Below are 283,848 nucleotides of genomic sequence, written 5' to 3' on the forward strand. Positions count from 1 at the left end.
GGGAGTGGGGGGAGTGGGAGGGTATTGGGAGGAGGGAAGGAAGTGGAAAGAGTGTTTTTGGATACTTGAATAAACAAGTCTAATGGAAAAAAATTATTTCCAATTGACATAGGGACAATATTCTTTCTAAAGGATCCTGTAAAACTAAAATGATGGTTAAGTTTTAAGAGTACTATCTGGTATAATTGCATTTGGTCCCTGGGTACTATATAGGGCTATTCTGAAGTTTTTATTTGGAGTTCTGCCCAGAATGTTGTAAGAAGGTGCACCATTTCAGGTAACCAAGCTGGAAACATCTTGAGCAGCTGGTACCTAAAGCCATGCTATCAGCATCATGCCATCATATCAACCATATGGAGTCATTGTTGTGGGTCCTCATCTTCTTCCTGAAAACTTCAAAGATTACAGCAGGAAAATATACTGTTCGTTGTAGAAAACTTAAACTTTATTGTATAGACCTATATTCAACAAAATATACAATATAAAATAAATATAGATATGGAGAAAATTAAAGTTTTTCCTAAAATCTTTCTTCTTTGTGCCCCATACCAGATAGCTGCTGACATGACACAGAAGAAACTCTTAATTCTTTTAACAACATGCTTGCATTTAGGGAAGAATAGCCATTGTCCAACTCCAAAACCAACTTTAAATTTTAAGTGAGTTTTTAAAACAATATTGTAATATATATGTGAATTTTTACCCTCAGAGGACATGTCCTCATAAGTCATATTCCTTTTTGCTTGATGATCAGTTCTTGACAGCTATTTTTTCCTCTTTAGGCATTCAAACATCCAGGATCGCTTGATTTTTTTTGAAGATGTGTGTTTTCCCGCAAAAAATAATAGAACCCTGTCCCAATCTTTTTGAGGTTTCCTTACCACATGTATGATTGCCACCTATGTGGATGAGCTGTCATTTCTATTTCTCTTTCTCAAGAATTTTATCTTTTTCAAATCGAATCTTTATTAATTTTGATTGTATCCATGCTTTTCTTCTCCTGTGGAAACAAGAGCAAAACTCCTACTTCAATGTAGCACATATCCTGGTTTCCATTCTGAGGTCAACACATTTTTGAAATACAATGGCTGATTTAATTCAGAAGTCTTTTCTATTATCCAATGTCTCTCCGCTACCATTGATCCTTTCTCACCAATGTTAAGAAATTCAAGTTTAATAAAGCACTATGCAATCTATTTCTGGGGGTATTTTCCATCCCTTTCTGTTTGCTTTACATGTCCTGTATAGTTCAATTTGACATTTCTATAACTGCCTGACCTGTAGAATTGTTCGGTATATCTATACTGTGCTTTATATTATAATAAACAAAAATTGTTTCATTTTATTAGACACATATACTAGACCATTGTCTGTCTTTATTTGCTCAGGAATACCCATGATGGTCATAACTTAAAGTAGACACATGATTGCTGAACTAGCCTTTTCTGAGATCAAGGCGGTTGCCCATTGAAAAACTGAATAAGTATCAGTAGTGTGCTGTACATATTTTAATTTTCCAAATTCTGCAAAGTGGAACACATCCATCTGCCAGATTTTATTCTTTTGAGTACCCTTTGGGTTATTCCCTGCAGGTAGTGGTGTTTGATTATAGAAGCAGCAAGTAGGACATCTCTTTATAATCTCATTAGCTTGTTGTCACATAATAGAAAACTCCTTTGTTAATCCTTTGCTATTGAAATTATGTTTCTTGTGAAATTCTGAGGCCTTCAACATACTTCTAATCAATAATTGATCAATTTCTGCATTACCTTGTGCTAGAGGTCCTGGCAGATCCAATTGGAATCAAATATGTATTACGTATATGGGACAAAGTATATTCCTGATTATATCTAGAACATGAATAAATAGTGAAGTCAATTCTGTATCATGTGGTATAAATTCAACAGTTTCAATATGCAAGACAACTTGTTCTGTTTATTGCAAGTCAGCAAATACTTGAAAGGTTCTTTAAAATCCCTTAGTATCATGAAAATTGCATATAGCTCTGTCTTTGGGCAGAATTATAAGGGCTTTATTCTACCTTACTTAAATCTTCTGATTTGTAACCTGCCTTTCCTGATTGATTTGCATCAGTAGAGAATATATGGGCTCTGGTTATTCATGTGTCACATACAATGCGAGGAAGAATTCAAGTAGTTCTCTTTATAAGGTTAATTCTATTGCTTTTTGTGATGATTGCTATTAATCTCTCGTAAAAAATTATAACAAGCTCTTTGTTATGGTTCATTGTCTTCCCATAATTTTTAATTTCATCAGTAGTAAAAGGCACTATAATCTCTGCTAGGTCTATACCTGCTAGCTGACAAAGTCTCAATTTTCCTTTTATAACTAATTCAGAGACATTTTCCAAATAAGTTTTTAATTTTTTACTTGGTTTATGTGGCCAAAAGATCCATTATAAGATAATATCTTCCCTATGCATTAAAATTCTGTAGGAGAAATTCTGGAAGACAATATGACTAGAATGCAATTAAGATGTGGATCCACCCTATCCACATATGCCTCCCCCATAAATTCACTGCAATATTAGCTATATATGGTCTCAGCCTTCCTTTCTGTCCTTCTGGCCCTATTCATTCAACCCATCTTGTGTTTTGTTTCACTTGAGATAGAGTTCCAATTTCTAGGAATTGAACATCTGCTTCCTAAAGAGGCCAATCTGAATGCCAAGATTCTGGAGTAATGCTACTCTCACACACACCTCTGTCTAGTAATTCCTCAATGACAATGTCATTTATATGCACTCTTAGCTTTTGTCCTCGATCATTGACAGAAGTCTGCCAAAATATGTTTCCTATTTCCTACTGGAGTTTTTGACACATCCTCCATGTTGAAGATGCTTTCTTTTTTCCATTGTATAATCTTAGCTTCTTTGTCAAAAATCAGGTGTTCATGGGTATGTGGAGTAATATTCGGGTCTTCAATTTGATTACATTTGTCAACATCTCCGTTTTTATGCCAACACCAAGCTGTTTTGATTACTGTAGCTCGGTAATAGAGCTTAATGTCAGGGACAGTAATGCCTCTGTAAGTTCCTTTATTGTATAGGCTTGCTTTGGCTATCCTGGGTTTTTTGTTTTTCCATATGAAGCTGATTCTTTTTCTTTCAAGGTCTGTGAAGAACTGTCTTGGGATTTTGATGGGGATTGCATTGAATCTATAGATTGCTTTGGCAGGATTGCTATTTTTCCAATGTTGATCTTTCCTATCCAAGAGTATGGGAGATCTCTCCATTTTCTGGTATTTTCTTCAGTTTCTTTCTTCAAAGACTTAAAGTTCTTGCCAAATAGGACTTTCACTTCCTTGGGTAGTGTTGCCCCAAGATATTTTATGTTATCTGTGGCTATTGTGAAAGATGATGTTTCTCTGATTTCCCTCTCAGCTTCTTTATTTAGGAAGGCTTCTGTTTTTTATTTTTTTGAGTTGATCATGTATCCCACCACATCAGTGAAGGTATTTATCAGCTGTAGGACCTCTCTGGTAGAGATTTTTGGAGTCACTTATGTACACTATTATATCATCTGCAAATAACGAAAGTTTGACTTCTTCCTTTCCAATTTGAATCCCCTTGGTCTCCTTATGTTGTCTTAATGTTTTACTAAGACTTCAAGTACTATGTTGAAGAGATATGGAGAGAGTGGACAGCCTTGTCTTGTTCCTGATTCCTCAATATTTTCAAAATATTTGACGCAGACAGAAAGACTATTATCACATGTACTCATTCATAGGTAGTTTGTAAGCATAAAGCAAAGAATGTGAGCCTACAAACCACAATCCCAGAGAACTTAGACAACAATGTGGAAACTAAGAGAGACTTACATATATATAATCTACATGAGAAGTAGAAAGTAGGGAAAGGACAAGATCTCCTGAGTAAATTGGGAGCATGGGGACCTTGGGGGAGGATTGAAAGGGGGCATTGGCAAGGCAGGAATGGGAGCAGAGAAAAATGTAGAGTTCAATAAATATCAATAAAAATGTATAGAAATTATTTTACCAGTGCCTTTTGTAAAGTCTGAATCTCATGTCCAGTGTTTTGTTCTGATGCCCTTATTGATGATTCCAAGTTATGAAATTTGTCCAGTAAAGATAACATCTCATCTTTGGACATAATTGTGATGGTGTGCATATTTCCTTCCTGGAGAGATACCTTATCCATTAATCTATCATAACTTTTCAACAGATTCCTATTGGTAAGTTCAACAGCATGAATTCTTTCACATATTATCTCAGCATCTTTCAACATTTATTGGATTTTGTCTGTTAGACTAATGTTATCCTTTTCAATAATATAAATTTTTCAACTAACCGTTCATTATTAGTATGTAAAGACTGTACCATTTCTAAAAGTGTCTCATTCTTAGCTCTGTTATTAAACCATATTCTTAGTTATATAACATGAACAACAAAACTATTTCCCAAAATCAAATAAATGGATGTATCAGGAAAATCACATAACCCTTGCAGAATAGCATAAGTAAAATGGTTATTAAATTTGTGAATTTTAATATTGTTAGTCATCAAATAACTCTCAAATCTTAACCTGTCTTAAGTAATTAATTATGTTGAATTGGAATAGGTGTAATAATCTTTGTTGACCAGAAGGTGTCATGGTTGCAGCCATCTAGTGGAGGGACAATTTTTCTTTGATACTGATAAATACGCTTGGTTTAACAAATTAATAACAGTTATTAAGGACAATTAAAGTGATTCTGAGAGTTGGTGGTCAGAATAAGAAGGAAACCCAAAGCTTTCATTCAGTTATGAGTCATGAACTATGTGCTACTGGCAGAAGAAACACCACAGGGATCACTGGCTATAAAAGGAATGGCATGTGAGTCATGATCCATGGGTGGGAAAAGTCAGGTAGCTAAGCAGTGGCAGATAGGTTGGTGAACAAGGAGTGCCACAGGGGTGGGGGCTGTCCCGATAAGTGTGGACTTGTTCCCACATTGGGGGCACCAGATGGAGTAAATAAAGGAATCCCACACTAGCTCTGAATAGGATATATTAAGGTTTTTGTTTATTAAAAGGAACTCATGGATAACAGGGATGGAATATCCAGGTGTGGTAAATGGGAAGAAGAGGGCAAGTGGGTGGGACTGTGGTCTTTTTGTACCCAAAGTCTTGCCTCAATCTGGTTCAGCCTTTCAAAGACCTTTGGCTGAATGAGGTTACCCATCAAATTTTGATTGAATTTATGATCCACTCCATGAGATGGAACCTATAGAAGACACTGCTGAACTGGAAAGGAACCTGAGATTAGATAGGTCATATAAAATCTCTTATTATTATTATTATTATTATTATTATTATTATTATTATTATTATTAAGAAAAAGGAATACTGGGCTGGAGAGATGGCTCAGTGGTTAAGAGAATTGCCTGCTTTTCCAAAGGTCCTGAGTTCAATTCCTGGTAACAACATGGTGGTTCATAGCCATCTGTAATGAGGTCTGGTGCCCTCTTCTGGCCTTCAGACATACACACAGACAGAAAACTGTATACATAATAAATAAGTTAATTAATTTTTTTAAAAAAAATGGAAAAATGAATACTGAAATAAAATGACTTCTAAAGAACTATTCCCATAGATTTCTGCCCCACTCTACCCCACACATACCATAGAAACTTCTTGTACTAGGTGGTAATTAACACAGAGGCCCACAAATTGGACAATGTGCAGAATATGAGAGACATTGAAATATTCAGTCCTCAATGGAATGTCCTCATCAGATTTCCCCCTTCAAGGCTTAGGGATCTGAATAGTAGAAGAAAGGGAAAGACTGTAGGAGTCAGAGCTATTGGATGACTCTTAGTAAACAGTGTCCTGGAGACACAAGACAAATACCGCATGAGAACTGGAGACTTTGAAAGGACAAACAAGACCCATACTCCTTCAAACCAGACCATATGCCAGTAGTATAACTGTGTCATAGACTCAAAAAAAATCTTCACTAACCAAGAGGATATTTGCAATTGATACATGCTGGAAAAAGAAAATCAGTTTTATTCAATGGGATATAATTGGGAATACTCAATACATTCCAGCGTAGACCTCATAACTAGCAGTAGTTGGCCAATGTAAACGTTATGTCATGTGTTCATTTTGTATTTTCATCTTTCTAGTATTAAGATTTTTTTCAGAGAGATAGAGAGAGCAAAGACTGAACAAGTGGGCAGGTAGAGATGTGGGAAACAAAGGGAGTAGAAAACGTTGTTGAAGGGAGAAATCATGATAAATTTATATTTTATGAGAATTTTTTCAAATTAATCATAGATTAATTTATAGCTTTAATAAATTAATTATGTCTCTAAAGGTTTGTACATATGAGAGGGACATTAACCACTCTGGCCCTTTAAGACTACATGTCTTGACTCTGGTTCTTTGCTCATAATGTGACATTCATCTCTGGTAGCTACGGAAACAAGAATTTTTAAAGTCACTCTTTTATACTGGGCAGTCACTAGCATTTGGCCTTCATAGAAGGGAAGAGAGGCAAGTATTTTATGTTTTCTACATAGTTTCTGCTAATAGCTTTCAATTTCAGAAGACATAGAAGGTCAAAGAAGTCAATGACCTAAGATTCAGCTATTTGTTGATATCATTTCTATGTTAGTACTACTGAATATAAGTTAGTAGTACTGAACATAAGATCTGAGAATCCCTGTGTAGCTGTGAAGGCTCTGTAGCCTGTATTGACCTTTATACCTTTGTAGTTTCCTGAAACTGAGTATGTGAATTAGACTTTCCATGTTTTTTTCTGTTTATATAATGGGGTAATGATTGTGTGAATCTCATCAGAGGGTCAGGAATATCAGATGGGCTAATATCCCTGAAGAGTATAAATGAGGCTACAAGTAAACAAAGCAGAGGAATGGGTAGGTTTGTGTGAACCAGGAGTTGATTGTGAGACACTTTTCTGAGCTGAAATATCTATCTAACAGAACTTCCTTTACTGAAGGTGATTCAACTCTTGTGTGATTCCCTGTCTGTTCAACATTTCCTGTTATTTGGAAGATATTTATGATCTCGACATTTCTCAAATGGATCTCTTTCCCCTTGATAAACAAAGGTAAGCACTTAAGATGAGTTTCATGGAGGGTTTCAAATTGGATCTTTATGAAGCACAAGCACCTCCTTCATGGGTTTCAGACACAGGCACAACTAAATCTTGCCATGCTAGCTCATTTGTCTTGCACAACAGAATTTTCCACCCTGATTCTATTTGTGCTTCAAAACTCACTGATTCTGACATCAAAAGGCTCAGATCTGCCTTAACAAGGAAGAGGGCATGAATAGGGTGTTACTCAATTCATACTAGATTTTAAAGTCACCTTGCTGATGTGACTTCCCAATTTAGAAGAGCTACTGCCTTCACCCTGTTAGGAAGTTCATTCCACAAAGAATGTGGAATAGTGGGGAGCTGATAGGGAAATTTTCCTGGCAAGGAGATACAGTTTGTAGGCCACTCAAACCTTCTACATTGGAGGTGGCAATGTTATCACATACATGCCTGTACTTTCTTTCTGCTCTAGAACACAGTGACATCCTTCAGGGCATAGTTATTTATGAACATTAACCCTACATCCAAAGATATGAACCAATAAGTGATCTAAATAAGTTGGTGCATACAGAAAATGTATAGTATTAATTTGGTGCTTGAGAAGATAGTTGCTCACATAAGACAGTCAGGGTACTTCATATTCAGCAATTAAATGAAGGTAATATCCTAATGTGTATGTTTGAGTAAGTTATGGGAAATGACTGAACTATACATGAGGGCTCATGTTTCACATACAGATTTAAATTTTGGTCACATAATACGATTTCAGGCTTTCCAATATGTTTTCCCATGACACATACTCTAGCATACACATGTACAAATACAGCAGGCAATATAGGTGAATTAAATTTGTATAAGTTCACTACCATAATTTATAGATATTTGTGCATTCTTCTGTTTATTCCTCCCACTTAAGCTATTTATCTTATTTATGCATTGTAAAAACTGCTTAATTAAACATCATTTAACATGTGTTGTAAACTTTATTGACTATTACTTCCAATCATTAAAATGTTTAGTTAACAAATCTGCGCATTTCAGCATTTGATAGATACAGTGAAATTGCTAATCAAAACCTCTTATAGAGGGAACTTCGGCCATAGGTATATTACTTAAATACAACTTTATGTGACAGCAATGACAAAGTATGAGAACTTATTGCTCTGTAAACCATGACTCATTTTGTTTTCCATTGTCCCTTGTGTTTCTGACTTGACTATATACTTGTTCAATTTCATCTTCAGATTTGCCAATGAGAAGGAGTGCATCTTCAAGTTGTGTGGCCTCTTTTGGAGCCTATCAGCTTTGGTGTTTGAAATAGTCATTGCAAGCAGCCAATTCTGGCGCCTGTGGGAATTCGACGACAAGATTGTGCAATTTGTGTCCTTTGGACTGTGGGAAGCTTATTACCCTCAAGAGTTTAATGTCTCAGGGACTGTAACCAAGATTCTGGTGCACACCCCTATCAATTCCACTTGGACCATTTCACCTGAATTTCAGTATGCACAGACCCTGATAATGTGGGCTATTTCGATGAAGCCTGTAGTTCTGATTTTCGGTGCAATCGCCATTACGATTAGCCACATGAAAGACCCATTTATTGAGATGCAGATCTATTGCTACAAGGTTGCTGCCTTAGTTTTGTGTGTTAGCAGCATCTTTACATTTGTTTCTGTGAGCTGGAATCACTTTGTAGATCATTATGGCCAAACCACTCTTGACTTTCCACCTGACTTTCCAGTTAAAAAAGAAGCCTTAATAAACAAACTCTATACTGCTGTGTTCCCAGTAGGGGTACTGATTGCCACCATGTCACTCTTTGGTATAATCGTCTTTCTCTCTGAGATAAACTCTTTGAAACTACAGAATCAGGTGAAGGCCAAGTGTGCTTCCATAGTGGCTGATCAAGAGATCTGAAGTGAGAACGCCTACATTTGCAACATCTGTCAGAAAGTTCCTAGAAGAAATTTCCTATTCATATACAAAACTCCTGTAGTTCTCAACTCATTCTAAATAAAGCATCAACTTGATTCTCTTGGTCTGTCTAAATGACTTCCTCCTCTGTCTAACCTGTTTCTTTCTTTGGATATTTTCATCTCCTAATCTCTGAAGGCCATGATCATGAGTTCAGATATTTCAGACAACCAGTAGCAGGCAAAAGTAATGGTGAAATGCATGTTGCAAAAACATTTATCACAGGATAAATATGAAGTGAAAGAAGGTTTGTAATGAAGATGACACATAAACAGAAAAGTAAACACAATTCTGTCTGAGACCCTCTGAAACTCAGGTCTCCTGGACTTCATAGTGTTGGCTCTGCAGACAGTGTGTGCCCTTGTCATGGAGTAGGAAGACTATGCTGTACACTGGACAGTCAGACATATCTTTCTGTTTGTGAATATCACAAATTGCCGAGCATTCCCAGTGTGCTCTGGTATAAAATGTGGTGTGGAGATCAGAGGGCTGCTTGTCCAAGTTGTTTTTTCTTGTTTTACCTTCTGAAACACTGGGTTCAAACTCACATTAAGCTTGGTGGCAAGCTTACATAGTCACTGGACAATGTCACTAACTTCAAACATACACTATTTTACATAAGGATATTCCATGCTTGGCATCCACAGAATGAAGGCCATTTCATAAAGTAAAAGAAATTGCTTGCAAATGGGTAGAACTAGAAAATGTCATCCTGAGTGAGGTAACCCAGACCCAGAAAGACAATCATTGTATGTACTCACTTATAAGTGAATATTAGCTGTAAGGTAACCATGGTGCAATCACAGGCCCAGAGAAGATAACCATGCTACAATCACAGGCTAAGAGAGAAGATAATTAACAAGGGGTCACAATGGGTCACTTGAGAATCTCATTGTGAAAGGGTAATAGAATAGACATCACTGATGGATGGGAGAGGAGTCTAGATGGGGGTAAGGAATGGGAACAGGAGTGATCAGATGAGGGGAAGATGGAGGGAGAGTACTGAAAGAGACAACTGGCCTCTGGGACATCTCTGGGATGAGCTATAAACCTAGTAAAATAGAAACTCCCAGCAATATATGATGTAGCCCATTCTTCTCCCTCATGCCTTTGTACTTTCATCCACTCTTCCTCCTCTGTTTCTCTTCAGAAAAGGGTAGACTTCCCATGGATTTCAGTCAATCATGGAATATCAAGTTGCAGTGAGAATAGGCACCTCCTGTTTTATTTAGGCTGGATGAGGTAATCTGGTAGGCAGAAAGGGTCCCAAAAGTAGGCAACAGCATCAGAGACAGCCCCTGTTGCCTTTGTTAGGAGTTCCACAAGAAGACCAATCTACATGTCTGTAATACACACACACACACACACACACACACACACACAGAGAGAGAGAGAGAGAGAGAGAGAGAGAGAGAGAGAGAGAGAGAAGGCCTAGGGTTTCTGATTTTCCTTGTTAGATTTACAGAACTTCATTCACCAGAGCCATGTCTAACCACAAAGGCCTATTTCTTGCATCTCTGTTTCTATATGAATTCCCTGCTGAAACCCATCAAAGCCAGGCCTACCAGAATAATCTGCAATCCTCAACTCCTGACTGTGGATGAGTATATTATACATTAGATTTCCCTGGTGCTCTTGGCCATATCTTACTCTTCTGTTTAATCCTAATGCACTTAATAGTAGTTCTCATCATATAGTTCCTATATCAGCTTTCACTGATGGATCCATAAGACATAAACTCATGTTCTTGTCCTCTTCATAGTCCCAAGTTCTATCTGTGGGAACACAGATTAAGCACTAATTTCCATGATGATTTTCCCCATAATCTCTTCTGCTCTGTGCCATTTCCATACTCCTAGGCTTTGCTCTGGTAACACAAGTTCATTTACTGGCTTTCTCTGCAATGTACCATGACAACAGATCTTGCTCCAGTGCCTTGATATGATACCTACTTCTTAATACACACATTGCTTAGCTATTTTCTTGCTGCAAAAGCCTCAGCTGTCAGAATTATCCCCATGTCACCATGTGTGATCACACAGTTATGTAACTGCTTTGCCTGGTAAGTGCCCCTATTCCACATACACCTCCTTAATCTCCACACACAAAGCCCTAGACATGAATGCAGAATCAGTCATCAGCTTTCCTCATGACACTCAACTCACCTTTGCTATCTCTGGACTAGCCAATTGTACATTGGCTTTGCATGGGGATTTTCTAAGAATGACACTTCACAGCCTCAAAACCACACTGCTTACCCAACCAGTAGTCATGCAACTCCTACATCAGATTTTACTGTTGAGTTTCACCAAATCCAAATTCATCTGATCCATCTCTACACTTCAGTTCAACCCTGTCTTTGCAGGAATCTAACACATGATTGGCCTGGTGTGCTCTCTCAGTCCTTCTTCACCAGTGTCTTCCTGATACTCTCAGATCTCTGTGGAGATGCAGCTCCTGCAACAGATTTCCCTGCTAAGTTCTACAAAAAGACATCCTATATGATATCCACTATCCAATGTCTGCCATAAGATGGACAGTAGGCATATGGGCTGTGCCTGATGATGGAATTACCCTTAGTCTGTCACACTTTCTTGTTTAATGCCTAGCTGTGTGTTTTCAGATTGCATGACATATTTGCTCTCCGAGTTCCAAAAAAAATCATTGTCTGGAATCAGATTTTAAATCTGTGGAGTAACTCCAACTAATGTATGTCCCGCAGTGGTCATACCTTATAAATATCCCCAGTACAGAGCTTTCTCATGTCAAATCCACAACCCAATGTGTAATTTGGGATTGCCAATTTATATACACATATACACAGATTCCTTGAACCTTTCCAGCCTCTGTGACTTCCATCCTCCTAGGTTTAGATCTGCTCATTCAGATCCCGTTTCTTTCCATGCCACATTACCACAGAATCAAGAAGATCTGTGCTATGTGCATTATTAGGCTTCTCTGTAGTCACACAACTCTGGCACTTTCTCTTCCTAGTGATTACCTCTCTGTCCCACTCAGACAATAGCTTGCAGTTCCCAACTTAAAGAGCTGATGCCTGGCTAAGAATGAATCAATGGCTTTTTGTTTTCATTGGATGAGAGCCACAGAGCTTGCTCCTACAGGGCCATTCCCACATTTCCACTTCTAGCTCTGGTCACCCAACTCTTGCTCTGAATTTATCTAGGAATAACCTTCAGAAACCTTTCCACCCGGGATGTATTAACATTATCATGTTTAGCTCTGGAAACATAGATCTTTCACTGAGTCTACTTGGTGGACTCCTATGAACCCCCTCACAGCAAGTCAAAGCCTAGAACTACCCATTTAGTTCCTGCACAGGTTTCCCTGATTCTTTTCCAGAACCCAGGTTGTGTTGACCACATCTACTCTTTTAGGAATAGCTCCCTTTCATTGCCTATGCCAAATTTGCAACATAATTTCAACAGAAGTTGTGTGCCAGCTTCATCCCCACAGTCCCAGGCATAGCTTGGTTTGCAGCTCCTTAGTTTAATTCTCCTTCAGCATCCCCCAGAACCATGCCTACCAGTATCATCTGCACACTCCAAGCGTTGATATGCAGGCCATACATCAGATTATTCTGATGATCTTTACCTATTTTCACTGGCCAGTGTAATGCATTTACTCCCAACAGTATCTGCAACAAAACATTTCCTGTATCATCTTTCCCTGGTTTTGTCTTCAGAAACAGGTTTGCCTGTATCATCTCCATACTGACAAATACTAGTGCAATAAGTTCAGACTATGCAACAGTTTGTATTGGTGCACACCTTTCCTGCCATTACCCATACTCCCTGGTCTATAGTTCCAACACAGTTAAATGCACAGAACACATAACTGGCTTGCCTAGTTTACTAGTACCATCCCTCCCCACTCCCATAAATTGCTCCTTTGTAGCAGATCTCACAGAATCTGTGAGATCTTCCCCTGCAGCATCCTCCACTCAGAAGTAAGTATCCTTCACCTGTCTGTCCAGTCCAAGGCCTCTCTGTAATTTCATCTATTATGCACCAAGTTTTCCTCGTGATCTCCACATAATCTCTCTGCTTTTGCCATTCCCACTCTTCCGGAAGGAGCTCCAAGGCACCTGCACCCAAATTTCCTAATGAGTTCTGCTTGAATCCAGAACTCTTGGGTCTCTCTGGAGCCCCAGACCTACTTGCAGTTGCTTTCATTGCTCACTAGATTTTCCTTTTGAGTTCCTATTAAGGTTGAATGCTAGTGCCATCCCTACACTTTGAGGTCTTATCTAGTCTTGAGACTGCAACACTGTCTTTCCTTGGTCAGTTCTGACAGAAACAACACCACCTGGACCATCTCCATAACCCAAATTCTAACATTCTCACTTGCACAGTTCATGAAAATGTTTGCCTGATAATGGTCATCAGAAAGTTTTCTCTAACACATAACTGACTCCCTTACTGATGGGATGAGATAATATGATCAAAACACACTTTGGAGGGAAAGGTTTATTTCAGCTTAGACATTCCAACTCTAGTCAGGAACCTCAAGGCAAGATCTGACACTGAGTTCATAGAGGGGAGTTGGTCACTAGTTTTAAATCCATGGATCACTAAGCTTGCTTTTTAAAATATAACTCAATATAATGTGAACAGGTATGATAGGAACTCTAATTGACTGGGCCATGAAATATCAAACATTAATCAAGAAAATGTTCCACAATCTCCATTACAGACCAATCAGATAGAAACATATTTTTCAGTTAAGTTTATTTTCTCACAGATGACCCTAGTTTATGTTAAGTTGGCAACTTATTAATCAACACCACTGAGTACTTACCAACTTCACATAGATGTTTCACCATTAAGCCACAATATTTCCTTTCATGGTTATCCCCTAGGTCTCAATTAATATTGTGATACTTAAAATTACATAATTGTAAAAGCCCTTCAGTTTTAACAAACTAAAATACTGAAAAATTTCATTTTCCTTAAAATAATTAAAGACTCTTCAAAAGTCCATAGACTCTTATCTCTTGGCTCCTGTAAGACAAAAATAAAACTAAAACCAAAATCAAATTAAATACACTCTTAGTTTAAAGATAAAGAAAAAAGAAACGTTTGATCAAACTAAAATTAAAAAACTGTACCAGGGTAAACCACTTAGTTTTCAATGTATGGGATTCAATCACAACCTTCTGGACTTCAAGGAGATTAGGTAACTCTGCCTCTGCCATCAAAAGCACAAAAAGGTTATCTCTCTGTTTAGTCCAGGTCCACTCTAGACCTGCCACTGTCCTTGGTCATAGCCTGTCCTTGCATCTCCAACACACTGGGGTCTAAAATACAAGTGAGGCTATACCTTTTTCAATAGCCTCTCCTCAGGTTTTTTTCAGGGCTTCTGATCTTACATAATAGTGCCAAGGCTCAGCTTCTATACATATCTTCTTTAATCCTTTTTCCTTCACTGCAGGTAAGGTTGCTCCTTCAAAAAATGGCCTCTTCTAGGACCCTAAAAGAGACATACATGGATCTAGTCTACATTGGAAGTAGAAAAAGCCAAGATGTCCTGAGTAAATTGTGGTAATGGGGTTCATGGGAGAGGACAGAAGGGGAGGAAGAAGGAAGGGACAGGATCAGAGAAAAATATATCTCAACAAAAACAATAAAACAAGAAAAAAAAGCAAAAAGGCTTTCTGACCTCTCACAGAGTCAAACTTCAGATGCTCTCTGTACAGTAAGATCCAAAGAATCACACCCACCAGATCCACTTCCACATTCCCACGATCAGTTCAGAACACACAGATCATGAAAAAATTTGCATGATGAACTTTCCAGAACTTTGGGTACTTTTTAATATTCACTGTCATAGTCCTAGATCCTGACAAGCAACTCTTGCTCTACTGTTGACTTCATCATTCACACAGAATACCAAATAGGACCATAAAAGAAATTTTCCCTAGCACAGAATAATTAAAACATTAAATACGCAGACTGAAGAATGAGATAAGACTCTCAAGAGAAATTCTATAAGACGCATATGATGTGCTTTATAAACCAATTAGAATAATATCTGCTTTCTCATTGGATACTTTAAAAATAAGAATATGGAGTTATGTGCTTCATATTCTAAAACAACATGAATGCCAACCTAGAGTACTGTACCCAGCAAAACAATGTGACTATGTGCTGCAGTTATAGGAGAAACAAAAATTTAACATTATATAATCAAGCCGTTATTCTTCATGACCATCAAACCAGATTCCTGGAGAAATCTGGACTGAAGACAGGAATAATAAAAATGAGAAATTATAAGAAGAAAACAAATGCTGTTCTAACTACAGAAACTCAAAATAAGTCTAAGAAAATCATGGGAAAAAACAAATAACAAAATGACAGCATCAACACAGACCTTGTCATAATAACTTTAAATATTAATGACCTTATAACCCCAACCAAAAACTCATGTAAATTGAACAGGTTAAGAAACAAAATCCAATTTACCGTTATCTACACAAAACTCATCTTATTGTCAAATATAGACGACACCTTAAATAAAAGTTTGGAAAATATATTCCAAGCAAATTACATCAGGAAACAAGTAGGTGTTGATAGTTTAATGTTTAACAACATAGATTTAAAACAGAGACTAGTCACAAGAGACAAAGAAGTGCTGTTGTAAGAACCAGCCTCCAATAGCTCAGAAATTGAAGAGGAACCTTAGAGTTGGCAGACAAATCACTCTACTGACTTTTCTATTTGAGAGAATAATGTTTAATTCTTTGGGTCAGTGAGTGGGGAAAAAGTTAAGTTCCTGGGGCTGGTGAAAAGGGGAAACACACACCCACACACACACACACCTCAACATGGCAGGAGTTCACCTAGGGTGTTGATGAATGGCAAGTCTTTATTAGGCCAGAGAGACTGAAGTGAGATGCAGAGTAGGTGAAATGCTAGACAGGCAAACATATATATGAGACTATTTCCAAGGACCAAAGCATAAGTTCTTCATTTTATTAAGCCTTCTGTTGCTTATTATACTCTATTGTTTTTCTTTCTATTCTTTTTTATTTATTTACTTATTTACTGATTTATTTATTAAAAATTTCAACCTCCTCCCCACCTCCCTATTCCCTCCCCCTCCCCACCTCCCTATCCCTGTATAGTCCTAAGAGCAGTCAGGGTTCCCTGACCCATTGGAAGTCCAAGGTCCTCCGCCCTCCATACAGGTCTATAAAGATGAGCATACAAACAAACCAGGCTCCCACAAAATCAGTCCAAGCAGTAAAATAAAAACCCAGTGCCATTGTCCTTGGCCTCTCAGTCAGCCTTCATTGCCAGCCACATTCAGAGTGTCCAGATTGATCACATGCTCCATCATTCCCAGTCCAGCTGGTCTTGGTGAGCTCCCATTAGATCAGTTTCGCCATCTCCGTGGATGGAAACACCCCTCGTAGTCCTGACTTCCTTGCTCATGTTCTCCCTCCTTCTGCTCCTCTTTTGGACCTTGGGAGTTCACTCCAGTGCTACAATGTGGGTCTCTGTCTCTATCTCCATCCATCACCAGATGAAGGTTCTATGGTGATATGCAAGATATTCATCAGTGAGGCTATGAGACAAGGCCAGTTCAGGCATCCCTTCCTCTGCTGCCCAAGGAACAAGCTGTGGACCTCTCCGTGGACCTGGGAAACCCTCTAGGGTCAAGTCTCTTGCAAACCCTGAAATGGCTCCCTTAATTAAGATATTTACTTCCCTGCTGACATACCCACCCATCCTTCATCCCACCCATCCCATTCCCCCAAGCTCTCCCGAATCCTCCCCTTCTCCCTTCTCTCTACCCATCTCAACTTACATCCACCACCCACTGCCGTGCACTCAACTTTTGCAGGGTTATCTTTTTTTTAAATAATTTTATTAAATTATAAAAGTTCCCAATTCCGCCCCTCCTCCCACCACCCTCCCACTCCCCCCACTCCCTCTCCTCCTCCCTCTCCATCCCTAAGAGCAGTCAGGGTTTCCTGCCCTGTGGGAAGTTCAAGTTCCTCCCCCCTCCCTCCAGGTCCAGGAAGGTGAGTGTCCAGACAGACTAGATCCGCAAAATCCAGTATATGCAGAGGAGACAAGTCCCAGTGCCATTGTCAATGGCTTTTCAGAAAGACTCCGGGCCAGCCACATTCAGAGAATCCGGCCACATTCAGAGAATCTGGTTGGATCGCGTCCTCATTCAGTCCCAGTCCAACTGGCCTTGGTAAACGCTCATTAGATCTGTCCCCTTGTATCAGTGGGTGATCGCATCCCTCGCAGTCCTTATTTCCTTTTTCATTTTCTTCATCCTTCTGCTCCACATTTCGACCTTGAGGGGCTCAGTCCGGTGCTCCAATGTGGGTCTCCGTCTGTATCGCCATCCATCATAGGATGAAGGTTCCCTCTGGTCTTGCCTTCTTTGCTCACGTTCTCTTTCCTTCTGCTTCTCCTTTGGACCTAGAGTGTTAAGTCCAGTGTTCCAGTGTGGGTCTCTGTCTCTATCTCCATCCATCGCCAGATGAAGGTTCTATGGTGATAAGCAAAATATTCATCAGTATGGTTATGGGCCTAGGCCGTTTCAGGCACCCTCTCTTCTGTCCAGAGAACAATCTGGGGATGTCGCCTTGGGCCTGCGATCCCATTTATAATCAAGTCTCCTGTAAACCCTAATATGACTCCCTTAGTTGAAATATATTCTTCCCTGATGCCATATCCATCCTTCCTCCCTCCCCCCATCCCAGTCCACCGAGCTTTCCCCATTCCTCCCCTACTCCCTTCTCTGTAACCCTCTCCCCTTCCAACAACCCTCCCACTCCCCATGCACCCAAGGTTACCTGGAACTCTTGTCTATTTCCAATCTCCAGGCAGATAGCTACATGATTTTCCTCAGGCTCACCATCTTATTTAGCTTCTCTAGGATCACGAATAATAGGCTCAAAGACCTTTAATTATGGTTAGAATCCATATATGAGTGAATACATACCATATTCCTCTTTTTGGGTCTGGCATACCTCACTCAGTAAAGCGTTTTCTATTTCCATCCATTTGCATGCAAAATTCAAGATGTCATTGTTTTTTACCGCTGAGTAAAACTCTAATGTATATATGTTCCACACCTTTTTTAACCATTCTTCTATTGAGGGGAACCTAGGTTGTTTCCAGGTTCTGGCTATTACAAATAGTGCTGCTATGAACATAGTTGAACAAATGCTTTTGTAGTATGATAGGGCATCTCTTGGGTATATTCCCAAGAGTGGAATTGCTGGGTCTTGAGGGAGGTTGACTCCCAGTTTCCTGAGAAACTGCCACACTGATTTCCACAATGACTGCACAAGTTTGCATTCCCACCAACAATGGATGAGTGTTCCCCTCATTCCACATCCTCTCCAGCATAGGCTATCATTGGTGTTTTTGAGTTTGGCTATTCTGACAGGTATAAGATGGTATCTCAAAGTGGTTTTGATTTGCATTTCCCTGATCGCTAAGGAGGTTGAGCATGACCTTGAGTGCCTTTTGGCCATTCGAAGTTCATCTGTTATGAAATTTCGGTTCAGTTCAGTACCCCATTTTTTAATTAGGTTAATTAGAGTTTTAGTGTCTAGTTTCTTGAATTCTTGTATATTTTGGAGATCAGATCTTTGTCTGATGAGGGGTTGGTGAAGATCTTCTCCCAGTCGGAAGGTAGCCTTTTTGTCTTACTGACAGTGTCCTTTGCTTTACAGAAGCTTCTCAGTTTCAGTAGGTCCCATTTATTCATTGTTTCTCTTATTGTCTGCGCTCCTGGGGTTCTGCTTAGGAAGTGGTCTCCTGTGACTTTATCTTGTAGACTACTTCCCACTTTCTCTTCTATCAGGTTCAAAGTGGTCGGATTAATGTTGATGTCTTTAATCCTTTTGGACCTGAGTTTTGTGCATGGTGATAGATATGGATCTATTTTCATTCTTCTACAGGTTGACATCCAGTTATGCCAGCACCATTTGTTAAAGATACTTTCCTTCTTCCATTGTATACCTTTAGCTCCCTTGTCAAATATCAGGTGTTCATATGTTTTTGGGTTAATATCCGGGTCTTCTATTCTATTCCATAGGTCGACTTCTCTGTTCTTATGCCAATACCAAGCTGTTTTCAATACTGTAGTTCAGTAATAGAGTTTGAAGTCATGGATGGTAATGCCTCCTGAAGTTCCTTTATTGTATAAGATTGTTTTAGCTATCCTGGGTTTTTTGTTTTGCCATATAAACTTGATTATTGTTCTCTCAAGGTCTGTGAAGAAGTTTGATGGGATTTTGAAGGGAATTGCGTTGAATATATAGATTGCTTTTGGTAGAATTGCCATTTATACTATGTTGATTCTCCCAATCCAAGAGCAGGGGAGGTCTTTCCATTTTCTGGTATCCTCCTCAATTTCTTTCTTCAAGGACTTAAAGTTCTTGTCAAATAGGTCTTTCACTTCCTTGGTTAGAGTTACCCCAAGATATTTTATGCTATTTGTGGCTATCATGAATGGTGATGTTTCTCTGATTTCCCTCTCTGCTTCTTTATACTTTGTGTATAGGAGGGCAACCGATTTTTTGGAGTTGATCTTGTATCCTGCCACATTACTAAAGGTGTTTATCAGCTGTAGGAGTTCTTTGGTAGAATTTTTGGGGTCGCTTATGTACACTATCATATCGTCTGCAAATAACGAAAGTTTAACTTCATCCTTTCCAATTCGAATCCCCTTGATCCCCTTATGTTGTCTTATTGCTATTGCTAGAAATTCAAGCACTATATTGAAAAGGTATGGAGAGAGTGGACAGCCTTGTCCTGTTCCTGATTTTAGTGGAATGGCTTTGAGTTTCTCTCCGTTCAATTTGATGTTAGCTGTCAGCTTACTATATATTGCTTTTATTATATTTAGGTATGATCCTCGTATACCCAATCTCTCCAACACCTTTATCATAAAGAGGTGTTGAATTTTGTCAAATGCTTTTTCAGCATCCAATGAAATGATCATATGGTTTTTAAATTTCAGTTTATTTATATGGTATACATTGATAGAATTGCGTATGTTGAACCAGCCCTACATTTCTGGGATGAAGCCCACTTGATCATAATGGATAATTTTTCTAATGTATTCTTGGATTCAGTTTGCCAGTATTTAATTGAGTATTTTAGCGTCAATGTTCATGAGTGAGATTGGCCTGTAATTCTCTTTCTTGGTTGTGTCTTTGTGTGGTTTTGGTATCAGGGTAACTGTAGCTTCATAAAAAGAGTTTGGCAATGATTTTTCTGTTTCTATATTGTGAAATACATTAAGGAGTATAGGTATTAGCTCTTCCTGGAAGTTCTGGTAGAATTCTGCATTGAAACCATCTGGACCTGGGCTTTTTTTGGTAGGGAGGTTTTTGATAACAGCTTCTAATTCTTCGCGACTAACAGGTCTATTTAGATTGTTCACTTGCTCTTTATTTAACTTTGGTAAATGATATTTATCTAAAAATCAATCCATTTCTTGTACATTTTCCAACTTTGTGCCATATAAACTCTCGTAGTAAGATCTAATGATTCTCTGAATTTCCACTGTGTCTGTTGTTATATCCCCCTTTTCATTTCTGATCTTATTAATTTGAGTGTTCTCTCTCTGCCGTTTGATTAGTTTAGCTAGGGGTTTGTGAATCTTGTTGATTTTCTCCAAGAACCAGCTTTTTGTTTCATTGATTCTTTGGATTGTTTTCTGTGTTTCTATTTTGTTGATTTCAGCCCTCAGTTTGATTATTTCTAGTCTTCTAGACCTCCTGGGTGACTCAGCTTCTTTTTTTCTAGTGCTTTCAAGTGTGCTGTTAAGTCTCCAATGTGTGCTTTCTCCGCTTTCTTTAATTGGGCACTTAGTGCTATGAACTTTCCTCTTAGCACTGCTTTCATTGTGTCCCATAGGTTTGAGTATGTTGTGTTTTTATTTTCATTAAATTCAAGGAAGACTTTAATTTCTTTCTTTATTTCTTCCTTGACCAAGGGGTGATTCAGTAGTTGACTGTTCAACTTCCATGAGTTTGTTGGTTTCCTGGGGGTAGCACTGTTGTTGAATTCTAACTTTAATCCATGGTGGTCTGACAAGACACGGGTAATTACTAATATCTTTTTGTATCTGTGGAAGTTTGCTTTGTTACCCAGTATGTGGTCAATTTTCGAGAAGGTTCCATGAGCTGCAGAGAAGAAGGTATATTCTTTCCTATTTGGGTGGAGTGTTCTATAGATGTCTATTAAGTCCATTTTATTCAATACCTCCAATAATTCTCTTATTTCTCTGTTAGGTTTCTGTCTGATTGACCTGTCCATTGATGAGAGAGGAATGTTGAAGTCTCCTACTATTAGTGTCTGTGGTTTGATGACTGCCTTGAGTTCTAGAAGTGTTTCTTTTATATAAGTAGGAGGCTTTATATTAGGGGCATAGATATTCAGGATTGAAACTTCTTCCTGATGAATTGTTCCTGTTATGAGTATAAAATATCCATCTCCATCTCTTCTGATTTATTTTAGTTTGAAGTCAATTTTGTTGGAAATTAGAATGGCCACCCCTGCTTGTTTCTTAGGTCCATTTGCTTGAAAAACCTTTTCCCAACCCATTACTCTGAGTAGATGTCTGTCTTTGTGTTTGAGGTGTGTTTCTTGTAAACAGCAGAATGTTGGATCCGGTTTTTGCATCCAATCTCTTAGTTTGTGCCTTTTTATAGGTGAATTGAGTCCATTAATATTAAGTGATATTAATGACCATTGGTTGTTGACTCCGGTTATTATTATTTTTTGTTTGTTTGTTTAATAGAGTTTGTATGTGTCCCTTCTTTGAGTTAAGCTCATGAAGGGTCGCTAGATGTGTGAGTTATTGTAGGCAGTGTTGGCATTGTTGGATTCCTTGGGTTGTGATTTTCCTTCTATTACTTTCTGTAAGGCTGGATTTGTGGCTGCGAATTGCTTAAATTTGTTCTTATCCTGGAATATTTTGTTTTCTCCATTGACAGTGAATGATAGCTTGGCTGGGTATAGTAGTCTGGGTTTGCATCCATGGTCTCTTAGTTTCTGCAGTACCTCTATCCAGGACCTTCTGGCTTTCATGGTTTCCATAGAGAGGTCCGGTGTAAGTCTGATAGGTTTACCTTTATAAGTTACTTGACCTTTTTCCTTTGCAGCTCTTAATATTCTTTCTTTAATCTGAATGTTTTGTGTTTTGATTATTATATGGCAAGGCGATTTTTTTTTGATCAAGCCTATTCAATGTTCTGTATGCTTCTTGAACCTTCATAGGAATATCAGTCTTTAGGTTGGGAAAGTTTTCTTCTATAATTTTGTTGAATATATTTTCTGGGCCTTTGATCTGCAGTTCTTCTCCTTCTTCAATCCCTATTATTCTTAGATTTGGTTTTTTTATTGTGTCCCAAATTTCTTGAAAGTTTTGTGATGAGAATTTGTTGGATTTGCTGTTTTCTTTGATCAGAGCATTTATTTTCTCTATGGTATCTTCAGACTCTGAAATTCGTTCTTCCATCTCTTGTATCCTATTGGTTATGCTTGATTCTGTAGTCTCTGTTCGTTTACCTAGATTTTCCATATCCAGCTGGCCCTTGTTTTGTGTTTTCTTCATTGCCTCCATTTCAGTTTTCAATTCTTGAACTGTTTCCATTATCTGTTTGATTGATTTTTCTTCGTTTCCCAGTGTATCATTCACGGATTTACTCATTTCTTCGAACATTTTGTTATACTTCTCATCCATTTCTTTACTTATTTCTTCAATCTTTTTGTTGTATTTCTCATCCAGTTCTTTAAGGGAGTTATTCATATCCTGTTTAAGGGACTCTATTGCTTTCATAATGGCACTTTTTTCCACTTCTTCTGAATTAAGAGGTTCAGGTCCTTCTATTGTAGGGTCGTTGGGATCTGGTGTTTTCATGTTGTTTTTTTAGATTGTTGGAGGAGTTCTTGCCTTGGCATCTGCCCATCTCTTCCTTCAAATGCTCTCTATTGGATCTTCTGGTACCAGGTCAGGTTCCCTTGTTGGGCAGGGACTTCACTGACAGAAGGCCTACCTTTCCTCAGGCAGTCTATTGAAACACAGGCACTCCCTCCTGCTGGGTTGCACTCACAGCCCAGGCCCAGCATGCAAGGAAGCAGCTCTGGGGAGATCTTGTGGACCCAGGGGGAAGGGGGGAAGAGCAACAGATATTATTTATATTTGATTTTATAATGGAATATTTTATTTTCTCCATCTATGGTGACTGAAAGTTTTGCTGGGTACAGTAGTTTTGGTTGACATCTGTGATCTCATAGAGTCTGCAGCACATCTTCCAGGACTTTCTGGTTTTCAGAGTCTCCATTGAGAAGGCAGGTGCAATTCTATTACTTCTGCCTTTATTGTTAAGAGGTCTTTGTTTCCTTGAAGCTTTTAATATTGTTTCTTTGTTTTGTATGTTTAGTGTTTTGATTATATGTAGAAGGGGACTTTGTTTTCTGATTCAATCAGTTCGATGTTCTGTACGCTTCTTGTACTTTTATAGGCATCTCCTTCTTTTGGTCATGAAAAATTTCTTCTATAATTTTGTGAAAAATATTTTCTGTACTTTTGACCTGTGTTTCTTCTCTTTCCTCTACTACTATTATTCCTAGATTTGGTGTTTTCGTAGTATCCTAGATTTCTTGGACATTTTGTGTCACGAACTTTTTAGATTGAATATTATATTGACCAACATATCCATTTCTTGGATTGTATCTTCAATGCACAAGATTCATTCTTTCATCTCTTGTATTCTGATACTGAAGCTTGCCTCTGTAGTTCCTGTTCAAATGCCTAATTGTTTCATTTCCAGAATTCCCTCAGTTTTGTTTGTTGCTTCTATTTCCATTTTCAGGTCTTGAACAGTTTTCTTAATTTCCTTCATCTGTTTTTTTTTTCTTTCTTTAAGGGATTTATTTTTTCCTCCAATTGTTTGTGTTTTCCTGGGTTTTGTTGAGGGATTCATTCATTTCCTCTTATTGTTTTTCTTTTTTTCTGGATTTCTGTAAGGGATTTACATATTCATTTCCTCTTTAAGAACTTCTTTCATATTCATATAGTTGGTTTTAAGGTCTTTTTCTTGTGCTTCAGCTATATCAAGGCTACTGTGGTAGGATAGCTGGGTTCTGGTGGACACATGTTGTCCCAGATGTTATTAAGTGTGTTCTTAGGCTGGTATCTACACATCTTGGGGTAATTATAGGTCTGGATGCTGATTTCTGTTTTTGTACTTATTGGGTGAGTGTTTTGTTTCTTTGTTTCTGTTTCTTCTCTGGATTTTCAGAAAGTGCAGTGGCCATGTGTTGCCTGTTTTAATGCTTGACTTGTATGTTCACTTAGAATGCATGCTGGTATTGGAGGCTGGGATGCAGTGACAAGTGGGGTAAGGGAGGCCGTGATGTGATGGACCATGGGATCAACAGAAGTTGTTGGCAGGGGTAAGGAAGGCCAAAGCTGATGATCTGTTGTAGCGCAAGGGAGAAGACTGAGGGTTTGGGTCTAGAGCATGGAGGTCTGTAGGTAGCCCACCCTGTGGTTGAACAGGAGAAGTCTGCCTGAGTTGGGACCTAACAATGAGTGGGGGGAAGGGAGACCAGAATGGGATGATCTGTGAGATCCACAGGAAATGTGGGTGGTGATGGGGAGGGAGGCTGCAGCTGGTATTCTGTTGCAGCATTAGAGAATAGCCTGAGGGATTGGTTTGAGAACAGTGGTTCTCTACCTGTGGGTTGCAACCCCTTCAGGAGTGGCATAACCCTTTCACGTGAGTCGCCTAATACCATCATAAAACACAAATATTTATATTATGATTCATAATATTGGGAAAATTACAGTTATGAAGTATAGTGAAATAATTTTATGGCTGGGGTCACCACAACATGAGAAACTCTACTAAAGGGTTGAAACATTAGGAAGGCTGAGAACTGGTCTAGGGGAACAGAGAAAGTGGAGAAGGTATGTAGATAGGCGTCCTGGTCTTTTAATTAAATGTATTTTTAAAAAAAGAAAAAATAAGGTAATTCTTTGGGAAAAATAACAAAAAATTCTTCTGTGTCTCAGTTGTCTGATACTCCTCTTAAGTAGTAATCTGCTAAATATGTTGTAGGCACAGATTATATATTTTCCAGTCTACCAACAATACCACCTACAGATTTATCTAGATCATGACTGGAATCTGGTTCTAAAACAGTGAGAATAAGAAAAGTTTCTGGTCTCCAGCCCGGTGGCCTGCGGCGCGCTTCCTGACCAGCAGGAATAAACGCCACAAAATACGAGAATTCCTTCCCTGATCACGTCTTTATTCGGAGCACTTGATTGAGGAAAATTGGGGGAAGGGAAGAGAGAGTGCAGGGACGAGAGAAAGCTTAGAGAGAGAGGAAGCAGAGCCCAAAGGCAGCTGCTTTTAAACGGTGGAGAGGCTTGAATGCTGTCCTGATTGGTTAATACCATTTGCTGGTCTGCGCATGTGCAGGCAAGGGTTCTCAGCCCCACGTGGCTAAGCCAGGTATGGACTTGTATACCTCCAAACTGCAGGACCACCTGTGCCTCCAGGTGGCTCCCTACAGTGGCCTGGTGAAATCATATCCAAAGTGAATCTGGAAGTATGGACATGTAGGTAACCAGGGAGCTATAGAATAGCTTGCTTAGTGAAGGTTCATCTGAAAGACACAGCTAATTGCTTAAGCCTTAAAGGGGACTGGGCAGGAACCATTAGGATAGATATTGGAATGTTCATAGATGTTTGGAAATTTAGAGGACTTAGTATCTGTTTCCTACCTTAGGAAATTTAACTTTGCTAAAGCCATTTCAATGACATACAAATGAAAGACAGGAAGTCACTATCTCAAAAAACAAAATAGTTGTTAAGGGCTAGCAGATTGACTGAATCTTATATATACATATAGTTGAATATTTAGGATACAGTTATCAGAAAGCAAAACAATCACTGGAATATTTGCCAAATGTCAAAATAAAAGACTGGATTCTCTGGGGGATTTGCTATCTGGGGAAATTAATCATTTCATAATTTAACAAGGCCAAAGTGTACCACTAGCATTTATTAACATTCACCATTTGAAAATTAAAACCACATTACACCAAATGATTACCCTTGAAAACATATATATATATATACAAGTAACATTATATGGAGTGAGTAGGTTTTACATACACATACACACACACACATACACACACACACACACACACACACACAAAGAGGTCATGAATTTGAAAGAGCAATGAAGCACACTCAGGAGGATTTTGTGGTAAGGAAAAGAAAGGGGAAAATAATATAATTATATTATAATCTCAAAACATAATCCTATCAATTAGAGAGAAATCATATCTGGTACTAGAAACCCAGCCAACTACGTATGGCTAGTGAACACATGGATCTTGAAGAACCTACTTCAAGAAAACTTCTCTTTACAACAGATAGAGATGTTTGCAGAAAACTAAAGTCAATCAAAATGCAAAGTTGTGGAACCCAGATCCAATTGATAGATACATCTACAAATTAATCCCTGTACCTAAGGCTCATGGATCATTGCAGAAGAGGAAGAAAGACTATAAAAACCAGAGGATCAGGGAATCCTATCAGGATGCTGTGAGATTGTGTCTCCTAGAAAAGGCAGAAGCTATACTCATAAAGTCTCATCAATATGACTGCTTAAATGTGAGCTGAACAAGGACAACAGTAGATGTGCTAATATGGATGGGAGAAAGCCCTTGAGCCCTTAACCTAATATAAAGAACTACTGGCAACTAAGGAATGTTGAGATGGAGAAATATTCTTCCCTTTCTCAAAGGGCATACCAACTGGTTATGTAATACCAGATGGTCATCCCAGAAAACATACATACAAGAAACATTATACAGACTGAAAAGGGAGTATTTATAAATGTAAATATATGTATATACACTAATACTTTATATATATGTATATGTATATATTAACAACTATGAAAACAGACCATGAATTTGAAAGAGAGCAAGAATGGGAGGATTTAGAGGGAGGAGAGGGAAGGGGGAAATTATGCAATTATATTATGATCTCAAATTAAAAGGAATATTTTTCAAAATATACACATACAGGATTTGTGAGAAATCCTGTCTTGAATCCTGGAAATCTAAGCTCTATACCCAGAACCCACATAATAGGAGAACCAATTCCTGAAAGTTGACCTAGGACACATGTGCTGTGACATATGTGCATGTGTGTATAAACAAAAAATTTAAAAGTAATATTGTGCAAGTGAAAGATTTTTTACCTGAATTTCTATGGCCTCTGAAGAGCTCTTCTGTAGCCCTTCATCATATCTACATGAAGGAATGCAGTGGACAGCACCTGCTTGCTTATTTCATTTGCTTCTAGTTCCAGGAGTTAGCAAGTCCATCATTCTTCAGCCTAGAACACTCAAACTTTATGTTGGTGCTCATTATACATAGATCACTCTATTTGAAGATGTCTGGGTGCTTCTCTTTGTCCCATGTGATTCTTTGAGAAGTACAACATCCCAGAGTAGGGTGAGCCCCCTCCTATCACATAACCATCCTTCCTGCTGTATTTCTTACTAGACCCTGTATCTCACCATTATGAATTGGAATTCTATTCCCCAAATATGCAAATATAATAATGTCCAGAGCACTACACTGTAACTTGATACTACACTTCATATATTAATCATAGTCCTAGAAGTAATTAGAGCATGCCTTGTAGATAGCATCTTTACAGAGATAAGTTAAATGAAGGCATTGAGTAGTGAGGGCTTCATTCAGTGTAGCTAGTACCCTTAAAGGAAGAAAATAATTGTATAGGTAGATATGGATGCTATAAAGTAATCACACACTAGCTCAGAATTGAGTATAATAAAGGGTTCTTTTTTAATCTGTTGTTGTATTTCATATTTATTTTCTGATTTTATTAATTTGCATTATCTCTTTGACTGTAACTTTATGTTGATCTTATTAACAGTTTCAAAAAATAAATTATTCACTTAACTGGTAAAAAAAATAATAAAGGGTTCTTTATTCAGGGGTAGACTCACAGGTCATGTCCTCTGCATGAATGGGAAACAGAAACCAAATAAAGCAGAAGAGAGAGAGAGAGAGAGAGAGAGAGAGAGAGAGAGAGAGAGAACAAGCTTTACAGCTAAACTTATAGTGTAAGAGATGACACTCAAGTGGGCTGAAGGAGTTCCCACAGCACCTCCCCTTTGGTTTAAAAAAGAGAGTTCTAAGCTTAATACAAAATGATACACAGTAAGAATAAATATCAATATAAAAATTAAAATTACAATCAGCATAAACAACATCAAGCAAGAAACATATGCTAAATGTTTCAATAATTATCCTATCCTAAGGAGTCTAAGTCTTGCATTAAAAATTACTTGGCCAAGTCATGAGAGGAAAGTAACTATGACTATCTAGTCTTCAACTCCATCAAAGACCCAACAAGTGAAATTATATGAGTAAACAGAAAGGGCAATCAAGCAACTTCCAAAATGTGCAATAAATTACAGAGGCAACTGGCTACCTGGGCAATCACCCAAAGTCTCATTTGCAACACTGGAGAAACTAACTTTGGCTAAAGCCTAGAGTAACTGATAGACTTTTTTCAGAGGCAGGAAATTTTTCAAAACTGTCTTACCCTGTCTTGGCAAGATTTGACAGTCTTTTTACTCATATCCTGCTTGTCCTGTCTACCATGCATTTTGTCAGTGGTCAAGGCATGGGCAGTTCTTTGCCTTAAGGCCAGTTTTGCTAAGAAGAAAGCAAGCTCAAAGTGAAGTGTCTTTGTTGCCCAATATTCTTTTGGGAATAGATTGGTGATGCCAGGAACAATCATGCCTCACATCAACAGAAGCCTAAGTTATTTAAATGCCATATTCTACAGTTCTTTGAAGTCGTTGAAGATTACCTATTTGTGCAAAGGGCAATCTCTAAGTATCTAAAGAACCTGATTAGTATAAGTATGTATGACAATTGATCTTTAATTCTTAATACCTGTATAGCTTAAACAATAAGGCCACATATAAGGATATTAAAAATTTTTAAACAACTGTGAAGCAAATGAGGACAATGACCTCAAAATGTAAAGAATGTATAAGTATCTTTATCAGGAGTAGAAATGTATAAAGCAATATGATAAATATATCCTAAAATTGTATCAATATGCATAATGTCTTAAGTAGAGGTAGAAGCATGCATGCATAAATATGACAAAACAACCTTGCATATGTGTACAAATATTTAAACAGAAATAGGAGCATATTCAATATAACAAATATAATTTGAATTTGGATAAATATACAAGAATCAATAGCAATGTAAATTGTCTATAAATAATAGCTCACAACAATTCATTCTATTACTCACTATTATTATTAGTGTGAGTAAGCTCATAATAATCTACCTACTATCCCATCAAAGTTCCCTTTATTTTTTCAAAGCGATCACCCCTGAGCCTACATAATTTCCACCCAACCCCCAACGTTATACCAGTTATAATCAATACCTAATTGATGTCCCTAACCCCAAGGACAAACTTTGTTGGGAGAAGAGGATATATTAAATGAAAGGTACAATAGAGACAAACATAGGTATGGAGAAAAGAAAACTTTTCCTAAATTCTTCCTTCTTCTGTCACATAACAGATGGCTCCTGACATGGGACAGAAACCATAAATTTTTCCTTTAACAACATGCCTGAATTTAGAGAAGGATAGCCATTGTTCAGCCAAAGCCAGCATTGATTTTTAAATATGTGTGTGTGTGTGTGTGTGTGTGTACATATATATGTATATACACACATGTTCAGGTAATGAAATTTTACCCTGCAGATGATCTGTCCTCAAAAGTCACATTTCTCTTTGCATGATTTTCCTTTCTGAATAGTTATCTTTTCTTTTTATAATTAATTAATTTATTTATTAAAAATCTCCACCTCTTTCCTGCCTTCCTTTTCCCTCCACCTCCCCACCTCCCCCTCCCTCTCTAGTCTTAAGAGCAGTAGGGTTCACTGCCCCATGGGAAGTCCAAGTTCCTCCCACCTCCATACAGGTTTATAAAGGTGAACATCCAAACAAACCAGGCTCCCACAAAATCAGTCCACGCAGTAGAATAAAAACGCAGTGCCATTGTCCTTGGCTTCTCAGTCAGCCTTCATTGCCAGCCACATTCAGAGTGTCCATTTTGATCACATGCTCGATCACTCAGAGTCCAGCAGGACTTGGTGAGCTCCCATTAGATCAGTCCCACCGTCTCAGTGGGTAGACGCACCCCTCGTGATTCTGACGTCCTTGCTCATGTTCTCCCTTCTTGTGTTCCTCATGTGGACCTAGAGAACTAAGTCCAGTGCTTCAATATGGGTCTCTGTCTCTATCTCCATCCATCACCAGATGAAGGTTCTATGGTGATATGCAAGATATTCATCAGTATGGTTATGGGACAAGGCCAGTTCAGGCACCCTCTCCTCTGCTGCCCAAGGACCAATCTGGGGACCTCTCCTTGGACCTGGGAACTCCTCTAGAGTCAAGTCTAGACTAGCAATACCCTAAAATGGCTCCCTTAATTAAGATAATTACTTCCCTGCTCGCATATCCATCCTTCCTCCATCCCAACCATCCCATTCCCTCAAACTTTCCCGAATCCTCCCCTTCTCCATTCTCTACCCATCTCCTCTTACATCCACCAGCCCACTCCCCGTGCACCCAAGTTTGCCTGGCAATCTTGTCTACTTCCAATATCCAGGAGGATAACTATATGATTTTCTTCAGTATCACCTTCTAATTTAGCATCTCTAGGGCCAGGAATTATAGGCTCAAAGACCTTTAATTATGGCTAGAATCCACTTATGAGTGAGTACATACCATATTCCTCTTTTTGGGTTACCTCACTCAGTAAAGCGTTTTCTATTTCCATCCATTTGCATGCAAAATTCAAGATGTCATTGTTTTTTATTGCTAAATAAAACTCTAATGTGTGTATGCTCCACACCTAATATAACCATTCTTCTATTGAGGGGTACCTAGGTTGTTTCCAGGTTCTGGCTATTACAAATAGTGCTGCTATGAACATAGTTGAACAAATGCTTTTGTAGTATGATAAGGCATCTCTTGGGTATATTCTCAGGAGTGGAATTGCTGGGTACTGAGGTAGTTTGACTCCCAGTTTCCTGAGAAACCGCAACACTGATTTCCACAGTGGCTGCACAAGTTTGGATTCCCACCAACAATGGATGAGTGTTTCCCTCACTCCACATCCTCTCCAGCATAGGCTATCATTGGTGTTTTTGATTTTAGCTATTCTGACAGGTGTAAGATGGTATCTCAAAGTGGTTTTGATTTGCATTTCCCTGATCGCTAAGGAGGTTGAGTTGACCTTAAGTGTCTTTTGGCCATTCGAAGTTCTTCTGTTGAGAATTCTCTGTTCAGTTCAGTACCCCATTTTTAATGGGGTTAATTAGAGTTTTAGTGTCTAGTTTCTTGAGTTCTTTGTATATTCTGGAGATCAGATCTTTGTCTGATGAGGGGTTGGTGAAGATTCTCTCCCAGTGAGAAGGTAGCCTTTTTGTCTTACTGACATTGTCCTTTGCTTTACAGAAGCTTCTCAGTTTCAGGAGGTCCCATTTATTCATTGTTTCTCTTATTGTCTGCACTACTGGGATTCTACTTAGGAAGTGGTCTCCTGTGCCCATGTCTTGTAGACTACTTCCCACTTACTCTTCTATCAGGTTCAGTGTGGTCAGATGATTACTAAGGTCTTTAATCCATTTGGACTTGAGTTTTGTGCATGGTAATAGATATGGATCTACTTCATTCTTCTATAGGTTGACATCCAATTATGCCAGCACCATTTGTTAAAGATGCTTTCCTTCTTCCATTGTATACATTTAGCTCCCTTGTCGAAAATTAGGTGTTCATAGGTTTGTGGGTTAATGTCTGGGTCTTCTATTCGATTCCATAGGTCGATTTCTCTGTTCCTATGCCAATACCAAGCTGTTTTCAATACTTTAGCTCTGTAAGTGTTTGAAGTCAGGGATGATAATGCCTCCAGAAGTTCCTTTGTTGCATAAGATTGTATTGGATATCCTGGGCTTTTTGTTTTTCCATATAAAGTTGATTATTATTCACTCAAGGTCTGTAAAAATTTTGTTGGGATTTTGATGGGGATTGCATTGAATCTATAGATTGGTTTTGGTAGAATTGCCATTTATACTATGTTGATCCACCCAATCCAAGAGCCAGGGAGATCCTTCCATTTTCTGGTATCCTCCTCAATTTCTTTCTTCAAAGACTTAAAGATCTTGTCAAATAGGTCTTTCATTTCCTTGGTTAGAGTTACCCCAAGATATTTTATGCTATTTGTGGCTATCATGAAAGGTGATGCTTCTCTGATTTCCCTCTCTGCTTCTTTATACTTTGTGTATAGGAGGGCACAACTGATTTTTTGGAGTTGATCTTGTATCCTGCCACATTACTAAAGGTGTTTATCAGCTGTTGGAGTTCTTTGGTAGAGTTTTTGGGGTCGCTTATGTACACTATCATATCATCTGCAAATAAAGAAAGTTTAACTTCATCTTTTCCAATTCGAATCCCCTTGATCCCCTTATGTTGTCTTATTGCTATTCTAGAACTTCAAACACTATATTGACGAGATATGGAGAGAGTGAACAGCCTTGTCGTGTTCCTGATTTTAGTGGAAAGGCTTTGAGCTTCTCTCCATTCAATTTGATGTTAGCTTTCGGCTTGCTGTAAATAGCTTTTATTATATTTAGGTATGATCCTTGTATCCCCAAACTCTCCAACACCTTTGTCATAAAGGGGTATTGAATTTGGTCAAATGCTTTTTCAGTATCCAATGAAATGATCATATTTTTTTTCTTTCAGATTATTTATATGATGGATTACATTGATAGATTTGCGTATGTTGAAACAGCCCTGCATCTCTGGGATGAAGCCTACTTGATCACAATGGATAATTTTTCTAATGTGTTCTTGGATTCGGCTTGCCAGTATTTTATTGAGAATTTTTGCATCGATGTTCATGAGTGAGATTGGCCTGTAATTTTCTTTCTTCGTTGTGTCTTTGTGTGTTTTTGTTATTAGGGTAACTGTAGCTTCATAAAAAGAGTTTGGTGATGACTCTTCTGTTTCTATATTGTGAAATACATTAAGGAGTACAGGTATTAGCTATTCTTGGAAGTTCTGGTAGAATTCTGCATTGAAACCATCTGGTCCTGGGCATTTTTTGGTAAGGAGGTTTTTGTTAACAGCTTCTAATTCTAGATGGCTAACAGGTCTATTTAGATTGTTCACCTGGTCTTGGTTCAACTTTGCTATATGGTACTTATCTAAAAAAAATGTCCATTTCTTTTACATTTTCCAATTTTGTGACATACAGGTTTTTGTAGAAAGATCTAATGATTCTCTGAATTTCCTCTGTGTCTGTGGTTATGTCCCCCTTTTCATTTCTGATCTTATTGATTTGCGTGTTCTCTCTCTGCCGTTTGATTAGTTTGGCTAGGCGTTTGTCAATCTTGTTGATTTTTTCCAAGAACCAGCTTTTTGTTTCATTGATTTTTGGATTGTTTTGTGTGTTTCTATTTTGTTGATTTTAGCCCTCAGTTTGATTATTTCCAGTCTTCTACTCCTCCTGGGTGAATCTGTTCATTTTTGTGTCTAGAGCTTTCAGGTGTGCTGTTAAGTCTCCAATGTGTGCTTTCTCCGTTTTCTTTAATTGGGCACTTAGTGCTATGAACTTTCCTCTTAGCACTGCTTTCATAGTGTCCCATAGGTTTGAGTATGTTGTGTCTTTATTTTCATTAAATTCAATGAAGACTTTAATTTCTTTCTTTATTTCTTCCTTGACCCAGGGTTGATTCAGTAGTTGACTGTTGAGCTTCCATGAGTTTGTAGGTTTCCTAGGGAAGCATTGTTGTTGAATTCTAACTTTAATCCATGGTGATCTGACAAGACACAGGTGGTTACTAATATTTTCTTGTATCTGTGGAAGTTTCCTTTGTTACTGAGTATGTGGTCAGTTTTCGAGAAGGTTTCATGAGCTGCAGAGAAGAAGGTATATTTTTTCCTATTTGGGTGGAATGTTCTATAGATATCTGTTAAGTCCATTTGATTCAATACCTCCAATAATTCTCTTATTTCTCTGTTAGGTTTTTGTCTGGTCGACCTGTCCATTGGTGAGAGAGGTATGTTGAAGTCTCCTACTATTAGTGTGTTGGGTTTGATGACTGCCTTGAGTTCTAGAAGTGTTTCTTTTACATAGGTGGGTGCTTTTATATTAGGGGCATAGATATTCAGGATTGAGACTTCCTCCTGATGAATTGTTCCTGTTATGAATAAAAAATGTCCATTTCCATCTCTTCTGATTGACTTTAGTTTGAAGTCAGTTTTTTTAGAAACTAAAATGGCCACACCCGCTTGTTTCTTAGGTCCATGTAGTGAGGGGCTGCGGGCAGGCCTGCTTTTCATCCTGCCCAGCTCCCGCACAGCTAGCTTAGCCCCAGAAATAATAACACACAAGTTATATTCATTTAAACATTGCCTGGCCCATTATCTCTAGAGAGTTAGTTATTGACTAACTCTCATATCTTGATATTAATCCATTTTTAATAATCTCGTGGTAGCACCACGAGGTAGTGGCTTACCGGAAAAGATTCAGCATGTCTGACCTGGTGGCTGGCTCCATGGCGTCTGCCTCATTGCCCTCTTCCCAGCATTCTATTCTGTTTACTATGTCTACCTAATTTTCTGTCCTATCAAAGGGCCAAGGCAGTCTCTTTATTGACCAATGAAAATAACACAATAGACAGATAATCCTCCTCCATCATTTCTCCTTTTTCTGTTTAAAGAAAAAAGAAAGGCTTTTATTTTAACATAGTAAAATTACATATAATAAAACAGTTATCAAGCAAGAATTACAGTCATAATATTTATAACTATATCTTTATCATAATAATGGAAAACTATAACTATCTATTTTTAACTCCATCAAAGATTCTAGAAGGATATAATATCACATAAGTAAACAAGTAAGCAACTTCCAAAATTCTAGAAATGACAGAGATATCTCGCTGCCTGGACAGTCACCCAAAGTTTCTCTGTATCGTTGGGGCATCCATTTTTGGCCTTCAGGCCCATAATATCCAGCAGACATTTTCATGAAGCAGGAAATTTTAAAGGCAGTTTAGTTACTATCTGTTGTGTCCTGCAGAAGGTCTCATAGACTCTTTTATGAATCAGGAACCACGAAAAATCATCTCACCTTTAGGCAAGTTCAGCAGTCCTCTCTCTGTGGGTTCTCTGTGTCCAGTTTATATTACAGTCCAGGCAAGAGCAGTTTTTTGTCCAAATGGCTAACCAACTCCATAAGGAGCCTCTTTGATGCCCATCTTTCTCTTGAAGTAGATTGGTGCTGCCAGGAGCAGACGTGTCTCATTTTTATGAAAAGTCCTAAGTTATTAAAACATTAAATGCCATGTTCTGTAGTCTTTGAAAGATATGAAGAATGCATATCTGAAATATATCTATGTACATCTAGAAAATCAAACTAACATTACTACAAGCTTGACTATTATCAATGATTATCCATTAACAACCTATATTTTTAATTATACATTACATTTTTAAATGAACTACACAATCACAATACCTCAATCAAGATCAGAAATATATATACATATAACAAAATTGACCTTAAAATCCGTACCAATGAAATTATTCATATATATATCATATCCCCCTTTAAATGTAAAAGAACATTTATAAACAATATTTGGGAATATGGGTGTAGTTATTTGGATTAATATCAAGATAAGAGAGTTAGTCAATAACTAACTCTCTAGAGATAATGGGCCAGGCAATGTTTAAATGAATATAACTTGTGTGTTATTATTTCTGGGGCTAAGCTAGCTGTGCGGGAGCCGGGCAGGATGAAAAGCAGGCCTGCCCGCAGCCCCTCACTACAGGTCCATTTGCTTGAAAACCTTTACCCTTCCCTTTACTCTGAGTAGATGTCTGTTTTTGTGGTTGAGGTGTGTTTCTTGTAAACAGCAGAATGTTGGACCCTTTTTTCGTATCTAATATCTTAGTCTGTGCCTTTTTATAGGTGAATTGAGTCCATTGATATTAAGTGATATTAATAACCAGTGGTTGTTGACTCCGGTTATTTTTTGGGGGAGTAGTAGAGTTTGTGTGTTTCCCTTCTTTGAGTAGTGCTTGTGAAGGGTCGCTAGATGTCTGAGTTATTGTAGGCAGTGTTGGCAATGTTGGATTCCTTGGGTTGTGATTTTCCTTCTATTACTTTCTGTAAGGCTGGGTTTGTGGCTATGTATTGTTTAAATTTGGTTTTATCCTGGAATATTTTGTTTTCTCCATTGTTAGTGAATGATAGCTTGGCTGGGTATAGTAGTCTGGGTTTGCATCCATGGTCTCTTAGTTTCTGCAGTACCTCTATCCAGGACCTTCTGGCTTTCATGGTTTCCATAGAGAAGCCTGGTGTAACTCTGATAGGTTTACCTTTATAAGTTACTTGACCTTTTTTCTTTGCACCTCTTAATATTCTTTCTTTAATCTGAATGTTTTGTGTTTTGATTATTATATGGTGAGGGGATGTTTTTTTCTGATCCAGTCTATTCGGTGTCCTGTATGCTTCTTGAACTTTCATAGGAATATCGTTCTTTAAGTTGGGAAAGTTTTCTTCTATAATTTTGTTGAATATATTTTCTGGGCCTTTGATCTGCAATTCTCCTCCTTCTTCTACCCCTACTATTCTTAGATTTGGTCTTTTTATTGTGTCCCAGATTTCTTGAATGTTTTGTGATGAGAATTTGTTGGATTTGCTGTTTACTTTGATCAGAGCGTTTATTTTCTCTATGGTGTCTTCAGAATCTGAGATTCGTTCTTCTATGTCTTGTATTCTATTGATTATGCTTGTTTCTATAGTCTCTGTTCATTTACCTAGATTTTCCATATGCAGCCAGGCCTCGGTATGTATTTTTTTCATTGCCTTTATTTCAGTTTTCAATTCTTGAACTTTTTCCATTACCTGTTTTATTGTTTTTTTCTTGGTTTCCCAGGGTGTTATTTACGGATTTACTCAATTCTTCAAACTTTTTGTTATACTTCTCTTCCATTTTTTAAGGGAGTTATTCATATCCTGTTTAAGGGACTCTAATGTTTTCATAATGACACTGTTTTCCACTTCTTCAGGAAGATGGTGTTCAAGTCCTTCCGTTTTAAGATCACTGGTATCTGGTGTTTTCATGTTGTTTTTCAGATTGTTGGAGGAATTCTTGCCTTAGCGCCTGCCCAGCGCCTGCCCATCTCTTCCTTCAAATGTTCTACAATGAAACTTCTGGTACAGGGTCAGGTTCCCTTGTTGCCCAGGACCTTGCCCTCTGATGGATCTTCTGCTACAGGATCAGTGCCCCTTGCTGGCCAGGAATCTCACTGACAAAAGGCCTGCCTTGCTGCAGGCAGACTATTAAAACAAAGGAACACCCTCCTGCCCGGTTGTACTCACCACCCAGTGCCAGCGCCCAAACAGGCTGAGCTGGGGGATTTTATGGCCCTGAGGAAGAGAGGGAGGAAGGGAAGATGTTCCTGGGTGAAAGCTGGGATGGGATAGGAGGAGAGAGGGCTTAGCAGGGTGAAGCAGCCCCTGCAGAATGACCAGGGAGATAAGGGTCGGGGGGGGGGGAGTCTGTGGTCCCTTTCCGGGCTTCTGTCGCAGGTCAGGAGCACACTCACTCTTCCGATGGATCTTCTGCTACATGATCAGGTCAGGAAACTCACTGACAAAAGGCCTACCTTGCTGCAGGCAGGCTGTTAAAACAAAGGAACTCCCTCCTGCCAAGTTGCACTCACCACCTAGTCATCTTTTCTGATTTAGGCATCTAAATGTCCATGGTCTCTTGACTTTTTGAAGATGAGCATTTTCCTGCAAAGACAAGAATAGATCCCTGACCCAACCCTTATGAGGTTTCCTTACCATCTGTATATTTTCACCTCTGTGGATGAGCTGTCATTTCTTTTTACCAATACATTCCTCTTTTCCAAACTGAATCTTTAGTAATATTGATGGTATCCATATTCTTCTCCTGTGGAAAAAAGAGCAAAACCCCTTCTCCAATGTAGCACATCCCCTGGTTTCCATTGTGAGGTTAGCATACCCTTGAAATATACTGATTTAATTCAGAAGATTTTTCTATTTTCCAATGCCTCCCTGCTGCCATTATTCCTTTCTCATTAGTGTTAAGAAAATTCAAGGTTAATAATGCATTATGCAATCTATTTCTGGGGGTATTTCCCACTCCTTTCTGTTTATTTAACATATCTTTTATAGTTCAGTTTGATCTTTCTATAACTGCCTGACCTGTAGGATAGTGTGGTATACCTGTAATATGCTTAATATTATAATAAGCAAAAAACTGTTTCATTTTCTTAGAGACATATGCTGTATCATTATATGCTGTATCATTATCTGTCTTTATTTGTGCAGTTATACCCATGATGGCCATTACTTCTAACACATGTGTGATTACTGAATCAGCCTTTTCTGAGCTTAAAGAAATTGCCCACAATGAATTCTTAACACAAAACATCCAGGAAACCTGGAACACCATGAAAAGACTAAAACTAAGAATAAAAGGGGTAGAAGAAGGAGAACTCCAGCTGAGAGGCACAGAAAATATATTCACCAAATTATAGAAGAAAACTTTCCCAACCTAAAGGATATCTTTATGAAGGTACAAAAAGATAACAGAACACCTAAGACACTGGATCAAAAAAAAAATCTCCTTGCCACATAATAATCAAAACACAAAACATAGAGAATAAAGAAAGAATATTAAGAGTTGCAAATGAAAAAGGTCAAGCAATATATAAAGGTAAACCTATTTAAATTATACCTGACTTCGCAAAGGAACCCATGAAAGCCAGTAGGTCCTGGATTAATTGCTGTGACACTAAGAGACAATGGATGCAAGTACAGACTACTATACCCAGCAAAGCTTTCATTCACCATTGATGGAGAAAACAAGATATTCCATGACAACACCAGATTTAATCAATACATATCTTCAAACCCAGCCTTACAGAAAGTACTAAAAGGAAAACCTAAACCCAAAGAGCTAACTATATGCACAATAACACAGACTTCTAATAACCCCCTACCAATATAACCTAAAGAGGGGAAATACACAAACACTACTACTGAAAAATAACCAGAGTTAACAACCACTGGTCATTAATATTGCTTAATATCAAAGGACTCAATTCACCAATAAAAAGACACAGGCTAAGAGAATTGATGCAAAAACAGGATCCAGCATTTTACGAGAAACACACCTCAATCTGAAAGACAGACACTACCTCAGAGGAAAGGGTTCGGAAAAGGTATTCCAATCAAATGGACCCAAGAAACAAGCAGGAGTGGCTATCCTAATATCTAACAAAATTGATTTCAAACTAAAATCAATCAGAATAGATGGAAAATGACACTTTATTCTCATAAAAGGATGAATTCATCAAGTTGAAGTCTCATTCCTGAATATCTAGGCCACTAATACAAGAGCACCCATATATGTAAAAGAAACATTACTACAACTTATATCGCACATCAAACCCCACACACTAATAGTAGGAGACTTCAACACTCCTCTCTTGTCAATGGACAGGTCAAAAAGAAAGAAACTTAGCAGAAAAATAAGAGAACTAAGAGATGTAATGACACAAATGGACTTACCAGACATCTATTGAATATTTCACCCAAACGAAAAAGAATAAATCTTCTTCTCAGCACTTCATGGAACCTTCTCAAAAATTGATCACGTACTCAGTAACAAAGCAAACACCCACAAATACAAAAAAGATTGGAGTAACCTCCTGTATCTTATGGGATCACCATGAAGTAAAGTTAGAATTTAACAGCAACACTACTGCCAGAAAGCCTACAAATTCATGGAAACTGAACAGTCAACACTGAACCACCACTGGGTCAAGGAAGAAATAAAGAAAAAATTAAAGTCTTTCTTGAATTCAACAAAAATGAAGACACAACATATCCAAACCTATAGGACGCTATGAAAGCAGTGCTAAGAGGAAAGTTCATAGTACTAAGTGCCCACATAAAGAAAACAGAGAAAGTACACAGTAGAGACTTAACAGCACACTTGAAAGTTCTAGAAACAAAAATAAACAGATTCAACCAGGAGGAGTAGATGCCTGGAAATAATCAAACTGAGGGCTGAAATCAACAGTAAAATAGAAACACAGGAAACAATCCAAAAAAATCAATGAAACAAAAAGCTGGTTCTTGGAGAAAATCAAAAATATTTACAAACCCTTATCCAAACTAATCAAAAGGCATAGAGAGAACAGCCAAGTTAACAAAATCAGAAATGAAAAGGGGGATATAACCACAGACACTAAGAAAGTTCAGAGAATCATTAGGTCATACGACAAAAACCTGTACTACACAAAATTGGAAAATGTAAAAGAAATGGACATTTTTTAGATAGATACCATGTACCAAAATTAAATCAAGACCAGGTGAGCAATTTAAATAGCCTATAAGCTGTGAAGACATAGAAGCTATCATCAAAAACCTCCCAACTGAAAAACTTCCAGGCCCAGATGATTTTAGTACAGAATTCTATCAGAACTTTCACGAAGAGCTAATACCTATACTTCTCAAAGTGTTCCACATAATAGAAACAGAAGGGTCACTGCCAAACTTTTTTATGAGGCTCCAGTTACCCTGATAACAAAACCACACAAAGACTTAACCAAGAAAGATAATTAAAGACCAATCTCACTCATGAACATTAATGCAAAATTTCTCAATAAAATACTGGTAAATCAAATCCAAGAGCAAATCAAAAAAAATCATCCATCATGATCAAGTGAGCTTCATCCTACAGATGTAGGGCTGGTTCAACATATGAATATCTATCATTGTAATCCATCATATAAATAAACTGAAAGAAAAAAGCCATATGATCTTTTCGTGAGATGCTAAAAAAGCATTTGACAAAATTCAACACCCCTTCATTATAAAGGTCCTGGAGAGATTAGGGATACAAGGATCATATCGAAATATAATAAAAGCAATATGCAGTAGGCAGAGAGCTAACATCAAATCAAATGGAGAGAAACTCAAAGTGATTTCACTAAAATCAGGAAGAAGACAAGGATGTCAGCTCTCATCTCTTCAACGTTGTGCTTGAAGTTCTAGCAATAGCAACAAGACAACATAAAGAGATCAAGGGAATTCAAATTTGAAAGGAAGTCAAACTTTTGCTATTTGCAGATGATATGATAGTGTACAAAAAGTGACCCCAAAACTCTACCAAAGAACTGCTACAGCTGATAAATACCTTCAGAGATGTGGCAGGATACAAGATCAACTCAAAAAAAGTGGTGGCCCTCCTATACACAAAGAATAAAGAAACTGAGAGGGAAATCAGAGAAACTTCACCTTTCACAATAGCCACAAATAGCATAAAATATCTTGGGGTAACACTTACCAAGGAAGTGAAAGACTTATTTGACAAGAACTTTAAGTCTTTGAAGAAAGAAATTGAAAAAGATACCAGAAAATGGAAAGATCTGCCATGCTCTGGGATAGGAAGGATCAATATAGTTCAAATGGCAATCCTATCAAAGGCAATCTATAGATTCAATGCAATCCCCATCAGAATCCCAACACAATTATTCTCAGACCTTGAAAGAACAATAATTTCAATTTCATATGAAAAAGAAAAACCCAGGATAGCCAAAACAATCCTATACAATTAAGAAACTTCTGGAGGCATTACCAGCCCTGACATCAAGGTCTAATACAGAGCTACAGTAATCAAAACAGCTTGATATTGGCATAAAAATAGAGATGTTGACCAACGGAATCGAATTGAAGACACAGATATTAATTCATACACTTATGAACACATGATTTTTGACAAAGAAGCTAAAATTATACATGGAAAAAAAGAAAGTATCTTCAACAAATGGTGCTGGCATAACTGAATGTCAACCTGTAGAATGAAAATAGATCCATATCTATTGCTATGCACAAAACTCAAGTCCAAATGGACTAAAGACCCCAATATGAATCTGACCAACACTGAACCTGATAGAAGAGAAAGTGGGAAGTGGCCTTCAATGAATGGGCACTTCCTAAGTATCACTGCAGTGGAACAGAAAATAAAAGCAACAATAAATAAATGGGACCTCCTGAATTTGAGAAGATTCTGTAAAGCAAAGGACACAGTCAATATGACAAAAAGGCGGCCTTCTGAGTGGGAAAAGATCTTCACTAACCCACATCACACAAAGGACTGATCTCCAAAATTTATAAAAGACTTAAGAATTTAGACATTAAAATTCTAAATACCCCAACTAAAAAGTGGTGTACTGAACTAAACAGAGGATTCTCAACAGGAGAATTTCAAATGGCCAAAATATACCTAAGGACATGTTCAACTTCCTTAGGTATCAGGGAAATACAAATCAAAACAACTTTGAGATATCATCTTACACCTGTCAGAATAGCTAAGACCAAAAACACCACTGATAGCTTATGATGGAGAGGATATGGAATAAGGGGAACACTTATTCATTGCTGGTGGGAATGTAAACTTGTGCAGCAACTTTGAAAATCAGTGTGACGGTTTCTCAGAAAATTGGGAATCAACCTAACTCAGGGTGCAGCAATACCATCTTTGCAATATACCCAAAAGATGCCCAATCATACTACAAATGCATTTGTTCAACTATGTTCATAGCAGCATTATTTAAAATAGCCAGAACCTGGAAACAATCTACATGCCCCTCAACGGCAGAATGGATAATGAAAGTGTGGCACATTTACACATTAGAGTAATACTCAGTGATAAAAAACAGTGATATCTTGAATTTTGCATGCAAATGGATGGAATTAGAAAACACTATTCCTGTGTGAAGAAACCCAGACCCCAAAAGTGAATATGGTATGTACTCACTCATAAGTGGATACTAGCCATAAACAAAGGATACTGAGCCTATAGTTCATGATCCTAGAGAAGTTAATAAGGTGAACCCAAAGAAAAACTTATATAGACCCATCTGGAAATTGGAAGTAGACAAGACTGACTGACAAAATTGGGAGCATGGGGGCAGGAAGTACAAAGACGGGGAGAAGGAAGGGGAGATGAACTTGAGGGAATGAGATAGTCGAGATGAAAGAAGGACAGATATGAGAGCAAGGAAAGAGATGTTTTGATTGAGGGAGCGATTTGGGGGTTAGCAAGAAATCTGGCTCTAGAAAAATTTTCAGGAATCCACAAGGATGACCTCCACTAAGACCTTAAGTTATCATGGAGAGGGTGTCCAAACTGGCCTTGCCCTGTATTCAGACTGATAATTATCTTAAATATCACCATAGAACCTTCATCCAACAACAGTTGCTCCTGTACCAGTTGTTGTAAAGCCTGCAGCTTCTCTTCTGTTAAAGGCCATTCTTTAACCTATATTGGTTTCTCAGTTTCTAATATTAGGGTTGTTGGTACCACTGAAGGTTTACTAGTTGTTTTGTGTTCTTGTACAGCCTGTATGGCTGGTAACCTTTTTTTCATAGTAACTTATAACATCCTTCTGGAAAACATGAGTTTTTGGTTCTGCAGGAACTTTAATCGGGGTATTCCATTGCCACAGCATGTCACTTCCCCATAAATTCACTGTCTTATTAGCCACATATGCCCTCAGTCTTCTTCTCTGTCCTTCTGTCTCTCTGTATTCAACCCATCTCGTTCTTTGTTTCACTTGAGATATAGTTCCAATTCCTTAGAATTGAACATTTGCCTCTTGAAGAGGTCAATTTGTCTGCCAAGATTCTGGAGCAATGATAGTTACATCCATACCTGTGTCCAGTAATTCCCTCAATTATAATGTTATTTATATGTACTCTTTTCTTTGGCCTTTGATTATTTATAGAAGTCTCCCTAAATATACGCTTTCTATCCCCTATTAGAATTTTTGATTCATCCTCCATGTTTAATCCACCATCCACAACAGTATGGTTCTTTATAGTAGGCAATAGATTTTTTAATTTTCCTGGTGAGACATGTCCTCCAGTTACTGGGAATTACTTGGCCACATGTGACATGGGGGTCTGTGACAGGCCCCCCAAGGGGTTTCCTGATGATATTGGGTTGCCTTTTTTGTCTTTTATTGATCTATATTCATTGGTCCAATGTTGCCCTTTGCCATATCTTTTACATAATCTAGAAGATTTAGACCTTCTAATTTAGCCATTCCCAGAGGAGACATTATTTCTCGGAACTCCTTATCTACAATCCCTTTTCAGATGCACTTTCTACATAATTAAAACATTTGGCATCTTGATGTCTCCTCATTCCTTTGGAAATTGCTTCTCCTACTAAAGCCTCAGTATTATAGTTAAATGTCTCAATGTTCATTGTATGTAGGATCCATTTATACACTGGTGCTGACCTAATGTTTCCCAAAAGCAAAAGTATCTTTTCACATTCTAAGTTCGCATTTTAAAAAGCCAGAGATTCAAAAACTACTCATCTGGCTTCTGGGTCTGTTACTCATATTTGTACTGCCTGAGTTAATCTTTGTAAAAGATCACTAAAGGAATCTTTTTGGCTCTGTTCAAGCATACTATATTATTTTTCTTAGTTCTTAAATCCTGTCCCAAGCATTTAAGGCTGCTGTGTGGCATAGGGACAAGATGTGTTCATCAAAAAGAGCTTGATCCTGTGGGACAGCATAAATGCCCTTGCAAAAAATTAGAACTTGGATAACAGTAAATCGTTTTGCTCTTCCCTGTTGTTCTAAAATTTTTGCCTCTTCTTACCAATAGCATTTCCATAGCAGTTGAGGTTCATGTTCATGGACCACTAAGACTTATTGAAGCCAATTATGTGGGGTATCCTTATTGTTTCAAGCCCATATTTTCACCATTTCACTAACAAATGGTGAATGCAAGCCACAAGATTCTATTGCTTTCTTAATTTCTTTTAGATCACTCATACATATAGGTTTCCACCTACATTCTTTGAATCTTTTTGGGTATTTAGAACATGATGGTTTGTCAGAGGTGATTGCAGTGTAGGAAGCTAAAACCTTGGGTGAGTCTGCTCTGACTGTCCTATCCTGGGGAGGCTAAATCCTGTCCTTTTACCTTCTCTCCCTGCTCATCAGTTCTGATCATTTCCTCAATCATTTCAAATCTTTTTACCACTGTCTTTTTTAATGCCTGAATCTCTTCACCTGAGTATAGTTCTATCGATCTAATTGGCTCACATAACCACTAGTCCTCATCCTGCACATGTGATTACAAGGTATGAAATTTATCCATTAAGGAGAACTTTTCAACATTGGATATTATTTGGATGGTGTTTAGAGTGCCTTCCTGGAGAAATACCCTATCTGCTAATCTATCATAACTTTTAAACAGATTTTGATTGACAAATTCAACAGTATGAATTCTTTCTAATAATTTCTCAGCACCCTTTGACAAGGATTAAATTTTGTCTGTCAAATTAATGTTATCCTTTTAATGGTATTAAAATTTTCATTTAAGTTTTGATTTTCCATGGCATTAATCCTGTCAGCTAGTTGTTCATTATTAGCCTGTAAAGACTGTATCATTTCCAGAAGTGCTTCATTCTTGGCTCTGTTAGCAAACCATTTTCTTAAGGATACAATATGAAAAACAAACCTAAGTCCCAATATCCACTAAATGGATATATCAGAAATACCATATAAGCCTTGCAGAATACCAACTATAGTATAAGCAAAAAGGTTATTAAATTCCTGAGTGGTAATATTATTTACCATAGTATAACTTCCAAATTTATTAATTTACTTACCTCCATTAGGAAATTCAAGTAAATTGTTGTAGGTGTAAAAATCTTTATAGGCCAGCAGGTTTTGCAGTTGCAGCCACATGGTGGAGAGATGAGACCAGGAGGGGGGGGCAGAGAGACATGACCAGCAGCAGTATAAACAGTCCTGCTTTGGTTCCGTGCATTGTTGCCTGATTAATTACTGACCACTATGCTTTGCTTGACAAATTTAGAGCAATTAAATCAATTATGTACATACAGTTTTTTGATGGCCAGAATATCAAGGCCAGAGCTCATGAGCAGGGAACACAAACCGGAAGCTGTACAAGTCACCACATGGCAGGGAAACCAGCAGGGGTGGGGAAGCATGCGCAATCCCAGGAAATTGCCAAGCCACCAAGGTTTTTTGTTTGTTTGTTTTTTCCAAAACCTCTTAGTAGGTGAAATCAAGCCAGGCAGGTAGTCTTGGGAAACCTTCTGGATCACAGACCTTTTGAGGCTATCCTGGTAAGTGTGGAGTTGGAATTCATGTGGGCAACAGATGGACACTATAATGTACCCCCACACTAACTCAGAATTGAGTATAATAAAGGGTTCTTTATTCAGGGGCAGATGCACAGATCACAGCCCTTTGCACAAATGAGAAACAGGAACTGAATCCAGCAGGAGAGAGAGAGAGAGAGAGAGAGAGAGAGAGAGAGAGAGAGAGAGAGAGAGAAAACTTTATGGCTGCATTTATAGTATAAGAGACCACACCCAAGTGGGCTGGAATCTTAAAGGCTATTGGCTGAAGGAGTTCCCACAGCATGTAGGGACTGGAAAGATAACTCAGCAGTTAGGAGCTGCTCTGCTAAAAGACTCACGTTTAATTCCCAATACCCAAAAAATAGCTCACAACGGTCTGTAACTCCAGTTCCAGGGCATCAAACACCTTCTTCTGGTTTCTGTGGGTAGTAGGCTTGCATGTGGTACACAGACATACACACAGAGTAAACACTACCCATACACATAAAATAACACCAAAGTACAAAGCTGAACAGATTTAACAACTTACATATCTCAAATCAAGGAACTTGTGCTCTGGAAAGAAACACTTTCAGGTGCCAAGCAAAGAGAGGATGAGATAGGCCCTGTGAGTCACAACTAACACATGCTACAGGGAAGAAGATGAAGAGAGGAAGCCACAAGGACATGGGAAGTTTTTGATATTTCTTCTAAGTGTCTAAGTGTTAGAAATGAGGAGATGGGATACCAACAAATGTCTAAGATCTGCCTTGAACTGCAAGGTCAGAATGGTAGATTTGGATGCAGGAGAATGAAGGGTGAGATAGGAAAGCATTGGGGATTGTGGAATTCCTAAAGGAACTACCCTGGACAAAGAGGGTAAGAGGCTATTGTAGACTGATAATAGAAATCCCTCCTTTATGCTTGAGGTATCCTGCTGAGGAACAAATTTATAACCATCCTCTTTGGCTGATTAATCGTGAATAAATTATTTTTTGTATAGTTTTGAAAATTGAAGCTAGGTTCCCATGTATGCTAGGAAAGAACTCTACTACTAAGCTAGCCCAAGAAGACCTTAATCTTGTAATTCTTCTCAGCCTGCAGAGTAGCTTGGATTACAAGCATCTACCACAAAGCATGGACATAAAAACTATTTTTGAAACTATTTTTGAAAAAAAACTATTTTTGAAAGCTTCTTAAAGATTTCTACTGTTATGGTAAAACACCATGACCAAAAGTAAGTTGGAAAAAGGTTTATTTCTACTTACAGTTCTAGTTTATCATTCAGGGAAGTCAGGGCAGGAACAGAAGGAGAACCAGGGAGGGGTGCTGCTTATTAGTTTGCTTCCCATTGGCTTGCTCAGATTGCTTTCTTAGAGAACTCAGGACAACCTGCCCAAGGGTAGCATCACCCTGCAGTGGGCTGAACCCTCCCACATCATCAAATAGAAAAATGTCCTATAGCCTTGCCTACATACCATCTAGTGGTGACTCAACTGAGATTCCTCTTCCCAGATAACTCTAGCTTGACTCAAGTTGACCAAAACAAAACACACAAAAAATCCAAACCAAAAACAAAACATCAAACAACCAGGTCTGATACTGTAAGCAGCAGATGGTTAGAAAAACTAAGAGTGGAGTTGAGTGAGAATAACAGTGTATATGTTTCTTCTGAGCTAGTTGGAAATGTCTGTCCCATTATAGGATTGGCAACAAGTGACCACATGGAAATCATCAAACTTGTGGTTGAAGACATGGAAGTGTGGGCTAGATGCATTCTCACCTGGAAGCCGATGCCCTTTGTTACCCAGAGTATCAGGCAAGCTAGACAACTAATTGTCTGTATTCTGTCAATCATGTTTTAAATAAACGCTGATTGGCCAGGCAGGAAGTATAGGCAGGTCAAACAGACAGAAAGTAGAGGCAGGGTGATGAGAACAGGAGAATACTGGGAAGGAAGCCCATTCCCCCCTACTCCTGCCCAGACTCTGAAGAAGCAAGATGTGAGCTGCCCCACTGAGGAAGGTACTGAGCCATGTGGCTAACATAGATAAGAATAATGGGTTAATATAAGCTACAAGAGCTAATAAGTAACCTGAATCAATCAGTTTTATAACTTATAGAGATCTCTGTGTAGTTTTCTTTGGGGCTTGCCGGCTGTGAGGAACTGGGCAGGACATAAACCTCAACAAGCAGGCCCCCTCACATTACAAGGCTTGACAAGAATGAACATCAACTCTTGAAATAAAGTGATAGGCTGCTTCTGAGGTCCTAAGATGAGCCAGGTGGGGGGTAACACTCTGCTCAGACAAAAATTTACACCAGACAAGGTACTTAATGTTCAGCAGACATAATACTCAACAGAAAACCTACGTATCCAAGACCCACTCCTTCTGCTACAACCACCCAAAGAACCCCATGTTTCTAGCTTCATGTGCCCAGTAAGGTGTGGGAGTTAAGCCAGACTGCAAGAGATTGGTAGAATGGGTAGGTCATGGCCATGAGAGGGACTAGACAGATCAGAAAGGGCTGCTCAGAAAGTAGTAGTATAAAGGACAATGTCATGAATTAAAAAAAGAGTTGTTGTGGGTATACTAATGCATTTAAGATGTTAATATCTCATTGAAAACACTAAACATACATGTTGTTCAATTGGTCTTTAACCACCAGGAAACCATTCTTGTTACCACACATTAATCATCACCACTGATTTTTGGTTAGGCCAAAGAATTATGACAAATATGATTGAATGGCCATATTGTTGACCTAGCAAGGACAAATTACACAGCAGTCCGCACCTAGCTAAATCACAAGAATCTTGCCTACTATGTCAATTAGGGATGTGTTTGGCACCTGTATACATAAGGAACAACTATGCTGTGGGTCTAGCCATTTACTACTCCACCAAGGGCTGAGATTACAGGTGTTTGCTACTGTGTTTTAGGATTTTTTTGTGGATGATACTGCTGGTATTTGAACTCAGGGCACTATGCTCATACCCTTTCCCTTGGACGACATGCCCATCACTGGTATTTTTATTTTTGTAGAAAGCTATCATGTATGAAATAAAGACATTTTTCTTTCATTTGAAGAGACATTATTTATTTAGTTAAAGTCAAGCAAGAGGATCTGTTGATAAGTGGTAAGCATCAAGCACAAATGTGCATCTTTTTTCCAGGGCAGAGTTCAGAGTAAAGCCACAAAAACCGACCACAAGCAAGGTCAGTGTGTATACAGAGAGTTCCACAACTGTACCCACGCATATGCATGCCAAGGACAAACCATTAGCACCAGATTGTTTCTTATGCAATAGAATCAATAATCACAGACATACATACATGGACTCTCTGGAATTCTTGGATCCCTGCTAATCAGACATGAAACAGGCAAGCAAGGAATGGACAAGAAGGTCATAATTGCTATATGTTTCAGTACAAGCATGCTAGAGCACTACATATTGTTTTCCATAACAGACAATCTTGGAACAACACGAAAAGGCAAGTTACAGACAAACAAAATTCTACTATTCACAGTTTACACACATATCAAATTTTCACAACACTGTATTTGGGGATAAAGAACCACAGGTAAATAGCCTGGTGTAAATAAAAAACAAAATAGTCTGTAATTCCTGGAAAAGTATGTGGACAGTTAGCATTACATTTTCTGACATGACCCACATTCACAAGGAATGACCAAGTGGAAAGAGGACGCTGCAGTGACAGATCAGGTACTTCAAAAGGTAGAAGTAGCTTTGTTTAATAGGATTCAATACGTTTGCAAAGGTTTTCTTCCAGCCGATGAGTGATAGACTGTCAACAAAGCCATCTGGGCTCTGCAGTACAGAAGCATGCCTACCTCGACTCAGTTGTACAGTGTCAACCTCTATTCCTCTGGCTCAGGAAGCATGGATTCTGCTCCTTTAAGACAACTGTGTATGGGAGTGTGAGGTCATGCACATACACATGGATCTAAGTGTGCATGTGTATTCTGGAAAGGGCGTGGTTATTGGCAAAAGGGAAATCTTTGCATCTGCTGCAATCTCAAGGGAAAACAAGAATTAAATAATCCCTTGATAGAACAAAGACTAGTGATGCCTAAACATCAAGTCACTAGAGGGAGTTGCTCATCTTTCACCATGCATTTAGTTACATAAACATCACTTGAACTACACCAAACCTACACACATTTAACTCAAGTTATACACGCCATTGGTGCCTGAACATTTTTCATGTGTTTATCTGCCATACATACATTCTCTTTGGTGAAGTGTCTAGTCAAGTCTTTTGCCCACTTTTTCCAAATGGTTTGTTTTCTACTGTTGGGTATTGGGAATTCTTTATATAAATCTTTTATCAGATGTATAAAGCCGTGGAAATGGGGTATGCTAGTAAACTCAGAACTCAGGAAGTGGAGGCGGGAGAGTCAGGAGTTCAAGGTCATCTGGACTACATAGGGAGACTGAGGCCAATCTGGGTTATGTGAGACTCTTCTAAAACAAACAAATAATAATAAAAATAAAATGAGTAACAAATCAGATACATGATTTACAAGTACTTTTTCCCAATCTCTGTCCTGTTAACTGGAAACCAATAGAATGACAGTGTTGCTTTAATGAGTAACACTCCATTTATCATCTTTCCACTTCAACTGTTAAGGACAAGGAATATTGAAACTCGATTTCCAGTGTAAGTACTAATCACTCCATAGGACCTCTGACAAACTAAAAGACGGAATCTTAAGTCTTAAGGTACATGGCATGTGGCTCATGGTAACAATCAGAAAAGTAAAAAGAGACAAGCTACCAATTATCATTAAGGATCGCATACACAAAGTAGTGCTTTGGGGAAAAAAACTTCAAAATATTCCATTGGTCTCAGAGAATAAAGAACAAGCAATAACATTACAAGTAGACACACTTTTAACCAAATAATGTCGCTTGGTTAGAAATTATTTAAGATGTGACAAGAAGGACACTTAGCTTCCGTTTGTTTGGGGTGTTTTAAAGCATGCATATAAAGGTATGTGCTGATTTTATTCTTGGAATGAATGCATCCAATATGTAGGTTGTTCATTTCATAGTTGGTTTCTAACCATTAGAAAACTGCTCATGTTTCCCACATATCAATAGATTATCATCATCACTGATTTTTACTGGATCAGAGAATGTCATGATGATAAACCAATGAATGCTCAAATTATTAAATGAAAAACAGAACACACAGCAGCCTCAGCCTGGCTAAATCACAAGGGTCTTTCCTCTCATATACCATAGGGATGTATTCGGCATCTACACAAGGGAGGAGCAATGGTGTCAGTGCTGCAAAGGAGTGCTTGCATGTATTGTGGGCCCAGCCATTGGACATTCTAGGGGTCCCTGCTGACCAGTAAAGGCTGGCATTCTGTGAAGTCACATGTAATATGAAACTCTGCTTAGCAAACCAATAGAAATGAAAAACATAAATGAATCATCACATACTAATAGGACATTATTGCTTTTTTACTAGCCTTGTGGCTCCAGAGTGTGTCTCTCCAGAGATGGGCAAATAGGCTTGGATTCACTCTTGTATTCCCAGGCATTAATTTCCAAGGCTCAGTGTCCAACTTCTGCAGGGAGGGGTCTCTTATTTGCTTCTCTCAGGCTGTAGGCTGTCGAACAAGCACTTGAGCTGCTCTTCGCCCAAGTGGATTTTATCTTCCAGCTCTCGTTGCTCAATGATGAGGGCTGACTTCATCTTTACAAAGTGTTCATAGTCAGCCAGGCTCTCCTCACTGAGGTAGTTGGCCAGGATATCAAACACAATGCGCTCACGACGGTCCAGGTTCTCTTTAAGCTCCTTGGCGTCCTCATGCTGCTGGGTTAGAATTCTCTGTTTCTCCAACAGTGACTGCTGTTGAGGGGAGGGAGACAAAAAGTCCTGTTGAGGCAGGGCTAAAGCAAAGACTCTGGCCAATTCTTCAAAAGCCCTGTAGCTTTTGGAGACTGGTCTGATGGAAACCTTGAAATCACATGGGATCCCCATAGAAATGACCAGAATGTAGTCTACATGTGCTTTTAACTATGGCCAGCTTCTCTACAACTCCTCCTTTCCTCACCCTTCCAGAAGTCACTCTTAGGCCCCTCTGGGTTTCCTGTTTGTCTGTGCCTTCTCTTCCATTTGCTTTAAAATCAGGGACCAACAGTTACAGAGTTCTGACATGCTTCAAAGAGACAAAGGACTTGGGAATCCTGTTTGTCCCAAAATTGAAAAAGGGAAATACTATAATTAAGTTGAGTCCAGTGGCTCAGGCCTGTAATCTCAGCTACTTAGGAGACTGGGGCAGAAAGTTCATAAGTGAAGGTATGTCTTAGCTGTGAAGTAAATTCCAATCCAGCCCAGACAAATTACTGACACCTGGCCTCAAAATAAAAAGCAAACGTAGGATTGGGCTATAGTATGAAGCAAGAGAGGAGAGGAGGGGAGAGGAGAGGAGGGGAGAAGGGAAGGAAGAGAAGAGGAGAGGAGAGGGGGAGTTTATCTTTCTTACACTACAATTGACATAGCAATTTAACATCCCTTCCCCCAACAATTCCCCTTCTCTATTCTTCTTGGCCCTCTCCAACTCCAAGCTTGCAGAGTCAAAACAGAGTTGAGGAGAGGAGAGTTGAGGAGAGGAGAGTTGAGGAGAGGAGAGTTGAGGAAAGGAGAGGAGAGGAGAGGAGAGGAGAGGGGAGGGGAGGGGAGGGGAGGGGAGGGGAGGGGAGGGGAGGGGGAGAAAGACAGGAGAACACACACAGGGAAAGAGAGAGAGAGAGTAGAGAGAAGGACAGGGGAACACACACACACACAGAGGGGAGGGGGGGAGGAGAGGGAGAAAGACAGGGGAACACACATACAGAGAGAAAGAAAGAGAGGGGGGGGCAGGATTAAATTCTTCAACAGGAGGTGGTACAAAGATCAAAAAAAGGCCAGTAAAGCAAGATCCAGAGCAAGAGCTGTTGGGAAGGATGTGTGTAACAGCCCTTCACTCTTTACAGTGTCTTGCTTCAAACAAATCTCTGACACACAAAACTTACCATCATTGCTTTTAGTTTATAAAATATTCACGTCCAATAGAAACCCTACCAAGTCTAAGATGAAGGAAGGGAAGAAAGGAAGAGATGAATGCACTCACTGTCTTCACATGGAGCCTGGCAGGAGCTCAGGAAAGAGGGGCTGTTATCTCTTACTCAATGTGGCCTGAACCGGAAACTCTCTTTGGGATTCCCATGACCATAGAAACTTTAGAGTACATCTTGCCTTGTTCAGGCCTAAGACAAACAAAGAGATGAGATACTTTCCCTGAAAGAGGGCAGGTCAAGCCAACATCCTCCAAACGAAAAACAAGTGGACATGATTAACGTGTTCGACAAATATCGCTCAAGTTGTGAAAATCACACGGATGCCTGAAAGCTACTGAGACAGCGGTGGGAAAGTGCAGGATGTGTTTCATTAACCAAGAGATTGAGTTTGAAGTTTCCATAATATGCAAAGAACAGAGAAACATGTTTGACTGAAACATAACCTATGGAAGTAAGAAATTTACTTTCTTTTGAGTACAAGAAAACTGAGGATACATGTGACAGTATATGCCTGTAATGCACTCCTCCCTGTGAAAGTCCAGTACATATTTAATTAATAAAGAGGTTGATTTTGATGTTCCATAATATGCAAAGAACAGAGAAAGATGTTCAGCTGAAACATAACCTATGGAAGTGAGGAATTTATCTTCTTCTGAGTATAAGCAAACTGAGGATACATGTGATGATATATGCCATGCACAGACAGTATGAGGCTTCTAAGAGTTGACTTTCCTAGCACCCCAAGAACCATCACTCTAAGGCATCCTCACTACTTCCCATTTCCCACACAAACACGTTTGCAAGTACCCGATCTCCAGGAGAAGGACTGTCATCCAGATTATTGAGGGCATTTTCCACTCGGGCCAAGCGGCCTGACAGTGACAGCAGGAGGTTCACCACTTTGTCCAGGTCCCCAATAAACATCCGGAACTTGTCAAACTCATTGGGTTTGCAGACATCTTTCACAATGGCTTCCACCTCTTCCCCCAGGGCGTTGTTGGCTTGGATGTCTTCCAGCAGGCTCTCTCGGGCTTCCTGCAGTACCCGCAGCTTGCGGCCGATGCTGTCGATGAGCTCTTGCTGTAGGGCACAGGGAGGCATGGGGACGCTAGTTAGAATCATCCCAAGCTGGGGCTCTAGGTTAGTATAGCCAAGTCACACACAGTCTGGGAAGAATTTAGCTAGATTGGGGATGTTAGTCTTTGAACCATCAAATAACAGGGGATTTGTAAAACCAGGGAGAGAAAAAGGCCTTTTGGTTAAATATGAGCTTCCTTGTTTGTGTGAGCCAAAGAGGTAGCTCAGCAAATAAAGGTCTGATGACCTGAGTTCTAATCCTACAACCTACTTGGTGAAAGGAGAACCAGCTCCAACCAGTTGTACTCTGACCTCTATGTATGTGCTGTTGCATGCACACATGTACACGTACATGCACATATACACACAAATGTTAAAAGAAATTAAATTAAATGTATATATAAAATGTATTAAAGACAAAACACAGCTGGTGTATATATAAGTCAGTGATAAAGTATTTGCACAGCATGCATGAGGTCTTAGGTTCTAGCCTCAGCACCACAAAAAAAATACACAAATGAATTCATAAAAGAAAGAGGAACCCAGGCCTGGTGCTTTATGTCTTTAATTTCAGCATTGGGGAGACAGAGGCTCAAGGATGATGAACTCCAGACTGGCCCAGGCTATATAATGAGATACTATTTCCAAACATAAAAACAAAAGCTAAATAAAACAAATTCTCATTTGGTGAATGTCCTGAAATGCTAAAGCTACCTTAGTTTGACTCACAGTAGATGCTATTTCGATCTCTGTGTCTGCAAGGATTCACAGAATCTATACGATATCTTAAATGCTGTCATTTTAAGCATACAAATCAAAGACTTACATACAGAGACAGTTTGAGTCTATATCCAGCGATATTGATCCCTGTCTTTGAGCAAAACAGCTATCACATTTTTATTAAAAATTATTTATTTAGTATGTATGCATGTATGTATGCATGTATGTATGCATGTGCATTCACGCATGCAAGTACATGCAAGCCATGGCACACATGGAGAGGTCAGAGGAAAATTGAGGACTTGGCTCTGTTCTGACACCTTGTAAGATCTGGGGAGTAAAGTCAGATTTTTAGGCTTGTGTAAAAGTGCCTCTATCTAGCTTTCTCCCAGGCTTGTCATTACTCAAAAGCAAAAAAAAAAAAAAAAAAAAAAAAAGACCATCAATAAGATCAGCTTGTTAACTCTTCCTCAGAAGAGAGAATAGGGAAGATCATTAGACCCTTTCCTGAGATTCCAGCCACTTTCTCTCGCACATTTCCTATGAGCACGTAAAACTTCCCCCAATGTATGTGTCTTTGAGAGGGGAGAAATGGCGTGTAGACTAGGACTCCACCTATGAAGCTTTAAGGAAGTTGTTATCTAAGCCAGGGTGAGACTTTCCCTGTGATGTGATTGTTTTGGGGTCATTAGTGCTCCTTGCAGTAAATCCAGCAAACTCATTGATTCACCAAGCTATATATGGGTGAAACTCATCTTTTTGATGCCCATTATGAAAGGAGTTAGAAATGAGGCACCTGAGGACCATTGAAGTTATGTGTCTTAAGCACTATGTCTCTTTGCTGCTACAGGAAGGCTGTTCCTCTTTGTCAGGAACGAAGGAGCCAGGGCATCCTCTCATACATGTAAACTAACAAAGAGTCTATATCCACAAAAGACCTGAAATCAACATTTGCATTTGGGTCAACACCCTTCCTTTTGGAGCTTTAAGAGGATCAGGTAAACACTATCCTTTTAAGAAGGAAATCTGGTGCACCGTGATTTCAGAAACGAAAAGTGTTGCCTTATTCCATGAATATGCCACCCGCCTCATAAATAGTCATTAAAATCCTTTTAAATTTCACAATTTCAGTGCTTTGGGAAGCCCACTCAATTCATCTTTGCAATGTTTGCTTTGCTCAGTTTTGCTATGGAGCCTTTTGCTTCATCTGTCTGTCCCTTGACAGAATTCTTTCAATAAGATAATACTGAAGAGAACCCTAACCAAGATATTACCTTGGTACCCTATTTGTGATAAGTAGATGGTTTGTTCTTATCTTTTCAGAAAAAAGTTAACAGATACTGAATACTATGATTCCAGAGGCAATTAGATCTTGAAGCTCTGACCCAATTAATGGTTTTATCCATCCATGGTTTCAGAATTTGAAAAAATAAACTATTGCGAGGTGGAGGACTAAGACACTGGGCATGATCTAAGCACTGCATCTTGCCCTTCCTGCAGTTGCTTTGCTGTATGTCCTGGCTTTGATGAGTAAAACTATGCCATAGCCACTACTGGATAACTCAGCCTATGAAACCATGATTAATAGAACCCTTCCTTCTCTAATGTCGTCTATGTCAAGTGTCTCATCACAGAGAGATAACAGTAACACATGTAAAGGAATGACAGCGACCTTCTGGGACATTGTCAATATAATCTACTGCCTTCCATCTGACAAAGACATTAGTAGGGAAAATATATATGTACTATAAATGATTTAACATTTCAACTTTCACTTTTCTTTGCAGTGCTGGGGATATAACTCTGGGCGCTGTTCATCCTGGGCATCTACTGTGTCGCTGACCTACACGAACCCACATTTTGACTGTGTGTGACAATGCAGAACTTAGCTTCTGTGCAGCTACCACTGGGCATTCATTTCTAGAACCCCATATTCCTCAGACAAACCAGTAAACATTAAAATTATTACCCACCCTGACACAAGCCATTTAAAGTAGTGGTTCTCAACATGTGGGATGTAATCCCTAGGCTGAGTAAGACTATTAGACAACACGGATATTTACAAAACATGATTCTGTGCACAAAAATAAATAAATAAAATGTAACAAAACTCATCACGTTCTGTGATTCACCCAGACCCAAAGCAGTGGCCTCTTGACACAGTATTCCAGTACCTGGTGCCCTTCAGAACAAATAGGTAGAGCACTATATAGACAAAGGTGGTAAAATCATTTTTTAAGTTGTTTTTCGGGGGTGGCATTTCTGAGAAAGGAACTTGCTGTATAGTTCTGGCTGGTATCCAGCTGGTTATGGATCCCAGCTGGTTATGATAATCCCCTTTATTCTCCTTCCGAATGCTAGGATTATAGGTACATATCACTGCACCTGGACTTTAAAAACATTTTGGCATACTTTGTGAGGAAGGGGGCTAGAGAATGAATCTAGGACCTAACACATGCTAGGTAAACAAGCATTCTGCCAATAAGCTATGTCCCTGGCCAAAACATGCACTTCTAAATGCATTGTACTATGAAATAACAAGGCCTAACTAGAAAGAAGGAGGAAGAGACCCAGTCAGTCGTCCTCATCAACTTAGACTGTGAAACCCAATATGGACAGTTCAACAGAACCGCCATATACGAGCTGTCTGTGCATGCTTCAGCACTGCCAGGGCATAAAATAAAATACAATAAAAATATAAAGTTCCCTGTATGTACAGCATAGCCTAAATCAAAATGCTTCAAATTCTATGAATTCTGTTTTATGAAGTAAAACTGGAAATGCTGATGTTTTGAAAAACGTGGACACATGACTAGAATAAATTGTATATTGCTCCAATTCAAAGTCTCTAAGAGACCATATTTAGTTCCTAGAACCCAAAAGGTTACCATTTTCTACACTGAAAGGATTTGTATTATATAAATAGGTCATAATATTCCCTTCCCTAACATTTCTTACATAATTAAGATCAATCTGTGCTATCTTTCAAATCACTGGGTCAGAAGCACTAGATAATAGTGTCCTTGCTGTGGCTGCCGTGGGTACTACAGAAAATGGCCCTGAGTTAACTTCCTTCTTTCTTGATTCATGAAGCTGAAGCTCTGCCTTCTGCTGCTTCTCCCCAAGACCACAAAGCTTCAGCCAAGGGTATCTGTACCTCCTCTACCTTTCCCTCACACAGGACACAGTTCAAGGGTTAAAGCCTGTCTGGCATTACTCTGTGTTTCTACAATCACAGGTATTTGTCTCTTTCTAGCTATTCACTCTATCCAACTATCTAATGCCTGATGCAGTATAGTAAGGGTTGGCAAACTTTTTCCATGAGGGACTAGGGTGTATATATTTTAGTCCTTGTAGGTTCCATGATCAGTCAATATGTAAGCAAATGAATGTGGCTATATTTCAATAAAACCTATTTTCAAAAACAGGTAGAGGGTCAGGTTCACCAAGCTTATGTTAGACATGTCTTCTTTTTTCTTTTTTGGTGGTAGCTGTACATAATTCCATAAAAACACAATGTCCCTTACAGAGGGCTCCTTTCTTTAGTCTGCCTACAGTTAAATATTCAAGGGCTTTGTAGAAAGTCTAGATTGTACAATTGTGAGGAAAGGGTTGTTTGTTTTTATTTTAATTTTTTTAGAGGAAGGATCTCACTGTGAAGATCAGGCTGAACTTACCCTGCAGCACAGACTGATTCAAACTCGCCACCCTCCTGCCTCAATCTTCTTAGTGCTGGAATAACAGGCATACATCTCTACACTCAGCAGGTAGGGGATTTGATTGCATAGAGGAAGGTCTCCTTATTCCTTCCAGACTGGTCCAGAACTCCCAGCCTTAAAGGATTCTCTAGCCTCAACCTCCTTGGTAGTTGTCAATCGGAGTTACTGGGTTGAGGTCAGATTTGCACTTCTTACCTTCTTAACTGACAGGTCATGGTCCAAGTCACCCCCTGAATATTCCTCAGGCTCCTGTAGGTCCTTCATCTTGATAAGAAGTTCTGCCTTGGGGGCCGATGTGCTGTAATAGGTAGAATTGGTGGCCAAGGACACAATCCCTGGCACGCCTGTGTCCTGTTTCCTGGGTGAAGAGGCAAAAAATTGCTTTTCCCATCCCACCAGTGATTTGAATTAAATCCAACTCCTTCCATGCACTAAGTAAATACTTTACCTCTGAGATGCATCCTTTGCCCCTAGGTAACCGAAATTTAAACAGACAGACAAACAAACATCACTAAGGAAAGAAAATGCTATCAATATAACATCCTTAGATTAGAGGCAGGCTTTGTAATGGGACTTAAAAGTAGGTGAGAGGCAGGTAATCAAAAGAGACACAGATTAAATACACGTAAAGATGCCAGCTCTCAGGAATCTAAGGCGGGAAGTGATGGAGGAGGGTTATCTATCTATTGTGTTATTTTCATTGGTCAATAAAGAGACTGCCTTGGCCCTTTGATAGGACAGAAAATTAGGTAGGCGGAGTAAACAGAACAGAATGCTGGGAAGAGGGCTATGAGGCAGACGCCATGGAGCCAGTCACCAGGTCAGACATGCTGAATCTTTTCCGGTAAGCCACTACCTCGTGGTGCTACCATGAGATTATTAGAAATGGGTTAATATCAAGATATGAGAGTTAGTCAGTAACTAACTCTCTAGAGATAATGGGCCAGGCAGTGCTTAAATGAATACAATTTGTGTGTTGTTATTTCTGGGACTAAGCTAGCCGTGCGGGAGCCGGGTGAGGCGAAAAGCAGGCCTGCCCCGCAGCTCCTCACTACAGGGAAGATTTGGAGTTTAAAGCCAGTCTAGGTAACTTGTCTCAAAACAAGATAAAATAAGTAAGGCTTATGGCTCAGTGATGACAACTTGCCTAATATGTATGAAGACCTGGGTTTCTAGTTCAACATTATCAAGAAGTGGGTAGGAGGGAGACAGGCACAGGAGGTGGCATATTCCTATAACCCTAGCATTGAGAAAGCTGAGGTAGAAGGATCAAGTTCAAGGGAGCCCAAAGTTCATAGAAAGACCTACTTTTCAAACAAATAGATGGACAGGCATGTAATCTTCATATTGAATAGAGAGATTAGATGATGGACACCACACAGATGAGTAAGCAGACAGTTGGCCTCAAGCCAACAAAGGGTTTCTCAGGGTCAGCACTGATGGTATCTGGGAGCTATCTCATACACTGTAAGAGCTTTAGTCGTATCTGCTACGCTTCCACTAGATGTCAGGAGTGTTCCATTCTCCAATGGGTATCATCTTGCCTCTGCTAAGCCCCAAGCAATCAAATCCAGGTATGAAAATTTAAAGGCTTACCAAAAAGCGCTAATTACTGGGGACCCCAAGGAAAACCACCACCTCCCCCCAGAAGCAATCATGAATATCAATACTCCCCTAAGTCCCTTCATTTACTTCTAAGCCTAGGAGATAGGGACTGAGGAACAAGCAGGTATGTGTCATCTACTCACTGATCCTCCGTGACTCTAGGTGAGGGGACTTTGGGAAGCAGCTTCCTCCGCTGCTGAGCTTCCTCCAGGAGGGATTCATCTTTGGGGAAAATCCCTTCCATCAGATCCATGGTGGTCTTGATCTTCACGCTAGGGTCCAGGATGTCAGCCAAGGACTTGTCTTTTCCCACAATCTCCCTGGCTAATTCTTCAGACTTCAAGTCATCCACAGTCTTCTCCTTGGCCTTCCCGTAGTTAAGAGAGGGAGGGGAGGGACAGCTATCTCTGACAGGAGGTGCTGGGGTGCTGGGTGGCTGGGGCTCTGGAGGGCGGGCTCTATGAGGGGCTTCCACCTCCTGCCGTGTATACACACAGAAGCGGGAGTAACACTGCTCTGATGTCCTCAACGTCTTGATCTGGTCCCTCTCCAGCCCACTGGGCAGTGGGGGCAGCTCGGCTGGGCACGCAAGACTCTGGCGGCTCTCTTTCTCAGGCTGGCTTTCCGAGTGCACAATTTTTATGGGCACCATTTTCACCGTGGTGTTGTTGTCCATCACCCGCTCGATTCTGTAAAGACAAGGGCTGTCTTCTGAGATTGTGATATGTACATGTTTCCACCCGCTATTCACAGAGGGATCCTAACACAAAGACCCACTGTCAACTAGCCAAATAGAAAGACAAAGCAGAGGTTGGAAATGGTCCTCATTTAACTCCTCGCACGGTCTCTAAATGTCTAGCAGTTCAACTCAAACTCTGTCACAAACCTATAAGCATCGGAGGGAGAGGTTCTGATGATACAAAACCTGTTTAATATTCATTTTTGTTTTCTTATGAAATTGGACATTGAACCCAGGGACTTAAAACAAATGCTCAATCACATGAGCAAAATCAAGCACAATCCCTGATTTTGTGTTTTTATTCTGAGGGCAATACAAAAAAAATGCAGTGCTGGGCAGTGGTGGATCTCTGTGAGTTTGAGGCTAGCCTGGTCTACAGAACGAGTTCCAGGACAGGCTCCAAAGCTACAGAGAAACACTGTCTTGAAAAAAATATAAAAAATAAAAAACAATAAAAAAAAGCATCAAAACCATTTGTTAAATCTCTCTGTTTCACTATGAAACCTACAGTGGTTCAGTATAATTCTAATGAGTTGCTTGTATGAAAATGTTATGCAGTTTCTCTATCACACAGGTCACCTTATTGTTTTTCCTACTGCTATAAGAACGTGTATGTGCACCCAAACTCCTAGGATTTTTTTTTAAGACAGGGTCTCACTATGTAAGACCATGCCAGTCTCAAACTCATAGAGACTTGCCTCTGTCTCCTGAGTGCTGAAATTAAAGGCGTGTGCCATGACATCTGGCTTCCTAGGTTGAAATTTAATACCCTAGGTGTGGTTTAAAGAGATAGAGCCTTAGAGAAGTGGTATGTTGGAAATGGAGTCTTCTAAATGGTATCAGTGTCTTTACAAAAGAACGTTGGAGAGCTTCCTGCCTCCTTTACCATATGAAGACACAGAAAGAAAGTGCCATCTATAAAACAGGTTTCTGAATTTGCCACACTTTGACCTTGCTCTTCCATTCTTCAGAAACATGAGCAAGCCAGGTCTGTTGTTTCTAAGCAACTCAGGCTGTGGGATTCCATTGAAGAAACTACCAGAATAGGATAGCTTCTCTCTACATTACTAACAATGTTGCCAATTGAAAGATGCTTAATTTAAGACATAAAACATAGCTGAGGCATATACAGCAAGTCCTTTGGGAAGACAGAACCTCAACTGGACAATGCCTCCATCAGAGTGGCCTATAGGCAAGCCTGTGGGAGCATTTTCTTGATTAATATTTTATGTGGGAGGGTCCATCCCACTGAGGCTGGTGGTCCTGGGTTGTATAAGAAAGTAGGCTGAGCAAGCAATGAGGAGCAAGCCAGTGAGCAGTATTCCTCCATGGTCTTTGCCTCAGTTCCTGCTCTTACTTTTCTAATGGTGACCTATAAATTGTGAGGTGCAAGAGATCCTTTCCTCTGCAAGTTGCCTTTGGTCATAGTTCTTATCACAGCAGTAGAACCCTCACTAGGACAGAGATGTAATAACAACATCAATGGTGTCCTTTCTAAAATGACTTTTTATTATTTGAGAACTTCATACATGCTTACGCTTTCATCAAATCTACCTCACATCCCCCCACTATTCTTTCCCAATTTCATGTTGCTTTTTGTTTTTATAAAACTTCCAAGTCTGCTTAGTGTTGTTAGTATGTGCTTGCCAAAAGCTTCTCAACAGGGGGTAGGACTTTGTGAAGATCTCCTCCACCTATGCTGGGATTTGTCTGGTTTTATCTTGTACATGCAGTCACAGTCACTGTGAGCTGATATGTGCAGCTGCCCCGTCCTGTCTGGAAAACACTTTCATTGTAGTCATTCATTACCTCTGCCTCTTACAAGCTTTCCAGCCACTCTTCCACAATGATCTCTGAACTCTGGGAGAAGGTGTGATATCATGTCCCATTTAGGGTAGTGTAATGATATTTTGTTTGTAACCTAACAAGTAAAGCTTGCCTGAAGATCAGAGTGCAGAGCTAAACCACTAGTTAGCCATAGAGGCCAGACAGTGGTGGTATACACCTTTAATCTCAACACTTGGGAGACAGAGGCAGGTGATCTCTGAGTTCAAGGCCACCCTCGGCTACATGAAATTGATCCAGTCTCAAAGAGAAACAGCTGAGTGGTGGTGGTTCAGACCTTTAATCCCAGTACTTGGGAGTCACATGCTTTAACCCCAGCACTAGGGAGGTAGAGATGGGAAAGGATATGGCTGGGCGGAGAGAGGAATAGAAGGCGGGAGGAGACAGGAGCTCAGTTGCAGTATGAAGTTTAGTGAAGACAGATGCAGTCTGAGGATACAAATTGAGCCTGCAGTCTGAGGTTTGGCAAAGAAACATTCCTTCTGAGGATTTGTTGAGACAGGATCTCCCCTTCAGTCTGAACATTGGAAGGACAAGAACTTTCTAGTGCCTGGCCACTCTGCTTCTCGGATCCTTCAGCTTTTACCCGCCTGATAGTTGACTCCAAGTTTTTACTATAAAGGCCAATTAGAATTTCTGCTACAGGGGTATGAGAAACTTAGAAGTTTCATATTCTCTGCAAGAGTTATGGATCTCTATGTTAATTGTCTTCTATTGCAAAAGAAGCTTCTCTGATGAGTGTTACAATGTACCAACCTATGGGTATAAAGACAAGTACTTAAAAAGAAAGATTTAATGCAATACCCATTTATTAGAATGAGAGTAGTTGGTTCTCTCCTAGAGTCTGTGACCTACCCAGCTATGGGTTCTCAGCACTGTTAACAGTAGCAGGTGTAAGTTCCAATTTGTGGAGCAGGTCTTAGATCCAATCAGAAAGTAGTTAGTTACTCCCATAACATTCATTATTATAATTCCCAGAGTTCACAGCTGGGTAAGACTGTTTATTAGTTCACTCCCCTATCATCAATAAAATGTTCTGGCACTATGAAAGCTAGCCAGTGGGGATGAAACTTTTAGGTCATTACCAGCTTGTTTGCATGTTTTATGATTCAAGCATGTAGCTTCTTCAGCAATAGGATAAAGTTCTGGAAGGTGACCAAGAGCAACGGTAATAATCTATAATGGTTGGGGTCTATGAGACCTTACTGAATGATAACTTGAAAAGAGGTAACCTGTGGCACTGGGCTTTTTATCTGGGTCATTCAGAAGTTTAAAGGGGAGGGTAGGTTGAAGAACTAATCAGTTGATAATAGTCTTTGGCTATCTTAGCACTTTAGAGGTGAGAGGCCAAAGGGTGAGGAGTTCATACAGTTTAGGGTACATAAGCAGTCTAGGCTACACAGTGAGTTCTTGACCAATTCAAGTTATATATCAAGATCATGTCTCACAAAACAAGAAAAGAGGAAAGGAGGGAGAGGGGAAAATTTAAAGAGTATGAAAATCATGGACATTTTCATACTAATTTTCTGAGTAAGAAAATTACTCAGCTTTACCTAAATATCTTATACTTGGGTTAAATCTGATTTTTGATCACTGGCAAAATATGCTTTGTCTGAATGTGCCAGGTAGTAAGGTAGATGGAAATGCATTCAATGCAGACAAAGGGGATCGCGATGTCACTAAACTACAACTGGTCATTTGAGCTACGGCTCATTCTCTACACGATTTTTCATGACCAAATTTTATCCCCATGTTTGAAGCTGTAGCATACGGTCGTAGAACAATACCTTGCTGAGTTGTCTTCATGGATAAGCAGGGGAGGCTTGTCTGTCAACTTCTGTGGGGCAAACTGGGGTGAAGGGGAGCGAGAGGTTTCCATGGCTGATGTCTGTCGGTGTTGACGCTTAGAAGAGAGCTGGGCTTCCGGTTCAGAGTAAGCTCTCTCCTCATTCACATGCTGGTTGTCTTGTGGTTGGGCACTGCTGATCACAGAGGAGCTGTAGGAGAATCACACACACATCAGGGACTCAGTAAATGGTGTTGGTAAGGACTTGTTGGGGAGAGCTAAGTAAGAGTCTGTAGGTGTACTGGACTTGAGATGAGTCACTGAAGGCATCTGAGACGAGGCTGCCTTCTTAGCGTGCAGTGTTGTACACACTGGCTATAAAGTACACTCCTGAACAGGTAGGGGTCAAAGGGGACCCAAGTCTGACAGTATGTGTATTCTTGAGGTAGAGCCATAGCTTGGTTCAGGCCCTCCTGCAGAGGCTCTGTGTCTTCCTGGGAGTGAGACAGTTCAGGAAATGTGGAACTGACTTGTGGGTTCTGATTCAGTAGGCCCTATAATGGTCTCAGGACATCTAGAGGAAGATGTCATAAAAATGAGACAAGAATTCTGATTGGGATCTTCTCTAGGAAACCACTTTAAGGACTACACATTTTCCAACACCTGTGCCAACTGTCACTTGTGAAATGGTAACAATCTACAACACATGATATGTATGCTAGGCCGTATGTGTAACATCTTCTGTATGGAACATGAATTATCAATGGCACATGCATATAGATCTGATACAGACACACATGTATACATGTAATATGACGGGCCGGCTTGTTGGGGTATCTGTTCCCGCCCAGTACCCCACAACCGGCAAGTCCCAAAGAAAATCAATCACACAGAGATCTCTATAAGTTATAAAGCTGATTGGCCCATTAGGTCAGGCTTCTTATTAGTCCCTGTAACTTATATTAATCCACTATCATTATCTATGTTAGCCACATGGCTCAGTACCCTTCTCAGCTGGGCAGGTTACATGCTGTCTCTTCAGTGGTCTGCACAGGAGTGGAGAGGGAGCTTCCTGCTTCCTAGAATACTCCCGTTCTCTTTGCTCCACCTCTACTTCCTGTCTGGTTTTCCCACCTATACTTCCTGCCTGGCCAATCAGCATTTTATTAAAATACATGATTGACAGAATACAGATAATTCTCCCACATCATATATACCAACTACATTTCTTTAAAAGAAACACCCCTTCCCCCCAAAAGAAAGAAAACAAACCTCTGATTTAAGGAAAAGAGCAATTCTCAATCTAAAATTGACTTTGAAGCTGGCAGGGCACAGTATTTGGTAGGCTAAAGCACTATAGAATTATTATGCCAGTGTCCTGCCTTGTGGATGATAACCTTCCTGTGTTCTAAGGAGAGGAAGGGAAAGGAAGGGAGGGGAGGGGAGAGAAGAGGAGAGGGGGAGTTTATCTTTCTTACACAACAATTGATGTAGCAATTTAACGTCCCTCCCCCCAACAATTCCCCTTCTCTATTTTTCTTGGCCCTCTCCAACTCCAAGCTTGCAGAGTAAACACCATGAAATCACCAACTGATTTTAACGGCCCCAGTTCATAAGAATCTAGCAAATCAGGTCACAGAAAGACACAATAAAAAAGGACCAAGATGTAACAACGTTGAGTTCTGTGATTTCAATGGTGTCCAAGAGATGTAGAATGTAGAGAAGAGTTCAGTGTGATATGTTTGTGTCATGTTGGAATATAGACGTACATTTATAAATAGATGTATATGCTATGGATGCTGTCTGTGCAGATTTATGTAAATGTACATGTGTGGCAGTGGTGCATATATGTGCGTGTTCTATGTATCTGTCCTGTGCTGTGCATGCAGATGTGTGCCATGACTATATATGTGGCTATGCCATGTACATATATACCTTGATCTATACTATTTTTTTCTGAAGCAGGGTCTCATAGAGTACCCAACCGTGGATGCAAAAACCATAATTCTCATCCTAAAAGGAGTAAGAGATAGTTTATTCAGGGGCCATATTTGAGTGACTGCAGCCTGGGAACATGAGTTTAGATGACCCCCAACTTCCATGTTCCAATATGGAAGAAGTATCAAGAAGTCTTTACAGTTTTACTAAACAAAGAAAGTCATACAAGGCAAGTTTAAAATATATGTGGCATGGACATCAGAGAGGCGGTTACAGAAAGATGAGGAGATCTGTCCTATAGGCCTGAGATGTTATCTGATGACATTCTTAGTTTGGGGATGGTGGAGGCAAATGGGTCTGCTAAGTTAATAAATTACAAAAGGTTTTAATCTATTAGTCACACGATGCTCCAACACAGAGGTTGACAAGGAATGGTTATTCACAGGGCTAAAGCTAGTCCAAGTAAAACATTCCAACATCTTCATCACCACTACAGTTTTAACCAGACAACCAGCCTCTACACACAGTTTTTCTTTTCAGGAATTTTCATTGATATTATGTTGGTCTCACACTTACTATCCTTCTGCCTCAGTCTCCCAAGTGCTGAGATCAGGCATGTAGCACCTTATCTAGCTTTTGGGTGGAAGGTAACCAGGAACTGAACCCAGGGCTTTATACATGCTAGTGTGTGCCATACCACAACCCCCCCCCCTTTTATTTTATGACAGGGTCTCAGTAAATGGTTCAACTTGTCCTTAAATTCATTCCATAGCCCAAGCAGGCCTTGTACCTATGTGATCTTTCTGCTTCAGTCTGTTGAGTAGCTAGGCTTTCCCCTTTTTCATTCATTTGAAATAAAACACAAGTGACTACAGACCTACAATCCTGGCACTCGGGAGACAGAGACATCAGGAGTTCAGGATCATCATTTGATTGCATAGTGAATTCAAGTATAGTTTGGGCAATATGGAGATCCTAAGAAAGGGAAAAGATCAAGGGAGGTAGGAGGCAAGAATGGATGTTCACAGAGACAAAAATCTCTAAGATAATAAGAAGACTTAAGGACTGTGTTTCCTTATGTCTATATGCTACCCTGAGAATAATGCTGGAGCTGGAAGGGAGCCATACAAAGGAAGGAGGTAAAGGCAACAGCATTCTGGAGTCCTGACAACTAATATTCAGGCATACTCATTCCTACAGAGATGGGACTACCCGGTAATTTCCTGCAAAGAAAACTGATGACACACTGTAAATTTATTGTTTTCAATAAGTGTTGCCATCACAGAAAGGCACAAATGTGTCTGTTCTGGTATAGCATGTTCATGTCAATGTAGAAAAACACACAAATGCTCTAGAAAGTCAACTAACCTCACTATTATATAAACTGACGCATCTGATCCTTTTCTGGAGTCAGTTCGTCCCAGAACTCCATGGGAAGTTTCTGCATATGAGGAATGGCAGTTTTATTTCCAGATGTCATCTGTTCACCACAGCAGCTGAGAAATCTGCATTCAATGCTGTCAATTTCTGTTTTCTCCTCCCTGCAGCTACATCTTAGGCATACATGTCTCCTTACCACATGGGCCACTAGAAATGCCAATCTCCATATTCCACCCTAGTACAGGACTCTGAAGTGTTCTTACAGTTCATTTCTATTTAGCCTCTACTCCTCACCCAGCAGGAAGGATGCTTTCTCCAGCTGTTTTCTCCAGCATCTCCTTGGCAACCCATTACACACACACGCACACATGTATGTATGTATGTATGTAAGTACCAGATGGGCAGTGGTGGTGCATGCCTTTAGCCCCAGAATTCAGGAGACAGAGGCAGGCAGATCTCCGAGTTCTAAGTCAGCCTGATGTACAGAGCGAGTTCCAGGACAGCCAGGGCTATACAGAGAAATCCTGTCGAGAGAGAGAGAGAGAGAGAGAGAGAGAGAGAGAGAGAGAGAGAGAGAGAGAGAGATGTAATTACTCTTGTTGCTGCCACTGTGAAGAACATTACGCACAGGGAAGAGGGTACTTTTTCAAGATGCAAACAGCTAAGTCCTTGATGGAATAACCTAGTATATGAATGTTCCAACTTAACTAAATGGGTTTTTTTTACTGCTCTGTTATCAGAAATCAATTCACTATTGTTTTGCTAAAAGAATTTATAACTATCTTTATCAAACGTGATGGGGAAATTTTCCTAATCATTTGGATTTGTTAATGAAAATACTACAGGGTCTTTCTTTCCCATCCATTCTTGACTTTTGGTGTGGACAGGAAGAGGACTCTGATTTATCATCAGTTATTACTCTATCAATGACATGGTGTTTAGGCCTGAGTAAAATATCAGTCCCATCTGATCTGGGATTTTGCTAGCAGATGCTTCTAATTATGATCATGATCCATGGTATACCGGCCTTATATCATCTAACCGGTAAACAAGCCAGAGGAAGCTTCATTTCCTTGCAAAAACATGATCATCACAGGCCATACTGTATCACACAGGTGTGCTGTGCATTAGTCAGATTCTTGTCACTGTAATAAAATATCTGATAAGTTATGGGAAGAAAGCTTTCTTTGAACTCGATTCAGAGGATTTCAGTCCATTTCAGAGGATTTCGTAGCTGGGGACGACACGGTGAAGAAGTTCAATGGCAGTGGGAATATATGAGAGGCTTTTCCATATCATAGTAGACCAGTAAGCAGAGAAAGAACGGCAGAATGAGGGGCAGGAAGAACCTTCAAAGGCTCACCCCACTTCTACCAGTTAGGCTCCACAGCCATCAAAACTGTGCTGTGAGCGGTCACTGATGTTCAAAACAGAAGCCTAAGGGAGAAATTTCAGATCAAACCATAAGTGGGTAGCTATAAGTTCTCTGAGGCACAGAGATCCCATGGTATAGGAGAGGATTTGTATGGAGCTCCTCTGAACCAGGGATCTTAGGCAGACGCAATGGTAGCTCTGTAGATGAATGGAACCATCCATGGTTCTCCACCACAGAAATCACCATACAACTTCTTTCTGAGACACAAGGCACACACAGACAGAATGAACACACAGCTCAGGCAGGACAGTCCACTTGTTTCCCAGCTGGTAGAAGTGTTTGAGAAGGATTAGGATGTGGCCTTACAGAAGAAGGTGTGTGACTTGGGGTAGGCTTTGAAGTTTCTCAAGACCTGTGTCATCTCCAGCCTGTTCTTTCTCTGCCTCCTGCTTGCAGGTAAAGATGGAAGTTTGGAGATGCTCCTGCTGCCTCTGAAACCATAAGCCTAATTAATCACTTTCTTTTATAAATCACCTTGGTTACGGTGTTCCGTTACAACAGGAAAGTAATGAAGGCACTAACGTACTTTCCCTCTTTTCATTTAAGTATGATGCAAAAATTCAAGAATAGCAGCATGGGCTAGAGAGGTGGCTCGGTGGCCAAGGCAATTGCTGAGCAAGTGTGAGGAACAATAATCCCACTGTTACTATGTTGAGGTGGGAGGCAGAGGCAGGAAAATCCCTAGAAGTTTGTATGTAAGTAGCCTGATATAAACCAATGAGACCCTGTTTCAGGCAAGGTGGAAGGTGAGGACCAATGTCTGAGGTTTTAATTTGACCTTCACATGCATGGTATCCATTACACACACACACACACACACACACACACACACACACAACACACTAAACAGGAGCAGTTCTACAACAGCTCCACTGGCTGTGGGTATAAACGAAAACAATTTGGGAAAGGGTAGACTCATCATCCATTACAAATAGCTAGTCTGTCCTACAGCTTAGAGAAATGTATCAGTCAGATCTCTGTGTAGAAGTCAGGCAGTTAGAAGACGGGACACCCAAGACATTCCACCTACAATTCACCACCACCTTTTTCACACAGAACTCCAAAGGGCAATCAGTTAACCAACTGACCATTCAAAGGCACAGACCTCATCAGGAACATTTAAAGAGCACGAACATTTAAGAATAACGGTATTATCAGACTTCCCAGAGCATAAGCTGCTGTTGAATAGGGACTGACTGATTATCCTCTGACTGCCAAATTTTCAGGCATGGAAACAATATGGTTGAGCATCTCTTATCTCGAATGTTTGGGGGAAGATATATTTGAATTTGGAATTAAAAGATTTTTTGGGCTATTTGCATATACAGGTATGAAAAATAAAATACCTATGGAATGGACCTTAATTATAATCATGAATGGATTAATGCTAACTTATGCCACATTTACATTTTATATGTTTCATATATATATATATATATCTGAAAGATAATTTTAGTTTATTATTTTTGGCACATCTGCATTTTGACTGCAAGCCATCACAATATAATGTCAAGAGTAGAAATTTGTCTCTTGTGGCATTATGTGGGCACAGAGTTTCTGATTCAAGAGAATTTCAGATTTCAGGTTTGTGGACTAGGGATGATCCACCTGTATTTGCGAAATTAACAAATTATGCGAACAAGTTTTGTTCAAACTCTTGGATCTTTTCATTTCGCAGTTTTCTTTGTCTGGGGATTTTGGGGAGTGTCTTTTAAGACAAGGTCTCACTATGCAGCCAAAACTGGTCTCAAACTTGTAATAGAGCCCAGGCCAGCCTGCCTGAACTTCCTAAGTAGTTGAGATAGCATATGTACACGACCATGCTCAGTTTTCAAACTTTTGTGTCTTGCTGGATGTCCTTTGGGGAAAATGCAAACCCAGTAACATCCTGGCTTTGACCATGTGTTTCCTGCAATGCCTCTTTGTTAAAGCTTTTCTCTCTATGCCAGTCTGCGTTTCTCATGCCATGTGGGAAGAGTAATTAACGTTAGAAGACCAGATGAGTTTTATTTGTCCAATCCCTTCACAGATGGACTAAAAAGGTTTGCCATTTCCTTGGAATTTCATTTTAGCTTACAGAAACTCAGATACCAAGTAGTAATGAAGTTGATTTAGACAAAATGATAAGTCATTTGTGGTTAAATGGGTTGGGGAAGTAGACAGATTAAAAAGAGAAATTCCACGTATAAAAGATGCAAACTCAGATTAACAGGCACTGGCTTTCAAAGCTATTCAGTAATTATAAAGGGTGTGGGGAGTAGGCTGGGAAATTCCTGCTGTGCAAGCATGAGAATTAGGGTTTGGATCACCAACATCTTTGTAAACGCCGGGTGTGGTGATATATGTGTGTGTGACCCCAGTGCTGGGGGAGCGTTGGAAAAAGAGGGTCCCTGAAGATCACTGGCTAGCCAGAATAACCATATTGATGAGTTCTAGGTTAAGTAAGAGACTGCCTCAAAAAATAAGGTGTTCTGGTCTACAGAATAAGTTCCAGGACAACTAGGGTTATACAGTTAAACCCTATCTTGAAAAACAAAATAAAAAGTAGAAAGTAGCAGGCACTAACATAGACTTTTTGCACTCTGCATGCATGTATGTATGTACATACACACACACACACACACACACACACACACACACACACACACACACGCCCCGCTTGGACCTGGAAATTATAATAATCTATTATAACTGCTGCTCAAATATCCCAGTAAAGTAGCTATGCTTTTACAAAATACATTCTGAAAATCTGTGGCAAGGCCTTTCTCATGTTTGCGGTCCCATCACATCATACTTGCTCCTAAGATTAGAGGCAGCAAGGAAGTGGGCTCTGCTTAAACTTAGAGGCCAGGAAGAGCGTTGAATAGTGAAGGATGACATGCCTCCAAATCTATGTCAAAACCAGCCCTCCAAACAATTTGGATGTCAAGAAAACATGAATCTGTTTTGCAAAACCTCGCCTTCCAAATTCCTTCTCTCCCACTTTTCTACCCACTCCGTGTAGATATCAAAAGCTGTATTTCTGGCACTTTAATCCTTGACTCTGCATGTCCCTTCCAAAGGAAATAATCACTATCTATAAAAATGGTTTCACTGAATGTTCCCTGGCACCAGGCCTAGGGGGAATCTACCTATGTTCCTCCAGTGGGAACAACTTCCAGAGCCCTGGGCTATGCCTTCAAAATGATGTCTGTGGAGCTCCAATTGGGTCAAAAAACATTGTCCTAGATGAAAATGAAAAAAGAGGTCAGGAAAGTTTGTTTGTTTTTTAAAACATAGTTTTCCAAACCTCATCACATCCTTGACCACATAAACTCTTCCTGGCATTCTTAAATGCATAATAATTCTCTCTTCCCATTAATCTCTCGCCTGTTCCTCCTTCCCTCCCTCCCTCCCACCCTCCCTCCCTCCTTTCCTCTCTTACTTTATTGAAGCAGGATCTCACATGTCTCAGGTTGGTCTTGAGGTAACTATATAGCAAAAGGTAACCATGGACTTTTGATTCTCCTGTTTCTACCTTCTAAATGCCGGAATTAAGGTATGCACCAGGATGCCCAGTTTCTGCACTACTGGGAATTGAACCCAGGGCTCCTGGATGCCAGGCAAGTGCTTTCCCAATTGGGGTATATCACTAGCCTAATAGTCTCCTTATATCCTTCACGGTGTTTATAAAAGGAACAATTATACACACTTTGTTGTTGTTTTATTTCCTCTTTGGCAATACTGGGAACTGCAAGTATCTAGGGCCGCAGACTATGAGACTCCACCACTGAGCTATAATTCCAATCCGTGTTTTATTTTCACATCAATTGTCCAACCTGGACTTGAACTTGCATTTTCCCGCCTTAGTCTCTCAAGGAGCTGAACTAAAAGCCTGGTTAACACCAGGCCAAGTCACTTGTGATTTTAAAATTCTAGTATATGCCTTGTTATGCAGAACAGGGATTAGCAAACTAATCCTTAGTTTGTCATGTCCTTTTCATTAAGAAAAAGTATGGTTATTAAATAACTGTTGGGATGCATGGTTTATAAACAAAGTTTTACCATAATATACTAGTCTAGAACAATTTGGTCCTACTGCATGAAAACTTTCCCCAAGACACTGGGAGACCTATAAAAGAGAGACACGTAGGGGCTGGAAAGATGGTTCAGTGGTTAAGAGCACTTTCTGTTCTTGTAGAAGTTCCAGATTTGATCCCCAGTCCCCACATGGTGGTTAAGAAACATCCATTAAACAGTTCCAGGGATCCAACAGAAATATATATGGTGCATATATATACACATGCAGGCAAAACATTCGTATATATAAAATAAAATAATCTTAATTTTTAAAGAAAAAAGAGAGACAGATAAATCCAATATTGCACCGAATGCAAATTGTTGAGATATATACTAATAGAAGTGTGGTCACAGATAGCAAGACCAGTTGGAGACCTACCATTTGCGTCAGAAAGGAGGCTATATCTAGTGACTTCATCCTACACGTAATGTACCTGTTTATCTTAATTTAATATCAAAGAATCAGGAACATCCCTAGAGTCAGGGTATGGAAGTTTGAATGTAATTGGCTCTCATGAGCTCATAAGGAGGGGCACTATTAGGAGGTGTGACCTTGTTGCATTAGTTGTAGCCTTGTTGGAGGAAGTGTGTCACTGTGGGGATGGGGCTTTGAGGTCTGCTATGCTAAAGCTACACCTAGTTCTGTTTACTTCCTGTTGCCTGCCAGTCAAGATGTAGGACTCTCAGCTCGTTCTCCAGTACCATGTCTGCCTGCACGCTGCCTCTGTGATGATAATGGACTGAACCTCTGAAACCGTAAGTGAGCCCAATTAAATGTTTTCTTTATAAGATTTGTGGTGGTCATGGTGTCTCTTCACAGTGATAGAAACCATAACTAAGACACAAGGTCTGTTTTGCTTATTTGTGGTATATCAGGAAATGATGTGAAAGAAACAGATCAGGGTTATTTATTGTCAACCATGAAGGTAATGAGTGAAGATGCCAACAGTCAGATCAAGCTGAATCCCTGTACCCTTCTTTCAATTGTTGCTTCTTTCTTTGACATAGCATCTCAATATATACTTCACTCTGGCTTTGAACTCACTGTCCTCTTACCTTAGCGATAACAAATGCTGGCATCATAAACATTTCTAGAGTCCATAGCACAGTCATTTCTTTTGTCAAACACTTTGTAGACTAAGAGTATGTAGAATGCATGGAACGTAGTACTCTCCTCTAACACTTGAGCACTCCAATCTCCTACAAAAGGTCAGCAGCCATCAACCTTTTCTAAAATAGGATTTCCTCCTACAATACAATGTAACACATCAGGCTGAAAACTCTGGTCTATTTTAATTCTTAGTCACTTTGTCTTCCTTGTAAAGCATTGTAGACTATTTAAGAATCAACAGAACTGTGGGTGGTTGTATACAATGCCATATTAAGTTACAAGGTAACAGCAACAACACATAGTTGCTAGAAGTTGGTGGCCACCAAAATACAGATTCAGAGTGTGGGCCACAAGAAGAGGATTCAATTTATGTGTTACAGAAATAATCTAAACCTAACCAATAGTAGATGTTTGAAAAATACACACTATACTACATGGATGTATTATATCCTAAATGATTAAGAACGGCCCACTTTTAATAGGAATGTGAACAGTAATGAACAAAAAGAAAAAATACCAATAAATATACAAAAAAGATTCCCTCTCCCCACCCCCCAAAATACACGTTAAAAGTGACTGCTACTTAAACCACAGAATTGTAAATTAATCTTTAATACTGGCAAAGTTGTGAGAGGAACAGGACTTCCTAAGCTGATGGTGAATAAAGCATAAATAACAAGAATATACTGCATAGGTCCAAAAGGGGAGAACTCCCAAATACTTATCTACCATGTTTTAATAGAACCCATATGGAAAATGTATGGCTCTTACATTTTAGCTCTTAGCAAAATATGCTTATCAATTAAAGTATTATTTGCAATTGTGAATGGCTAGAAACAGCTTTAAATATCTCCAGTATAAGACAGATTTCTCACATTTTAGAACACTAGGTAGAGTACATATAAAAGATTTTTTTGTGCTTTTAAAGTCAATTTACATATACTATGTGGAGAACGACTGTATATGTAAAATATATATTTGCATTGAAACAAGACTGCAAAGAAAGCACAGCTCCACGTTCTATAGTGTAATTACTAGGTAAGGGGATTAAGGAAAATCTTAAATTAAAAATATTAATTTAAGCTATCTCCTCATCCTCATTCCATCTAAGAAATTATTTTAAGTGTGTGTGTGTGTGTGTGTGTGTGTTAATAAATAGATTCTGAATCCCTTTGAACATCCACAGATATCTACCAAAGATTGGACAGTTAAGTTGCTCTTGCAGAAGCCAGCTAAAACCTCTAGTGTTCAAAAAAAGGTAGCTCAAAGTAGATATGTCTTTCCATGGTTCTGCAAACATGATCATCAAATACATAAACACACACAGAAACACATATACATGCACACACACACACAATCCAAAGTAGTAAAAAGCCACACACAAGTATTCTAAAAGGCAACATAAATTATTACCTTCCCTAACATTCAGCATCCAAAGTCAGACTTTGGGGGAGTGGCCAGTCTATGCAAAGCATGCAGTAGTTAATATACATTTACTAAATCATTGTCACTGCAGCTGGGTAGCGGAAGCCTTCTAAAACGCATTTGGTTAACATATACTTGTGATTATTTCCAGAACTTTGAAAAAAATGCCTTTGTGCATGCTTGAATAAATGAGAATGCCCCTGCAAAGTTTTGCTGAAGACAGAGGTAGGTGTGTGTGTGCACATTGTATGCATATGAATGGCTTTTCCTACTATATATAATAAAGTGTAGAGACATGTCCTCTTTTCTACTACAAATGCAATATTTCCTTATTGCATTATCAAAAATACATACATACATACATATATACATACATATGCTTTGCCTAGAAAACATGTTAACATTCATCAAATTTGCACCAGTATTTTTATGCTTAAAATTATTTTCCATTCATTTTATAAATGCAGTTGGAATGCAGAAAGCTGCTTAGTTATAAAGCTACCAGATTCAGTAAACCTTTTCTTAATTTGCCGTTGCCTTTTTATTCCCTTTTGCCTCGGCACTGGCACAATCAATGCCTAAATATGTGATTCAAGATGACACCTAGTCCCATGAGTCAGTGGATACAGACTCAGATAGCATGCATATGTGTGCACAGATAGCTATGCAGCAATTTCCCGGTGAAAATGGCATTCCTTCCACACATGTGAATGCTTCCTTGCCTGTAGCAAAGGCAATCCATCATTTAGCAACATGGCCAAAAACAATAACCTGCATTTTTAATCACAATGAAAGAGGCAGAACAGAAAACGCAAGTACATGTATAATGACACCTTTAAAAAAAACACTATCACAAACCAAATAAATAACAAATTACAAGAACTAAAGATTTTTAAAAGCCATAGAGATTCCATTTTCTCCTTGTAGGTTTTTTTTTTCACTGCAGTTAGGAAGCTGTGTGGACCGTTCGCATGACCAAGCATGCACACCTGGTTTTAGCCACCCACCTCTGTCTGGATGTGTCTAACTCACCATTTTCTTTCAGGGTCCACACTCAGTGTCTTGGGAGTGAGCGTGCCTGCATCTTATAGCTACTGAGAAAAAAACGGCAATGCAGACAGGTCTTCACAAATCCCAGCATCCTATTGCCAGAAGTCACACAGAGCAATTTTTCTACACAGCCAGGGCTACCAGTCCCACTGGTAGGGACGGCAGCTTTCAGTTCCAATGTGCTTTCAGCCAGCTGTAAAAACCCAACGCTGTAAAAACTGCATGCATCCTTAGACATACATGCAGTATGGACCAACATGTCCCCTTGCACACGTGTGCACGTCTGCAGGGCTTCGGCCAGAATCTATACCCTGATTTGCATGATTTTTTGTCTTTGACAGAACAATAAACAATGAGAATGTTTGCACATCTTGCCAGATCAAACCCACGCCATTATGAGCTGACAAACAATGTGCCCTTTAAGACGGTAGAACAAAAGAAGCATTGGGTACTACACCCCCCTCACAAATAGCACAAGTGATTTTTAAAACAGTTCCCTTCGGGGATAAGATGCCCTGAGAAGGAGCCCTAGAGTCTCTTACCTGCATCCCCGCTCGCTGCTGTAGACTGTGGCTCACTCTGTCTGCAAAGGCAGCTAAGTGCTTCAGGGACCCACAGCCCGCCTCTGCCACCGCAGAACACTGCTGCCTAAGGCACTGAGGAGTCACAAAGGCAGCTGGCGACAGCTGGAAGATCAGAGCCTCCTGCCTTATGATGGACAAGTTTATGCAGGGTCTGTCAACTCCAGAGCTCGGTATATGTGACCTCAGAGAACGTTCCTAACACATACCATGGTTAAACTATAAGAGATTTCTCCTTTGAAAATCCCTATCAGGCACCGAGCGGGAGAGTGGTGGTCCTTCTTTTCCTATTTTTCAAATATGGAAAATAAAGAAGAAGCTACAGCAAGAAAATCATTCATAAATTCCACTTAAGAACTCTCAGCCGTGCTACCGCAGGCAATCCATGGTCTAATGCTACAGTGGAGTTAAAGATGACATTCAACAGCCTATTTTATGTCTGTGGATATTCTTAGGCTGATTACGCACTCATTAGGAATGTAATCCATCAGTTAACAAACCAAGTGTTTCAGAACCTTTCCTGTGTGCAAGGGCACTGGGGCGAGAATACAAAAGCCTCCAGGCTGACCCCAACTCACCCAATTCCTTGCATCCCAATGACTTGCATTTAAAGACCCTGTGCCCTAAGTCCACTCTGAGCCCAACCCCCAACCTCAGTGCCATGGTCCTGAACTGAAATTGCTTCCCTCACGGCTTTTCCTCACAGTTCCTTCCTCTGAGTCCTGGGCTTAGGCACCAAGGGTTTCTCTTTACAGCTTCTTTCCATAAAGCTCTTCTTACTGCACAGGAATTATTTCAAACTCCTGCTCATTTCACCAAATCGTGTTATTATCCAACCTCCAATGAAGTACATTGCTAATGTGTTATCATTATAGCCATGAAGCACTGACGTTTTTATTAGTATATATTCGCTTTTACGGCATTATGGGTTCCATTCTTACATTTTCACACATGTAAGTCACATAATTTGTCCATCCTCACACTCTGTTACCTTCCTTTGCCCTTTTACATCCTTCCTCCTCTCAAATACTAACCTTTCCACTACTTTCATGTTATATGCATACACGTGTTCATATATGTTTAATCTAGATTCTACATGAAAGAAAACATCTGGGTTTTTTTTTCTGATTTACCTTATTGTACCTAACACAATGGTCTCTGGTTTCACCGACTTTCCTACAAATGACATGATTTCATTTTTCTTTGTTAGGCTCACATCCCGCCCTACGGTTTTCCTTATGATTCTGTTGATGGAACACCCAGGCTGATTTAATAACTTGGCTATTGTGAACGGTGCTTCAGTGGATACTGATACATAGGTGTCTTTGGGGGTATACTAACTTGGTTTCCATTAAATGCTTAAATCTGAGAGAAAGGGTTAGGAGAGTCTGGGGGGCCTGATATAAACACAGTGAGGAACTGAACATGTAATTTTTATTGCAAAGCCCATACTCTTTCCAGTGTTTTTTCATATCCATATAGTTTTTATCAAATGTACAACAGTGCCCTCTCCTTACCACCCCAATCTCTGCCTTCTTCTCCAAGGGGCTTGTACATGCTAAGCACATATTATACCAACTGAGTATACCCCTAATTACAAATACTTCATTTAAAAAATTAATTATAGAAAATTTAAATGAAAGAAAGGAGTTTCCATACAATACACCCAGTTTCTTCTATCAAGCCTCAGATTTGTACGCATAGTGTACGATCATTTGGATCTTAAAGTATCTCTCATAGTCCTGTGTTTTAAAGGTTTGGTTACCCTGAAGGCCAATACTGTGAAATCAAAGAACCTTTAGGTGATAGGGCCAAGAAGGAGAAAGCCACTAAGAATATATACTGAAATAAAAGAAAGGAGTTTCCATACAATATACCCAGTTTCTTCTATCATTAAGCCTCCTACCATGAGATAAATGGTTTCTTCTATCCTGTGTTCCTTCCATCATGTCCTGCTTCATCAACAGGACTAAAAACAATGTCACCAACTGCAAACTAAAACCACGAGCCAAACCACCTTTTTCCTTTATAAGTTGGTCGTCTCAGACACTTTGTTGAAGTGATGGAAAACAGTCTAATATAATTTACTCCAGATAATGATGCAACAGTGGTACATTTGAGACTGATATGCTACCTACTGCACTAACAAGGCACTTCAACATTTGTACACTAAAATTAACTAAAAAATATATATTATCCTAATATTATCGTGGTTTTGTATTTTTTATTTTTATACTTTTATAAGTTATTTTATACTTTACTAGTTACTATATATTATTTATTGGTCCTTTCCTGGCCTAGGATCCCAGTCAAGTACCACTTTGTATTTAGTGGCTACATTTTCTTAAGATTCTTTCATTTGGGACTGCTACAAAACTAAAAGTTTGTCCCTCCCCTCAAATGTATATGCTAAAAGCACATGGAGATTTGTTCTTATCATCTCAGAATTTGGGATGCAGATGTTGTGTTACAGTTGACTAGGTAAAAACCTTTCATCTTGGAGGGAAACTCTTTAAGACATAGGATGGAAAAAGGGAGGGGAAACAACAGGGTGTTCTAAGGGGATGTGAAACATTCCATCCTGTCGGGAAGCTCGTTAAAACAGAAGTAAAACTTACCCATGTTCCTGTAAGGAACCCTCAGTAAAACTCACTGGTTCACCAAGCTGGACTTTGGCACTATCTGTATACAGTGAGCTCCTGGAAATCTTCTGGTATTCCTAGAAATGGAGAGATACCCCCCCAACCATGGCCTTCATAGTTACGGTTGAACCTTTCGCTGACATTCATCCCTGAATTGCTTCCCTTAGCTGAAATTGTGTTTGGATGACCCCGGGGTTAGTCCTCCCGCAACTGGGGGCCCAGGATCCCTCGGATCCTTTCCTTTCCTTTCCTTTCCTTTCCTTTCCTTTCCTTTCCTTTCCTTTCCTTTCCTTTCCTTTCCTTTTCCCTTTCCTTTCCCTTTCCTTTCCCTTTCCCTTTCCTTTCCCCTTTCCTTTCCTTTCCTTTTCCCTTTCCTTTCCTTTCCTTTCCTTTCCTTTTCCCTTTCCTTTCCTTTCCTTTCCTTTCCTTTCCTTTCCTTTCCTTTCCTTTCCTTTCCTTTCCTTTCCTTTCCTTTCCTTTCCTTTCCGACTACTCATCAATGGTCCCCGCTGTGAGAGACCGCTCACACCCACACCACGCAGGCTCCACTACCCTCTTCAGCTCTCTCTCTTCCCCCCACTAATTAATCCATCAGTCCCGCTGGACCATTCATCCTCTCCAGGACCTGGCCACAGTAGCCACCCGCTCTGGCACTCACCTTTACCCCTCCTCTCATACGCTCATGTGGTGCTTCAGAATCCAACCCTGACCAAGCCAAGACAGCTGCAGTTCTCCTCTTGCGAGACGTGGCCGGTGTAGATGGATTGATTAGGGCACATGTTCCTTTCTCCCTCTCAGAACTCTCCCATATAGAACAAAACCTGAGGTCCTATATGTCTAATTCTACCACTTTCATAAATATATATTACCCAGTTTTATAATCTCACCTTTCATGATATATATATGATCCTATCTAATAACCTACTTCCTGAAGATCACAGGCTAATTTGGGAGCAGGCCAGACTACATGCAGACGAGATTCATCAAAAACATGCAACACACCCTCTGTGGGCAGAGGCAGTCCCTGAGCAGGAACCACACTGGGATTATAACACCTCAGGTCTAATTTTAGCTAGGGCCCGGCTTTTGACTTGCCTCCTGGCAGGTCTCCATAAGGCTGTCCTCAAGTCAGTAAAATATAACAAACTCTCAGAGGTCATTCAGATACGAAGGAAAATCCTTCCGCAGTTTTGGAATGCCTCACTAAAGTCCTGTTACAATATACTAACTTAGATCCAGAAACCATGAAAGGCAGACAGTTACTCGTGACTCATTTTTTTTTCCTCAGTGCTACCCTGACATTAAGGCTAAACTTAGATGTTTGGAGAAAGGCCCCTTGACCCCGTAGGCAGAAGTCTTAGAGTTGGCTTTTAATGTGAACCATGTAAGGAATGACAAAGCCCACAATCATCATTGTCACATGCTAGCCACAGTCCTCTAACCAGCCGAGGAGACAGACCGCCCAATCTGTTCTGTCCGTGCTGCTCCCTTGACCCCCGGGGCTTGAGAATCGCCAGGCCTATGTTTCAAATGAGGTAAAACTTGTAACTGGGCCCGAGTATGCACTACTCATCTTGGTCCCACAAGATCTTGTCCGAGATGTCATAGAGAAGGACATTGGGCAGTTGATTGTCCTCATGCACATAATGCATGGAAACATCAAACTCAGAAAATTCCCAAATTGATCTTCAAGGTCTGGCCATGGACGAGTGAGGCTGCCTGGGCTCCTTTGACCCAACCACAACCTTCCTCTGTAACAGGGAGCCATGGGTAAGCATCATGGTATCAGGACGGCCCATCTCCTTTCTCTTGGATACCAGAGCCACTCAGTACTGAGGGGATTCTGGGGGCCTACCTCTCCTTCTAGTTTCCCTATTGTCAGGGTAGGGGGACAGCCTTATCTACCTCAGCAGACCCTACCACTTAACTGTGTTTTTAGAGATATTTATCTCACTGATTCATTTTTAGTCATGCCGACATGCCAGGTACCTCCTATGGGAAGAGATTTTTTAGCAAATCTCTTCTAGTAGGAGCTTTCATTTCATTTGTTCCTTCCATTCATCTTACCTCAGACTACCTCAACGATGTACCAATTCATGCCCACTGCCGATTACTATTCTCTCCCCCAGATCAATGCCCCTTATGCCTTCCCCCTAAATGGCAGGGCCCCTTTAAAGTCATTCTTGTAATTCAAACAGGGCCCTGTCCCCTTAAGTTCCAGAGGACATCAAGATGAGTCACTTTTTCTCTAGTTCCAGAAAAACAAAAGTCTCATCACCATACTCAAACCTCCTGTGCCAAAACTCCATATACTCTCCCTCTTTCTCTTTTTTTCTATCTGCTATGATGACAAGATGTAAATCTGTTCCAGTTCTCTTACAGATTCTGGGGAAAGTTCTGCTACGTTAAACTCACCCAGTTTCAAGCACATTGTACAGGCCACACCTGCTATACAAAGCAGGTTGACAATGCCAACATTGGACCAGCTCCTGGGACTTACACCATTGGAGCTCATCCCTTACTCTCCTCCTTTCTTCTTCTTCTCCTTCTCATTTTTCCCTTCACCCCCAAAATAAAGAAGATGCAGAGGTAATGTCCTGGAGTTCATCTTTTTACCCCCAGTTCCTTAATTGCCACAGACATGCAATTCTGAGCCCTGAGGGGGTACTGAGGCTGATACTCAAGTGTCCCCGATACTTCTGCTCCATCTGTGTCCTGGATCAGAACACAACATTGAAGTAGTGCAGACTGGGGAGAAATTAGAAGGCAGCCATGTGGTAGTGCAAACCCAGTTGGTACCTGGAGGGCTAGGGCAGGATGGCTGCCTCAAATTCAAAATCAGTCTGATCCATATTGCAAATGAAGACATTGTGATAGTTACTGATGACTGTCAACTTGACAGGATCTAGGGGACAATTATGTGGGCATGACTATAAGGCTGTTTCTAAACTATGTTAACCGAAGTGAAAAAGACCCATCCTATGTATGGGCAGCACCATCCCTGGGTTGAAGAAAAGGAGGAGGTGAGCTAAGCACCAGCATTTCTTTCTCCTGATTGACTTGACCACTATGGAGAACAGTATCCTCCAACAACAAGCCAAAATTCACCCTTCTTTTAGTTGCCTTGTCAAGTACTTTGCCACAGCAATGAGAAGAGAAACAAACTAATAACAGAGATTAAAAACAAATTCTGGCCCAGTGTGATTGGCACACACCATTAATCCCAGCACACAGAAGGCAGAGGCAGACAGATCTCAGTGAGTTTCAGTATAGTCTGGTCTACACATAGTGAGTCCCAGAACAGCCAGGGCTACATGGACGGACCCTGCCAAAAAAAGAAAAGAAAATCAAAAACCAACAACAACAAAACCCAAAACTTCTGTCTTTTTCTGGCAATTGCTGTTTTTCATTTCTGGGATGATGGTCTTGTCTTTACACATACAGAAAGAACACTTCAGGGGGGTGGGGAAAAAAAAGAAAGAAAGAACACTTCAGTTCAGGGCTCTGCCTGGCCTTGTGAAACAGAAAGCTCTGCCCACATCATTCATCCCTGCCCACTCCCAATCCCTCTACTTCCAAGCTCAAGTTTCACCTTTTTAGCACGACTCACTCAGCGCTGGATGCATAATTACCTAGCACAGTCCTTTAGGAAGGCAGGCTGCAATTGCTGGACAGCTAATTGAAGGCCAGGGACAATAAACATCTGCCCTAAAGCCGTGACCATACGGTAGAGTTCCCCAGAAATCAATCTTTGTTCCTTCCGAAATCCACTTGGCAGAAACTGGTTTTCTAGAGAGGAAATTGGTCTTCACAATAATTTCTACACGCCAAGTTTTCTCTCAGGGAAAACGCCCAAGCAGCCTCCGTTGGGTTTGCTTTTCTGGTTCATGTATTTTATATTAGAGCAAAATGTCTCTGAAAAAAATTCTTCGTGCATTCGGTTTTGTAGCTCTACTGGGAGTAAGAACATATTCTTGTTATTTTCTTTTCCTCACCCCAATAAAATACAGCCTTGAGGTCAGTGGTAGCCCAGCTGTAGGGGTCAACCCCATAGCTCATGTCAGCCCCAATTCCAAGAGTGTCCTAGGACATAATATCTTTACAGAAGAAGCCCAAATGTGAGGAGCAACAATCAAAACTAGTTTACATTAATTTTCTTATAGGATTTAAGTAGGAATGTGGAAAGCAAGTTTGATGATTTCTTCTGAAACACTTAGAACTTCTTAACTCTGGATCAACTTAACTCTAGAACAAGTGCAGATGGTATGGCCCATTTCACTTACTAGCATCTAACTAAAATCTTTAGCAAAATTTTAACATAGAACATGTACTATCATGGAATGCTGATCTAGAACTCAAGGAAGGTAAGACAGGAAACCACTTATCTACCAACCCAACCATCCATCTACTCATCCATCCTTCCATCTCTCTGTCTATCCATTCATCCATCATCCATGCACCCAACCGTTCACCAATCTCCATCCATCCATCTATCTGTTCGTCTATCCGTTCATCCATCCATCCGACCATCTGACCATCCATCTATCCTTCCATCTGTCTATTCATTCATCCATCTATGCACCCAACTATCCATCGATCTATCCATCCTTTTATAAACCCCTCATCCATCCATCCATCCATTCATCCATCCATCCATCCACCCTTCTATCCATCCATCCATCCATCCATCCATCTATCCATTCAATTTTCCATCCATGTATCTACTCTTTCATCCATCCATCATCCAAACTTATCTAACTGAGAGCCTGGGAGTTAGAAAGACTCCCTGGCAGGCCATCATGTAGGGAGAAAGGCCATAGCTAGGTACTGAAGATAGTGAGCTTCCAAGATGGCTTGCTTCTTCCTCACCCTCTTGACCTGAGACAAAAGTCTGATAGCTTAAAACAAAGACCTTGTATGCTTTTTTTCCTATTAAGAACAGTCTGGATTTTTTCTGTTTCACAAATCCCCAGGAGGCTTCAGAGAGGGTTACTTTCTCTATGTGTCTGCTTCATATATATGTTTCCTCACCCCCCCAAAATGCATTTCAACTGCTTATTCTGTCTGTGCTTGTTTGTGGAGGTTAAGATTTCTCTGTTGCTACCTGTCATGCCCAATGAATCTAATTAAAAAAACCCTAGACTATACACACACACACACATCGTAACACAATACCCATCCTTATTAACTCATTCCTCCTTCTATCCCTCTGCTGACTCATCCAAGTGCCCATCCTTCATCCATTCAAGTACCCATCTCTGCACTTATCACCTATCTATCCATTCACCAATTCACTAATCCACCAACCACTTATTTGGCACCTAATCTGTGTAAGAACTATGTGTGATAAACACAGAGAAAAATTAAAATCCTATTCTTCCAAACAGTTCACCAGGAACGAGGAGGAGGAGTCCAGATAATAGGACAATGGTGTAGAAATACATCCATGATATTGAATCCTGCTCCCAATATCCCAGTCAGCAGAGGATAACTCTGTTCAAAGTATGAACATCGACTTAAAGGATGTTAGGAAAGACTAATTTGGTGTCACAAAAAGGAACATACTAACGAAGTGAAAGTAACTTAGATGACAATTTCTTTTCACAAAGAGGGCACACCATGCCCTGGGATCAAGTCAGTAAGTAGTAGCACACATGGTCTAGACGACCTCTATCTTTTATCCCTAACAGAATATAGCTATGTAGGCAAACAAGACATTTAAAGTGGTGGTTAAGGAGAAAGGAGGTCACTAGGATTACTAAAAACAAATCTGTCTGGTGTCCTTGTAAGAACTGGAGATTAGAAAACAGGACACACAATGCAAGCAAATGAGGGCACAGTAAGGAGCTAGATAGAGTTTAGATGTAAGTTAGAGAGGCATTGGGAGGAACCACCCTCCCTTTCATCTTTCCGCCTCCAGGGCTAGGAAGAAATCAGTGCTTACTATTTAAGCTATCTAGGCTATAGGACATTAAAAATGTCTCTATTGTATTTCTGTTTATACATACATACACACACACACACACACACACACACACAATCAGAGGACAACTTACAAGGGTTGGTTCTCCCCTTTCACTTTATGTATTACAAAGATGGAACTCAGGCCTGCAGGCTTGGTGGCAGGGACCTTTACTAGTTGGAAAATCTCAGCAGCCCCCATGAGACCACTTTTTAATGACAGTCATTGAGAAATCAGACACCGAGTCTTTAAGGGACTCCCAAATCAGTGATGGAATGCTTTTGTAAGAAATAGACCCAGCTGGCTGTAATAAGCTTGAGGATTCAGCATGAAATCTCTGAGGACAGTTGGAACCTCTAAGAAAATATCTTCAGAACATGTGAGATGGGCCGCTCGGGACCAGATGTGAGGGAGAGGAGAAAATGCCACTGTATCCGCTACCTTGTGATCAGGCTACCCAGCTACAATGTGTTTTCCCCTTAATCCAACAGACTTTAAATATTTCTCATGTGCCATGCACCTTTATGTTTGTTTCTTAATTCTGAGACAAGGTTTTGTTCTATAGTCTAGGGCTCATCTTGAATGTACGAGCTCCCTTCTTAGCCTTCCGAGTGTTGGGATTACAGACATATGACACATGTTGCTCTCAGATAGTTAAAAAAAAAGAATGAAGTACTTTCCTTTCAGCTACATATACTTGTAATTCTTTCCGTACTAAATGGTACGGTCTTGCAGGATCTTATTCTTCAAACATGCACAAAAAAGATGTTATTAGTGGGATGTGATATCTCATCCCTGTCATCCCAGAAAGTGTTAAAGCAGGAGGATCAGCACAAGTCTAATGCCAACCTGTGTTACACAGAGAATTTCTGGGTGGGAAGTGACACCATATCTCAAAAATTAAGAAAAAATAAAATTATATTAAAAAGTTATTTCTGTTTGGACTTTGGTGAATAATCAGCAAATAAAAAAATAACTCCTATGTCAATATTTTTGTGTTATCTCAACAGAATGCAACAAAATGTTTTATTTCCAAGTATCAAATACCAGATCAATAATTAATTTCCCATAGAGACATGCTTATGTTACTTTAAACCTATGCAAGGTCACTATGTATTTTCATACTTCTGCATTTTTGACTGTCGACATTTTTATGGTCCTTTTATTTCTCAAACATATTATTTCTTGTTGATCCTCTAGAAATGTATACTCTAGGAAAAGCTGAAAGTGACTTTTTAACATTCCTATTCCAAAATTTCAATATCCTTGCCTCTCTTCAACACACACACACACACACACAAAATGCAATCCTGAAAACTGTTAGGTTTGTAACTCAAAAGCAGGCTGCTTCTGGAACTAATCTCTTCAGAGTCACTAAGTGGCCAGCTGAGAAACACAGCCATGATAAATAAGGCAGAAGGCCCCTCTTCCCTTCCTCCTATGCCTGTGAGTTCTGACAGAGCCGTGGACACAAATAATCACGTGTGCATGCACAGCTCATGCACATTATAGCTGTCCATGGTGACATTCTCTGCCCCCTACCCTGCACAGCTGCTGCTCAGCACGTGACTGACTCAGAACCCAGGAATAAAGCTCTAATTGTCCTCTTCAGACACTGTTAAATTCCGTAGGCAGATTATTCCGCCGGCTTCCATCAGTTTAGCTATGCAGACTGTTAAGTAATTGCAAGGATTTCTGAGGCAGGCACACAGAGTATCAATCCAGTCCCTTCGGAACCACATAAACGTGGGATAGTTTTAAACAGGGATAACAGCAGTTAGTGTAAAAACGTGTGAAATAAGACACCGTTACATAAAGTTCTTGATAACAAAAGTTAGTGTAAAAACATGCAAAATAAGACACCGTTACATAAGGTTCTTGAAAGCATATATCTAAGTTGGTTATTTCTACAATGGAATCTTGACCTTTGAAGTCAGTGTTTCATTTTCATCATATGCTAGCTATATAGGATGTATAAGACATTAGGAAAATCTTCCCTCAAGAAAGTCTGGTGCGTGCTGATTTTCATCTTTCCACCAGGATTATTATATACACATCAATCGAATCTATCCTCTGCACAGCTTATTATATGCCCCTCCAACAATCTGGAATTGTTGCAGGCAACACTGTAAGAGCACAAATCTTGCCCGCCCTCCTCCCTTCTCTGGGAAGTCAAATGACTTCTATTTTAAAGCTTCAAGTTAACTCATTAAACAAGCCCAATTTAGAAAGCTTTACCAAAATCCTTTCTGACAATTCTGAGACTGTGGCCTACAAACACAGCTGTGTGCCAGATAGTAAAAGCATCTCTTCAGTTAAAGACTTTGCTTAAGGAGGCTAAACTGGACATTTATTTTGTCCCCATAAAGCATTTCACTCTAAGAAAAACACAACAGCTACTTTAAGAAACACTAAAGGCCATCACTGCCCTGCTTCTCGGGGCAGGGCTGCAGAATTCACGGGATCTCTCGCTTCCAAACTCTAAGATTTTAGTGATGGTGGAAATCACACTTGATTAGCAAAACCAAGACTTGTCCTATTAACGTCCCATTCACCTTCCATAAATATGTTCACACTCGACACAACTTTTCAGCAACCCCAAAACCACAATTCACCCACCTTGGAGCAGAACGTCCCTCGTCAGCCCGCAGTGTACATTGTGGTACTCCTTTGTGCCCGCCAGAGTCCTCTGGCTGCCTGTCTGGCTCAACAGGCACTTCCTGTGAAGAGCGACACCATGAGACACAGACTCATCAAGCTGCCTTCATGACTGAGACGACTGTTATTATGAAACCCCTCATTTGTGGGTTTGCTTTGTGTGCCTGTCCCACAACGCCCGTGGCAAGGCCTGCTGTCTCAGACTTGAGACCTGGTCACAGGACATGACTGTTCAACTCCATAAGGCACTTAATTGAGACCACTGACCTCGGACTCCTGTACTGAGCAGAAAACAGGACTCCTACATGAGAGCTGTTACCATGTGACACAATCGGCCAAAAGAAACACAATAAAAGACAGCTGGCCACAAGTCATGACTGCAAAACCTCACATGCTAGGACTCGTGGGGGCTGGGATTCTGACTCCTGACGGAGAAGGCACGGAGTTCTCAGAGATCACACTGAACTGTGTGCGGATAAGTCAGAATGTAGCAGCAGCAGAAGCAAGCTCTCCCCAGTTCTGCGTGGAGTATCAGTACCAAATGCTAAAAGCAAGCAAGCAGCTCTCCTTCCATGTAGAGCATGGAGGTTATCTTCTAAGAAAACTACTAGTAGTTTGTTTTTAACAAGAAAATGAGGCTGCCAATATTGCAGCATTTCCCCCACAGAGCAGATACACAGAAAAAGTGCAGTGAAGTGAAATTTAGGACAAGGGAGCTGGGGATGAAAGAGATTTGTTTGCACAAAGGAAGCAATTTCATTCCCTTATCTTTCAAACTACAAACGACACTCTTTCACCTCAGTGAGCCCTCATACATGCTGGGTACGCCCTAAGTGTCTTCAGGTGGTACAAGTGAGGCCATGGCACACGGTACACTGCTTACCTGTGAGTAGCGATCAGTAGACGGTGACGACCGGGACCGTTCATGGATGTACTGTGCCCTCTGCTGCTGGTCTAGACCGGCATCCAGAATATCATCTGCTGAATGGTACCGCCCAGAACTCCTGGCTTCCAGAGGTTTCTTCTGCTCCTTCCAAGAAGCCTGATATTCTGCAAAGGTTCCAAGCCTTCTGGGTGGGTTCAATGTCTCGGAGGCTTTTTCTACTTGTCCATCATCACTGAGGATCTCTCCACAGGAGGTGGCCCGTGACCTCTTCTGGAACCAGGGCTCTGTACCCTCACACTCACGGCCCCCTGTCTGTGGCCTCTCAGCCTTGCCTTTTGAGAGCCCACAGAGAGCTTGCCTGTGGCTTGGCCTCTGAAGAAGAGATTTGCTTGTTTCCTCAAAAAACTTCCACCTGTCAGCAAATGTCCCCACAGTATCCTCAGATGTCCTGACGTTAGGATGAGGACTGTGATCCCCTGACAGACCCACCTCGTTCATTTTCTCTGGCTCAGAATAGGACTTCAGCTTCTGCTCTGCTGTGAACCGTTTCCGGCCTCCGATTCGAAGAACATGGGGCACACCACCACCAGAAGATGGTGGCTTGGCCAGACCTGCTTCCCAGAGGCTGGGGACAGAGTCTGGTTCCCCAGGGGAAGATAAAGAAGATGAGGCAGTACGGTCACAAGTCCTGTGCTCTGCTTGTCCTGGATACTGATCTGCTGGGGTGGGACCTAAATCACGGCGGTGGAAGGAGGTGGCCCTCAGGACACGGGTCTGGGCCTCTTTCAGGTGTTCTTTATAGGTGCTGGGGGAGGAACCTTCCGGGACAGTCCCCACATCAGCTCTCCAGTCATCAGCAAGTGTCACAGTGCTTTTGCTGTTCTGCAGCTTCGCTCTGCGCATCTGGATCTCATTCCTCAGTGTCGTGGCAAAACGGTCACTCCTTCGCATGGGTCTACCCACCTGGGCATCAAGCGGTGGCGGCTTGTCGGGTCTCCATGCCCCACCTTGGGTCAGAGAGTGCAGCATGGGTGTCCTTTCACGAGAAATTCTCCCACGTTCTCCATCCATCGACTTGAGGTCACCATCAGGACACTGCGATCCAGCTTTCACAGTGTGGCTGGCTTGAAGAGGCTCTTGGATCCCTGAGCAGGAACCTTCAATCCCTGCATCCCGTGGATGACATCCCTCTCTTTCGTAAGAGGCCAGTGTCTCCTCGTGCTCTTGTAGATAGCACCTCTGGCCCATCGAGGGCAAGAGAGGATAGTCAACATCCACAGAACGTGTGTCTGAATGTCCAAAGTCACCTCGAGGTGTCACAACCTGGGCACACCCCTGCACAGGCTGCCTGGGGGGTGCACAGAAGTAATGGCCACGCCCTCTACCATCCAGCTTCTGGTTGGCAGAACCAGACCATCTCACCTGAGCATCATTCCGGGAGGGTTCAGGAGGCTCCTGCAAACCCCCACCAGGAGTCCTATGAGGCACCTCCCTCAGTGACAAGGGGACCCTTGGGCTCTCGTCACTGCACTGCCATCGCTTCTGGCTCCCACGGTAAGACGTCAGGAAGTGGACATCTGTGCTGGACAAGGACAAATGGTGCCTGCCCGGGACCCCCGAGGATCCACCCACTCTATCATCCGAGGACAGCCAACGGCAATCCAGGTGGCCTTGCTGGTAACCCAAGTTTCCTGTTTCTTTGCCACTGCTTGGGTGTGCCAGCCGACACTGTCCATCAACTGTTTCCGGTCTGTGGCCCCCTCGGGGTTGGGTGGTAAAGTCTGAAAATGGGGGATCCCATGTCTTTTCACGGCCCCCAGCTGCCACAGCAAAGCCATCACTGAGCAAAGGGGGAGGGGGAGGAGAAGGGGCTTTCTTCTTGTCAGGAACATACCAAACAGGCCCAAAATTTGATCTTCCAGAAGTGGTTGTTTTCGGCTCAACATTATCCTCTGGCCTTGGGCTTTTCCTGCTGTTACTAAGAACCCTGAGTGTGGAACATGGCGGCCTGTCCTGTAATCCCTGAGGCTCACTTGTAGGCTGGCTCTGTCGGCTGCTGCCTGGCCTGGAGGCCTCCCAGAGGCCAACTTTGTAGAGAATGTTCTCAGTGGAAGAGGCATCAGCCCTGGGCAAGGTGTGGTCAGGGGTGCCGGGACAGGTAGAAAAGGAGCCATAAGCAGAATCTCGCTTGCCGTGACCACCCAGGTGTCCAGATGGGGAGAGCTGGGAGCCATGGTCCAGGCTGTCTAAGCTGCCCACAGAGCTGAAGTGCTCAGCAGTGCGCTGTAGGCTTGTGTGCTCCCATGAGCTGGACAAATCGTGGGATGAAGAACTACAAAGGAAAAGCACAAAAAAAGGTTTGCAAACAGCAAGATGTCAGGAAAACAGCATTGTGAGCATAGCTGGACCTATGCTAAGGAGGACAAGGATGCTCAACAGTAGCTGAATTGGGAACTGGGGAGGAAAGGCATTTTTGAGAGGACACTGAAAAGACTATTAACCTCCTGGGTAACTTTTTAAGATTCTTTTCAATGCTACTACATTTTCTCAACTCAATACCGACTCTGATGCAGGCAGTGCCTGAATTAACATTTCTGTGGTCCTTCATTGGTTAGGGACTGGGAAATGGCAGTTCATGAACTAAGAATCATACTTAGTTTTTAAAATTTTTTAAATCTATTTCTTATTATTGTGTGTGCATGTACACATGATGTGTGGGTGCATGAGAACAGTTTTTGTAGAATTGGTTTTTTCCTTCTGCCTTTCTGTGTTTCCATGGATAGAGCTCAAGTTATCTTTTACTCACTGAGCCCTCTCACAAAATAACTTAAACAGACTCGTAACATCCAATGGGATTGAAACAATAATTAAAAATCTTCCAGTTCAGCTGGGTGTGCTGGCGCACACCTTTAATCCCAGTATTCGGGAAGCAGTAGCAGGAAGATCTCTGTGAGTTCCAAAGCCAGCCTGGTCTATAAGAGTTAGTTCCAGGAAAGCCAGGACTACACGGTGAGATCATTCATGTCTTGAAGCCCTCCCAATCTTCCAACTTATAAAAGCCCAGGGCCAGATGGATTCAGTGTAGAATTCTATCAAACCATTCAAGAAATAACATCAATATTCCCCAAATAGTCCATAAAATATTAAAGCAAGAACATTTCCAAATTCTTTTTATGAAGCTAACAACCCCCTGATACTAAAACTGGACTGACACAACCAAAAAAAAGAGAATTACTTCTGAAAGAATATGGATACAAAAGTTCTCGATAAAATACTTGTGAATCAAATTTAAAAAACACATCCAAAAGGTTATCCACCATTACCAAGCTGCCTTCATCCCAAAGATGCAGGGTGCTACAAGAAATACCACAAGAGAAAACAAGCTTGTTTATCCTTTGTCTAGCCATTTAATTTTGTTTTCTTGCTGTGAAATATTCTAACTGAGAATATTCACCTAACTGAGCAGAGGTGGTCTTGACTACTCAGAGGTCAACTGACTCGTGGGAATGTCTGAGTATTCACAGAACGTGACAGTTATACAGATCATACATGGTGCCTGGTCTCAGGGAAAGAATACTCACCTAGCCTGGTGCTGGTTCTTCCAGGAAGGGGACCCACTGGTGCTCAAAAACAGTGAGGCTGCTGGCTCGGGGTAGGTATCAGACACCTTGGTGGCATGCCAGGAGTGAGGCCTCCAACTTGGATCACTCTTCCTGGAAAAGAATGCAGACGCTGAGGGACTCTGCATCCTGGACACCTTCCTGGTTGGCACCTTAGTAGGAATCCAACAGAGGAAACTAGTGGCGTCTGCTGGCACCCGATAAACAGCACGGCTTACAACTGCTTCCCGTTGGATATAGTCATGCATGTTATTTCTGGTGTTTGTTAATGATCAAGTTGCCATGTTGTAGAGTGGAAATCACAGGCTCTAAAGCAGCCCTAAGTCTTTTTAATTTATTCTTCCATAAATGGGTATGATTATTGGTTGCCAGTTAGAAATTCTATAAGCTTTTGAGATGTCTCCTGTACCCTTTGAATATCTGATCTTCCTGCCTCCATCTCCTGAATCTTCAAGTGAACCCCCATGCACAGTTTTATGCAGTGATGGGGATGGAACCCAGAGTTTTGGACATCTCTAGCTCTTATTTTGTTTTATTGTTATTGCTTTTTGCATTTTTTAAGATGAGAGTATGCATGAGGCCTTGGGATTGATTCCCAGTAAACCCGAAACAACAACAACAAAATACCTTCAGGGAAATTCCACACACATGAAGACCCACAGAAGGTCCCTTCAACTCCAAAGTCACTGCATGAGGGTATCTTTACTTCTCCAGTTTAAGAAAGAAATGACCTGGAGGCTGGAGAGATGGCTCAGAGGTTAAGAGCACTGCCTGCTCTTTCAAAGGTCCTGAGTTCAATTCCCAGCAACCACATGGTGGCTCACAACCCTCTGTAATGGGGTCTGGTGCCCTCTTCTGGCCTGCAGGCATACACACAGACAGAATATTGTATACAAAATAAATAAATAAATAAAATATTTTTTTAAAAAAGAAAGAAATGACCTCACAGTAGACAGGTTTTGAGTCAGTAAACAATGGGAAAAGAACCCACTGAACACCTTTAGGTAAATAAGAGACTACACATTTTCTCCTCCAGGCAAAAATATTAAAGAATGCTATACAATAAAGAATATTTTCGGCCTGTCCTGGCCCCTGCCGGGCTGGGGCAGCCTGGAAAAATAACACCCAAGTATGTGCCCAGTGTCCATGACCATTGCCGCCGTGGGTGAGAACAGGAGAGCCGTCCCACCCCTTGCCAGCTGCCACAAATAGGAGAGCTGGCCCCACCCCTCCCTTGGGCAAAGCAGGAGAGCTGGCCCTGGTTCATCTACCACCTAGACCCAGATCCAGGGCTTTGAGTTGGCCCATCCCCCAACACCTGTTCCAACCAAGACCTGCTAGAACCTGTGAAGGAGTCAGTCCTGCAGAAGCCTTGAACTACTTCAATCAATGACTCTTTGCAATGAACACTTGCAGATAAAGCTGTTTGGGCAAAAATGTACACTGTGTGATACCCTCAGCATCCACAGTGAGATTTTTTTTGTTTGTTTGTTAGTTAATATGTTTTGTTTTATGGGAAGGTTGCAAGGTCAGACAGTGGATATAGAGGAACGGGGAGATGGTTAGAACCGGGGTGCATGATGGAAAATCCACAGAGAATCAATAGAAAGTGGAAAGAGAGATTATTTACCAAGATAAAACCCAAAAAAGTTATAACACAAATCTTTTAATGACCTGTATAGTTTCAATAAATATGCAAGGTGTAAAAAATAAAATATGTTGACTTTGTAATCATTTTCCAGGAACTAGAAAAGGAGTAGAACAAATTCATTACACCTCAGAACTAAGGAATTATAAAAGCAGGAATGTACCTCATAGAATTCCTCAAAATCTTCATAAGGAAGGCTCTAACCACATGCCCTTCGCTGTCTACTGGTTTTTCACATTACATTATCTGTAACTTCTTTTATCTTTCTTTTTTGGTTAACTGGTGAGAAAAATAAACTAGACTGGTTGAATACGAGGGCAAAGGGGAGGAAAAATATGGCTATGTAAAGAAAATGTCAGCCGGGCGGTGGTGGCACACACCTTTAATCCTAGCACTCGGGAGGCAGAGACAGGAGGATCTCTGTGAGTTCGAGACCAGCCTGATCTACATAGTGAGTTCCAGGACAGGCTCCAAAGCTACAGAGAAACCCTTTCTCAGAAAAGGAAGGGAGGGAGGGAGGGAGGGAGGGAGGGAGGGAGGGAGGGAGAGAGGGAAAGCACCTCAGCCATGATACTATTTCTACCTCCTCACTAGAATGCCCTGAAATACTAGTCGATGCCATGGAAGAGCAATGTCCAGGAAAAAAACTGCTAATAGTAAAATTCTAAAATAGTAGCAATAAATTTGTTGTAAGAGATTTAAAATGTCTACAGCATCTTTGCTACCCTTCCATTAGCTGGATTTGTGTGCCCCTTCCCCTTCAGTGTGAGCTCAAGGTGAGCAGTTCCAGTAACAGAATGAAGCTGCTTTGCTTTGCATTCCTTTCCTTTTCTTTTCCTTTCCCTTTCCCTTCCTTTTCTCTCTCCCTTCCTCTTAATAAACAGGAAGAAATAATATTCTAGGGAATCTGAGCATGGTTCTAGGGAGACTGTACCTTCTTGGTTGTCTTAGAATGTTTTCTCTGAGGAAAGCCATGGAAGAGTCATTAGTTAGCACGTCAGGATGCTATGGAAGAGCATTCTCCACAGCACCTAGGATTATATTTATGTACAAGGGAGCTAGAAGTTCTCCAAGGCTAAGAGGGAATCAATGAAGAAAAGTAGGACAAAATGCATCTCTTGGCTCATATCTTTGAGAACTATGCATGGACTACGCTCTGTGAGGCTATGAAGAAATTAAAAAAAAAAAACAATTCAGAAGATCCTTAAAAGGAGAAATACATGGGGCTAGCAAAATGGCTCAACTGGAAAAATGCACTTGCCATACAAAACTGAGAACAAAAGAGTTCTATTCCTATATGCAATAGCTGAAGGTTCCAATACCTACCAGGGACAGTGAAATTCTCCTAAAACGCACATGATCCTTTTCACACCCTCTGAATTTCCTGGTAAACCCTCAACAAATCTGGGTATCAACAGGACCAGACGAATTACCACTTCAGATGCTGGAAAACAGCTGATGTTGAGTTAATAAGAAACAGATACATTTAGCGCCTAGCTGGCCAGCCATTCACAATGCTGAGGAGATTTTGTGTTATCTGATGCCACCTACTGGCCCAGTCACACTCAGCATCTCTTTGACTAGTTGTACCCATTCTCAGGTGGCAAGAACAGATTTGAAATCCACTGATGAGTGAGATAACACAGACTCAGAAAGACAAACACAATACATACTCACTCATAAGTAGATATTAGATGTAAAGCAAAGGATAACCAGGCCATAATTCACAGCTCCAGAGAAGCTAGGTAACAAGGAGGACCCTAAGAGGAACACATGGATCACCCAGGGATGGGGAATTAGATGAGATCTCCTGGGTAAACTGGGTGTCGGGAGGCGGGTGCAGTGAAGGGAAAGGGATGGGAAATGAGAACTTGAGGGAATGAGATGGTCGAGGGGGAGATGGGTGGAGTGAGAGAGCAATGGAGAGATATCTTGGTAAAGGGAGTCACTATGGGGTTAGGGAGAAACCTGGGGCTAGGGAAATTCCCAAGAATCCACAAGGATGACCCCAGCTAAGACACCAAGCAATAGTGGAAAGGATGCCTGAGCTGGCCTTCCCTTGTAATCAGATCAATGACTACCTTAATTATCATCATAGAACCTTCATCCAGTAACCGAAGGAAGCGGATGCAGAGATCCACAATCAAGCACCAGGCTGAGTTCCAGAAATCCAATCAAGGCGAGGGAGGAGGGGATACATGAGCAAGGGAGGTCAAGATCATGATGGAAAAATCTACAGAGACAGCTGAACCAAGCTTGTGGGAACTCACGAACTCTAGACTGACAGTTTTGGAGCCTCCGTGGGATCGAACTAGGCCCTCCATATGTGGGAGACAGTGGTGAAGCTTAGAGTATCTGTGAAGTACCTGGCAGTAGGACTAGGATCTGTCTTCCTGGTATGTGAACTAGTTTATTGGAGCCCATTCCCTATGATGGAATGCCACACTCGGCCTTAGATCGGGCGGATGGGCTTGGGCTTTGGCCAGAGTTTGTTGACTTCCCATGGAAGCCCTCACCTGTTGGGAGAAGTGGATGGGGTTTGGGCTGGGAGGAATGTAGGGGAGGGGGTGGTGGGGTGAACTGTGGATGGAATGTTAAATGAAATTTAAAAATAAATTAACAAAAAAGAAATTCACTTATAAATAAAGCTCTCCTGTTTCCTCCAATGCAGGACACACAGTCAGATGGGCAAACAGGAAGAGAGATTTATTTCACTGTGATACTCTAGTGACCTTTCTTGAAATTATCTGCCACAAATGTACAACAAATTGGATGTACTTAATTTAAAAAAATAATGTCATAGTTCAACTAGAATATGGTCTTTAGTCTTTGTGTGTGTATGCACGCACATGTGTGTGCAATCATGTGTGCATGCACATACAAGCTTGCATTTCCATGCAGGCACACACACTACAGTGTATGTACAGCTCAGAAGCAACCTTGGTTATCAGAGCTTGCCTTCTATATCATTTGAGAAAGGGTCTCTTGTTTGCCTCTCTATACATTATGCTAGCTGGCCCACGAGTTTCTGAGGATTCTCCTGTCTCAACCTCCCATTCTGCCAAAGGAGCACTTATATTACAGATATGTGCTATTACATCTGGCTTTACGTGAATTATAGCGATCCAAACTCGGATACTCATGCCTGTATGGCAAGTATATTACACACTGAACCATCTCCCAGTCCGATATTTGGATACATTTAATTTTGAAAGAAAAGTGCTTGGTATTTCAATACAAAAACTGGTATAAAGCAATGAAAATTCTGTTTCTTCTCCTTCTGTTAGACAGTCTCTTACTAAGATGCTGGGCTAATTTGGAGCTTGCTATACAGCCTACAGTAGCCTCAAATCTGTGACCAAATGTCACAAATGCAGCTTCTGTTTCATTCTGCTGATTATTAGCGTAACTATTTCAACGAAATTTTTGTTATCCAAAAGGACATAGAGAATCTCTTCCCTTTCCTCAAAAAATAAACAATCACATATGTGTTGGGTATTTTTGTAAGTGTTTAGTGAACTGCACTTCCTCCCCGAATACAGTCTGTGTCTGGTCATCTCGCCCTAGTTACTTCTGCAAGTGGTGAGTAAACACAGGAGGCTTGGCTTCTGGAAGCCTGCAGAAACAGCTCAGCATATCCCACAACCTGGAAACCATAACCAGGCAGGCTAGAGGGCTGTTTCCACAGACTTGGTGTTTTAGAAAGTCTGAGACATAAGAGCAGAAGTTAGAAAGGCCTTACTTCAAAACAAAGGACCACCTAGAAATGCGCTAGGAATATTCAGGTATCCATGACTTCAAAAGCACCAGCGGGAGAGCCTGTGGAGGGACACACAAAGCCACCTCACCCCTAAGAGGCCCACAGAAGGCAGGGTTCTTTCAAAAGGTTCGGGGTAAGGGAAAGTGGAATTGAGTTGGCTCCTGGTGACCACCAGCACTTGGAGTTCCTCAAACGAATTAAGAAGTTCCTTCCTGCAGAGTGGACCCTGGCTCTCAGCTTGTACTTTCTTCTTGCTTTCTCTCTGCTACTCAGGGATTCACAGCTCTGTGCTTCACCTCAGGTGAACTGGGGATGATGCCCTAGGTTTGTATATTTTCATCGAGCACCTGGCTCAGGCACTGAAAGACAGCTCCGTGGCTTTTTCTTCAGGACAGAAACACTCCACCGTCTTGAAGTCACCACTCGCTAGTTACAGCATCCTTTGCCCATGTCTTTATCATTAGCTAGGAGCATTCCAGATGGCAGGACCTACTGGAATGATGTTAATCATTTGGCTGGGATGCTACTTGCAAGTTAAGTGAACCTGTAAAGTATATGTTACAGCACTCTTAATGATGACACTATGTATCTGTGTATGTATTATAAGGAAAATCAAAAAAGAAAAACGGCACAACAAAACAATAAATAGAAAAAAAAGAAAGAAAGAAGCGTTGACTGCTTACTGGCACAGTGATAGATTCATGGAACAGTCCATTCTTTCCTAGGCAGACAATGCCCTGCTGTGGATGGGAGCGCCCTGCCTGATAAGATCTGGTCCTATGGGACATGAGTGAGAGTTTCTGCCTTTCTACACCAGAAAAATTCATTCAGGAAAGACACAAACTTCCTAATACACTCGGCAGATGAAACTGATACAAGCCATCAAAGGCCCATCTTCAGCCACGACCACAGCTGTCTCGGGATGAAAGCTTCAGGGTTCCTCTTCTCCCCACTGTTGAAAGAACGTTACAAAATGAACTCACGCTGTACTCAGTACTGGAGTACACTCAAATCAACGATCTCTTTACTTAACTTCTGTCACATTTACCAATGTTGAAAAGCAAAGGAAAAGAAAGGCTACGTTTCTATCTTCTCCCCTCTATATCCAGACCACTTGCGATCAATAACACATGATTTCCAAATGCCTAGCCCATCGGACAACATTTAAAAAGACTCCAGCACAACCTCCTGGCTTCATTTCAACAGAATGGATGACGTTGGCCAAGAAACAAAAGACATTCAAATGTGCAGTCATTAATGTAACCATTATAAATAGCCCTAAGGATGTTGATGAGCCTTGTCTATAACAACAAAGGCACAAAATTGGGTATGGTTGTGACTCAACCTAGGCCTCAGGTAGTGGAGGTTGAAAAACCACAAGTTTGAGGCCAGTCTGTTGTACACAGCAAGACTCTTTTTTTAAAAGGTAACCACAGAATCGGTATGTCAGACTGACGGCTGAGGACAGGTGAGTAGTGGGTCCTACAAGGTTATAGATAAGGAATCTTAGGGGAACTGAGATTCCCCCACCGAGGAGTTCTATAAAGACATCTTATCTATCCCAGGTCTTTGAGAGAGTGAGCAGAGATAAAAGGAGACAGACATTTGAAAAATCCCGCTACAAAGGACCAGATCAAAACACACTGGAAATACCCTGGGGATCTTTGTGCCTCAAAGGGACAAATTCCAAAAAAGGCACAGTTGAGCAGGATGTTTCTGTAAGGCCTAGGATGGAGGGACAATAGAACTGATGTGGCCTGTGGAAATTGTATATACTCCCCCAATTTTCATAAGAAATAAAACGTACCTTTACACAAGCATACAGTGGATCCTGGTTCTCTTTCCTGTCTCGAAGGAAAAAAAATCTCCTTCTTAGAGCTTTCAATTATGCTTACCATGCCATGATAAAATGTTAGAATAAATTTGATAAAATTTGAGAATTTATAAGATTCTTCTCATAGAAAAATGACCCAGAAATAGAGATTAGATATAGACAAGACATCTAACAAGTAGGAAAGGCAAGCCTAGAGACTTTGCACCACCGTGTGGCAAAGAAATGTTGACTCTTGGCCATTAAATAATTTCATTATAAAATAAAACAAATGACTTCCTTGAAGTTTACAACCAGGTCTGTTGAATATAAAGAACAGGCCTACGATTTGTGGTGGTATACATCGGTCACGGTTGCACCTGAGACTGTAAGGCAGGGGGACTGTAAATTTAAGGGCATCCTGAACAATAAAGCAAAACCCTTTCTGAAGGGGAAACCAGAAACTGCTGGAGGATGAAAGTAAATAGTTAAATGTTATGCTGAGTAATAGTTCTCAATCGGGTCTAGTGGCACAGACGTGTGACCTCAACACTTTTAAGTAGGAAGACTAGGAGCTCAAGGTCACCCTCAGGTTGTACACACTGAGTTTAGAGCCAACCTGGGAGACCTAAGGCCCAGTCTCAAAAAGAAGAAAAAAAATCAATTCAATAACATTTTCCCCAACGGAATCTGTTCATTTATACCCTTACTAACACCTTCCATAGTTGGAGAAGTATAAAGCAATACCTCACATGGATGGTCACTCTACATCTATAAATGCTAAGTAGCTATGAGGAAATTGACATTTGTTTTATCACACATCAGCTCAATAAGGATGGATGGTCCTTTTCTTTGGAAAAGCATCAAGCCACAGAATACCCTCTGTATCCTTAAATTAAATGAATCCCAAGACCTAACTGAGAGTGTGGTTCAGGAGTAGAGTACTTGCCGGGCATTCAGAAGGCCCCGAGTTCCATCCACAGCAAAGAAAATAATAGTAACAACAATAAATGAACAATAGTGTTATGTTTAGAAACTGAAACTTTGGAAGATGCTCAAGAAATATCTGTATGCTATGTTTTTGTTATTTGAGGCTTTTGTGGCTGTTGTTTGTTTCTGTCACAGCACGACAGCTACAGACAAGCAAACCTACGCCAGACAAAGCAATACAGCTGTTTTCCAGAATGGAGGCCAGATACCTGCCATCCCTTTATCCTGGTCATGGTAACAGCTATTCCCTGAGAAAGAATACTGGCAGTCTCAAGGTCAAAAGGACCTGAGTTATTTATTTGGGTTTAGTTAGTTTTTCAGACAGTGCCTCCTTATATACTTACCCTAGGCTAACCTGGAACTTACTGCCTCAGCCTTCTCAGTACTGTGCTGTAGGAAATCCTATAGCCAGCATTTAAGTTACCCGCCCACTGGGGCGTGGCATCATACTATTTATGCCGATGTAAAGTGTGTATCTGGCCTCTTTTCCGGCTGCGGGATTCAGTTGCTGTTCTCCATTCCAGCAAAGGATTGTGATCTGTGAGTCTACCCCTAAATAAATAATCATCTATTATCTCAATTCTGAGCTACTGTGGGATTTTTTTTTAAGCATCCTTCTTCAGTACTGGGATTATAAGCATGTGCCACCCTCCCCAGCATAACCTTGGTTATTCAGTTAGACATTTCATAATCGCATTAATAAAATCACTAGCAATACAACTTTATTAAATTAAAAAGGCTTTGGATTTAACTACCATCAGCAGGCTATAAATCCACTTCCTTGGCCCCTATTCTAAACGGTTTTTGTGAGGGTTGGGTTATAGCAAATATTGAAGAGGGAAAGAGGGAGACACACAATGTGGTTCCCATACCATGAACATTTTCCTTGCATAAATGAAGTAGACAGTGAGAAAAGAAAGGCAACAAAATGTAAATACAACTCTTTTTAGAAAACACCCGTTCTACATGGTAAGGTCTGTTTGCTTCTTTCCCCAAAGACAACAAAGGAATATTAGTAGCAGCAAACTTTATGGGACATGTGTAAGAGTAACATTTATTTGGTCTCTGTGACCTACTAGGTAGTCATCTGTTCATGGCTCTGTCCGTATCACCTCTCTCTACCCCCCTTAGTAAGAAACCAAAAGTGCATTTTCCTAGACCACGCTGTCAGCCCAGGGGAACAGAACATCCCCAATCATTGTCTTGACCAAGGGCAGGGCAGAGAACTCTGAGGGTCATGGGGCTCCTATAAGTAACAACAAGGGCGAGCGACCTGTTGGACATAACCAAAACGTGGGCCTCCCACCAAGTGAAGTAGTTGGAGAGGTTGGCAGGATGTGGAAGGAAGGAACCTAAAAGAAATCCCACACTAGCTCAGAATTGAGAAATAGATGGTTATTTATTTAGGGGTAAACTCACAAATCAGAATCCTCTGCTTGAATGGAGAACAGAAACTGAATTCAGCAATCAGAAAGAGCTGCCAGAGGCAAGCACTACATCAGCATATATAGTATAAGAGGCCACCCGCAGTGGGTGGGTTACCTGTAAGACTTCCTACAGCACCTCCTCCTTTCTGTTTAAATAAGCGAGTTTAAATAGGCCTAATATAAAATTATATACAATAAAAATAAATAAATTCAATAATTATCCTATCCTAACTAGTTTTGAAGGACCCCAACTCGTTTTAACTTTAACCACAGTTATAACGTTTTGCAAAGGATGAACAGATAACAAGCCTAGTCAGGGCCTCCGGAGTGCTGAACAAATAACAGGCTTAATTCAGGACCTCCGGAATGCTGAACAAAGATACTTGAAGTTAGGGCAAGGACAGCCTTATCTGGCTGCAAGACAGGGATTTATGGACTGGCCATAGAAACAAAGGAAGAGAGGATTGCGAGGCCTGAGTCACGTATAAAGCGGGGCTCTCACGAGTCAGGGGCTGTGCAATCAGACATCTGGTCGCCAGCCAGGAAGGGAGGGGGCAGGATAGGAGGAACAGCAAACCGCTGAGTAGTCCCCTCATTGTTACTTAGGTTAAAAATTTACCACCCTGCATCTCGCTTCTGTAAACCTTGCTTTTTGCTTTCCTATAAAAACCCCTCACCCCCAACCTATGGTGCGCAAGTCCTCCGAGAGACTTGTCGCCCCAGGTACCTGCGTATCATCCAATAAACCTCTTGCTGTTGCATCCGGCTGCGTGTTTTCGACTGATCTTTGGGCACGGGGTCTCTCCCGAGGGAAGATGCCCACGCGGGAGTCTTTCAGTTTAAGTCTTGTATAATAAATAACTTGGTCAAGTCATGAGAGGAAAGTAACTACAACTATCTAGTCTTCAACCCCATCTAGATCTGAGAAGGGAAATAATATTACTTGAGTAAGCAGGAAGTGCAATCAAGCAACTTCCAAAAAGTGCAACAAATGACAGAGACAACTGGCTACCCGGGCAATCAACCAAAGTCTCATTTGCAACATTGAAGCAACCAACTTTGACTAAGGCCTAGAATAATCAGACATCAGCAGGACTCCTGGTGTCTGTTGGGCAGCAGGTCCTGGCACTCCCATGTATCAAGAGCAGATACTCTGAAATACTTCATCATCTCATCCGCAAATTTCACTTTTCAATTCAACTGCACATAGAGAAATCTTCCCAATATGAAGTCCTTCATGTTAGGTAGACCTTAGCACTGGTACCCCTTTTAAAAAGAATATAATTGAGGGTGTGACACTGTGAAACAGCACTTGGTAGCACCACAAACAAAAACATTAACTGCACTGTTAATGCTACAGCTTACATCTTAACTCCTCGGGTCTCAAAATGAACATCATCTGTAGCACGTACGGCTAGTTATAAAATTTACAGTTCCTCTGAGGTAAGTGTCATGGCATATATCTATTATCCTGGACTTGAAAAGCTGAGGTAGAAAAATCAAAAATCTCATGTTTGAGGGCCTGGGCCTCCTGAAACCTTGTCTCAAAAGAGAAAAGAAAAAGGAAAAAAGGAAAAAGAAAAGAAAAATTGCCAGTTCCTTTAGAAACTTGAAATAAAATTAACAGTTTCTCTTAATGTGTTTCTTAATATAGTAAATATGTGTCTCTTAATATAATTAAAAAAAATCAGTGAATCTGGGATGTAACTCAATAAGTAAACCACTCACCATCATCATCAGCAAGGCCCTGGGTTCAGTCCCCAATACCAGAAGAAAACAAAAGACAAAGTACAATGATAATTGTATGCAGGAAAACGTCATAATAAGATCCATTATTTTGTATAACTAAAAAAATTAACAAAAATAACAAAAGTAATGAGAACTTAAAGCCATCAATGTTTGTGAAGTAATGTTTTGTTTTGTTTTTTTACTCACTAGAAATCATACTCTATACTTTTGCCAAACAATTTTATAAACATCATTTGATACCAAGTTACAGTATGGACACAGCCTTCATATAAAGATCAAGTTCCTTATTGTTCTAAAATGAATAAAGAATGAAAAACAAAGTCTTAACTTTGACCTAGAAAATGAAATGTCTCACAGGGATTCATCTGATTAAACTACTTAAGCTACATACAAGTCCAAACTCAAGATAAAACATTTATGAACTATTTGGTTTTGCTTCTTTTCTTGACCTTAATAAAGAAAATACTGAAGGAACTGCAAAGAAATCAGGGCATACACTTCAACATCTCTGCTTTGACAAGGAAAGAAGCACAGAAACATGCCTCTGCATGCTCACAAATAGAAATAATGCCATCAGCCACGAGCAAACAGCAGCAAGCAACACTAAAGCATGGATTTCACTTGACACTCCCAGAAACCGTCCTTGGACACACACCCCCACACACACACACCAAGAATTCATTTCTGGGAGAATTCTGCAAGGAAAAGTACTCTAGAATGTAGAAAGGAGAAGAGGGGGAAAGAGGGAAGAAGGGGACAAAGGACACAACAAGCTGCTGTCTTGAAACTACCACTTCTGCCATAGCACAGTGGTTACTCACAGAAATAGCTGTGCTAATAATCATCACTGGGGCCTATGGCCACCCATTCAAAGTAAGTTTCATGAGGAGAGCACTACAGGGTACCAGTCTGAAGCTGAAGGCAAAGAAACTCTGCAACATCTGAGAAGGGATGTATGTTGCATGGAACTTGCTCCCAGCAAGCAACACCCCTGTCGGGCATCTGAATCCTAATTTCTACAAAATGTGCAACCATATAATACAGGCTGCCTAACTGTTGCGGCCTCCAGCAAAAGAAAAGCCTCTACTTTGGTGTTAATCTGCTCCTGAATGTCAGCTTAGCAGATATCATTAGATTCACAAGACGGTTTGTGATGACCAGCAAAGAGACAAAAACATGAGTCAACCCTATCCTGGCTGGTTCCCAACAAAACGGCTTGCAGTCTAGGAGAGTATCACCAGAAACTACCAGAGTGAGATTAAGGATAAAGTGCCAAGCGTATTTCACTGTAAAATAATAATAATAATAATAATAATAATAATAATAATAATAATAATACTATAGCGTAAATTTGGGAAGAGATTGAAAATATATTCACGGTGTAATATTAAAATCTTCCCTAGGGTTCACGGGTCTATTCTGATTTGTTTCTGGATTACTGGAGACTGAACTCAGGACTTCACATAAGCTAGACAAGCGCTAACTACTGAGCGCTGTCTACCCAGTCCTTCTTGTGTTTATTATTTTGAGACAGTGGGTCAATAAACTGCCCAGGCTGAACTCTCTACATCTTTGTGCCTCTGCATCTCTCAGCGTTTTCCTCCGAGTGGCCAAATTGATACAGCCACTCGACGAAATAGTAGCCTTCTGTGAAAATCCTAGAGCCCAGATTCATGCCAGTATACATGGAGATAACAGAGCACGTGATAACTATATAGAGACAATTAAATACATATTGAAAGACTACATAACATAGCAAAGGGACACACTGAAACACCAAACACCTTGGAAATGAAAGAACCAAAGGCATACTGGACCCAACCTGTCACAGCCCCATGGATCTGGCTCCTACAGTCTCCGATCTACTGCTCATGAGCTCGAAAGCCACCTGGACATCATGAAGGACAAAGTGCTACCACTGAAGATGATCAGATAGCACCACGTCCCTTCAGGCATCGCTGTCCAGACACCGCCTCTCAATGAGGACATGATTACTGGATCCTTGTGAAACGAGATGCTACCGCTTTGTGAGACTGGCCTATTGAAATCTCACCCCAGTTGGTTGGTCCCACACACTAAGATAAAAGGAGTACAGGAAATAAAAGCAGGCAACAGCTGTCATTAAGACGAGGGGAGTCTAAGCAAGGACTACTATTCAAATGTTAACAGTCGCAGTATGAGGTAGTCAGGTGCAGTAAGGCAAAGGATGGATCAACATAGTCTATTACTTGATCTACAGCTTAAGCAGGGCAATGTCAATTTATGTGTGTGCAGCTTAGGCTATGAGTCATTTTAAGAGTGACTTTTTGTTAGCTAGACTCTTCCTTGGGTTCTCAGAATCAAACCTGGGCCTTTGGTGCCGAGCACATGCTTTACCACGGAGCTGAACTCCAGGACTTGAAGTTTTTGTGAGAAGGCATGCTCCTCCATCTTGGAGCTTAATATAAAATACGAGTAAATGCTAACTAATCCACGGTGACAGAAAGCAGAGTAAGTGGTTGCCTGGGGCATGGAGAAAAAAAGTGAGTGGGGAAATTCAAAATTTGAGAAGAATATATGCTAGAGTTTTAAGAACAACTGGTGAATTTGTAATAAAGACTTGTTACTCTGGAGTATTGAAGGCTTTACTAAGTACATCCTTAAGATTAACAGTAATTATTCACCATGCACTGAGAAACAGGCATAAGTTCTAATATTAACTAATTTACCACCTTGGGAAACTTCCTTCTCATCTATAAATAGCATCATGTCCAACTTGAACAATATCTCTAGTACCTACAATTTATATAAAATTATTTCCCCCAAAATTAAAAGACTGTATTATTAAAAGGATGCTTTAAGCCAGGTAGTGTGCCAGGTAGGCAGAGACAGGTGACGGATCTCTGTGAGTTCCAGGACAACCAAGTCGGTTACACAGAGAAACAAATAAACAAAACAAATCTCAAAAATCCCACAAAATCACGTTGAAATAATAAATTCCTGAATAAATGGTTTGCTTTAAAATTTTGTTACTTAAACGATTCAATTTCATCTAAAGCAGAGAATTGTCTACACTCCTCATTTAAAGGAAACTGCAGAATACAAAACAGAAGAAGTTCTCCATAGTGGCTTGTCAGTGCCTTCATGACAAAAGATTAATTCCCCTTACTCTAATCTATTATGTATCTTTTACCAGCCAGTAAATGCTCTACGGTCTCCTCCTCTCTTTGCTTCCTACGTGGCAATGATGCATTTTAAACAGGTTTTATTCCTTGTATTGATATCCTTAGATATGTGAATCCAGTTTCAAAAACAAATTATATCAAGCACACTAAGAAATATATGCAGCAATGTCCACTTTACCTCATAACTACAGAAACACAAAGCAAACAATAAAACTATTTTTATCCCACCAAACCCATGGACAGAAACACACACACACACACACACACACACACACACACACACACACAAAACAAACAAACAGAAAGACATCTACACTAGATTTGACACCAAAAATAAGTGGACCGAGAGATCTGTTCCATATTTCTATACATATTTTCTGACTCAATGTCAGGCTTGGTGTGGTGGCGCACACACGCCTTTAATCCCAGTGGCACTGAAGGTTGGGGTAGATGGATCTCTTTAAATTCCAGGTCGTCCTGGTCTACACCAGAAATCCAAGGCCAGCCAGGGGAACAGAGAGAGAAAAAATGTCTCAAGGAAAAATAAACAATAACAAAAAACGTCTGCTCAGGAATCAGATGGTCAGAGCTGTGGGAGGGATTTGAGATTTGTATCTTCCTTATTTGCTGCGGGAGCTCCTTCCGTTCCTTCAGCCAATAGCCGCTGAGATACCAGCCCATTGGGGTATGGTCCCTCTCTCAGTGGCTATTGGCTGAAGGAACGGAAGGAGCTCCCACAGCACTTATTCAAAGGTCAAATGGGTCAAAGAGTGATTTTAGCCCCTAGGAACCCTGGAGCAGAGTGAGGTTTAGAGGGCAGTGGCAACTCTCAGGGGCCATGCATGACTCCTAGTCTGACTTTTAGAATCCACATCCTCCTGACCATCACTTGACTAAGAATAACAGCGTCTTATGGCAACAAAGAACTTCTGTACTGGCTAGTTTTATGTCAATTTGATACAAACTAGAGTTATCTGAAGAGGGGTACATCAACTGAGAAAGTATCTCCATAAATCCTGGCTGTACGGCATTTTCTTAATTAGTGACTGATGGGGAGGGCCCAGCCCATTGTGGGTGTTTCCGTCTCTGGACTGGCGATCCTAGGTGCTGGAAGAAAGCAGACTGAACAAGCCAGTAAGCACATCTCTTCTAGGCCTCTGTATCAGCTCCTGCACTGTTTGAAATTCTGTCCTGACATCCTTCAGACAATGAACAGTGATATGGAAGTATAAGGTGAACAAACGGCCTCCCTAAGTTGCTTTGGCCATGGTGTTTTATCACTGTAAAAGTAATCATAACTAAGAAAGCTTCCTTCTGAGGCAATCAAGGAATTATACATTGATGATACCTCATTCCAACTTCCTCAAACAGATCAGAAACTCCCATTCTGAGATTGTATCTTCTGAGCTATAAGGACTAATTAAAAAGGTGTTTAGGTCTCATTCTGAGATCACAACTTATGAGCTATAAGGACTAATTAAAAAGGTGTTTAGGACCGGGAAGTAGGGCAGTTCAGCGGTAGAGAACTTGCTTAGCACAGAGTAGGGTCTGGGTTGGAGCCCAAGCACAGTCGCAACATAAACAAAAGGTATTCAAAAGCATATCTCACATAGAAATGAGAATTGATAAATAATATACAAAGAACAGTTTTCTTTCCTTGTTTCTTTTTTTAGGCCCTAATTGTACATAGTTATATGTTCAAGGCCTTATCAGCCTTGAACTCACAGCAATGCATCTGCTCCTCTTCTTATATACTGGAATTGAAGGCATGCACAACTACACCTGGCTTGACTTTTTAATTAAATCAATGACTTCACTGATTCTATCAAAAAAAAAAAAGGACATGTAGCCAGGCTCGGAGGTACGTATCTGTATCTCTGAAAACAATCTTCCTTGTGATACCTGGGAGTACTGTTTGCTTCATTATTTATTTATGATGCACACAGCATTCTGTCTGCATGTCTGCCTGCAGGCCAGAAAACAGCGCCCAATGGGAATTGAACTCAGGACCTCCAGAAGAGCAGCCAGTGCTTTTAACCACAGAGCTGTCTCTCCAGCCAGGGAGTACTGTTTTTATCCTATACATAAATGCATCATCTTCCTAATTTTCTTAAGATTATCTAACCTCCTACCCTTAATCTAATTTTTTTTTGAGACAGGGTTTCTCTGTAGCTTTGAAGCCTGTACTGGAACTAGCTCTTGTAGACCAGGCTGGCCTCAAACTCACAGAGATCCAGCTGTCTCTGCGTCCAGAGTGCTGGGATTAAAGATGTGTGTCGCCACCACCTGGCCCCTTAATCTAATTTATAGGAACAGGCCGTTTGCTCCCCAAGTATCTGTTATCTGCATCTGTCTCTGTCTTTCATGCATAAGAATGAAAACGAGCAGCCCACCACCTTCTATCAATAGGCATCACATCCCCTCATTGGGAGCAGAATGTCCCCTATAGGCCTATGTTTTGAAGGCAGTGGTGCCTTTGGGAGGCGGGGTCTGGCTATTAGAAAGTGACTGAGGACAACAAACCTTTGATGGTTTTAGCTCAGCAGTAGTTCTGCTTCATCTCTTCTGCTTCTTGGTCAGCAAAAATGCAAAGGGAGAATCTGCAAAACATTTCTAACACTATAAAGCCCCTTCCTTCTCTACTGGGATGCTCACAAATGTCTTGAGATCATGAGCCAAAAAGAAATCTTTCCTCCTTTAGGCTGCTACTGTCAGGAATTTTTTCATGGCAACTTAAAAGTTTAGGCCACTTAGACAGTATTTAAAGCGTGTGAGAGAACGTGCCTAGATTAAATACAAATATAACGGCATTTTCTATAAAGGCCATGTGCAGATTTTGGCTTCCGAAATGGGGATCCTGGAACAGTCTCCAGAAGCTAGTGAGGAATAACTCTAATTTTAAGTTCACATGCATGTTGAGATCTCTTCACATATGAGAAAAGGCATCCAGGCTTGGCATTTTAGCATTGTACTCCTTGTTTGGTGAACAAAAAAGAGGCACATGTCTCACCTTTTGACCACAAGCTTCAGGGTCTTATGGGAGCCTTTTACCAGGCAGATGGCTTCTTGTCTGAACCCTGAGAGATTCACGTCATTGATAGCCACGATCTCATCTCCAGCTAGTAGCTTGTCGGCGGCTGCGGCTTTGCTGCCTTCTTCAATCTGTAACACAGAAAGAGTTCCGTGAACATCCCCTGGCAAGTTCTTCCAAGGCAGCTGGGAATATAACATATACAGTGTTCAAGCAGGTCAGTTTTAGGATTACTTAGAAGTAAAAGGACCCAGGAAGCCTGGAGCAAACAGGCCCTAGAAGCTGACTTCATTCCCACTGAAGGACCACTAATACAAGGCTTCTTATTCAGCATCCCTCATCCTGGTCGGTCTCCCAGGACACCAAAGAAGGAATGGAAAGACTCAGAAACCCAGAAAACCAAACACAAAGGAATCAAAATCAGATTCATACTGTGGAATTCTCTCATGGAAACAATATTTTAGATCATTCTTACTCTTTGCTAATTATTTCTCATACATTAATCCTGTACCTTGTATTAGTAACATTTTTGAAATGCAATTCAAATTTCACACATGCACTCACAAAAGCCACGCATTCATTTGTGCAGCATTTGGTTCATTCAGAGTTGCATACTGTCCATCAATTTCAGAACGTTGTCTTGACCAAGAGAAAGAACTGTTCATTAAGCAGAATGGCTCTAATATTCTAATCGCCTTCTTTCCTTCCTTTCTTTCTTTCAGCATGAGAGAATGAACTAAGCCCCACTGAGCTATGTCCTCAGTACTATCCATTCATCACTCATTCATTCACTGAGAAAGGATCTCCCAATGTAGCCCAGGGTAGGCTTGGATTGACTTTTATAGACCAGCTTTGAGCTTAGGATCCCTTTGTGTCATATTCCAGAGGTGCTGGGATTTCAGGCCTGCATGGCCACCACCACATCCAAACTCTAGGTCTACAGATTTCCCTGCTTTGAGAAGTTCACATAAATGGAGTGAACTCCATTAAATGTGATGGCTAAATAAAATCCACGGCATGAACAAAGCACATTTTCTTCATAAATTTACCAGCTGATAGTCATTTGTTTCTACTTTAGTGATTATGAATAATGCATCTATAAATATTGATATACAAGGTTTTATATAGATATATTTTCATTTCTGTTGGGTATACCTACAAGAAGAAATTGTGGGTCCTATGGTAACTATATTTAACAGTTTTAAGGAACTATCAGTTCTTTCCTAAAACAACCATAACATTCCATTCCTCAACATAACATTCCATTTCTCATAAACATTCTTCATATCTTTACTACAGCCCTAATCAGATTACATCACACTACGGTTATTAAGAGCTTCATTAATTGGTGCTAAGACTATCCCCACTGAGGTGGTGTGGGTTCAGCAGTGGAGCACTTGCCTGGCATGCATGGGTAAAGGTTCCCTCCTCAGCACAGGGAAAAGAAGAAACACATACACAAAGCTTGACCATCACATCACCTTTTAAAGCTCCTACCTTAGAATCAAAACAGAGATCACTGACTCATAGCCAGTTATCTGATCTATAACTTATAGCACTTAGTGGTGACTAAACGCCAGTGAGGCCAGCAGATAACTATAGAGTCATACACATCCTGAACTTCTGCACAAGTGGTTGGCTAGCAAATAGTCATTGGCCAAATAAAATTCAGCCATGGGACTTTACTGTCCTTGTTACTTATTAATAAAACTTACCAGAACACAAATACACATTTAGATAGTGCCACGAAGCACCACTGGCTTTTAGGCCCACAAAGCCAAATACATTTCTACTTTTTCTATTACACCCTCCTCCCAAAAACACTTACAAAGAAACAAGAAGTTGCAAAGAACCCGTGTTCTTTACACCACCAAACAAATGACTGGCGGCACTCACTGCACAATCTGTTGAGCTGACTTGTTTGGTTTGGTACAACAAACTCGTGATCACACTTCTGTCTCATATTTTGTGGTGGTGCACACACTTTATAACAGTACCCAAGAGACTGAAGAAGAGATTGCTGGAGTGGTATATTATTTGTGTTTTGATAAATAAGTCTTGCCTGAAGACCAGAGGCAGAGCTAAAGCAACTTAGAATTCAGGCAATGGTGACATAAACCTTTAACCCCAGGATTTGGGAGACAGAGTCAGAGGGATCTCTGTAAGTTCAAGGCTACCCTGGGCTACAGAAAATCAATGAAGAAAAAAATCCAGGTGGTGGTGGCTCACGACTTTAATTCCAGTCCAGGAGAGTCATACACTGTTAATCCTAGCACTACAGGGATATAAAATGGGAGGAGAGAGAGAGAGACTTAGGGGGCTTAGTTTGCGGTTGCCCGGCCTTGGTAGAGGTAAGACTTCTCTGGTGGCTTGACTGCTTTGCTTATCTAGTTTTCAGACTGAATCCCAATTTATCTCTGGGATTTCTATTATTCACGCTACAGATTGCTACAAGTTTTAGGCCAGCCTGAGCTATAAAATTAGACCTTGAATCTAAATAATTTAATAAATAAATGCATCTACACATTTTACTAAAATCTCTACCAAGTCCCCAGGAGAACTGAAGTTTTATGCTAAAAAGGCAATTATCCACTGTAGGTCAGTATCACACACAAGATTAAACTAGTACTCCTAGCTTATCCTAAAGGAGCAAGCCTGTAATTTCAGCTACTCAGGAGGCTAAAGCAGTAACTTAGCAGCCCTTGCTCAGAAACAAAAAAATAAAAACTGGGCTGGAAGATAGTTCAGCAGACAAACGTGCTTGTTGTCAAGCCCGATGAACAGATTTTGATCCCTAGGCTTCATATGGGTAAAAAGAGAGACGCGACATTTGCTCAGTGGAAGAAGAGAACTAGCTCCTGCAAGTTGCCTGGAGTTACACACACACACACACTCACACAAACACACACATACACACACACACAGAGAGAGAGAGAGAAACAGAGAGACACACACATGAATAAATGAAATAATGAATGAAATGTTAATGTTTTTAAAAACTGGGTTGGGGATCTAGTTTAGTAGCAACAAACTTATCTTCATGCATGAGGCTGCAGGTTCAAGTAAACACTCCTGTCAAAACCAGGAAGTAGTCCGTCTAATAACAACTCACTTCCAAAGTCCAACGTTTGCTTTCTTTTTTTGGGACAGGATCTCACAGTGTCACTGTGACCGGCCTTGCTGTGTAGACAGATCAGGCTGGCCACAAACTCACAGAGAGATTCACCTGCCTCTACCTTTCAAGTGCTGGGATTAAAGGTGTGTGCCAGCACACACAGCAAATCTAAACGATTTTACCCCAACGTAAAAACAAACATACTTAATTTATACCTGACTCAAGACACACACAGTCAAAATGCACTAACGACATCTAAAAGAAACTAGGTTTTGACAAGTCTCATGGGAAAGTCTTAGGAGTGCTCAGGTGGAAAATCATGTGGGCAACTGTGTAATGGTAGGACCCAAGGAAAGCCATCCTACCTGTGGAGTGACCAGAAACAGAAAGTATTTAAAGACTGAAAGTGAGGTTGGGGGTACCAATTGAGGCAACTTAGATATAACACAGACTGTGGAGGAAGAATGGATACCAAGAACAGATCCAGGATTGCTGACAGTGGTGGAAGAGAACACAAGACAAAACCCAGGAAGACAACACTGGAGCTGGGATCACTTCCCCTAAGTCAGCTGGCGGAATCTCAATGTCAGGCCTTTCGATCCATTAGGAGTCTAGTTCCCCAGTTGGTGGGCTGAGAAACAGAAAATATTTTGGACCTTGCTACTAAATAATTACGTATTCTTGATGCAAACAACCCAGATTCCGTGAACAGGTAAAATGTATACATACACACGACATGCAATCTAGCCTTTTTTAAAAAGTGGAGTTGAGATAGAGTTCAGAGGTAGGGTACCTCCATGCCACACATAAGATCTCAGAGTCAATCCCCACTATGCTCATGCCCCCCAAAGAATCTTCTGTCATATGTTACAATAAGGATGAATTTTTACATTAAGCAATGACATATATCAGAATTTTTTTTAAAAAAAAATAAGCAGGTAACTCCATTTATATGAGGTACCTAAGTACCCAAAACCATAGAGATAGAAGCAGAATGAGGGTTTCCAGGGGATGCGAAGAGGGAGGAAGAAGAAAGAGTTAGCATTGAATGGGGCCAGAGTTTCGGTATGAAACAATTGAACGCCGTCAGCACACAGACACTCGTGATGTGTGGACAACAGTGTGAACTACACCTAATGCCATTGTGTCTACATTTCAACATGCTTTTTAAATGCTCAATTTTAACTTGGTTACATTTTCACACGATAAAAAGTTGTGTGTTCTTCAGTATATAAAAGGAAGAAAACTATTCTGCCCCAGCATAAAATTGATAGGGACTGAACTTTAAAACACATCCCCAACCCTAAACATTTTAAATTCTACTAACATTGAGAAGAATCTTTAGAAAAGTCATGGTGACAGGATTATTGCACTAGGAATTGAAGTCAAGATTTTATGCATGCAAGCCAAGCACTCTATAAATACCTCCAGTTCCAGTATTTCTGAAACTGTGTCTCACAATTGTCACCACATTGCCCTTAAACTCCTGAACCAGCTACTGTTATGCCTACTTGACACACTGAAAGAAGGAACATCTCAGTTGAGAAAATGCCTCCATGAGATTCAGGTGTAAGGCATCGCCATGGCTTAAAACTAGAATTCAACAGCAACACTAATTCCAGAAAGCCCAAAAAACACATGGAAATTAAACAATGTTCAGCTGAATCATCAATGCATCAAGGAAAAAAATTTAAAAAATTAAAATTTCCTAAAATTCAACGAAAATGACCACACAACATACCCAGATTTATGGGACACAATGAAAGCAGTGGAAGAGGAAAGTTCATAGTACTAAATGCCTACATAAAGAAACTGGAAAAAATCCTGCACTAGTGAATTAACGGAACATTTGAAAACTCTAGAAGAAAAAGAAGTAAATTCACCCAGGAGGACTAGACAGCAGGAAATAATCAAATTGAGAACTGAAGTCAACAAAATAGAAACAAAGAAAACAATACAAAGAATCAATGAGGCAAGGAGTTGGTTCTTCCAGAAAAATCAACAAAATAGACAAACCTTTATCCAAACTAACCAAAGGCAGAGAGAACATCAAAATTAACAAAATCACTCATAGGTGGTTTTAAAACATAAAGCAAAGAAAACCAGTCTACAAACCACAATCCCAGAGAACTTTAGACAACAATGAGGACACTAGAAGAGACTTACATAGATGTAATCTACATGGGAAGTAGAAAGTATAAAAAGACAAGATCTCCTGAGGACATTGGGAGCATGGGGACCTTGGGGGGAGGGTTGAAAGGGGGAGGAAAGAGGCAGGGAAGGGAGCAGAGAAAAATGTAGAGCTCAGTAAAAATCAATAATTCAAAAAAAAAAGAATGTCCAAGATCAAAAACACTGATGACAACTTATGCTGGAGAGGTTGTGGGGAAAAGGAAACACTTTCTGCATTGCTGGTGGGCATGCAAGCTGGTACAGCTCCTTTGGATGTCAGTGTGGCAAGTACTCAAAAAACTAGGAAGCAACCTTCCTCAAGACCCAGTAATACCACTTTTGGGTATATATCTAAAGGATGCTCAATCGTGCCACAAGGACATGTGCTCAACTATGTTCATAGTAGCATTGCTTGTCATAGCCAGAACCTGGAAACAATGTAAATGCCCCTCAACCAAAGAATGGATAAGGAAAATGTGGTACATTTACACAATGGAGTACTACACAGCAGAAAAAATAATGACAGCTTGAAATTTGTGGGCAAATGGATGGATCTAGAAAACATCATATTGAGTGAGGTAACCCAGATCCAGAAAGACAACTCACTCATGTCTCACTCATAGGTAATTTTTAAACATAAAGCAAAGAAAACCAGCCTACAAATCACAATCCCACAGAACCTAGACAACAATAAGGACCCTAAGAGACATACATAGATCTAATCTATATGGGAAGTAGAAAAAGACAAGATCTCCTGAGTAAATGGGGAGCATGGGGACCATGGAAGAGCGTAGAAGGGGTGGAGAGAGGTAGGGAGGGGAGTGAAGAAAAATATATAGCTCAATAAGAACAATTTTTTGAAAAAGATTCAGGTGTAAGGCATTTTCTTAATTAATGATTGATGTGGGAGGGCCCAGCCCAGCCCATTGTGGATAGTACCATCCCTGGGCTGGTGGTCCAGGGAGCCAGCTGAGCAAGCCATGAGAAGCAAACTGGTAAACTCCTCCTGCCCTGTCTTAGTTCCTGTCCTGACTTCCCTACAGCCTGTGATATGGAAGTGTAAGTCAAAGAAACCCTTTACTCAAGTTGCTTTGGTCATGGTGTTGTGTTGCAGCCACTAAGACAGTTCCCATAAACTGGAATCATTAAGTATGCCACGATGCCTAGTCAAGGCAGTTTTTAGAGCCGTGCTTCCTCGGAATGACACGTTACCTGTGTCTGACTCAGCTATGATGAGTGGGTTAAAAGTAGGCTTTCCATCCTGTTCCTATAAATGCTTTTATAATAAGTTCAGGGACATATGATCAAAGGGATCTCATCTGAGTCCTTCCATCTTCTCAAAGAGGGATAATAACACTTGTTATTTCTTGTCTACAAAGACAAGACATAAATAAACACCCTTAAGGCCTTTCTTAGCTAGACCCCATCCATCCATCTTTTCCAGGGAAAACATGTTTGCATCTGGAAGATACCATGACATTTTCCTTTCCATGGCTCCCTCGATGAGATATTTATATTTGCAGGAGGAGTGTAATCAGAAAACAAAAATCTGGTCACTATATCCCAGCCTGGTGTCACTACAGCCTAAAATCCGGCGCTGATCCAGCACGGTGAGAATACCCAGAACCTGGAGAATACCTTCAGCACCAACCGAGTGGGCAAGCATTGGGACATGCTGGCAATGACTTTGACATGCTTTATCTCAGTGCAGAAAACAACGATCTGATCATTTGAACACTGTGGTTGTAGTCAAGAGGACCTGGCACCACTATGGGGGTCTGACTAGCTTCAATCAAGCAGAAACCGCTGCCAAGCGTGTTGAAGCACAGCTAAAGATCTGAAGGAGCTCTTGTGATATTCCGCTAGCACCAATGGTGCCTAATCATCCCTTCCACAACATCAGTACAGACCACAGGTATCATTGAGGATTAGCTCACCTCTTCGGGGAGTCTGAAGGACACTACTGTTAGAACTCTAAGCTCTTATCTGATTTATAGACAGTGGCAATATCAGATGAAAGATTTAGCTCCATGATGACCTCTTGAAAGAAACCCACCAGACACTTGAAGATACCCTAAATGCTGTTGCTGTGAGTTGTAACAAGAACGCTTTTCCCCTCTTTGATCAGAGACTCTTCTTCAAAGGGGGGAAATTAAATAATAGCTTAAGCCAATCAAACCCATGCAGTTCCTGGCAGATGGAGAGACCTATGTGTGAAGCTGTGAAAATTGTGGCTACTTGGGGCAAGGCCGAGAAGCAAAGGCAAGCAGGCACACTATTCCTCTGAAACACACTTTCCCTTGTATTCATGTCTTCTATACCTTTCTCCAACACTGATCACATCTTCAGGATGTTAAGTGGCCGTTTGAAAAAGGGATAAATGGCTCCCATTTTCATCTTAGTATTTGTCCTGAGCCCATTGCCCTCACGATTTGTCAGTATAGCACCTCTAGAGTGCAATTCCTTTGTCTAAACCCAGGAAATGCTTCTCTTATCCAGGAGAATCAAGACATAGTAATTATAGTTTGTCTTAGTGCATTGTTTACTAAGGAGCTGCTTGGAAAAAGGACAGAGAAGAACCATGCATGATGGGACATGCCCAAAGAGAAACCAGAGTCTATTTGCTTTCTGTCCCTGGAGCCTATCCTTTGTGTTAAATCTCAAAGAAAGCCTGAACAAAAGGCTGAGGGGTCTGTTTAACATATCAAAGTGGATACCGGCAGCCAGATTGTCCCATCATTTCTCAGTATGACAAGTACTTGCTACAGAGTTATCTTGGTGGGCATACCCTAGGCCCTACCCTAAACCTCTCCAGGCCCTGAGCATCATGTCCCTTTCCCCAGTTTCTCTTCTACAAAACCGAGTCATTTTGGCTATGAATCCTCTTTGTTCCCATACACGCTTGGGTCCCCGTTCCTTTCTGGGTCCCCTCCTCTCTTCCCTTTCTCTCTCACTCTCCCCCTCCTCTCTCCTCTCCTGGCCCAGTTCAGTCTGCTGCCCATTATTTATTTTATGGGCATTGGTGTTTTGCCTACATGCATGTCTGTGTGAGGGTGTTGGGTCCCTTGGAACTGGAGTTACAGACAGTTGTGAGCTGCAAAGAGGGTGCTGGGAATTGAACCCAGGTCCTCTGGAAGAGTGGCTGATGCTCTTAACTGCTGAACCATCTCTTCAGCCCCGATGTCCTTATTTTTCATTTACTATGTCCTATTGAAGCTGGGTAAATGAGGAATGCAGTTATTCCAATGGAAGATGAACGTATCCTGTGTAGTGATTTTTGAAAAACGATTCCCTCCCTGATCCTAGAGCAGCTGGTATGCTGTATTTAATATTACACAAAACTTCTTCTGAGGTTTCTAGTGGTAGCTGCGAAATAGTACTACATTAAGTCAAGAGAAAAGAAACCATTCCCTACACCAAATTGGAATAAATTCTTTGGCATCAAAGGACCAGGAGTGCCTCCTGCTGTGGATCTTCTGCCGTGTTACGAGGCAGTGAGATGTCACTTGGTAGCATATAAGTGCACAATATTTCACCATTGCCTCATGAAGCAGGTTCAGTTGCTCTGCCCAGCCATGTGAGGACTGATATCCACTTTGCACCTAACATCTTTTCCCTAATCAGTATAATTTAAAATTATAATTTATATTTAAATAAAACTTTATATTTTATTAATTATATACTTTTATTAATATAATATATTTTATATAATTATGTATTTTATTAATATATTTATATAAATTTAAATAAAATTTTAAAAAGAAAAATCTTTGCCAATTTCCATTCTATACTGAATTCATATGCTATCTTAAGTTGAGCGTAATTATTCGGGCTTGGAATAGAAAAACACCTAAACTTGACACCAATTTTCAAAGAGAAATGACTGGAGGTAACTGTGAGCCAGACATGGGTGATACACATTTATGATCCCAGCACTCAGGAGCTTGAGATGAAACAATTAAAAGTTTGTGTCCAGCCTGAGGTACACAGTGAGACCTTGTCTCGAACAAACAAATAAACATAGAAAATACAGAATTGATGTTTGTTACACTGTAGCCCTGTGAGACCTTGTCTCAAAAAAAAAACAAACAAACATAGAAAATACAGAATTGATGTTTGTTACACTGTAGCCCTGTGAGACCTTGTCTCAAAAAAACCAAATAAACATAGAAAATACAGAATTGATGTTTGTTACACAGTGACCCCATGCTTGTAAGGTAAAGTCAGATTGTGTGTTGTAACTACCCATTCGGATACTATAGACCCTTACAGACAAGAATCAAGTCTTGGGAAGATTAAAGAACGTGAATTGAATTCTACAGGGAACCAGGTGCACTATAGACAAAACAGTGTAGCACAATGGAAATAAGAGGGGCCGTGTTCACCTTGGTTTCAGAGTGGAGATGTAAAGGCTCTACAGACAAAGTGTTGTCATCAGCAACTTGAAAGGAAGACAGTGAGATTAAGGAGGACATTCCATGGAAGTCCTGGCATGAAGAAACATGCAGGCAGGAAATGGAGGCATGCCAGAGGGATGAGTCAGGGGAAAGAGTGTAAAGAATAAACAGGAATGTGGAAGGGGAAGGGCGGAAAGTGAGAGACTGAGAACCTGACCTTAAAGCTTGACCTTGAAGCTGAATATGGGCACTGTTCTTCAGGTAGTGGAGGTAGGTAAGCGAGGGCAAAGAAGTCAAGTGTGAACGTATGATGAAAACAACTACTTCAGGATGATTAACCTTGTAGTTAGAATCAAAACAGACTCCTTCAGCAAAAAGAATGAAAAGCAAGAAGCATACCCCCGTGACCAGTCATCAGAACGAAACAGGAAAGAGCAACTTTGCTGTTTTACCAGCCTGAGATCATACTCCAAAATATGAGTCACACCTGCAGGTTATCAGCCGTAATTATATTTCACCTCACAGTGAATAACCTAAAATGCATGACCAGACCATGTCTTTTGTTAGACGGGAGAATAACGACTTCTCCTCGGTCTTCTTAAGTCCCTTACTCATTCTGTCTGGTCTCAGTTCCTTCAGAAAGGAAGCTTGACTCAGATTGGGAGTGGAGTGTTTAACAGGTTAGGAAATGCCATGAAGGTGGAACTTCAGGGAAAAGAATACAGAAGTCTAGCGATCCTTTCATCCTCCCCGAAATAAGGGTCAGGTTGGACTTGATCCTAAGACACAGAGACGCAGACATGGCCTAGACAGGGTGATAGGCAGAGACAGGTAAATGAAATGTTTATAAGGAAGATGATGGGTTGGGGACAAGGTCTGATGCAAGGGCAGAGGTGAGTAGCCACCAAAATGTGAAGGGAAGTACCCATGGGGGCCTCAGTTTCCCAAGGCAAGCCCAGGATCCAGGGCTGTGCAGACAGCCATTAGTGAACAAAAAGGAGCTAACTGCTCCTCTGACTGTAAGAGCCAGTTATTGAGTCAAATAATTGTAATGTAGACAGGGAGCCAGGTCAGATAGACTGGGAGCCAGGGTGACATTAACATTCTATGGCAAGGGCTCACAGCTTTCATGGTAATGAACAAAGAGCCCAGCACTGTGTGGGCCTCTTCTCCAGATGGGGCGAAGGCCTGAAGACTCTGGTACCTGGCAAATCTCTATCAAGAGCAGACAATGCCAGCTACAATCTGCCAAAGAAACACCTATGAAGAGAACTAAATCCAAAAGACAATTTTCTGAAGAAATTTATATTTCTGTAGAAACAAGGGATTTGAAAATAGTGTATCCCAAACACTTCCTGTTATCAAAGTACCACGAGTTAGCAATGCATTGCCTCAACTTCAAACTTAAGAAAATAGAAAAGAAGAACCTATCTACAGGCCAAGGCAGAGCTGGAAAACAAACCTGGAACCATACTGACCGGACCCTCCAAATCTCCAAACCCAAGCTGCACGTCTCAGTGACAGGAAGGCACAAGCAACTCACCACCTAGACGAACAGCTAAGCTTTGGGGAGCTGGGGAAGACAGGTTTCTTTTGTGTACATACCCTGACTCTGACCCAGGAGAGACTGCCTTCTTCTTCTATTCTATTCTAAATATGAATATGCTATTCAAATTTATTTTGAGTTCTTTTTACCTGCAGCAGTTATTAGTTAATGCCAAGTCAAATATAAACAAGAGCCTGTTGTTAATGATATGGCATTAAGAGCAGCTCCAAACTACCACACTCGAGAAATCTCCTGCCTCAGCATCCCGAAAAGCTGTGACTATAGGTACATGAGCAGAAGAAATTTTTTTCAACAAGAGTCACAGGCATAGAGTAAATAAGCCTTACTTTGCAAGATCTCTGGTCTCTATGGCAACTACTCTAGTTTGTTTTTATAAAGAGACAAATTTGGCACAGGAGGAAAAATCAGGTGGCAAGGTGGGAAAAAGTTTGTGTCATGGAAGGTTTACAAAACATTGAGGAGAGATAACGACTTAACACTTGTCTGTATAGGATTTAGAAAAAAAAAACAACTCATTTTTCCTTAGTCTCAGTTTGGTCATCCAAAAACTGTCTGGTTGTCTAAATGGGGTTTGGAGATGCACTGCTATCATCTCAGCCACTTGGGAGGCTGAAGTAGGAGAGCTGGGAGCTACAGGTCAGCCTGGGCTATAGTGAGACCCACTCTCAACAAAGTAAAACATAAAAGCAAGCAAACAAAATACCACCAGGACAGCTAGAAATGGTGGCAAATACCGATAATCCCAACACTGGGGAAATTGTATGCAGAAGGATCAAGAGTCCAAGGTCATCCTCACCTACATTATTCTACTCAAGAGCAATCTGAGCTACACAGATTCTACCTTAAAAATAATGGAAGTGGGGGAGGAAGGAAAAAGGAAGATAAATAAAAGGGGAAGGGAAGGAAAATTAAGGGAAAGAGGAAATGATAAGGAAATGAAAAGAGGGATGGGAAGGAAAGGAAGAAGAGAAGAATGGAAAGGAGGGAGAATGAGGAAAAGAAAACATCCTAAGACAACCAGGAAGGTACAAGTGAGATAAAATGAAGATACGTTGCAAATTCATAATACAAGTATATCCACAGATGACTGTTATTATTACAACATGTTTATGTCAAATTGGTATTAAAGCTGGGTATAGCAGCACAAACCTGTAGTCCCAGCACTTGGGAGGTGAAGGCAGAGGATCGGTTTAAGGTCATTTTACACAAGCATGAGACACACAGATACTGCCTTCAAAAACAAAAACACCCTGGGTGAGCTACAAGGATTCAAGTGAGACTAAGATGGAAACATGTTACAAACTCCAATTAGTATAAAAAATTATTCAGAAATTACTATTATTGTTACAAGGATACAAGTGAGATTAAGATGGAAATGTTGCAAACTCCAAGTATTACTATTATTATCACAATCTATGACTGATGAGGAATGGGAGGTGGGTTTCATGGAGACTTCCCACAATCCCAACACTTGGGAGGTGGAGGCAGGAGAATAGCAAGCAGTTCAAAGTCATCCTCAGTGAGTGAGTTTTAAGTCATCTTGAGCTACATGAGACCCTATCTCCATAACCGAAAAGAAGGGCATGAAGAGGGAGGAAGAAAAAGAAAAAGAAAAAGAAGGGACTGGAATGAAACTCAGAAAGTCCCACTCAGGTCATGATGATAATATGAGAACAGTGGAAGCTTACTGGAAAGGAAGATGACATCTCCACCAGCCATTTCCTCCAAAGTTACTCAGGTAGAATGCTTTCTAGCCCTCGTATGTAAGGAGATTTGAGAGAAAAACTCCTGTACATTTGTATTGTTTAAACACAGTCAAGTTTCCTATATAGCATTCCAGAAAACACAAAAAGTTTTCATTTGTAGCCGGGGTGGCTTAAAAATTTAGCCTAAGTGAATTGTATAGAAACCAGGTTACATTTCCCCCAAGAATTAAACGGTACCTAATTGCGAGGAGGTAGGGGGTGGAGCACTTGTTTGGCACAGGCAGACCTGAGTTCTATACTTAGAGATGTAGGAAAACTAAAGAATCTTCCATGTATCTTGTCTGACACAGAGGCAATATATGATTTTGTTGAGTGTGATGGAGATCACCTGTACTCCCAACAATCAAAACACGAAAGCAGGAGGATTGGGAATGATAGGCCAGCTGAGTTACAGGCTACAGAGCAAGCAGGAGGCCAACCTGAGCTACACAGAAAGACTGAGGGGGGAAGGGATCAGCTAACATGTCACGGTCTGAATACCCTTTATTTACAATCAGCAAGGAACAGAAAAGAATACACGTACATATATGTATTCACCAGCTGGTCCTATGAAGAGCCCGTGCATGGGTCAGGAAAATTGTTTTCAAGGATCTCCATTCATTAGGTCGAAAGAGGAAGCTGCTAAGGAGTCAAGGCAGAGAGGACATAACAGAAGAGAGAGCTCACATCTCGGTTACATGAGGCGATAGATAGATAAGGAGAGGGTCCCAGAAGGCACCAACCCATTTTCACACTCCTCTACATCTTCACCTTGACAAGCACAGCTATACTAACAACCATCAGCACTTCAAACCAGTTAAGAGATAACCAGCTCGAGACTCTCCATTTGCCTGTGAACCTTCTCCCAGTCAAATTAGTTTCTCATCATTTTGAAATCCCCTTGCCACAGAACCCTCCTCACTGACTACCTCTGCTCCCTGGTCAAACCCAGAAAGAAGAAAGTTACTGTCCTTAGGTGCACAGCTGTGCAGTGTCAGCTTGTGCAGCCAGCCATGGGGGGAGTGGGGGGCAAGCACCAGCTTCAGAATGGTGCTGGGATCATGGTGTCTGCAGGGACAAATGCACATGCAACTCTAAAGAAACAAATCCATTCTGACATACATAGCTCAACGACCTGATATAACACACAGGACGATAGCAGATAACAGGAGCTATGTGTGTCGATGTGTATTAGTCAGCTTTCTGAAACTATGACAAAATGCCTAGAAGAATCAACTTAAAGAAAAATGGATTCGTCTTACGGTCCCTTGAAAGGCTGCCTCTGAGCTTGGAAGTAAACAGGGCAGCGGAAGCACTTAATAGAGCACATTTGTTTACCTCAGGGCCCTCAAGAAGTGAATGAGGCAGAGCCTGGGGTTATCAACATTCCCTCCAAGGGCATGCCTGCCATGATCTAACTTCCTGTTAACAACAGATTCCACTTCCTAGGTTCCACCATCTCCTAAGAGCACCACAGACCAGCAACTTTTAATACAGGGACTTCGGGGGCCTTTAAGATCCAAACTATACCAAAGACTAAAGAATATTTAAACCTCTTGCCTCTCCTCTACTCTTTTTTGTTGACGGAATTTCTGTCCTGCCAGGTTCCAGCAATTGTTAAGTCCCAAAGAAATTATACAGAGGTCTTCATTAGTTATAAACTGATTGGCCCATTAGCTCAGACTTCTTCTTAACTCTTATAACTTATATTAGCCCATTATTCTTATCTTCATTAGCCACATGGCTCAGTACCTTTTCAGCAAGGCAGTCACATCTTGCTTCTGTGGTCGAAGATAAGGGAAAGAAGCCAAATAAATTCATTCTGACACCCAGGCAAGCAAAGGAAGAACTGAAAACTATCCCTAGAAAGCAGAAATAGTTGAACGTAATTTAAATTTTACAATTTTCTGTGTAAGACACTTTGCAAAACATGAAAATAAAAATCAATGTTTACATTAAACAAAAAAAGAATATTTAAACCAATATTGTCTACAATAACTCAACACTGGCTATTTTACCCAAATATTTGATTAGTAAAAACTTGTGTGTGTGGGGGAGAGGTGAATAGCCAAACAGAACACCTTACCTTAAAACACATTTCTCAACCTCAGCACTGATAACACTTGGGGCCAGGCCATTCTTTGTTTGGGCAGAATGGATGTCCTAATATTTCATAGGTTGTTTAGCAACATTTTCACCAGCTAGATACTACGATGTGCTCTCCAGACACCATCACACGTCTCCTAAGGGACATAATCAACCAGTGAAGAACCACTATGTTAAATAATATATGATATCCAGAATAGCTCAAGTAGGACAGAAATCCAAAGCCACGTCACTTCCTCTGCACCATGGCAGGAAGCGGGGAGCCACCTGGTTCACACAAATCAGACTCCTTCTGGTCTGTAAGAAGAATGCCTAAGTTTGGACAGGTGGGGCCATCATATTTAATACTGTTCTACCATTTCCAAGCAAAGCAGGCCTTGATATATCTAGTCACCCCAATAATGGGGTATCACATGCCCCAATAATGATGGGCATACTGTCCACTCATCATCAAAATGGACATTACTCTGGCTTGCTCACATTCAGCCTAAAAGACCCCAGTCCTTACATACTGAGGCTTCCTACCTGATGGAGCAATTGAGAGGTAACTAGGTCATGAGGCCTCTGACCTAACTACAAAATAAGCCACTGGTGAGTACATAATGTGACGTCATTACTGGCAGGCAACATGTAGCTGGAGAAAGAAGGTCATATCCTAAACGGATATATCACATCCCCGATCCTGCACCCCTTTCTCTGCTTTCCGGCTATTGTGAGGTGAGTAGTTCTGATCCACCACACTCTTTGCCTGTGCCCTGCCTTTCCAGAGATCCAGAAGCAACAGAGCAGGCTGAGCAAGGACTGTAACCTCTGAAACTGGGAGTCAAAAATCAATCTTTCCTTCACTGAGTTATTTCTATCAGGTAGCCTGTCCTGTCACAGTGAAAAAACATAACCAGTATCTTTCTAAGGACAGAGACCAAATTTTATATTTCGTTTTTCTACCCCTCTTGTATAGGTGGCCCTCACCATACACTAGACACCATTTCTGGAAAGGCTTAAAAAAGGGGAAAGAATCAGCAGGGATAAGCAAAGTTCCTGACTATAGTCCATTAATCTTAGGAAGATGCGGGGGAGAAATGGACACGGCACACACACATGCATACACACACATATGCATGCACACACACACACACACACACACACACACCACCACCACCACCACCACCACACCACCATAGCTGCTCAAGTAGATTTTCCAATTATCTAGACACCAAACAGGCTTCCCATCCATCTAGCAACAACGCTTATCTGCTCCTAGGCGGTTCTCACAGATCTCTGGGGAAAGAGGAGCTGGGTCTTTTTAAACAGTTGTTTGCATGGAGATTACTAAGGTTACTGAAATCTGCAGTTTTCAAAGCACAAAGGCAATCTGGAAGAATAGATACACAATCGAGAGACAGGAAACGGAACTGCTGGGTGTGAGGACACAGAGTTCCAGCTGCTCGGGACACATGGCTGTTTATTTTTAATGGGCATTTCCATCCTCGGGCTAGTTCAAAGGATGTCTTGCTCTTAAACAATTGAATGCACTGTGGCTGTGCACGTAAGGAGGAAAGAGGGAGGGGGAACTGAGCTACGGTGACTTCCCTTGAAGTAAACTCGGGCACCACCACCCCCAACCTTCCTCTTTCTCTCAACTACAGTATGACACTCTTGCTAATCACAAAGACTATCTTCGATTGGGAAACCTTTTTGGTGATGCTTGCTGTCAGAAACAAACATGAAAAGCTCTTACATGTGCAAGTGTTTATGGGGTTGGAAGGGTGGACACACAACCCCCGTGTAATGGAATGACCCTCTCTTTAGGGACAGCAGGTATCTCGAGTTAACTGTCTAGATTTTAGGGGGATAGAATTTATTCTCAAATGTTTACATTGCTTTTCAAAAAAAAGTGTTTCCTTCATTTCCATCCCAGTATCACGTTGCTGGGCATGGTGGTGTATACATGTCATTCCACGCTGGGGATACTAAGGCAGGAAGATCATGAGTCTGAGGCCAACATGTGCTACATAGGGAGGCATTACTTTAAAAGGGGGTTATAGCTCCCTGCTAGAGGCCTTATCTTAATTTTAATTCCATAATACAAAATTAAATAGCAAAAGAAGTTAATGGACCATAAAATTATGTCAACAACTGATTTGGTGTTGGGGACTGCAGACCACCAGACCCTGAATTCCTCATAAACAACTTGTTTTCCTCTGCTCTGAGCAGCCTGCAGCTGCTCTTAGCATGAGACCCTAATAGCAGGGGAGTGGGTTCTGATGAGTCTGCAGCTGAAAAATCCGGAGAGCTAGGGCGTGGCCAGAGCCCTATAGAAGCTGCCCCTGAGCACAATAAAGTGGGCATTCTTGGCATTCTTGTCTCAAGGATGTCCCAGCGGCCCCGTCTGTCTGTCTGTCTGTCTGTTTGTCTGTCTGTCTGTCTGTGTGTTTTTAAATCTTCCGGTTCCCATACCGCTTAGTGAGTAGAGTGCGGAACAGAACCGGTGTTGTTACAATTTGGCTAATTCAAACTTATTCTCAGATATAAACACCCATGGTTTTTTGTTGACATTCATGTAAGAGCCCAGCGCCCCAGAATACTCATGGCCCTTAATAGAATGGCTATTGGGGGAAAAAAAGTGCACCTCACTTCCCCTTTCTATTTTCTTTGTCCTGGACTTACCATTTGAACCTTTATGATTCTCCACAGTTGACTTTCCCTACAGCTTGATTCATGTCCAAGTTCCTTCCCTGTGATCCTTGGTTAAGTCTTTTGGAAATCTTCCCTCTCCCTCCCTCATCACTAATAGTAAATTCTCTGCAGTTACTCCAGGCCCTGTGTCTGAATCCCTTGCAGGGAGACAGTGTCCACTAGGCAGAGAGGAGTAGAAAACAGCTGGAAGCTTCAGAGCAGAGTCTTAATGCAGAGATGTCTGGGGCCATCTCTTTCCGCTGGTCTTGAACTAAGACAGGATGCTCAAGGATGCAGGAGCTACCTAGCAACAGGGAAGACATGAAGGTCCAGATGTGGCAGGGAAAACTCTGAGATTCCAGGAAATTCTCTGGTCCAGGATTCCCAGTATCTGCCTGAAATAAGGTCATCAAAACAGCTCTTCCCAGAAAAGACTGGTGTTTCAAATGGTTCTTTACTCCATTTACTCACTGATTCATGTTTGTTTATTGGGGAGGGTCATGGTATCACTCTGTAGCCCAGGCTGGCCTCAAACTCCTGATCTCACCTTAGCCTCCAAAGTGCTGGTAATACTGGTGTGCACTATGCCCAGCTTATATATCATGTTTTGATATTTTATTTCATTTTCTATTTATCGGAGACAGTTCAGGTTGACCTGGAACTCACTGTGTCACTGAGGTTGACTTTGAAATTCTGAATCTCCTGTTTCCACATCCTGAGAGCTGCAATTAAAGGCATGTACCACCAAGTCTTTAAAAAATAAACCCAACACCAATGAGAATAGTTCTATATGGTAAAACGTTGCTTGCTTTTATAATTAGGTAGAACTATGAAAGAGTAAAATCAATTATTGATAGAAAAAAAGCAAAGAAAAATCTTGCTTGTTTTACTTTCTTAAGAGTGAGAGCCGGCTTTTTGGAACCTATTCCTATGGTGGGATGGATGCCTCACTCAGCCTTGATACAGGGAGGAGGAGCTTGGTCCTGCTTCAATTTGGTATGCCAGACTTTGTTGACTCCCATGGGGGAGGGGGGGTTTACCCTTTCTGAACTGAGACAGAGGAGTGAAAGGGATGGAGCAGAAAGAAAGTGGGGGAGGGAGTGGGAACAGAGGATAGAGGGGGGAGGGAAAACTGTGGTCCGTATGTAAAATAAAAAAAATATTAAAAAAAAGACTAAGACATATTCAGTTAAGTGTGTGCTCAACAAACACACACAGGTTACATAGTGAGACCTTGTCTCAACACACACACACAGGTTACATAGTGAGATCTTGTCTCAGCACACACACACACACACACACACACACACACACACATGCACGCACACACATGCACGCACACACGCTCCACTCACCTTTTAGTTTACGTTCTGCTAAGACGTTCACTTTTAGTCTAATGAGAAGAAATCAGAAACCAAATGGGGACCCGATGCATGAAAAGAGCCTCATCTTTTTCCCCCCGACTGAAATTTCACCAGGCTCCTTTTGGCATGGAGATGTACATCCCTGACAATATTGAGTTACACCGAGTATTAATTATCTCTGTCATTTCCTAATTGGTGTTTGTTGCGACAAGGTCTCACTATGTACCCGTGTGTGCGTGCATGTGTGTGTGTGCTGAGGCAAGGTCTCACTATGTAACGTGTGTGTGTGTGTGTGTATGTGTGTGTGTGTATGTGTGTGTGTACATGTGTGTGCACGCACATGCACATTGTGTGTCGACACAAGGTCTCACCATGTAACCTGTGTGTGTGCATTGAGACAAGGTCTCACTATGTCACCCATGCAGGCTTGGAATCACTATAACCCAGACTGGTCTTGAATTCACGATCCTTCTGATTCTAAGTCCACAGCAACAGGATAACATGTACACACCATTGCCACGCTAGCTAGAATCTATATTTCCTTGGGTCTCACTTGTGACTTTGTGATGCTGTTGTCAAGAATCAGGTAGCCCTCCTAGACTAGAAAATGAAACGTTTTTTTTTTTCTCACTAAACTGAGGGATGATGGGACAGCGATTCTAAAAAATTCTCTTCTTTAAAATGTTTGTCTTTTGTTAGATTGCTGGAGCACATAGGTCTACACTGACTTCCTATGGAAGCTTGGAGAACAGTGATATGGATACGGGTCGTTCACCCTAATCCAAACCTGAGGGAGGATCAAACTCAAGAGCCTGACTGACATACCCCACTCTTGAAACATTCCTCAAGGAAAACAAAAGTTAACTATGACTGTTTCCTTACATAGATTCTTTCCTGCAGATTATCTCAGTTCTCTAGTTGTTATGACTCAATCTATGTATCATGACTTTGTGCACCCCAAGGCTCACTCCTATTAAAACATACAATAATAAACCACACATACGAGCCTTTTATACACACTATTTGCAGTTTTCCAGGATTTCAGCACTGATCTAATTCCAAACAGCTGCCCATATTGAAACCCTGAGTATATTCAGTGTTCCAATCCCCTAGAATAATGTTTGGAACCCAATCCTAGCTGAGCCCTTCCAGGAGCAAAGACCCAATGCATAGGGAAAGAGGGTCATCCACTGTGTAAGGCTGGAAAACCAATTGCAGTATCCCACTGAAGGTGTCCTGACCAGCCCATAAAATGTTTTATCTCTTAAGAAAGAACTCAGAGAACACACAGAAGCTTTATCCGTTCTGCTGTCAGATTAATGATGTTACAGATTTTTCTTCATAGGACGAACATTGAGAGAGCGACTTCCTGAGGTCAGAGAAAGGCAACACGAAACACATTTTTCAAATATTTGGTTTATTATTATTTATTAACCATCCTAGAACACATATATAAAGAAAAAAATTCCTGATCACAGAGGATAAAGTTTATATTAAAAAGACTTTCATGACCTGACTTCCACAAGCTACACAGCTGATTTCTTCCCAGAGCCTGGGACATCTCCCCAGAGTGCACCCATAGGGACTGGGAAACGACTCACACGCGCAGACAATTCAGGGTCTAGAGAAGCCAAGAAAATGCCCAGCAGCTAATGAAGGAGGCCACCCAAAGCAGTCTATTCACACAGGAGATACACACTCAGCAGCAGACGGAAATGAATGGCCAGGCCTTCTGCAACATACATGAACCTTGACAGTTATATGGACTGGTTTTGTGTCAACCTAACACAGCTAGAGTCCTCAGAGAGGAAGGAGCCATGAGAATCATGGCCCCATGAGATCCAGCTGTAAGGCATTTTCTCAATTAGTGATCAATGGGGAGGGCCCAGTCCATGGTGGGTGGTGCCATTCCTGGGCTGGCGGTCCTGGGTTCTATAAGAAAACAGGCTGAACAAGCCATGGTGACCAAACTGGTAAGCAACATCCCTCCATGGCCTCTGCATCAGCTTCTGCCTCCAGGATCTTGCCCTGTTTGAGTTCCTGTGCTGACTTCCTTTGGTGATGAACAGCAATGTGTAAGCTGAATAAACCTTCTCCTCCCTAACTTGCTTTTTGGTCATGGTGTTCTGTCGCAGCAATATGCAAGTCTGTGCAGCGCTACACAAAGCCAGACACTAAAAGTCAATGATATATGATTCTACTTACAGGAAATGTCCATGGCAGGCCCAACCAGAGAGTTGGAGAGCAGCCTCGTGGCTGTCTGAGATTAGTATGTTAGCAAGGATGAGTACTTCACAGGAATAAAGCATCATTTTGGGGGACAGGGACAGAAATGTCCTGAAATTGTATTGTGATAAATACACAAATTCTGAATTTACTAAGTGACTAAACTTACAACAGTAATGGAAAAATTATAAATGCTGAGGATCCCCAGTGGTGGCAGGCAGCAGAAATGTTGCAGGTCCCCAAGCAGTGGCAGCAGGCCATGTGGCAGCAGGCAGTGGGCCCTAAGAGCAGCCAGTCCCAGGCAGGGATGGCTGCAGGTGCTGGTCCAGGGCAGGGAGACACGCGGCAATGGGCAGGTGACAGAAACATGGATAGGCACACCATGCAGAGTGAGGTTGGATATTTATTCAGGGGGTTATGGAGGAGGAAGGGTGAAGGGGAGAAGATCAGAGACAGAAAGAGAGAGAGGAGAGAGAGAAAGGAGGGAGAGACAGAGAGACGGGAGAGACAGAAGCTGCCTCTCCGAGAGGGAGAAGAAAAAGAGGAAGAACTCAGGCTAGAAGCTGAAGATCAGCCTGTCTCAGCAGATGCGGGGGTGGGGGGAGGAGTGGGCATGGCTTGTCTCTTAAAGAGACAGAATAGATCATTACATTCCCATCTCTTTTTTATAATAAAAAGGCAGGAGGTTAGGCACCACAGGTTAAAGGAATTGGGGCGAGGGATTCTCAAAACTTCTTCCTGCTTATTTGTGGGCATCATCTTTGGGGGGGAACCTGAGAAGGCTGGGTGCTGGTCACATCCTGGCATAGCTGGTCTCTTTGCTCCTGTCAGGTGTTTGTGGTATGGAAATGTCTAATGTCTCTTACACCTGTTTAAGGTATTGGCAGAACAGAGGACAAAGTTAAATTAAGGGGGAAAAAAAGTTTAGGACCAGGGAATTGAGGGGGATGTATCTGACCTGTTTAAGGAGGATCCTTCAATTTGCCTCCCTGGAACTCACAAGAATTCTTTGGGTTTGTGAAAACAGAAGTTTTAGACATATACATTGTATAAACAGTAGCATATTTGTCAGAATGACTGTGACAGATTTTTTGCACAATGAATTTAAGACTATGGAAGGCAGCATGAGAGATAAATTTGATAACTTTTGTATTTGTCCTTACACCTTTATAATTTGTAGGCCTTGGATTTGTAATTTACTGAAATTTGTTTGGTGAGGTTGTCCTTTTAAACTGACAAAACCTCTCAGCTGTCAAACTGCATCAGAGATCTCTGGATGGATAAAATTTTACTTGAGTTATTGATTTAAAAATGACAAAGAACTTACTTGGTTGACACCTAGAGCTGCTTCTCAGGGTCCTCCATGGTTACTGAAGGTCGTATTTGTCTTTTGATGTTTAGCGCAGGGCCTGTTAGGCTTCAGAAGATCCTATGGGCTGAGAAATCTGTAGGAAGACAAGCCTACCTTGACCTAAGCAGCTAGGCTGTCGATTCCAGTGTTTCTGCCCACGTTTGGAGATCCTCAGTTTAGATGAAAGGAAGTTTTTCCCAGTGGTCAGCGCTTGGCAGTTGAAGCAAATTGCGGATGGACGTTGCTGTGTGCCCATTTGTCTTCTGTCTTCTTTGGAGGAAACAGAGTGCTGCTGAGAGCCAACCTGTTTCTTTTTGTTATGAAAAGTCTTTTAATAATTAAATATTTAAATGTCATATTCCCCAGATCTCTGAGCAGTTGAGTGCTGTTTATCAGGTACAACTACAGTATAGAATCTGCCTGGAAATCTGGGTCTGAGCTTGAGTGTACAGGCTCTCAACTTAACAGGTAAGATTTATACTCATAGAAGGACAGAAAGAAGAAAAAACTTCCTGCAATAGAAGGTTAACAGCAGAACTGACAATAGTATAGAACATCTTAATATATTTTAAATAAGGGTTGGGTTAAATATAAAGTATTTTTGTAAGAGACTTAAAAGTACATACCAGTTTCAAGCATGAGATTTATGAATTGAGATGCAATGAACAATTATAACATTAAGCATAGGTGCATTTAAGTTACATGTATGAACACACAAACAGAGAGTGAACAGGAATTGGGCAAAGTGGATGCTCTTGGTGAGCCCTACCAAAGGCATGCCACTAAACAAAACACACATGCAACTGAGTCAACAAGAGGAATTTAGTGAAAAAAAAATAAGTAAACCAGGGGACAAGGCAAGATATACTTCAGTAAAGATGGGAGAACTTGGTCATCTGACCTGGCTCTCAGCCAAGATGGTGATAAGGTCACCCCTGCAACAGAGTTAACACTGGGGAACCAGGCAGGGAACACCTCGGTAAAGATGGCAGAACTTGGTCACCTGACCTGGCTCTCAGCCAAGACGGCGGCAAAATCACCTGACCCCAGTCAAAATGGCAGCAGTCACATGTTGTATGGAAAAGCCACAATTTTTAATCTGCAGGGATTTTAAGCTTAATAAGAGAGACCTAGAGGCATGATCTGCCCTGTAGCTGAGCCGCCATGCCACAAGCCACAGAGGGGAGCAAGTGTCTGGAATTGAAAAAAAAAGCTTCCTCATGGATCCGAACAATCTTGTTGGCAGCAGTAGCCATGGCAAGGTCCATTTGCCTGTGTGCTGACAGTAGTTAGAAAACTCCCATAAAAGTGGAGCTGGCGGGACACCGGCAAAGTGAGGGTAAGAGCTGAAGTAGGGCATTAAGGCCTGTGGTTTTAGGGCCTCTAAAAGGCTTCCATCCCAAGGGGGATGGACATGAATGGCTTGATACTCACTGCTGAAACTATGAAAACCCATGAAACAGAGACACCACAAGGTGCACACTAAGATGTTTCTTGACGGTGGGTGGGGTGTGAATCGGCATGAACACCACAGGACCCATGGGAGGACGTCCCCTGACCCCCCAGATGGGGTGCTATTGCCTGACTGAATCCAGTCAGGGCAACTCGGAAGCCAGAGAGGCCAGAGGCTGCTCCAAGCGGCCTTTTATGGTGAGGGGGAAAAAAAGAAAAGAAAAAGAAAAAAAGAGAAAGAAAAACTGAGGGACCCTGGGCCCCCAGTCGAATGCACCGCACAGAGTGTGCAGCGCTAGTGCAGGAGGACTGACCCCAGGTCAGTCCGGTCACTATTTTAGATAAGGGAAGCAATCCAAAGTGAAGGGCTCAACCGTCCGTGGTTGGGGGCAGTCCCTCTGTTTCTAGGAACACCAAAGGATTGCCGGGAGCTCACCCATCAATTCCTTGGGTTTGGAGAAACAGTTAAGCTGACCAGAATGGGGGAAACTCACCAATTGAAGCGGGTGGTGTGACTAGAAATCACACTCAGGTATAGGGAACATGTGGTTGTTGTGGAAAAAACGCCTGGTTTAGGATCCAGGCCCCAGGAGAAGGATTCAGGGCGGGAGGGCCTTTGGGAGTCACGGCACCAATGAAATGGATCATTAGAAATATGTGGTTCCCCAAGTGGCTACAGCTGCAGCGGGCCATGAAACCAAGCAGGGGCAGGCAGCAGTCCCCAGAGAAGCCAGCCCTAGACATGGACTGGCACAGTTCCCACGCCGCAGGTCTCCAAAAGCAGTGAGCCACGTGGCGGGCAAGAGACAAAGACATGGATAGGCACACCATGCAAAGTGAGGTTGGATATTTATTTAGTGGTTATGGAAGGAAGGGGAAAAGGGGAGAAGAGTAGTGAGGGAGAAGGAAGACACAGAAGCTGCCTCTCCAAGAGGGAGCTGGAAAAGAGAGTCAGGCTGCAAGCTGAAGATTAGCCTGTCTCAGCAGATGGGGGAAGGAGTGGGTATGGCTTGCCTCTTAAAGAGACAGAACAGATCATTACAACAACTAGTAATCTGAAGCCAGGCATGGTGGCTCACACCTTTAATGCCAGCACTTGGGAGGCAGGCAGATCTATGAATTTAAGGCCAGCCTGGTTAACAGAGCTAGTTCCAGGACAGCCAAGGCTACACAGAGAAATCCTATCTTGAAAAACCAAAAAAAGAAAACACTAGTAAACTAACAGGGCCTGGTGGCCCAGGCCCCTAACACCAGCTATTTGGGAGACTTGGCAGGTATGAATCCCCACACTTGAGACTGCAAGCCTGAACAATTTAGTGATGTTCTGTGTCAAAAACCAAAATGAGGACTTGGGATCTAGCTCATGCAAGGGGGCCTGGATTGGGTTCAAGGATCAGTGCTGCAAACAAAAAAGAAAAGGTGAAAATTACACGCCTCCATAAAGTTCTCAAAGAAAGGAAGGGCAGTGAGTTTGGTGATTTCAGTATCTGGGATCCAAGATGAGCAGACTAAAGGAAGACCCTATTCCCAAGCAAGGGGTGGGGGAAAGGAGGAGGTGAGGGGAAGAGAGATGCCACTTGAGACTGCAAAGAACAAGTACAGAGGGAAGACAGATTTCAAAAAGACACAAAAGTGATGGTCTGGCATGTTCTTAACAATTTCTACTTCAATCTTCTGAGCAGCTTTAGGCCCTATAGAATATGCCAACAATGCTGCAGGAGTTTCATCCCCTGTTAAAGAGAAGGGGATGAAACTAGATGTGGTTCCTATTTCGCTTTCAGTCACTTGTCCTTGGAAAACAGGTGCTTGTGCTAAAGGAACTCAGGAACTCTGCCACCATACATCCTGCATTGGGCCTCAAGTTTTGAAGGAGCTAGCAGGGCATTTCTGGCCTCATCTGTGCTATGAGCTACCTTTCCCAGTTCCTGCAGCAGAGGCTGCAGCAGGTCAAGGATAAAGGCCCCCATAAATCGCAGTAGCTCTGGGGAATTCACACCCACTGTGCATGGAATGGGCTCCATGGCAAGGCTCTCATACCTGATACGATAGCAAACTCCAGCTCCTACTAGCTAAATTCCGTGAAAATTGTTTACCCTTCAAACAGAAACCACCCATGTTGGAGCCAGGGGGAAGTTTGTTCACCCAGTCTTCAGGGCAGACCTGGGAACTTTTCAGAGACCTGGTTTCTAAAATCAAAGATCTAGGATATGCTAATGCTAAACGTTGCAAACCTTCTACCAGGTACAGTTGTTGTGAATACACGAACTCAAGACTATTAATATTTTGCTAAAACTTAGTATGCTACATGTTTTTTCAACTACAGTCTGCATTCATAATACCAAAGGAACAAAGGGAATGAAGCTGCTCAAAACATTATGGCTGCTGGAAGAGGTTCATGAACCCATGCCTAGCAGAGTGCCACATACACACCCACCCTTTCTCCTTTGGGTGTCAAGTCCTCAGAAGGAATAATTCAGCAGAGACTCTTGGGGTCCAACTTCAGACACCCAGTTAGAAAACGAAAACACAACACTGTATTTACAGTAAATAATGTCAGTTGCATTTTTCTCTGTCGCACAAGAGTCTGCTGTGTTAACATAATAAAACCTTCTCTCCAAACAGAGACTTTCTTTCTCTGAAAGAGCTGCCTGACAGGGGATTAAGACATGACCTTGACTGGCTGAGCCAGAGACACCAGGATCCAGGTGCTCAGGAGGAAGCTGCCCACATCAGGCGCTGGGCAGTGTTTCAGAACAAATCCAGTTGGTGCAAAGGGAATTAAACAGCACCAGGCACAGACAGGGCGGCTTGATAACAGCTCCTTCCTCCCCCACCCATCTCTCACCTCTCCCTCCCCAGAAGAGCTCTCTAACAACTCAAGTCCCAGGTCAGGCTTTGCAGATTTCTAAGAAATGTGATGCTCAGTTTGTGTACTGATGGCGGTCGAGCATTTAGAACTCTTTCTGCTTAGTCTCCATCTCAAAAGCCTCGTAGTAAACTTCCTACAACACCAGGGCATTTGTAGAATTGGGCACAAAGGCGTCAGGCACAAATGAATTGGGGCAGTAAGCTTCCCTCAGAAGGGACTCTAGTGGTTTGTATGCCTTGGCACTGGAGAGCTACATACTGGAGTATTCTACTCCTCGCTTGCTCCCTCTGCCTATCCCCTTCCATCCTTCCGGATGGTTCCTCTTTTCTCTTCCCTCATCTACTTCCTGCCCTCTTCTCCATTTCTCTCTTGGTAACCTCCAATCCAGCATCTTCAAGCACAGCCCCCCACCAAAGGGAAAGCTACAATTATGTAGTTCTCCATCTCTATTGTCCTGAAGGTAGGTGCTGCCACATGCCTTGTGGACAACCTCAGGTACAAATAACAAAGGATACAACAGATTTTAGAGGGAGTCTAGCTATCATGTGTGATTTACACGAAGCATGGAACACTCTGTAGACAGCTACCCCTGTGAAGAAGAGTATGCACGCACTACACAATGAAATTGCAGGAAAACAGACCAGTGCCAAGGAAAGAGATAGCACTAAAGGCACAAGAGATGGTTCTTTATGGCAGGGGATATAAACATAGAGACTGGAAGACTTTAACTATGCAGAATGATTTCTAAGGTTAATCAATGTGAAAGGTTCCTATGTTGATCTCCACCCCGTATCTAACTCTATGGTCATCTTTAGGCCATACCTGGCTAAGGATTTGTTATTGCCTGTTCAAAATAATGGCCATTATATTCAATTCTAAAACTGTATGTGTAGGTGAATTGACAGGTGATTGGTTGACAGATTGAAATAAATACATATGACTTTGTTTAAACCACCAAAGTACCAGCTATGCATAAAATATCAAAGAAGCCAGGCAAGGCAGCCTGTGTCTGTAGTCCTAGTTATTTTAAAGGCTGCAATGATTGTATCACTTGGACCCTCAAGTTCAAAGGCCAGTCTAGGCAAGACAGTAAGAATCTGTCTTTAATTCCAAATAGACACACACATGTATATGCATGGATACACGTGTATAGAGCGTGAGTGTTGTCACGATTTGAATATGAACTACTTTCCGTGGGTTCACGTGTTAAACCCTTGGTTCCTAACCAGTGGTGCTATTTTGGGAAATGCTGTAAACTTTAGCGGGTTGGACCTATCAGGAGGAACTAAAACAGTGGAGGTTTATCAGTTTCCAACACTATCTGGATATAAGGAACAGATCATTAATGCTGACGCTTCCCAAAGTCTAGTCTAGAGGTCACAAGTAAGCAAGCAGCAGACTGAATTTTTCAACCTCCGGTTTGAAACACGGCAAATCTGGGTTGGGGCATATTCGAGCCCCCAGATGGGCCAATAGCCAGGTGGTCATAATTTGAAAGGAATGATCGGTGCTTGTCTGTCAAGTTGTGATCTAGAATTAAGGCTATTCAGGACTGGAGAGATGGCTCAGTAGTTTAAGACTCAGAGGACTCAGGTTTGGTTCCAAGTACCCACATGTCAGCTCACAACCATCACTAACTACAACTCCAAGGGATCTGTCAGCCTCTTCTGGTCTCCACGGGCACTCCGCACATGTAGTATATATACACACATGCATACAAAACACTCATACACGAAATAAATTTTAAAATTTTTAAATAAAAATAATCATGGTGCATGTGAGGTGCAGAGCTGTGCACTTGAAGGTAGAGACAGACCATGAGTTCACGGGTAGTTTAAGAGACCCTGTCTGGGGGCTCAGGGACCTAACAGTTCCGTGGCAGAAGGCTTGCTTCCGATGTGTAAGGACCTGGGTTTGGTTACACAGAAAGAAGAAATTAAAGCTATTCATCCTGGAATCCCAGGACCCAGGACCATTGCTGCAAACTCAAGGTCAGCCTGAGCTACCGGGTGAATTCCACTCCCCTGTGGTGACAAGGCACACTATACCTCAGTGACACATGCATCTAGAATCTGCAAGGCTCCACCTGGTACAGTATCATAAATAGAGAATCAAAAATTCTTTACATGTTTCACACGTTAGACCCTAATATGTTGACTAGTTTTGTTTGACTGCAACAAAACACCTGAGTTTATCAGGACATAAAGAGGAAAGATTTCTTTGGATTCATTGTCTCAAGTTTCAGCCCCTGGTCACTAATTCCTGGTGATCTACCTTTCTTTGTAATGAGGCTCCACTTCTTAAAGATCCCACTGCCTCCAAATCATGCTACAAGCTTGAGACCCAAAGAGCAAAGGAGACAGCTTAGTGGATAAAAGACTTGGCATGCACCCACAAAGACTGGAATCCCTAGAAGCCATGGAAAGTCAGATGCAGAAGCATGCATCTACAATCCCCGTGTGCTTGCTCCCCAGAAGTTCACAAGTCCACTAGTTTGGCAGATGCTGCGGTGAAGAAGAAACCTTGCCTCAGACAAGGTAAGGAGATTGGGACGAGGGCCTGAGGTTGTCTTTTGACCTCCAAACTTATCTTCCTCACTGACACACGTCCACACAATCCTCTTACGGTACCAGAAATACAACCTGAATAACCAATGTCCTATAAAAAATAAAGGCCAGGAAATGGCGCTTTTCCTTGGGGAACCACGTTGTCCCTGACACTCAAGTTTCTGGCATATAAACTATACAAGGTTGCCTTTTTATCAGTGTTGGAGGCAAACACAGGAAGCAGCAGAGTTTGAATGTAGCTGTCTCTTAAACTCATTCTCAGTAGAGCTTCTGAAAACAAAACCCCAGATTCTCACCAGGCAATGAGAACCAAATTTTTGCTACAATTAAAATTTCACCCTGTCATAGGATTATATTAGTACAGTCCCTCTCCCTTAGCGAGGCAGAAATCACAACGACTAGGAGTCACAGGACAGTAAGTAACCCCAGGCAATGAAGGTTATTAAATTCATTCTCACAGGAATTGAAGCAACAGTAGAAAACTTGCCTAGAGGTACAACTAGAACTCCAACCCCAGCAACAATACTTCATGAGTCCTTTTATTCCACAGCCACTTGTTTTCTTTATTTAAAAATTGCATCACAAAGGGTAGGGATATTATGTGTGCACAGCATGCACGATGGGTAAGTGCACACCATGCCACATATACAGAAGTCGTAGGGCAACTTGCAGATGTTATTTTTCTCCTTCTACCATGGGATCCAGGGAACTCAATTTTGTGCTTTCAGCGGTAGAGCCAGTTCCCTGCCCCACCCTTAGTAACAACTTCAATTTTCTAGATAATAACCATTTCTAGATAAAAACCACTCCAAGGACAGATTATCCCACAACTTTTGTAGTTTGGTATTTAAGAAGACTTATCCAAATTTAATGCAAGCATAATGAACTTTCACTTAGAAAAAAATCCAAATTCAATGCAAGCATAATGAACTTTCACTTAGGAAAAAAAAAAAAAACCTTTGTTGCTTTTAAGTTGTTTGCACGTTAAATTGAGATACTTGTTTAAAAAGGTGAACCTGCCTTCCTCCTTCCCTAAAAGCGACCCTTGCCCCTCACAAACAATTCATTCATTCACTCCTTTACTCCGTCCTGAGAATATCTGAAAGACTGGGGCCCCAGAAAGAGACTGTTAAGTACCACTCCACAGGCGACTTGGGGGAACGTTTGTCTCACAGAACTCTTGTCCTGGAGCCTTTCTCACTATTTTCCATGGACTGAGCAGTAACTGAACACCCCTAATAGGAGAAAACAGCCACAGGGCCAGACTCGCCCAGCCCAGCCCAGCCCAGCCCAGCCCAGCCCAGCTCAGACCCTGCACAGTTCAAAAGGGCAGATTCTTATGTGCTGGGATCATTCAGCCACATTCCAATACCAAGACTGTTTCCCTGCCTTCCTTCACAGTCCTTAAGGTGAGCTCGAGGAACTAGCTATGAAGTTTTATAAAATTACCTTATCCAAGTACATGATTTCTTGTAATGGAGGGTGGGGGTGAGAAAGGCAAGGGAGAAAAGGAAAAAGAATAAGAGGGGAAAGGAAGGAAAAAAATCTATGGAGGATTTCTAGGTTTATATGTTACATGTCCCTGCTTTTGCTGTAAATTTACTTTTTATATTGTTTCAGCTTAAAAGAGAAAACTCAGAAACTTCATTCATTTAAAACCTAAGTATTATGGCTGGGCATCAAGACTGACCTCTGTAATTCCAGCACTAGGCAGGAGGACGGTGAGAATGGTTTCTCAAAGCCAGCATGGGACTCTTGCATAAAATAAAAAATAAAAATTCTTAATGTTGGAGCTAGTGATGAGGTTCAATGGTAAAGTTTTTTTGGCTAGCAAGTGCAAGATTCTGATTCCATCCTCATACTGCAGAAATAAAATGTAAAACTTTAGACTATTTCTCCACTTAAATCTGGCACATAATTATAACATCACTATATAGATCAGCCTGAAAGTAGAAAAAGTCACTGATACAAACTAGGTTTTCATGGCACAAGGTTACAATTAATGGAAAGCAAAACAAGCAATGCCTGTAAGAACTTGATGTCTTGTGGTAGCGATTCAAACGCTACCTTACCATGAAGAATAACAAGGCTAGAAAGATCACTCGGTTCATAGGGAGCATGTCTGCACTGGTTTAGTCTCCAGTATCACATAAACTAGGAAAGTTAAAAAGGAAATTACTGAGAACAAAACACTGAGAAATTTATTTGGTCATAAAATAATGAGCTTTCATTCCAAAATGCAAGTAATTTGGCAATAGCCATAGATAATAATTACTGATCTTTGCAGAATAAGGTGGTTTATCAGATGAACGGCTATTCCGTGGTGATTAATATTCACACTGGGCTGTGTGAATTACCATAGCAAATTAGCTTAAAGCATTAGTACTGGAATTGGGTCCTCAAAGCACTGACAGCTGAATGCAGTGAGTGGATTTAACAGCCAAGGTTTCTCTCGAGTAGACTCAGTGAATTACTTTTCTTTGCTAAACACACAGGTCTTTTCTGCCCATGCTCTAGAATTCCTTAAACCATACACACTTCCACGTAAAAACATCTATCTGGGCTACAGATAGCTACAAATATAGCTCAGTGGTAGGTGGCATGCTTGTCAGGAACAAGGACCTGGCTTCCATCCCAGCACAAGGAAAAAATAAATAAATAAATAAATAAATAAATAAATAAGTTACACTTTATAGTCTTGGGTAGCCTGGAATTCCCTATGTTCCAGTTCTGGCCTGGCCCAGAATCAGCAAATAAATAAATACCTGCCTGCCTCTGCCTCGAGTGGCTACTCCTGGCTGATAATATTTATTCACTGTTAGTGACAGGCAGCTGCTATCTATCTTACTTCTTGTGCTACTGAAATCAGTATTATGACTGCATGTTATTTTCAAGAAAGAAAAACAGATAAGGCTCTCATCTCTTCCAGGGGAAGCTAACAGAATAACTCCCATGTTTGTTGCATTCTTATTTATGACTTGCAATGTTTCCTTTAAAAGAAGGAAATTTAATCCCTTCATTTGTGAGAGGGAGACAGAAAATCTCGAGTTCTAGCCATGGTGAGGTACACGGCAAGACTGTCTAAAATAAATAAATAAGTAAATTAAGAGAAGGCAAATAAATATGTAAAACAGTGGGGAGTATAGATTGGACATTTTATATCAAAGTGATTCAAATGTGTTACCTAGAAAACTGTTTTGTAATAACCCTTATTGTCAAAAGGCGTAATGGCACACACCTGGGATCTCAGTTTCATTCCCCTTGGTAGCTGTTGGAACTGAGCACAGAAAATGCACATTGCCTGTTGGATTGGAAGCTTTGGGGAGGGACAAGGCCCTAGGGCTCAGCCCCCAGCGGAGGCACCTGAGAACACCTGTTACGGGTGTGCACCAAGAAATAGAGAAAGGCGTGACCAAAACATCCAGAGATTTCAGGAACTGCTGTAGCCAAGACTCCAATGACCAAACCTACTCAGCCTGGCATGGAATATAGAAGAAATAAAACAATGAAGTAGAGGGAGCAGACCCTAAAGCCACACACACACATCATCCTCCAGCCAAGTGTTCCTAAAGGTGCCTCAGGGACACTTGAATACCAGACTCCTCCCCGGAAGCCCAAGGTTTCCTTAAGCTCTGCACACCTCTGCATCTACTGGCACACCTGGGGCCACTGGTCCTGGACCCCGCATCCTTGCTTGAAACTATCCGTAGTCCTGGGGGTCAGAGGTGTAGGATGTGCCTAGAGTATCTATGCCTGACACTCTAGATTAAACTGCCAACAGAAAAACAAAAACAACCAAGCCAAAGAGTTTCCTTGGCTCCCACAGCCTTTCAAAAGGGCTGCTGCTCCTCCCACCTCCCCGGCTATCACCTTTGATGACCTCTCCTTTTCCAAATCCCTGCACTTGGCAAGGAACCATGAAGCCTCTTAAAGAACAGCCACCTCTCTTCTAAGGTCTGTGCAGTTATGGGTCAGATCCAGAGCCAACCATACACAGACATGCACAAAGCGTTTAGCATTGAAATGTGAAATGCATGCTGGCCCATCCTTGGAATGGACGGACAGGATCCCAAAAGAACTTCCAAAAGCCCGGGGCTTTGTAATGTAAATGTAAAACACAGGGAACCTTTTTTTTTTTCCATGCTGCAGATTGAACTCAGGACTTTGCACGTACAGACCCTTGACTTTTGGGGAGGTTTTCCCCCTTTTTGAGATAGAATCTCATTATAGTGCCTCCACATTCAGAATTCCCCTTCAAAACCACTGAAGTTGAGACTGTAGTTAGAAAACATTCGGATACCTCCTGTTCACATCTCCTAGTGGAGAAAGGTGTCATATTAGAATGAATCCTTTTAAAAATTAATAAGTCTTAAAAATGTGTGTGGATGTTTTATCTATAAGTATTTCTGTATACCACATGTGTGCAGTGCCCATGGAGGGACAGGCATTACAGAAGGTTTTGAAGCTACCACGTGGGAGCTAGGAATCAAACTTGGGGCGCCTGTACAGAAACCATGCTTTTGCATGTGTCAATAACTGTCTCAGTTGGACTTGGCGGCCCACACTGGTAATCTTAGTATTAAGTATGAATTCCAGGCTACACAGACCCTGGCCATTAAAAACAAACAAAAAAAAAAAAACAAAACTATGATGAAGCTAACATGTTGTGCCTATCAAATTACATTCTGAATAATTACGTGTAGGGCTAGAGAAATAATTAAGCAGTTAAGAGCCGAGTACTATTCTTTTTTTTTTTTAACTAAAATTTTGGAGTAGTTTATTATACAACAATGTGTCGGGAGCTGTGTGGCCTAATTTCAGATCAGCATAGGAGTGCTTGTCCAGTGGGTCTCCTGATGAGGCAGAAGCCCACGGGGACGGTCTCACTCAGCAAGGACCAGCAGACTTTGGGACAGTACAGAATACATCATAATACTGATGATTCTCTTGGTGATTTTAGTGTCATTTTGCCAGTCGTGATCATTCCTAGAACAGATGTGATCATTCCTAGAACCCCAGTTTTTCTCAAATATTTTCCCCTCAAATTCTTTGGGAGCTGATGCTTCTAGGATTTCCTGTCACTTCAGACACCAGGAACTGTTCTGATTCAGGGCTAACAGGATTGGAAGCAGATCACCCCTATTTCTGTAAAAATGTTTTGAATGGGATTGTTGTTCTTGAAAACGTGTGCCTATATTAATCACCTTTTAGTCTTCTAAAGTCAGGATATACCCGGCTAGGTATTTGGCCAAGCTAGCAAAATGACAAGTGTTTTGATATAAAAGTTAGGAAAAAGATACATTGACTTTTTTTGTTTTGTTTTGTTTTGTTTTTTTGCTGGAGATTAAAGTTGGAGGATGGGAAAACTTTTTTGTTAACATGGAAAAACATGCTTGTTTTTGATGTATAAATAAAGATGGCTGGACCTATGTGGGGCCAGCCACTTGTGTGAAACTCATCCGAGGGTGAGTTCATTTCTTCAGGCCAACACCCCTTTCCCATTTCAGGACCTGAACCCAACAATGGACAACGGAAACAGGAAAATCCAATCATATTCTTTTTTTTAAAATTTTAAACATAATTCTTTATTGATTCTTTGAAAATTTCACATCATGCACCCCAATCCTGCTCATTTCCTCCATATCTATCCCTCACCCTGTTGCATGCCTCTCCAAATTAATTTTAAAAAACAAAACAACAAACAAAAAAACCTACCTCGCTCCTCCATCTCTCCAAAACCTCTTCATTCATCATAGGGGCATCGGGAGCTACAATGTGTCACACAGCGTACCCCTTGTGTCCAATCAGCCCTACCTACCACAAAGTGTCCATTGCAATGAGTCATTGGTGTGCTTCAAAGCCTCTGGTTTCTGGTCCATCATCATCATGGGACACTCATCGAGTCTCCTCTCAGACATCCTATGGTTACCCCAAGTCATGGAGGTCCGACAGTTACTGATGGTGGTGGGGGAGTGGGGTCAGCTCTTTTGCTACCATGTCCAGGGAGGGGCAGAACCAGCTCTCCTGGGGTCCGTGAGGGACAGAGCTGATTCAGCAGGACCCTCATAACTCAACACGCCCGGTTCCTATGACTTCCTGTGGTGATGTGCATGGACATCAGCCTAGATCCTGGCTGGTGTTGGGCCACAGACCCAGACGTGTTCCCTGGCAGCAGCCCAGGCTCAGATGTGAAACCATGGTCCTAGGTGCAAGCACAAGTCACTCCGATCAAGCCAAGCACTATTCTTGATGAGGACCCATGTTCAGATACAAGCGCCGATACTAGGTGGCTCATAACCACCCTAAAATCCAACTCCAAAGGAGTCCAAGGTCAAAGGTCTCCATAGGAACCTGCCCTCACATGTCCTGTGCCTCACTCAAAGATTAAAAAAATAAAACTACATTGATCTCCTTACTATCGGCTTTGGTGAGAGAAGCTTTTATTTTTTCCAACAGGAAAAATAACTATAAAGACTTTTATGTCAATGGGCTAAAAATATGTGACTACTGAACGCTCAGCCATAAATGGAACATCTGTATCATCCTTTCCAAATCTCAGGGAGGGCACACCCATCCCTAAAGATCTATGACCATTTAATCAGGTGAGGATGAGACTCTTCTTCAGTGGTGTAGCTACTGGTAAGGTATCTGTGGCATTAAATTCAATAGATCACCAAAAAGAATTTTCTAAAGGCGTGAAAGTAGGAAGAGGACTAGCAGGAAAAAGGAAGAGAATTGGTGGAAGGGGAACAAGAGACAGTAAAGAGGGAGGGGTAAATATTACCAAAATACATTATGTGCATGTACGAAAATGTCAGTGAAATCTGGTATGTACAATATATGCTAATAACGTTCTTTTTTTTTCTTTTATTTCCCCCCACTCCCTCTTCTCCTCCCTCTCCATCCCTAAGAGCAGTCAGGGTTAAAAAGTCAAATAATAATGATGATGATGATTCTCACAAAGATGGCCTTACCTCCTCAGGGCAATAGTTCTCAAACTAGTCAGTGTTAAGAATTCTCTGGCTTATCCTCAACAATCTTCCAACTCATAAATGGAAGCTCATAAATTCTAGAGCAAGATGTACAAGTTTCACCTGCACAAATGGCAAGAGCTCTTAACTACTGAGATCTCTCCAGCTCTACCCTTAACTGCCTACTTTTATGAATAAAGTTTAATTGGTACATGGTCCTTTCGCTTATATATTGTCTATGGCTGTTTCTGGCTACATAGACACAGAGAAGGAACTGGACTACAAATGCAAAAACAGTTGTTCTGTGGACCTTTAGATAAAATATTTGCTGGCTCTTAATTTACAGAGGGTCATCTGGATATTAAGAACACCCCAAACACAGACACAGACGTATTGTTAGTGAGAATTCTGGAACTTCCTACAGAGCTAAGAATGGGAGAGGGGATGAAACTGCATAAAATCCTGAGGGCCTTTTTTGCACCTTGAACGATGGCCTTTAAAAAGACTCCAATTTTAAGTCACAGAGAAGGAAGAGTTATACATTAATGTGCTCAGTGGCCCAGGTTGGAATGCTGTCCTTTTGGCTACACACTATGACCTTTGCCAGGACACTGGAGCCTGTGAGCACACCGATTAAACATAAACAACCTCAGCCAAATCTCCTGGCAGACTTATTGCAAAATCAGAGTTGAAAGATAAATGAGGGGCTGAGAAGACGTTTCCGTGAGTAAGCCGCTTGCTGTGCCAACGTGAGGACCTGAGTCGAAATATTCCACACCCACATAAAAAGCTGGGTATAATGGCACACACTGGTAACACCAGCAATGGGAGTTTGAATGTCATAGACAGATGAATTCCAGTAGGAGACTCAAAGTCAAACCCTAGCCTCCACCTTAGCATGCACGGAACACAGAAGAATACACACATGCACACACATGCATTATATACAATAAATAAATAAGGAAAATGAAAGAGATATATTTTAAAACAGAGTACCTGCCTAACACCCAGCATTCACAAAGCCCTGGGTTCCATAAGAAGCAGACATAAAAATACATAAATAAACGATGGCAAGCATGTTGGCACACAAATGAAATCACAGCACGCAGAATGCCAAAAATAAACACACAACCGAAACATTAAAAGGAAAACGACAAACTCTACAGTGCACTTGGTGGCTTCTAATCCTAGAAAGAACGAATTCATTGGGGCGGCTCCTTGCTGATGTGGACACAGGAAACATAATCCAAAACTATGACGAAATACGATTTGCATTTTTTCTTTCATGGCAGTTGTTGGTGCTATCAAGAGGAACAAGTGGAAAGGAGTAAGAGAAAGCGATTGATTTCCCAAACGGGATCCGTGGATCACTTCACAGTGGAGAAAAGGACTCTCTCCTACTGGGCCAACCCAAGAATAGATATTGACACAAACCCCTGGGGAAGAAAGATATTCGCCTTGCAAGAAGGTAAGTCTATGTTCCTATCCCCTGAACAGTAGACACGCAGGTTGCTCCTTGTCTCCATCCAACGATGGCCTTAGGAGTGAGGGCAGTCTCTCCTTACAACATACTGGTCTTCTCAGTTACTATAAAACCACACTGTACTTTATAGGAGTGAAAGAGGCTTTCATAGAACATGTGTGCAGGTCAGAGGCGTTCTTTCCTTCCTCCTTTGCTATGATTCAGAATTGAACTCAGGTTGTAAAGTCTGAGCAGCGAATGCCTTTTAACCTGCTGAGCTGTTTGGCTGACCCCAACATTTTTTTTAAATGATAGTTTAAATTCCAGAAGGACCAATTATATTCCTTTACGAGGCACAAGGTGCCTGTACAGAGGGCCTCTCACAGGTACCATGCTTGGGGGATGGAGGTAAGGGAGAATGTAACAAGCTGGAAACACAAGACAAGTTCTCCAAATAAAGATGTCTAGACAATAAATAGTAAATAATAATAATTTTAATTTATATTAATAATATAATATAATTATCTTAAAATAATATAATAATAAAAATAATAATAGTAAAGAAACACTCAGAGTAACATCACTCATAACTTCAAAAGTAGAAAGTACCCAAATATCCATCCACAGATGAATGGAAAAACAAAATGCTGTCCACTCATAAAATGGAATACTACTGGATCTAGGTAGGGGATATAAAGGAACTTCTAAAGGAGATACAGGATTTATTTTGGGGTACTGAAAATGTCCTGGCATTAAAATGAGTAATAAAAAACAAACAAGCAAAAAAACAAAAACAAAAAAAAAAACCACCGAAGTTTACACTCTAAAAGGGAGAATTTTAGCTGAAGACAGAAGCTGTCACCGTTACTGGGAAAACTCAGGCAGAAGGATCTCTTGAACCCAGGAATGGAAAGCTAGACTGAGAAACAAATATAACATAATCCCATCTGTGATGCAATGCAACCAACGGCATCATATCCCTAGAACCGTGACCTCCCTGCCATGGTGGATGGCTACCTGAATTATGAGCCAAAATACATCCTTCCTTATGTTGTTTGTTTCTGTAGCTACCTTACAAGTAATACACCATCTTCGGGGGAAAAAAAAACCAGAAATCAAAGGGTGTTGAGAGTTGTGAACCCCCAGATCCTGAATTTCTTATAAACAACTTGTTTTCCTGCTGCTCTGAGCACTAGACCCTCAGGAATTCCTGCTGTCAGGGGAGTGATTTCTGGTGGGTTTGGCTGGGGCATGGCTATCTCTATATAAGCTGCCCCTGGACAAAATAAAGGGGGCATTCTTGGGGCATTCCTGTTTCAAGGATGATCCCTGTCTCTGTCTGTGTGTCTTTGTGTGTTTCAATCTCCAGCCCCTTGCCCGGTTCACAAACTGTATGGTGGTGCGGTAGAGCGCAGAAGGGCATGGTGTGCTACAAAAGGGCCTGGAGATGGCCTGGTGTTGAAGAGGACTGACTGTTCTTCTAGAGAACTTGGGTTTGATTTTCAGCATGGACATGGTGGCTCACAGCCATCTCAGCCACACGAGTGGCACACAGACATACATGGTAGCAAAAACACCCATACACGTAAAATAAAAACTGTTTAAAGGATGGTAGGAGGAGCCGAGCAGCGGTGGCGCACACCTTTAATCCCAGCACTCAGGAAGCAGAGGCAGGCAAGTTCCTGGCCTGCCTGGTCTAGAGTGAGTTCCAGGACAGGCTCCAAAGCTACAGAGAAACCTTGTCTCAAAAAATAATTTTTTAAAAAAGGTGGCAGGAAGAGGAATTAGGAAGTATATAATAACAACTTTTTGTAACTAAAAACAAAATATCGAAAGAAAAATTGGATATGGTGGCCCATACGTGTAATCCAAGGACTTGGGAGATACAGGTAGGATGATCGGAAGTCCAGCCTGGACTATGTGAAACTGTTTCAACAAAACAAGAAAACATTTCTTTACAAGACCTTCCTTTCCTAGCTAACCCAAGGAATGAAACTTAGACACCACAGGGTGCATCTTCAATCTGAGATGCTGAAGAATGACCGTAATTACTACACTTTAATCACTAACTGGGTTTCTCAACCTGTGGGCTGTGACCCCTTTTAGGGGGGTCGCATCTCAGATGTCCTGCATATCAGATATTTACATTATCATTCATAACAGTTGCAAAATTATAGCTATGGAGTAACGACGAAATAATTTTATGGTCGGGAGTCACTACAACATGAGGAACTGCATTAAAGAATTGAAACGCCGTGAAGGTTGAGAACCACTGAATTCAAAGAAACTCCTACAACCCGAGATCAGGATACTCCTAGGGCTGCAAAGTTAGGGAGAAGTGGAAAACATTTAAAATCCTCAAAACAACCCTCCTAGGTACGTCCAGGGCAAGAACTCCGTTCCCTGTGCTCAGCTGCACCTCATAATATACAGACATTAAATTACTTCATGATCACCTGGTTACAGAAGGTTCATGAGAGAGAAAAATCAAAGATGATTTCTACGTTTAGGAATAAACCTATGGACAAGATTAGAAACCCACGAGACGAGAAAAGGTAAAATAACGATTCCCCCAGAGCTCAGAGGGCAAGGAATTGCTATACGCAGTGAGCCCCAGACCAGTAAAGACTACATAAAAAAACGAAAGATGGGGAATGGCAAGGAGTACATGAGTGAGACCACCTATATACGAGCAAGGAGAGACCTCAAGAGAAACCAACATTCCTTCTGGGTACAAAGGAAAGGAGACAGTAAGAGGCCACTGTGGAAATAGTCGGAGAAAAACAGAAACAGTGAGTTTTCATGTGAAGTAGAACTCTTCAGAACTGCAATTACAGCGTGGGTAATTTGAGAATGAAACTCTTGTAAAAACAAAGCGAGTTCCAGCTGTTCATCAGGGCACATAGAGGCTCGCTGCCCCAGGAGACAAAATGCAAAATGCATTTCTGTGGTAGAAATTTCACAGTTATGCAGAGTGCTATGTGCTTTTAATTGCTTTTCTCCAAAACAGCCACTGAAAATGGGTTCGGGGGATCAAAAACAACCCCTCCACTCCCAGCTCCTAACCCCTAAATAGGATCAGGAAATCAACATAAAATAAATATGACTGGCTCAGCAGCAAGCTGGTCTTTTCAAGTCCAGATGTTTTCTTTCCAGACTTTCCTTCAAGTTCAGGCCCTCTCCACACAATGAAAATGTTAAGGAAAACATCACAGACAAAAGAAAACAAACAACAAAAAATAAAATTGTTTTAAAGACTGACATATTTGATCGACTTAAAGGACTGGTTCTGGAAGTCAGGGATTTCTTTTTAAACAGAACTATGTAGAAAATTATAAAAATAATTATATTCCACAGAACCAAAATATTCCATCCCCCACTGCCAACCTCCCAAGCCTTAGGGCTGGGGACCGACTGAGTAATATTAGCAAAGTGTTCCAACAAAGAGCTGCATCTGTAGCTGCAAATAGCATTTCTGTTTTTTTTTTTAAGGATTTTTGGTTTTTATTTATGCTACTGTGTGTCTACATGTATGCCACATGTGTGTGGGTGCCTGAGAAAGCCAAAGGCATCCGATCCCCTGGAGGTGGAGTTAGGGCATCTGTGGGTACAAAAGAAGAGCAGCCAGTGCTCTCTACCAGCGAGCAATCTTTCCAGCCCTAAATGTCATTTCTTAATATCTCAAAATGAACAAATTAAACTTCCTTCGATCTGTCTTCTGATTCCAAAGATGTGGCAGTATTTTTGTTTGTTTCTTTTCCTTTTTTGAGATATGACCTTATGTAGCCTGAAACTCATGATATAATAGAAGAAGTTAACCTTGAATGCCTGATCCTATCTCCACTTCCTAAGGGCTGAGAATTACAGTTTGACAATGGGATTCTTAAAAGAATTACCTTCAAGCATCCAATAACTAAGTCTTCACTGTTTCCAGCACAGAATTCCTGAGCAGAGGAAAAAAATACTGCTATAATTCCACAAGGATCATTTATGCCTAAATTAATGATCAATGTATTTTCTGGGTCTGTCTAGGTGTGGCTACTGCAGACCAAACCCAAGTCTTTGCACGGAAATTAGGGAGGGCTCTATCAATGAACTACGGCCCCAGGCAACATCAAAATACTACCATGCCACTATGCAACAATGTTACGAACTTATGTACAATTAACACTGATAAATATCAGTGTTTACAAATTTACATACATAGGCACAATTAACCTACGGGTAAAATTTTATCAGATACAGAATCTGGATCTACAGACAGAGAATTACCTTTACCTACTTCACAAATGCAGAAAGGGCTTTCCGTTACTTCCTGGGCATCTCCTCACATCTCCCCCAGATACCTGGGACCCTCATCTTTCATTTACTTTCTCACTGCTGATCCAGCTTGTGTGTCTATGGGCTGCAATTATTCCTCAAGGGAAGAAAAAAAAAGTCTGCCATTCAAGATTATAATTAGCTAATCTGATGAAAGCAGCTCTGTTAATGACCACTTAACGTGTAACCTTCACAGGCAACACGTTCTGTGCTTGAAGCCGTGTGGTTAAAAAAAAAAAAAAGACAGCACTGACAGGTCAAAGGTACAAACTCTAACATCATTCCATCACCCAGGCCTACCCGAGGGCTAATTATCTACACTAGGCATTCTCCCAGCTTCCAGTGCTTCCTCTCCTAAATTCCCAAGTCAGCATCGACAGACCTGGAGGAAAAGCAAGACTAGGTGAAAATTAAATTACCGACTAAAAGGAATAGCTGGAGCTGAAGAAGCCACAGGTGTGGAGGTCTGACATGACATAATAAGTATGTGCGGAATTAGCTGTGTGCTAACTGGACAACCACTGTGATCCTTCCCACAAAGTCAAAAATCATGTCCTCCTACACAGGTGTCCAAAGTGTTACAGATTTGCCCCGTGAACATATCTGTTAAAAGGAAAACGTTTCATTAGTGCTAGGATTTCATTTCTGTCTGACTTGTTAAGCAATTCAGGAACACAAACACAAAGCAGATTTCATGTAGTAGTGAGTACAAGGCATAGGGCCATGCCCTAGAAAACAGCATCATTAGTCACCGGAGCTCTGCTCTGAGACTATCTGAATTCCAACTGGGCAAAGGGAGAACCTTTTTCAGGAAGGGGGCAGCTATAAAATGGCAGACGTTACTTCTATTTGGACTTCACTGAGGAGGATGGTCACACAGCCATGCCTAGCTTTGTGGGGAGTTGAGAAACATATAGCTCAACACTAGGAAGGAGCTACAAAGAATTTTTTCCCGACAAGGCACAACCACACCACACCTGCATATCCAACTCCTTGAAAGATTTTCTATTACAAATAATTGAAGGCGTGAGATAAAATGGAGCCTGGTGTCACAAACATGTTTAGCTTTTATCCTTCCCACTAGTTTCATTTGCCTTTGAAAAAAATTACTTTTGACAACTTCTGTTGATCTGAAAGACCATTCATTCACATTATTACAAAATTAGCAAAATGCTTTAGGGTAATAATACAAATAATCCTTAAAGCATTTTGTTAAATTATTTTAAAATAATTTAAGTTTTGGAGGGATAGAAGAAAACAATGAGGCTACATAAAATACAAACAATAGACCGAAGCTAATATTAAATGTAGCTTTTAACTTTCATTTATTTATGTATCTATGATTTGCATTGCTTTGGATCAAATCCAAGGCTTTGCACACACTAAGCACTCTACCCCCGAGGAACATCCTCAAATTAGATATATCTTTTAACTTAAATGCAAACCTATGAACTCCATACTAAGCAGTAACAAAATCACCTTGATACATATTAAATTTCTGCCATGTGAAATCCAGCTCAAATTCTGTATACAGTAAACAAGTCCTTTGATACATAAACATTTTTATAATTTCTCAGCTTTTTAATTAATTAATCTGGATTGAGTAGGAGAAAGGAGGAAGAGAATGAATTCAAGTTTACCTGCTGTCTCATTTAATCCCCACAATAATACAATAAAATAGAAATTATTCTGGTTTAACGAACTGGAGGATGGGGGCTAAAAACGCTAAGGACCCTGTGGGAGAACTAGCATTGATGCAAACAGGCATTGACAACTCCTTACTAGTAGATGACTTCCTCCAGGCTCAATCTGCTATGGCCAGAGTAGGGACTCTGTCTTGTTCATTCAGCTGAGCAAAGCCAGGATCCCCCCATGAGTATGCTTCCTGTCACCTTGAAATCCGCTTTATACAAAAATATCTGCTAAAGTTACTCTTTGACAGGTATATAGCCCATTCCAAAAGAAACCTAAAGTGTCGGCTCTCAGGAGTTCCCAGAAAAACACCTCGCTAGGTCGTCACTCATCCACATGCACCAGGTAATACATGTTATTCAAAGCAATCTGTTTTTTAATACCAGTAGAGAGTCAATGAGCCCTAGAGACTGAAGAAACTTCTGCCGAGGAAGAAAGAAGCCCTTTCTTCAGAAACAACCCCCGAAACAAAATCTTTGAGGAACACGGATGGTTTTGAAAACTAGCTCAGTATTACAAGACAAGAGAATTAGCCATGAAACAAGATCAGTATGGTGTCAAAAAAGAACCATGAGACAAAATTTAGAATTTGAAAAAAAATAAGGTCACAAATTTGAAATCCAGTGAAAGGATTGGAAGATAAGATTAAACAAAATTTCCCAAGATCAAAACCACGAAGAGAAAACCTAACAGATTATGAATTAGAAAGGTCTGACTTCACTTCTGTAATATTAGGTGCTGAAAGAAAATGGAGAATGATGACCACCATCAGAATAGCAAGATAAACCCTAATATTGCAAAGTGAAGAAAAGCTGCTTTGGTATATGTAAGAATATATGAAAAGATTTGTCATCGTTAGGGATTGGTTATCAATGATAACTGCAGAGAAAATTAATCAATGAAATAGAACCACAAAAGACTGCAAACAACATGACCAAAAGCAACTTGGAGAGAAAAGGATTTATTTCACCTTACAGGTGAACATCCCCCACCCCAACTCCACTCTCCCCCAGGACTACCTGCCCTGGTGTGGTACCACTTACACACACACACAGAAAAAAAAAATCAAAAAAGCAAACACACCACAGACTTGCCTACAGGTCATTCTAAGGGAGGCATTTTCTCAACTGAGGTTCCCTAGCTTGGGCCGAGTTGACAAAAAAAACTAACAGATGGCCCCACAACAAAGAATCATTTGGCCCCAAATATAAACAACGTCAAGGCTGAAAAAATATTCTTGTAGCCCAAATTATGGTATGAGATTCATCAGATGTGTAAGGAAAGGCAGGAAATACACCTGAGGAGTTAAGAGAGAGAAGACCAGAGCAGATTTTGCAGAGACAAGGCTGAATCCCTGTCTATAGTCAAGAAAAAAAAAGAGTAACAGCTATATAAATTATAAGTGGACGATTTAAGGATAAAGATCCAGTGTCAAGAGAAATAAATGAGTTTCAAAAGCTGCTGTGGTACCTCCCTGGAGGTCATGAGAACCCACACTTGCCTAGCAGACAAAAACAAGACCCTAGGTTCCCTGTCCAGCACAAGAGAAAAAAAAGTTTCAATAGCCTAATTGAGAGTACAGAAGAACAACTATTTGGTTACTTAACTTTGATGCCAAAGAGCCATTTCCATAAACATAAAAACAAAGCTGGGTGGGTATTTTTTATCCCTCTCCCTCTCTCCTAGCACTAAAGAGGCAAGGCAGAGGAAAGACGGCTTGCATTCCTAAGTGGTCTGGGTAATACTTAGTTTTGCTTGCATCAGCTTGAGCTACATAGCAATATCCCATCTCAAAAACAAACAAACAAACAACCCCACAAGCACTCTATCCCCTTTCTTCTGCCAATAAGCAAAAATATTGATCTTTGAGGACACAGAATCAACCCTGCCTGGGTTCTCCATGACCTTCCCAAATGGTCTTTGATCTGAAAATTTAAAAATCTCCTACGGCTTGAAAGAGAACCACAGCAGTCCATAGCTCGTCTAGAACACTGTTTTTCTTCCTTCTCCTACACAGTAAATCATTATTTCTTGCAACTTAATACTCCTGGAATTAAAAATACAAAATGATCTCCTCATCCAGGCAGAGGAAGAGGAATTTACCTTTGCTTTGCAATTCATATTCTTCAATTACTTTCCTTTCCTTGATTCCCACTTAAAATTATGCTAGGGATCAAACCCAGGGTCTCAAACCTGCGGACAAGCTCGACCACTGACTAAACTCCCATCTCCCAATGTCTCACTAAGTAGTCAAAGCTAGAGTAGAGCTTACTGCCCTCCTACTCCAGCCTCCCCAGTGCTAGGTTATCAATGGACACCAATATCTTGGCCTTGGTTTTAAATGATACACTATTATCTTTCCACTGAAACACATTTTCCCAAGGTGAAATCGCAATAGACCACTTCCTTGACTTGAATTCAGTACTGGCTTTGTTTCTATACTGTTTTGTTTCTCTTTGAACCAAAGGCAAATAAATGCCCTATTGACTGAACCACATGCCACCCCCCCCCCGCAGCAGTATATTTTATGAATTCATTTGTATTATTTTTAATTATGTGTCTATGGAGAGGGTTGTGCACATGTGCGAGAGCAGGTGCCCATGGATGACAGAAAAAAAAAATGGAGGTGCCTGGAATTAATCATGCAACCTGATCTTAGGGCTTTATTGCTGAAGACATATGCATGTGTCATTGGATAGAAGTTAAACTGGTGCCGAAGTAGAAGCTTTGTCCTTACTAGTGTTCACCGTACTGGAAGAGAAAGTCAATCATCAATACCTCTCAGCTCAACTCTGTAACCCACAACAGTGACTTGTCTGTAAGATACAATGAGTAGTGACACATATGTTACAGGAATGCTCAATACAATAACATATATAACATGTATGTTATAGGAGCACTCAATCGTTTTCTGATACCATTTAAGGTCTTCTCCATGAGATGGAACCCATATCTGGTACTGCTCAAGTGGCCAAGAACCTAAGACTAATTAATTAGGTCATGGGCCTGGGGGAAACCTGATACTATTGTTCTTCTAAAGAAACAGCAATCAAACGACTCGTAATGGCTACTGCTATTCCTGTAGATCAGTGCCTTGCTCCTCCCTCTTCAGAGACTTTTTTTCTTGTACACAGGAACTAACACAGAGACCCACAACTGGACAATGGGCACAGAGTGAGCCTTTGAGGTCCTCAGTGTTAAACGGGCCATTTTCACCAAAGCCCTCGAAGGGTCGAGGATCTATGTGTAAAAGGAAGCATAAGGAGAATAAGTGCCAGAGGGCAGGACGGCACCTTGGAAAGAGTGTCTTTCATACATAATGGGGGAGTTTTAGCACCAGATATATAAAGTGAGGTCATGACTGCTCCAGGCATGGTGGATGGGAAGGTGTTTGTGTGGATATGAGGAAGAGTCCATCCAGGGGCATCTGGAAGAGTCCAAAGTAGGGGAAGAAAGTAGTACACGCTAAACATGACCATGTGGGGACGGGGTGGTGAGAGAGGAAGAGAAAGAGAGGAAGAGAAAAAGAGGACCAGGAGGTGGAGAAGCCAGAGAAGGGGGAGGCAAAGAGGGCACAGGGCTGAAATGGCAGGGTTATAGAGGAAGGACAAGCTGGAGAAGAGAAGACCATGAGCCGGAAAAGTTTAAGGTAGGGTGGGAAGAGTCAGGATGCTCTGGAATAGGTATTTGTGATGCTGAGAACCTAGAGGCCAGCGTGTGCTTTGGTGTGCTAATAGACACCCCAGTTAGCCATTCCAGAGTTTCTTTGGACCTGATGATGCATCACTAAACTAAGAGACTGTGATGAGGAGCACATGGCCTGCACAGGTCCTAGCACTAAAGTGATAAGTGGACACAATCTCCCACCCCTAAGCAAGGCGTTATCTACGCTTGATAACCACCAGCAAAATAAAACCCAGTTTTCTCCAAAGGGAGTCTCAGTGGACATATTAACCACACCTCAGGGGAGGGCCGGGATCAAACACAAAATGAACTCAATGGTATTTTTACACTTTTTGTCTCATTTTGCTTTGTTTGGGCTTTTTTTTGTCTTATTGGTCTTTTGATTGTTTTGTTTTCTGTGTCTGTGTTCTGTGTGGTTTCTGGTTGCTTTTTGTTTTGTTTTTGGGTGTTTAAGAGAAAAAAAAACAGAGTTGGGTTGCTAGAGAGGTGGGGAGGATCTGGGAAGAATTGGGAATTGGGGGAGGGAAAAACAATAAAAATTACTGTATAAAAATCCTTTCCAATATAAAAAGAAAGCTGAGCCATATCTCCAGGCAGCGCCAACTATGACCCTCACTCCCCACCCAGCCGTATGTTCTAGAATTCTACTAGAGCTCTTTCAGAATCCTCCTATGAATTAAAATTCTCAGCATAAGTCTATCAAAAGAGACTAAGTTTCCAAAGCCTGTACAACGTCTCCTATAAAGCATGGTCCCACACCTTTCTAGTCTTTGAAAGTAAAAGACAGTCTAAATAAAAAGTCTATTCAGTCTTTATACCCTAAAATTACCTTGTTGAATGTTTCTGTCTTATCTGGCATGCAAAGAAAAGTTCGACCGACTCCAGAACTTTCCTTCTTTACTTCTTAGAGCTTAGTCATGAATCCAAGTCTATTTGCAGGCTGACACAAAACCACTTCAGCAAGGAGATAATTCCAAAACGCATTTTTAAAATGTTCTAGGGGCTGGAGAGATGGCTCAGTGGATAAAAACAGGTATTGTTCTTACAGAGGACCTGAGTTCAATTCCCAGCACCCACATCAAGCAGCTCACAACTGCTGATGGCCCTAACCTCAGGGACATGCACATATACACATGTGTACATGTAATAAAAATATACTCTTAAAAACTCCTACCAAGTAAAGACTTATGAAATACTCCAAGTGCAAAAAAAGTGCATCTCATTATGACCAAGTAAAAACTATTTATTATTCAACATGTAGCTCTTGGGCAAACTAACTTTTACCTTTATTTTTTTCAAAAAGATAAATGTTAGGACATGTTAAGCACTACTCTTAACTCAGCCAGCAAGACTGAACTCAGCATAGCACACAAGTGTGGCGCACAGCTTAGGTTTATAGTTTTTTGTAGTGGTGGAAGCCTCTGGATTTATAGGTGTGAGTCACATACTCTCATGCCTCCCATAAGGAGAATCCTCCAGGACTTGAACCTGAAAGCCTCCAGCTATAAGACCTTGGATGACAACTTTAGGCACCGTGCCTGGCTCCCCACCCTGCCTGGCTCCCCATGTGCCTGAAACATCTCCAAAGGAACAAGGATTAGATTCGGCAAGGCCAAGTTAATTTGCAAGCTGGAAGGGGTAATAAAGATATATTTGAAAGCCAGTTGGCAAGGCTGGTCTCTCAAGTGAAAAGGCCTTTCAGCACAGGAAAGAAAACTTAACCTCGTGTTTTTTAACCAGACTATGAATTCTCACTACAGACTTATCTTTAGAATGACACCCTAGTAACTCCAAACCCTGCAGTGACTGCCTTTGCAAAGAGACTGAGGTTTACAATTCTGAGGACTTATATGACCTCAGCACGCTAGTGTGAGGAAGTAGGGAATGGAAGTGGAGACAAGACCCAAGGACCCCAGACAGGGACAAAGTAGTTTGGCCTGTGGTGAATGGTGAGGCACACAGAAGTGAACCAAAATCCAGACATTCACATCCAGTGTTCTGCCACTAAATTCAAGGATTCCCCTTTTCAAAACTTCAACTAGAACTTCATACCTAGCTTGTAGGAAGCTCTGGTTTCCACTCCCTGTTCCCCCCCCCCCCCGCACACACAAAAACACACAAATTTTAAGCCAGGCATAATAGAGCACCTACAATCTCAGCACTCAGAAAACTCAAGCCCTTTAACAGATTTCCAGGCCAGCTTGGACAGACTCTGTCTCAAAAGTAAACAAAGGAGATAGAGATGGATCTCATAAGGTAAAGCACCTTTCTCACAAAATCCCAAGCACCATACCCCACAGCTGTGATGGCTGTGTAGGCAGAGACCAATAATCCTAGGTGGAGCACTTAGGACAAAATGTTCAAGGTCGTCCTTCCCTAAGGACCCAATCTGAAGCACACCTGGACTACAAGGAGACTCTGTCTCCTAAACAAGCAAGGATTGGGAAGATACGGCAGAGGTTAGGAGCCCTGGCTGCTTTTATAGAGGGCTCAGATTCAGTTCCCAACACTCACACAGCAGTTCACAACCCTCTCAGGTTCAGTTCCCAACACTCACACAGCAGCTCACAACCCTCTGCCATTCCCAATCCAATCAATCTCCTGGCCTCTGTGGCTACTGGACTCACATGGTACACTTCCATGCAGGCAAAACACTCATGCAAATAAAATAGACCTTTTAAAAAAAACAAACAAATAAGCAAATGGGTACAAGGGAAAACCACTGGGCTACTGTTCCAACATTTGTGATCCCAGGCCACCAAGACCTTAACCCTGCAGCCTCTAAACTAGAGACTCCTTTTTCAATCACTAAGGTATTATATAGGATGCTTAGGGCCTCTGTTAGCAGTTTCTGGCATGGGGGATGGGATTTAATAAATTATGAACAGCCAGAGCCAGGGTTTCATCCCCTCTCCCTTGATAAACATTCATGAGGTTGCAGGGGGCCTCCTGATACCCAGCTGGTGGATGCAACTCTCCAGTGAGTGAAGTCACAGAAAAGAGCTTGGTCTCCACCCCCAACGAAATTCTCAAGGAGCACTGGCAAGATTGGCTAAGGATGTCGCTCAGTGGTAGAGCACTTGCCAAGCCCTGTTTCCATAATGAACATACTACAAAGGTGTGGGGGGAGGGGAGGATGAAGAAAACAAAGCAAACAAACAAACAAAAAAACCCATCAGGCCACAAGGGTTCAACCTACCTGCAAATCCAACTCAGTTAAAGTGTAATATTTCAGGTCCCTGGGAGTTCCTAAACCCACCTATACTCTTCAAGAATACCACCAAATCATGAGACCTCTTATAACCTGCAGGTCGTTCCTGTTCTTTCTGCACCATCAGCATGAGAAAATGGGCTTTAGCGTGTTTTTGTGCTTCCCAGTTTTATGTGTGTGTATGTGTGCATCTGCTTGTTTATTAATGGTAGTGAGATTTCAAGCTGCAAACTGTTATAAAGATTCTCAGCAGTTATGATTTCTAATAAAATCGTCTTTTGACAGAAGTCTTGTAGAGTTTCAGGCATGCTTCTGAAAGTCTATGAATGTGACTCCTCTGGGCAGTTAATGTCGTTTAACTTCAAACCAATTCCAGAGAATAAGAGACCTTCCTCAGCGTCTACTCTGATTGCCCATAAAGCACAGTACTGGGAAGTCTCTGCTCTCAATTTCCTTTCTCCAACTACAAAAATGCAGATGAAGCAAGGGCTTGTTTGCATTTTACTGTGTAAATAAAGCCTTTTCTCAGAGCCAAGAGTTCATCTCAGAAAGAAAAACACACCCACATGAAAACACTGGAAATGCCAAGGGCCTCCAAACACACCACCCTAAAGGCCACTGTTTTCCAAAAGAAAAAAATAAAAGCCCAAATTCCTTCAAAGCAAAGGCAATGCACCATTAGATGTAAAAAAGCGATTTATAACTAGGCTGGGGGCATTTGTCAATGTCTGGGAACATTCAGATTGCCATACCTGGAGTCAGGTGCCAATGGCCTTCCTTCAGTGGGTAGAAGCCAAGGAAGCAGCTAAATGGACGACAGTGCACAGAATAGATCCCACAGCAGAATGCCCTTGGTACCAAGAGGGAAAAATTGTCAACCTGCAGATGGTATTGAGTTACTCAACATAGATAACATAGCAGGAGAGTTCAGTCAAAAGCAGACAGCGCCTACTGGACAAGAAGCAAGACTGATATTCACCATCAGAGTCTGACTTTCAAGACCCTGCCTAGGATTTGCCAGGTCTGTGACCTCAGAGTACACCATTTTACCAGTTCTGAGATACATGCTCTTATGAGATCTTCAAACGATAGTCACATCATTAACAAAAGAATGTGTCCTCTTAAATCGGGTCAAGCTACTCCCAAATCATAATTAGCTAAACATAAAAGTATCAATTAACAAAATCATAATTATAATTAACAGTATATAAATATAAAAATAGTAGAATAATTATAACAGAAAATTAAACGGAAAATAATTATAATTAATAGAAAGTTAAACAGAAAATCCTTGTGGTCTACCAAGAACCCAACATATAAAAATTGCATAGATGTTTTTTAAATGGAAAAAGAACTATTAGAAAAGGTATTTAATAAGCTTCAATGGCATTACAATAGCTACTGGAAGAGGAAAAGTTGAAAGTGAACTCCAGTTGGAGAACAATTTCCCCTGGTATCTATCAGAGCAGTTGATTTCTACCTTGTAAATGGCTGTAAATAGACACATTCCCTTCATCATTTTTTTGAGATTTTACTTATTTTTATTTCACACATAGGAATGTTTGTCTGAATGTATGTCTGCATACACAAACACGGAAACAATAGCAATGAATGTGTATGTATACATGAAAATTTAAAAAAAAAAACACAAGTTGTTCTTAGTCCCATCCATCCTAAGCAAACAAAACCGTCATTTTTCAGTTATATTGAGTCACATACAAAAATTATGCAGGGGTAGTACAGCTTAGTGAGGCTGAGTTTGATTAACATGTACTTCCATTTATAAAAAGCAGAGAGCCGGGAGGCCATTAAGCATGCAGAGTTTGTAAAATTGGAACTATCTTGTGCAAAGGAGAATGAAAATCTCTCTAGCAAATCTTTCCATTTAAAGTAATCTCCAACTTACTTATATGGTGAAAGACCCAACGCTAGGGGTCAGAGAGTTAGCTCAGTGGTTAGGAGCGCTTGCCGCTATTACAGAGGACACATGTACATTCAGGCAAAACACCCATAATGTAAAAGAAAACAAACACACTTAAAAATGTCTTAAAAATCCTAAACCTTCACATTAAATGATGTATAGCTCATTCCATCTGCTACTCAAACAAGGGTGAGGAAGATGTGTGGAATCGTCTTTTGTTGTTCTAAAGAAGTTCATGCCAGGAACAGTAGGGAAAAGGGAAAATGGAGGCAGGAGAGTCAGGAGTTCAAGGTCATCTCTGAGCAACAAAGGCAGCTGAAGGCCAGATGCTCGGAATACGAGGGCCTAAGAGAAAGAGAGAGAGAGAGACAGAGAGAGAGAGAAGCAGAAAATAAATATATGCCAGGTGAGGCACTATTAGGCATGAAAATTGTCAGTCACCTTCATACCACCCAACACCTCTAGGAAACAGAAATTATGACATTCTCAAGGAGACTTTGCCCTTAGTGAGACTCAGCTCTGCCCAGAACAGGCCCTCATTTCCTTTAACCAGAAGACCCGAGAGATTTACGTGTTGTCTGTTGATACAGGTTTATACACGTTTAGTTGGTAAGTACCAAGATGGATTGTGTTTTAAGAGCATTCCAGTTCTAAAGCAACCTAAACACACACACACACACACACACACATGCATGCAAGTGAGACTAAGGTCTCTTTCCTTATGATCAGAACTCAAATTCTATTTTATAAGCACGCCGACAAGTCCCAATCAATGTGCTGAGCATCCAGAGCGCATGCATGCAGGAAAGGAAGCAGAAAGTCAGGAAACATGGATGAGCTCCTGGGAGTCGTGAAGCTGGCTGGCAGGAGTTTCTAGTATCGGTTTCAGACTAAAAACCGGTGCAGACCAAAAGGTAAAAAGCAGAAAAAACAACCAACCAGGGGCCCTAAAAACAGGTTTCAGACTAAAAAACCCGTGCAGACCAAAAGGTAAAAAGCAAAAAAGCAACCAACCAGAGGCCCTAAAAAGCAAACAAGCACGGTGAAGGCTATGCCCAGTCCCTGGATCCTGGGACTGTTTATTTTCCTTTCTCTCCTGGCAGCCTCGCAGGTGTAGGTCTGGCCAGGTCAGGAGTTACAGGGGACGACCAGGCCGTTCCTCAGAGGGGGAGGGAAGGAGACCCGGAACGGGAGCCATTGCAACTCCCAGCCACGTTGGGAGTAGCCCGAGGGCCGCCAGGCTGGAGCCGGAACCACACAGCTCCAGCTGTCTATACCCCAGTCTCCAGGCACAGGTGACCCTTGCAGATGTGTCCCCAGCAGTGCCCCGAGACCCGGAACCAGACTCCATGCACAGGTGACCCCTGCAGATGCCCCCATCAAGGGAGGCTGCGCACCGGACGCCCTATCTGCAGCGCCCCAAGACCCGGACTAGCCTTCTGCATCGGGGACCCCTTCGGAACAGTCACCGTGCACACCCCGAGGTCGCCTTACCTTGGTGATGACCAGAGGCTCGCCGTGCTCGCGACCGCCCTTCAGGGTGAAGCCCCAAGGGGCGCCTCCGCTCAGCCGCACCTCCACTAGGCGGGTACCGTGGGCTTCGCCCGGGCGCTCCGGCCGCGCGCGGGGCTCGGTGTCTTCCATGGTGCGGGACGCTCAGCCCCTGCAGCCTCTGAGGTCCGCGGCCATGCACTCCGTCCCTGCAGCCTCTGAGGTCCGCGGCCATGCACTCCGGGCAGCACCAGGGAGCCTGCAGGCGTCCGGGCCACTGAAGAACGAGCTTTGCAACTTGGAAAGCGCAGCGCGAAGGCCCCACGCCCGTGCAGTCCGGGCAGCACCAGGGAGCCTCCAGGCGTCCCGGCCGCCGCAGAACGAGGTAAGCAACTTGGAAAAAGCGCAGCCACTGAGATCTACACCCACGCACTCCGGACAGCACGAGCTGGCCCAGCACCACCAGGGCGCCTCCAGGCGTCCCGGCCACCGCCGCCACCCTCACCGCCGCCACCCTCACCGCCGCCGGCCGCTGCTGAAGAAGCTTTACAACTTGCAAAGCGCGGCGCGGGCCGGGCCAGGAGGGAGCGCCGGGAGGGGCGCAGGGAGGGGGCGGGGCAGGGAAAGGGGGAGGGGCATGCGCGCGCCCGGGAGCCCGGACCCTGGCGGGAGCGCGCACAGGGGGGCTTGCGCTCGGACTGCGATGAAGGTGCAAAGGGTTTTCCGGGTTTCCTCCTTTGCGCTCGACGGATCGTGGTGTGGTCGAAGCGCGCGCTCCGTGCTCCGGGACTCGGTTGGGCGTGAGATCCCACGGTCCCTCCGCCCAGCTCTGCAGGCGCTGAGAGGCTCGGGGAGGGAAGGAGGGCCGGGTGCAACGCTGGGAGGCTCGGGGAGGGCCGGGCGCAACAGGTGAGGCGGCGGAAGTGTGCATCCCGGACTTAGGCGGGACCTGGAGGCGAGCGCCACCAGAGCAGCTGCCCTCCAGCACCTCCCAAACAGGAGCAGAGGCGGCCCCAGTGCTGCCTCTTTGCACTCCGAACAGACTGCCGGCGACTTCACAGGGGAAGTTCATTACTTTTTAAATTGTTAACTTATTAATTTTAGAAATTATCTCTCCTCGACATCTCTGTAGCCAAAGATGACTGAATTCCTTCCTAATTCTCTTGCCTGAGTCGCCTAAGTGCTGGGATTACAGATGGGAGCCTCCATGCCTGGTAACACTTTGCTGGGTTTCCATATCCGTGAAACAAACCCCCTAGGAGTTTCCATGGCTTGCAGAGTTTTTTTCCAGTGATGTTTGTATGTGCAGTTGGAGGCTTTACTTGTTTTCCCAAAGCAGCTTGCACACTGGAAAGTGCAGGAGTCTTTTGATAACTAAATTACAAATCTTGTCCCCAGTGACACACTTCCAGGACTGAGTATTCAAATATATGAACCTATGGAAGCCAGTGTTATCAAACCACAGTGTCTTCATAAATCCATCGTTCCTGTGTGCAGCCATAGAAATCTCCATTCTTCTCCATCTCTATCTTCTTTTGACATAGGATCTTACTCTGGAACTTACTGGGTAGTCCAAGCTGGCACCCAACTCTGGATGCAATCGCTTTTTCCTCTGGATTGCTGAAATGACAAGAGAGTCCCACCAGTTTCCTTAAAATTTTATATTCATTATATACTAATTGTCAGGTTGCCATCTGCCACTTTAAAGGATCGTACCTTTTTTACTATCAGTTTCTTTACTCTTTTTTTGTTTTGTTTTATGAGACAGGATTTCTCTGTGCTTCCTTGGCTGTCCTGGAACTCACTCTGTAGACCAGGCTGGACTCGAACTCACAGAGATCTACCTGTCTCTGCCTCCCAAGTGCTGAGATTAAAGGCATGTGCTACCTCTGCCTCATCCTTAGCATATTTATCAATGTCAATACAGTCAACAGCCTTTCTTCAGGGCCAAACAATGCACAACAGGAAGCAATGCCTAACATGAAGACTCTAAAAGAGATTTCAGAAAATACAAACTTAAGAAAGAAGTTGAAGCCCAGTGGCAATGATAACAGCAAATACTCATACACATAAAATAAAAAATAAATCTAATAAGGCAAGGAATGTTGTCATTCAAATGGAGATGTCATTTGATGGTAGGAATCATGAAGCCTCAATACCAAAATCAGATAAAAGGCCGTATTAACTATTTTCTCTATAACCTACAGAATCCCTACGAATTTAGTGGCAAGACAGCTGTCAAAACTAGAGAGTAAGAGGGTTTGTGGTTAAAGGATGACTTTAACAGCGTGAAGTTATCCTTTTGACCATTGTCTCCTTAATCCAGGCTTCTGTAAGCCTTCATTGCAAACATTAGAGTTAATTTAGCTGCAGACCTACCAGTGATGAGACAGAATGCTAAATATCTCCTCATCCACCCAATCAGATCTTGAAAGTATTTCACGTAGAATCATGTGAGTTGCAATAGTTATAGATGTCTGTAAAGAGCTATGCAGTGAGCTGAAGAGGGTCCATGTAGCCTGTCCATGACTGACACCGTTATTTCACTTTTATAGTTTGTAGATGAGGGACAGTTTTGTGCCAAAATAGAAAGCATCCATAAGGAAAAACTTCACAAAATGCCTGTCGTGTGTCAGGCACATTGTGCACAAGTCCTCTTAGCAAATATGTGAATATACCTGTCACAGCAGTGTACACATTTAAATACTGAGACCCTTAGAGACTTTATCAAGCAAGGACTCGGGAATGAAGGTTACACGCTGACAAAAATGTCCTTCGTGGGACAGTAGAGGAGCTCCAGGAACAGGAATCAGAAATCTTTTCATGAGTACTATCCATGTTGTGGTTTGAAAAACAAAGGCCCCCAGAGGGTGTGGCACTATCAGAAGGTAAGGCCTTGTTGGAGTGGGTGTGGCCTTTGGGAGGAAGTGTGTCACTCTGCGGAATTTGAGGTCTTTTTCTCAAGCTTCGCTCTGACTGTTGAATTCCTGTTGCCTACTCTCCACTTTTTCTCCAGCACCATGTCCACTTGCATGACACCATGCTCCCTGCCATGATGATAATGGATTGAACCTCTGAAACTGTCAGCAAGCCACCCCAACTAAATATTTTCTTTATAAGAGTTGCCATGGTCACGGTATCTCCTCACAGCAATAAAAACCCTAAGACACATGTACAAACGATACTCTACAATAGTAATGTACTCATATGTAAGAATTCCATTTCCACAGTCTCAGTTACCACGACATCCAAATACACATAATTTCAAGAGACCACATTTATATAACTTTTATTAATATTCTCATAATTGCATTGTATTAGTAGCTGTTAATCTCTTGTGCCTACATTATAAACTAAGGTTTATCATAGGCATTCATGTATAGGAAAATAATCAGGATGATATTCCAGTAGTGTCTATGATTGCAGGAAGGTACCAGGATGTTGGAACGCGTAGGACCTGGGCCCATAATTTATTAAATGTCTTGGAAGACGAGACCTTGGGGTTAGGAGTGGCAATGATGAAGGTGTGGCCTCAAAATAGTGGCTAAATTCCAGGATGTCAAGCTTCTTTTTTGGTTTGGTTTTGTTTGGTTGAGATGGGGTTTTGCCTTGTAATCCTGGCTATCTTCGAACTCACTCTGTAGACTGGGCTCACCTCAAACTCAGAGATCCACCTGCCTCTGCCTCTGGAGTGCTGGGATTAAAGCTGTGAGCCCTGGCCCCAGAGAAAACAAGCTTCTTGGCTGAAGAAAGGAGGAGCTCCCATCTGAGCCAGCCAGATGGACGGTAGTTCAGAGAGGAGTTCAAAACTTACAGATATTGGGGGGTAAATAAAACACCACCACGCTATAAAGTCCATCCCTCTGATGATCGTGTTATTTCTACTGTGTGTAAAACGTCCCTGCTGTCATGAAACCATCTTAAGAAGATAACAACACCATTTAAGATCTGTTTTCAAAATCTTTTGGGTGGGGACTATCCTTAAATTGAGGACTCAGCTTCTAAAAGGAATTTATCAGAGAGTGGGCAGTGCTAGTGATCAATTGCTGACCCTCCTCTGCATCTCCAAACGCTGGCCCAGATGAAATCATACTTTTTTATCACTTTTTCATTAAACTCTTACCACCCTTACCACTCAGATTTCCACTGATAATCTACACAGTCTTTTTCCAATCTACACAGTCTTTTCCCCATCTTGAATTTGATATTGTTCATATAGGAAGTCATCTATGTGACTGGATAAAGACCTGAGAATCATAGATAGCCCTATTAAGTAAACAGCAATTCTAGTGCTGATACACACCCTGGATAATGTTGCTATTTGATTAAAGGCTAAATTGCAAAAATTGATAATGTGATTACATGATACTCATAACTGATTTCATGCCTATAATTCCTTTCCTCAGGAGGATGAGCTAAGAGTGTTGGTAAAGAGTTCCGAGCCAGCCGTGGCTGCATATCCAGAGTACATCTAAAAAAATGTGAAAAGTGGCATGGACATCCATCTGACAAAGATGCAGCATATATCAATCTTTACTGACTAGTAGTTATTTTTCCTTTAAAGCCATCTGAGCCTATACTGATGAAAGCTGACACCCTTCTATCCACAGCTATCTGTAGTAACTCTTCTGTTTTGCGCCCGTTATGCCAGTGTCAAGTGTATGAAGAGAGGTTGATTTTTGCCCAGAGCTCAGTGTCTGGAAAGACTATAGGAAGGACAGAGGATGAATATTCCTTGTCATCCATAGTGACCTCATGTCAGCACTTGGGGGCCTTGCTGATGCAGATTCTGAGTTCACAAGGTCCTCCTAAGTGCCCCCTTGTCATCCACACTGCATGGGGCACCTGTAGATGCTGCTGTCCCTATAAATGGCCTTATTTCAGCAAGCATGGACCTAGTCTGTGAGCACCCTGATAACAGAAGGTCCCGAGTGTGCAAAGTTATTCAGAAAGCATGAGGTACCTGTGTCTGTAGACATGAATCCGGTCCATGTGGGACCCAAGGACAGAGGTTCCTGTGTGTTTTGTATGGCTTTGCTGGTACACCGAGCCCAAACATCAGTCAAGCCTTTGGAGTTTTCTCTATAACCATGTCTGTAGTCCTCAGAAAGCAAATCATTATTCCTAACATCAGAGCCCTGAGAGGAGGGCCACCTTGGAGACACCAGCCCATGAGGCTGCCCCTAAGGACAGTCAAGGAGCACACCTTTGTTCATATGAGCAGCACATAGAATGCCAAGTAGTTCCTTGGGTTCCAGAGGCTCATGAGAGGTCAAATCTTTGTCTCTTGGTGTCCAGACAGCCTGTTCAACTGCCCAGCTCCAAGATATGTCAAAGAGATGTGGTGTAGGAGGTCCTTCTGTCTTTGTATTGCTTTCATTGGTTAATAAAGAAACTGCCTTGGCCTGTTGATAGGGTAGAACTTAGGTAGGCGGGGATGACAGACTGAATGCTGGAAGAAGGAATGGTGTAGTCAGAGAGACGCGATGGATCTGCCAGAGACAGATGCTGGGAACTTTACCACTGCCATGTGGCGATACACAAATTAATAGAAATAGGTTAAATTGAGATGTAAGAGTTAGCCAATAAGAAGTTAGAGATAATGGGCCAAGCAGTGATTTAATTAATACAGTTTCTGGGCTAAGCTAGCTGGGTGGCCAGGATGAACAAGCAGCCCCTCCTTACAACAATTGGCACCCAACGTAGTCAACTAACTAAAGGAGGTGATCCAGTGCAATAAAGGAAAAGAGGATTGGTTGCATTGCTTTGGTTTAAGGTCCTAGACTACAAAAGGAGCAAACAGAATCCTGATCCCATACCTTCTGCTTTCAAGTTGGTCACTAGAAATAGAGTAGCCCTGTCTTTTATTCCCAGACATGAGCATCTTAGTTGAGGCCTGAGAAGAAGACCTAGGACTTCTCATCAGCCTGTGGGTCACCCAAGCTGCTTCTGAACTGCTCTGAGTCCTCTCTGGCTCAAGGAGCCTCAGGTTCTCCTGCTCGGCTTAAGGGGAGCTATGGGCTTCCCTGTCTGCTCAAGAGACTTTGTGACCTTCCTCATTTATACAAGGGGGCCTAAGATATTCTGCCTCTACTCAATGGATCCTGTAACCTTTGCCTTTCTCCTAAGGAGTTGAACTGGTGCCTTATATATACTGTATACATCACAGAGAATTAAATTTTGACATGAGCACAATATGTAATTATAGTTACAATTTATAGTTGAACATTTATACAGTATAGGTATTGATTAAATGTGAATTAAATATTAATAAAGTTTAAAATAATTTTGAAATATGGATTGATGTGCCAATGTGGAGCTGACTACATCCATGTAAAACCTGAGAAAGCTTGGAAAGGAATTCTAGACACACACACACAAAAAAAAACAGAGTTAAGCATGGATTCTTGGTAGCCAGGATTTTTTTTTTCTAGAGGGGCCTGGTTTGCTGGTGGCGAGGAGGGGCACCATGGTCCATGGTTTCTTTAAAAAAGGTCTTTCTGATTTAGCATTAACAGCAGAAAACTAATTCTTGCTTAATAACTTTTGTTGTATGTAGTCTTGCTATGTTAAAGTTAATTTTTATTTAGACAGAAAAGGGGAAGTGATGTGGGATTTCCCCCTGTATACTATTAATATGTTTTATTACCATTGGTTAATAAAGAAGCTTCTTCCAGCCAATGGCTTAACAAAATATAGCCAAGCTAGAAAAGATATATAGAGTAGGCAGAGTCAGAGAAAATCCATGTTGTCGCTACAGGAGACAGATGCCAGACGCCGGACAGAACCTTACCGGTAAGCCACAACCAAGTGGTGATACACAGATTAATTTAAGATATAAGAGCTAGCTAGAGATACGCTTAAGATATTGACCACACAGTATTGCAATTAATATAGTTTCTGTGTGATTATTTCGGGTCTGGTCGGCCAGAAATGAACAAGCAGCCTCTATCAACAACAGGAATTTTAAGAATACTAATATAACAGTTGGAGAGATGGCTCAACAGTTAAGAATACTTCCTGTTCTTCCAAAGGACTGAATTTAGTACCAGTACTCATACATCAGCTCACAACCATCTGTCACATCAGTCTGATGGATGCCCTCTTCTGGCCTCCATGAGCATGAGGAACACACATAGTGCACAGATATACATGCAGACAAAGCACTCATACACATAAAAAAAAATCTCAATATAATGCATCAATTATTTGTTTTAGTACAATTGGTATCATTCCACTGTATGCATGACATAAACAGACACATAAATTAGTTTTTCTAGCATAATGAAAGAGGTTAGAACCCCTGTTCTGGGTCCTGGGGATATTTTCTGCACAGAACTGTTTCCACTTGAAACCTCTCTGCATATGGTTCCGGTATAAAATTTGCAGGATGGGATTTAAGGAAGAGTCCTGGAGGAATATTTTTTTTTTAATTTTGAGACAAGATGACTCTGTAGCCCTCTGAGTCAAGAAACTCATTATGAAGACCAGGCTGTCTTTGAACTCACAGAGATCTGCTTGCCTTTGCCTCTCAAGTCCTGGGATTAAAGGAATGGGCCGCTCACCTGGCTAGACTAAAACTCCACATGTGAAGCTCTAACTTGGAAAATTCCCAGCCTTCTGCTATCACCCTTGTCCTAGCTCACCATTCACGAACATAGGTGTCAGTTAGCCTGGGGTGCTAATGCACCTCTTTAATACTCTGCAGGCAGAGGAGGTGGATTTCTACAGATTCCAGGTCAACCTGGACTACAGAGTCAAACCCTGTCTCAAAAACATAAAAGAAAACCCCTGAATTTGGTGCTACGGATTCCTTTAGTTTTATTTGGTATGTCAGGGTGGGTGTCTGTTTGGTGTTGGTTTTTTTTTTTCTTTTTGAGGGGTGAGTTGGATAGTCTCTCCATGTAGCTTTGCTTGGCACGGAATTCCCTATGCAGACCATGATGGACGTGAACTCATAGAGATGGCCTGCCTCCACCTCCCAAGTGCTCGAATTAAAGATATCTTTGATGTGAAAGGAAGGTCCCTGTGGGTTTGTTTCCATGCAGCAAGACCACAGAGAGAGTACGATGTGGAGACTGTTTCTGTTTAGGAGAGATGTATTCAGTGGATGAAAGTGAGTGTGTTGCCTCTCAGGCATCTCATGAAGATCTCACAGATACAAACTAATGAATGGGACAGATCTCTCCAGGTTGGGAGCTGCAGGTTCTGGGGAGGGAAGCTACAGGGAAGGCCTGGTGCATAGGGAAATTGCTGACCCCTGCCCACTCCTGGCGCTCCTCCTCCATCCCTCCCCCTGAAGATTCAGCTTTAGCCTCGTGAGACCTCGTGACCTGCAAAGACAGAGCCAGGCGCCTTTGCAGCCTAAGGGGCTGGGATGGGGAAAGAGGCCCAGGCACATGATGCCCAACCTCCCCGGCCAGCCCAGCACCTGACCTGCAAAAGCCTTGGGTTTTGCCGAACGGAGCAAGACCAATTACAAAAGCCTTGAGTTTTGCAATGGCCTCCCCACGCCTGGGCATCTTCTGCTGCCCCACGAGGGATGCAGCCACGCAGCTGGTGCTGAGCTTCCAACCGCAGGTGTTTCACGCGCTGTGTCTGGGCAGTGGCGCTCTCCGCTTGGTGCTGGGCCTCCTGCAATTCCTGCCGGGGCGCAGATCTGTGGGTCACACGGGGCCTGCGACGTCCCCACCGGCCTCAGTGCGCATCCTCCGCGCTGCCACCGCCTGCGACTTTCTGGGCTGCCTGGGTAAGGGCCTGCGGCCTGCTCCTTTTGGGGATGAAATTCGCAGCTCACGGAGTAGGATGTGCAAGGTTATGCAGCGGGCTCCTTTTGGGGATGGAATACGCAGCTCAAAGAATGTGCAAGGTTGTGCAGCCGGATCCTTTTGGGGATGGGATATGCAGCTCACGGGGTAGAACGTGCAAGGTTGTTAATTCAACAAGGAGAAACAGTCAACGCCATCCGTGCCCATGCTTTTTCCCCCAATGTGCTTATTTGTTGGTTGTTTTGTTTGTCATCTAAAAATCGCATCTTCTGAGCTGTTGTTGAAATCACCAGGGTCCTGTGCGTGCTGGGTCAAAGTCCCCTGTCCCCCTACCCCCCCCCCCCCCAGCGGCTCTGTCTCCAGTCCCTCAGACTGGTTTTAAATCTCAGGTATACAAAGTTCTATCTGGTGCATGTTCTGTAACACCTAAGAGAGACTCACATGGAGCTAATCTACATGGGAAGTAGAAAAAGACAAGCTCTCCTGAGTAAATTGGGAGCATGGGGACTTGGGGGAGGGGAGAGGCAGAGAGGAGAGCAGAGAGAAATATAGAGATGTAGAGCTCAATAAAAATCAATCAATTAATTAATTAACCAATCAATTAATCAATCAGTCAATCAATAAAAAAGAATGACACGGCATTTTAAAACGTTTCAGCATCCCAGAGAAGATAAATGGCACCTGAGGGCTGCATAAATTTATATAAAGCTGTGTGGGAATGAACACAGCATTTGTTCCTGATCTGAGACCCTCTTAACCCTGCTAGGGCCGAGTAGAAGGTGGGAAATAGATGCTGTGGTTCACAAAACAGCCATGGTTAACGACCTGGCCCTTAACACAAATGAATTTGTCGATGTCCTCTTTCTACTAGAGGACATCAACTCTAAACTAGGCGTTTTATTTTAACGGCTTGGTGTGGGAATTGCCCAATATGCATGCGGTTTGTCTGTAATTATAAAGAAGTATCCTGAATCCCCAGATGCACCCTGTCTGGGTTTGTAGACCTTTTTCCTTTTTCCTCCCTCCTGGCTTGGTTAATTGGAAACAAATCCCAGGCTGGATGTATTTCTGTCTGTCATGTTCCAATAGAAAGAAAGCACCAAAACCGAAAAATTTTGTGCAGTGAAGATCTGTTTTATACCATTGCCAAGAGTCACAAAAGTGTGGTTATAGATACTGAAGAGTTTGAGTTCCCATGAATACTCTGTAATTCCAAGTCACTTTCTCACATTTGGAGAGCACAACAGGAAAAACCGTCTCCTTTCCATGAGGGATAAATTGTTTTCGGTGCAGGATAACTCCGTGAAACTGGTATTTTCTTGATTTCTTCAGGATGTTCTCAGAATAGGTATCAATAAGTAATTTAGTTCTGTAGCTCAAATAATTCAAAGTAAAGATGTACTTAGATATCTTGTCAAGTAGCAAAAGAACATAATCCTTCAAAAAAAATCAGGTAGATGAGGTTGTAGACATGAGACCAAAGTACTTTTCAGAAAAGCTGTTCTATTTTATTAGTGGTGGCTTGTTAATTAGATTTGGCTTAAGAGTTCAGGGACCACACTAATCCTTCAGTGTATGTGTGGAGTAGTGTGTTACATAGCACACATGCATCTTCCCGGGTCCTTATATGATGAGTAACAGGGATATGAAAAGTACAAATGAAAAACACAAATCTGTCAGTGGCGCTGTGATTCCCAGTCACCAAACAAAACAGGGACAATGTTGTTGCTGCTTATAATGTGAACAGACGCTGAAGTGTCTGGGACAACTCTCATAATAACGATGGTATCGGTTGCTCAGCCTTCAGTTTCATTGTTATTGTTGCACACCAGTATGTCTGCTTTTCTCTTTCAACTTTCTCTCTTTCCTTTATTTGTTCCCTTTTTTATACCCTCTCTAAAACAACCAGTTTGTTGCAGTTTTGAATTGAAATCAATAAGGCTTTTACTTTCTAATTCTCATACAGGAATTGTTATCAGGTCCACGGTATGGGTAGCCTACCCAGATTTCATTGAAAATGTCTCCAGTGTGAATGGAACTGACATGTGGCCTGCTGCTTTCTGTGTGGGGAGTGCAGTAAGTCTCCTCCCTTTGTTCACCCTCCTGCTTCATGATGGTCTTCACACACACACACACACACGTGTGAAAACATACACACATGCACATGCCTCCCTCTCTCACCCTCCTCCTTCTGCTTCTGCTGCGTGATGGTCTTCAAAGTCAGCAGAGCAAAAACTGGGAATTGTGATGAATGCAACTCTCAGGTCACGCCCTGGACCTGAGGACCAGGAGTCAGTGTGAGGTCAAGTCTGAGAATGAACCGTCTAGTGCCTCAGCCTTCACCTTACACACACACACACACACACACACACACACACACACTTCTTTTCCATGTGTACGCAGCCCCAATCAAAGCCAGATATAGAGAAAGACAGGGAGATGGGATATGGTTTTCTAAAGGAAATATATTTAAATATACATGAAATATTCTACATGAAATTTTTGTATAAGTAAAACATGCAGTAAACACATGGATTGCACACAGAGAAACACTCTAAGCTTCTCACACTGTCCTGCCCCTCACAGGAATGACGTGAAGAAGGTATGAATGCCATGTAGAAGTCTCAGTTCCTCTGTAGAATTTCCAGCTTACTTCCATTTCTGGTCCCTATAATTCCCTAGCTGCATTCCAACAATGTCTCTGTCTCAGTGAACATGTGCCTTGTCTTAAGCACACCAGAGACAGAGTTCCCGTGTCAAATCTAACTCTATAGACAGAGAACACACATACATGTCAAAACTAACTCTAAAGACAGAGGACACACAGAGTTCCCATGTTAAATTTAACTACATAGACAGAGGACATACATAAGTGTCAAATCTAACTACATAGACAGAGGATACACAGAGTTCCCGTGTCAAATCTAACTCTATAGACAAAGGACACACAGAGTTCCCGTGTCAAATCTAACTACATAGACAGAGGACACGCATACATGTCAACTTTAACTAACTAGACAGAGGACACACATACATGTCAAATCTAACTCTATAGACAGAGTACACACAGAGTTCCTGTGTCAAATCTAACTATACAGACAGAGGACACATGCATACACAGACACCGCCAGGCCACAGCCACCATGCACTTCAGAGAATGTGTCCACGTGGGATGGTTCACTGTCAGACAGAGCTGTGTCTGCCCCTCATTGCAGGTGTGACTGCACGCCTCATGCATGCTGCTAGAATCGTTGACGCTGAGCTCCTCTTGGTTACAGATGTGGGTCCAGCTGTTGTACGGCGCCTGCCTCTGGTGGCTCTTCTGCTATGCAGTCGATGTGTACCTGGTGATCAGGAGATCAGCGGGACTGAGGTATTTATGCCTGGGAATACACACAGGGATGTCTTTCCTGTTTCTGTGAGGAAATTTTGAACATGCTATTGGGCATTGGAAGGTTCTTGGCGGTGCAGTTCACACCATACATCACCTGCCAATTGGATTTCTATCCAGAAATATTTATGCTTGCTCATTTTTATAGTGACATTTCTTTCGAACACCTGGTTTCCCTATGCAATTCAGGCTTCCCCTGAACATGGGATCCTCCTGCCTCTGTTTCCTGAGTGCTCAGATGAAAAGGATTTGTCAATCCCCAGCTGACAGCTCATTTCTATCAGATGCCAATGGTAAATTCAAAACATCAAGATTCTTCCAACCTTGCAAATAAGTAACTTTGAAAATTAAAGTTAGAGGCTGTTGGTAAGTTCAAGTGAAAAACATATGTGCTCAAATGTAACATGAGGACCGGCTTGTTGGGGTTTCTGTCCTGCCCAGTACTCCACAGTCTGTAATTCCAAAGGAAAATAACACGGAGTCTACATTAGGTTATAAACTGATTGGCCCATTAGGTCAGGCTTCTTGTTAACTCTTATAGCTTATATTAACCCATTATTCTCATCTATGTTAGTCATATGGCTTGGTACCTTTTTCAGCTGTCAGCTCACATATTGCTTCTTCGGTGATCTGAGCAGGAATGGCAGAGAGAGCTTCCTGCTTCCCAGAATATTCCTGTTCTCATTGCCCCGCCTCTACTTCCTGTCTGGTTGACCCACCTATATTCAAAACCCTGGGTTCAATTCAAGTGGCCACATCAAAATCCAGAAACCTAGAAGGGGTGGGGGAATCAGACATTTGGAAGTGAGCACTGTGTAAGAGCCTCTCACTCCCTGTCATCCTGCACTGATTTTATGCTCTATTTATCATCCGGGCTCCCATCTTGTCCCCTGCTTCTCAGAGGCTTTGGTATTAATTCTGAGGTCAACATTCATTTTAGCAGGCAGGATGATGGTGACACCAGCATCTAGAAGGTTTTGGGAAGTGCGTGTTTTATGAGGACGTGCGATCACGTGGAAAGTTAATTCATGGGTTGTGAAGCCCCAGAAACTTTTAAAAGGCAGGAGCGTGGGCAAGTCTCAAGCGTGAAGATATGTGCCTGTCCCTCTGCACATGTGTGACAGTTGCATGGCTTGTCTTCTTGTAGGACCCCTAACAGTGGGAGCAGGGGCTGTCTCTGACTCTGGTGCCTGCTTCCCTGGCCCTTTCCTCCTGCTGGGTTGCCTCATTCAGTCTCAATAGGAAAGGAGGTGCCTATTCTCAGTGTAACTGACTGATATCCATGGGAGGTCGACCTTTTTCTGAAGGGAACCTGAAGAGGTGAAAGGAGGGACTAGAAGGAGAGGAGGGAGGGGAAATGGCTGGGATTTAAAAACAAAACAAAACAGATAAATACAAAAATAGTAAGACTTTGAAGAAAAAAAGTTATGTGCCTGTGTGGAATGGAGCAGGCTGGTGCGGGAGAATTATCTGTATTCTGTCAATCATGTATTTTAATAAAACACTGATTGGCCAGGCAGGAAGTATAGGCGGGTCAACCAGACAGGAAGTAGAGGTGATGCAATGAGAACAGGAGAATTCTGGGAAGCATTCTTCTGGAAGAATTCTTCTGGAAGCTCCCTCCGCCATTCCTGCCCAGATCACCAAAGAAGCAACATGTGAACTGACAACTGAAAAAGGTACCAAGGCATATGGCTAATGTAGATCAGAATAATGGGTTAATATAAGTCGTAATAGCTAATAAGAAGCCTGAGCTAATGGGCCAATCAGTTTTATAATCTTATGGAGTCCTGTGTGTGATTTTTCTTTGGGGCTTGCTGTTTGTGGGGTACTGGGCGGGACGGATACCCCAACAAGCAGGCCCCCTCATGTTACAGTGGGCTCCACATCCTAGAGTCGCCATGCATACAGCAGAAGTGACAAAATGCTCAGTTTCCGTGGAGACCAAGTTTCACCCTAGAGAGACTGACGCTGGTGCTAAATTCCAGGGCAGGATCCCAACTTGGCAAACATGGTTGGTAAACATCACACATCCTTTGGGATCTGGTCAGCACTCAACTGCTTTCTTTGGCAGAGCAGAGTCCTTTCCCCTTTTAGTTCCCATCCCCAGAAAGATCATTAAGATAGACTTAAAGTTTAAATTTTAGCTTTCACTGTAGCTCCCCCCTCTAGTGAAGAATATCGAGGTTTCAAAACAATATTACAAAGGGCTTGAGATCTAAAAAAGGCTTTAAACTAAACGTACATCATAAGAAAATAACAGTATGATTCTCCTCAGAGTCATCTCAAGCACCCCAGAGACGAGGGCGGGAAGATCTGGAGCTGGAGGTCAACTCAGGCTGAATAATGGGAACCTGTTGCAAAAAGAGATGAAAGTGTGGGCATCAGAAGCCATGAGATCTCAGACAGGCCATGAAGGCAGCTGGTCCCTGGTAGAGGGTGAGAGACAGAGACATGGATGGGCACAGCCATACAGAGTGAGGTTGGATATTTATTTAGTGTGTTATGGAGGGGAGAAGGGAGAAGAGCAGTGAGGCAGAGAGAAAGAGAGAGTCAGAGAGAGAGAGAGAGAGAGAGAGAGAGAGAGAGAGAGAAGAGGGAGAAAGACGGGAACACATACACATATAGAGAGAGAGGGGGAGGAGGGAGGGAGGGAGGGAGGGAGGAAGGGAGGGGGAGAAAGAGAGGAGAACACAGGGGAGAGAAAGAGAGGGGAACACACACACACACACAGAGAGAGAGAGAGAGAGAGAGAGAGAGAGAGAGAGAGAGAGAGAGAGAGAGAGGAGAAATGGGGAGAAGGGAAGAGAGCTGGAAAAGAAGATACTGGGGCCAGTAAGAAGGAAGGATAGACAGACAGGTAGTGGGCAGGGCTTGTCTCTTACAGGGATAGGACAGACCATTACAGCTGGGAACCGGTATGTGGATGTTCACTTATGATTTGACTGCCACGAGTTGCCACTGAGTGAGGGTGCAGTTCATATCTGGTTGGGTTTCAGAAGGTGTCTGTTATTAACACAGCCTTCTCCTGTATCCTGTGGCCCAGATGTGGCTGTTGTGGCACAGAAGGAAGAACCATTGCCCAGGTTTCAGTGACCTCTAGCCTTGGACTTGGCTAGTCTTGCCTCCTGGACTGGACTCCTTGCTCTGTCAATGCACACAGTGTGGCCCCAAATGAGGGGAGGGTGTGGTGGAATTTGCATATTCTGCTGTCATCAACAACACAGCTCCTGCATAGGGCCACTCCTGGGTAGCAGAGTCTGCATATAACTTAGATCTCTGGCAATGCTCACATCACAGACGTGCTCCCCTCAGATCTCTGGCAATGCTCACATCACAGACAGGCTCCCCCTCAGCTTCCTGCCCCTGTGAGGCCCAGGGAGGGATACTCCAGGAACTGGTTACAATGAGGGAGGTAAAATATGCTGGAGTCATTTCCTTGTACTCTCCCAGGCAGCTGGAACAAAGTGGTTTTGTTCCCCCTCTGGAAGCTTTGTGTGCGAGCCTCTGCTTCTTTTCCTGCTTAGTTTCTTGCTTTGATCCATGAGTATGACTTCTGCTCATACAGCTGCTCTTCAAAGTCAGAATCCCTGTCGAACGTGGGTGCCACTTGCTAGGTATCTTGCTGAATCTCACATGACAGCTAGTGTGTGTGACTGCTGGAGCCCAGCCTGCCCACCCAATCACAAAGAAGCATCTGTTTGAATGTTGTCCACTGCTCCATGGAATGAGCTGGCTTCACGTGGCTCTATGGAGTTACCAGGAGTATCTGAAGGTCATGTCCTCAAATCCAGAGAATTGGATGAAAAGGGTGGACTGGGTGGGTATTGCAAAAGATAAAGGAGGGATGTGCCTGGGATGTGAGCTATGCAGGGAATGGGGAGTGCAGAGGAGGGGGAAAGAAAAGAAAACCTTCAGATTTGCCAGCAGAATTTGGGATGTTTAATACCTACCAGGTCCTGAGACACAGAGTCTCTGTTGAGCCTTCAGATTATACCCTTTGTTTGATTTCCACCCAAGATATACATCCCCGTTTTATTTATTAGTTATTTTTAATTATGTGTATATTTGTGTGTCTGTGTGTGGGCTTATGGGTAAGTACCTGAAGGAGCTAGAAAGAGGGTATTACCTGGATCCCCAAGAGCTAGAGTTACAGACGTTTGTGAAGCTGCCTGACAAGGCTACAGGGAACTGAATTCAGGTCCTCTGCGAGAACAGTATAGTGCTCTTAACTGAAGCATCATCTCCCTAGCTTCCCACACTCTGTTGAAAACAGAGCCTTTTTTGTTTTCTAGATTTTAGTATTTTAAACCTTAACACTTACCTTATTGCATTTTGAATTTATTTTCAGAGTTTTTCTGTGTATTCCTGTTGTTAATGGAGCTCACTCTGTAAACCAGGCTGGCCTCAAACTCACAGAACTCTGTCAGCCTCTGCCTCATGAGTGCTGAGATTAAAGGTTTGTGCCATCACTGCTTAACTTATCTATCATCTATCTATCTATCTATCTATCTATCTATCTATCTATCTATCTATCTATCTATCTATCTATCAGCTGTCTATCTATCTATCATATATTTAATCTATCATCTATCATTTACCTATCATCTATCTTTCTATCATCTATCCATACATCTATCTATCTATCTACCTATCTATCTATCCATCCATCAGTTTTTGAGACAGGGGTATGGCTATGTGTATTCTAGCCCAAAACTTCTGTATTTTTATGACTTCCTATGATTATATTGGGCCACCCTGGTAATCTAAGATGAGCTCACCTCAGCAATCCTTAATCACATCTGTGGACTTTCCTGTCATATTGTATTCCAGGTTCTAGAAATAAGGACATGGACATCATTGGGACCTTGTTCTGGCTACCACACCGTTTAGCTACTTAACTTATACACACAGTTCTCAGCCTCTATTCCTGTTTCCCTAGTTAGTGCTTAGGGGGTACAATTACTTGTGTGATTCTTATGAGGGTTTGATATGACATTCACTTGAGATTGTAAAATTCAGAAAAGTGACTTATGTTGTTCTTGATATTTTCTGTGTCTACAACTTTTGCTCCATAAACATTTGACCGCTGAAAGTTGCAAGTGATTTCACTGTGCCATATACGATCACCATAATGGATTACCACAGGGTCAGAGCAATGGGACCAACTAATCACACATTGAAATTGATCACTTTTCACAAGGCTCGACTTTTTGCCACTTCCCCATTAGAATTTCCGGATGACATTTAAATCACAACAGATGAAAACTGTACACTGCTGTCTCAGGATATATACATATGGGATTGTTTCTCTTATTTTTTTTTTGAGTCTCAGAAGTAGCAGCCACCACCCCCCATTAGGACAGTTGTCACCAGAACTGGAATTATGTAGTGGTGTGTATCTGTAGTTGCAGCTACTTTGTAGGTTCAAACAGTACAATTACTTGAGCTCAGGAGTTCAAAGCCACTCTGGACAACATGGTGAACTCCCACTTAGTTTGCTTTTAAACACACACACCCCAAAACCAAGAAAAGAAGAAAAAGTGCTGTTCACTGTTGTCAGAGACAAATAGAATTTGGTTTTTCAAAAATTCAATATGAAGGGGCTGGGGTGCAGCTTAGTCATAGAGCAAATGATTGCTGTCTATGAAGACGTACTCTGGCTTAACATGGACATACCATTTAACCCAGCAATTTCACACACACAACACGCACACCACACACATGCACACACATCACACACACACACCACGCACACACACTGCACACACACACCACACACACCAATATACACACATGCACACCACACACACACCAATATACACACATGCACACCACACACATGCACACACACATGCACACAACGCACACACACACCACACACATACATACACCATGCACACAAACCACACACACATGCACAAGACACACACACGCATACCACATACACGCATACCACACACACGCATACCACATACATACACACCACACACACACACACACACACACACACACACACACACACACATGACAGACACACACCAAAGAAGTGAAAATAGAAACTCAGATAGCTGTAAATACATGTTCACAACAGTACTACTCATGGTAACAAAAAGATAGAAACAATCTAAATTTCTATTGGTGGGTGTTTGAAGGAGCATAATAGGGCTTGTCCATATGATGGTATATTACACAACCATGAAAAACTCGCTAAGTGAAAAACACTATACGCAAAGCCATTCAGTTTATTATCATCTGTGTGAATATCCAGAATAGACAACTCCACAGAATAAAATGTATCAGTGGCTCTCAGGGCCAGCAGGGATGGTAGTGAGTGCTAATGGGAACAAACTCTTCTTTTGTGATGATCAAAATGTCCTGGAATTAGATAGTCGTGATGGCTGAACAACACTGCACATGTGCAAAGCATCTCTGAACTTCTCACTTTCAAATAACAAATTTTACGTGATGTGAATTTCACCTCAACTGAAAATATAACAATGTAAACCCAACAACCTCCTCACCGACACAGAACTATTCACAGTACAGAAGTTGATCTGGTCCTTTCCGCTGGGCAGGCGTGCGACCGTCTGACCTGTGGTGTGTGGCAGGCATGTGACCGTCTGACCTGTGGCAACCTCTCTTCTGTTCTCTCCTAGCACCATGATGCTCTACCACATCATGGCCTGGGGCCTGGCTGTGCTGCTCTGCGTGGAGGGGGCGGTCATGCTCTACTACCCGTCCGTGTCCAGGTAAGCCAGTTCACCCCGTAATGTAGTGCTCGGATCTCTGGTCTATTGTATGTCTCTAACATGGAATGAAAAGCTGGATAGATGAATCCCACTGGAAAAGAATGAGGGACGGTAACTCAGTGGTAGAGAATTTTCCAACATGGTTAAGGCGTTGAGATCCACCCCTCCCTGCGAACGGAGATATTTATAAAACCTCAGGGCCTGAGGATGACCACTGTAAATTTAAGTGGAAAACAGAGAAGTAGACAGTATCTCTGTGATTTTAGGAATGTGTCTACTGGGGCTCAGCACAGCACGGCCCTCCTGATCAATCCTACCCTTTGCCTGTGTTTGTTAATAAAGTTTTATCGGAACACAAACTTGTTTGTGTGCAGCCCACTGCCACCTTTGTTTGACAGACATAGGGTTCAGAGCTGCCACAGAGACCACGAAGCTGAAATATACGAACCATCTACTTCTATATGGGAGAAGTTTGCTGACCCATAGCGTAGAACATTTTTGACGACTCTCAGTTTCTTTGTTAGATGTCTGTCTCCACTTTGGTATTGCCTTGTCTATGAATCATTTTCTGTGACTGTGAATAAATACTGTGACTCAAGGTAACTTAAGGAAGAGAGAGTTTATTTGGGCTTGCACTTCCAGAGAGATGAAAAGTCCTTCGTGACAGGGAGGCGTGGCAGCAAGTGGTAGTCATGATTACATGATCAGGAAGCTAAGAGATCATGTCTTCGACCACAAACACAGAACAAAGAGAGTGACCTGAAGGCTTCTTCAAATACCTGAGCCTGTTGGGAACATTCCTCATTTGAGCAATTGCAACCTGACAACTAGGAGTCTTCTCAGGGAACTCTGTGCCGGCATGCTCTATACTCCGTTTTCTGGAAAGCTTATAAAGAACAGACAACAGTGTTACCGCAGTCACAGTAGAGCACGCTTAACTGGAAAGCCCTTTCTTTTCTCCCTTTCTTTTCTCATGTCTTCCCCTCCAGGACCTGTAAATTCCCAGAAAAAAAAATTGAGCCCAAGACTTCCATTGATTTGGGGCTTGAAAGGAGGCCCCAGGTGCTCAGATGCCTTTGGTTAAGCTTGGATTTAAAGTCTCCATACATGATTATCTCTTAGTCCTGTGCTACCCATTTTCTGGAAGCCTGGGCCTTCTTTATGTATATCCTCACTCTCATCAGTCACTTTCTTTCTGCCTTTCTGTCAGAATTACTCTTCTCTGCCTTCTCGTGTCCCTAACTGACCTGGAATTTTTCCAGACCACATTGATCCTTCAAACCTGAAGTAGTACATTATTTCTCTAGGAGTCATCATAGTGGCTCATTGGCCTCTTTGTGCCTGAGCTGTCCCATGGCCTTGTTGGCCTTCGTTTATTAATTAACAGCCATTTTTCTCCTCTTAAATCATGTATGTTTTAGTTGAAGTTCTTGCCTTTTTTAGATTAAAAAATAATGTATTTATACAAATGTTTTGCCTGCATGTATGTACGTGCATCATGTATGTGTGTGCCTGGTGCTGGAGGAGGTGTGAAGAGGGCACAGGAACTCTGATGATTATGATGTGTGGGTGCTGGTACTGAGCCCAGGTCCTTGTCAAGAACAGCAAGTGCCGTCAACCTCTAAGCCGTTCCTCAGTTCCAGGTTCTATATTTGCCTCATGAGTGCATGACCTTTCACTGCATCCTAAGGTGACCGATGATTTTCATGATTAATTTGTAGAAATCCACATTAGTTGCCCTAAAAATAACTGCTGAGACTTCGTTATTCATGATAATGACAACATTTCATTTTAAATCTTTTTTGGAGGCAGGGTCTCTCTAGTCTATAGAACTCTGGCTGCCCTGGAACTCACTGTGTAGACCAGAATGGCCTCAAACACAGAGACGCCACTGCCTCCGTCTTCTGAGTGCTGGGATTAAAGGCATGCACCACCACACCCAGATTTTTTCACATCTTAAACTTCTATCTTCTGAGACTCTGTGTTGCTCAAGGAGAGGGAGTGGATCGTATTCAAGTTCCTGGGCAAGGCCACATAGCAAGTACTCGATGTCCAGTACTTAAATGGGTTTCTTTGTCTCCCCTTCCACTTGGACTGTGTGTGTGTGTGTGTGTGTGTGTGTGTGTGTGTGTGTGTGTGTGTTTTCTTGAAGGGACCCAAAGCAGAGAATCTACCACTCCAGAAAACTTTTTCCATCCTGTACTTTCCCAGAGGCCTTTAAAAGGTTCCCCCAGTGAAATGCTCCATCATTCCTCCCATATATGAGAACTTGACCTCTTATCCTAATTTCCAGGGAAGTGGGTCGTCTCAGCTAAAGCTTTTCTTTAAAGGAGAATGCTTTGGTATTCCTCTTTTCAGGTGTGAGAGAGGCCTGGACCATGCCATCCCCCATTATGTCACCACGTACCTGCCGCTAATGCTTGTCCTTGTGGCCAACCCTATCCTGTTTCACAAGACAGTGACTGCAGGTAAATCTTGGGATTGGGGGTTTACTCTTGTTATATGAATGCTGAGTACATTTTCATGCCTTGGAACTCACAGAAAAACAGCTGTTCTTTCTGCAATGACACACGACAACTGAACTTATTTATCGTTTTTCAAGACATGAACGAAATAGTTGGACAGAATGATCGTGTTTAATAAGTGAAAAGGGTTTTTGCTGGTATTTGCTCAGCTAAAGATCATCGGTTTTGGTTGAGGCTTCACTTTTGTGCCAGGCTCCTCCAGAGTCTGCCTTTAGTCTGGAGGGCCTGAGGGTGATTTTGTAAAACTGTCAAGGTCACTTAGGTAGAGGAAGAGGCAGATAAGAGAAGGGATGAGGTTTGGATTCAGAGTCTGGTCATCCCTAGGCAGTCACTTGACCTATGCATTTTTCCACAAGGACAGGAAACAGGAAATGGAACACAGGAAACAAGTCCATTGCAGTGTTAAAAACTGGCTGAGAGGAAGATAGTGAGTCAGCAGAGGGATACATCTCTTACAGCTAGGACTAGGGGCCTGCGTCTCATCCCTTCCACCTCCTCAAGTGACCATGGCTCAAAGCGAGTGTCCATTGGTATCCATGTTTCTGTGCCTCTCTTGGGTAGAATGTGAATTAAGGTATTTGCACATTGGTCTTCACAGAAAGGTCACTTAAGAATCAGCAGTTGTTGGTAGAAACTTCTAAAGAGTGTTTAAAGTCTCTATCACTAGTGATAAACTGTTGATATGTTTGATGCATCTTTTCCTATCTGCTTTTAAATATAGTGCATTAAATACTATACTTTTTATGCTATAGTCTCAACTCTTGGTTGAACTGAAAATACTAATTTATTTACTATATTTATGTGTATGTGTGTGCCTACCTGAGTTTATGTGCATCACATGCATATAGAGGTCAAAAGAGGGCATCAGGTTCTCTGAAGGGTGTGAGCTGTCATGTGGTTACTGGGAACCAAACTCCAGTCTTCTGAAAGGGCAGAAAGTGTTTTTAATCATTGAAGCATCTCTCCAGCCCTTGCTTGTAGAATTAAAAAAAATGTAAAAGTCTATTATTATTCCAGACACAGAGAGACAACTATCACATGTTCTCACTCATAAATGGTTTTAAAACATAAAGCACAGAAAATCAGCCCATAAACCACAATCCCAGAGAACCTAGACAACAATGAGGACACTAAGAGAGACTTACATAGATCTAATCTACATGGGAAGTAGAAAAAGACAAGATTTCCTGAGTAGATTGGGAGCATGGAGACCATGGGGGAGGGTTGATGGGGGGAGGAAAGGCAGGGAGGGGAGCAGAGAAAAATGTAGAGCTCAATAAAAATCAATAAAAAATAGATATAAACAAAACAGAACAAAAGTCTAGTAGTAGTAGTAGGAATTTATTGTCTTAGGAAAAAATTTTCTTATCTGCATTTAAATATAGGTGTTTGTTTTAAAAGTTTCATACAAGTGTCTTTTGTTAAAGTAGTAGAAATGTCTTGGCCAAACATTACACTGTTCCAGTGGTTATATCTGTGCAGTGGAACCATGGATCATTAATTATCTAAATATATATTTTAACTTGTCTGTGAGGAGAATTGTTAACTTTTTCAATATTCTTTTTTAGTTTTTATTACTTTATAAATAATACCAATGAAAATTTCCATTTCCTCAATTCCTCCCACTTCCCTCCTGCTCCCCCCATCTTGCTCACCCCTCCGCCTCCAGTCCTAAGAGAGGGCAAGGTACCCTGCCCTGTGGGAAGTATAAGACCCTCCCCCTTTCATCCAGGCTTAGGAAGGTATGCATCCAAACAGAATAGGATCCCAAAAAGCCAGTACATGCAATAGAGACAAATCCCAGTGCCATTATCATTGACTTCTCAGTCTGGCCCAATTGTCAGCCACATTCAGAGGGTCCAGTTTGATGCTATGGTCGTTCAGTCCCAGTCCAGCTGGCTTTGGTGAGCTCCCATTAGATCAGGCTCACTGTCTCAGTGGGTGGACTAACCCTTCGTGGTCCTGACTTCCTTGCTCATATTTTCCCTCCTTCTGTTTTTCAACTGGACCTTGGAAGCTCAGTCGAGTGCTCCCATGTGGATCCCTGTCTCTATCACAATCTCTTGACAGACAAAGGTTCTATGGTTATATTCAAGATAGTCATCGGTCTATGTGACAAGGCCAGTTCAGGAACCCTCTCCTCCACTGCCCAGGGTCCTAGCTGAGGTCATCCCCATGGATTTCTGAGAACCCCTCCAGAGCCAAGCCTCTTGCCAACCCCAAAAATGGCTCCATCAACTGAGATATCTACTTCCCTGCTCCCATAGCCATCCTTCCTCCATCTCAACCATCCCACTCCCCCAAGCTCTTTCCAATCCTCCCCTTCTCCCCTCTCTCTTCCCCTTCTTCCCTTTCTCTCACCCTCACCCCCATGCTCACAACTTTTGCCTGGCGATCTTGTCTGCTTCCAATTTCCAAGAGGATCTGTATATCTTTTTCTTTATGTTCACCTTATTACTTAGCTTCTCTAGGATCACAAACTGTAGGCTCAATGTCCTTTATTTATGGCTAGAATCCACTTATGAGTGAGTACATACCATATTCATATTTTTGGATCAGGGTTATCTCACTCAGGATAGTTATTTCTACTTCCATCCACTTGCATGAAAAATTCAAGATGTCATTGTTTTTTTTTTACCACTGAGTAGTAGTCTAGTGTGTAGATGTACCACACTTTCTTTATCCACTCTTCTATTGAGGGGTATCTAAGTTGTTTCCAGGTTCTGGCTATTACAAATAATGCTGCTATGAACATAGCTGAACAAATGTTTTTGTAGTATGATTAGGCATCTCTTAGGTATATTCCCAAAACTGGTATATCTGGATCCTGAGGTAGGTTGGCTCCCAATTTTCTGAGAAACTGCAGTAGTGATTTCAAAAGTGGATGCACAAGTTTGCATTCCCACCAGAAATGGATGAGTGTTCCCTTTACTCCGCATCGTCTAGGTTATCATTGGTGTTTTTGAATTTAGTTATCCTGATAGATGTACGATGGTATCTCAAAGTTGTTTTGATTTGCATTTCTCTGATAGCTAAGGAAGTTGAATATGTCCTTAGATATATTTTGGCCATTTGAACTTCTTCTATTGAGAATTTTCTGTTCAGCTCAGTATCCCATTTTTTGATTGGGTTATTTAAAATTTTAATGTCTAGAGTCTTGAGTTCTTCATATATTTTGGAGATCAGACCTTCGTCTGATGTGGGGTTGGTGAAGACCTTCTCCTATTCAATCGGTTGCCTTTTTGTCTTAATGACTGTGTCCTTTGCTTTACAGAAGCATCACACCTTCAGGAAATCCCATTTATTCATTGTTGTTCTTATTGTCTGTGCTACTGGGGTTATTTGTAGGAGATGGTCTCCTGTGCCCATGTATTGTAGGCTATTTTCCACGTTCTCTTCTATCAGGTTTGGTGTGCTTGGATTTATATTGAGGTCTTTAATCCATTTGGACTTGAGTTTTGTACATGGTGATAGGTATGGATCTATTTTCATTCTTCTACAGGTTGACATCCAGTTATACCAGGACCATTTGTTAAAGATGCTTTCTTTCTTCCATTGTATAATTTTATTTATTTTGGCAAAAATCAGGTGTTCATAAGTAAGTGGAATAATATCCAGGTCTTTAATTTGATTCCATTTTTCAATGTCTCTGTTTTTATGCCAATACCAAGCTGTTTTCATTACTGTAGCTCTCTAATACAGTTTGATATCAGGGATGGTAATGCCTCCAGAAGTTCCTTTATTGTATAGGATTGTTTTGGCTATTCTGGGTTTTTTTGCCATATAAAGTTAATTATTGTTCTCTCAAGGTCTGTGAAGAATTTTGTTGGGATTTTGATGGGGATTGCATTGAATCTATAGATTGTCTTTGGTAGAACTGTCATTTTTACTACGTTGATCCTACGAATCCAAGAGCATGGGAGATCTTTCCATTTTCTGGTATCCTCTTCAATTTCTTTCTTCAAAGACTTAAAGTTCTTGTCAAATAGATCTTTCACTTCCTTGGTTAGTGTTACCCCAAGATACTTTATGGCAATTGTGGCTATTGTGAAAGGTGATGTTTATCTGATTTCCCTCTTAGCTTATTTATTCTTTGTGTATAAGAGGGCTACTGATTTTTTTTGAGTTGATCTTGTATCCTGCCACATCTCTGAAGGTATTTATCAGCTGTAGGAGTTCTCTGGTAGAGTTTTTTTTTGGGTCACTTATGTACACTATCATATCATCTGCAAATAATGAAAGTTTGACTTCTTCCTTCCCAATTCGAAACCCCTTGATCTCCTTATGTTTTCTTATTGCTATTGCTAGAACTTCAAGCACTATGTTGAAGAGATATGGAGAGAGTGGACAGCCTTGTCTTGTTCCTGATTTTAGTGGAATGACTTTGAGTTTCTCTCCATTTTATTTAATGTTATCTCTTGGCTTCCCTAATCACTCAAAGACCTTTATCATAAAGGGGTGTTGAATTTTGTCAAATGCTTTTTCAGCATCCAATGAAATGATCATATGGTTTTTTTTCTTTCAGTTTATTTATATGATGGATTACATTGATAGATTTGTGTATGTTGAACCAGCCCTGCATCTCTGAGATGAAGCCTACTTGATCATAATGAATAATTTTTAAATGTGTTCTTGGATTAGGTTTGCCAGTATTTTATTGAGAATTTTTGCATTGATGCTAATGAGTGAGATGGTTTGTAATTCTCATTCTTGGTTGAGTCTTTGTGTGGTTTTGGTATCAGGGTAACTGTAGCTTCATAAAAAGAGTTTGGCAATGACTCTTCTGTTTCTATTATGTGGAACACATTAAGGAGTATAGGTATTAGCTCTTCTTGGAAGTTCTGGTAGAATTCTGCACTAAAACCATATAGCCCTGAGCTTTTTTTTTTTTTTTTTTTTTTTTTTTTTTTTTTGGTTGGGAGGTTTTTTAAGACAGTTTCTATTTCCTCGCAACTTTTCGGCCTATTTAAATTGTTCATCTGGTCTTGATTTAATTTTGTATATAGTATTTATCTTTAAAAAATGACCATTTCTTTTACATTTTCCAATTTTGTGACGTACAGGCTTTATAGTAAGACATAATGATTCTCTGAATTTCCTCAGTGTCTGTGGTTATGTCCCCCTTTTCAGCTCTTTGTTTCATTGATTCTTTGGATTGTTTTCTGTGTTTCTATTTTGTTGACTTCAGCCCTCAGTTTGATTATTTCCAGTCTACTACTCCTTTTTGGTGTGTCTGCTTTTTTTTCCAGAGCTTTCAGGTGTGCTCTTACATTTCCAATGTGAGCTTTCTTCATTTCCTTCATGTGAGCACTTAGTGCTATGAACCTCTTAGCTTTGCTTTCATAGTGTCCCATAGGTTTGGGTATGTTGTGTCTTCATTTTCGTTGAATTCAGGGAAGACTTTAATTTCTTTCTTTATTTCTTCCTTAACCCAGGGGTGGTTCAGTAGTTGACTGTTCAGTTTCCATGAGTTTGTGGACTTTCTCGGGGGTGGTATTGTTGTTAAATTCTAACTTGACTCAGTGGTGATCCGGTAAGACACAGGTGGTCACTCTAATTTTTTGTGTCTATGGATGTTTGTTTTGTTACCGAGTATGTGATCAATGTTTGAGAAGGTTCCATGAGGTGCTGAGAAGAAGTTATATTCATTCCTATTTGGGTGAAATGTTCTATAAATGTCTGTTATGTCCATTTGATTAATTTTATATTTTAGTCCTCTTATTTTTCTGTTAAGTTTCTGTCTGGTTGACCTATCTATTGGTAAGAGAGGAGTGTTGAAATATCCTATTATTATTGTGTGGGGTTTGATGTGTGATTTGAATTTTAGTTATGTTTCTTTTACCTATGTGGGTGCTTTTTCAATATTCTGAAATATTAAGTGTACATTATTTTAGAATGGACAAAACAAGCCTTTAAATCACAGTACTTGAATGAATTACTAATAAAATCAAGATTTCTGTTAAAAAATGATCAGTGTTAAATTTAAAGTTGTGACAAAAGACCTGCATTTGTGTATGATGTTAGCAGCAAGAGAAGCTAGAAGGGCCTATAGGTTTGCAGCAATTCTCTGAGCTCAGTCAGTTAAGTTGAAACAAAGCTCAGGTGTATAGCACTTTCCTAGCATGCATGAGTCCCTAGGTATCATTCCCAGTATCACACAAAGTGTAAGTTTCTATGTATGTGTGTGTATGTGTACATGTACATGTGTATATGTCTGCATGCCTTGGTATCTATGAGTACTCCAGGTACAACACTGTGATAACTGTCAGCGATGGATTTGCCTCATGCTCTTCTAGCTATGTGTAATAGTTTGTATCTGCTTTGATTTTCTTCTCTATTATGAGTTAATGTAAGTTATGAGTGTTGTCTGACATTCCTTTACACTCCTACAGTGGCCTCTTTACTGAAAGGAAGAAAAGGTGTTTACACGGAGAATGAGAGGCTGATGGGAGCCGTGATCAAGAGCCGGTTTTTCAAAATAATGCTGGTGTTGATTGCATGGTAACCTTTCTTCTAGTATTTTTGTTGTTGGTTGTGCTAGTTGGAAGGATCTGCCAACTTGTCATTTTACTTTTCCAAATGTGACTTGCATGTTCCAAAGGAAATCATCTGGAAGGGAAATCTCTCAGACAATGCAATGCATCCCCTAAAGGAATGAACAAAACACAGGTCAACAAGTCCAGAACTCATGTATTTTTTTAAAAAAAAAAAAAAGAAAAACCTTTATAACAATTATTTATCAAACCCTGAGAATAAGAAGATAACTGTTCAAGTTTTTTTATTTCTTTTTCTAAAGACAGACTCCGCCAGTTTTTCTTCTCCTTTTCTATTTTCTTATTGTTTTGAGACAATGTCTCACCACATACCCCTGGCTGACCCCTGTGGTTTCCCTGCCTCTGTCTTCCAGGTGCTGGGTTTGCAGACATTAACCATCATACCCAGCTATGGGTTCAGTTTTCAAATATTTAAGGCTTATGCACCTGGCATTTCATCTCGTTGCTGGGCTGACCAAAGAAAGGGGCAGTGATGTTTTTATCTTATGTAAATATAAGTATTTTGCTTGTGTGGAAGCAGATGTTCCATGTGTGTGTTTGGTGCCCATGGAGACCAGAAGAGTATGCCCAGATCTCCCTGAAGTTAGCTTTTTTGTTTGTTTTTTTTTTGTTTTTTGTTTTTGTTTTTAAGACAGGGACAGGGTCTCATGTCTCATGAGCTGCTCCAGTTAGCCTGGAACTCACAGTGTTATGCCTGCTCTGGAACACTGGAGTTAAAACATGTGCCACTGTGCCCAGCAGGTACAGAATTTGTGAACTACCGTGTGAGTGCTGGGAACTGAACCCACATCCTCTGCGAGAACAGCAAGTGATTCTCTGCCCTGGCCTAGTTTTATGAGCGTGCCCATCTATCTTATTCTTGTCCTCACAATTCCTGTGTCTTTAGAGAAAAGGGCCAGAACACATCTTCAGTGTAAAGACCCAGCTCGCTGGATGGTAGAGAAAAAACTGGGCAACCATCCGCTTTTGTGGTCCCCATTGCACAAACATTTCTGGTTGATGCTTTAAAAACATCTAACAAAGCTTATGTAAAAAGATTGCGATCCAGGCTGTAATGAATCAGTACCATACAGAACACGGCAACTCTCCATGGTATTAATTCCCCCGGCAGGAGGACATTTCTTTAAACGCCTTTCAAGCGAGGCCGACGTTAACTACTGCTTGTCATACATTCACCTTGTTATTTCACATCACAAGGACCCACTGAGACTGACATTTTAAAATTCCACACAAGGACTTATATTGAGTATTTTTCTGCTACTATGATAAAACATCATGTCAGAGGCAATTTATAGAAAGAAAGGTTTATTTGGAGCTTACATTTCTAGAAGGATAGGCGTTCATTACTCTCATAGCAGCAAGCATGGCAGCAGGCAGGTTGGCTCTGGGGCAGCAGCTCAGAGTTCACATCCTGATTCACAAAAAAAGAAGCAAAGATTCTCACTGAGAATGTTGTGGGCGTTTGAGACATCAGAACTCACTGAAAGTGATATTCCTTCTCCCACAAGGCCAGACCTCCTTACCCTTCCCAAATAATTCCATCAACTAGGGGTCAAGAGGCTATTCTCATTTAAACCAGCTCAGGACTGGTGAGGTGGCTCAGCAAGTGGAGATGCTGACACTCGGGTCTGACGATTTGATGTCTGCATCCTACAAAATGGTGGGAGAGAACAGACTCCAAGAGACGTCCTCCTACTGCACCCCAGCCCCGCCACAAGCACGCATGCACCGTCTCTCAGGGACACACAGATTCCTCATAAAATATCAAAATAGTATTTTGGTCTCCATCGAAAGTTTAGGTTACTTCTAAAAAAAAAAGAAGGAAGGAGGAAGGAGGAAGGAGGAAGGAAGGAAGGAAGGAAGGAAGGAAGGAAGGAAGGAAGGAGGGAGGGAGGAAGGGGAGAGGAAGGAAGAAAGAAGGGAGGAGGAGGGAAGGAAGGAGGAAGGAAGAAGAAAGGAAGGAAGGAGGGAGGGAGAAGGAAGGAAAGAGGAAGAATGAAAGAGGAAAAAAGGAAGTCTTTAGGTTACCTCTCTTATGGAGGATGATTTCTGGTTTGATACAGGGTTAAACTTTACACCTTGATGTGATGTGCAGTGTTTCCATAGGGAGAACCACTTGAAGTCTGTGTTAGACCAAGAGAAGGATTTGTGTCTCAACTAAAGTCTTGATGCCAACTCAACTCCTTCTTTCTAAAGTGGTCAAATTGCTACCAAAAACCAGTACACACAAACTGTAGTGAAAATCACGATGAATTTCACTGAGTGACATTTTCCTTCCATCAGTTGGTCATCCAATATCATCAACGAAAGTCTTTTGTTCTACCTTGAAATGCAACCAGATATCCACGGAGACTCTCTGAAACGCATCCAGAATGCAGCCAGGACCACATGGTTTATCATGGTAGGTCAATATAGCCTTATTTTTTTTTCTTCTCGTAAAAAAGGAAATCAATGTAAAAAACATTCAAAGTCCAGCGTGTAAACACATAATCAGTGGGAAGTTCTTGGGTGATCTCTTTCACCCCGCGCACTGTCAAGCTAGATCCAGTCATCACATTATTGAACAGGCTCAGGTCTGAGATGGAGCCTGGTGCTTGCATTCACAGGGCACTGTGTTTGATCTTCAGCACTGCAAAGTGAGTGAGTGAATGAATGAATGAATGGATGAATAAAAACGAGGCAATCTCTGCTAAGTCACTCGTGCCTAGAGTATGAAGCATTTGACGTTAACTCACAGGATCAAACTCTTACTCTTTTCTTTGCCTTTTTTTAAAATTAGATATTTTATTTTGCTTGTTTTTAAATTATATATTTTACTTTGCTTCTTTTTAAATTAGATAATTTATTTTGTGTGTCTGGGTGTTTCAGAGGAATGCCAGTTCACTGGGCAAACCAGAACAGCACTTATCACTATGGTAACCAAAGGCCGCCCCATTTCCCTTGACCTCCATGTGTCCTTCGCCCTCCTTCCCAGGGAATACTGAATCCGGCCCAAGGACTTCTCCTGTCTCTGGCCTTCTATGGCTGGACAGGATGCAACCTGGATGCCCATCCTCCCAAAATGGTGATGCAGTGGGAAGCAATGACTGCGTCTGCTGAGGATATGCACCAGTCCCCTGTGGGTTCCCGCGTGCCTCATGGAAACCCCAAGAAAGTGGCTTGTGCTGGGGGACACACTTCTGATGAGGTGATGAGCGTTCTGTCTGAAGGTAATGCATTAAGCAGGGTGGTGCATTTCCTCTTCCACATCTTTTCATTTTTATGTATTTATCTACCCCTCTTAGAAATCTCTTACATTTTACCTGCATGTATGTCTGTGAACCACATGTGTACCTGGTGCCCATGGAAACCGAAAGGTGGGGTCAGATCCCCTGGAACTGGAGTTCTGGGTGGTTGTGAGCTGCTGTGTGATGCTGGGTACTGAACACAATTTTTCTAAGAGAACAGCCAGTGCTCTTAACCATTACACCTTTCCTTAATTTCTAACTTTATTTATTTTTAAAACAGAATCTTACTCTGAAACAAAGGGTTGTCTATAACATCCAGTCCTCCTGCCTCAGCTGTTTGGATGGTATTAGAGGAATAGACCACCGTGCCCAGCTAACTGGCTGCAATAATTTCCTGGCAGTCTAAGGGAAAAGGTTTAAAAACACTCAGTGGCTTAGTTCCCACATGTAAATTGGGATACCCACAGTCACCTGTAATTCCAGGTCCAGGAGAGCTAATGCCCTCTTGTGGTCTGGGTGGGCACATAAACACATGTACTCAAAGATACATATAAATAAAAATAAATCTAAGCGACAGCAAACCTACTCAGGTTCATCAGAACAATCCTGCATATTCTCAGTTGGTCCACAGAGAATGGGGAGAAACAACTGATATTAGCTCACTAGAGTGTGACAACAAAAACTCTTTACACATCAATAAATGTCTTCTGTGGGCATAGTGTCCCCTGAGTCAGAAAACGTCTGCTTTGCATTTTGAACATAATGTTTGGGGCACAAAAACATCCATGTACACACCCACGTGCACACACACATATACACACACACAGAGACACACACACCACACACACACAGACACACACACACAAACCACACATACCATACACACACATACCACACGTGCACACACACACACTCACACACACACACGCTTGCACACACACACACACACATGCACACATACAAATACGCACACGCACACACACACACGTCCAATGACAACACACAGCACAGCCCCAACAAAATACTTTGCCTTGTATCAAACTAGTGGGAGGAGTATTTTAAGGAAAGATGTGTAGAATTGGCTAGAGGAGTTCTAGCTTCTTTCCCTTTTCTGCTTTTTAAATACACGGAAAGAGGTTCATTCTTGGGACAAGTCTGACCGAGAAAACGTGTAGATAAACCCATGACCTGATCTCCCCAAGGTACTAATATATAGTTGTACTGGGGAGCCCTAGAAGAAACAGAGAAGCCCTTCTGGCTGGACCAACAAGATGGAGAAACCTTGTGTTTGGGGACTTTTTCTTTGTCTGTTCTGGAATGGAACTCAGGATTTCATCCATGCTGGGCTATTTCTGCAACCCCAGTCACACCCCAGCCCACAGGCTTCTGATACAACCCAGTAGTTCACGAAGGACAGGGACGTACAAGTTCAAATCACTGTTAACATGCCAAGTTACTGGTATGACTTGGGGAGGGAGGCAAAAAGTTGCATCTAGAATTAGTTGTATGTGTTTGAATTCCCATGCTGAAAGCTCAAAACAACTGAGCCATTTTGACACTATAATAAAATCCTACAGTAACAATAAACCCCACTATATCTTGTTCCTGCACCCTACCTCTCCTGCCTAGAACAGCATTAACAGGGCTCTCCTTGTTTCTGTTTCTTCCAACTAGGTGTTGCCCTGGACTGTCACTCAGAGACCGGAAGTGTTCGAAGTTTTTAAAAATGAATGAAGGTCCAATGGGAAAATAAAAAAGACCATTTTTCTAGTTTTTCTATGCATATGAATGTTCTGCACATTTCCTATGAATCACATTATGCAATATTTGCCCTTTTCTGTCTGACTTCTTAGCCTAAAATCTTGAAAGTTCATTCAGCAGCAAACATCACCACACAGTTCTTTTAGCTGAGTAATATTTTATTTTTTTTATTGATTTTTATTGAGCTCTACATTTTTTTCTCTGATCCCCTCCCTGCCTCTCCCCTCCCCTTCAGTCCTTCCCCAAGGTCCCCATGCTCCCAATTTACTCAGGAGAACTTGTCTTTTTCTAATTCCCATGTAGATTAGATCCACATATGTCTCAGGGGCCTCATTGTTGTCTAAGTTTTCTAGGATTGTGGTTTGTAGGCTGGTTTTCTCTGCTTTATGTTTAAAAACAATATTTTATTTTTAACAACTCCCGTTGACTGTAAAGAACTCCAGCAGACCATGCATTAGGAATGGTGTTGTGCCTTTGCAGCAGTGACTGTAAACACTGCCCTCATAGTTTATCGGACACATTTAAAACAGTTCAAATTATTCTTATATTGAATTAATGGAACAATCATTGAAAATACTGATTTGAGGAAAGGGTTGGAGGAACAGGAAAGCAAATGAAAGCAAAATAATTCCTGGTGTGGGACAATGATCTATATTCTGTCAATTATATTTTAAATAAACACTGATTGGACAGTATACAGACAGGAATTATAGGCAGGACAACCTGACAGGAAGTAGAGGTGGGTCAATGAGAACAGGAGAATCCTGGGAAGAAGGAAGTCCTAGTGTGTAATTGTGACCCAGCCACAAAGGAAACAAGAATGTGACCACCTTACCAAATAAGGTACTGAACCATGTGGCTAGCATAGACAAGAATAATGGACTAATATAAGTTATAAGAGTTAATAAGAAGCCTGAGCTAATGGGCCAATCAGTTTATGATTAATGTAAACTTTTGTGTGATTTCTTTGGGACTTAACAATTGCAGGAACTGGGCAGGACAGAAACTCAGACAACAAATGGTGCTCACGTGGACAACTGATCCACATAAAGTCTGAGAAAGCTTGGGGAGTAATTCTAGACATAAAATAATAGAGTTAACCATGGCTTATTAATAGCAGCTCTTTCTTGAGTGGGCTCTGCTTGCTAGAGGCAAGCACCCTCATTTAAGAGAGGCTTCCTGACTCAGCTTTAGCTGTAAAACCTTGCAGCTCTTTTAAGAAGTCCTGCCACGAAATACCTAAATGGTGTTGATAAAAACGTGACCACATGCTTTTTGGTTTTCAGCTGTAGCAGGGAAAAAGCCACACTGCTTTAAAATGCCAGCTTTCTGGGTCATCCTGCCAATGCAAACTCGGACTCTTTCAGGCAGAAGGCCTGGCTACAGAGCATTTGACTGTAGTTTGTGAGCAGACTGCTGCAGCTTGCTTGGTGGCAGGGACCTCAAAACACCATAGAGTTGTGGCAATAAACATGGCTATAAATGTGGCTACAGCCGGTACTTCCCCCATTGTCCCATGCTATCGTCTCGCCAGCAAGAACCATGCGGGACACTAGGATCTTTTTGCAGAAATAGCTTTAATGTGTCCTGAGAGAGAGCACATCAGCTAACATGGCCGGGGACCCAGATATGAAGGAACCCATCCCTTATATAGGAAACAGTCCTTGCTTTGGACGTGTCATTCTTGGATTGGTCTGTTGCCCATAATCCCAGATGATGCCTTGGGAGTAGGCGGGGACAACAATGGAAAGTTACCTAGCACATGTGCGTTCACCTGGCGGTGAAACCGAATGTCAGTGCCATCTTGTAATGGGGCATATGGATGCGGCCCTTCACACCCCATGAGGCTAGAAACTCAGAAAACTAAAGACTGTGCTGGATCCAGCCATCAAAACCACAGCTTTAATTCTAGCCATATTGCCTAGCAAATTAAAGACTCATGTGGTCAGAAAAAGAGAGATATACAGTAGAGGAGATACACAGTAAAGAGAGAGTCAAAGATGAAGAAAACCTCTTAATGTTTTACAGTGTGCTAAAAATATATGCAGGCTTGGGAGAGAAAAGAAAAGTGTTAAAGTCCTTAAAAAAGAAAAAAAAAGAGAGTAGTTGGGTGTGGTAGCACACACCTTTAATCCCAACACTTGGGAGACAGAGGCAGGCAGATCTCTGTGAGTTCAAGGACAACCTGATCTACAGAGGGAGTTCTAGGACAGTCAAAGATACACAGAGAATCTGACTCAAAAGGCCAAAAATTAAAAGTAAAAATAAAGAAATAGAAATTAAAATAAAGCCACATAAAGATGAAAAATATGCAGAGAGTCTGGATATTGTATGTTATTATGCTCTTTTTGAATTGTTTGAATGCTGAGGAAGAAGCAACAGCTGCTAAAAGATATAAATACTGATGAACTAATCCAAGATAGGTATTTTACAAATACCTTGACTTCAAAATTGAAATCAAAAGATATGTTACTTTGGAGAAGAGGTTTTGCTTTTGTTTCCACAGAAAATGAGAGGCTATGGATTTATTCTGAGTTAAGAAAAATCAGGTTTGGGGGCTGGAGAGATGGCTCAGTGGTTAAGAGCACTGACTGCTCTTCCAAAGGTCCTGAGTTCAATTCCCAGCAACCACATGGTGGCTCACAACCATCTGTAATGAAGTCTGGTGCCCTCTTCTGGCCTGTAGACATACACGCAGAAAGAATATTGTATATATAATAAATAAATAAATATTTTAAAAAAAAGAAAAAAGAAAAATCAGGTTTGATCAAGGAAGACCACCTGAGAAATCTCCAGTAGGAACAGATGACCCAGATGTCTGAGTTCTACATCCAGAACAGATTCAAGATGCTACCTGAGATGATCAAGCTTCACAGGATAATCCAGTCAGGACTTGATCATAATTCTAAATTTTCTTTATGTCCCCATAAGATTATCAGTGCCCCCAACAAACAGGAAGTAGCCTGGAGAACTATGCCTACATTCCCAAAACATGGACTATGGATATTTTGCTTTGTTTAGAATGTTGGTTGCAAGTTGTTATGACTAATGGTCAGGAGAAAAGCTAAACAAAGGATATTAGATTCAGAGTTCTTGTTTTTTTAAAAAAAAAACGAGGGGGAAATGCTGTAAGATAATGGTCTGTATCCTATCAATTATATTTTAAATAAACGCTGATTGGCCAGTAGTCAGGCAGGAAGTATAGGTGGGACAATCACTCAGGAAATAGAGGTGGGTCAATGAGAACAAGAGAATTCTGGGAGGAAGGAAGTCCTTTTGGGCATCCTGTCCTAGCTGCAGAAGAAGCAAGATGTGACTGCCTCACTGAATAAGGTTCTGAGCCACATGGCTAACACAAATAAGAATAATGGGCTAATATAAGTTGTAAAAGTTAATAAGAAGCCTGAGATACTAGACCAATCAGTTTATAACTAATGTAGACCTCTGTGTGATTTCTTTGGGCCTTAACAACTGCGGGGACCAGGCAGGACAGAAACCTCGGACAACACATCAGGGGAGGGGTAGTACTGTGAGTGAGGTGGCAGGACTGATGGTGAGGGGCTGGGCAACTGGTGAAGAACAAGGCAGGACTGATTGAAGAAATGTGCCAAATGGTGTGACTGAGGTTGGGGCTGAGGGAAGGGGCGGGTCAGAAGGTTAGTGGAGGGCTAACTTTAGGTTCTGATGGTTAGGGTTGGAACTTTGGATGAGAGTCTGGCCTGAGTGTATCAGGGCAGGATGTTGTGGTGTGTTGCCAGTCTGAGGGTCAGGAGAAAGGCAGTAGGTAAAGCTCATGACTGATTGTGAGTGGTTGGGGCTAAGAGTGAGGGAGCTGTGGAAGGAAAGTGATGGGTGGGGCTGAGCAGTGAGTAGACAGGATATGCATAGAAGTGAGGAGAAAGGACTATGGGGTGTTGGATCAGAACACTGCAGGATGGGACATAAGTCAACCTGAATTGAATTGTGATTAGGGGCATTAGAAGGGAACCCTGAAGAGGGGCTGAGTGGTTGCAGGTTGGGTTGTCTAATGAGCACAGAAAGAGGAGGGGGGCTTCGTTGTGAGAGTGTGGGAATGGGGAAAGCAGGTACATAAAGGGTGTGGCACATTTTGGTTACAGGGACAGGGGCAGGTGAGGGGCACATGCACTATCTGGACAACATTTGGGGAGGGTGACAGGGCAGGTCCACTGAAGGTGTCACATGTCAGGACATGACTGAGGAGGGGAGTTTCTGCCATGGGGGACATCAGAGCTGAGGTGTCCACTCTGACTTTACCATGATCCACACATACACCCTAACTAAATAGGATGGTGCAGAGGAGCAGGGTCACCTGCAATCTTGGGAATGCTGTTCTTTTAGAGTGCCATTCGCATCCAGGATACTACATGCTTGTTTGTGCCTCTGTTCACCTAGATGCAGGAAACATGAGAAACCTGGCTCCCTTTCATGTATTGTAGAAGGGAAGAAAGTATATGGGGTAGAGCTTAGCTTCTGGATTTACAACAGTCCAGGGAAGGTTATTTGACATAGGACAGGGGCTCTGGAGATGAGAGGCAACCCCTGGACCTGAGGCAGATTTCAGGTGTCACTTGAGAACCAAACAAGACAGGGACAGAGCCAGAAGTAGTCTTGTGTGTATTCTATCCTGTCCATGAATGGTCTCCCCTGTCATCCAACTGATCCTCCTGCTAGGCCACCAGGAAGTCATATTCCTCCACTTCATACTTTTTCCAGTCCTGCTCCAGGTTCATTGCGATCAGGTCTCTTTGTGATTGTGCAAGTGGTGGTGTAGCATCCAGACTGGGGGATGGAATAACAGGGAGGGTGGCCCCAAAGGGTGCTGAAGAAGAGAGACCCCAATGTCCACATGCAGGACTGAAACTTGCTTTCTCTACTACTGGTACAGATAAATATAGATGTCACAGATGTTGAAAAAGATGCTGGTGAACTTGCTGCACTTTTGGTCCCACAGCATGATCTTGCCTGTGTGATGGAGATGATCAGGACCTGGGAACTTGGGGAGGCAGCGGGAGGTGGCTATGTGTGTCCTGGATTGCCAGGCTTGCCTATGCACTGCAGCTTCACCAGGTAGAGCATGTGTCACAGATTGTCCAGGAAGGATAGCACCTCAATTGCCCTGGCATCCAGAAGTCTGTTCTACTCCTCTTATAAATACTACAGCTAGAACATGGACTACACATGTTCACCATCCAGATCCATTCAGTGTTATCAGTACTCTATGCTAACACAGTGCATATGTAAATCTGGCCACAATCATGGGTCATGATCACTGGCAAGGGATGTAAACTACAGGATACAGCAATGCCACTTGAGATATATCAGCTAACTTATGAGAATGAATTACGGCAGATACCTGAAGATAGCATTGCTTGAAGGAGTTCACAAGGTAAGTTGAAGTGAATGGACAAAAAATGCTGGATAGACAGTATAAAGGAATACTGTGGAACCTTGGTCATGACAATAACACAAGCGTCTAGTACTGCCTAGAATTAGAACACCTGGAGAACCACCATAAACTGACTGTCCATGCATGCCTAACCCTTTCCAGGGAAAAAATGATGGTGATGATGATTACAAGGAGTCAGACTGTGAGATTATAACTGTTGTTTTGCAAGCCCAGTAGGAACCTATCAGCTCATAGGAAGAGCCCAAAAATCAGGGAAGAGCTAAAATGTGGTGGTTTCATTGGAGGTTTTAGTATCATGTATGTGTGTCCTCTGCAACCTTCAATGACTGCATATTTAAAAGGTAATTCTGCTAATGAGGGTATTGCCAAATCCATTGACATTGCCCTTTCAGCTGGCACTATTTGCCAAGTCACATATACCTAATATTACTAAATACAATCTGTGGAAAAGCTTTACGAAGACTTTTTGGTGGGTATTTTCTACATTGACAATTAAAACTATGAATGTAGTAATTAACAGCCTCCAAGGTAACTGGCAAGTTATAAATTTTCCAATGTCACTTTTCTTCAGCTGTGTTTTATTAAGTGTTACAGCTCAGATAGAATGGTATTCTGGCAATAGGGGGATAAGGAATACCATGAAATAACAGGTTGCTACAAACCTAAAACAAGAGATTTAATGGGAAGGATAAAAATAGTAGGGTGACTCTATGTGCTAGGAAAGGAAACAGGAGAGAACTGAACAAAATGAAGGACTTATATGAAGTTTCCTTGGAAGGGCTGTACCTTTTCATGGTGCAGCTTTCCAGTGTACAGATTGGTGCGATTTCTAGTCCAGAGCTTTGGATTTTAATTCAGTAGGGCAGGGGCTAGAATGGAGGCCAAGTGTTACCATTAGGACAGTTAGAGTGTTCTATCTGTGAAACCTGGCAGTTGGGGGGTCCTAAGTTTTGGGGTTCGGCCCACTATTGTACCTCAAAATGCTTGGAGGTTTTAAGACATTTCACAGACTAGACAGAGACTGATGTGTGAGCTATTTCCTCAAAGGTGCAGGTACCCAACTTATTTTATCTAATATTTGAAAACACATGTCCCTGCTATTCTGGTCTCTGTCCATGCATTTGAATTCTTCCACATATGTTTACTTTTATATGTTGGAGACCAGATTATGATTGTTTATTTCCCTTTATTTTGCCATCTCCACTACCTCCCATTTACCCCTGCTTAGTCTCTGCACTCTGAACAAAATTATACCAGTGAAAACATGATTCTGATTGCCTGAATAAGAGTTTATAAATCTGACAATTGATGTTTTCAAATATATATGGGATACTGAAGGAGACCTTCACACTATTCCAAAGTAGGCCAATATTCCTTTGGAAGACACATGGTAATCAAAGCTGGATTAATGTGTATCACAATGTCTAATATAATGTATAAAATGTCGGATTAAGAAGTCTGTTATTCACGTAACTTCAAAGACAGGCAACTATGTGCACAGCAGCTTATTAGACAATTGACTTTCTTTTTTTAAAAGTAATTTTATTAAATTATAAAAGTTTCCATTTATGCCCCTCTTCCCAACACCCTCCCACTCCCCCCCACTCCCTCTCCTCCTCCCTCTTTGTCCCTAAGGGCAGTCAGGGTTTCCGGCCCTGTGGGAAGTTCAAGTTCCTCCCCCCTCCCTCCAGGTCCAGGAAGGTGATTATCCAAACAGACTGGATCCCCAAAATCCAGTATATGCAGAGGAAACTAGTCCCAGTGTCATTGTCAATGGCTTTTCAGAAAGGCTCCGGGCCAGCCACATTCAGAGAATCCGGCCACACTCAGAGAATCTGGTTGGATCACGTCCTCGTTCAGTCCCAGTCCAACTGGCCTTGGTAAACTCTCATTACATCCGTCCCCTTGTATCAGTGGGTGATAGCATCCCTCGCAGTCCCCATTTCCTTCTTCATTTTCTTCGTCCTTCTGCTCCTCATTTGGACCTTGGGGGGCTCAGTCCGGTGCTCCAATGTGGGTCTCCGTCCGTATCGCCATCCATCGCCAGATGAAGGATCTATGGTGATAAGTAAAATATTCATCAGTATGGTTATGGGCCAAGGCCGGTTCAGGCACCCTCTCCTCTGTCCAGAGAACAATCTGGGGATCTCTCCTTGGACCTGGGATCCCATATATAATCAAGTCTCCTGTAAACCCTAAAATGACTCCCTTAGTTGAAATATATTCTTCCCTGATCCCACATTCATCCTTCCTCCCTCCCGACAATTGACTTTCATAGGCTACTTTTGGTGAGGTCTCAGAAGAAGTTGACATGCAGAGATTAAACTTCTTTTTTTTTTTTTTTTAAGTGGAAGTGTTCTGACTAAAGGAAGGACACAGGCACGTTATTTCCTTTCTGGAGATGTGACATCTGGAGTATATGAGCTACATCTAAATGTTCATCAATATGTCATAATGTCATAGTTACAGTGTCACTTCACTTCGTGCTTTAAAGCAGTCATAGAAAGAAGTTTTGTATTAGAAAAAATAATGATAATTATAGTTCACAAAGAGTTGCATCCTTAGTATAACTGAATTAATGTCTAATATGTGGGTCAATAATGTGTGAAGTTTGTTTAGAATTTGGATATATATTAGACTATGACAGGCTGTGAAATCCTAAACGCTGCCTGGAAACCCCAGTTTGATGCTTTCTGCTAATATGAAAGGCCCAAGATGCAGGGAACAGCTGAGATGTAATGTTTCGTATGGAGGATTTAGCATCACATATAGGTGTCCTATGCAATTTTTGTGGCAGTATAGGTGGGAGGTTACCTCAAAATCCTTGGCAAATTACCTTCCCACTGTCACTCTCAGGTCGTGAGTATTTAATGTAACTGAGTAGAATATATAGAAAACCTTTTCGGAGACTTTTTTGGGTGAATGTCCTCTTCACTGAGTAGTAAAATTCTGAACTAATGAATTAGAAGCCTCAGAAGTCTTCACAAAATGGTGAGATTTCCATTGTAAGCTTCCTTCCACTAAGTTTTTATTAAGTATTGCAGTTCAGAAGGAAAAGTACTCTGGCAGGAGTGAATTAAAACCAGAAAGTCGTAGCTTACAGAAAAGCTCACACAGGAGATATATTGGGAGGGATAAAATCAAGGGGGTGACTGAGTCTGATAGAAGAAGAATCAATGGTGTAGTGAACATAATAAAGGGTTTATATAGACTTTCTATGATTGTGATAGAAGTTTTGGGGTTCAGATTTCAGCTTATGGATTAGTAGGATTTCTAGTCCTGAGCTTCACTTTCTTACAAAGTAGGGCAGGGGGCTAAGATGGAGTTTAGTTTCTTCTTTTAGGACAGTTAGTGTTCTTTTGAGTGGAAAATTGCTGTTGAAAATCTTTAGGGGATGGGCCTGGCACACAGTGTCTTTTTGTTTTTTGAGCCATTTCTTAGAATGGATAGAGTTTGCTATGTGATTTATTTCTGATATCCATTGAAAACACATGTCCCTATTATTTGGGCCTCTTCCCATGGAGTTGTAGTCTTCCTCAAAGTGTTTTACTTTTGTGTTTTGAATATGATTGATATTTACCTTTTCTTTACAATTTCCAATGCTTGTCATTTACCTCTGCTTGATGTTCACACTCTTCAAAATTTTATAAGCATGCCTGTGTAAACATGAATATGATAGCTTAAACAAGAGTTTAAAAAGCTGACAATGGATGTTCCAATTTTACATGGAAAAAAGCAGGAGAAGTCCATACTCCAAAAATATATAGAAGAAATCCAAGGATTCTCGGTGTGTGAGAAATATTTGCAAAGGAAGGGAATTTCTTGTTACTCAATATCCTACTTTATTGTTTGTTTAGATGAAATAATATTGCAATAAAAAGGACCTACTTGTGAAAACATAAAAATGCATATTCCTTTGCATTATTTTAATGTTCTCTTTGATTAGTAATTCTTCTTACAACACCCAATGTATATCTATCATATTGCCTATCTATCTATCTATCTATCTATCTATCTATCTATCTATCTATCTATCATCTCTCTGTTTGTGTTTGCATATATGTGTGTGAGTATCCAATTCTTAGTAAACACATATTACTTTCTTTGTTGCCTGTCCTTGTAGCCTTTGTCTTTCTTTCCTTGTTTCTTCTTTTCTACCTTTGTGCATTCCTAACTAATTTCCATTATTTACTTTATATTATTTCTCATACTTTTGTTCTTTTCTAATTTTTCTTTTGCTAATATACTCCTTTAATTTGTACTATTATTATATTGTGTTTCATCTATTCAATTCTAAGTTTTAATTTTTAAATGTTTTTCATTAATAGAGATGAAGATGGATGTGATTGACAATTGCATATCAAACAATGTTTCTGAAAGCAAAAAACAGGCCCAGAATTACTACTTGGTTATGGGATCCCTGAACCTTGATATGTATATTAGGCATTTGTTTCTGCCTGTGAATGTGTAGCATGAATGTATAGACTATGTTTTTTGGTTTGTTTCTTTTGTTTATTTATTTTTATTTTTTATTACTTTATAAATAATACCAATCAAAATTTCCACTTCCTCACTTGCTCCCACTTCCCTCCCGCTCCTTCACACACTCTCCCCTCCACCCCCCTCCATTACTAAGAGAAGGCAAGGTACCCTGCTGTGCGGGAAGTCCAAGGCCCTCCCCCGTACATCCAGGTTTAAGAAAGTATGCATCCAAATAGAATAGCATCCCAAAGAGCCAGTACATGCAGTAGAGACAAATCCCAGTGCCATTATCATTGGCTTCTCAGTCTGGCCTAATTGTCACCCACATTCAGAGGGTTCAGGTTGACGTGATGCTTGTTCAGTACCAGTCCAGCTGGCTTTGGTGAGCTCCCATTAGCTCAGGAATACTGTCTCAGTGGGTGGATCAAACCCCTTGTGGTCCTGACTTCCTTCTTCATATTTTTCCTCCTTCTGCTCTTCAACTGGACCTTGGGAGTTCAGTCCAGTGCTCCAGTGTAGGTCTCTGTCTCTATCTCCATCCATCGCATGAGGAAGGTTCTATGGTTATATTCAAGATAGTCATCAGTCTGATTACAGGACAAGGCCAGTTCAGGCACCCTCTCTTCCACTGTCCAGGGTCCTAGCTGGGGTCATCTCTGTGAACTCCTGGAAACCCCTCCAGAGCCAAGCCTCTTGTCAATCCCAAAATGGCTCCCTCAATTAAGATATCTTCTTCCCTGCTACCATATCCATCCATCCTCCATCTCAACCATCCCACTCCCCCAAGCTCTTCCTAATGCTCTCCTTCTCCACGCTCTCTTCCCCTCTCCTCTTCCTGCTCCACTTACATGCTCTCAACTTTTGCCTGGCGATATTGTCTGCTTCCAATTTCTAGGAGGATCTGTATATGTTTTTCTTTGGGTTCACCTTATTACTTAGCTTCTCTAGGATCGAGAACTATAGATAGGCTCAATGTCCTTTGTTTATGGCTAGAATCCACTAATGAGTCAGTACATACCATATTCCTCTTTTTGGGTCTGGGTTACCTCACTCAGTAAAGTGTTTTCTACTTCCATCAATTTGCATGCAAAATTCAAGATGTCATTGTTTTTTTACTTCCGAGTAGTACTCTAATGTGTAGGTATCCCATACATTCTTTATCCATTCTTCCATTGAGGGGCATCTAGGCTTTTTCCAGGTTCTGGCTATTACAAAAAAATGCTGCTATGAACATAGTTGAAGAAATGCTTTTGTAGTATGATTGGGCATCTCTTGGGTATATTCCCAAGAGTGGTATTGCTAGATCCTGAGGTAGATTGCTAGATCCCAATTTTCTGAGAAACCGCCATACTGATTTCCAAAGTGGTTGCACAAGTTTGGATTACCACCAGTAATGGATTAGTGTTCCCCTTACTCCACATCCTCTTCAGGATAAGCTATCATTGGTGTTCTTTATTTTAGCCATTCTGACAGGTATAAGATGGTATCTCAAAGTTGTTTTGATTTGCATTTTGATAGCTAAGAAAGTTGAACATGTCCTTAAGTATCTACTGGCCATTTGAAATTCTTCTGTTGAGAATTCTCTGTTCAGTTCAGTACACCATTTTTAATTGGATTATTTAGAATTTTAATATCTAGTTTCTTGAGTGCTTTATATATTTTGGAGATCAGACCTTTGTCTGATGTAAGGTTGCTGAAGATCTTCTCCCATTCAGTAGGATGCCTTTTTGTCTTAATGACAGTATCCTTTGCTTTACAGAAGCTTCTCAGTTTCAGGGGGTCCCATTTATTCCCTGTTGCTCTTGATGTCTGTGCTACTAGGGTTATACATAGGAGGTGGTCTCCTGTGCTCATGTGTTGCAGTCTACTTCCCACTTTCTCTTCTATCAGGTTCAGTGTAGTAGGATTTATATTGAGGTCTTTAATCCATTTGTACTTGAGTTTTGTGCATGGTGATAGATATGGATCTATTTTCATTCTTCTACAGGTTGACATCCAGTTATGCATGCACCATTTGTTGAAGATGCTCTCTTTCTTCCATTTTAGCTTTTTAAAAGGGAGCTTTTAGCTCTCTTGTCAAAAATCAGGTGTTCATAGGTTTGTGGGTTAATATCCGGGTCTTCTATTTGATTCTAATATCCTGGGCTTTTTGTTTTTCCATATGAATTTGATTATTGTTCTTTCAAGGTCTGTGAAGAATTGTTTTGGGATTTTGATGGGGATTGCATTGCATCTACAGATTGTCTTTGGTAGGATTGACATTTTTACTTTGTTGATCCTACCTATCCAAGAGCATGGGAGATCTTTCCGTTTTCTGGTATCTTCTTCAACTTCTTTCTTCAAAGACTTAAAAGTTTTGTTGAACAAGTCTTTCACTTCTTTGGCTAGTGTTACCCATGGTGCCTGCATGATGGGATGGTTCATGAGTCGGGCAAGGTAATGGAGATTGAAACACACACACACACACACACACACACACACACACACACACACACACACAGACGTCATCCTTGAAACAAGAATGCCAATTTTATTGTGTTCCTGGGCAGTTTTTATAGGGCTTTTCTTGACTAATGGTCATGCCCTAGCTCTTGTGATTTTTCAGCTGCATACTCACCAGAAACTACTCTCCTACCATCATGAACTCCTGAGAGTCTTGTGCCCAGAGCAGCTGCAAGCACAGGAAAATAAGGTGTTTACTCCAGCAGGCAAGGGGTCATTGAAAATTCAGGGTAGGAGGGCCTGCAGTCCCCAACAGCTCTCTCTTTTCTATATATTTAGATAAAGGTTCTGGACTAGCATGGGCATAGCCAAATATGATAGCAATAAGTTGGACAATGCCCCAGAGAACTGCTCATTTCCACATGAATGATAGAGTCACTGTACAAGATAGCCACAGCAGCCATCTGACTGATGGCAAATACGGCTTTTGCGCGGAGACTGTAGTGGTAATAATAGTGGCCCCTACAGCTGCAGTGATCCTGAAGTCTCAGCAGGAACAGCACAGCTTATTTGGGATAGGTACCAAGTCTGGAACCTGGACAACAGTGGTAGTTGTCTCGTTCACCCAAAAGCTGTTTAAATGAGTGCAGTTAAAGATCAAATCATTCAAGGTACAAACAGCTCCGTGAGAAATCTTATTTTGGCTCTAGTTTAACTGCAAAGTATTTTCTGAAAACGCAGACTGCCAGATAGTATAAATATACCAGTAACATTTTGTGTCCCCAATTAATGGGAATGGCTGGCTGTAATATAGCTCAATCCGTGTAACAGATGTACAGCCATGTGAGACTATCCAGGCCCACCGGCATCAGCACCGGTGGATTTCTGACTGGGGCCCATCATACCTGTTGGCCATAGCTGATGGCCAGGAAAATCATCCATATGACACACAAACTGTTCAAGAATCCAAAGAGGGCTTTTTCCCCCTCTGGATCTCCTTTGCATGATGCCAAGGACACTTCCAGCATTCCTACAACTTCTCCAAGCTGCTCCCTGACCCCACAATCTTCAGCAAACAATCATTGAGAGAACTGGGCATAGTTCTCTCCAAACTGCCTCCTTCTGTTAGCTGGGTGAAGTATTTTGGGGGTGTTCACAGTTACCTTTTGAGGGTCTCTGTACATCAAACCACATTAGTCTGCAATGATTCCACAGGGTTCCATCTTCTGTGGAAACAAAAGCAGAACTTCTTTTCCAATGCAACACATCCTTAGATCCAAGTTTTGAAATGAAGATACCTTTCTTAGCAGTCCCCAGAATCAAATGTCTTTCTCCAGCCAAAGAAGAAACCACTATAATATACATAGTCCAGATTCTCTCGCACATTCCATCTTTATGTGGCTTACTTTTATTATCATTACTACCATAACAGACTTGAAAAAAATCTGCCCTCATCCTTCAATTCACCCTCTCATCTTTTCTTTATTACTTCCCTGATGGCCAGTCTTCTGAAAGGTGTCTGTCAGAGTGTCCCTAGTTCTCAATCTCAGTGATACCTCCTGTGGTGCCTACACCACCCAGAACTGCTATTAGGCAAGGGTCTGGGGAGGAAAAAACATACAGATACATACCCATCAATTCAACCTCAGCATTCCTGAGAGAGATCTCTCAGGGATCCCTAGTTCCCTATCTCACTGGGGCCTCCATTTGTACCATTCTGCCTGTACACCACAGGATGGTTCACGAGTTGGACAAGGGACTGGAAGTTGAAACACACACACACACACACACACACACACACACACACACAAACAGAGACACACGTCATCCTTGAAACAAAAATGCCAATTTTATTGTGTTCCAGGACAGCTTATATAGGCCTCTTCTTGACTAATGGCCACGCCTTAGCTCTAAGAATTTTTCAGCTGCAAGCCCACCAAAATCCACTCCCATGCCATCAGAAACTCTTAAAGATCTGGTGCCCAGAGCAGCTGCAAGCACAGGAAAACAAGTTGTTTACTTTGGCAGGTAAGGGGTCATAGAAAATTCAGGGTCTGAGGGTCTGCAGTCCCCAATAGTTACCCCCAAGATATTTTATGTTATTTGTGGTGCTTGTGAAAGGTGATGTTTCTCCGATTCCCTCTCAGCTTCTTTATCATTTGGGTATAGGAAGGCTACTGATTTTTTATCTTGTATCCTGCCATATCACTGAATGTATTTGTCAGCTGTAGGAGTTCTCTGATAGAAATTTTGCGGTCACTTATGTACACTATCATATCATCTGCAAATAACAAAAGTTTGACTTCTTCCTTTCCAATTTGAATCCCCTTGATCTCATTTTGTTGTCTTATTGCTATTGCCAAAACTTTAAGAACTATGTTGAATAGATATGGAGAGAATGGACAGCCTTATCTTATTCCTGATTTTAGTAGAATCGCTTTGAGTTTCTCTCCATTTAATTTGATGTTGTCTGTTGGCTTGCTGTAGATTGCTTTTATTATGTTTAGATATGTTCCTTGTATCCCTGATCTCTCCAAGACCTTTGTCATGAAGGGGTGTTAGATTTTGTTGAATACTTTTTCAGCATCTAATGAGATGATCTGGTGGGGTTTTTTCTTTCAGTTTATTTATATGATGGATTACATTGATAGATTTTTGTATGTTGAACCAGCCCTGCATCTCTGGGATGAAGTCAACTTGACTGTGGTAGATGATTTTTGATGTGTTCTTGGATTCAGTTTGCCAATATTTTATTGAGTAATTTTGCATTGATGTTCATGAGTGAGACTGGTCTGTAATTCTCTTTTTTGGTTGAGTCTTTGTGTGGTTTTGGTATCAGGGTAATGGGAGCTTCATATAAAGAGTCTGGCAACGTTTCTTCTGTTTCTATTAGTAGAACACTTTAAGGAGTATGGGCATTAGCTCTTCTTGGACGTTCTGGTAGAATTCTGCATTAAATTTATCCGTCCCTGGGCGTTTTTTGGTTGGGAGGTTTTTGATGACATCTATTTCCTTGCCGTTTATAGGTCAATTTAAATTGCTCACCTGGTCTTGATTTAATTTTGGTATATGGTCTCTATCTAGAAAACTGTCCATTTCTTTTACATTTTCCAATTTTGTGGAATACAGGTTTTTGTACTATGACCTAATGATTCTCTGAATTTCCTCCATGTCTGTTGTTATGTCCCCCTTTTCATTTCTGATTTTGTTAATTCGGACGTTCTCTCTCTGCCTTTTGACTAGTTTGGATAACAGTTTGTCAATCTTGTTAATTTTCTCAAAGAACCAGATTTGTTTCATTGATTCTTTGGATTGTTTTCTTTGTTTCTGTTTTGCTGATTTTAGCCCTCAATTTATTTCCTGCCTTCTACTCCTCCTTGGTGAGTCTGCTTCCTTTTGTTCTACAGCTATCAGGTGTGCTGTTAAGTCACTAATGTGAACTTTCTCAATTTTCTTTATGTGGGCATTTAGTGTTATGAACTTTCCTCTTAGCACTACTTTCATAGTGTCCCATAGGTTTGGGTGCTTCATTTTCATTTAACTCAAGGAAGTCTTTAATTGATTCCTTTATTTCTTTTTTGACTCAGGGTTGGTTCTATAGTTCATTGTTCAATTTCCATGAGTTTGTAGGCTTTCTGAGTGTAATATTGTTGTTAAATTCTAATTTTCATCCATAGTGTTCTGATAACACACAGGTGGTTAGTCCAGTTTTTGTATCTGTGGAGTTTTACTTTGTTACCAAGTACGTGATCAATTTTAGAGAAGGTTCCATGAGGTGCTGGAATGTTCTATATATGTCTGTTAAGTCCATTTGAGTCATGGCATCTGTGAGTTCTCTTATTTGTCTGTTAAGTTTCTGTTTGTTTTACTTGTCCATTGTCAAGAGAAGAGTGTTGAAATCTTCGAATATTGGTTTGTGAGGTCTGATGTGCGATTTAATCTTTAGTAAAGTTTCTTTTACATATGTGTGTGCTCTTGCATTAGGGGCATAGACATTCAGAATTTAGACCTCATCTTGATGAATTGTTCCTGTTATGAGTCCTTCTTCATTTCTCTGACTGATTTATTTTGAAATCAATTTTGTTTTATAGTAGGAGAGCTCTACCCACTTGTTTCTTAGGTCATTTGATTGCAAAACCTTTTCCCAACCCTTTACTCTGAGGTAGTGTCTGTCTTTGAGGTTGGGGTGTGTTTCTTGTATACAGCAGAAGGCTAGATTTTCTTTTCATGTCCATTCTTTTACCCTGTGTCTTTTTTATTTATTTATTAAAAATTTCCACCTCCTCCCCTCCTCCCATTTCCCTCCCTCTACCTCCACTTCCCTTACCCTTGCCTCTCCAGTCCTAAGAGAAGTCAAGGTCCCTGCCCTGTGGGAAGTCCAAGGCCCTCCCCCTCCCTCCAGGTCTAGGAAGGTGTGCATCCGAACAGACTAGGCTCCCAAAAAGTCAAGACATGCTGTAGAATCAAAACCCAGTGCCATTATCATTGGCTTCTCAGTCAGCCCTCATTTTCAGCCACATTCAAAGAATCTGGTCTGATCACATGCTCGTTCAGTCCCAGTCCAGCTGGCCTTGGTGAACTCCCATTAGACCAGTCACACCATCTCCGTGGGTGGGCACCCTCCTCGCGGTCCTGACTTCCTTCCTGATAGTCTCCCTCCTTCTGCTCTTCATCTGGACCTTGGGAGCTCAGTTCAGTGCTCCACTATGGGTCTCTGTCTCTATCTCCATCCATTGCAAGATGAAGGTTCTATGGTGATATGCAAGATATTCATCAGTGTGGCTATGGGACAAGGCCAGTTCAGGTACCCTCTCCTCTGCTGCCCAATGACCTAGCTGTGGACATCCCCTTGGACATCTAGGAACCCCTCTAGAGCCAAGTCTCTTGCCAATCCTAAAATGGCATCCTTAATTAAGATATCTTCTTCCATGGACCCATATCCACACTTCCTCCATCTCAACCATTTCATTCTCCCAAGCTCTCCCCAGTCCTCCCCTTTTCCCTTCTCTCTCCCCATCTCCCTTTCCCCCAACCCCACTCACACCCCTGTGCTCCCAACTTTTGCCCAGGGATCTTGTCCACTTCCATTGGACAGGAGGATAAATATATGTTTTTCTTTGGGTTCACCTTCCTATTTAACTTCTCTAAGATCACGAACTATAGGCTTGATGTCCTTTGTTTATGGCTAGACTCCACCAATGAGTGAGTACATACCATATTCATGTTTTTGGGTCTGGGTTATCTCACTCAGTAAAGTGTTTTCTATTTCCATCAATTTGCATGCAGATTTCAAGAAGTCATTGTTTTTTATTGCTGAGTAGAACTCTAATGTGTATATGTGCCACACCTTCTTTATCCATTCTTTTTTTCTTTAAACAGATCCATTGTATTTTTTGTTTTTTTAAATTTATTTATTTATTTATTAGAAATTTCCAACTCCTCGCCGCCTCCCATTTCCGTCCCTCACCCCACCTCCCCCTCCCTTTCTAGTCCTAAGAGCAGTCAGAGTTTCCTGCCCCATGGGAAGTCCAAGATTCTCCCCCTTTCATCCAGGTCTATAAAGGTGAGCATCCAAACAAACCAGGCTCCAACAAAGTCAGTCCATGCAAGAGAATCAAAACCCAGTGCCATTGTCCTTGACTTCTCAGTCAGCACTCATTGACAACCACATTCAGAGGGACCAGTTTAATCACATGCTCCATCACTCCCAGTCCAGCTGGCTTTGGTGAGCTCCCATTAGATAAGTCCCAGTGTCTCAGTGGGTGAACACACCCCTCATGATTCTGAATTCCTTGCTCATGTTCTCCCTCCATCTGCTCCTCATTTGGACTTTGGGAGCTCAGTCCAGTGCTCCAATGTGGATCTCTGTCTCTATCTCCATCCATCACCAGATGAAGGTTCTATGGTGATATGCAAGATATTCATCAGTATGGCTATGGGACAAGGCCAGTTCAGGCACCCTCTCCTCTGTTGCCCAAGGAACAATCTGGGGACTTCCCCTTGGACATGGGAACCCCTCTAGAGTCAAGTCTCTTTCAAACCCTAAAATGGCTCCCTTAAGATATTTACTTCTCTGGTCCCATATCCACTCTTCCATCATCCCACCCATCTCATTTCCCCAAGCCCTCCTGAATCCTCCCCTTCTCCCTTCTCTCTCCACATCTACCCTTACATCCACCCCCACCCACATGCACACAACTTTTTCCTGGTAATCTTGTCTACTTCCAATATCTAGGAGGATAACTATATGATTTTTTTTGGGTTCACCTTCTTATTTAGCTTCTCTAGGATCACGAATTTTAGGCTCAATGTCCTCTATTTATGGCAAGAATCCACTTATGAGTGAGTATATACCATATTCCTCTTTTTGGGTCTGGGATACCTCACTCAGTAAAGTGTTTTCTATTTCCATCCATTTGCATGCAAAATTCAAGAAGTCATTATTTTCTACCGCTGAGTAAAAGTCTAATGTGTATATGTTCCACACCTTCTTTAACCATTCTTCTATTGAGGGGAACCTAGGTTGTTTCCAGGTTTTGGCTATTACAAATAGTGCTGCTATGAACATAATTGAATAAATGCTTTTGTGGTATGATAGGGCATCTCTTGGGTATATTCCCAAGAGTGGAATTGCTGGGTCCTGAGGTAGGTTGACTCCCAGTTTTCTGAGAAACCACCACACTGATTTCCACAGTGGCTGCACAAGTTTGCATTCCCACTAACATTGGATGAGTGTTCCCCTCACTCCACATCCTCTCCAGCATAGGCTACCATTGGTGTTTTTGATTTTAGCCATTCTGATAGGTATAAGGTGGTATCTCAAAGTTGTTTTGATTTGCATTTCCCTGATTGCTAAGGAAGTTGAACATGATCTTAAGTATCTTTTGAATATTTTAACTTCTTCTGTTGAGAATTCTCTATTCAGTTTAGTACCCCATTTTTTAATTGGGTTATTCAGAATTTTAGTGTCTAGTTTCTTGAGTTCTTTATATATTTTGAAGATTAGGCATTTGTCTGATGCAGGGTTGGTAAAGGTCTTCTCCCATTCAGTAGGTTGCCTTTTTGTCTTAATGACAGTGTCCTTTGCTTTGCAGAAGCTTCTCAGTTTGAGGAGGTCCCATTTATTCCCTGTTGCTCTTGATGTCTGTGCTACTGGGGTTATACGTAGGAAGTGGTCTCCTGTGCTCATGTGTTGCAGTCTACTTCCCACCTTCTCTTCTATCAGGTTCAGTGTAGTAGGATTTATATTGAGGTCTTTAATCCATTTGTACTTGAGTTTTGTGCATGGTGATAGATATGGATCTATTTTCATTCTTCTACAGGTTGACATCCAGTTATTCATGCACCATTTGTTAAAGATGGTTTTTTTTCTTCCAAAGTATAATTTTAGCTCCTTTGTCAAAAATCAGGTGTTCATAGTTTTGTGGGTTAATATCCAGGTCTTTGATTTGATTCCATTTGTCAACATCTCTGTTTTTGTGCTAATATCAAGCTGTTTTCATTAGGTAGATCTGTAATAGAGTTTGAAGTCAGGGATGGTAATGCCACCAGAAGTACTTTTATTATTTTAGCTATCCTGGGTTTTCTGTTTTTCCATATAAAGTCGATTATTGTCCTCTCAAGGTCTGTGAAGAATTTTTTTTGGGATTTTGATGGGGATTGCATTGAATCTATAGATTGCTTTTGGTAGAAATGCCATTTTTACTATGTTGATCCTCTCAATCCAAGAGTATGGGAGATACTTCCATTTTCTTGTATCCTCTTCAATTTCTTTCTTCATATACTTAAAGTTCTTGTCAAATACAACTTTCACTTCCTTGGTTAGTGTTACTGCAAGATACTTTATGCTATAAGTGGCTATTTTGAAAGGTGATGCTTCTCTGATTTCACTCTCTGCTTCTTTGTTATTTGTGTATAGGAGGGCCACTGATTTTTTGGAGTTGATCTTGTATCCTGCCACATTTCTAAAGGTGTTTACCAGCTGTAGGAGTTTTTTGGTAGTGTTTTTGGGTCACTTATGTACACCATCATATCATCTGCAAATAACGAAAGTTTGACTTCTTCCTCTCCAATTCGAATACACTTGACCTCCTTATGTTGTCTTATTGCTATTGCTAGATCTTCAAGCACTATATTGAAGAGGTATGGAGAGAGTGGACAGCCTTGTCTTGTTCCTGATTTTAGTGGAATGGCTTTAAGTTTCTCTCCATTTAATTTGATGTTAGCTGTCTGCTTGTTGTATATTGCTTTTATTATATTTAGGTATGAACCTTGTATCCCTAATATCTCCAACACCTTTATCATAAATGGGTGTTGAACTTTGTCAAATGCTTTTTAAACATCTAATGAAATGATCAAATGGTTTTTTTTCTTTCAGTTTTTTCATATGATGGCTTATATTGATAGATTTTCGTATGTTGAACCAGCCCTGCATCTCTGGGATGAAGCCTACTTGATCATAATGGATAATTTTTTGATGTAGTCTTGGATTCGGTTTGCTAGTATTTTATTGAGAATTTTTGCATCGATATTCATGAGTGAGATTGGTCTGTAATTCTCTTTCTTGGTTGTGTCTTTGTGTGGTTTTGGTAGCAGGGCAACTGTAGCTTCATAAAAGGAGTTTGACAATGACTCTTCTGTTTCTATTTTGTGAAACACATTAAAGGGTATAGGTTTTAGCTCTTCTTGGAAGAATTCTGCATTGAAACCATGTGGTCCTGGGCTTTTTTTGGTAGGGAGTGTTTTGATGACAGCTTCTAATTCCTTGCAACTTATAGGTCTATTTAAATTGTTCACCTGGTCTTGATTTAATTTTGGCATAACTTATTTATCTAAAAAATGTCCATTTCTTTTACGTTTTCCAATTTTGTGACATACAGGCTTTTGTAGTAAGATCGAAAGATTTTCTGAATTTCTTCTGTGTCTATGGTTATGTCCCCCTTTTCTTTTCTGGTCCTGTTAATTTCATTGTTCTCTCTCTGTCCTTTGATTAGTTTGGATAGGGGTTTGTCAATCTTGTTGAATTTCTCCAAGAACAAGCTTTTTGTTCCATTGATTCTTTGGATTGTTTTGTTTCTATTTTGTTGATTCCAGCCCTCAGTTTGATTATTTTCAGTCTTCTACTACTCCTGGGTGAGTCTGCTTCTTTTTTCTAGAGCTTTCAAGTGTGCTGTTAAGTCTCTAATGTGAGCTTTCTCTCTCTTTTTTTTTAATGTGGACGCTAAGTGCTATGAATATTCCTCTTAGCACTGCTTTCATAGTGTCCCATAGGTTTGGGTATGTTGTATCTTTATTTTCATTGAATTCAAAGAAGACTTTAATTTTTTTCTTTATTTTTTCCTTGACCCAGGGGTTGTTCAGTAGTTGACTGTTCACTTACCATGAGTTTGTAGGCTTTCTGGTGGTAGAATTGTTGTTGAATTCTAACATTATTCTATGGTGATCCGATAGTACATGGGTGGTTACTACTATTTTTTTGTATCTATGTATGTTTGCTTTGTTACCGATTATGTGATCAATTTTTGAGAAGGTTCCATAAGATGCTGAGAAGGTATATTCTTTTCTGTTTGGGTGGAGTGTTCTATAGATGTCTGTTAAGTCAATTTGGTTCTTTACATCTGTTAGTTCTCTTATATCTCTCTTAAGTTTCTGTCTGATTGACCTGTCCATTGGTGAGAGAGCAGTGTTGAAATCTCCTCCTATTAGAGTGTGGGGTTTGATGTATGCTTTGAAATCTAGTAAAGTCTATTTTACATATGTTGGTACTTTTGTATTAGGGGCATAGATATTCAGGATTGAGACTTCCTCCTGATGAATTGTTTCTGTTATAAGTATAAAGTATCCTTCTCCATCTCTTCTGATTGATTTTATTTTGAAATCAATTCTGTTAGATATTAGTATAGCCACACCCACTTCTTTCTCTGGTCCATTTGATTGGAAAACCTTTTTCCAACCCTTTACTCTGAGGTAGTGTCTGTCTTTGAGGTTGAGGTGTGTTTCTTATAAACAGCAGAATGTTGGATCCTGTTTTCGTATCCATTCTCTTAACCTGTGCCTTTTTAAAAGTGAATTGAGTCCACTGATATTAAGTGATATTAATGACCAGTGGTTGCTAACTCCGGTTATTTTATTTTATTTTATTTTATTTTATTTATTTATTGATTGATTGGTGGTAGAGTTTGTGTGTTTCCCTTCTTTGAGTTGTCCTGGTGGAGGGTTGTCTGATGCCTATGTTATTATGGGTGTTGTTGGCTTCCTTTGTTTGTGGTTTTCCTTCTAGTACTTTCTGTAAGACTGGGTTTGTGGATACATATTGTTTAAATCTGTTTTTGTCACGGAATATCTTGTTTTGTGCATCGATGGTGAATGAAAGCTTTGCTGGGTATAGTAGTCTGGGCTTGCATCCATGGTCTCTTAGTGTATGCAGCACATCTATCCAAGACCTTCCGGCTTTCATGGTTTCCATTCAGAAGTCAGGTGTAATTCTCATAGGTTTTCCTTTATATGGTACTTGAACTTTTTCCTTTGCGGCTCTTAATATTCTGTCTTTATTCTGTATGTTTTGTGTTTTGATTATTATATGGCAAGGTTTTATTTATTTTTATTGATCCAGTCTATTTGGTGTTCTGTATGCTTCTTGTACCTTCATAGGAATATTCTTCTTTTGGTTGGGAACGTTTTCTTCTATAATTTTGTTGAATATATTTTCTGGGCCTTTGAGCTGTAATTCTTCTCCTTCTTCTACCCCTATTTCTCTTAGGTTTGGTCTTTTCATGGTGTCTCAGATTTCCTGGATGTTTTGTGTTAAGAATTTGTTGGATTTGTTGTTTTCTTTAATCAATGAGTTTATTTTTTCTATAGTATCTTCACAATCTGAATTTTTTCTTCTATCTCTTATTCTGTTGGTTATACTTGTCTCTTTAGTTCCTGTTCATTTACCCAAATTTTCCATATCCAGTTTGTGTTTTCTTCATTACCTTCATTTCATTTTTCACATCTTGAACTGTTTCCATTACCTGTTTGATTGCTTTTTTTGGTTTTCTTGGGTATCTTTGAGAGATTTATTAATTTCTTCTAACTTTTTGTTTGACTTCTCCATTTCTTTATGGCCGTGTTTCATGTCCTGTCTAAGGTCCTCTATTATTTTCACAATGTTATGTTCAAATTCGATTTCTTCTACTTTTTCTGGAGTAGTGTGTTCAAGTCTTCTTGTTGCGTGGCCCTTGGATTTTGGTGTTGTCATGTTGCCTTTCAGTTGTTGGAAGAATTCTTGCATTGGCACCTGCCCATCTCTTCCTTCAAATGCAGCCAGGAGAATCTTGGCGTCTTGGTCCAATCTTTGCTGTGACTGACTGTGTACTTGGGGAATTTTCTTGGTCTGGCCTGTCTCAGGGCCCCTTGGCATTGGAGCTGGTCGTGCTGGTGGATCTAAGGACTCTACAGATGGAAAGTAATGCCCTCTAGCTGGATCTCCTCAGTGCAAGAGCAGAATCTGTTCCTGGGCCAAGGACCTTGCAGACAAAAGGGCAGACTTAGGGAAGGCAGGGTAGTGTGGAACAAAGAAGGCCCTGCAGCAGGAGCTGGAGGTGCCCTGCACTCCCTTTCAGTGACCTTCTGGGAGGGCCCACACCCTCCTCTCTGGATTGATCTCTTCAGCACAGGAACAGGGACTCCTAGTGGGCCAAGGAACCTGCAGACAAAAGGGTGCACTTAGTGGGAGGGAGGGTCATGTGGAACAAAGAAGCCCCTGCAGCTGGAGTTGTAGGTGCACTGCACTCCCTTCTGGGGATCTTCTGGCCAGGCAGGCACACAGTCACCTGTCTGGATGGATCTCCTCAGCACAGGAAGAAGAACTCCTGGTAGTCCAAGGACCCCGCAGATAAAAAGGCGAACTTGGGGGGGCAGGTGCAGGGTCATGTGGAACAAAGAAGCCCCTTCAGCAGGAGCTGGAGGTGCCCTGCATTTTCTTCCTGGCAGCCTGAGTCTTTTTATAAGTGAATTGAGTCCATTGATATTAAGAGATATTAATAACCAGTGGTTGTTAATCTCAGTTATTTTTCGATTGTAGCGTTTGTGTGTTTCCCTTCTTTGCACTTTGCTGGCTGTGGGGGGGGGGGTATCAGTTGCCTCTGATTTTGTGGATGCAGTTTCCTTGTGTTGGGGTTTTTCTTCTAGTACTTTCTATAGGGCTGGGTTTTTAGATAAGTATTGTTTAAATCTGTTTTTGTCATGGAATATCTTGTTTGTTTTCTCCATCAATGGTGACTGAAAGCTTTACTGGTTATAGTAGTTTGGGTTTGAATCCGTCATTTCTTAGTGTCTGCCGCACATCGGTCCAGGACCTTCTGGCTTTCATAGTTTCCATTGAGACGATAGGTGTAATTCTGATAGGTCTACCTTTATATGTTTCTTGACCTTTTTCCTTTGCAGCTCTTAATATTCTTTCTTTATTCTATATTTTTTTACATTTTGACTATTATATGGCATTATTTGATCCAGTCTATTTGGTGTTCTGTAATCTTCTTGTACCTTCATAAGGTATCCTTCTTTAGGTTGGAAAAGTTTTCTTCTATGATTTTGTTGAATATATTTTCTGTGCCTTTGAGCTGGAGTTCTTTTCCTCCTTCTACCCCTTTTGTTCTTAGGTTTGGTGTTTTCATGGTGTTTGTCTTCTCCTCCATTTCTTTAAGGAAGTTTTTCATTTCATCTTTAAAGGGCTCCATCATTTCATAAAGCTATGTTTAAAATTGTTTTCTTCAACTTCTTCTGGGTTAGAATGATCAAGTCTTCATGTTGTGTGACTGCTGGTTTCTGGTGTTATCATGTTGCTTTTTAGGTTGTTGGAGGAATTCTTGCATTGGTGCCTACCCATCTCTTCCTTCAAATGAGGCCAGCAGTGTCTTTGCATTTTGGTCCAATCCTTGCAGTGGCTGTTTGATTGTTTGGTAGGGTTTTTTTTTTGGTCTGTTATGTACTGTCAATGTCTGTCTCCAAAAGCCTCTGAGGTCTCTATAAGCTGCTCTCTTTGTCTTCACTCCCTCAGTGTTGTTGCAAGTTATTGGTCCCCTCAGTAGCAAGCTCTCAGCTCTTAGATGGAGTGGGGCTAGTAGTTTGAAGGGTTCAGTGGATGGGGTTGAGTTTTGGGGGACCTACCTGCAGGAAACTCTGTGCTGTCTAGCTAGAAAAGCCAGGGAGCTGGGGAAGGGGCCAACAAGGGTCCTAGAGAGTGGGGTATCCCACCACGTGGCTGATCCCTCACCTCTTAAGTCCTCTCAGCATTGGAGTAAGCTGTGTTTCAGAGTTCCACCTAGGTTACAGCGACGTTCTTATTTTTATTATTGTTATTTCCAAAGATTTTAGTTGACAAAGATCTATATAAGTGTTAATGTGAAGTGTAAGTTTTGTATCAAAGAAAATATTTTCTCACCCAAAATATCTCAATATACTTTGTATGTTGCACAAAAATGAAGCCAGTTTTCTCAAGGTAGAATGTATTATAAGTAATAACTGCAAAATGCACATATTCATAATTTCTTCATCTTCTTCATACAGATTTTAGTTTTGTGGGAGTGGTGAGTGAGCTCAATACCTCACACATATTAATTAATTGCTACACTACTTTATATCCCTATCCAGTTACAAGTAAATGTTTAAGGTTGTGTTCACTCTGGCTTAAATTATAAAATATCATTCATAGGTTTCTTAGGAATGTGCACATTTTAGGAAAATGTGCAAACAGGAATGTTAGTTTCTATTACATCAATTGATCTGCTTAGAGTCTCTATTTTCGTGCAACATTTATCCTCCTAATATCCTTGGATATTTAAAGAAGTCAAGTATTTCTTTCTTTGGACATGAATTGGGATTCAATGTATATATTTTTCATTTTTCTTGTTTCTTCTAGATCATAGATATTAATCTACCATTTGTAATGGTCATGTGATATTCCACTACACTATTAGAGAAATCACAATTAAACAGAATTCTCTGCTTTCTACATTCATTTACGTTATTAATATTTTCCCATTATGCAAAATACTAAAATAAATATCACTTTATACATGATATTCTAAATTCATATTCTACTATTAATTGCAGGAAAAGAAATTCCTAGTCAAAAAGTGTGAACATTTCAACTTGTGAAAGATTGTGAGCATGGTCCTACCATAGAGCTGTAGCACAATACCTAATTATTGTATGGGCAGCAGGGGGAGAGCATTTGCAGGGATCTGTGTCAAAGGTTATGTTTGAGGTAGGTCAAACATCCAGTCTTAGGGAGGTCCCCTAGATAAGGTCAAGCAGAGAATAAGAGGCCATGTTGGGGGAAGGGAGTCCTCCATTTGACACCAAGCTCAGAGAGCTGTTCCAACATGATGAACTGCAACCTTGAGTGCAAGGTACTCTAACAAAAGTTATTGTCTAATTGTGTCTAAAACATCTAATATTTGGCTAGTAACTTAGAACATTGGCTGCTCTTGTAGAGGACAACTGTTTCATTCTCAGCACCTACATGACAGCTCATAGAATTGAGAACTCCAGTTCCAGGAGAATCCAATGTCCTTATCTGGCCTCCACACAGAAGAGGGGCACCAGACATGAATGTGGTACACAGACATACATGCAGGCAAATAATAAAATAATTTTTCAGACCTTATAATTGGTATTTATGCTATAGTCATGGATTTACAGGTGCTTTTATTCTTAATATTTATTTTATTTTGGATGATGTGTCTCTGTATCTGTGTGTGGATAAGTGGATGTAAATGCAGGTCCTTGTAAGAGGGCAATAGATCCTTCTACGCAATTGTAAACCACCCTATGTGAGTGCTGGGGACTGAAATTGGGTCCTAAGCAAGAACAGTACACTCTTAACCAATGAACTGTCTCTCCAGCCCTTTCTATGTTCTTACCTACAGTATTTAGATTGTGTAAACACAATTTTGAAACAAAGGGGGCAAGGTATGAGTACTTAGTGATTGGGAAACCATATCTCATTCTGTTTTCCTGACTTCCCTTCTATTCCTGATTTGATTCTATATTTGTTCAATTTTATCTTCAGGTTTGCTGGGATGAAGGAGTCTATCTTCAGACTGACTGAATTCTTTTGCAGTCTCTTATCATTGGCGTTTGGAATAATCCTCATAAGCAGCCAATACAAGCGCCTCTGAGAATTCAACAATAAAGTGGTTCAGCTTGTGTACATCAGACTCTGAGAAGCTTATTACCATCAGGAGTTGAGCATATCTGATTCTGTGTGGTACACAGCCCTGTAAACTCAACCTGAACCATTTCACCTGATTTTATGCACATTTGATATTACTGACTATGTTAATAAAACCTGTGGTGGTGATTTTTTAGCTCAACAGCCATTAGAGTCAGAATTATCAAAGCCAAAGTCATTGAGATTCAGAAACTCTGCTACACGTGCTGTGTCCTAATTCTGGTTTTCAGCAGCTTTTGCACAGTTCTTTCCCATTCAAAGAGTGACAGGGTGGTTGTCAGGACCCCTATGGGGAGCACATGAGTGCAGTGTTTCTTTATCAGTGCGTCTTTCCTAATAGGAAAGGGGGGTGGTGGAAAGTCAAGGGTGGTTTCACCATAAAGATCTACTACATGATTCCAGGTCACAGAAAGAACAATCCTAAGCTATTGGAAGAGCTTTCATAATAGATAAGAAGTCTCTGTGTGGTTATTTGGGAGCTGGCAGGCAGGGCAAAAAGTCCATCTACATGTCTGCCTGTCAGTTATATTCCTTTCTTTCTTTTTTCCCTATTTATTTATTTATTAAAATTTTTCACCTCCTCCCCTCCTCTCATTTCCCTCCCCTCCCCTCCCCCTACTCCTCCTCCCCCTCCTTTGCTAGGCCAAAGAGCAGTCAGGGTTCCCTACCCTATGGGAAGTCCAAGGTCCTCCCCGTTCCCCCAGGTCTAGGAAGGTGAGCATCCAAACAGACAAGGCTCCCACAAAGCCCGTCCATGCAGTAGAATCAAAGCCCAGCGTCATTGTCCTTGGCTTCTCAGTCCGCCTCCACCGTCAACCACATTCAGAGAGTCCGGTTTGATCTCATGCTCCATCAGTCCCATTCCAACTGGCCTTGGTGATCTCCCATTAGATCTGTCATACCGTCTCAGCAGGTGAACGCACCCTTCGCGGTCCTGACTTCCTTGCTCATGTTCTCCCTCCTTCTGCTCCTCATTAGGACCTTGGGAGCTCCCCACATCCTAAACTCTGAAGGCCATGATCATGGCTTTAGACACCGCCAACAAATATTAACAGGCAAGAGTACTAGCGAAATGCAAGTTGCTTAAATAAACATGACAAATATAAGGTAAAAGAAGGTTTGTAAGTAAACTGGCAAATCGATACAGAATATAAACCAGATTCCTGTGTGGAGACACTTAAGTACTTATATCTCTGGAGAGTAGAGTTGAACATCTTAGCCTAGTGCCCATAGATGTGAGCAGAGGATATCAGATCCTCTGAAACTAGAGCTACAGATGGTTGTGAGCCACCATATGAGTGCTGGGAACTGAGCCATGGTCCTATGTAAGAGCAACAGGTGCTCTTAATTGTTGAACCATCTCTCCAACCCCGGTTTCTTTTTTCTTTTAATTTTTTCTCTCTTTCTTTCTTTCCTTTTTTGAGACAGGGTCTCACTATGTAGCTTTTACTTGTCTGGAGCTTCCTATGTAGACCAGATTGACCTCTGATTCATGTAGATTCAAATGCCTTTGCCTCCTGAATACTGATATTAAAATTGTGCATAACTTTGCCTAGCAATCAGTCTAATTTCTTTTCCTTTTTCATTCATTCATTTATTTATTTGGTTAATTGTTCTCTGGTTCCCATAGTGGGGAGGTCTGTGGACCCACTATAATATAAGAAGTCATTTAACTTTTCATATGGAGATAGATTTGCTTTCCTTCTTGGATCTGTTCTAATCCTAACCAAATCTATATACAGTCCAGAATAATACTGTTTTAAGTATAAGTTTAGCTACACATTTTCTTAAGTGTTTGCTCTGTTCTATTTTCCCAGATGGTGAGGATGAGGATTGGGCTATGACAGTCCTACCTTGATGGGCGTGGTCGATCGGTAGTTAGAATTAACCAGACTAGATTAATATAAAAGATTCAGCTTTAATAAACGGAAGAAAGGAAACTTACAAAATCAGGGTTCCAGCAATCCAGGAGTGCAGGGAACAAAAGGGCAGAAGCAAGCGCACCTGGGTGTTTTATCTGTTTTCTTTGGCCCCAGGAGGACACACCCTAAATAGAATGTGATTGGCTGAGCTTCCCCATCACTACCTTAATGCTTAAACTTTTCATAATTCTCTGAAATACTACAAATGACCATCATTGTCTGAATGGATATTTTTTACAAGGCTAACCTGTTTTAATACAACCTTAATCACAATACTAACAGTCATACCTGGAAGATAGAAGATCTCTACTCACCCATAGAGATGATCCACTATTACCAGTAAATATTTTTGCCTTCCTCCCATAAGCATTTCTTTGAAGTTCCACTAGGCATTTTTAAAGAATATCAGTCCAGAAGGTCTTCTACCTGGGGTTTTCCATTATTTTTATTGGGTTTTTTTGTTTATTGTTTGTCAAGTTACATATCTCACACACACCTGTTTAACAATGGTAGAAATCTCTATACAACTATAACTTTAAAGCATTTCATCATACATGGATCCCTAATGACTTTTCAAATTCTGGGGACTCCATGGCTTCTCTGATCAAGAAGACAGTGACTTATCAGATGAGTCCATCTTCACTTGAGCTCCATTGACCTTGCAGAATAAGTGCCAAAATACTGCCTGTCCTTTTTGACCCTCTTATCTGCCATATCCCATGTCTGGGCAACAAAATAAGCCAGGTTCCACCCACCTTATTCATCCATGCTTGGAGGTAAACCTGAAGATTAAGAAATGATAGGGAGAAAAAAAACAGAGATACCAAAGAAAAGACAGAGACATAGGATAGAGTCAGGAGGGCATCCAGGAAATACTGAAATTCACCCACGTTTATTTCTCATAGGCTTTATTTACCCCAACCCAAAGAGGAGAAAGAAGACAAAAGACTTCTTTACCAAGATGCAAGGAACAAACCAACCTTCTCATACCTAAAGCATCAAGTAACCACACCATATGTCCAAATCATTCTGTTAGTAGGTACACCTTGGGTCAAACCTCCTGTCAATAATCTTAAAGGAACAAGAATAGGTTTGAACTCTTTTACCTTTAATCAAGGTGGAACAAATTCACATCTTTGGGCTCCCACATGTATTCTCACTGAAGTAGGCCTTTAAGAAGGAGAGCTTTAACAGTCTTGTAATTTTAACTACTATGCAACATATAAGTAAATCTCAGACAAAAACCACAATTAATTTTCCCTAGTTGGTTAAAGTCTAACGAAGCCAGCAAAACACAAATAATTATCTTAATTAGACACATATTCTCTGCTCTTTTAAGCTAGCTTTTGTAAATGTTACCATAGCTGGGTCAAAATAAACTCAGGGATTTTGATAATCTCCAATTATCAAACATATATCATCCTAAGTGCCTCCACAAATCTTGTTCAACTTACTTAGAACTTCTGTGACTTCACTTTGAACCTTCATTTTTTATCTTTTATTCTTAAGACAAAAATCTTCTGTTATCATAATAAACCATTCTTACCTAAAATATTTCTTTTTACTCTTTAACACGTTTCAACAAAAATATAACCTCACACTTGAATCCTTCTCAATAGTTCTCTCTCATCTACTTACTGTTTTCCCTTCATTTTCCTTAACAAGAGTTGAACACAAATACACATATGGCCACATATGGTGCATGGTAGCAAATTAAGAATATTTATACACATATTTTTACCTACCAATCATTTTTTCTTCTTTAAGTCTCAAAGAAAATCTCCTTTCTGCTTGGATTTTCACACACATGCATACACACATACATAAACACACCTTGTCCCACTGTTACTCTTAGGTATTTGAACACTTGCTTTCTAGCTGGTGGTGGGTTCCTAGTTGGTGGTGCTGTTGGTGGGGAGGATGATTCAGCCTTGCCAAAGGAAGTAGGTCACTAGTGACATGTTTTAAGATTATATAGCCTTAACCTACTTCCAGTTAGCTCTCTCCACTCCATGCCTGCATTTGAATGTATGAATGCTCAGCTTCCTGCTCTTGGTGCCACATTTGTCACTTCTTGCTAAGCTTCTCTGCCCCATGGGCTTTTATCCCTCTGAAACTGTGGACCCAAATAAACTCTTCCTTTTAAAAGTTGTCTTTATCCAGGTGTCTTATCAATCTATGGTGACTAAAAATTTTGCTGAGTATATCAGTCTGGGTTGGCATCCATGGTCTCTTAATGTCTGCATAACACTTGACCAGGACCTTCTGGCTTACATTGTTTCCATTGAGAAGTCAGGTGTAATTCTGATGGGTATGCCCTTATATGTTATTTGACCCTTTTCTTTTGTAGCTCTTAATATTCTTTCTTTATTCTGTATGTTTAGTATTTTGATTATTATATGGTAAGGGATTTTTTGGTCCAGTTTATTTGGTGATCTATAAGATTCTTGTACCTTCATAGGGATATCCTTTAGGTTGGAAAAGTTTCTGGGCCTTTGAGCTGGAATTCTTCTTTTATACCTATTATTCTTAGGTTTTGTCTTTTGGTGTGTGAGATTTCCTGAATATTTTGTGTTAAGCTTTTGTTAGATTTGATGTTTTCTTTGACTAGTGAGTCTATTTCCTCTATCATATCTTCAATGCTTGAGATTCTCTCTTTTGTCTCTTGTATTCTGCTGCTTATGCTTGCATTTGAGGTTCCTGATCACTTTGCCACATTTTCCATTTCCAGAGTTCCCTCAGTTTGTGTTTTCTTTATTGCCTTTATTTAGTTTTCAAGTCTTGAATCCTTTCTTTTACCTGTTTGATTGCTTTTTCTTTGTTTTCTTTAAGGAATTTGCTGATTTCTTCCAATTTTTTGTTTGTCTTTTCCTCCATTTCATTGAGGGAGTTTTTCATTTCCTCTTTAAGGGACTCAAGCATTCTTCTAAAGTTATTTTTTAGGTCATTTTCTTCTGCTTCATCTATATTGGGGTGTTCAAGTCTTGCTGTTTTAGAGTCACTAGTTTTTGTTGGTGTCGTGTTGTTCTTTGTGGTACTGGAGTGTGTTCTTAACTTGTCTGCCTATCTTTTCCTCTGATTGGTGTAGTTAGGGCTGTGTCTCTAGTGATCACTCTTCCAAGTGCTAGTGGATCCATGGCTCAGATGGTTACTCCTCATGGTGGAGTTGGGGCCACAGTTCCAGTCACCCCAGAGGTCACTCAACATTCTCGGTGGTTTCTCAGCACTCCTAGAAGTCACTCTGTAACATGAGGGCCAGCTTGTTGGGGTATCTGTCCCGCCCAGTACCCCACAGCCAGCAAATCCCAAAGAAAATCACACACAGGACTCCATAAGATTATAAACTGATTGGCCCATTAGGTCAGGCTACTTATTAGCTTTTATAACTTATGTTACCCCATTATCCTTATCTACGTTAGCCACACGGCTCAGTACCTTTCTCAGCTGGGCAGATTACATCCTGCCTCTTTGGTGATCTGTGCAGGAATGGCGTAGGGAGCTTCCTCCTCCCTAGCCTTATCCTATTCTCATTGCCCCGCCTCTACTTCCAGTCTGACCTGGTTGACCTGCCTATACTTCCTGCCTGGCCAATCAGCATTTTATTAAAATACATGATTGACAGAATAAAGACAATTCTCCTGCACCATCACTCAGTACTCCTGGAGCTTGCTCTGCAATCCTAAAGGTCATTTGGGGCTTCTATCATGAAGGTCACTTGCTTGGGCCTGCTCCCACAGAGGTTACTGGCCTGGTCCTGGTCCTGCAGAGGTCACTGACTTGGGCCTGCTCCCATGGAGGTTGCTGGCTTGAACCTGCTCTGGTGAAGGTCACTGGCTCAGACCTGCTCTGACAGAAGTTGCTGGCTTGGGCCTGCTCCTACAGGTGTCCCTGTCTCTGTGTTATCGTTTTTATTAAATTCTAGGTATTTGAAATTTTCTTCCTTAATTTCTTTCTTGACCCAACTTTCATTCAGTAGTGTGTTGTTCTAGTTTCCACGAGTTTATGTAGTTTCTATTCTTGTTGATATCAAGTTTATTTTATTGTTCCTTGGTGGGATGCAGAATATTATTTCAATGTTCCTAAATTTGTTGATACTTCGTGTCCTAATTTGTTCTTCTTGTGGACTGGTGGAAGAATGCTTTATGGAAATGAAAGCATTGAAATATATTGCTTGTACTTTCTGTGCTGGTTTTATGCTGAGATCACATGGAGAAATGAATCAATACTATATGAACATGGAAGAACTGAAATTACCTGGTCCTTCTGCTGTTTGAAGAGTTTATGGCGCCATCTTGTGACTAAATGAAAAAAACGTTAAGAACATAGAACATTTGAAATTGCTTTTTGTTTCTACTACTTTTGATGAACTTATGCTGCTACCCTGAGGCCATATGGGAGAATATTTTATGGCTGTAAGGAAGTTATAAAATCTAAATACATTCTTATGTATTTAAATTTAAATAAATTGTATGTTATGCTTACTATTAACAATCAATAAATTTTCCTTAGGTAAAATTTATAGGATTCATTAAACTAGAATGAATATATAAAGTCAGATATGGTGGCATATGCTTGAAAACCAACCACTTGTGTGAGTGGGGGAACAAAGTCATAAGTTTGAGATTAACCAACATTGCAAGTCCCTCTCTAAAGAAAATTAGGAGAAAGAAAGGAAAGAGAGATGGAGAGGAAGAGCAAACACCATAGTTTCATTGAACTATTAACTCGAGATACTGAATTTCTTGGTGGACATACATAGAGATTGCGGTGCAGTATTTCTCTCAATAGAGTTTTCATTATTTGATTCTTAACCTTGTAGGGGGGTTTGATATTTGATTCTTGCTTTATTTTCCTATGAGTAAGTAAGTATTCATATACCATATTCAAATACCATTGTTACTTTAATAACTTCTATTCTTCTCTTTCTTCTTCTCTTTTGTAAAATTGCTCATATATGATAATCTTGGTGAAGCAATAGAAATATCTAAAAAAATCTAAAGATAATTATCTAAAAAACTAAAGAAAAATACAGGATATAGTAAAAGACAAAGCTTCATTTCATGAAACTTACAAGGCGAAAGAATCCAGGCCTCAGTTTCCCAGTGTTTCTGCCTGATCTTCCAAGATGTATTTTTAAATGCTCTAATAAATATTTTAAACTCTTTGTTCTATTCCTTTATTCTTTATTTCTCTCTTCCTGGAAGCTACTGAAATCTCTACCCTGCCTGCCATGATATTTTATCTCTGACAAATTTTATGCCAGTTTTATTCCGGATCAATTTTAAACTCTTCTATCAGCTAGACTAAGAACCTGAAAAGGGGATTCTGTGTCCTTTGACACTCCAAAAATGTTCTTTGATGAACAAAATGAAATGCAGAAATAAACTATTAAGGATTTACAATTAGGCCAACAGATCCTACACCTGAAAACAAGCACCAAAAAGGAAAAAAAAATGAGTAAGCAAGCAAGCAAACGACAAGGGAATGTCTTCAAAATACTGCAGAAAACTAATGCTCACCATATAATCTGTATGTATTTAGTGATGGATGACTCAAATTTTGAAGTAAAAATAAAGACACAACATTTTGAGGAATTTTGAGGAACTCAGAGTAGAGCTGAACTCAGAAGTAATTTTGAACAAGGAAATTATGATGCCTGTTGGTAAACCTAAAACAACACTGCTCATACTTTAATTTTTTTTTCTTATTGGAGACCTCACAAATCCCTCAGCGCCTTATCTCCAGGATGACCTGCTTTTTAGCAGTGAAGTCATGGGCAGAACAAAATAATGGTGATCAGAACTGAGTGAATCTTTGCCAGTTTCTACTGTACAACAAAGAAAGAATTAAAAGTAAATAAATAATATGAAAGAAGCTTCCAGGTTTCCCAATAAATAAATGCTGTTGTGTAGTAACTCTCGTGGCAGTGTGCGGGCTACCTATCACTTCAACAATGCACAGCTCCAACAGTATATTTTCCTTTCTTGAAGTCTGGCATGGAGAAAACCCTCAAAATTCCTCAAGCAAATATGGAAGGTGAGAAAGAAGTGTTATTTTCATCACGTCAAGCAAAGACAGACAGTGTGTGATTGCTGTTCGGTAACACCAGGGTTCAAGGAGTCCAAGTTTGAAGCCAGGCTTGCCCTATACAGTGAGTTTCAAACACCCATAAGCTATAGAGTGATACTGTCTCACAAACCAAGTAAGCAAGAAAACAAAGAAACAAACAATAAACAGCACAGAAAATATAGTTAACTCATATATGCTTCTTCAACTCGCAGAAATTTTGTTTCACCTGCCCTGGTAAAGCTACATGGTCCAAAACCAGACAGTATACAAAATAACTTGCTGACCACCAACATGCTTAAACAAGGCACTATCAAACCAGACTTTACTAGACATACCTGTTAACCCAGATTTAAGTGTGATGATTTTTGCACATCTTTTGCAATAAATTCTACAACTATTACCTTTGCAACTATAATCAAATCCATGAGGTATTCCATAGTCTTTGGAAGCCCAAGAAGTGTTTACAGTAACAACCAATCATTTTGCTGCTCCAGACATTACAAATAACCCCAAGGAAATCAAGTTAGCTCAGGAAAATCCATTGTTACGCAGCACAGCCAAGGAAGTAAGCAAAATTAAAGCCTATGATAACCGTGTTGGTTCAAATCCTAGGACACGGGAGTCAGAGGCAGGAGGCTGGTCTTAAACTTATTCTGTAGACCAGGTAGGCCTTGAACTTGAATTCCTCCTACTTTGACTTCTCAGGCAGGCGGTAACACAGGTCTAGACTACTAGTCCTGCCTCAGATTTTGTTGTGGGATATCTGTACATTGTGTGAAGATATATTACTGTGATTGGTATAATAAAAAGCTAAGCTGCCAAGGGTCATGTCTGGGCCCATGGTCCAACTGCAACTGGGGTCTGTGTTCATGTCTACGACCCAGTGGCACCTCAGGAGGTCCTAGAAAACATGCAACATGAAGTCTAGAGGGCTATACTGAGCCAGTCCTGCCCTTCACTGCTGGGGAAAAATTCCCTTGCCTCTCACTGCCCACTACAGCAAGAGAGCTGGCCCCTGCACTCTGGAGAGAGGGTTCTACTGCACCCAAGGTGGGTGGCCCCAGTGGCTCAGTTTGACATGCTTGGCTAACTCTCAGGCCCACAACTGGGCCTTGGGCTGACTCACCCTAACATCTACCCCATCTAGGTCCTTGTGGGAACTTGTGAAGGGGCTGGTCCTGTGGAATGAATCCTAAAACGTAGGATACCCAAAAAGAGCTCTGGTCAATATCCAGTGAGGATAGTGTACCAAAAACCAGAGGCCTTGAACCAAACCAATGACTAGTTCAAATAAACAATTGCCAGTCAAGCTGCTGGGACAAATGGGCATACTATATGACACACCAAAGCTTCCAATACTGTCAGGATAGATAAAGAGGTGATGGAGAGGCAGGAGAGAAGGAGAAGCAGAGATTTTGCTGTTTTGGGTGTGGTTTTTTTTTTTTTGGTTTGGTTTATTAGTTTTTGTTGTTGTTTTGTTTATTTACTTGCTTGTTTTGTTTTCTTTGGGGGGAATACAACCAGGATGATGGGGAAATATGAGGGGACCAGAAGGTAAACAGAACTGGGATGCATAACATAAAACTCACAAAATTCAATAAAGAAGTTTAAAATAAATCTCAGGAAGTATACTCAGGTTGGAAGGGCCATGTAGCACACTCCCAATTGCACCAAGTTTTTGTTGTACCTGATGAATCTTTGTCTATTGTGTTTTTCATAATGGGGAAAGGTTAATGGCCCTTGAATCTATAAATGACTCTTGATGCCAAAAAAGGAAAAAAAAAGGTAAAGGGCCAAAAGCTAGGTAGGAGGTATGGGTGGAACTTCTGAGCAGAGAGAGAACTCTGAGAAGAAAAAGGCAGAATCACCAGCCTACTCTGAGGAAGCTTCATGGGTAGTATGAAAATGTGAGGTAACAAGCCATGTGACAGAATGAAGACTAAAAGAAACGGATTAATTTAAGTTATAAGAGCTAGTGGGACTAGCCTAAGCTAAGTCCAAGCTTTCATAATTAATAATAAGTCTCTGTGTCATTATTTGTGAGCTGGTGGTCCAAAGAAAAATGCAACCACAAGACATGGCTTTTAATTTGTGTTTCTGTCATTTAAAAATTCCAAATGATAATATTATGCTTAATATTATATACTCCCTACTATGACGACATTTATTAGAGTTCACAAACAAACTTATAGATAAGTGGTTATGACCTTAAGAAGACAAGGTTATTATCTTAGGAAGGAGAATTGGTGGTGATGTAAATAAAATATATCTGCATATTATTTTTGTTGTGTTTTGATTTGAGAGAGATTGGCCTTCACTCAAGGCTTCTGGAAGAGGAGATGAGACATTTATGATGCTCACAGAAGTAGATCACTTGAACTTTTAGGAGTACAGCCGTCTTGAAACTGAATAGATGAACTCCCACTGACAAGTCTTATAATTTGACTGTAGTTGGAGACTCAAGAAGGACTTGAAATGACCTGGACCAGTCATCTTTGAGTGATCTTTTCTCATAGGGAAAAGTTTTCAGATAGACCCAGTCTCCCAAGTTAATGTGAAAAAGCTGATCCAGATTATGAGTTCAGACTTGGAACTGTACCTATCTACTCATTGACAGCCTTGATCATCTATCTGGTCCCCAATAACAAAACATTTTGAAATGAAGAGAGTCTTTGGCTCGAGTAGAGTTTGCTTTTTTGTTCTTTGTTTGTTTTTTTGTTTTGTTTTGTTTTTGAGACAGCGTTTCTCTGTGAAACAGTCATGGCAATCCTGGAACTCATTTTGTAGACCAGGTTGGCCTTGGACTCACAGAGATCCATCTGCCTCTGCCTCCTGAGTGTTGGCATTAAACGTGTGTGCCACCACTGTCTGGTTCAGAGTTTGCCTTTGAAAAAAAGTCTGTTGTAAAGGAATTAGAACAGGTTGAGGAGTTTTGTGGACTTAGAAATATTATCTGTTGCTGGGATAAGATACTAAAATTTATTTGGGGGCTTATGGTTTCAGAGGGTTAGAGTCTATGATTGCAAAGCAAAGACAAAGTCATGGCAGCAGGAACAGTTTCAAGATTACATTTCACATTGTCTTTTGAAACCTCAAAACCCAACCCCTGTGACATAGCTCTTCCAACAAGGTCACACCTAATCATTTTCCACTAACCAGAGAACAAGTATTCAAACATATAAGACTATGGGAGTCATTCTCATTCAAACCACCACAAGCTGGGAGAATAGTGAGCCAGGTTTGCTGAGTCACCAGTGAGAGCTAAGTGAGAAAGCTATTATAAGTTACATTAGCTTTTTCACCCTTCCTGGAAGACTAATAATGTCAGGCTGGTGGAAAGTGTAAGCAAAGGGTTAAATAAGACAAAGCTCCACTAGGAATTATAAAGAAGTCACTTGGCCAAAATGCCGATTCCTCCCAACACCTTGAAATAAAAACATATGCTCAAAGAGGCCATTAAGTTCATTTTCTGTTGGCCATCTATTGCTGGGCATGCGGCCTACCCTTAAGACTAGTTTGTTTCCCCAGTGAGACTTCCTTGGAGAAACTAAATTTTTTATTTGCAAGTGGTTTATCAATTGGAGATAACTTCTGGATTAGAGATGAGGGCATGTGCCCACTTCTCCTTTTGTCTCTAGGGACTTTTCTGGTGCAGACCTGGGCATGCTGCCTTAGTCTCTGTGAGTTCATATATGCATTACCATCTACTGCAGGAATAAACTTCTCTGTTGGTGGCTGAATAAGGAACTGATCTATGAGTATAGCAAAAAAGTCATTAAGAGTCATTTTATTACTACATTCCTTTAGTAGTATTTGGTTTCACCCTAGATCCCTGGGCTATCTGGTTTCAGATTCTTTGTCACCCAAGCAGTGTCAGGTATGTGTTCCATCTTGTGGAATAGGTCCTAGGTTAAATCAGACATTGATTGGTTATTCTCACAAGCTTTGTACCACCATTGTACTCATATATCTTGTAGTCAGAACATCATTGTATATCAAAGGGTCTATAGCTGGATCGATGTCAGGGTCCGTGGCCCCAACATAAAAATTACTTTTCCCTAGCTGGACCGGTACGGAGGCACGGGAAATGAGACACAGTTCACACAGCAATATCAGAAAGACATCTCAGGCTTCATTCATTTCTGAAGATCTACCCGTGTTTATTATTCAAATACCTTTTATCCCTGCCCCCTCCAACCAAGGTGGAAACTCATTAATATTCTCTTTCGGGCGGGGGGGGGATGATGCGAAACTACCAAAACACCTGCAACTTAAGTCACCAGCTTGGAATCAACACCTCTCCCCAGGTGATCTACATATTAACAAAATAGAAGGAACCATACATCCTGAGTCTTTGTTAGGTGGCCTGCTTGTCTGACAGAATTGCAGCTGTCTTGGAAATTAAGCATGACCAGAGACCTCGGCTGTAAATATTTTGTATGAAATATGGGCCTACACATCAGTGTTTATGTTTCTTCTTTGGTCACATGCAGGGAACCTTCTGGTACAAAGATCACTAAGCTCGTAAGTGTGAAGGTTCTATGTAGGCATCAGCTCTATCTCTCTATGGTTAATGAGTTGTGTTAAGTGTTGTCTTCTGCAATAGAGCCTTGATGGCAGTTTGTGAAGAACAACCAATATAGTCTTGGCAACAGCTTGGGTTGTTTGGGATTCCCATGGGGCCCCTTTGGCCAACAATTTAATTAAATGTAACTCAGTCCTGGAACTAGAAACTTCATTTGGTGACAAGAGATGGACAGTTGGGGCTGTGTCTCTCCTATTATTTGTCAATTTCATTTATATTGCCTTCATGTGTATATATATATATATATATATATATATATATATATATATATATATATGGAAGCTTCTGCTGTATTAGGTTTCCATTCTATCCATCAAATGTTTTTAACTTTAACTATCTCTCCCCATATTCTCTCCTTCATACCTCTCTTTCCTCCCCCTCCCTCCTTGATCCTACCATTCCATCTTCCCCTCATCCATCCCATATCTTTTCTATTTCCCTGTTTTAGGGAGTTCTAGTTGTCCCCTACTTCCTTAATCTCTACCTAACCTCTGTGGTTCTACAAATTTTAGCTTAGTTATCACTGATTTTGTTATTCTTTTGGCTGTTTAAAGGGCAAGCCACGCCCACTCCCGGTGACCCCTGACCTCTCCCCGCCATCTTGGATCACACACTCTTACTGTTCTTCTCTTGGGGTTGCGTGCATCTCCCCGTTTCCCCCCCTCTCTTTCTCTGTCTCTCCCTCTCTCTTTCTCTCTCCCTCTCTCTCCTCCTGCCTCCCTTTCCCCTTCTCCTTCATAATCCCCTGAACAAATATTTCAATCTCATTCTACATGTGGTGTCTATCCAGTCTCTGCCACCTGCCCGCCTGCTCTGTGAGCTCGCCGCCAACTCCCATGGCCCCCACAGTCATCTCTGCCTTGAGACTAGAGTCTGCTGCCTGCCTACAGCTGATGTCTGGGGCACACCAGCATTTTTTAAAGTATAAAATTGGTGCCGGACTCGAGGAACTGAGGATCTCCTCAACAACGACCCATGTGTTCCATCTGCCTGGACACGGCCTCTCTGAACAACACTGGCTTCTAAACGTGAGTCCCCATTTTGGCCAGCTTAACCACCTCTTTTAACCCGGGAATTGACCGTTGAGCCCCTGGAAACTCCCTGGTGTTTCTAGGGTCGGGGGAACTACCCCCAAACCACGGGTCCTCAAGGCCTCGGTTGTTCCCTTCACTGGCATTCAATTCCGGCTTGCCTGCACCTGAAGGCCCGGGTTCTTCAGTTCTTCCTCTTTTCCTTTTTCATTTCTGTCCTTTCTTCTTTTCGTCGTGACCGCCACTAAGATGCGGCCTGGCTTCTGGTTTCTGAGTAACCTGCCCAGATCCAACTAGGCCCATAGCACCACACATGTGGATCAGGGATGCCCGCCCACATGTCCTGGGTGTTTGCGCCATCTACAACTCGCCTAAACTGGGAGCCATTCTCATTGTAGGCTTGAGGTACCATGGTTTTTGTGGGGTTTTTTTTTCACGGCCTTGACCATGGGGAGCAAACCCCTCCCTGCTGGGATGCCTTTTAGAAACCCTGTAGCCTCATGCTTTAATGCCTTCCTTATAAACCTTCACACTTATCCATCTTTCTTCAAAAAAATGGCATCAATATAACTTAGGGGGAAATTGTCTGTTTTCACGATTTTGGTTCTGGATAGCAAAAGGCTCCCCGGCTTTTAAAATTCCTGCCGGCTTTTCAATTCCAGCCATGGCATGGTGCAGTTTTTCCAGTTCCAGCCTTTTGCTCCCCTCTGCAGCTTGTGGTATGGCATGGTAGCTCAGCAACAGGGCAGATCATGCCTTTAGGTCCCTCTCATTAAGCTTAAAATCCTTACAGCTCAAAAATTGTAACTTTTTCCCCACAACACATGGTCACTGCCATGTTCACTGGGGTCAGGTGACTTTTCCACCATCTTGGCTGAAAGCCAGGTCACGTGACCAAGCTCTGCCAGTTTTAATTATGTATGCCCTGCCTTTTCCCCCAGTTTTCACCAAAATCCTCTCGTTAACTCTTTTACAGGTGTTTTGCACACTGACATGCTTTTGATAGGACCCATCAAAAGCATGAACACTGCTCAATTCCTGTTCACTCTTTCTATGTATAATAATTGTTTATTACATCTCATTTCAGACTACAAAATCATAAGTCTCATATTTTAAACTGGTATGTACTTTTAAGTCTCTCACAAAAATGCCTTATATTTAATATTAAGCTATTCTCCATCATTGTCAGTTCTGTCATTAACTTTATATTACAAACAGTTTTTTTCTTCCTTCTGCCTTTTTACGAGTGTGGATCTTACCTGTTAAGAGCCAGTGCAGTCAAACTCAGACCCAACCTTCCAAACAGATTCTATGCTGCAGCTATACCTAATAAACAGCCCTCAACTGCTCATAGATCTGGGGAATGTGATTGATATTTAATTATTTAAAAAAAAGCTTTTCATAACGAAAAGAGACAGGTTGGCTCCTAGCAGCAGCACTCTGTTTCCTCCAAGAAGACAGAAGACAAATGAGCACAGAACAACGTCCATCTGCAGTTGCAGAAGAGCATCCATCTACAGTTCACTTCGACTGCTGAGCGCTAACCTTTGGGCAAACTGCCTTTCACCTAAACTGAAGACCTCCAGATGTGGACAGAATCACTGGAATCGACAGCCTAGCAGCTCAGGTCAAGGTAGGCCTGTCTTCCTACAGATTTCTTAGCCCACAGGGTCTTCTGGAGCCTGACAAGAAGCCAAGTGCAACCTTCAGTGACCATGGAGGACCCAAAAGAGTAGCTCTGGGTGCCAACCAAGCAAGTTCTCTGTCATTTTTTAATCAGTAACTCAAGTAAAATCTTATCCTTCTCAAAGATCTCTGACAATTTGATAGCTGAGAGGTTTTTCCAGGTTACCTCACCAAATAAAAAATACTTTTCATTGTACAAAAATATGCCTCAGTCATTATACAATGTATAAGTCTAAAACTTCTGTTTTTATAAACCCAAGGAGTTCTTGTGAGTTCCAGGGAGCCAAATTAAAGAACCAACCTTAAACAGGTCAGACATATCCCCCTCAATTCCCTGGTCCTAAAAATTTTTTTCCTTAATTTAACTTTGTCCTCTGTTCTGCCAATACCTTAACCAGATACAAGGGACACCAGACATTTCCATGCCACAGACACCTGTTAGGAGCAAAGAGACCGTCTATGTCAGAAGGTTCCCAGCACACAGCCGTCTCAGATTCCCCCCACCCAAAGACGACGCCCACAAATCAGCCGGAAGCAGTCTTGAGAATTCGCCACCCCAATTCTATCAAACTGTGGTGTCTAATATCCTGCTTTTTATTATAAAAAGGATCAGGAATGTTATTCTTTGACCCTTTAAGGGGCAAGCCACGCCCACTCCCGGTGACCCCTGACCTCTCCCTGCCATTTTGGATCACACACTCTTACTGTTCTCCTCTTGGGATTGCGCGCATCTCCCCATTTTCCTCTCTCTCTCTCTCTCTCTCTCTCTCTCTCTCTCTCTCTTTCTCTCTCTCTTTCTCTCTCTCCCTCTCTCTCCCCCTGCTCTCCCTTTCCCCTTCCCCTTCATAACCCCCTGAATAAATATTTCAATCTCATTCTACATGTGGTGTCTATCCAGTCTCTGTCTCCTGCCCACCTGCTCTGTGAGCACGTGCCTGCTCACACGGCCCCCACAGTCGTCTCTGCCTTGGGACTAGAGTTTGCTGCCTGCCTACAGCTGCTGCCTGCGGCATGCCAGCATTTTTTTTAAAGGTAAATATATGCCATATTTGTCATTCTGGGGGTCTGGATTACCCCACTAAGGATATTTTTTTCTCATTACATCCATTTACATGTGAATCTCATGATTTCTAGTTTTAATAAGGACTGAGTAATATTCTATTGTGTTAATATACCACATTTCTTTATCCATTCATTTGTTGAGGGTCATCTAGGTTTTCAGTTTCTGGTCTTATGAATAGAACAGTATTGTTTCATAATGTGTTCAAGCTTTTTTTGTTTGTAAAAATATTTTTTATTTTTATTTATTTCATTTTTTTCTTTTTTTTTTACCCTACAGATATTTGAACATATATTATGGCTCTTCATTTTGTGTTTCTTTTTTTTAAGTAATTTTATTAAATTATAAAAATTTCCATTTACGCCCCTCTTCCCAACACCCTCCCACTCCCCCCCTCCCTCTCCTCCTCCCTCTTTGTCCCTAAGGTCAGTCAGGGTTTCAAGCCCTGTGGGAAGTTCAAGATCGTCCCCCCTCCCTCCAGGTCCAGGAAGGTGAGTATCCAAACAGACTGGATCCCAAAAATCCAGTATATGCGGAGGAAACTAGTCCCAGTGACATTGTCAATGGCTTCTCAGAAAGACTCCGGGCCAGCCACATTCAGAAAATCCGGCGACATTCACAGAATCTGGTTGGATCCCGTGCTCGTTCAGTCGCAGTCCAACTGCCCTTGGTAAACTCTCATTAGATCCGACCCCTTGTATCAGTGGGTGATAGCATCCCTCGCAGTCCTTCGTCATTTTCTTCATCCTTCTGCTCCTCATTTGGACCTTGGGGGGCTCAGTGCTCCAATGTGGGTCTCCGTCTGTATCGCCATCCATCGCCAGATGAAGGATCTATGGTGATAAGCAAAATATTCATCAGTATGGTTATGGGCCAAGGCCGGTTCAGGCACCCTCTCCTCTGTCCAGAGAACAATCTGGGGATCTCTCCTTGGACCTGGGATCCCATATATAATCAAGTTTCCTATAAACCCTAAAATGACTCCCTTAGTTGAAATATATTCTTCCCTGATCCCATATTCATCCTTCCTCCCTTCCCCACATCCCGGTCAAACAAGCTTTCTCCATTCCTCCCCTACTCCCTTCTCTCTAACCCTCTCCCCTTCCAACAACCCTCCCACCCCCCCATGCACCCAAGGTTACCTGGGACTCTTGACTATTTCCTACCTCCTGGCGGATAGCTAAATAATCTTCTTCAGGTTCGTCTTCTTATTTAGCTTCTCTAGGATCACGAATAATAGGCTCAAAGACCTTTAAATTATGGTTAGAATCCACTTATGAGTGAATACATACCATATTCCTCTTTTTGGGTCTGGCTTACCTCACTCAGTAAAGCGTTTTCTATTTCCATCCATTTGCATGCAAAATTCAAGATGTCATTATTTTTTACCGCTGAGTAAAACTCTAATGTGTATATGTTCCACACCTTTTTTAACCATTCTTCTATTGAGGGGCACCTAGGCTGTTTCTAGGTTCTGGCTATTACAAATAGTGCTGCTATGAACATAGTTGAACAAATGCTTTTGTAGTATGCTAGGGAATCTCTAGGGTATATTCCCAAGAGTGGAATTGCTGGGTCCTGAGGGAGATTGACTCCCAGTTTCCTGAGAAACCGCCACACTGATTTCCACAGTGGCTGCACAAGTTTGCATTCCCACCAACAATGGATGAGTGTTCCCCTCACCCCACATTCTCTCGAGCATAGGCTATCATTGGTGTTTTTGACTTTAGCTATTCTGACAGGTGTAAGATGGTATCTCAAAGTGGTTTTAATTTGCATTTCCCTGATTGCTAAGGAGGTTGAGCATGACCTTAAGTGTCTTCTGGCCATTCGAAGTTCATCTGTTGTGAATTCTCTGTTCAGTTCAGTACCCCATTTTTTTTAATTGGGTTAATTCGAGTTTTAGTGCCTAGTTTCGTGAGTTCTTTGTATATTTTGGAGATCAGACCTTTGTCTGATGAGGGGTTGGTGAAGATCTTCTCCCAGTCAGAAGGCAGCCTTTTTGTCTTACTGACAGTGTCCTTTGCTTTACAGAAGCTTCTCAGTTTCAGTAGATCCCATTTATTCATTGTTTCTCTTATTGTCTGTGCAGCTGGGGTCCTGCTTAGGAAGAGGCCTCCCGTGCCTATATCTTGTAGACTACTTCCCACTTTCTCTTCTATCAGGTTCAAGGTGGACGGATTAATGTTGATGTCTTTAATCCATTTGGACCTGAGTTTTGTGCATGGTGATAGGTATGGATCTACTTTCATCCTTCTACAGGTTGACATCCAGTTATGCCAGCACCATTTGTTAAAGATGCTTTCCTTCTTCCATTGTATACCTTTAGCTCCCTTGTCAAAAATTAGGTGCTCATAGGTTTGTGGGTTAATATTCGGGTCTTCTATTCGATTCCAAAGGTCGATTTCTCTGTTCTTATGCCAATACCAAGCTGTTTTCAATACTGTAGCTCTGTAATAGAGTTTGAAGTCAGGGATGGTAATGCCTCCAGAAGTTCCTTTATTGTATAAGATTGTTTTGGCTATCCTGGGTTTTTTGTTTTGCCATATAAACTTGATTATTGTTTTCTCAAGGTCTGTGAAGAAGTTTGATGGGATTTTGATGGGGATTGCATTGAATCTATAGATTGCTTTTGGTAGAATTTCCATTTTTATTATGTTGATCCTCCCAGTCCAAGAACAAGGGAGATCTTTCCATTTTCTGGTATCCTCCTCAATTTCTTTCTTCAAAGACTTAAAGTTCTTGTCAAATAGGTCTTTCACTTCCTTGGTTAGAGTAACCCCAAGATATTTTATGCTATTTGTGGCTATCGTGAAAGGTGATGTTTCTCTGATTTCCCTCTCAGCTTCTTTATCCTTTGTGTATAGGAGGGCCACTGATTTTTTGGAGTTGATCTTGTATCCTGCCACGTTACTAAAGGTGTTTATCAGCTGTAGGAGTTCTTTGGTAGAGTTTTTGGGGTCACTTATGTACACTATCATATCGTCAGCAAATAACGAAAGTTTCACTTCATCCTTTCCAATTCGAATCCCCTTGATCTCCTTATGTTGTCTTATTGCTTTTGCTAGAACTTCAAGCACTATATTGAAGAGGTATGGAGAGAGTGGACAGCCTTGTCGTGTTCCTGATTTTAGTGGAAAGGCTTTGAGTTTCTTTCCATTCAATTTGATGCTAGCTGTCGGCTTGCTGTATATTGCTTTTATTATATTTAGGTATGATCCTTGTATCCCCAGTCTCTCCAACACCTTTATCATAAATGGGTGTTGAATTTTGTCAAATGCTTTTTCAGCATCCAATGAAATGATCATATGGTTTTTTTCTTTCAGTTTATTTATATGATGGATTACATTGATAGACTTGCGTATGTTGAACCAGCCCTGCATCTCTGGGATGAAGCCTACTTGATCATAATGAATAATTTTTCTAATGTGTTCCTGGATTCGGTTTGCCAGGATTTTATTGAGAATTTTTGCGTCAATGTTCATGAGTGAGATTGGCCTGTAATTCTCTTTCTTGGTTGTGTCTTTATGTGGTTTTGGTATTAAGGTAACTGTAGCTTCATAAAAGGAGTTTGGCAATAACTTTTCTGTTTCTATATTATGGAATACATTAAGGAGTATAGGAATTAGCTCTTCCTGGAAGTTCTGGTAGAATTCTGCATTGAAACCATCTGGTCCTGGGCTTTTTTTGGCAGGGAGATTTCTGATAACAGCTTCTAATTCTTCGCGACTAACAGGTCTATTTAGATTGTTCACCTGTTCTTGGTTCAACTTTGGTATATGGTACTTATCTAAAAAAATGTCCATTTCTTTTACATTTTCCAACTTTGTGGCATATAAACTTTCGTAGTAAGATCTAATGATTCTCTGAATTTCCTTTGAAATTTTCATTCTGATCCTATTCAGATTCTTTTCATTTCTGATCCTATTAATTTGCAAGTTCTCTCTCTGCCGTTTGATTAGTTTGGATAGGGGTTTGTCAATCTTGTTGATTTTCTCCAAGAACCAGCTTTTTGATTCATTGATTCTTTGGATTGTTTTCTGTGTTTCTATTTTGTTGATTTCAGCCCTCCGTTTGATTATTTCCAGTCTTCTACTCCTCCTGGGTGAATCAGCTTCTTTTTTATCTAGAGCTTTCAAGTGTGCTGTTAGGTCTCCAATGTGTGCTTTCTCCATTTTCTTTAGTTGGGCACCTATTGCTATGAACTTTCCTCTTAGCACTGCTTTCGTAGTGTCCCATAGGTTTGAGTATGTTGTGTCTTTGTTTTCATTAAATTCAAGGAAGACTTTAATTTCTTTCTTAATTTCGTCCCTGACCCAGGGGTGATTTAGTAGTTGACTGTTCAACTTCCATGAGTTTGTTGACTTCCTGGGGGTAGCGTTGCTGTTGAATTCTAATTTTAATGCATGGTGGTCTGACAAGACACAGGTGGTTACTAATATTTTTTTGTATCTGTGGGATTTTGCTTTGTTACCGAGTATGTGGTCAATCTTCGAGAAGGTTCCATGAACTGCAAAGAAGAAGGCATATTCTTTCCTATTTGGGTGGAGTGTTCTATAGATGTCTGTTAAGTCCATTTGATTCAATACCTCCAATAAGTCTCTTAATTCTCTGTTTGGTTTCTGTCTGATTGACCTGTCCATTGGTGAGAGAGGAGTGTTGAAGTCTACTATTAGCGTGTGTGGTTTGATGACTGCCTTGAGTTCTAGAAGAGTTTCTTTTACATATGTGGGTGCCTTTACATTAGGGGCATAGATATTCAGGATTGAGACTTCTTCCTGATGAGTTGTTCCTGTTATGAGTATGAAATGTCCATCTCCATCCCTTCTGATTGAATTTAGTTTGAAGTCGATTTTGTTAGATATTAGAATGGCCACACCCGCTTGTTTCTTAGGTCCATTTGCTTGGAAAACCTTTTCCCAACCCTTTACTCTGAGTAGGTGTCTGTCTTTGTGGTTGAGGTGTGTTTCTTGTAAACAGCAGAATGTTGGATCCTGTTTTCGTAACCAATCTCTAAGTCTGTGCCTCTTTATAGGTGAATTGAGTCCATTGATATTAAGAGATATTAATGACCATTGGTTGTTGACTCCAGTCATTTTTTGGGGGGGTAATAGAGTGTATGTGTTTTCCTTCTTTGAATTGTGCTAGTGAAGGGTCGCTAGATGTCTGAATTATTGTAGTCAGTGTTGGCAATGTTGGATTCCTTGGGATGTAATTTTCCTTCTAGTATTCTCTGTAAGGCTGGATTAGTAGTTACGTATTGTTTAAATTTGTTTTTATCCTGAAATATTTTGTTTTCTCCGTTGATAGTGAACGAAAGCTTAGCTGGGTAAAGTAGTCTGGGCTTGCATCCATGGTCCCTTAATTTCTGCAGTACCTCTATCCAGGACCTTCTGGCTTTCATGGTTTCTATAGAGAAGTCTGGTGTAAGTCTGATAGGTTTACCTTTATAGGTTACTTGACCTTTTTCCTTTGCAGCTCTTAATATCCTTTCTTTAATCTGACTGCTTTGTGTTTTGATTATTATATGGCGAGGGGATGTTTTTTTCTGATCCAATCTATTCGGTGTTCTGTATGCTTCTTGCACCTTCATAGGAATATCCCTCTTTAGGATGGGAAAGTTTTCTTCTATAATTTTGTTGAATATATCTTCTGCACCTTTGATCTGCAATTCTTCTCCTTCTTCTACTCCTGTTATTCTTAGATTTGGTTTTTTATTATGCCCCATATTTCCTGAATGTTTTGTGATGAGAATTTGTTGGATTTGCTGTTTTCTTTGGTCAGGGCATTTATTTTCTCTATGGTGTCTTCATAATCTGAGATTCGTTCTTCTATCTCTTGTATTCTATTGGTTAAGCTTGATTCTGTAGTCTCCGTTTGTTTACCTAGGTTTTCCATATCCAGCCAGCCCTCGGATTGTGTTTTCCTCACTGCCTCCATTTCATTTTTCAATTCTTGAACTGATTCCATTACCTGTTTGATTGCTTTTTCTTGGTTTCCCAGGGTATCATTTACGAATTTACTCATTTCTTCAACCTTTTTGTTATATTTGTCTTCCATTTCTTTACTCATTTCTTCCATCTTTTTGTTATATTTGTCTTCTAATTCTTTAAGTGAGTTATTCATACCCTGTTTAAGAGACTCTATTGCTTTCATAATGACACTGTTTTCCACTTCTTCCGGAATAGGGCGTTCAAGTCCTTCTGTCGTAAGATCGCTGGGATCTGGTGTTTTCATATTGTTTTTCAGATTGTTGGAGGAATTTTTGCCTTGGCGCCTGCCCATCTCTTCCTTCAGATGCCCTCCAATGGCTCTTCCCTCCGCTGGGTCTTCTTCTACTGGATTAGTGTCCCTTGCTAACCAGGAATCACTTTGCCTGCAGTCTTAGCTCACTGCAGGCAGGCTCTTAGAACCAAGGGACTTCCTTCCCTTTGCACTCACCACCTGTCCCGACCCGCAGTGCCCACCCTGGCTGAGATGGAGGAATTTAAGCCCTGAAAAAGGGAGAGAGGACGGGAGGGGTTCCGGGCCGAAAGCTGGGATGGCGTAGCAGGAGAGAGGGATTAGCTGGGGGAAGCTGCCCCTGTGGAGCAGCCAGGGAGATAAGGATGGCGGGTCATTTTGTGTTTCTACAAAATTCCTGAGTGTGCAACTGAGTGGATCCCTCCATCTGTACCTGTTTCTTCTGCCTTTTCTTGGGCTTTTTTCCTTCTGTTTGTTTGCTTTTATCCTATTCTAATGTGTTTGTTTTGTTTATCTTATTATGTTTTATTTCATTATTATCTCTTAGGAGCCTGATTTCTAATGAGAGACAGAAAGGGGGTAGATCTAGATGGGAGGGGAGGTGGAAAGGGACAGGGAGTAGTAGAGGGATGGAGGTGAAATTATAATCAAAGTATATTATATGAAAAAAATCTATTTTCAATAAAACAAAAATATACTCATTTCATACATGCTCATTTCATTTCTCCTTAGAAACTACATTGTTCTGTATTCGCCAATCATATAATAATGTGAGGCAGAGCTTTAACCAGAGTGAGGCATCCGATGTCTTTGCAGCAGTAATAAAAATCTGCTAGAAGTGCTTATTTTGATTTAACACAGCTATGCACCCTTCCACAAAAGTAAAACCTTTTGAGTTGTTAAAATATTTTGTATTGTTTGGCTATTTTCCTGAGATCCAAGATTTATTACTTAAAACTCGATATCCAACATGGGGCTCTATCTTCATGACTGAGGGTCTAGGGAACTGATTCCCATCCGGAAACATGCTCTTCATTGCCTTTTTGTAGAAACCCTGGTGTGGAAACACTCTCTGGATTTGAGACTAACAGAAACCCCAAATCAAAAGTAAATCAGCAATGCAGAGATAAAGGCTCAACGCAAGCATTGCTGCAACCAGGTAGTTTCATGCATATATTAAGGTAGCGGAAATTTGAAAAAAAAATCAAGTACTGTTTCAGTAATTGGGACATCCTGGAGGTTGCATAAGTGTGAATTATATGTGTATTCAAACTCAAAATGAATGTGAACTCTCAGCACTCAGTTTCGGTTTTCCCAAGGAACCTGACCAGAAACAGTGAAGCTGAATGGAGTACAAAAAACCTCTGTGTAGAACCAAGCAGGGCTGATCTAGAGTATGTTTCCATATGGTATAATATGGTCTGCACAGACTGTTTGGGTGAGCTAGTCAAGGCTTTATACTGATTCACCAGTGGTCAAGAATCACCTCTATAATCCTTCCTGAGGGTTTTCATGACAAGAACGGGAAGAGGTTGTGCCTCTTATTGAGACATTACAAATATAAGATATTGATGGAAAATTAGGCTTCCTTTTTTGATAAAGTGAGGGATAAAAGATCTAGACCAGTAAGAATAAAACTCCTAGATAGTCATCTGGGGAATATGTTCCAGTATTAGGAAGATAAACACTGAACAAAAAGGAAAAAGAAACAGTAGATGGTTAAATGTTGTTTATTTGGACCCAGGAATTCATTTTTTCCTTTGGAAAATACTTTTTCCTACAATATATTCTGATCATAGCTTCCCTTCCTCATCTCTTCCAAGATCTTCCTCACCTCCCCACTATTTAACTCCATATTATCCCCGCTCTCTCTTTAGAAAAAAACAAGCAAAAAAGAAATGAAAAAGCATGTGAAATACAGAGAAGCACACAAGAAAACCCATAAAAACAGAAAATTGGGGGCTGGAGAAATGGCTCAGTGGTTAAGAGCATTGCCTGCTCTGCCAAAGGTCCTGAGTTCAATTCCTGGCAACCACATGGTGGCTCACAACCATCTGTGATGGGGTCTGGTGCCCTCTTCTGGCCTGCAGACATACACACAGACAGAATATTGTATACATAATAAATAAATATTAAAAAAGATAAAAACAGAAAATTGAAAACTATAATATACAAGGAAAAGACAAGTAAGATAATAAATGTCCCCAAAGCCACTTGAGTTAAAAATCTCCAAAAAAAAATACCATTGAGTGTCTTTTGTGTTGGCTATCTTCTGTTGGGCATGAAGCATACCCTTAACTGTGATTTATATACCCAGTGAGACTCCATTGGAGAAAATTTATTTTTTCCTTTACAAGCTGTTGTCAACTAGAGATAGTTTCTTGGTTAGGGATGGGAGCCCATGTCCACTTCTCCCTCTCAGCACCAGGATCCCATCTGGCTTGGACCTGAGTGGGCTCTGTGCATGTTGCCATAGTCTCTGTGAGTTTATGTGTCTATCAGTCATGCTATGTCTGGAAAACACTGTTCAGGAGGATCCCATTCTTAAACAAATGGTCTTTAGGCCAAAAGTTGAGTTCATTGAATTTTGGGTGTATTAGCTTTCTCATAGAAGATATTAATGATAAAAATTTCTGTGAGTTAGAAGGTAATATTTTCTTAGTTGGAGAAGAAGATTCGTGACCTCCTTTCTTCTGAAACAATGATGACAATTGTCTTAGTTAGGGTTTCTATTCCTGTGAAAAGACACCATGACCAAAGCAACTCTTATAAAGAAAACATTTGACTGTGGTGGCTCGCTTGCAGTTTCAGAGGGTCAGTGCATTAGCATCATGGTGAAGAGCATGGTGGCATGCAGGCAGACATAGTGCTGGTTACATCTTGGCTTGCAGACAACAGGAAGTTGATAAACAGTTTTATGGTAGATATGTGACTTGCTGTCCTAGTTAGGATTTTTATTGTTGCAATGAAATACTATGACCAAAAGCAAGTTGGGGAGGGAAGGGTTTATCTTGCTTATACTTTTACATTGTAGTCCGTCGCTGAAGGAAGCCTAGACAGGAACTTAAACAGTGCTGAAACCTGCAGCAAGGAGCTAACAGAGGCCATGGAGGGGTATTACTTACTGGTTTGCTCAGCCAGTTTTTTTTCTTTTAAGTTTTTGTTTGTTTGTTTGTTTTGTTTGCTTTTTTTTTTCAAGACAAGGTTTTTCTGTGTAGGTCTGATTGTCTTGAAACTCTCTCTGTAGACTATGGTGGCCTCATGCTCAGAACCCAGAGATCTGCCTGCCTCTGTCTTCCAAGTGCTGGAATTGAAGGCATGTGTTGACAGAGGTTTCTGTCCTGACCAGTCCCACAGCTATTCAGTACCAAATAAATAAACAAAGAATTATATTAATTATGAACCAGTTGGCCTATTAGCTCAGGCTTATTATTAACTCTTCTATTCTACATTAACTCATAATTCTTGCCTGTGTCAGCCACATGGCTTTGTACCTTTTATCAGCAAGGCATTCTCTTCTTGCTGTAACTCTTTTAGCCACCTGTAAGGCTGCACTTCTGGTTTCTAAAGCAGGTGCATGTACCTCCTGTGTGTGCATGCATGGATTGCCCGCCATCTGCGTCTGCAGCATTTGAAGCAAAAGCCCTTGTACACAGGTGCAAGCCCGTCATCAGTGTCTGAAGTAGGCACGTCTTTCCCCTCGTGCGCATGTGCTAGGAAGCCTTTAAAAGCTGGATGCGCCATTTTTACTCTCTCTTTCCTTTCACACCATTGAGCACAACCCCTCTTAATAAACTCCTATGTGAATTCGTTTGTGTCTCGTGTCTTCTTCTCATTTCTGCCAGACATTTTTATCTGGTGCTGTGACTTGGATGATTTGCCCAAACCAGGCCCCTATCCGGGGTCCAGAATTTCCAGCCCCAGGCTCCTGTCCTGGGGTCAGGACCTGCCCCGGATTCCTGTGACCAGAATCGCAACCGGGGATTTTCTTGAAAATGACTCACATGTTCCATCTGCCTGAATGCGGCCCCTTTGAACAACACCGGCTTCTAATGGTGAGTGTTCCCGTTCCAGCCAGCTTAACCATTTCTTTGAACCTGAGGAATTGACCGTTGAGCTCCTGGAAATCCTCTGGTGTTCCTAGAGATGGAGGGGGGGACGACACGACACGACGACTGCCCCCAACCATGGTCTTCAAGGCCTCGGTTGTTCCCTTCGCTGGCATTCAACTTTGGCTTGCTTCTCTTAGTTAAACTTGTGTTTGGGACAGCCCGAGGCTAATGCACCCACGACTGAAGGCCCAGGGTCCTTCAGATCTTCATCTTTTTTTGTTTCCCCATGTCTTCTCTTTCTTTTTCTTCCCTCGTCGTAAACGCCACTCAGAGCGACCCTAGGCCCCTCTGGTTTCTGAGTCACCGAACCAGATCCAGCTAGGCCATAACACCCCACTCGTGGTCAGAGGATGCTCGTCCATGAGTCCTGGGTGTTCAAACCGATTTGCACCCTGCCTATACGGGAAGACATTCCTGTTATAGGAGTTGAGGTGTTGCTGTTTCATGGGTTTTCATGGCCTTGACCATGGGAAGCAAGCCTTCAAAGCCTATCAATCTGGCCTCCCACACCTTTTAGAGGCCCTAAAGCCTCGGGCCTTAATGCCTTACTTACAGACCTCCACACTTATCCATCTTTGTTCAAAAAAATGGCCCCGGTACACCTTAGAGGGAAATTTAAAATGGCCACCTAATGGCACCTTTAACCCCGACATTCTGTGGGAGTTGTCCAACGATTGCCAACACACAGGCAGATGGAAGCAGAGCCCCTATATCCAGGCTTTTTTCTACCTAAGCTCTAAGGCTAATCCCTCTCTCCTTGCACACTGTTCACCTGTGCACATGTTTCTAGTTATGCCATCTGCTCCTGAAGAACCCCCTACTTCTGCTCTGGACCCAGCTAACCCCGTTCCCTGCCTCTGTAGCTACCCCTGCCTCTGTAGCTCCTTCGGCTGCCTCACCACCTCCAGATGCTTGCTCTGCAGCTCCCTCTCTCCCCTCCTCACCTGCTCAGTCTCCAACAGTCCCGCTAAATTCCTCTTCCTCTCTGGTGCTTTACCCCTCCTCTCACACATTCACGTGCCGCCACGGAACCTAACCTTAACCAAGCCAAGCCTGCTACAGTTCTCCCATTGTGAGAGGTGGCTGTTGTAGATGGATTGATGAGGGTACATGTTCCTTTCTCTCTCTCAGAGCTCTCCCATATAGAAAAATTACTGGGTTCCTATATATCTAATCCTACCACTTTCATAAAACAATTCCAATATCTTACCCAATCTTATAATCTCACCCTCCATGACATCTATATGATCTTATCTAATAACCTACTTCCTGAAGAGCACAGGCAAGTTTAGGAGCAGGCCAGACAACATGCACACAAGATTCACCAAACCCTTGCCTCCCACCCTCCCGGGGCAGAGGTGGTCCCAGAGCAAGAGCCACACTGGGATTATAATACTCCAGGTGGAGTCTTAGCTAGGGACCAGTTTTTGACTTGCCTCCTGGCAGGTCTCTGCAAGGCTGCCCTCAAGCCAGTAAATTATACTAAACTCTCAGAGATTATTCAGGATATTAAGGAAAATCCTTCTGCATTTTTGGAACGCCTCACAAAGACTCTGTTACAGTATACTAACTTAGATCCAGAAACTACGGAAGACAGGCAGTTACTCATGATCCATTTTTTTAATCAGTGCTACTCTGACATTAGGGCTAAGCTTAGATGTGTGGAGAAAGGCCCCTTGACCCCACAGGCAGAAGTCCTAGAGGTGGCTTTTAAAGTGTACCATGTAAGAAATGATAAAGCCCACAATCACTGTCTTGTGGTAGCCATGGCCTCTCGACCAGCCGAGGTGACAGACTGCCCGATCAGTGCTGTCCGTGCTGCCCCCCCCCCGCACGAGAACCACCAGGTCTGTGTTTCAAATGTGATAAAATGGGTCACTGGACCCGAGGATGCCCTAATCCTCATCTTAGTCCTAGGAGACCTTGTCCAAGGTGTCACAGGGAAGGTCATTGGTCAGTAGATTGTCCTCGTGCACATAGTGGCATGGAGACATCGGACCCAGAAAATTCCGAAGTTAACATTCTAGGTCTGGCCATAGATGAGTGAGGCTTCCCAGGCTCCTTTGACCCGACCACTACTGCTATCTGTAATAAGGAGCCACGGGTAATCATCACAGTATCAGGACAGCCCATCTCCTTTCTCTTGGACACCGGAGCCACATACTTAGTACTGAGGGACTTCTCTTTCTAGTTTCCCTATTGTCGGGGTAGGGGGACAGCCTTATCTACCTCAGCAGACCCCACCACTTAACTGTGTGTTTAGGGGCATTCATTTTTAGTTTTGTCAACCTGTCCAGTACCTCTCATGGGAAGGGATTTTTTTTAACAAAGGTAGGAGCCTCCATTTCTTTAGTTCTTCCCATTTATCTTACCCCAGACTCACCAGCAGCTCCATTCCTCCTTCTCCTAGCTCCCCAACCTTCTGACTCTAACGTGTCTTTTCTTCTACCAGCCTCCCAGGTAGACCCCCAAGTCTGGGATACCCAAAACCCCTCCATTGCTAAACACCATTCCCCCATTGTTATCCAATTACAGGACCCTACTAAGTACATTACCCAAGCTCAGTACCCTCTCTCTCTCCAGAGCCTTAAGGGACTTAAGCCTCTCGTTTCTGACCTTTTAAGGAAAAAACTACTTCGCCCCACCTCTTCTCCCTTTAACAACCCTATACTTGCTGTTAAAAAAATCTAATGGAACTTATCGTCTGGTTCAAGACCTCCGGCTCATTAACTCTGCAGTGGTCCCTCTCCACCCAGTAGTCCCTAATTCTCTCACCCTTCTATCCAATATTCCTCCAGGAACCTCCCACTTCTCAGTTCTAGACCTCAAGGATGCTTTTTTCTCTATTCTTCTCAGCCCTCAATCTCAAAACATCTTTGCATTCACCTGGACTGATCCTGACACTCACTTTTTCACACAGCTCACCTGGACTGTCCTTCCCCAGGGATTCTGGGACGGCCCACACCTGTTTGGCCAGGCTTTAATTTCTGACCTGCTCTCACTGTCTCTCCCTAAATCTAAGCTCATATAGTATGTGAACAACATTTTACTTTGTAGCCCATCACTGGAGATCAGCAAAACTGATACCTCTGCCCTTTTAAATTTCCTGTCCAAAAGGGGCTATAGAGTCTCACCTTCTAAGGCCCAACTCAGGTCTACCACTGACAGGTCGACCTATCTACCACTCAGGTCGTTTATTTGGGACTAACTATAACCCCAACCCGAAAGGCTATCACTCTAGACAGAAAAAAAACTAATTCAATTTCTTGCAGTTCATTCCACCAAAGAAGAGGCTTTATTGTTCCTAGGAGTGACTGGCGTTCCTGGATTCCCTTGCCCGCCCCTTATATGAGGCAGCTCTCAGCTTAATGCATGAGTCCCTTCCCCATCCTGTTACCAAACCCTTCCAGATACTCCAACAGGCCCTCATCCAGTCTCCAGCTCTGCATCCTCAAGATTTAACTCACCCCTTTTCTCTTTATGTAGCAGAGAAGGAGGGATATACCCTTGGGGTCTTAGGACATCAACTGGGACCTTCTTTTGCACCTGTAGAATATCTGTCAAAGAAGATGGACCTCACCACTCAGGGCTGGACACCCTGAATACATGCCTTAGTGGCTGCTGAGCTTCTTATTTGTGAGTCAAAAAAACTAACCTTTGGGTCACCCACCACTGTCTTCTCCCACCATAATCTGTCCCACCTCCTAAATTACAAAGGCTTACAAACCCTACCAACTTCTGGACTTCTTTCCCTCCAGGTGGCACTGGTAGAAGATGCCACACTCACTTTTCAATGCTGCCCACCCCTTAATATCTCAAATCTCCTACCTCAACCTAATGTTAATGATTCCCCATCTCACTCCTGCATAGAGATCCTAGAGGATCTACTGCCCCACCCCTCACATATAAAGGAGGGAAAACTGTCCCAGGCCACTTATACCTGGTATACAGATGGCAGCTCCTTTTTATGTGATGGGACCCGTAGAGCAGGCTATGCCATAGTATCTGATACTGAGATAGTGGAGGCATGGGCACTCCCTGTCCATACCACTAATCAACAGGCTGAGTTGATAGCTCTTACCAGTGCCTTTCAGTTAGCAAAGGGACAATCTTTAAATGTTTATACAGACTTCAAATATGCCTTTCATATCCTCCTGTCCCACACAGCTATCTGGAAGGAGTGTGGGCTTCTTACAATGAAAGGAGGATCCATAACTAACTCAGGTTACATTATGGACCTGTTAAAAGTCTCCCATCTCCCCAAAGCTATAGGAATTACTCACTGCTGTTCTCATCAGAACGACAGTTCCATTATTTCCAAGGGAAATAATCGGGCTGACCAAGCAGCTAAAACAGCAGCATTCCAAAGCCCAAACCTACCTCAATCACCTCAGGGAATTCATACAGTACAGTCCACACTCTCACAGACACCCCCTGACACCCAACAAATTCTGTCCTACCTACATCAGCTCTTTCATCCTAATAACAAAGCTCTGCATCATTTTGTTAAGGCTCACCTCCAACCCACCCCTGAGGACATAAAGTTCCTAAAAGCTATCACTGCCTCTTGTCAAATTTGTCAAAAGTCAGATACCAAGACCAAATACCATAGTTTTCCTTTTCCTACCCACCAGACCAGGGGCTCCCTTCCAGGAACTGACTGGCAGCTGGATTTTACTCATATGCCCACAGTCAAAAGAGTTAAATATCTCCTGGTTTTGGTGGATACAATGTCTGGGTGGATTGAAGCATTTCCCACCACTAATAAGAGGGCCCAGACAGTCTCTGATGTTCTTCTCCGAGAAATCATCCCCTGGCTTGGAATCCCAACCACTCTTCAGTCAGATAATGGCCCTGAGTTCACTTCCCAGATTTCCCAAAACTTGTCTAAGGCTCTTAACATCCCCTGGCATTTTCATATCCCATACCACCCTCAGTCTTCAGGGAAGGTAGAACGAACTAACCGTTCCTTAAAAATGTTCTTGTTAAAATGTCACAGGAACTTCACCTCGACTGGGTAAAACTCTTGCCTCTGGCCCTCCTTAAGCTTAGGGCCCTTCCCAAAAGCCCCCTTTTCATCTTACCCTTTGAACTCATGTATGGGCAGCCAGTTTTAACCCCCAGCCTCTCACCTAAAACCTCTCCCCTTCCAGATCACCTGCTTACTCCCCTGTTAATTCATCTGCACTCCCTATTGTGGAATTTTACCCACCACTCATTACCTCAACCATGTGCTAAACCATGCCCACCACCGATTAAAATAGGAGATCAGGTATTATTTTCTCCCCCAGGCCAATGTCCCTCACCCTTTTCCCTTAAATGACAGGGTCCCCTCAGAGTAATTATTTTGACTCCCATAGCTGCCAAGCTCAAGGGAATTCCTCATTGGATTCTCCTGTCGCATCTTAAACCATATACTCCTCCAGCTCAAGATGACCGACCCCTCATACACAGTAACTCAGACAAGACCCTGTTCCATTAGGTTCCAGAGGACACTAAGTTCAGCCTCTTTTACTCCAGTTTAAAAAAAAATAAAGGTCCCATCCTTATTCAACTGTCTTGTGCCAATATACTCTCCCTTCTCCTCTTTTTCCTATATACAACTTCTCCATATACCTCCAATGTCATGCTTAAATTTCCAAATAACCACTCAGTTGTTATTACAGGAACCATCATCAAACAGAGCTGAAGGTACAAGTACTGTCAAAAGCCCAGGTGGTAATAAACAATAATAAATGTATAACCCCAAACTCCAAAAAATCTCACAAAACAAACCTTAACATGACAGGCTTGTCACTGACTGCAGCAGTGTCTCCTGGATGTTGAGGGAATTCCATGATGCACTCTATTGTTATAATCATACACTGTTAATATGTCTAAAATTTATTTCTTTCAAACATTTTTGATAAGCTCCAGGGAGCCAGTTTGACCCAACTAAACAGATGAGACTCACCCGGAATAAGTATCATTTAATTCTTTCTTTGTCATTCCTGGTCTCAAGAACCCCTAAACTCCCACCTTCAATCTTCCACCTTAAACCTCTCCCCTATCAATCACTCAGGAACCGCTAACCCCCCCATCTCCCATCTTAAACCTCCCCTCTATTAATCACTAGGATCTAATTTTTTTCTCTTCCAAATGTAATTTTTGTCTTTCCAGCTTCTTGCGAGATCCAAGCTGCCAGATGATCCAGTTCCTCAGAGCCTGAAAAACACAATCTTAATCAGAAACCCCAGGATGCAATCAGATATCCCAAACTACTCGATGCCCACAAAGTCAGCATGAAGCAGTTATAAGAGACCTTGCTGCGCCCCATTCCCATCCATTGAGATCCTCACCACCACCCAAATTTTTATAATAAACAAAAGGATGAAACGTAATTCTTTTAGCCACCTGTAAGGCTGCACTTCCGGGTTCTAAAGCAGGTGCATGTACCCTCCTGTGTGCGCATGCATGGGTCGCCTGCCATCTACGTCATCAGCGTCTGATGCAAAAGCTCCTATATGCAGGTGCAAGGCGTAGCGTCGCCCATCATCAGTGTCTGACTTAGCCACGTCTTTCCTCTTGTATGCATGTGCTAGGAAGCCTTTAAAAGCTGGACCTGTCATTTTTACTCTCTCTTTTCACACTGTTTCCTTGGGCCCATTGAACACAATCCCTCTTAATAAACCCCTGCGTGTGTTCATTTGTGTTTCGTGTTCCCTTCTCATTTCTTTTTTTTTTTCCGTTAAACTTATTTATTCAAGTGTCTGAAAACACTCTTTCCACTTCTTCCCCTCCTCCCAATACCCTCCCGCTCCCCTCACTCCCCCCACTCCCTCTCCTCCTCCCTCACCATTCCCCAGAGCAGTCAGGGTTTCCTGCCCTGTGGGAAATCCAAGTTCCTCCCCCCTCCCTCCAGGTCCAGGAAGGTGAGCATCCAGACAGGCCAGGATCTCAAAAAGCCAGTCCATGCAGACGAAACAAGACCCAGTGCCATTGTCAATGGTTTCTCAGTCTTCATTTGGACCTTGGGGGCTCAGTCAGCCCCCATGTCAACCACATTCAGAGAATCCGGTTTGATCTCATGCTCGTTCAGTCCCAGTCCAGCTGGCCTTGGTGAGCTCTCATTCGATCAGACCCCTTGTATCAGTGGGTGAACGCACCCTTCGCGGTCCTGACTTCCAGTGCTCCAATGTGGGTCTCCGTCTCTATCTCCATCCATTGTCAGATGAAGGCCCCCTCTGATTTTGCTTTCCTTGCTCACGATCTCCCTCCCTCTGCTTCTCATTTGGGCCTAGGGAGTTAAGTCCAGTGTTCCAATATGTGTCTCTGTCTCTATCTCCATCCATCGCCATATGAAGGTTCTGTGGTGATATGCAAAATATTCATCAGTATGGTTATGGGCCAAGGCCAGATCAGGCACCCTCTCCTCTGCTGCCCAGAGTACAATCTGGGGACCTCGCCTTGGGCCTGGGAACCCCTCCAGACTCAAGTCTCTTGCATACCCTAAAATGGCTCCCTTAGTTGAGATATAAACTTCCTTGCTCCCATAACCATTCTTCCTCCCTCCCCCCGTTCCATTCCCCCAATCCATCCCCGATCCTCCCCCTCTCCCCTCTCCCTAACCATCTCCCCGTACTTCCACCCCCCACCACCCGTGCACCCAAGTTTGCCTGGCAATCTTGCCTACTTCCAATATCCAGGAGGATAACTATATGATTTTCTTCAGGTTCACCTTCTTATTCAGCTTCTCTAGGATCACAAATTATAGACTCAAAGACCTTTAACTATGGCTAGAAACCACTTATGAGTGAGTACATACCATATTCCTCTTTTTGGGTCTGGGTTACCTCACTCAGTAAAGCGTTTTCTATTTCCATCCATTTACATGCAAAATTCAAGATGCCATTGTTTTTTACCGCTGAGTAAAAGTCTAATGTGTATATGTTCCACACCTTTTTTAACCATTCTTCTATTGAGGGGCACCTAGGTTGTTTCCAGGTTCTGGCTATTACAAATAATGCAGCTATGAACATAGTTGAACAAATACTTTTGTAGTATGATAGGGCATCTCTTGGGTATATTCCCAAGAGTGGAATTGCTGGGTCCTGAGGGAGGTTGACTCCCAGTTTCCTGAGAAACTGCCACACTGATTTCCACAGTGGCTGTACAAGTTTGCATTCCCACCAACAATGGATGAGTGTTCCCCTCACTCCACATCCTCTCCAGCATAGGCTATCATTGGTGTTTTTGACTTTAGCTGTTCTGACAGGTGTAAGATGGTATCTCAAAGTGGTTTTGATATGCATTTCCCTGATAGCTAAGAGGGTTGAGCATGACCTTAAGTGTCTTCTGGCCATTCGAAGTTGATCTGTTGTGAATTCTCTGTTCAGTTCAGTACCCCAATTTTTAATTGGGTTAATTAGAGTTTTAGTGTCTAGTTTCTTGAGTTGTTTGTATATTTTGGAGATCAGACCTTTGTCTGATGAGGGGTTGGTGAAGATCTTTTCCCAGTCCGAAGGTAGCCTTTTTGTCTTACTGACAGTGTCCATTGCTTTACAGAAGCTTCTCAGTTTCAGTAGGTCCCATTTATTCATTGTTTCTCTTATTTTCTGTGCTACTGTGGTTCTACTTAGGAAGTGGAAAGGAAGAAGTTAAACTTTCATTATTTGCAGATGATATAATAGTGCACCCAAAAATATAATAGCGACCCCAAAACTCTACCAAAGAACTCCTACAGCTGATAAACAACTTTAGTAATGTAGCAGGATATATGATCAACTCCAAAAAAATCAGTTACTCTCCTATACACAAAGGATAAAGAAGCAGCGAGGGAAATCAGAGAAGCATCACATTTCACGATAGCCACAAATAGCATAAAATATCTTGGGGTAACTCTAACCAGGGAAGTGAAAGATCTATTTGACAAGAACTTTAAGGCTTTGAAGAAAGAATTTGAAGAGGATACCAGAAAATGGAAGGATCTCCCTTGCTCTTGGATTGGGAGAATCAACATAATAAAAATGGCAATTTTACCAAAAGCAATCTATAGATTCAATGCAATCCCCATCAAAATCCCATCAAAATTCTTCACAGTCCTTGAGAGAACAATAATCAACTTTATATGGAAAAACAAAAAAACCCAGGATAGCCCAAACAATCTTATACAATAAAGGAACTTCTGGAGGCATTACCATCCCTGACTTCAAACTCTATTACAGAGCTACAGTATTGAAAACAGCTTGGTATTGGCATAAAAACAGAGAAAGATGTAGACCTATGGAATCAAATAGATATTAACCCACAAACCTATGAACACCTGATTTTTGACAAGGGAGCTAAAAGTATACAATGGAAGAAAAAAAAGCATCTTTAACAAATGTTGCTGGCATAACTGGATGTCAACCTGTAGAAGAATAAAGGTACAGTCATATCTATCACCATGTACAAAACTCAAGTTCAAATGGATTAAAGACCTCAATATTAATCTGAACCTGATAGAAGAGAAAGTGGGAAGTAGTCTATAAGACATGCGCACAGGAGACTGCTTCCTAGGTAGAACCCCAGTAGCACAGCCAATAAGAGAAACAATCAGTAAATGGGACCTCCTGAAACTGAGAAGCTTCTGTAAAGCAATGGACACTGTCATAAGACAAAAAGGCTACCTTTTGACTCAGAGAATATCTTCACCAACCCCTCATCAGACAAAGGTCTGATCTCCAAAATATACAAACAACTCAAGAAACTAGACACTAAAACTCTAATTAACCCAATTAAAAACTGGGGTACTGAACTGAACAGAGAATTCACAACAGAAGAACTTCGAATGGCCAAAAGACACTTGAGGTCATGCTCAACCTCCTTGGCGATCAGGGAAATGCAAATCAAAACAACTTTGAGATACCATCTTACACCTGTCAGAATAGCTGTAATCAAAAACACCAATGATAGCCTATGCTGAAGAGGATGTGGAGTAAGGGGAACACTCATCGATTGTTGGTGGGAATGCAAACTTGTGCAGCCACTTTGGAAATCAGTGTGGCAGTTTCTCAGGAAACTGGGAATAAACCTACCTCAGGACCCAGCAATTCCACTCTTGGGAATATACCCAAGAGATACCCTATCATACTACAAAAGCATTTGTTCAACTATAGCAGCACTATTTGTATTAGCCAGAACCTGGAAACAACCTAGGTGCCCCTCAATAGAAGAATTGTTAAAGAAGGTGTGGAACATATACACATTGGTGTGTTACTCAGCCGGTAAAAAACAATGACATCTTGAATTTTGCATGCAAATGGATGGAAATAGAAAACACTTTACTGAGTGAGGTATCCCAGACCCAAAAAGAGGAATATGGTATATACTCACTCATAAGTGGATTTTAGCCTACATAAAGGATTTTGAGCCTATAATTCGTGATCCTAGGGAAGATAGATAAGAAGGTGAACCCAAAGAAAATCATATAGTTATCCTCCTGGATATTGGAAGTAGACAAGATTTCCAGGCAAAACTTGGGGCACAGGGTGTGCGGGTGGATGTAAGGTGAGATGAGTATAGTGAAGGGAGAAGGGTTGGATTCCGGAAAGCTTGGGGCAATGGGATTGTTGGGATGAAGGAAACGTGGTTATGGGAGCATGGAAGTAAATATCTTAATTAAGGGAGCCATTTTAGTGTTTGCAGGAGACTTGACTCTTGAGGGGTTCCCAGGTTCAAGGAGAGGTCCCCAGATTGTTCCTTGCGCATCAGAGGAGAGGGTGCCTGAACTGGCCTTGTCCCATAGCCACACTGAGGAATATCTTGCATATCACCATAGAACTTTCATCTGGCGATGGATGGAGATAGAGACAGAGATCCACATTGGAGCACTGAACTTAGCTCCCAAAATCCAAATTAGGATCAGAAGGAGGGAGAATGTGAGCAAGGAAGTCAGGACCACGAGGGGTGCATCCACCCACTGAGACACTGGGACTGATCTAATGGGAGTTCACCAAGGCCAGCTGGACTGGGAGTGATGGAGCATGTGATCAAACTGGACACTCTGAATGTGGCTCGCAATGAAGGCTGACTGAGAGGCCAAGGACAGTGGCACTGGATTTTGATTCTACTGCATGGACTGACTTTGTGGGAGCCTGGTTTGTTTGGATGCTTATCTTTATAGACCTGGATGTAGGGGGGAAGACCTTGGACTTCCCACGTGGCAGGGAAACCTGACTGCTCTTATGACTAGAGAGGGAGGGGGAGGGGGGAGGAGGAGGGAAAGAGGAGGCAGGGAGGAGGTGGAAATTTTTAATAAATACATACATACATACATACATACAATAAAGGAAATTCTGAAGGCATCACAATCCCTGACTTCAAACTCTACTATAGAGTTACAGTACTGAAAACAGCCTGGCATTGGCGTAAAGACAGACAGGAGGACCAATGGAACTGAATCAAAGACCTGGATATCAATCCACACACCCATAAATACCTAATTTTTGACAAAGAAGCTACAATTATTTAATGGAAAAATAAGAAAGTATCTTCAACAAATGGTGCTGGTATAATGGATGTTGACATGTAGAAGAATGAAAATAGATCTGTATCTATCCCCATGTACAAACTCAAATCCAAATCAAAGACCTCAACATAAATCCAGGCACACTGAACCTCATAGAAGAGAAAGTGGAAAGTATCTTTGAATTCATTGGCCCAGGAGACTGTTTCCTGAATTTAACACCAGTAACACAGACAGTGAGATAGACAATTAATAAATGGGACATTCTGAAACTGAGAAGCTTCTGTAATGCAAAGAACACAGTCAACAAGACAAAACAGCAATCTATGAAATGGGAAAAGTCTTCACCAACCCCACATTGAACAGAGGAATGATCTCCAAAATATTCAAAGAACTCAAGAAACTCTGTCAAAATATCAATGTGATACAATCTAAACAAAGAATTCTCAACAGAGGAATCTCAAATGGCCAATAGGCACTTTAGGAACTGCTGAACATCCTTAGCCATCAGGGATATGCAAATCAGAATGACTCTGTGATATCATCTTCTACCAGTCAGAATGGCTAAGATAAAAAACACCAATGATAGCTTATGCTAGAGAGGATACAGAGTAAGGGGAACACTCCTCCACTTATAATGGGAATGCAAACTTGTACAGTTACTTTGGAAATCAATATGGTGGTTTCTCAGAAAATTGGGTATCAATCTACTTCAAGATTGAGCAATACCACTCTTGGGCATATACCTAAAGGATACAGACCCATACCACAAGGCCATTTGCTGAACTATGTTTATAGCAGAATTATTTGTAATGACCAAAACCTGAAAACAATCTAGGTGCCCTTAAATTGAAGAATGGATAAAGAAATTGTGGTGCATTTATATAATGGAGTACTGTATTGCCTAGTGGTAAAAAAAACAATGGTATCTTGAAATTTGTAGGCAAATGGATGGAACTAGAAAAAAAAAATTTGAGTGAGGTAACACAAACACAGAAAGACAGACACAGTATGTACTCACTCATAAGTGAGTATCAGACACAAAGCAAAGGATAACCAACCTACAGTCCACAACCCCAGAGAAGGCAATGCTGCTCAGTCATTTCCCAACTGCCCAGACCCAAAATAATTACACAAAAACTATATCGGTTAGTTTGGTCAATAGCTTAGGCATTTTCTTAGCTAACTCTTTTATCTTAAATTAGCCCTTTTCTATTAATATATGTATCACCATGTGGTTGTGGCCTAACTGGTAAGGTTCTGACATCTGTTTCCTGCAGTGGCTACATGGTATCTGCTTGACTCTGCCTACTCTCTCTCTCTCTCTCTCTCTCTCTCTCTCTCTCTCTCTCTCTCTCCATCTCTGTTCGGATTTTCTCCGTGGATTTACTAGGTTAAGCCATCAGCTGAAAGCAGTTTCTTTATTAGCTAATGGCAATAAAACATACTCACAACATACAAAGGAGAATCCTACATCACCTCCCCTTTTCTGTGTAATTAAAAAGAAATGTTTTTAATTAGAAAGATTACATACAACAAAACAGGTATCAAGCAAGAATTACAGTTACAATATTTATATCTACTTAATCTTTTATTACAGCTAAAGAAAACTATAATTATAACTATCTATTCTTCAACTCCATCAAAGACTCCAGAAGGATATAATACTACCTAAGTAAACAGGATGTGCATTGTTAGCAACTTCCAAAACTCTAGAATTAACAAAGACATCTTGCCACCTGAACAGTCACCTAAAATTTCTCTGCCACACTGAGGTATCCATCTTCAGCCTACAGGCCCATAGTATCCGGCAGACTTTTCCATGAAGCAGAAAATTTTAAAGACAGTTTTACCTATATTGTTAGTTTGTCAGTCACTTTCTTTTGTGTCCTGCAGAATGTCTGGCAGTTCTTTCATGAAACAGGAACCCCAAAAGACCATCTCACCTTTATATAAGTTCTTCTGCAGTCATTTTTCTGTGGGTCCTGCATGTTCAGTTCATACAGCATAACATCAAGCAGTCCATGGAGAGTGAGGGGGAGGAGGGTGGGGGGAGAAGAAGGGAAAAGGGAGGATGGGAGGAGGTGGAAATTTTAAATAAATAAATAAATTACTTTTAAAAAGAGCAGTTTCTTGCCCAAATGGCTAACCAACTCCATAAAGAACTTCTTTGATGCTCATTATCGCCTTGAAGTAGATTGATGTTGCCAGGAACAGATGAGTCTCATTTGTCATGAAAAGTCCTAAGTTCTTAAAAGATTTTAAATACCATATTCTTTTAGTCTTTGAAAGGTTTGAAGAATAACTATCCATCTGAAATATATCTCTGTACATCTAGAAAACTTAACTAACATGATTACAAGATTAACTATTATAGATAACTATCTATTAATCTGCAATTTTAAATTATACATTATATTTTTATTTTATTCTTTTACATTATATTTTTAAATGAGCTGTCTAAGCATAAAACCTTAAACAAGAACAAAAATACATACAAAATTCACCTTAAATTTGTATCAATAACCCAAGATCCATACCAATGCAAAGTATTCGCCTCTATATATCCCCCTTTAAATGTAAACAAACATTTATAAGCAATATTTAGGTAATTTGGGCATAGTTCTCTCTAAACTGCTTCCTGCTTTTTGTTTGGTGAAGTAATTATAGGGGTTTATGGAGACCTTTCAGGGGGTCTTGGTCCATCAAATCACATTAGTCTAGAAGGAATCCACAGGTTCCCATCCTCTGTGGAAGCAAAAGCAGAACTTTTTTCCAAAGCAACACATCCTTAGACCCAAATTTTGAAGTCAAGATACCTTTGAAGTATATATGTTAGTTTAGCTTAGCAACCTGTACAATAAAATTTTTCTCTGTAGTTAACTCATTCACAGTCAAAAAATTCAAATGAAACACAATATACATGATCCAAACTCTCTGTGTATTTTCCATCTTTATATGGTTTATTTTTCTTTTTTCTTTAATCTATGACTGTTTTTACTCTTTTATATTACTTTTACTATCGCTTTAAAGATTTTGTTTTATTTTTTAAACCATTTACTTTCTTTTATAACTGCCTATAATCTTTTTCTTCTCTCTCCCAAGCCTACATACATTTTTCAAACACACTGAGTATCATTTAGAGGTCTTTTATGTATCTATCTGTCCTATTGCATATCTATAATCCTTTTCTGTCCAGGAGAGCTTCTAAAACTGTTAACCAGCATGGCTAGGACTAAGGCTGCTTTGCCTTTTGACTCTGCCTAGTCTAACATGATGGAGGTTCATTCAGTGCGAGCTCTGCAAACCATGCTCACAGTCCCATTAACAGGTACACAGCAGGTCTATGTTGCCATTAAACAAGTTGTAGCACTCTGCTCATAAAACCCATTCAAATGCTCTGAAGAATCAGAGCTGTTTGTGCAACTAGCACAAAACAGGAAGTCCTCCCCTAAAGAAACCATGCAACCTTCACTGCCAATGCTGGCTGAGTCAGGAAAAATCTCTCTTAAAGGAGCCATAGCATCCCTGCTCACTGCCAGCAAACAGAGCCCATCCAGAAAAAAAATGGCTACCAAGAAGCTATGCTAAACTCTGTTTTGTGGGTGTGTGTCTAGAATTTCTTTTTAAGCTCTTTCAGGTTTTATGTGGATGTAGTCAGTCCATGTTGGTGTGCCAATCTGTAAGTGGAGGTTGCTTCTTCATTTCCTGACTACCCAGACCCAAAATAATTATACAGAAACTATATCAATTACAGCTCTGCTTAGTCAATAGATTAAGCATATTTCTGACTAACTCTTACATCTTATATTAACCCATTTCTATTAATCTGTGTATTTCTACATGGTTGTGGCCTACTGGTAAGGTTCTGTCTGCTGTCTGTTTCCTATGGCAGCTACATGGCATCTCCTCAACTCTGCCTACTCTTTCTCTACATCTCTGTTTAGATTTTCTGCCTGGCTATACTCTGTTAAGCCATTGGTCAAAACAGCTTCTTTATTAACTAATGGCAAGAAAACATATTTACAGCATACAGAGGGAGAATCCCTCATTAGACAGGAAACAAGGAGAACCCTAAGAGAGACACACATGGATTTCCCTGGGAAGAGGAAGCAGCAAAGATCTCTTTAGTAACATAGTTGTGTGGGAGGACAGGGAAGGGTGGTAGGGGAGTGGGGAGGGGAGAAGGGGAGCAAGGAGGAGAACATGAGGGACTGGGAAGGCGAATTGGGTGAAGGACAGAGAAGGAGAGCAAGGAAAGAGATACCTTGAAAGAGGGAGTCATTGTGGGGTCAGTAAGAAACCAAGTACTAGGGAAATTCTCAGGAATCTACAAGGATGACCCCAGTTAAGAATCTAAGTAATAGTGGAGAGGGCACCTAAAATGTTCTTTCCCTGTAATCAGATTTGCATCATAGACTCTTCATTCAGTATCTGATGCAAACAGATGCAAAGATCTACAGCTAAGCACTGGACTGAACTCCTGGAGTCCATTCATAGAGGAGGAAGAATAGTATTACGAGTAAAGGGGCCAAAATCATGATGGGAAAACCCACAGAAACAGCTGACCTGAGCTAGTGGGACTGACAGCTGGGAAACCTGAATAAGACTGAACTAGGTCCTCTGAATATGGGTGACAGTTATGTGGCTTGGGCAGTTTGTGGGGATCCTGGCAGTGGAACCATTATTTATCCCTAGTGCATGCACTGACTCTTTGGAGCCCATTCTCTATGGAGGGATACCTTGCTCAGGCTAGATACAGGAAGGGGGGCTTGGTCCTCCTTCAAGTGATGTGACAGATTTTGTTGACTTCCCATGGGAGGTCTCACCCTCTCTGAGGAGTGGATGGGGTAGGGTGGGGAGAAGATTGGGAGAGCGGGAGGACAGGAGGGAGAGGAAACTGGGATTGGTATGTAAGCTAAGATTGTGTTTTAAAAATTTAAAATTAAAACAAGAATGACTATTACACTTATGTTGTAGGGAAGTTAGAAGATTGAGATGTTCATTCCCACTCAGATACCTGGGGATGAAATGCAAGCTCTTCCTCTCTCAAGACGAGATGTCCCGGAGGAGACTGTCTTGTCAGTTCTTATACCTTCTGTTCCTAGGCACCAAGGGGCTGAGGAAAAGGCCCTCTCCTTTTAATTGTGTCTCATCCTTTAAGAGTAACCACTTATGCCTCCTTCATTGAAAGATGGATGAAGAATTTGAAATTCTTGGGAAATGTGTCTGAATGGCAGGGTTTCCATACCTTTGAGGAGATGAACACTGTTTTCCAGCCTGAGCGTAGCCAGAGCAGATGACTGGTGGTATTGTACTTGACTATTACTTGAGATCTTACTGGACCAATTGGAATGAGACCTGTGTTTTGGTCCAACTGGCTACTTCTTTCACTATTGCCTATCACCAACCTACCTAAGGTCGAACTCAATTGGCTCATTGAAAAAGGGGAGTTTTAATTCCTGGAAAGTCATTTGGCACTTGCATTTGAATAAATTTTATCAGAATACTTAAAGGAGTCCCTAACAAGTTTAAGGAAAGGAATCAAATAGCAGCACAATTGGAGTCAGTGCTATTCTGGTGGTCTTTCATACATAAAAGTGCAGACTGAACAAATCATATAGCTGAAATCAACAACAATTTGTAAATTGTCTCAAGGATGCTATCAAGGGAATAGCAGATCATTTAGATGTCACCAGTATAATGGCATGGGAAAATAAACTAGCCCTAGACACGATGCTAACAAAAAAGAGCTCTCAGTTAGGAAAACTTATCAGTACTGTACTTTCATTCCCAATTATATGGTCCTGATGACACCATTGCAAAGGTTTTTCAGGGAATAACTACTTTTCCAATAACTCAGCTCATTTTATTTTTTCAGGAATAAATTTATTTAGGAACAAATGATACTTTATCTAATCTTATGGAATTATAGTTTGGAAAGTGGAAAAGGAAAATTATATTAGTCCTAGAAGTTATGAATATATGTGGGAAATGTAAACAAAATGTGCTGTTTTTTTCTATCAAAGGGTGGAATAAACAAACCACCAAAAATTGTAAATTGCAAAATTTTGAATTCTTCAAGGGCCAGAACTTTACAAAATTAAAATATATGCTCAAGGTCATTTCCCCCCAGAAGCTGCATTGTTCTTATACCAAAGATGCTGAGCTCTGACAACTCAGAATGAGTCACAGGATCCCTTTGAAGTAGGAGTAAAAATCTATTGGAAATCCTGCTGGGTATGCTTGCTTGTTTGATTTAACATGCGCTTCTACAGAAGTAAAATGTCTGACTTTCCAAACTATTTTAGGTTGTGTGGTCATTTTCTTGAGACTCCAGGTGCATTTTCAGACCTTCTCCTCTTACCCCCTCACGCACACCTTCTTACAGCATGTCCAACATAGGGACACTATTCCAGGGGAAGACTGACAAATGGATTTTGCTCCTATGTCCCTATGCAAGGGACTCATATGTCTTCTACTTCTAGTGGTTACAGATGGAAACATTTTCCACTGAAGCAGAAAAGGCATCAAAGGCAGCTGTTGTCTTCATAGGACACATTATTTCTCACTTTTGGCTTCCCTAGTCCCTTCAATCTCATAATGACCATGCAGTCTATAAGAAATATACCTGATATTTTTCATCCAAAATAAACTCTCTCATTTCCTTAGAGGTGAGGATTGTGTTTTGCATCAACTGTTTTGGGTGTCCAATGAGGGGATCCAAGGACAACCTATTTTAACTGGAGTTGTTGCTTGAATTAGCACCAGGTACCCCCATCTGTCCCTGTGACCAAACATCTGACATTGCCTTCCCTATTGGCTATGGAAACTTGTTAAGGGTTCAGACTTCCTTGAACAGTTGGAACAGTATTTTGAACAAAAAATAAATTTGCTCAGTCTGTAGATAGACAAATTATCCATTTACTGAAGGAGGTTGCTCCCAGGGAGAAATTGATCAAGGAGCAGATAGTTTAGTTTCATTTTGCTACTGCAATAAAACATGACCAAAAGCAACTTGGGGAGAGAAGAGATTTTTTTGTTTATACTTCTAAGTCACATTCCATCATCAGGGAAGTTAGGGCATGAAGTCAATCCAGGAACTCAAGGTTGAAACTCGAAGGCAAGAACCATGGAGGAAGGTTACGGTATGTTGCTTGCTGGATCACTCGCTAGTTTTCTTATACAGTCTAAGCCCACTTGCTTTGGGATGGTGCCAACCACAGAAATCTGGAACCTCCCACATCAATTAATAAGATAATCCCCCACAGACATGTCCACAAAGCAATTTGATCTAGGCAGTTCCTCAATCCAGATTTTCCTCTCTGATGATTCCAGGTTGTGTCAAATTGACAACGTTAACTAAGGTAAGTATTTGCCTAAGGTCTATTAGAGAGGTGAGAGCTGTTATAAAAGTGCAGGAAAGCTGTTGGATAAACTAGATGGAAGTATATAGGAATTGAGAATCTGAGTAGGTAGAAATCTAAAAGAAAACATCCTTAATGTCTAACACCATGAACAAGTAGGGTAGGATAGGGTAACTGCCCCAAGAAGGTACATAGAATATTGGAAAACATAGGGTGTATTAGAACCAGTGCCCTTAGATCCTGAGCTCTTCTGTAGGATCTATTTGCTTTAAAAAAAACCTGACAGAGAAGGGATGTTATACAAAGAGCTACAAGGACTCAGTATCTCGGCAGCCAGGAGTTAATCAGTGCGCAGCAGTAAGCCTTTTAATTCCTTTAATTAAGAGTATTGGGGACTTCAGGGAAACTGATTAGAGTCCTTAAGAGTAATTATGACAGAAATGACTGTTAATGAATGTTTAGTAATAGAGGCATCCTAGAATTTAGGAGTAATATTTTTGAATGATGTAGGGGTTTGTACCAGAGACTATGGGGACAGTATTGCCTATGACCCCAGTCAACTCTAGATCATTACAGGACAGAACATTGCAGGACAAGAATTCATAAGAATCACTGTAATAGGACTTTCTGGTTGCCCTGCAGTGGTGGCTATACCCTGCTGAGCTCTCCCGAATCCCATCCCAGCCCTCATCCAGGTACACCTCCCTCTCTTTCTCCCCTCCCCCTGGGGCCACAAGATCTCCCCAGAGCTACTCCCTGGCACTCTGAGCCTGGGCTGTGGGCTCAGCCGGGCAGAGGCAGTTCCTGTGCTCTGAGAGCCTGCCTGACAGGCAGGCCCTGAATCACTTCAGCCACATTCCTGGCCAGCAAGAGACAGTGATCTTCTAGCGGACATCCATTGGAGGAGGGGTGAGTTGCTCCTGGCCCGAGGACTTCGGCTAGGAGGAATTCAGACTTTCCCCACCCCCCTCGACTTTCTGGTTGCCTTGCATTGGTGGCTATACCCTGCTGAGCTCTCCCGAATCCCATCCCAGCCCTCATCCAGGTACACCTCCCTCTCTTTCTCCCCTCCCCCTGGGGCCACAAGATCTCCCCAGAGCTGCTCCCTTGCGTGCTGGGCCTGGGCTGTGAGTGCAACACGGCACGAGGGAGTGCCTGTGTTTCAAAAGACTGCCTGAAGAAAGGTAGACATTCTGTCAGTGAAGTCCCTGCTCAACAAGGGAACCTGACCTGGTACCAGAAGATCCAATAGAGAGCATTTGAAGGAAGAGATGGGCAGACGCCAAGGCAAGAACTCCTCCAACAATCTAATAAACAACATGAAATCACCAGATCCCAACGACCCTACAATAGAAGGACTTGAACCTCTTAATTCAGAAGAATTGGAAAAAAAAATGCCATGATGAAAGCAATAGAGTCCCTTAAACAGGATATGAATAATTCCCTTAAAGAACTGGATGAGAAGTACAACAAAAGGATTGAAGAAATGAGTAAAGAAATGGATGAGAAATATAACAAAAAGTTTGAAGAATTGAGTAAATCCGTGAATGATACACTGGGAAACCAAGAAAAAACAATCAAACAGGTAATGGAAACAGTTCAAGAATTGAAAACTTAAATGGAGGCAATGAAGAAAACACAAAACGAGGGCCGGCTGGATATGGAAAATCTAGGTAAACAAACAGAGACTACAGAATCAAGCATAACCAATAGGATACAAGAGATGGAAGAATGAATCTCAGAGTCTGAAGATACCATAGAGAAAATAAATGCTCAGATCAAAGAAATCAGCAAATCCAACAAAATTCTCATCACAAAACATTCAAGAAATCTGGGACACAATAAAAAAAACCAAATCTAAGAATAATAGGGATTGAAGAAGGAGAAGAACTGCAGATCAAAGGCCCAGAAAATATATTCAACAAAATTATAGAAGAAAACTTTCCCAACTTAAAGAATGATATTCATATGAAGGTTCAAGAAGCATACAGAACACCGAATAGATTTGATAAAAAAAAATCCCCTCGCCATATAATAATCAAAACACAAAACATACAGATTAAAGAAAGAATATTAAGAGCTGCAAAGGAAAAAGGTAAAGTAACTTATAAAGGTAAACTGATCAGACTTACACCAGACTTCTCTATGGAAACCATGAAAGCCAGAAGGTCCTGGATAGAGGTACTGCAGAAACTAAGAGACCATGGATGCAAATCCAGACTACTATACCCAGCCAAGCTATCATTCACTGTCAATGGAGAAAACAAAATATTCCAGGATAAGAACAAATTTAAACAATTCGCAGCCACAAACCCAGCCTTACAGAAAGTAATAGAAGGAAAATCGCAACCCAACGAATCCAACATCGCCAACACTGCCTACAATAACTCAGACATCTAGCGACCCTTCACGAGCTTAACTCAAAGAAGGGACACATTCAAACTCTATTAAACAAACAAACAAAAAATCATAATAACCGGAGTCAACAACCACTGGTCATTAATATCACTTAATATTAATGGACTCAATTCACCTATAAAAAGGCACAGACTAAAAGATTGGATACAAAAACAGGATCCAACATTCTGCTGTTTACAAGAAACACACCTCAACCACAAAGACAGACATCTACTCAGAGTAAAGGGTTGGGAAAAGGTTTTTCAAGCAAACGGACCAAAGAAACAAGCAGGTGTAGCCATTCTAATTTCCAACAATATTGACTTCAAACTAAAATCAATCCGAAGAGATGGAGACGGACATTTTATACTCATAACAGGAACAATTCACAAGGAGGAATTCTCAATCCTGAATATCTATGCCCCTAATATAAAGACTCCTACTTATGTAAAAGAAACACTTCTAGAACTCAAGGCAGTCATCAATCCACAGATACTAATAGTAGAAGACTTCGACACTCCTCTCTCACCAATGAACAGGTCAATCAGACAGAAACCCAACAGAGAATTAAGAGAATTATTAGAGGTATTGAATCAAATGGACTTAACAGACATCTATAGAACATTCCACCCAAATAGGAAAGAATATACCTTCTTCTCTGCAGCTCATGGAACCTTCTTGAAAATTGACCACATACTCGGTAACAAAGCAAACTCCCACAGATACAAAAAAATATTAGTAACCACCTGTGTCTTATCAGACCACCATGGATTAAAGTTAGAATTCAACAACAGTGCTACCCCCAGGATGCCAACAAATTCATGGAAGTTGAACAGTCAACTACTAAATCACCCCTGGGTCAAGGAAGAAATAAAGAAAGAAATTAAAGTCTTCCTTGAATTTAATGAAAACAAAGACACAACATACTCAAACCTATGGGACACTATGAAAGCAGTGCTAAGAGGAAAGTTCATAGCACTAAGTGCCCAATTAAAGAAAACGGAGAAAGCACACATTGGAGACTTAACAGCACAATTGAAAGTTCTAAAAAAAAAGAAGCTGATACACCCAGGAGGTCTAGAAGACTGGAAATAATCAAACTGAGGGCTGAAATCAACAAAATAGAAACACAGAAAACAATCCAAAGAATCAATGAAACAAAAAGCTGGTTCTTGGAGAAAATCAACAAGATTGACAAACCCTTATGCAAACTAATCAAATGGCAGAGAGAGAACTTGCAAATTAATAAGGTCAGAAATGAAAAGGGGGGCATAACCACAGACATAGAAGAAATTCAGAGAATCATTAGATTTTACTACGAAAATTTATATGCCACAAAGTTGGAAAATGTAAAAGAAATGGACATTTTTTTAGATAAGTACCATATAGCAAAGTTGAACCAAGACCAGGTGAACAATCTAAATAGACCTGTTAGTCGTGAAGAATTAGAAGCTGTTATCAAAAATCTCCCTACCAAAAAAAGTCCTGGACCAGATGGTTTCAATGCAGAATTCTACCAGAACTTCCAGGAAGAGCTAATACCTATACTCCTTAATGTATTTCACAATATAGAAACAGAAGAGTCATTGCCAAACTCTTTTTATGAAGCTACAGTTACCCTGATACCAAAACCACACAAAGACACAACCAAGAAAGAGAATTACAGACCAATCTCACTCATGAACATTGACGCAAAAATACTCAATAAAATACTGGCAAACCGAATCCAAGAATACATTAGAAAAATCATCCATTATGATCAAGTGGGCTTCATCCCAGAGATGCAGGGTTGGTTCAACATACGCAAATCTATCAATGTAATCCATCATATAAATAAACTGAAAGAAAAAAACCATATGATCATTTCATTGGATGTTGAGAAAGCATTTGACAAAATTCAACACCCCTTTATGATAAGGGTGTTGGAGAGATTGGGTTTACGAGGATCATACCTGAATATAATAAAAGCAATATATAGCAAACCGACAGCTACCATCAAATTGAACGGAGAGAAACTCAAAGCCATTCCACTAAAATCAGGAACACGACAAGGCTGTCCACTCTCTCCATACCTCTTCAATATAGTGCTTGAAGTTCTAGCAATAGCAATAAGACAACATAAGGAGATCAAGGGGATTCGAATTGGAAAGGATGAAGTGAAACTTTCGTTATTTGCAGACGATATGATAGTGTACATAAGCGACCCCAAAAACTCTACCAAAGAACTCCTACAGTTGATAAACACCTTTAGTAATGTGGCAGGATACAAGATCAACTCCAAAAAATCAGTTGCCCTCCTATACACAAAGGACAAAGAAGCAGAGAGGGAAATCAGAGAAACATCATCTTTCATGATAGCCACAAATAGCAAAAAATATCTTGGGGTTACTCTAACCAAGGAAGTGAAAGACCTATTTGACAAGAACTTTAAGTCTTTGAAGTAAGAAATTGAGGAGGATACCAGAAAATGGAAAGACCTCCCCTGCTCTTGGATTGGGAGAATCAACATAGTAAAAATGGCAATTCTACCAAAAGCAATCTATAGATTCAATGCAATTCCCATCAAAATCCCACCAAACTTCTTCACAGACCTTGAGAGAAAAATAATCAAGTTTATATGGCAAAACAAAAAACCCAGGATAGCCCAAACAATCTTATACAATAAAGGAACTTCTGGAGGCATTACCATCCCTGACTTCAAACTCTATTACAGAGCAACAGTGTTGAAAACAGCTTGGTATTGGCATAACAACAGAGAAGTCGACCTATGGAATCGAATAGAAGACCCGGATATTAACCCACAAACTTATGAACACCTGATTTTTGACAAGGGAGCTAAAAGTATACAATGGAAGAAGGATAGCATCTTTAACAAATGGTGCTGGCATAACTGGATGTCAACCTGTAGAAAAATGAAAATAGATCCATATCTATCACCATGCACAAAACTCAAGTCCAAATGGATTAAAGACATCAACATTAATCCGACCACTTTGAACCTGATAGAAGAGAAAGTGGGAAGTAGTCTACAAGATATAGGCACAGGAGACCACTTCCTAAGCAGAACCCCAGGAGTGCAGACAATAAGAGAAACAATGAATAAATGGGACCTACTGAAACTGAGAAGCTTCTGTAAAGCAAAGGACACTGTCAGTAAGACAAAAAGGCTACCTTCGGACTGGGAGAAGATCTTCACAAACTCCTCATCAGACAAAGGTCTGATCTCCAAAATATACAAAGAACTCAAGAAACTAGACACTAAAACCCTAATTAACCCAATTAAAAATGGGGTACTGAACTGAACAGAGAATTCACAACAGATGAATTTCGAATGGCCAAAAGGCACTTAAGGTCATGCTCAACCTCCTTAACGATCAGGGAAATGCAAATCAAAACAACTTTGAGATATCATCTTACACCTGTCAGAATAGCCAAACTCAAAAACACCACTGATAGCCTATGCTGGAGAGGATGTGGAATGAGGGGAACACTCATCCATTGTTGGTGGGAATGCAAACTTGTGTAGCCACTGTGGAAATCAGTGTGGCGGTTTCTCAGGAAACTGGGAGTCAACCTCCCTCAGGACCCAGCAATTCCACTCTTGGGAATATACCTTAGAGTTTCCCTAACATACTGCAAAAGCATTTGTTCAACTATGTTCATAGCAGCACTATTTGTAATAGCCAGAACCTGGAAGCAGCCTAGGTGCCCCACAATAGAAGAATGGTTAAAAAAGGTGTGGAACATTAGAGTTTTACTCAGCGGTAAAAAACAATGACATCTTGAATTTTGCATGCAAATGGATGGAAATAGAAAACACTTTACTGAGTGAGGTAAACCAAACCCAAAAAGAGGAACACGGTATGTATTCACTCATAAGTGGATTCTAACCATAATTAAAAGTCTTTGAGCCTATTATTCATGATCCTAGAGAAGCTAAATAAGAAGATGAACCTGAAGAAGATTATTTAGCTATCTGCCAGGAGGTAGGAAATAGACAAGAGTCCCAGGTAACCTCGGGTGCATGAAGGGGGTGAGAGGGTTGTTGGAAGGGGAGACGGTTAGAAAGAAGGGAGTAGGGGAGGAATGGGAAAAGCCCGGTGGACCGGGATGTGGGGGAGGGAGGAAGGATGAATATGGGATCAGGGAAGAATATAGTTCAACTAAGGGAGTCATTTTTGGGATTACAGGAGACTTGATTATATATGGGATCCCAGGTCCAAGGAGAGATCCCCAGATTGTTCTCTGGACAGAGGAGAGGGTGCCTGAACTGGCCTTTGCCCATAACCATACTGATGAATATTTTGCTTATCACCATAGATCCTTCATCTGGAGATGGATGACGATACAGACAGAGACCCACATTGGAGCACCGGACTGAGCCCCCCAAGGTCCAAATGAGGAGCAGAAGGACGAAGAAAATAAAAAAGAAATAAGGACTCTGAGGGATGCGATCACCCACTGATACAAGGGGACGGATCTAATGAGAGCTTACCAACGCCAGTTGGACTGGGACTGAACGAGCACGTGATCCAACCAGATTCTCTGAATGTGGCCGGATTCTCTGAATGTGGCTAGCCCGGAGTCTTTCTGAAAAGCCATTGACAATGACACTGGGTCTTGTTTCCTCTGCATATACTGGATTTTGGGGATCCAGTCTGTTTGGATTCTCACCTTCCTGGACCTGGAGGGAGGGGGAGGAGCTTGAACTTCCCACAGGGCAGGAAACCCTGTCTGCCCTTAGGGACGAAGAGGGAGGAGGAGAGGGAGTAGGGGGAGTGGGAGGGTGTTGGGAGGTGGGGCGGAAATGGAAACTTTTATAATTTAATAAAATTACTTTTTTTAAAAAAAGAATCACTGTAATATCACAGAGACTTAAATGGGCCTGAAATTTAGACATGATATCTCTACCTAGGAGAGGAATGTGCAGTTGTGCAGGACCATAAATGAATGAGTGAAAGGACATTTGTTTATCATACATAACATTTTTATAGTTACTCATGAAGCTTTTCAATGCAGTGGTATGAGCATTAGGTAGTTGAGTTACATCAAAGTGGAGAAATCTCTGCAGCAGATTTCATATGTAATCTGCTGACACTTTTAGCTTCTGAGTTAGTGGTACCTAGTGACCTTTCAATATGATTCAAAAGGTCTAATATGACAGTCACAATGGCTGTTAGGTCATATAAAGAGACAATGATTGCTTATTAAAGAAAATATAGGCTTCTTTAGACTATTGAGTCTTGTAATGTACTAGAGAGATTCCTTCCACTAATTTGCCATGTTGAACACATTTGAAAACTTAACATGACAGAGATGCTATATGTTGTATAATATGTATTATGTAATATAATATTGATATAGTATTATTATGACATGACAAATAGGTAAGCTTTTGTTTTTAGCTTTGGAACCAGATGGCAATATGAGAGATTAATGTACTCTGACACTCATTTTTGTATATACTAGATTTATTTATCATTTCCTTCACTGACATCAATTCAAACCCAAATTTCATATGACAAATTCATAAGTGGGCATGTTTTTTTAAGTTTTTAATGAAAGTCCATAATCCAACTAATGAAGTAATGAAACACAACACAGAAAAGATATCAGAAGGAGCCACTTGGCCATTTTCTATCACAGGCCACTTGAACAGTGTTGAGTCCTTGGAAACTTTAGGTAGAAATCTCAAAAATCCTTGCTATAACCACAGGAAATTTTGGATTTTTAAGCCAAAGTAAATTCATTTTCAGATATTAGGAAAGACTTAGCTGTTTAAGGGAAACGTGTAAGAAATAAAAATCACACCACTGCACAAAAACAGAAAGGCCGCTAGAAATGCCACTACCATGGCAACCCCAATTTTCTGACTATATGGGTAAAGGGGTATATGGAAAGATGGTGGAAAGCCAATTCCCTCCTTGTTTACAATGGAAAAATAATTGCACAAGACAGTAAGGAAGATAAAGCTACTGGCAATGATGTTCAGAATTGCTGAAGTGGTGAAGGCATTGTAGGTGACATTCTCCTCTTGTCTTCCCATGTACACATTTCTAAGAGCAACAATGGTGGCCACTTTTCCAATCAGCCATAAAATGTTGGTGATCAGTAGCAGGTATTGAGAAACACTAATATCCAAAGGGATGAAGGTGTCATGGTAGTTGTATTGGTGACACATTCTAATATTGCTGGAGTTGTTATGGAGGTAGATGCAGACTTTCCAAACTCCCACAAAGGCCACACTAGGGTAAGAGATCGTGGATTCACTCAAGTACCACACTCGCCATTGCGGGAGGCCCATGGAGGTGATGCAAAGAATCCATGCTACGGTGGACAAAGCCAAACCTCCTACCTGATGACTGGAACCTTTGTTGAATGATATCATGATGACAGAGAACACTGGACAACTGCAAAGAAATACAAAACAACATAAGGACAGGCTCCTCAAGCCTGGGACACTGTCTGTTGGGCGACTAGTAACAGGAGGGAATACTTGCTTATGTTTGAAAAAATGGGCCTTTGTTCTAGAAATTGCTATTGGAATATAAGCAAATTAAGTGAAGAACTATTTGGGAAATTTTACTGTGACTTGACAATGAATTCTAACAGTTCCATTTCTGACTGTTGGTCCAGGTGTACAATGAGGTTTGGATACAGATATTCAGTCACAAAGATGACCAGTTTGTAGTATTAGGGGAGTGTCAAGGCCAGCATAATATATGTCTCAAGTTTCAGGCAAGTCAGAGTTTCATAGTGAGATTGTACCAAAAAAATTAATATGGAAGTCAATAAATGATGAATAAAGTATCAATTAATTAATTAATGAGAAAAGTAATAGAAAATCAATTGGTTCTAGTAAACATAGACAGTTTATCGCTCAGTGTACATTACTTTGAAGCAAATCAATTCACTGGAATATTTGGCATATGTCAAAAGAGGACAATTTGGAACCTAAGAAAATGTTCACCAGGAAGCAAATCTAAAATTCATAGGAACCAGTAAGCATGTTTTTATGCTTTTGCACTGTCATAGAGCTACACAGGGATAAATGGCAGCTGTGGGCTCGGAAGAATGAAGGGTAAGTGGGAGAAGACATCCAGCTTAGTCTATAGAGCACAGGGTTCTGGAGGCTCTAGTGGCGTTATCATAGACAGGAGCACAAAGGGAAAGAGTGTGACAGGCTGATTCCTAAAATCGTAACTAGCAGGGCTGTGTTTAAAGCCGTACGTCACTAGCCTTGGCATAAGGAAGACTTTTTTTTTTGCTATGGTTTGTTTAATCTGAGTGATGACTTTATTATGTGGACCATTCTGGCTTCAAACTCAGTATGTAGCCCAGACTTAAACTGGTGTGACTGGCTCCAAATTCACTGTGAGACAGACTGTACTTGAAATGATGCTTCTTGTATTCCTGGGTACCATGTTGCATTTATGTGACTACTATTTAGAAGACAATGAATACTTGAATTCAATTTCTGAGCTGCCTTTGCTGTCAAGGGATGAGTGAAATGAAGGACTGCATACTCTATCCCTAGTGTAGAAGCTCCCACCAGAGAAGTCATATTATCCTTAACTGGCATCAACAGCTTCAACAAACTAGTTCTTTGCTCCAAGCCCATCTCCACTGTCAAAACTCTAAAAGAATCAAAAGTTCCAGGAATTAAACGCCCACTTGTGTCAGAAAGGAAAGTGAAGGAGTAGAAGGGATACCACTCTGTACCCTGTGTGAGAGTCAGGGTAGAAGAACCAGGAGAGCTGCTGAGAACACGGTAGTGTGAAGGATGATATTACACAAACGTAAGAGAAATCCTGGGTTGCTTTTTAATGTATTTAAAAAAGGGAAGACCTTTTATGGGAAGAGGTCTTTCCCAAGTAATGGGGATGTCCAAGTTGTACAGGTTGTGTAGCAGTAAATCACTGAAGGAGGCAGGAGTGGGGTCTGATGTGGAATTCCCCTCTGTATGCTGTGAATGCCATTGGTTAATAAAGGACTGCTTTGTACCTATAGCAAGGCAGAACTTAAATAGGTAGGGAAAACTGAACTGAATGCTGGGAGAAGGGCAAAGTCAGAGAGAAACCATGTAGCCCCACGAATGGAACTTTACCCGGTAAACCACAGTCATGTGACAATACACAGATTACTAGAAATGGGTTAAATTCAGATGTAAGAGTTAGCCAATAAGAAGATAGAGCTTATGGGCCAAGCAGTGATTTAATTAATACAGTATTGGTATGGTTATTTCAGGGCTAAGCAGCCAGGAACAAACTAGTGGTCTCCTTACTACAGGGGTCAAAGAAAATAGTCATGAAACTGATCCAACCATCATAATAAGAGATGAACTGTTGTGGAATACTATTTAAAGATGTGTTACATTTGTTTATGCTGTAGAACATTTGTTTTATTTATGCAAAGATGTCTGGCATTCTTTTATGTTGCATTTATTTAACTCTGTGAAGCTGTGTTACTTTGCCTATCTAAAGCACCTGGTTGATCTAATATAAAGCTGAATGTGGGACCCTGTCCTCCCTGATCCTTGAGACCAAAATACTGGATGCAAATAATGTTTACGCTAACCAGCTAAGCTTCCTGCTAGTTCCGTCCTTGGTTCTGCTACAGCCTGGTGCATTAGCCTGAGGGATCTATTTTACTTTAAAATGGTAATTTCTCAACCTGCCTCAAAGAAGCTCAGGCGCCAAGGCCCATCTAACCTGTCTGACATTGCCTTGTACCCTCAACCACCTGCCTGGGAAAAAACTCCCACAGAGGCCAGTTTTCCCAGACCCCTCTGGGTGGGAGGAGTTTTCCTTTACTGGGGCCTTTATTCTCCTTCCTGCTTTTGTTGGGAGGAGGCCTTGCCCTTTTTGATCCTGGTTGCCCACTGGTATAAATACCCGACTTGAGTTTAATAAAGTTGCCATTTACTCTTGGTAAATGAGCAAAGGTCTCTTTTTCGTGTGTGTCTGTTTTTAACCCTCAGGACAATCGTCCATTCTCATGGGCCCGAGTTCGGGAAGGCGCGCGCCTGGGTCGGGTGTGGATATCCACTGGAAGGCGGGATCTAACAGCTGAATGTCCAGTAGCTTGCAGGAAAGAATGTTGGGGTGGGGTTGGCAGGCAGAGAGAATAAATAGGAGGAGAAATATAGAAGTAGTGAGAGAAGGAGTGAGAAAGAGGAAGAGAGGAAGACTCCAGGGACCAGTCACAGAGAAAGAAGTAGAAAGGGTATACAGAAATAGAGAAAGGCAAAAGCCTAGAGTCAAAAGATAGATGGGATAATTTAAGAAAATCTGGCTAGTAACAAGCCAAGCTAAGTCAGAACATTCATAAGGAAGAATAAGACTTCATGTGATTTATTTGGGAGCTGGGTGCTGGAACCCTCAAAGAGCAAAGAATAAAACAAAACAACACTGAACACAACATACACACAGAGAGAGCACACACACACACACACACACATACACACACACAGAGACACAGAAACAGAGAGAGACAGAGAGAGAGAGAGAGAGAGAGAGTCACACACCAGAACATTGCACATAAACAGGTGTTTATTTATACAAATGTGCACACAGAGAGAGACTGCAACACTCTC

The 283,848-nt window shown here is 41.3% G+C and overlaps 4 protein-coding genes across 6 annotated transcripts; 2 read left to right on the forward strand and 2 right to left on the reverse strand.

Annotated features, from left to right (window-relative positions):
• Positions 1-6,972: 6,972 nt before the first annotated feature.
• LOC148117478 (uncharacterized) lies at positions 6,973-9,052 on the forward strand. The gene is made up of 2 exons (XM_087902684.1): positions 6,973-7,096; positions 8,332-9,052. Exons 1-2 carry the CDS (start codon positions 7,068-7,070, stop codon positions 9,002-9,004), a joined length of 702 nt encoding a protein of 233 aa, XP_087758810.1. The 5' UTR covers positions 6,973-7,067; the 3' UTR covers positions 9,005-9,052.
• A 40,477-nt stretch (positions 9,053-49,529) lies between these two features.
• Shroom2 (shroom family member 2) lies at positions 49,530-166,040 on the reverse strand. 3 transcript variants are annotated; one of them, XM_048441666.3, is made up of 10 exons: positions 165,750-166,040; positions 111,367-111,518; positions 93,770-93,901; positions 90,186-92,520; positions 89,264-89,364; positions 65,063-65,272; positions 60,835-61,380; positions 59,282-59,444; positions 54,378-54,650; positions 49,530-52,359 (listed from the first exon to the last, which is right to left on the reverse strand). In XM_048441666.3, exons 1-10 carry the CDS (start codon positions 165,897-165,899, stop codon positions 52,093-52,095), a joined length of 4,329 nt encoding a protein of 1,442 aa, XP_048297623.3. In that variant the 5' UTR covers positions 165,900-166,040; the 3' UTR covers positions 49,530-52,092. The 3 variants fall into 3 exon arrangements, with proteins under 3 accessions (XP_048297623.3, XP_048297626.1, XP_048297625.1); XM_048441669.3 differs by lacking the exons at positions 89,264-89,364; positions 90,186-92,520; positions 93,770-93,901; positions 111,367-111,518; positions 165,750-166,040 and adding an exon at positions 78,002-78,158 and having other exon boundaries at positions 49,532-52,359; XM_048441668.3 differs by lacking the exons at positions 89,264-89,364; positions 90,186-92,520; positions 93,770-93,901; positions 111,367-111,518; positions 165,750-166,040 and adding an exon at positions 77,442-77,668 and having other exon boundaries at positions 49,532-52,359.
• An 8,156-nt stretch (positions 166,041-174,196) lies between these two features.
• Gpr143 (G protein-coupled receptor 143) lies at positions 174,197-198,733 on the forward strand. The gene is made up of 9 exons (XM_048441570.3): positions 174,197-174,495; positions 176,481-176,590; positions 177,793-177,887; positions 184,565-184,657; positions 187,016-187,125; positions 193,575-193,683; positions 196,020-196,137; positions 196,711-196,945; positions 198,638-198,733. The coding sequence occupies exons 1-9, from the start codon at positions 174,246-174,248 to the stop codon at positions 198,685-198,687; spliced, it is 1,170 nt and encodes a 389-aa protein (XP_048297527.1). The 5' UTR covers positions 174,197-174,245; the 3' UTR covers positions 198,688-198,733.
• Positions 198,734-279,904: 81,171 nt separating this feature from the next.
• Positions 279,905-280,650, reverse strand: Cldn34 (claudin 34). The gene has a single exon (XM_087902868.1). The coding sequence runs from the start codon at positions 280,639-280,641 to the stop codon at positions 280,024-280,026; it is 618 nt and encodes a 205-aa protein (XP_087758994.1). The 5' UTR covers positions 280,642-280,650; the 3' UTR covers positions 279,905-280,023.
• Positions 280,651-283,848: the final 3,198 nt, after the last annotated feature.

This window comes from Myodes glareolus, chromosome X, assembly GCF_982192425.1.
Source record: "Myodes glareolus chromosome X, mMyoGla1.1, whole genome shotgun sequence".
NCBI lineage: Eukaryota > Metazoa > Chordata > Mammalia > Rodentia > Cricetidae > Myodes > Myodes glareolus.

Bases quoted from the DNA above. Each gene is read 5' to 3' on its own strand.
- LOC148117478 (XM_087902684.1), top strand. From the start codon at position 7,068: ATGGATCTCTTTCCCCTTGATAAACAAAG. The intron at 7,097-8,331 runs GTAAGCACTTAA...TTTCATCTTCAG, and splicing joins TTTCCCCTTGATAAACAAAG to ATTTGCCAATGAGAAGGAGT.
- Shroom2 (XM_048441666.3), bottom strand. From the start codon at position 165,899: ATGGAAGACACCGAGCCCCGCGCGCGGCCGGAGCGCCCGGGCGAAGCC. The intron at 111,519-165,749 runs GTAAGGCGACCT...TCTGTGTTACAG, and splicing joins AGCCTCTGGTCATCACCAAG to ATTGAAGAAGGCAGCAAAGC. The intron at 65,273-89,263 runs GTGGGTGAATTG...ATTCTCCTACAG, and splicing joins GAGGGACGTTCTGCTCCAAG to CTCCTCTGTGATCAGCAGTG.
- Gpr143 (XM_048441570.3), top strand. From the start codon at position 174,246: ATGGCCTCCCCACGCCTGGGCATCTTCTGCTGCCCCACGAGGGATGCA. The intron at 177,888-184,564 runs GTATTTATGCCT...GTTCTCTCCTAG, and splicing joins AGGAGATCAGCGGGACTGAG to CACCATGATGCTCTACCACA. The intron at 193,684-196,019 runs GTAACCTTTCTT...TCCTTCCATCAG, and splicing joins ATGCTGGTGTTGATTGCATG to TTGGTCATCCAATATCATCA.
- Cldn34 (XM_087902868.1), bottom strand. From the start codon at position 280,641: ATGATATCATTCAACAAAGGTTCCAGTCATCAGGTAGGAGGTTTGGCT.